The sequence below is a fragment of the Tetranychus urticae genome, chromosome 2 (genome assembly GCF_039701765.1).
Source record: "Tetranychus urticae isolate SD_2017Ah chromosome 2, NJAU_TeUrti_SD_1.0, whole genome shotgun sequence".
NCBI classification, from domain to species: Eukaryota; Metazoa; Arthropoda; class Arachnida; order Trombidiformes; family Tetranychidae; genus Tetranychus; species Tetranychus urticae.
The window spans coordinates 23,066,038-23,344,369 of record NC_142959.1 but is presented as its reverse complement, the minus strand read 5'-3'; the positions used below and the strand labels follow the sequence as shown (position 1 = coordinate 23,344,369).

General features: G+C 32.1%; 39 protein-coding genes and 20 long non-coding RNA genes across 88 annotated transcripts in view; 32 read left to right on the top strand and 27 right to left on the bottom strand.

Annotated features, from left to right (window-relative positions):
* LOC107367433 (uncharacterized) overlaps window positions 1-301 on the bottom strand; it is a 2,049-nt gene extending 1,748 nt beyond the window's left edge. Inside the window, exon 1 of the long non-coding RNA XR_001569890.3 lies at window positions 117-301. This is a non-coding gene — a long non-coding RNA (uncharacterized LOC107367433). The remainder of the gene's footprint in view (window positions 1-116) is intronic.
* Window positions 302-923: 622 nt separating this feature from the next.
* On the top strand, window positions 924-6,139 carry LOC107367604 (uncharacterized). 5 transcript variants are annotated; one of them, XR_001569937.3, is made up of 10 exons: window positions 924-1,124; window positions 1,236-1,360; window positions 1,471-1,538; window positions 1,767-1,976; window positions 2,192-2,343; window positions 2,644-3,045; window positions 3,466-3,863; window positions 4,660-4,912; window positions 5,011-5,258; window positions 5,347-6,139. It is a non-coding gene; the product is annotated as an uncharacterized LOC107367604 (long non-coding RNA). The 5 variants fall into 5 exon arrangements; XR_016198356.1 differs by lacking the exon at window positions 3,466-3,863 and having other exon boundaries at window positions 964-1,124; XR_016198358.1 differs by lacking the exons at window positions 2,192-2,343; window positions 2,644-3,045; window positions 3,466-3,863; ... (1 more) ...; window positions 5,011-5,258; window positions 5,347-6,139 and having other exon boundaries at window positions 964-1,124; window positions 1,474-1,538; window positions 1,767-1,908.
* A 737-nt stretch (window positions 6,140-6,876) lies between these two features.
* On the bottom strand, window positions 6,877-7,513 carry LOC149094159 (uncharacterized). Its single transcript, XR_016198363.1, has 2 exons — window positions 7,354-7,513; window positions 6,877-7,236 (listed from the first exon to the last, which is right to left on the bottom strand). It is a non-coding gene; the product is annotated as an uncharacterized LOC149094159 (long non-coding RNA).
* A 2,065-nt stretch (window positions 7,514-9,578) lies between these two features.
* Window positions 9,579-15,940, bottom strand: LOC107367566 (H6 family homeobox). Of its 2 annotated transcripts, none has more exons than XM_015935279.3 (3): window positions 15,751-15,940; window positions 13,355-15,683; window positions 9,579-11,959 (listed from the first exon to the last, which is right to left on the bottom strand). In XM_015935279.3, exons 2-3 carry the CDS (start codon window positions 14,349-14,351, stop codon window positions 10,443-10,445), a joined length of 2,514 nt encoding a protein of 837 aa, XP_015790765.2. In that variant the 5' UTR covers window positions 14,352-15,683; window positions 15,751-15,940; the 3' UTR covers window positions 9,579-10,442. The 2 variants fall into 2 exon arrangements, with proteins under 2 accessions (XP_015790765.2, XP_089123157.1); XM_089267031.1 differs by lacking the exon at window positions 15,751-15,940 and having other exon boundaries at window positions 9,579-11,476; window positions 11,672-11,959; window positions 13,355-14,466.
* A 1,764-nt stretch (window positions 15,941-17,704) lies between these two features.
* LOC149094158 (uncharacterized) lies at window positions 17,705-18,982 on the bottom strand. 2 transcript variants are annotated; one of them, XR_016198364.1, is made up of 3 exons: window positions 18,679-18,982; window positions 18,144-18,278; window positions 17,705-18,050 (listed from the first exon to the last, which is right to left on the bottom strand). It is a non-coding gene; the product is annotated as an uncharacterized LOC149094158 (long non-coding RNA). The 2 variants fall into 2 exon arrangements; XR_016198365.1 differs by having other exon boundaries at window positions 18,144-18,339; window positions 18,679-18,975.
* Window positions 18,983-20,618: 1,636 nt separating this feature from the next.
* Window positions 20,619-24,197, bottom strand: LOC107367595 (uncharacterized). Of its 3 annotated transcripts, none has more exons than XR_003083268.2 (4): window positions 22,759-24,197; window positions 22,113-22,687; window positions 21,328-21,803; window positions 20,619-21,176 (listed from the first exon to the last, which is right to left on the bottom strand). It is a non-coding gene; the product is annotated as an uncharacterized LOC107367595 (long non-coding RNA). The 3 variants fall into 3 exon arrangements; XR_016198361.1 differs by having other exon boundaries at window positions 22,765-24,156; XR_016198360.1 differs by lacking the exon at window positions 20,619-21,176 and having other exon boundaries at window positions 21,212-21,803.
* Window positions 24,198-24,774: 577 nt separating this feature from the next.
* On the bottom strand, window positions 24,775-27,125 carry LOC107367429 (uncharacterized). Its single transcript, XR_016198362.1, has 4 exons — window positions 26,884-27,125; window positions 26,234-26,826; window positions 25,747-25,831; window positions 24,775-25,680 (listed from the first exon to the last, which is right to left on the bottom strand). It is a non-coding gene; the product is annotated as an uncharacterized LOC107367429 (long non-coding RNA).
* A 92-nt stretch (window positions 27,126-27,217) lies between these two features.
* On the top strand, window positions 27,218-31,412 carry LOC149094157 (uncharacterized). Of its 4 annotated transcripts, none has more exons than XM_089267032.1 (4): window positions 27,218-27,651; window positions 28,406-28,821; window positions 28,908-29,134; window positions 29,266-31,412. In XM_089267032.1, exon 4 carries the CDS (start codon window positions 30,662-30,664, stop codon window positions 31,304-31,306), a length of 645 nt encoding a protein of 214 aa, XP_089123158.1. In that variant the 5' UTR covers window positions 27,218-27,651; window positions 28,406-28,821; window positions 28,908-29,134; window positions 29,266-30,661; the 3' UTR covers window positions 31,307-31,412. The 4 variants fall into 4 exon arrangements, with proteins under 4 accessions (XP_089123158.1, XP_089123159.1, XP_089123160.1 ...); XM_089267033.1 differs by having other exon boundaries at window positions 28,295-28,821; XM_089267034.1 differs by having other exon boundaries at window positions 28,026-28,821.
* A 6,819-nt stretch (window positions 31,413-38,231) lies between these two features.
* On the top strand, window positions 38,232-39,741 carry LOC107367552 (mortality factor 4-like protein 1). Of its 2 annotated transcripts, XM_015935262.3 has the most exons (4): window positions 38,232-38,902; window positions 39,047-39,160; window positions 39,232-39,316; window positions 39,381-39,741. In XM_015935262.3, the coding sequence occupies exons 1-4, from the start codon at window positions 38,374-38,376 to the stop codon at window positions 39,463-39,465; spliced, it is 813 nt and encodes a 270-aa protein (XP_015790748.2). In that variant the 5' UTR covers window positions 38,232-38,373; the 3' UTR covers window positions 39,466-39,741. The 2 variants fall into 2 exon arrangements, with proteins under 2 accessions (XP_015790748.2, XP_015790747.2); XM_015935261.2 differs by having other exon boundaries at window positions 38,232-39,160.
* Window positions 39,738-42,742, bottom strand: LOC107367551 (uncharacterized). Its single transcript, XM_015935260.3, has 2 exons — window positions 41,587-42,742; window positions 39,738-41,517 (listed from the first exon to the last, which is right to left on the bottom strand). The coding sequence occupies exons 1-2, from the start codon at window positions 42,333-42,335 to the stop codon at window positions 40,815-40,817; spliced, it is 1,452 nt and encodes a 483-aa protein (XP_015790746.2). The 5' UTR covers window positions 42,336-42,742; the 3' UTR covers window positions 39,738-40,814.
* Window positions 42,743-42,827: 85 nt separating this feature from the next.
* Window positions 42,828-45,826, top strand: Gga (ADP-ribosylation factor-binding protein Gga). The gene is made up of 6 exons (XM_015935259.3): window positions 42,828-42,980; window positions 43,176-43,261; window positions 43,386-43,645; window positions 43,711-43,869; window positions 43,942-45,312; window positions 45,403-45,826. Exons 2-6 carry the CDS (start codon window positions 43,219-43,221, stop codon window positions 45,595-45,597), a joined length of 2,028 nt encoding a protein of 675 aa, XP_015790745.2. The 5' UTR covers window positions 42,828-42,980; window positions 43,176-43,218; the 3' UTR covers window positions 45,598-45,826.
* A 650-nt stretch (window positions 45,827-46,476) lies between these two features.
* Window positions 46,477-49,488, top strand: LOC107367513 (translocation protein SEC62). Its single transcript, XM_015935217.3, has 6 exons — window positions 46,477-46,616; window positions 46,870-46,993; window positions 47,060-47,239; window positions 47,312-47,622; window positions 47,843-48,023; window positions 48,107-49,488. The coding sequence occupies exons 1-6, from the start codon at window positions 46,581-46,583 to the stop codon at window positions 48,601-48,603; spliced, it is 1,329 nt and encodes a 442-aa protein (XP_015790703.2). The 5' UTR covers window positions 46,477-46,580; the 3' UTR covers window positions 48,604-49,488.
* A 1-nt stretch (window position 49,489) lies between these two features.
* Window positions 49,490-51,503, bottom strand: LOC107367516 (uncharacterized). 4 transcript variants are annotated; one of them, XM_089268007.1, is made up of 4 exons: window positions 51,355-51,503; window positions 50,052-50,182; window positions 49,842-50,010; window positions 49,490-49,768 (listed from the first exon to the last, which is right to left on the bottom strand). In XM_089268007.1, exons 1-4 carry the CDS (start codon window positions 51,365-51,367, stop codon window positions 49,671-49,673), a joined length of 411 nt encoding a protein of 136 aa, XP_089124133.1. In that variant the 5' UTR covers window positions 51,368-51,503; the 3' UTR covers window positions 49,490-49,670. The 4 variants fall into 4 exon arrangements, with proteins under 4 accessions (XP_089124133.1, XP_089124134.1, XP_015790706.1 ...); XM_089268008.1 differs by having other exon boundaries at window positions 49,842-49,998; window positions 51,355-51,484; XM_015935220.3 differs by lacking the exon at window positions 51,355-51,503 and adding an exon at window positions 50,249-50,402.
* On the bottom strand, window positions 51,460-53,513 carry LOC149094156 (uncharacterized). The gene is made up of 2 exons (XM_089268009.1): window positions 53,064-53,513; window positions 51,460-52,492 (listed from the first exon to the last, which is right to left on the bottom strand). The coding sequence occupies exons 1-2, from the start codon at window positions 53,200-53,202 to the stop codon at window positions 52,419-52,421; spliced, it is 213 nt and encodes a 70-aa protein (XP_089124135.1). The 5' UTR covers window positions 53,203-53,513; the 3' UTR covers window positions 51,460-52,418.
* Window positions 52,863-54,775, top strand: LOC107367517 (uncharacterized). The gene is made up of 3 exons (XR_001569905.3): window positions 52,863-53,017; window positions 53,082-53,194; window positions 53,272-54,775. It is a non-coding gene; the product is annotated as an uncharacterized LOC107367517 (long non-coding RNA).
* Window positions 54,776-54,832: 57 nt separating this feature from the next.
* Window positions 54,833-55,708, bottom strand: LOC107367515 (COMM domain-containing protein 8). Its single transcript, XM_015935219.3, has 3 exons — window positions 55,661-55,708; window positions 55,403-55,567; window positions 54,833-55,348 (listed from the first exon to the last, which is right to left on the bottom strand). The coding sequence occupies exons 1-3, from the start codon at window positions 55,691-55,693 to the stop codon at window positions 54,980-54,982; spliced, it is 567 nt and encodes a 188-aa protein (XP_015790705.2). The 5' UTR covers window positions 55,694-55,708; the 3' UTR covers window positions 54,833-54,979.
* Window positions 55,709-55,730: 22 nt separating this feature from the next.
* Window positions 55,731-57,226, top strand: LOC107367514 (protein O-mannose kinase-like). Its single transcript, XM_015935218.3, has one exon. It carries the CDS (start codon window positions 55,976-55,978, stop codon window positions 56,996-56,998), a length of 1,023 nt encoding a protein of 340 aa, XP_015790704.2. The 5' UTR covers window positions 55,731-55,975; the 3' UTR covers window positions 56,999-57,226.
* A 410-nt stretch (window positions 57,227-57,636) lies between these two features.
* LOC107367530 (uncharacterized) lies at window positions 57,637-59,374 on the bottom strand. 2 transcript variants are annotated; one of them, XM_015935235.3, is made up of 4 exons: window positions 59,303-59,374; window positions 59,103-59,172; window positions 58,384-58,704; window positions 57,637-58,031 (listed from the first exon to the last, which is right to left on the bottom strand). In XM_015935235.3, the coding sequence occupies exons 2-4, from the start codon at window positions 59,161-59,163 to the stop codon at window positions 57,832-57,834; spliced, it is 582 nt and encodes a 193-aa protein (XP_015790721.2). In that variant the 5' UTR covers window positions 59,164-59,172; window positions 59,303-59,374; the 3' UTR covers window positions 57,637-57,831. The 2 variants fall into 2 exon arrangements, with proteins under 2 accessions (XP_015790721.2, XP_015790722.2); XM_015935236.3 differs by lacking the exon at window positions 59,303-59,374 and having other exon boundaries at window positions 59,103-59,238.
* LOC149094155 (uncharacterized) lies at window positions 59,150-62,127 on the top strand. Its single transcript, XR_016198355.1, has 3 exons — window positions 59,150-59,285; window positions 59,354-59,484; window positions 60,500-62,127. It is a non-coding gene; the product is annotated as an uncharacterized LOC149094155 (long non-coding RNA).
* Window positions 62,128-62,162: 35 nt separating this feature from the next.
* On the top strand, window positions 62,163-65,005 carry LOC107367528 (uncharacterized). The gene is made up of 4 exons (XM_015935233.3): window positions 62,163-62,906; window positions 63,107-63,227; window positions 63,653-64,115; window positions 64,203-65,005. The coding sequence occupies exons 1-4, from the start codon at window positions 62,542-62,544 to the stop codon at window positions 64,451-64,453; spliced, it is 1,200 nt and encodes a 399-aa protein (XP_015790719.2). The 5' UTR covers window positions 62,163-62,541; the 3' UTR covers window positions 64,454-65,005.
* On the bottom strand, window positions 64,973-66,563 carry LOC107367529 (uncharacterized). The gene is made up of 3 exons (XM_015935234.3): window positions 66,345-66,563; window positions 66,225-66,256; window positions 64,973-66,137 (listed from the first exon to the last, which is right to left on the bottom strand). The coding sequence occupies exons 1-3, from the start codon at window positions 66,451-66,453 to the stop codon at window positions 65,160-65,162; spliced, it is 1,119 nt and encodes a 372-aa protein (XP_015790720.2). The 5' UTR covers window positions 66,454-66,563; the 3' UTR covers window positions 64,973-65,159.
* A 264-nt stretch (window positions 66,564-66,827) lies between these two features.
* Window positions 66,828-70,489, top strand: LOC107367570 (solute carrier family 52, riboflavin transporter, member 3-A). Its single transcript, XM_015935286.3, has 4 exons — window positions 66,828-67,660; window positions 67,837-68,216; window positions 68,491-68,764; window positions 69,087-70,489. Exons 2-4 carry the CDS (start codon window positions 67,995-67,997, stop codon window positions 69,863-69,865), a joined length of 1,275 nt encoding a protein of 424 aa, XP_015790772.2. The 5' UTR covers window positions 66,828-67,660; window positions 67,837-67,994; the 3' UTR covers window positions 69,866-70,489.
* A 3,341-nt stretch (window positions 70,490-73,830) lies between these two features.
* Window positions 73,831-76,450, top strand: LOC107367569 (solute carrier family 52, riboflavin transporter, member 3-A). The gene is made up of 3 exons (XM_015935285.3): window positions 73,831-74,313; window positions 74,586-74,859; window positions 75,594-76,450. The coding sequence occupies exons 1-3, from the start codon at window positions 74,077-74,079 to the stop codon at window positions 76,379-76,381; spliced, it is 1,299 nt and encodes a 432-aa protein (XP_015790771.2). The 5' UTR covers window positions 73,831-74,076; the 3' UTR covers window positions 76,382-76,450.
* A 5,521-nt stretch (window positions 76,451-81,971) lies between these two features.
* LOC107367612 (uncharacterized) lies at window positions 81,972-85,669 on the bottom strand. Its single transcript, XR_001569945.3, has 4 exons — window positions 84,931-85,669; window positions 83,643-84,140; window positions 83,154-83,537; window positions 81,972-82,466 (listed from the first exon to the last, which is right to left on the bottom strand). It is a non-coding gene; the product is annotated as an uncharacterized LOC107367612 (long non-coding RNA).
* Window positions 85,670-94,782: 9,113 nt separating this feature from the next.
* LOC107367441 (uncharacterized) lies at window positions 94,783-95,660 on the bottom strand. The gene is made up of 4 exons (XM_015935138.3): window positions 95,549-95,660; window positions 95,333-95,471; window positions 95,077-95,268; window positions 94,783-94,982 (listed from the first exon to the last, which is right to left on the bottom strand). The coding sequence occupies exons 1-4, from the start codon at window positions 95,613-95,615 to the stop codon at window positions 94,889-94,891; spliced, it is 492 nt and encodes a 163-aa protein (XP_015790624.2). The 5' UTR covers window positions 95,616-95,660; the 3' UTR covers window positions 94,783-94,888.
* A 972-nt stretch (window positions 95,661-96,632) lies between these two features.
* LOC107367432 (uncharacterized) lies at window positions 96,633-97,494 on the bottom strand. Its single transcript, XM_015935133.3, has 4 exons — window positions 97,378-97,494; window positions 97,184-97,313; window positions 96,915-97,106; window positions 96,633-96,835 (listed from the first exon to the last, which is right to left on the bottom strand). The coding sequence occupies exons 1-4, from the start codon at window positions 97,445-97,447 to the stop codon at window positions 96,742-96,744; spliced, it is 486 nt and encodes a 161-aa protein (XP_015790619.2). The 5' UTR covers window positions 97,448-97,494; the 3' UTR covers window positions 96,633-96,741.
* Window positions 97,495-98,500: 1,006 nt separating this feature from the next.
* On the top strand, window positions 98,501-99,377 carry LOC107367437 (uncharacterized). The gene is made up of 4 exons (XM_015935135.3): window positions 98,501-98,621; window positions 98,693-98,822; window positions 98,900-99,091; window positions 99,190-99,377. Exons 1-4 carry the CDS (start codon window positions 98,552-98,554, stop codon window positions 99,281-99,283), a joined length of 486 nt encoding a protein of 161 aa, XP_015790621.1. The 5' UTR covers window positions 98,501-98,551; the 3' UTR covers window positions 99,284-99,377.
* Window positions 99,378-100,228: 851 nt separating this feature from the next.
* Window positions 100,229-101,201, top strand: LOC149094154 (uncharacterized). The gene is made up of 2 exons (XM_089267030.1): window positions 100,229-100,916; window positions 101,001-101,201. Exons 1-2 carry the CDS (start codon window positions 100,606-100,608, stop codon window positions 101,107-101,109), a joined length of 420 nt encoding a protein of 139 aa, XP_089123156.1. The 5' UTR covers window positions 100,229-100,605; the 3' UTR covers window positions 101,110-101,201.
* A 734-nt stretch (window positions 101,202-101,935) lies between these two features.
* LOC112539441 (uncharacterized) lies at window positions 101,936-103,304 on the bottom strand. The gene is made up of 4 exons (XM_025161973.2): window positions 102,865-103,304; window positions 102,659-102,788; window positions 102,405-102,596; window positions 101,936-102,312 (listed from the first exon to the last, which is right to left on the bottom strand). Exons 1-4 carry the CDS (start codon window positions 102,929-102,931, stop codon window positions 102,156-102,158), a joined length of 546 nt encoding a protein of 181 aa, XP_025017741.1. The 5' UTR covers window positions 102,932-103,304; the 3' UTR covers window positions 101,936-102,155.
* Window positions 103,305-103,878: 574 nt separating this feature from the next.
* LOC149094153 (uncharacterized) lies at window positions 103,879-104,473 on the top strand. Its single transcript, XR_016198311.1, has 3 exons — window positions 103,879-104,004; window positions 104,083-104,274; window positions 104,358-104,473. It is a non-coding gene; the product is annotated as an uncharacterized LOC149094153 (long non-coding RNA).
* A 2,498-nt stretch (window positions 104,474-106,971) lies between these two features.
* Window positions 106,972-107,955, top strand: LOC112539438 (uncharacterized). The gene is made up of 4 exons (XM_025161957.2): window positions 106,972-107,105; window positions 107,169-107,298; window positions 107,359-107,550; window positions 107,649-107,955. The coding sequence occupies exons 1-4, from the start codon at window positions 107,036-107,038 to the stop codon at window positions 107,797-107,799; spliced, it is 543 nt and encodes a 180-aa protein (XP_025017725.2). The 5' UTR covers window positions 106,972-107,035; the 3' UTR covers window positions 107,800-107,955.
* Window positions 107,956-110,153: 2,198 nt separating this feature from the next.
* LOC149094152 (uncharacterized) lies at window positions 110,154-111,020 on the top strand. The gene is made up of 4 exons (XM_089267029.1): window positions 110,154-110,315; window positions 110,381-110,510; window positions 110,574-110,765; window positions 110,857-111,020. Exons 1-4 carry the CDS (start codon window positions 110,246-110,248, stop codon window positions 110,948-110,950), a joined length of 486 nt encoding a protein of 161 aa, XP_089123155.1. The 5' UTR covers window positions 110,154-110,245; the 3' UTR covers window positions 110,951-111,020.
* Window positions 111,021-119,868: 8,848 nt separating this feature from the next.
* On the top strand, window positions 119,869-120,735 carry LOC107367447 (uncharacterized). The gene is made up of 4 exons (XM_015935142.3): window positions 119,869-120,030; window positions 120,096-120,225; window positions 120,289-120,480; window positions 120,572-120,735. The coding sequence occupies exons 1-4, from the start codon at window positions 119,961-119,963 to the stop codon at window positions 120,663-120,665; spliced, it is 486 nt and encodes a 161-aa protein (XP_015790628.1). The 5' UTR covers window positions 119,869-119,960; the 3' UTR covers window positions 120,666-120,735.
* A 256-nt stretch (window positions 120,736-120,991) lies between these two features.
* On the bottom strand, window positions 120,992-139,427 carry LOC107367533 (agrin). 2 transcript variants are annotated; one of them, XM_015935243.3, is made up of 8 exons: window positions 139,124-139,427; window positions 135,934-135,975; window positions 134,422-134,637; window positions 127,927-128,217; window positions 126,358-126,747; window positions 124,921-125,448; window positions 122,051-122,260; window positions 120,992-121,825 (listed from the first exon to the last, which is right to left on the bottom strand). In XM_015935243.3, the coding sequence occupies exons 1-8, from the start codon at window positions 139,425-139,427 to the stop codon at window positions 121,170-121,172; spliced, it is 2,637 nt and encodes an 878-aa protein (XP_015790729.2). In that variant the 3' UTR covers window positions 120,992-121,169. The 2 variants fall into 2 exon arrangements, with proteins under 2 accessions (XP_015790729.2, XP_015790730.2); XM_015935244.3 differs by lacking the exon at window positions 127,927-128,217.
* On the top strand, window positions 123,616-124,526 carry LOC107367534 (uncharacterized). Its single transcript, XM_015935246.3, has 4 exons — window positions 123,616-123,721; window positions 123,786-123,915; window positions 123,978-124,169; window positions 124,353-124,526. Exons 1-4 carry the CDS (start codon window positions 123,652-123,654, stop codon window positions 124,444-124,446), a joined length of 486 nt encoding a protein of 161 aa, XP_015790732.2. The 5' UTR covers window positions 123,616-123,651; the 3' UTR covers window positions 124,447-124,526.
* On the top strand, window positions 127,038-128,884 carry LOC107367537 (uncharacterized). Its single transcript, XR_001569918.3, has 2 exons — window positions 127,038-127,295; window positions 127,571-128,884. It is a non-coding gene; the product is annotated as an uncharacterized LOC107367537 (long non-coding RNA).
* Window positions 136,228-138,499, bottom strand: LOC149094151 (uncharacterized). The gene is made up of 2 exons (XR_016198354.1): window positions 138,070-138,499; window positions 136,228-137,762 (listed from the first exon to the last, which is right to left on the bottom strand). It is a non-coding gene; the product is annotated as an uncharacterized LOC149094151 (long non-coding RNA).
* On the top strand, window positions 139,424-142,636 carry LOC107367536 (uncharacterized). Of its 2 annotated transcripts, none has more exons than XR_001569917.3 (3): window positions 139,424-139,564; window positions 140,160-140,704; window positions 141,014-142,636. It is a non-coding gene; the product is annotated as an uncharacterized LOC107367536 (long non-coding RNA). The 2 variants fall into 2 exon arrangements; XR_001569916.3 differs by having other exon boundaries at window positions 140,160-140,852.
* Window positions 142,637-146,156: 3,520 nt separating this feature from the next.
* On the top strand, window positions 146,157-154,398 carry LOC107367507 (uncharacterized). Of its 2 annotated transcripts, XM_089267027.1 has the most exons (7): window positions 146,157-146,859; window positions 147,035-147,599; window positions 147,785-147,860; window positions 148,066-148,152; window positions 148,217-148,262; window positions 152,026-152,106; window positions 152,174-154,398. In XM_089267027.1, exons 4-7 carry the CDS (start codon window positions 148,120-148,122, stop codon window positions 153,739-153,741), a joined length of 1,728 nt encoding a protein of 575 aa, XP_089123153.1. In that variant the 5' UTR covers window positions 146,157-146,859; window positions 147,035-147,599; window positions 147,785-147,860; window positions 148,066-148,119; the 3' UTR covers window positions 153,742-154,398. The 2 variants fall into 2 exon arrangements, with proteins under 2 accessions (XP_089123153.1, XP_015790695.2); XM_015935209.3 differs by having other exon boundaries at window positions 146,158-146,859; window positions 147,035-147,860.
* Window positions 154,399-155,025: 627 nt separating this feature from the next.
* LOC149094150 (uncharacterized) lies at window positions 155,026-155,720 on the top strand. Its single transcript, XM_089267028.1, has one exon. It carries the CDS (start codon window positions 155,026-155,028, stop codon window positions 155,485-155,487), a length of 462 nt encoding a protein of 153 aa, XP_089123154.1. The 3' UTR covers window positions 155,488-155,720.
* On the bottom strand, window positions 155,566-157,252 carry pelo (pelota mRNA surveillance and ribosome rescue factor). Its single transcript, XM_015935210.3, has 4 exons — window positions 157,114-157,252; window positions 156,475-157,034; window positions 155,947-156,408; window positions 155,566-155,882 (listed from the first exon to the last, which is right to left on the bottom strand). The coding sequence occupies exons 1-4, from the start codon at window positions 157,152-157,154 to the stop codon at window positions 155,734-155,736; spliced, it is 1,212 nt and encodes a 403-aa protein (XP_015790696.1). The 5' UTR covers window positions 157,155-157,252; the 3' UTR covers window positions 155,566-155,733.
* A 544-nt stretch (window positions 157,253-157,796) lies between these two features.
* LOC107367558 (glutathione S-transferase kappa 1) lies at window positions 157,797-158,858 on the top strand. The gene is made up of 2 exons (XM_015935271.3): window positions 157,797-158,151; window positions 158,285-158,858. The coding sequence occupies exons 1-2, from the start codon at window positions 157,915-157,917 to the stop codon at window positions 158,735-158,737; spliced, it is 690 nt and encodes a 229-aa protein (XP_015790757.1). The 5' UTR covers window positions 157,797-157,914; the 3' UTR covers window positions 158,738-158,858.
* On the top strand, window positions 158,737-160,985 carry LOC107367556 (uncharacterized). Of its 3 annotated transcripts, none has more exons than XM_025161971.2 (5): window positions 158,737-158,859; window positions 159,091-159,528; window positions 159,595-160,091; window positions 160,152-160,335; window positions 160,410-160,985. In XM_025161971.2, the coding sequence occupies exons 2-5, from the start codon at window positions 159,105-159,107 to the stop codon at window positions 160,736-160,738; spliced, it is 1,434 nt and encodes a 477-aa protein (XP_025017739.1). In that variant the 5' UTR covers window positions 158,737-158,859; window positions 159,091-159,104; the 3' UTR covers window positions 160,739-160,985. The 3 variants fall into 3 exon arrangements, with proteins under 3 accessions (XP_025017739.1, XP_015790753.1, XP_015790752.1); XM_015935267.3 differs by having other exon boundaries at window positions 158,772-158,981; XM_015935266.3 differs by having other exon boundaries at window positions 158,787-158,925.
* A 108-nt stretch (window positions 160,986-161,093) lies between these two features.
* On the top strand, window positions 161,094-163,073 carry YL-1 (Vacuolar protein sorting-associated protein YL-1). The gene is made up of 2 exons (XM_015935270.3): window positions 161,094-161,374; window positions 161,571-163,073. Exons 1-2 carry the CDS (start codon window positions 161,261-161,263, stop codon window positions 162,411-162,413), a joined length of 957 nt encoding a protein of 318 aa, XP_015790756.1. The 5' UTR covers window positions 161,094-161,260; the 3' UTR covers window positions 162,414-163,073.
* Window positions 163,074-169,481: 6,408 nt separating this feature from the next.
* LOC107367580 (solute carrier family 35 member G1) lies at window positions 169,482-173,017 on the bottom strand. 2 transcript variants are annotated; one of them, XM_015935311.3, is made up of 3 exons: window positions 172,893-173,017; window positions 172,589-172,827; window positions 169,482-170,931 (listed from the first exon to the last, which is right to left on the bottom strand). In XM_015935311.3, exons 2-3 carry the CDS (start codon window positions 172,780-172,782, stop codon window positions 169,998-170,000), a joined length of 1,128 nt encoding a protein of 375 aa, XP_015790797.1. In that variant the 5' UTR covers window positions 172,783-172,827; window positions 172,893-173,017; the 3' UTR covers window positions 169,482-169,997. The 2 variants fall into 2 exon arrangements, with proteins under 2 accessions (XP_015790797.1, XP_015790796.1); XM_015935310.2 differs by lacking the exon at window positions 172,893-173,017 and having other exon boundaries at window positions 172,589-172,857.
* LOC107367581 (uncharacterized) lies at window positions 172,901-174,463 on the top strand. Its single transcript, XR_016198352.1, has 3 exons — window positions 172,901-173,273; window positions 173,334-173,388; window positions 174,171-174,463. It is a non-coding gene; the product is annotated as an uncharacterized LOC107367581 (long non-coding RNA).
* Window positions 174,464-175,573: 1,110 nt separating this feature from the next.
* Window positions 175,574-178,739, bottom strand: LOC107367542 (cysteine sulfinic acid decarboxylase). The gene is made up of 6 exons (XM_015935251.3): window positions 178,139-178,739; window positions 177,382-177,475; window positions 177,225-177,315; window positions 176,986-177,098; window positions 176,802-176,917; window positions 175,574-176,721 (listed from the first exon to the last, which is right to left on the bottom strand). The coding sequence occupies exons 1-6, from the start codon at window positions 178,409-178,411 to the stop codon at window positions 175,798-175,800; spliced, it is 1,611 nt and encodes a 536-aa protein (XP_015790737.1). The 5' UTR covers window positions 178,412-178,739; the 3' UTR covers window positions 175,574-175,797.
* Window positions 178,740-180,469: 1,730 nt separating this feature from the next.
* Window positions 180,470-181,793, top strand: LOC107367543 (uncharacterized). The gene is made up of 3 exons (XM_015935252.3): window positions 180,470-180,714; window positions 180,888-181,125; window positions 181,397-181,793. Exons 1-3 carry the CDS (start codon window positions 180,601-180,603, stop codon window positions 181,576-181,578), a joined length of 534 nt encoding a protein of 177 aa, XP_015790738.2. The 5' UTR covers window positions 180,470-180,600; the 3' UTR covers window positions 181,579-181,793.
* Window positions 181,794-183,944: 2,151 nt separating this feature from the next.
* Window positions 183,945-185,272, bottom strand: LOC112539439 (uncharacterized). Its single transcript, XR_003083276.2, has 3 exons — window positions 185,017-185,272; window positions 184,669-184,936; window positions 183,945-184,474 (listed from the first exon to the last, which is right to left on the bottom strand). It is a non-coding gene; the product is annotated as an uncharacterized LOC112539439 (long non-coding RNA).
* Window positions 185,273-185,660: 388 nt separating this feature from the next.
* Window positions 185,661-209,291, top strand: LOC107367477 (uncharacterized). The gene has a single exon (XM_015935178.3). It carries the CDS (start codon window positions 185,777-185,779, stop codon window positions 209,048-209,050), a length of 23,274 nt encoding a protein of 7,757 aa, XP_015790664.2. The 5' UTR covers window positions 185,661-185,776; the 3' UTR covers window positions 209,051-209,291.
* A 1,124-nt stretch (window positions 209,292-210,415) lies between these two features.
* LOC149094149 (uncharacterized) lies at window positions 210,416-211,503 on the bottom strand. Its single transcript, XR_016198351.1, has 3 exons — window positions 211,363-211,503; window positions 210,791-211,121; window positions 210,416-210,696 (listed from the first exon to the last, which is right to left on the bottom strand). It is a non-coding gene; the product is annotated as an uncharacterized LOC149094149 (long non-coding RNA).
* LOC107367478 (uncharacterized) lies at window positions 211,368-219,968 on the top strand. The gene is made up of 4 exons (XM_015935179.3): window positions 211,368-211,498; window positions 211,691-211,939; window positions 218,829-218,960; window positions 219,051-219,968. Exons 1-4 carry the CDS (start codon window positions 211,403-211,405, stop codon window positions 219,369-219,371), a joined length of 798 nt encoding a protein of 265 aa, XP_015790665.1. The 5' UTR covers window positions 211,368-211,402; the 3' UTR covers window positions 219,372-219,968.
* Window positions 215,234-218,457, bottom strand: LOC107367479 (uncharacterized). Its single transcript, XR_003083294.2, has 4 exons — window positions 218,164-218,457; window positions 217,019-218,092; window positions 216,214-216,397; window positions 215,234-216,129 (listed from the first exon to the last, which is right to left on the bottom strand). It is a non-coding gene; the product is annotated as an uncharacterized LOC107367479 (long non-coding RNA).
* Window positions 219,969-221,559: 1,591 nt separating the features above from the next.
* On the top strand, window positions 221,560-225,128 carry LOC149094148 (uncharacterized). The gene has a single exon (XM_089267026.1). The coding sequence runs from the start codon at window positions 222,937-222,939 to the stop codon at window positions 224,596-224,598; it is 1,662 nt and encodes a 553-aa protein (XP_089123152.1). The 5' UTR covers window positions 221,560-222,936; the 3' UTR covers window positions 224,599-225,128.
* Window positions 225,129-225,176: 48 nt separating this feature from the next.
* On the bottom strand, window positions 225,177-226,755 carry Mat1 (CDK-activating kinase assembly factor). The gene is made up of 2 exons (XM_015935263.3): window positions 226,290-226,755; window positions 225,177-226,194 (listed from the first exon to the last, which is right to left on the bottom strand). The coding sequence occupies exons 1-2, from the start codon at window positions 226,657-226,659 to the stop codon at window positions 225,581-225,583; spliced, it is 984 nt and encodes a 327-aa protein (XP_015790749.1). The 5' UTR covers window positions 226,660-226,755; the 3' UTR covers window positions 225,177-225,580.
* Window positions 226,756-227,218: 463 nt separating this feature from the next.
* Window positions 227,219-255,797, bottom strand: LOC107367538 (glutamate-gated chloride channel). Of its 2 annotated transcripts, XM_015935247.3 has the most exons (7): window positions 254,976-255,797; window positions 238,442-238,554; window positions 237,421-237,488; window positions 235,178-235,484; window positions 231,555-231,689; window positions 228,656-229,122; window positions 227,219-227,844 (listed from the first exon to the last, which is right to left on the bottom strand). In XM_015935247.3, the coding sequence occupies exons 1-7, from the start codon at window positions 255,056-255,058 to the stop codon at window positions 227,617-227,619; spliced, it is 1,401 nt and encodes a 466-aa protein (XP_015790733.2). In that variant the 5' UTR covers window positions 255,059-255,797; the 3' UTR covers window positions 227,219-227,616. The 2 variants fall into 2 exon arrangements, with proteins under 2 accessions (XP_015790733.2, XP_025017703.2); XM_025161935.2 differs by lacking the exons at window positions 237,421-237,488; window positions 254,976-255,797 and having other exon boundaries at window positions 238,442-238,638.
* On the bottom strand, window positions 233,642-235,032 carry LOC149094147 (uncharacterized). The gene is made up of 2 exons (XR_016199074.1): window positions 234,897-235,032; window positions 233,642-233,871 (listed from the first exon to the last, which is right to left on the bottom strand). It is a non-coding gene; the product is annotated as an uncharacterized LOC149094147 (long non-coding RNA).
* Window positions 239,852-242,818, top strand: LOC107367539 (uncharacterized). The gene is made up of 3 exons (XR_003083269.2): window positions 239,852-240,312; window positions 240,380-241,473; window positions 241,773-242,818. It is a non-coding gene; the product is annotated as an uncharacterized LOC107367539 (long non-coding RNA).
* A 14,010-nt stretch (window positions 255,798-269,807) lies between the features above and the next one.
* On the top strand, window positions 269,808-276,257 carry LOC107367602 (uncharacterized). Of its 7 annotated transcripts, none has more exons than XR_016198272.1 (5): window positions 269,808-271,171; window positions 271,237-271,381; window positions 271,623-271,872; window positions 272,396-274,713; window positions 275,581-276,257. It is a non-coding gene; the product is annotated as an uncharacterized LOC107367602 (long non-coding RNA). The 7 variants fall into 7 exon arrangements; XR_016198271.1 differs by having other exon boundaries at window positions 272,396-274,901; XR_016198269.1 differs by having other exon boundaries at window positions 272,396-274,938.
* Window positions 276,258-278,332: the final 2,075 nt, after the last annotated feature.

Below are 278,332 nucleotides of genomic sequence, written 5' to 3'. Positions count from 1 at the left end.
GCAGAAAAGGAAGGTTAAATTATATCAAATTATTATTATTATTTCATCAATTGGATTGGTCACTAATCATAATTTTCATCACATTCATTGAAACAGTTTGTAACAAATCGACTTACGATAAAACACCTATGGTAAGAATTGACTTCAAATGGTTCTGACGAATACAAGTTTTAAATGATTTTGAAGGGAATCACTTGATAGTTAAAGATGACACTGGTGATGATGATGATTGATCAACAATTTGACAAAGTTAACAGCTCTTGACTAGATTTACTAATCATTTAATAGACAAGTTAATCTGTCTTATACATGAAGATGTTAAACACAATCATTCCTTAACAGCTGATGATTGTGCTGCCCACAGATTGATTTGCGCTCGCAATTTGAAATAGATTTTAATTTCACAATTGAATCACTGACTTTTTTTAACTATTTTTATCTAAATCTCATAATTTTGTTTTATTAACCGTTGACTGTTGACCTGGAATTCAAGTTTTAACCCTGAATATTATGCCGTTTATTCATAATCCGCTGTTATCATTACATTCAATTAATATTCAATAGAAATATCAAATCCTAAAATATTCAACACGTGGTATTAATCATTTGAATTGTTGAGCTGATTTAATGATCATCTCGTGCTCTGGCTTAAGAGATTCACATCATACATGGTGAATTTAGTGGTGACCAGATTAAGCTTAGCCCAACTAGTGTATTATAATACATGTATAAATATAATGTAATGCGTTGGTTATGAAAGCAATTGATAATCAAAGCTTGATTATTCCCTGATTTATTCAAAACATGAATAAAATTGACCAGAAAATGAAAAAATGAATGTAATCTGTAATTTTAACACCAATGAAAAGCGTCGATAGGAGCGCAAGTAATCAGCTGTTATTAGCTTTTTCATGTTTCTTGTTATGGAAAGGCTTTACTGTTAGCAAGCAAACAATAATTTAAATGATTATATATGTTAATTTTTGTGCAATTAATTAATCTAATTTACGTAGTAAAATGTAAAATTTGTCCTTAATTAACTGTGATTCTCTGCTGTATTGTTTTTACTCTGTTAACATTGGAATATTCATTGCAACTCAACTTTTCAATGCTTCTTCACCAAGGTTAAGACTAAACATTTCTAATCAACAAGATAATTGACTAATTATTTCAAGTGTTAACTATTTCAATAAGATTTTGTATTTATCCTCTCTTTTCTCCTCTTTTCATCATAGGTAATCTTGTGACTCTATTAAGATGTGATGATAATAATGATAGAGATCAAAGAGATGGAAGAAGATTAACCAAGCAGAAAATTGATTCAATAGGAACTCATAGAAATCATCATCAAACTCACCCAGTAAGTTGTTGCCTTTTCCTACTTCATCTTTTCATCTTTTTCATCCTATTTTACCCTGCTTTGATTCATCTCATACTTTTTTTATATTTATTTATCTATCTATCTTCTAGAAGCTCTGGCCATATAAATATATCAAGAATTTCAAGTGATAAGCACCACATCAATGGATTGAAGGAAAGTAAGGAGACAAGTGAATTTTCTGTCAACTTATCTTGCTTGTTTATCTATCTATTCATCCATAGATGATGAAAGGGAAAACCAGGACAAAAAACTGAATAGGGATGCAAAAAGTTTGCGAAAGATGTTTCAATCAAATCTTTTTCCTCTTCATCATCCATGATTTTTGGTAGATCTGCGTATAATTTGATAAATAAATTAAACAGTTGCTTCTCCTTTCTCTCCACAGATTTACAAGGGAAAGTCAACCAACAAAAAGGTTATCATGGTCATGTTTTTACCTGTAAACATTGAACTGGCTAGTTTGATTCCATGTTAACCAATCATTTAATCAAATTGACATCAACTAAGCATCAAGTCCAACTCCAGTGAAACAAGAGTCAAGCCAGATGTAATGTTAAATTCAAAGTCAATTCACTTAACTTCTCATCGTAACCAGGTAAACTTGGACATTTAATGGTTCAATCGAGATGATGATGATACCTTATGGAATAAATTTGCATGTTTATTGTATTGTTATATTTTATTATATTACAATTACTTTAAATTGATCCATAATTATCATCCATTTCACCAACAATAAGTCAACATATTTTACAAATAGTTTTCAGTCATTTGCCAAACTATCAACTAATAGTTACCTTTTTTGAACAGCTTTTTATTTCATCTTTTAAAATGATTAAAAGACGATGATGATGATGATTATGATGATAGGAAGAGTCATTAAACGAGGAGGAAAAGCTGATGAAAGTGAATAGCAATAATAATAAAAATTGAAGATAAAGAAATAAATAATATAAACTAAGGTAAGCTTAATCATTTCTCCTCTTGTTGATAAGTGAATTGAAAGTTAATTTTTCTGGTTACGCCTCCAATGATTCTGTTGTGAATGGGTTGAAACGATGAACAAGAGCCAGTTGTTAATCGATGAAAGATACAATTTATGAATGAAAATTATGGTTCCAATTTTTTCTTGCTCTCTCCTTTTCTCACTCCTTCCCTATTTATGGATCATTGAGATTGATGAATAGTTTGGACCAACCTCACCATCAGTACAATCTTGCTCGAGTATTAACTTTTTACCTTTACTTTTCATATCTTTCCAGCCTCCATAACTATCATGTTTAGCCCATCATCATCAAAATCACCATCATCATTATTACTATCATCATCATTGGAAGGAGAAAGAGAGAGATAAATTGACACACCCAAGCGTTTGTGATCTCAACCTAACCTAACAAACACTCACCGTTATCATAATCAACCGGTCGGAAACCATTTACCTACAACTGCTCTTCAAATAAGGTGGAAACATTTGTCTTCAATTATTAAATGTATAATGGTACAGCAATTTGGATCCATCTTTAACCGTTATAAGGAAAGGATAAAGTTGATGAAAAGTTGATGATGATGATGAAAAGATTAAACAAAAAAGGAGAAGATGAAATGATAGGAAAAATGTGTCCTCAATAACAATGATTGGTTCAAATTTGCAATGTTTTATAAAAGTAAGTATCGTTCAATTTGATGGTCTTGTAGAGTGGCTTGCTTATATAAGTGATAAACTTTATCAACTGAATCATGATGATAATGATGTTCGACAGAGGATGATCATGAAATGTATTATAAAGCAAAGTGACAACAGAAGGGAAGCAAAAGTAATAAGACAATAAAACTATATTAAAAGGAGTAGATTTGAAGTGCAAAAGTGAGTTACAAAAAGATTAGATATTTGACTGACAAACACTAACCACTTTCTAGCTTCTTGCATTAACCTTAAATTTAACCTTATAATGAAGCATACAATGCTCATTTTATGCCTAACCAATTTTCATCTTCTCTCATCATCATCATCATCCTTATAACCATTTTCATCATCATCTTCATTATTATCAATATCTTACTTGTCTTTCTTTTTCCTCTCTTAGGATCTCTTTCTCGCTTGATCAAGTCTAATCCATGAAAACAACCCTTGGGACAATGTATGTTGTTAAAATTGGAGCAAGAGGAAGATGCACTTGTCAATAGGTCTAAAAGTAAAAGTGATGAGGACTAAACCAGGAGAGAGGGAGGAAGAAAAGACAATGAAAACAAATATGAAGATGATGATGATGATGAAAATGATGGTTATGTTATCCGCTTAAAAAGCAGTAACAAACACGTTTGTAACAACGACTTGAACAGCTTCAACGACAACACAAAATGTCATCTCAAGTTTGTCTCCAAAAGGCAGTGGAAACCGATGAAAATGGATCAATGAAATGAACGCCAGGAGAAACCAGAAGAGCAAAGATTGAAACTATAATCTTGAAAAATGAGTTTCCAAGTATTTTTGACAACTCATCTTGCTCTATTTACATTGCTATTATGATGATGATGATGATTATTATCATTATTATATCACTAAATGCATAGGAAGAAGATCAAAGTAAACCTTAAAGTAATTCAAGGGAAATGAGAAAGAGAGAGTGAAAGAAAATTACAAATTTTTATTTTCATATTATATCATCATTATAATCATCATCATCATCATCCTCATCACCAACAGTAACAACAACAACGAATCATCAACTCAAGGGATTTAAATTTTTCACTTCTATTTCATCGTATTCTTTAAATTCAAATTAGCAAACTGTCAGACTAACTTTATTAAGAGAAAGGTTGAAAGTGAAGAGGAAAAAGCTAAATCTTTTGATAAAAATTTCATCTTTTTTCCTCATCTACTTTCAATGGCTTAATGATAATAATAACATTTACTATTTAGCATTATTGTCATATAGACATTTTGTTTTGTTTATCAATAATTTTGTCACATTTATCTAATTTTGTTAATACCTCTATTAATTTACTCAGCCTTCAGTGAACAGTTGATTGTGTTGACAGTTTTCTGTCAACCAACGATAATATTCATTGAGATTTTCATTGCATTAGCTTTTTGTTTTTTCCAACTTTGTTTTGTGGTTGCCAGTCATTTTATGCTAGTGACTTACAATGTGACTCTTTGCACATAACAATTTGTTAACTATAATTACCTTCGTTGATTTGTTGTTGTTTACACATTGTCATCATTATTAACAGTAGACAGAATAAACTGATGTAATTTTGTTTCTCTTTTTGCGCAGATTTACCTTTCAACTAGATGATGTGAAAAAGGCAATTCAACCATCAAAATGGACTCTCGAAGAAAGGCTGTAAAAGGAGGAGGAGGAGGATGAAGATGATAGTGATGATGAGGATGAGGAAAGTGAAGAGGTAAACCAACAACAACAACAAAGGAACCAAAGTTAAGCCAGTTAATGTTTTGCTTCAACATAAGGAAGATTCATTCATCCGATAAAAAAGTCTTTACATTGTACCATCAAATGATCATTGAGAGTAAGAAACCTTCCAGGCGCAAAAACGACTCCAGAAAACTCATATTTCAAGTTAATTCTTATTACATCTCTTCATCTTCTTTTCTTCCTCCAATCTAGCAATATAAAGTCATCACTTCTATCATCACCATCTTTACCATCTTCATCATTCATTTCATTTTCACCACTCAATTAATGCACTTTCATAATCGATAAATATAATGCCACCATTCAAATGTCGAGCTAGCCGTTTAGCTTTAACCTGAAAATCAATGTAAAATCGGGTCAAAGAAAAGTGAACCAATTAGAAAGAATTGCTATCAATGATTAATGAAAAATTCAAGAAAAAAAAAGATCAGATAAATCAGGTAATTTAATTTTAATACATCAATAATGGTTAACAGTAATTTGTTGATTTAATCAATTTTCCAACTTTTGTCGTCTCTTTTATTTTAGCTTTAAAATGGTTTCAATTTTAAAGCCTTTTTGGAGCTGCAAAAGGTTGACCCATTCATTTTGGATTCTGATTGGAAGGAAATTATAACATCTATATAAACCATGTTCAATACAAGTTATCCTGTTAGGTGGTGTTTATTGATTCACATTGATTCGTTGTTGATTAAAGTTCATGTCCAAAGAAAATGGAGATTAATGATGAGATATTCGTTTGACAACATTATCGACTTACCTTTACAATGGCAAACAATATGTAACAGAATAGTCAAGAGAGATTGAAAACAACACTTTTATATGGGTTGTTTCTGTATCGTTTTTCACACTGTCAACTTTATTTTTACCTTCAACCATTTCTCTCATCCTCTTCATCTTCCCATCCCCATCATCATCATCTGATATTTTGTTATTCTCTCTCTCTCTCCCTGAGCCACAAGAAACAACCAAATGTTAGCATAAAGCATCACATCTTTAAAAGTGCAACACAACAACAAGATGAAAGGAACATTTATAAAAATAAATAACAAGATGATCATCAACATCAATAATAATAACAGTTACAACATCTAACATGAACACAACAACAACCTTAGTATCAATCCAGGTAAAAGATAAGACTATTACCTGATTTACTTGTCTATTTAATTTATATTAACAGACCAGCACTTGATTTATATTTATTTATCAACTTTTAACAACAATAACGTCTAATGATTGTACTTTTATTTACTTTCATGATACCCATTACAGGTTATCCAAAAGTATACACAAAATATAATAGAAACTATAACTTTAATCTTTTTTCTGGTAAAATTCAATGTTCATTATCATTATTATTATTATTGTCATTACATTAACCATCATTATGATGATCATTTATATTACTGTTAGACGTTGAAGTAGCTTTAGTGAATAAAACAAAAATTGAATCTTGACAGTCAAACTAATATTGTTAACATAATTGTTTTATATGGTTTAACAGAGTTACAATCTATTAAATTGTCAAGCACAAAAAACTGGGTTTACATTTTTTCATGTTTTTTTACTGTTCAACAATAGCAAACCCAAAGCCATTAAACTCTTGCCTATTACAATGCTAATGTTATTATTTAATACACATCAACTTATGTATTAATCACATCAAATAAATCTCAATGGATTATCATAAAAATTGAGAATAATGGTCCTAATCATAATAATAATCATTATACATAAGCAAACATGATCGATCATTATTTAGCTCCATTAATTACTATTACCAACACATCTTAAACATGATAATCTCAACATGTTATCATTTATAATTTAGTCTTGCAAAGTTAAATATAATAACAAAAGTTAATTAATCAATCAATTAAATAAACGGAGTAGACTAACAGGTAAAAGGTAAAATAAACTTTATACAATTCTTACCTCTAATACATATGTATTAATGAGATGAATTAATCTCAAATAATCTTTATAATGAATAATTAAAGTTAATGTGAGTAAAAGACGAAACCTTTTTTTCCGCTTACAAAACGTATAAACAAGTTTTAAATAACAATATTATTGCATTGTATTTAATCAATGTTAACATTTAATATGAAGCAAATAATTAATTAACTTAACAGCTAAACAGTTTTAATCAATTCTCACTCCTCTTCTCAATTGGTTTATCTATCATTATTATTATCATTATTATAATTTCATCTTCTAACTTTAGCGATATATTTTTAGTGAAGCAAGAAAAAAGCTTCACCATGTAATAGATTCACACACAGAACAAGCTCCACCTTGAAAGGAATCCCACCTTCCTATGGAAACGCCTTGCCTGATGAAGAGGATGATAATGGTGGTGGTGATGATGATGATGATGAAGTGAGACCTTAGCATTATTAAGAAATACTAAGACTAGAGAAGAGATTTGATAAAAACAGTGATGATGGCGATGACAAAAAAAGAGATTGAACTTTACTCGGTTGATTGCATAAAACTGTTCTCAGTAATTGGTTGAAGAAACAAAATTACCTTTTCTTGATGAGAATCATGTTTACTCTGATGGAATCCAAATATAGCCATTTCTAATAGAGTGTTGAACAAAAGAAAATCAATGATGAATCAAATTAATGATCAAAACTATCAACATTAAAGTGTAAAATCAACAAAAAAAGCAAACCTTCAAATTATCCATTAAAACAACGCCATTAGCGGATTTTATAGCAATAAGATGGCGCCAAAGATAAAAATATCGTATTTATTTAAATGTTAATAATTTGATATCTAAATATTGTTCAAATGTTAGTCAACTGTAAATAATAAGATGCAATTTCACAAAACATTTACCAAATAATATGATAACAGTTACTGGTTTGAAGCCATTGAAATGGTATTCATCAATAATACAAAAAATAACCTAAAATAAGCCACAAAACAACATGCAAGCCTAATCAATGATCAAAAACAATAACAAACAATCAATAACATTTTACTTCAACTAAATTTAAACTGTTATTAACTCTAAATCTGTATTTTCAATGGTCAATAAACATACATTTTGGTTACTGAAACAGCTCAACTCTTTGGGCTTCAAAGCAACAAAAACATTGAAGCAAAAAACGACTAAATTAACGTTTAATAGTTGATTACAGTTAACAGTGATAGACATCATTAACTAGTCTAATGAATATTAATTCATTAATCATTTCCTTTTATCCGTTCCTTTTTTTTGTTTCATTGTAAGCTGATTAAAGTGAAAGTGAATGAAAAAGGTTGACAACAAAACTCCCAGTTATGATTAAACTGCTGCCAAACTGTGTAATTGTATTTTTGCCTGCAAGCTTTTTTCAACAGTTTCATCATAAAGTTGTCATCAAGCTACTAAATTAACCAATTAACTTACATTATTTTACCTCTAATTGAGTTTAAATGACAAAAAAATGAAATGGTTAAAAATAGGTTAGCATTTAAAGCCATTCACTTTGCCCTAAGATATTCAAAGACACACTTTTAACCCAATTTTAATTGTCATCAATTATCATCTAATATTAATTTAATATTCACAAAGATACACAAATAATAAATCAATTTCGAGACAAAACTACATTCATTTGACTTTCAACGTTTCTAATGATTTAGATCAAGCCAACAATCAATAAAAGCCCTTCAAAGAGAAATTTTTGTCTAACCTTAAATTTGTCAAAACAATTCTCGGTCATTTTTACTCGGACTTTACCACTAAACTGCCTTGAAGATTATCTGTTGAGTAAAGCTTATTCAGCTGAAAATTCATGTTCATATTTTGTTCTTGTCGGTACATCACATGAAATTCAGAACTAGACTTTGAGTGTTTTACAAAAATGTTTAAATTAAGAGCTAATCCAAGTCTTACAAGTGAAAAGTAAACAGAAAAATATGTTTAGATTTAAGCAAATCTTTTATAAACCAATTTATATTGGAATTGGTTTGTTTGATTTGTTGTGATAAAGTGAATAGGAAACCTTTACCTTTTCTCAGGTAATAAGGAACCAAGAGATTGGTGAACTGACAGTGAACCTCTTTTGAACATCAAGTCAACCTTTGATTGTTGTCAAAAAATCACTTAAATAACTACTTTCTATTGTTAACCATAATTAACTAGAGATTAAGATTAAACAAATTTAAGGACACTTAAAATGGTCACTTAAAAGTGGATTACCTGAAAGAAGCTTTTCAAACATCTAATAATCCTACAAACAGTTAATAATCAATGATAATTGGTCACTTAAATATGCTTAATTGTTCAACTCAAAGTTGCTAATTATTGTTAATCTTTGCCTTGCTGATGGAAGACGAAACAAACTCAATTATGAAAAGTGTTTACAATTTGTTTCATCTTTTCATTTATTCACATTTCCATCTTCATCTTTGTCATCTTTATAATCACTATCATCACTTATCATCATCATAATCTTCATTGTGATCAATGTTAACAACGAAAAGATTATCATTAATAAATTAAAGTTGCTCAGTAAATTGAGTACAAAAGTGCAAGCTTAAGCTTAAAATTTTTGCTAATTTCAACAGCGAAACCCATTGTTACTCATTTAACCATTTACATTATTACAATCATAATGTAATAATACATCTATTATCATCGTATTTGAATCAAATTAAATATTAATATGTTAATAAATAACCTGGGAATCGAGTAATAATCAGGTGAAATAGACTAACTGATGAAGAGATTACTTTGTATTGGAAATAACATCAACGCATCATTTTGATCAATATTTTATTTTTTGGCTTATTTTGCTTTTTTTCTGGTCATATTTTGTACAATTTTCATTTTTTATTAATTGTTTCCAAGTTAATTTATAATAATTATTAACCAGTTTAATTGGTTGGTTTTGGCAGATGATTATCATCAAATGGTACAATAGTAATAGTAATAATGAAAAAAATGAAACATCAACAGTCAATTGAATTTGGATTAGATTTAGTTTGGGTTTTGGTTTGGCTTTTAGGTACAAGTTAATTAGTGGTGATTTGGGTAATTTGCTGCTATTTCTGGGTTTCAGACTTAATTGGATCAGGATTGGAAGATTAAAAACAATATTATCTCAACATCGGTTTTAAACATGTTTTTGCATGATTGCTTACAGATTATCCTAGCATTGTTAATTGGCACTTGAAAATGCTGTCTTTTTGCTTGTGTGTGTTGACGGGTTTGGTTGTTGAGATGATGGTTAAAAGATGTTGATTGTTGAGAGGAATGGAATCTTTAATTAATGTTAGATGATTAATGATAATGATGTTGGAGAGAAAAATTGAAATCTCAAAAAAAAGCATGAAAACATTTTCTTCGCTGGCTAAAAGAGATTGTGTTAAAATCGATGAAACGATTTATGTTAGTTTCATGTGTAATTAAATATCAATATATATTTATATCATGTTCAGTATTTATAAAGTTCATTTTGAATATCCATTATCACATCTGAGTTCGATGATGGAAATACTGTGTTTACAGAAGAGTAAAGATGAATGTTGGAATTGGTTGTTGTACTTTTCGATGAAATGTTTTTTTTATGAAATGTTAAAACAGATTAAACAAATTAAACAAACTAATTTTCATTAACTACTCATACCAAGCTAGGTAATGTTGCTGGTCGAAGGCTTGATGTAACTGAAACTATTGATCCTGTGCTTCCACCAGATGAACTAGTACCTATGTTTGAGTTGTTGCCGTTTCCACTGTTGGTTCCGAGGCCATTATTGCCACTGTTATTGCCATTACCAGCGCCATTACTTACACTGCTGATATTGCTGTTGACAGACGATGAGGTAGAGGAAGAAATGAATGCAGCCGCAGCGGCTGCTGCTGCCACTGAATTACTTGCATGATGATTCAAGCCAGAAGCCGAGTGGTAATAGTACGTTGAGAGAGCGGCCTGAAGGGATGCAGCTGCAGCAGCTGATGAATCACCGGAATGTCCATTGGTTATGGTAAGAGTTCCGGGGGAAGTTGGAACAGTGCAAAGACCTGCAGTGGCACCGGGTGGAGGTGGGTGTGGAGGGGGACCTGAAGAGCCCAGAGAACTTTCGACTGAAGGAACATGAGGATGGTGAAGGTGGTTGGTGGTTGGAGGACCTGGATGATAAAGGATTGGAACTGCTCTGATTCTTTGAGCTGCAGCTTGAGCCATGCTGTGAGCTTCTAGTTCAGCGGCAACTTGACGCTTCCATTTGTTGCGACGATTTTGAAACCAAATTTTAACCTGAGTCTCGGTGAGGTGAAGAGATGCCGCTAAACCGGCTCGCTCGGAACTGGACAAGTAACGTTTAATATCAAAGGTTGACTCCAGTTGGAAAACTTGACTTCGAGTGAAAACTGTTCGAGTCTTTTTCTTGCGTCTATTGGGTCCACTGTTGATACCTTGACCTGAACCTGATCCATCATCTTTACCCTTATCAAAGCTTGTGTGTCCTGCAATATCCGATTCACAATCGGAATCAGATGAAACACCTTCTTCCATGTCAATTTCAACTGGAGTGTCTGGATGGTGAACCATTTTACCTGATCGTGATTCAGGTGAACAAGTCCGCGAATCAGGAGATCCATGGTTGTGATATAAATCTACAGATTTGGTAAGTCCAGCTACGGGGGAAGAGGGTTCTGATTTAGGGCCATCAATGTCCATCATCATTGAGTGGCGATGATGGTGATGATGAAGATTGTGAGAGTGTAAAAGGTGAGAAGCCGAGACATCATTTCCATTATGAAGAGTTAAGGATAAATGGTGAGGATGATGGTGAAGATGAGAGTTGTTAGGTAAAGTGTTAATTGTCATGGTATTGGAGTGATTATTACCATTGCTGTTGCTAACTGATATTGATGAGACTCTATTTGAAAGGCTTGATTGATGAGGTTCTGATTTGTGTTGATTTTGTTGCTGGGATGTCGGTATCATGCTGGGTGATGTTGGTGATGCAGATGAGGCTGCAGCCGCCGCAGCAAATGATGTAGCCCAAGGATACCAAGGAGTCGTCTTTCGAGGTGAATTGCTTAACATGGCTGCAGCAGTGGTCATAACCTGGGTTAGAACAGTTGATCCTGATTTATTCAAAGTGAATAAACTTGGAGACAGAGTGAATTGATCTGGTGAAACAAAAAGATAAACAAAACTGATTGATTGAAATGACAATGTTTGAAATTAAATTTGTTTCATAGCTAATTAGTCAATTGCATCATTTGAGCAAGTTATAATGTTGATGACATTTAGATAATTAAAATTTATAATTAAAGCAAATTGTTAAAACCTTAAAAGGTTCAATTTTAAAATGAAATTAATGTTCAAATGTTGAGTTTGAATGAAACAATGAACCTTAAAGACCATTTTAATTTCATGGTAACATTTTAATGAATGACAATTACTATTTATCTTAATTAATATATTTAATATGATTAAACATTGAAATTAAGTATCAATGAAGGTACAATAAACTAATTGTGGAAAACAAAGGAATGAAATTAAATTGATTCAACCATAATTTAACCAGTTAATTGGTACAATATTTATGCAAAACAATTAGCTAATAATAATGGTAATTCAAGTCTCAAAATAATTAAATTGTTTTCCTTGGGTTGAAAACAAATAAGTAAAGCTTGAAAATTAACTGATTACACTAAATTAATGTAAACCATGCAATAATCAGTCTTTTTTTTCAATGAAATTGCCGTAGCATATTAATTGAATCATTAACAGAGTGACACAAAAAAGTCAATTAAGTCTGTGAAAGTAAATCAAATCAAAAGTGATTATCATTAAAATTAACGTAAATATTAATAGTGAAATAAGATTAGAGGGAAAAAATTACCAAATAAAGTAACGTTGAATTGAATCTTAAATTAATGAACATCCTAAATGGTTAATAATTAATGAGTGATTGATCCTCTTATGATAGAAGATGTTTAATTAAAAGTGGATTTCAGATTAAAGCTATAATGTTAAATTGTTGAGCAGCAAAATAAGCATCAACAATCAACATCATTGTTATTCAAGTATAATTGGACAATCTATAGCTTTTGATTGTTGTATCAACGTAATAATTAATGTTGTATTAGGACTTAATCTGGTCACAATTGATTCCATTGTAACCGATTAAACTTTATACTGACGAACTGGTTAATTAGGACTGGACAGATGAAAGGTTAGAGCTTATTATAATATCCAATTGATTATCACAATTTATTAATGAATGTTTAACTAACAAGTTGTAAGTAGTCCTCATGTAAGTTAATAAATATTGAATATTTAATACCCTTGGGTAGTTGGGTTAAACTGAATTATTCAATAGATGAGGTTCACCTACAACATGTTTATCAATGTCAACTTGATTATGGTCAATTTGGATCAATTGTCAAGCAACTAATAACTTGATCAAAGCACACTTGTTATGCTATTACTGAATATTATTAGATTACAGGATGAACCTGAAAAAATAAGGAAAGGGAAACATTGAAAGGAAAAGTTTCAAGTTATTAAAGTCTTACTGGATTGATAGGATCTTGGATGATTTGAAATTGAATTTGAATCATTTCCATTTGTCATTGTAGGATGGGGATGATAAAGATGAGGATGGTGGGGATGGTGAGGATGAACACCATGAAGTCTCAACATTGAATCACTAAAAGCATCGGTAATGTAATGATGGTAAAAATTGGAAGCCATTAAATTATCATTATCATAGTGGTTACTAGATTTGTCAAAATCTTTATCAGGACAACCTTTCAAGGAACCATCAAATCTCAATGGGTTGATTGTTGGTCCATTGGTTGATGAGGATGTTATTGTTGTTGTTGTTGCTGATGATGCTGTTGTTGTTGATGAGGATGAAGAGGAAGATGATGATGATGATAGAGGTGGAGGTGTTGTTGATGTTGATCGATTGTTACCATGATTTGAATGATTTAACCCTGTGATCAAAGTTGTTGACAATTTATTTCCAAACGAAATTGGACTAAGATTACCTTTCATTTTACCATTTCTCGTAAACTCATCAATAATCATATCTTTATTAGCATTGGAGCCAATATGGTTGGTATTGTTTCCTATGGTTGACGGTGTTATCATTGTTATCCTTGACAGTGAAGAGGAAGGTGAAGATGACGAGGAGGAAGATGATGATAGGGACGATGAAGGTGGAGAAGTGGGTATTATTGTTACAGGAATGGATGGTGATGAGTTTGATTTGTTGGATTGAGTTGTTGTCGGTGTAACAATGATTGATGTTGAACCTTTACCATAGCTTCGGACACAATCTGAGGTTGTTGTTGGTGGTGTTGAAGATGATTTAGAGAGTAGACGACTTATGCTAAATGATAATCGAGACGATTTACTATTAATAGAAGTACTGTTAACATTATTACCACCGTTTGATGAAATGTTAATTGTATTGGTGGTGGTTGAACCAGTATTTAATTCACTTTGAGCAATTAAAGAAGGGCTACTTCCATTGGAACACAAACCTTCTTCAGGTCGATCCTCCATGGTAACCAAGGGTTAAGGGAAAAGCAAACGTGTAAACAAACAATTTAGGAGGCAAACCAGAAAATTGTGGCGCTCATTACAAATTAACAAAATGACACTTGAATAATGTGATTAATTGAAAGGTGGACAATAATTTAATCATTTTAATTCATTCTATTTAATATTAAACAGTTAGTAAGAAATACAAAGTGTCGGTTGAAAAAGCAAATGATACTTGTAACGAGTTGCTGTTCAATTGGAGTTGAGTTTAAGTAAACTGGTTGTCATTTGTTCATCATATGGATATTGGGTTCAACTTGACAAAATTAAGTGTACAACCTTTGTCTGTTTGTTTGTTTATTGAGATGATTAGGAGAGAGAGAGATGAAGATAAGGATGACGGTGAAAGATGCTGAATTAACCAGCATTCACTCTATTTCATTGGTTCATCACTTCATCATCATATCTCCGCCCAGGATGATTTTCATCCGACATCATCCTTTTCAAGAGAGGAACCTCCTATTTCTATAGGAAAACACAGTTTCTCTTTCATTCTGTTTCTGTTTCTTTCTCTTCTTTCTTCTTCTTGTCATCTTTTTACCTTTCACTTTTCTGTCTCCTTCTCTGTCTCTTCTTACCTTTCAATTCCTCCAAGACATTATCATCATGATGAATGTAATAAATAGTTTTACCTAATATTACCTTATTCATCAATAGAAACATTTTACTTTCTTTGCTTTCGGTTGTCTCCCTCTTTTTACTTTCACCATCATCTTGTTACCATTATGTATTATGACTATTATTATTATTTACTTTGTTAATTGGCTGGAACGAATAGGAATTCATAAATTGAGTTGAAATTATTTACCATTCAATTGGTCAAATAACGAGTTAACAGAGTCACAGTAGTAAAAAGCTTATCATAAGCTTTCACCTGATTAACCTATTGAAGACAATAACGGTGAAGATGATGATCAACATAATGGCGAAAAAAGAAGATGAGAATTACGTTAATAATGATGATGATTAATCTTGAGACTAATAAACTCTTAAGTATCGGTATAAAAGTGCATTACACATTTAATGCACAAGAGTTATCGCTCATTAATTATTCATTCATGTTGGGGGCATACAGCAACTGTCCAGAGTTCAAACCAAATCCTGAATTTATCCCAGAAAAACGGTCACTTCTCAAGTCCACTTTATCCTGGTCAATAGAGTAGCATAAATGTATGTAAAATTGGTTGGGAAATGTCGATAGACGCTTTGATTTGACTATCAAATAACAGTGGAAATAAATTTGATACATTTATAAGTCATCAAAATATGGCTCCAAATCAAAACCAAATAAATCTAAAGGATAGCAAAAAGAGATGTATTGTTAAACCACAAAATTAAAAGCATCCGTAATCACAATTACCGAAAATTGAACCATTTAAACATAATGGGTTTGCTGTTTTGATGAGTAGGTAGAGAAACCAAATTCAATAATTGGATTGTCCTGTATAAATAACATATTAAATTATTGTTGATTATCCATTAACCACGACAAGAACAAGGACAGGAAAATCTAAAAAATCAGTAAACATGGTAAAATAAGTTTTAAATACATCAATATTAATCAATTCAATTAAGTAACATTAAACAATGAATTGCAAAAAGATAACCAAAAGACAAAGTAACCAGACCAAAGAGTAAAGAAGAAGAGACTGCGATTGATGATATCCAGATTTGTTGCTGGATAATTGCACAAGTGGTGCTAGTAGTAAGAGACTTTCTTTTTCTCTTTGTAATTTTCAATAATTATCAATTTTGTTTAACTGATTAAATTTGTTAATTTTGATTAAAAAGAGAGAGAAAAGAAAGGATCTCTGACTACTAGCACCACTTGTGCAATTATCCAGCAACAAATCTGGATATCATCAATCGCAGTCTCTTCTTCTTTACTCTTTGAACCAGACTGTCTGGTCCAGACAACCAAAATGAACCAATGAGGGAGTTGATAAGTTAACAAATCATTTTAAACCGGGCAAATTGAAAATGGATTAACCTTTAAAAAGATGATCTTTATAATCATTTATTATTATTAAATATAATTTATAAATCATGTAACAAAACCATAATAATAAACAATAATGATTATGATAATAAGCATCATTAAACCAAAAGATTTTCATACAACAGACAAACAAAAGGTAATATCATTTTTACATTGACAAACAAAAAATGTACCTAAAAAAGTCTAACATTTTAACCAGAATAACCAATTTATCAACATTTCCCTCAAGTCCATTTCATCTTTATCCTCATCCCTTGATGATATTTAATATGAATAAAGTTAAAGGAGCATTGAAAATGATAAAAAAAATGTTATACATTATATACAATGAAAAAAATGATGATAATAAAGATGAAAGATTATTAATTTGAAATGATCATAAAAGCTGGAAAGATTATTATTGTGAGTCACTATTCCTTGCAAATAAAACATTTGATAATTGTGATGGAGATCATCAAATTGATTATAATAATGATGATTAAATCATTAACATCAACATCCACTTAACTTGAACATTATTCATTATTCAAGAGCTACTTTTATGCCGGCAATACAATTTATCCAATCAATCCTTGTTTGCCTCAGTTTTAACATCAATTAATCTTTCACTAATTATTGAATTACATCTTTTGAATAACAATTAAATCAATTAGTTGACACTTTAAATTGTGAATAAAGATGAATTTCAAGGGAAAAGCTCATCAAGGCAAAAAAACCAAAAATGGGTTTCAATCAAGTTTCACGTAAAGGTTTTGTTTTGTGTTTAAATCAAATACTGTTTTAATGGTGAGCGCAATTGAAATTGGTTAAGTAATGGTGAACCTTTACCAAGTAATTTGATAAATGCTTTACTAATCAAAATAATGTTAACCGGAAAAATATTATTTCCCGTTAATAGTGATCAAAGATGAAAAGCTAAATCAAATAAAGTAAAATTGGTTCAACCATAAAAATGAGACTTTCTTTTCAACATTTTTTTCCTTTTCATTCATTGAACTATTGGTGATGAAGATGAAAATGATGATGGAAATGTTGATGAATGCGATGATAAATATGATGAAAATAATGTTGAGATTAGTTGAAATGATTCCTTTGCTTTCCAATTTACTCTGTTGATAAAGTCCATTAGCTTTAATACATTTTTTATACCTTTTCAAATTCATGTCTGATTGTCTGTTAATAGCAATGTTAAACAAGCAATTTTACACAAATTGTTGTTGTATCCAGCTGAGTTTATTGATCAAGGATCAAATTTATTTGATTAGATTTGTTAAACCATCAATGATACAAATCATAAGTAAACACATAACAATGCAAAAAAAGGAAAAACCTTTTTTGCTGTAAAATAAACTCCAAACATATTGATCCGTTTATGCTTTACATTATTTTACATTTGCAAATTTTTGTATTTTTTCAATCATTTCTCTGATTGTTAATAAGGTTATTGTTGATTTAATATTAATATCACATAATATAATAACAATATATTAACGTCTATTAAAGTCTATTTTTTACTTAATGTAAATCTACTTTGTATATATTCACTAAAGTCTGTAACTCAATAGACGTTTCATAGTCACTGGATGTTCATTGATTGTGGTAATGAGTATTTTACTGAAGCAAGATTGCTGGCAATCAAAGGAGCCAATTAAAATGTTGATCTGTTAATTGAAAAAAGTGAAAAAAACGGTTTTAATAAGTTAATAATGATAAAAGCTAAACATTGAAAGGAGGAAAAGGATGAAAATTTTTACCTTTGAGAGTTACTGTTTATTTGGTTTGTGGATGTTTCAATTGATGTTTAAGTTTAGTCAAGCTTGATGAATGTTTTTTTGTGGTTCCTTTTTATTTTCACTGATTATCACTGCTTTCCTGATTCGGATGTTGCACTGGTTTGTTTGTTTGTTATTATCGTTTGATATGATTTAATGAAAAGAAATGTAAATTTATCTTAAATCAAGTAAAACACAAACACAAGCGCACACAAATGTATACACACACATACATAAGCATGATTCACATGAAAATCAAAAGTGTATTAGTATCTCAATAATAGTACTTTTTTTGTTCAATTTAAAGTAAATTCAAACACTTTGCTTCCAACAAGTAAACTTGAAATTTACTGTTGAAATAATTTATAAAAATACATAAATATAATAATTTACCTTTGGATGAACATGAATAATATCGATTTAACGTTCATGTATTTTAGAGAAAAGGTAAAGTAAAATAGAGAAAATTTCTTCCTTTCTCTCTATTATAATGGTAATAATACATGCATATACATACCCAAATAGGTAGATATTTATAATACATTCACTGTTTGAAGGGTTTCACATTATGTTTAGCTTTCAATACAATTTACTCCAAGTTGCTTTACTTATTAACATTATATCAGTCAGCGTGTTTGTTTTGTCTTCATTGGCACAATTGTTGTTATTATTGTTACACGAGTTAACCAGCGAGTGTAGCAGGTTAAAGGACAATTATAATTTACCGCTAAAAGGTTACAGGGAAAGAATGGAGATTACAACGATTGAATGATTTAAATCAAAATCATGATCATAATACTTTTGTCTTTTGTTTACAAATAAATTAACGATACATCGTTTTAAAATCAATACATTGAAATCAGTATCGGATCTCAGTCATTGGATCTATCAATATTGACCTTTCTGATGTTTATTTTTTCACTTTGATTTTGTTGATTTGATTACTTTATTTTGTTTGTTTTTTAATAACTTTTAGTGACTGTGATGCTGTGACTTTTTGTATATTATCGTATAAGTGTGTCCCAATTTGTATTACCTGGGAATCAATTAGCTAATTAGCATTGTGCTCTTATTTAATCCTCAATTACAACAATTTCAGAATACATATTATATTTGATATTAACCTGTTTCTTTCCTTTTTTCTTCTTTATTTTGTTTTTCTCCATGATGATTATGATTATGACGAATGTTGCTTGTTGCTTGGGAGTTCAGATAACATCATTATCATTCAATAATGTATCTTGTTTTATTCAAATGGTTTCTACTTGGTTTGGTTTGTTTCGATAAAAACAAAATCATTAGTTAGACATTAAGTTTCATATTTCATCGTACATTCATTTATTATTTCTTTCATGTTAAACTGCTTAGTTAATCTAGTAAATTGTTGTTTACCCAAACTTAGATTTTCCCAAAATAATGACAAAATACAGTTAAAAATATAGCTTAATTATATTTTTGTACTTTGCTTTATTAACATACACAACCGTTAGTTGTTTGGTTTAGATGATTTTCCCTTTATTTTTGCTGTGAATAATATTTTTGTAAAAATCCCAGAAACAGGATGAAATGGAGTTAATAATGATTAGTTAAACGTTTGCTTCTCAAATTAAGTGGTGGTCAATTGTTTGCTCTAATTATGTTCATTGACATATTTAAAGAGAGAGATAATTTTGTTAACAATTTTAAGTTGTTTGTAAGCTTTTAACTGCTGCTAACAATGATTTAACTTAACAGGTAAATAATAAATTGATGTCATTCTCGTTATTTATCATTGTTGACCCAAAGGGGAATGTAAACCCTTCAACTCTATCTATCTCAATCCAATTAATATTTTGAGGTTAGGATTAACCTACTATAAGTATAAAAGGATTAGATTTCCTTAATCACTCTTTTAAAAATGACTTTTCCAGTCTTCCATGAAAAAGAGGACCAAAATAAAGGAAGATAACAAAAGCTTGAGAAGAAACAAAAATAAATTATCTTCTCAATAAGCATTTTTACCTGACAAAACCTTCAATTTTTGTCAACTCAATTGTTGTTCTTGTTAAAGATGATGTTTGTGTTTAACCATCAACTGGATAAAGATAAAGTATTTAATCCTTTTCTGTTACAATCTTTGCTTTTGTTCCTTGTAAATACTCTGAAAAATTGTCCCTGAAAATGTTATTTCTATTCTTATTGTTTTGATTAAAAGCATTTCATCTAGCTTCCCAAGTTCATTGATTTCAGTAAATTTCAAGCATAATTGATTCAACTCAATATTAATTGTGAAACACTTTGTCTATTTGGCAACAAACTTAAAGCTGTACAAGTGTAAATCAAAGGTAAAGAAAGGTAATCCATCTTAATTGATTATCATCAATAGAAATTATTGTTGGAGTTGTGTTTGGAGTCTAAACTAAAACAATCAACCTTCAAGATTTAAAATGATAAATAAATGAGGATCAAGCACAATGATTTAAGATAATGTCATTAGATACAACAATAAATAAGGATGAACATCAACAGTGAATATAATAATAGACAGATGGGAAGAGGAAGAGAGAGAGAGATGAACAGATTTGGATGAATTGACTTTTTTGTGTGTTGATGTTGTTTGATGATGGACACTCAATTTCATCAGGGGAATCTGAATTAGCAAAAATGTTAAGTAGTAAATGGTTTTGATAATTGGTAAACGATGCTGATCCTGATCATCATCAGAAAAAGGAGGGGAAATTTCGATTGATATCTTGATGTTGAATAGTTTAACAATAATAAAAGTAGGAGGAGGTGGTGGAGGAGGATGATGAAGGTAAAGAGTAAAAGTGGAAAAAGAGAAAGAGAAGAAAGAGAAGAAAGATTAGTGAAATATGACAGTCCCTTTTAGCAAGATCCTTTGGGGATGAGACTAGGATCTAGGATTAATTGTTGCTATTGAATGTCGAGGTGACATCTCAGCCTCATTTCTCTATCTCATCATCTTTGATCCTCTCCGATAATTCCAATCTTTATATTCATATTCACAAGAGACAACTGAAGAGAAAGAGAAAGTTTTAGAAAAGGTCACAAAAAAGGTTTTCAATGGGTTTATAAAGTCTAAATATTGATGGTTAATAATAGAGTGACACAATAAATAGTCTTCCATTTTTAATAATCAAGACGCTTGATTTGACTATCATGTTACCATCATCTTCCCTCGTCCTTTTAATCATCATTTTCTTTTCCCTGATCATTTTTCTTTCCTTCTCTGATATTCTTTGATCCTCGCTTTACATTATTGATTTTCGTCGAGACATCTTTTTCATTTCCTACTTCATGGATGAACTTTTTTGTGACTGAATCAGCTGATGGGCGCGATAGTTGAGGAATCCTCTGAAGGCCACTCTTTCCTGCTTCGTCAGGTTTTTATGCCTAAGTTTATCAGCATCAACAGAGCTCCTCTTGAGATGATTTAATCCTCTTCAAGTTGATTTAAAAATGATGCTCGAATGGGTATTCAACCATACCCATTACCAATATGCACATAAACCAAGTTGGATTCAAGTTATACACAAAAGAGCGTCAACTAGCCAAAAGCGATATCATTTACTCTCTTGACAACTGATTTGAGAGTCAAGAGCAATAATAACTGGGGTGGGCAAAAACAACACAAGAGGGTGGCTAAAAAGAAAGGAAAGAAAGAAAGAAATGTTTATGTTAGTCTATTTTGTTAGCTATTGTTGTTTGAAAAAAAAGATGTAATGCATTCAAATCGTAAATTCAAATGAAACTTTGAGACAATTTTAGATGTTGAAGTTGATGGTGAACAAGACATGAAAATCAAACTTGAATAGTCACTCTTTGTTGTGTCTATTTAAAAAAAAGTCAATTACTTGATACATATGCTCATGTTTTAGTTTTATTGTCATCAACTTATCATGTTATTTTATCAGTAAATATTTCGCTATCAGAATAATCAACTTTACTTACCAATTAACTTAACATTTGAATCTATCAAATTGTTGCTGTTGATCTTTCAATGGATCTTTGGCTTTTTTATCCTCCCTTTTTTAGGCATCCACAGAATAAGATTGATTCCATCATCTTGATTATTGTGATTATGAATAAGGAAAAATATCGATCTGTTTATATCTGGTGTAACAAAATTAATCCCAACAATCGTCAAAATGAGTTCAGATGGTTGCGTAAATTTGAGACAAATTGAGAAGATAAAAATCAAAATATGAAGAGTGGAAAAGTTTTTTTATGTTATTAATAGTTGCAACATTAATACAATAATAACAAATGAATGAGCTTATGGTTTAAGCCTTTAAAAGGGTTATTGAAGTTGATGAGGAGGGAAAAAAATGGTTAATCGGACTTAGCTGAATTTATAAAAGTAAAGATAAATCAGTAGAGTTTTTCCACATATCATATCCGTAAATGAAATATTCAGTGATTATTCAACTTTAATCAGCTAAATTAAGCACCGATAAATCTCCTGATAATTGACGACAGTTGAGAAACAGTATTATATTTAAACAATTTATAATTCATGGTAACTGCTAAAAGAGAAACAAAAAAGATATCAATAAATGATCAAATAGAAGTGGAAATTGTGAAAACAAAATTTTACCTTTACCTTTACCATCAAGAACAATATTTGGCTGAAAATTCCAATAACTGTTCAAATGCCTGATAAGTGTATAAAAATTGGTTGAAAATATAAAATTTAATAAACAGCTAAACGATGGAATAAAAAATTTCACACAAATCACATCTTTTATACTGAAAGATAGGTTTTGGTAAAAAGTCAAGACACACAAGTGGCTTTAATAATTGCCACTTAACACATAAAGGACCAGTTGATTTAACATAGTTTAAAGGTGACAAAATGACTGATTAGCAAATCAGAATGAATTAAAAACCCATAACAATCAAATTAAATGTGATGGATGGTTGTCATTTTAATGGATGGTGCAACATGCAGCTTGTCTTTGACCGCCAGTTAATAGCTGCATACGCTCATCAGATGGCATAACTAATGGAAAGCGCTTTTTTTGAATCAAATTAATTTAATCGTAATTTTGGATTTTTTGTTTATCAATTTGTAACTGACAAAGTCAATAACTATCATCACTTTACACATCTGAAACAAATTAATAATAGACACTGTTCATAATTGAATAAGAGACAATTTTAATTTCATTTTATAGAGCATAATGGCTGTAAACTAATTTTACTGTTGTCTAATGATGGGAATGATATAAATCTATTGGTTAATAAAAACAAATAAGGTTAACAAGTTGATTATCAATAGGGATGTAAAGTTGAGATAAATAGTAGAGAGAAAAGGATAAAAGTAAAGTGTATAAAAAGTAAAATAAAATGATGTTGTAAGGTAAGTTGTAAGAGGAATGAAGATGAATAACAAAGATAGGTAACTGGTTATAGAGTAGAATGGATGGAGATAAGAGATGATGGTCGATATTTTGATGTGAAGATTCATTGTCATTGTATGTCATTTAATGTAACATGTTTGCGGATTGATGAACATTGCATTACATCAACATCAACAAGCAACAAAAAACAACAACATTAAATGGAAACCCAATTGGATTACATTTCCTACTTTCACTATCATCTTTTACCTAACAAGTAAGTACAATTTAAGTGAAAGAAAAATGAGTTTGCCAAGTGAGTTGAGTGTAACTTTTTTCCCTCTTAATACAACAAAGATAAAGACGAAGACGACGATGATGATGATGATGACAAATATGAAGATAGTAGATACACTTTACTATATTTCACTCACATGAAATAACATAAAAAAACATCATTTTAAACTCCCACAGACTTTTATCACAATCTAAATGTTTTACTCTTTGACACTTATATGCCTAGTAAGTAATGGTTTACAAGAGGGTTATGTAAATGGTGATGATACCGATGATTATGGCATGTTGGTTGATCAGTGATCATTGAATAAAAAGCTTGAAGATAAAAGTTGAACTATTTAATCTTAATCAACTGAATCCAAGTAAAAGTGTAATTAATTACAGCTGTTGAAGTGAAAAGGGCGATGTTAGACTTTCATTGTTGCCAAGAGATTGTAACTCGCGGGCAAAATAAACTGTCCAATCTTATCAATGTTAACATTTGAACCTTTTTTTTGCTAGTCTCTTTGACAAGTTAAAAAATAAAGAGTATTAAAAGTAAATACTGGACATTTTGTGAAAACCTTAGGAGGAGGTAAAGGTCATCATAATCTAACATGTTAGCTTGTTCATATGTACATCAATTTTAGCCTTTCATCACCTCAATTTGACCTACACGAGTCCATCAATTACAGTTGAATGCTCTCTTCACTTATCCATAACAAAATAATCTTTATACCTATTTACCTCATCCTAATATGCATGTAAACAACAACTCTATCAATAATAGTAATCATAATAATATTGTTAAATATGGTTTATGTTTATTATTCAAGTGTCCACCTCAAGAAATAGACTAAAGTCTATTATCTTCTAACAAGCCAATTGACCAAAAGCTTCAACTGCATTTACAGAAGTCTCTCTCTTTATTTTGGTACAGCAGCAAATAAAAAATTGAAAGATTCACATATTATAATGTATATTAGATATTGCTATTATTATGCTTAATATGTATATGTTTTTATTGTTGATAAAAGGTATGTTATTTTAAGTCTTTATTGTTCAAGTGTGTTAACTTGACCAGTCAAAGAAGTCACAACACTAAGATTCGATGACCATTACCATGACCATTCAACTAACAAAATATACATGATGTTTAAGCTTGAAAGGACACTTTTGCTTGTCATGTTTTTGGTCTTCTACAAAAAAAATATATCAACAAAAGTGAGTTTCACTTTTACATTTACTTTTCATCTTTCGACAACAACATTGATATTTAAGCTGTGATTATTTGAATATGTATTATGTAGTTGAAGTAAGTTGAGTAACCCTGGAGTGAAGTTTCTTATTATATCTTCATTATTGGTGAGATAAAAGGAGGATTGAAGGAGGGTAAATGGGTGGTAATGGGAGGTTATGGAAAAGCTAAGAATGATGAGTATTAAAATGATTATGATTATATTATTACCATAATAACAGGAATAATCAAAAAAATATCTGCAAGGAATCAAAATTTACAAGACTAAAAAATTTGTCCTCTATTGTAAACATATTGACTTGTGGCTATTTAAACATTTCGCGTTTTCAATGTTAATCTAGACTGACCAAGTCACTCGAGTTGACCTCATGTTGATATTATTATGATTATTACTATTATCAAGATTGTTATTGTAATCATAACCATTCACATAAACATTGCGTTATTAGTGGAAAAAGCCATTATTGTAATCATTGATGACGATTATGGTGATTATTGCTGTTTTTTATGTCCATTATTTTCAATCTAGTTTCATCCATTTGTTTATCAATAATGGTTAATAAAACAAAATCTCAGAGTCCGTAAGTCCAAAATGTTTCATTGAGAATGGAAAGGTCACTTTAGGGTCACTTTGGGATTGATTCTAATAAAAAAAAGAGAAAAAGATGAGAACAAATTGAAATATATTATGAAAATTTTGGTGACTTACTTGGTGTGATTCAGTCTGAAATCATGAACATTAACCATTTCCATCTGTTTGCTCTTTTACATCCATGTTTGAATATTTTGCGAACCTTTGAATAAGAGGAAAAATCAACAAAATAAAAAAAAACAAAAATAAGTAAAATATTTGGGCTTTTTTGATGTAAAAATGTATAAAGCTTAATATTGAGTGTAAAAATGTTTTACAGAAATAGATATGAATGATAAGATGAGAAACATGAAAATAGTGAAAGCAAGTAAATTTTCATGTTTTTCAAGTAAAACCCATTCATTTTAGATTCAACTTTACTTTTTATTTGTATCAGTTAAATTTACACCATTTTTAGGCTTTTTTCAACTCAATTCACTTTTTAGCTCTACATTTCTGGTTGAAAAACAGGAAGAAAAATGGTCTCATCTTCACATATCTTTCAGAGGCCGAGCAAAAGAAAAGAGATAAATAATAATCATCATAATAATACATTCTTACCTACTTGTTATATTAACAGGAAGAATGATTGGCAAATGTAGAGTAGGAACACAAAGACAGGCTTGATGACGGTGAAACCACATTAGATGGTGAAATCTCAGGGTTTATTTACTTTAACAGGTTGTGGCTTTAGATTGTTGACAATTCAATTGCTGCTTCTACTACTTCTGTTAACATCTATTGAAATCATAACGGAAGTTATTGCATATTGTTCGTGTTTGTGTTGATAGTGGGTTGAAGAGTTTGTCAAACATCGTATGTTGAATTGACTTGAAAATTTTTTTATAAAAGGAGTCGCGAATCCATTACCAGGTATTGAATTGGTATATGCAGCAAATATGGCGATAATTATGACGATCCAGGAAAAGATTAACACGTGTCCACTTTGAAAATCACTGTTAATTATTAATGATCAAGATTATTAACAATTGAAATCATTGTCAACTCTCTCTCTCTGTTTTAAGGGTGCATGTAAAGATGTTAAAGATGAGATTAGGCGAGATTCATCGGGCTTTTTTGACGCATTAAAAGAACCATTAACTTGACTAATCCATTTGATAATATTATTTCTCTGGAGACACTTTGATTCAAATGATGCTAAAGATAAAAGAAAAATTGACCATCATTGTATTATTATTATTATTATCTTCTTACCTTTCAGCTTTTATATTCAAGTCCAAATATTCCAGATTATTCCCAATGCACTTTTTACAATTACTTATAGCAAACTCTTCGATGACCATCTTCGGTAGTTACCTTTGATAGGTCACAATAGCTAACTAAAAGGCAATTTAACTGTGGATTAATCAGGTTCAATTTTACCAATTAATTTAACTCAAACAAAACTACGTTAAATAAACAATCCTAATTACGTTTTTACATTTTTAATCGAGCCAGAAGAGACTGACATCTTTTGCTTTGTATCAATTAGACTTATTTTATGGATTGATATGGATCTGAGTCTCAATATCTGATATCAATTAAACGCTCAATGATTAATCGAAATGTATTTTCATTATTTTTATTTGTTTTCCTCGTCACATTAACCCTTTTCATTTTGTTATTCAATTTAATCTTCCATAATCTCGATCATCTTCAACACCGTCATCTGGTTAACTCCTCTGCTATTTGAATTAAAGTTGAATCCAATCAAATTTACCTTTATAGCGCCTGTCATCTCTATTATTTAACCTCTTTTAGTAACAAAGTTATATACTTCTGTGAAAGTGAACCACTTCATGATTATAAGTCAAGCTATAGGTAACATCATCATCATCATCTTTAACATCTTCCACTTGTCAAACTCAACTTTGGAAATTATAAATCACGACGATTTCATAGATTCATCCTTCACTACTGTGTTATTCTCGGTATGCATAACTTGAGACTCTCGATAAAAAATTCTGGTAACAACTAAAGATGGTAAACACATTTTAATTTTCAATTTATTTATTCTCTGTTTACTCTCGCCATTTTCCTCTCTCTTTACTATTTAAGTTTTTTTCCTGAGAATTCAATGCAAAATGTTGAAAGAAATTCATGAAAATTACTTTATTTCAATGGATTCGATACAAAAAGATAACCATGTTACACCTTTTTTTTAACGCAAAAAAGTCATAATATTCAAGGCATTCTCTTGAGATTAAAAAAGAGGAAAGTAAATATTTTTTATCATATTTTTTACAGGTTATTATTTTTGAACGAAAGTTATTATGTTAATAATCACAAAGTTCAAATATAATACTGATAGAAAAAGTGATTATTTTTTGAAAACAATTATTTTACCTTTCTGATAGCTTCACATTATTTTGAGTGAAATTGAACTCAAATGTACTCTATTTTCAAGTTAATCGTCTATACAGCACACAAAGTCGGTGTATCAAATTATGTGTAAAAATTGTGGTTAAACTGAAAGGATTTTAACAAGGGCCTGGACGAAAGACGCGAGCCAATATAATAGCGAAATTCATAGTTGCAATGTTTGTAATCCAATTGAATCTACTCCGATCCATTTAATCTGTTTAAAGTGTTTGTAACAAAGAGATTTAATTTGCTTAAATTAAAGATAGCTTGGAGGAGTTTCGCTCAAATGGCTTTTGCTATTTTGACTTTCGCCGTCCTGTTCACTAAAAAGCCAAAATTAACCAAAAAGAGTGAAATTTTCCTTTCGATTTAGAGACTTAAAGACTTTGTGGGTTTGTAGGACATAAAGACCGAGTCCATTAATGCTATGTGAGGATTTCCGCGATTTCCAGTTTTCCAGAAAATCGAGTCTGAAGTGAAACTTGGATCGCCTTTTATTCAATTATGGAAGCAGATTTTTTCATGGAACTCGTTCTACTGATGTAACTTTCGATGAACAACCAAAAAATCCATTTTTCGGGAAATAAAATTTTCTCTTGCTGTACAAGAGGTCACTTCGATTCATCAAAAGTTATCTCAATTCTGTCAGCCTCAATATTTCGAGGATGGCAGAACCTACAATCATCATTCTTTGCCTGATCATTAGATTTTGTTATGGGTTGAAATATGACTGAATATCAACTAAAATCAGAGCTAACTCATTTGATAATGAACTTCCTTCAAACAAAGGTTTGTGTTTGAGTGACCTTTACCTTTATAAATCAAGTATCAAATCTGAAAACATAACTAATGCAATGCTATAACTTTTTTTGTAGGATCTCGAATCTTTGTGAGGAAAACTTTACACAGCCTGAAAGCCATGATTGAACTACATGCCACTGGATTTTGAGCCAAGGAAACTAAATCAAATTGATTTAATAAACAAATTGTATTCTGTTATAAACTGATTTGTAAATTCAAATTTAGATTTATATAGACATTGCTGTTTGCTGAGTAAAATTTAATCCATAATAATTCCTGAATGAATGTGAATACTGAAAAGGTAAGACAGAAATTTCTCCAATCAAATCCTTTTGTTACCTAAAAAAGTCATTCTAATTCAGTCATCCTCATCCCTTTCATCACTGGTAAAACAAACCCTAACTTGACTTTGTTTTTATCCTTTTTTACTAGTTCTTACTTAATCATCATCATCATCTTAACTTGGTTTTCATCATTCAATTTATAAGAGGATTACCCGACATCCAATTACAGAGGCAAATGAAAATGCAAAACAGTGCTTACTTTTTTCATCTTTATCATCATCTTCGTCTTACATTTTATTTCTCATTTCATTATCTTGTTGATCTGATGGAAAGGAACGGAAAGGAAGACAAATACGGCTGGAGAAAAAGAAAAGTAAAGATCAAAAGAGTTGAAGATAAATGCAATTCTCTAGATATTTTATTCACTGATTCAGATTGGATAACTTAAAATCTAATTTAGTTAGACAATTTTTGTTCAACTTGTTCAGTTTATCTTTTGGTTTGCATTTTATTTTCAATTCTCATGAAAGTGCAACTTCAAACTTTCTTCTAATTCGTTTAAAAGTCTTCAACCCAGGAACCAGAAAATGAATCAACCTGACTGAGAGTCAACACAATTACCCAAAGCTGTTAAACATAGTTGGCTAAAATTTGAAGATCAGAAAAGACTTTTTAATTGGCTTGATTAAAAACAACAATTAGTGCAAATTGGTTGAATCCTGGAACCAGAATGTCCAACTGTATACCCAGATTTAGCTTCAGTTTCTGGTAATTTGATTGTCGTATCACTTAGATTGAAACCATTTTTGGTTTTTTGGTAAAAAATTTCTGATCAAATGAGACAATCATGTTTGAATCGTCGAATTACTTGATCTTTTTTTATTGTTCATCTTTATTTCATCAGTGAATGCAATTGAGCTTTAAATAAATTGTTGGTATAAGAAATATAACCTCTTCTTTGCCAGGTTAACATCAATGAAAAGATTTAATCTTTTTTTCAATTTTTTGATTTGAAAACAACATAGTTAGACTAACCGAATATTTGATTTACTCTGTCTTGTCTTTTTCCAAAATAACAAACAGTTTTTTTTCAAATTTTTTGCAATAATAGAGATCAAATTGCAGCTTCTCATGAATATGATGAAAATTCAATCAAATTTCACTTGATCGTATTTCAATTCTTGCTTTTCTTAGACTCCAGTACAAAGCAATGGCAAGAAAGAAATATTATTTATTAAATTGACTTTTTCACTTCATTTAGCTTAAATATCATTAAAGAGATACGATTTAAATGCCGTTCAATTTTCAATTGTATCAATGAGTTTCTAGTAACACCGAAATTACAAGTAATCTAATCCGCCTTTCAGCGAAATTTGTAGCTCAATATAAACAATATAATAACACAAAGAAGTCAATCTCAAACTCAATCTTACAATTGAAAGCCATAAGCGCTTTAAAATTTTAAGAAGCTAAAGTGGTTGACTATAAAAGACATAAGAAACGAATTGAGTTTTGTCATTTCTAGTTTCACTACCGACATCAACATGATTATTTACAATGATGTTTTACTCAGTGTTGCCAGAGCTTCAGCTCCGGAGTTCATCAGTTTAGTAACACCGACTTTTAACGCTCTGGTTGTTCCTTCAGTCACTTTTATCATCTCTATTATTGGAAGTTTAATTACACTGCAATCTGGAGCGAAAGACATGGCCTTTCAGTACAATCGATTCATCAACGGGTCTGGTTACAATTCAAGTGTTTACAATCTCTCCCGTTTCAAAGTAATGGATTTAATTTTTGACGAGTTTGGTCTGAATCGTGCAAATTGTAATGAAGAGTTTGCTTGTGAAATTGGGCGAATTACAGGTGAAAATGCTCCTTTGATTAAATTCCTGGCTTCCAAAGTTTGGAGTAATTCAACCCAATTGGATAGTAATTCATTCTTGGATAGAAGCGAAAAGGTTTTTATTCGCAGTTTGTTGCATCCTCGCGAATGTGCGAAAGTAGACTACAATTGTGGATTGTTGAAAGAAATGGAAAAGGCAATCAACAGAGTTAAATTTCAAATGTTGACTACAACAACAACAACCACAACAACACCGGCTCCAATCCAGCCTAGGTCCAGATTCGGCTTCAATTTAGATTTGCAAAATTGGTTGGAAATATTAAACCAAATCATTGAAAAATGATTTTCGACTGTAAACGTTGCCTAAATATGTATTATACTAACACTTTGTATATGAATAACTATTAAGACTTAAATTTTCAATAAATTTTTGGGATTATCGAATCTTAACAATATTTGCTTTTATTGAATGAAAGTTATTCACCATTGAGTTTTGTCATTTCTAGTTTCACTACCGACATCAACATGTTTATCTACAATAATGTTTTACTCACAATTTAGGAAGAAAATGAAATAAAGTTTAAATTGTCAATTCTATTAAAATTTATTGAATTTTTTTCCAATGATATTTGATTACATGTTGTAATTTGTTGACAATGAATCAAAGTTAAACAATGGTGAATGTATTAATAGCAAAGTGAAAACGAGATAACTCAATAAGAGAAGAAAAAAGAACCAATTTTCGTGAAATTTTCCATAATTGTCCATGTAAATCAAACCATTAATCAATTAACCTTTTCGTTCCTTAGAGTTACCAGGTTTTTTGCCTCCAGATGATGATGAAGACGACGATTTGGATGCTTCTGATCCACCATTTTCTGGTTTGGTTTCGTTACCACTTTTGGTGCTGTTGGTATCATTGTTGCTACTGGTTGTACCCATTTCTTTGGATGATTTGTCGCTCTTCTTATCCTCCTCAGATGATGAATTTGAGTCACTTTCCTTTTCGGTTTCAGCACTGGTTGTGTTTTTGACTGCTGAAGCTTCTCGAGCTAAAACAATAACCATGAAAGTGACCAAAACAAATATCAAAGTGGCTCGTTGATGTTTCACTAAACCCATGTTTATAAATTCAGCAATACTAATGTTAAAGGTGAAACAAATATCAAAACACAGATGAAAACGTTTGATTTGACAGGAAAGTGGACACAGTTTGAAACACTTGCACTTGTTTTTCCCTTATTTTTAATTTTTCAACCTGTGAATCCATCTTTTATATACCGAGTCTATGGCTATACAAAAACCCGAGCAATCTGAACAAACAAGGAAAAAAGATTTATTTTTTATAAAACCATTTGCAACAATAATTGTCTCTTCAATTTTTGTTGACTGATTCCATTTTATTCACATATTTATCTCGCAAGTTTAATTACAATCACCCAAAGCTCTTTCAATGTACCTGTGAACAAAATTTATTTTTATCTTTACTCAACATTGACACTGAATCTATTCATGTACATCTACTTTGTTGTTATCCATCATTGTTATTATTTAATCTTCAACAATAGAGATGGCCTTTCTCTTTCATAAACATGTGTACTAAATTGTTTGTTTAGAGTAAATTTTAACACAAAGTTTTCCGTTTTAAATCAACTCAAAGCTTTGAAGGTCAGCTTCACCACATAATCAATAGCTGGTTGGAGTTATGGCATACTTTATTCACATCAGAATAGATTCATTTAGCAAAATTAAGTTGATAACTTAAAGTTTAAGACTTGCACTATTCCAAAAAACAATCAATTTATGTCAACTCTTAATATTAGTATTTTTATTCATGCAGTGGCGTTACCTACTTTCACTAAACTGTCATTAGAATCTTTACCGGTAAATTTGAAAAACGAAATTTAGTGACAAATGGGCAAAAACGTGTTAAAATGAATTTCCTTCCATTTTAGATTCTGTTAGTTTGTAGGGAAATGAAAATTGAATCCATTTATAAGATTTAAAAGTTCTTCTGATCTACAGTTTTCGAAGAAATCGAGGTCAAAGTTGAAATTTCGATCGACTTTTGTTCAGCTATTGAATCAGATTTTTAGATGAAACTCATAAAACTGATGCATCTTTTGATGATCAACCAGGAAATGTACTTATACTGAGAAATTGGACGTTTCTTTTTCTGTAAAACAGATTAGTTCGATTTTTATCTAAACCGACCGCATTCTATGGCCGTAAGAATCAAAGAGCTGAAACTTATTATTTGTCCATAAAAATTGTTATTTCACATCATGGATCAAATATGCAATTTATAAACATTTCTCTCGATCTTGGCCATTAAAATCATTTCAATACATATCTTGGTAAATAAACCACTTTTCTGGTTTGACTTTAGTTTCTTTGGGTTGTTCAATTGAAACAAATGGGTAAAACGGATAAGAATGAATTTCACGCAAATTTTGAATCAGTTGGTTTGTAGAAATATGCATACTGAGTTTATTGGTGCTAGTAAATAATTCATCCGATAGATAGATTCAGAGGAAATCGAGGTTGAAGTTGAAACTTCGGTCGCCTTTTGTTCAACAATGGAAGCAGATTTTTTCACGAAACTTACCTTACTGATGTATCTTTTGACGAAGAACTAGAAAATAATCTAATTCAGAGAAATAATAATTGTTGATTCTGTAAAACAGTTAAGTTCGATTTTTATGCAAACCGACCGCATTCCATGAGAGTATGAGTTAGCGAGCTGAAACTTTCGCTTCGTGCATAAAAACTGTACGTACAACCCATGCATTGACTACTTTTTTCAATTTATGAGCAGTTCTCTTGATTTTGGTCATTGGACTTAAAACTTTGAAGCTAAATATTTCGAGAATGGCCTCATCTACAGTCTCCATTCTTTCGCTAAAATAGTTCTCCAATAATAAATAATTCAATGCAATTCAATAACTTTCAATAAGCCCATTTGGGTAACGATATTTAAGTTATAAATGTACAAGAAACAACTTATTCAACAAACAAAAGTCATATTAATGCATATCTTGGTAAATAAACCAATTTTCTGGTTAAACTTGCAAATGAAAAACAAAAAGAATCGCCAAAGGTTCGAAAATTTGGGTTATAAGTTGAGACTTAGTAGGTTTTGTAGGGAATTAAAAGCTGAATCCATTAATGCTACTAAATAGTTCATTTTCTAGAAAATCGAGGTCGAATTTGAAACTTCGATCGCCTTTTTTCCAGCTATGGAAGCAGATTTTTTCACTAAACTTATTTTACCAATGTTTCTGTTCATGTCCAACAAGAAAATGGTCTTATTCAGAGGAATAAAATTTTCTGTCTCTGTAAAACTGACAAAGTTCGATTTTCAGTTGAATGTACCGATCTATGTGACCGGCAAAGTTAGCGAGCTGAAACTTATGCTTCGTCCATAAAAATTGTTTGTGCAACACATGCTTTGATTACTTTCTTCAATTTAGTAACAGTTCTCGTGATATCGGCCATTGGACTTAAAACTTTGAGCCTCAATATTTCGAGAATGGCATCATCTACAATCATCATTATTTCATTGATTTAATTCTCCACTAATTATTAATTCAATTCAATTCAATATCTTTCAATTAGTGCATTTGGCTTATGATTTTTATGTTTTGAATGGCCGAGCAACAACTTATTCAACATGCAAAACTCATCTAAACCCATAACTTGGTAAATAAACCAATTTATGGTACAGCCAAATGCTCGAACATTTGATCTAAGAGTTGAGACTCAATGGGGTTGTGAGGGCATAAAAACTGAGTCCATTGGTGCTATTTAATAATTCATACGTTGTACAGTCTTCGAGAAAATCGAACTCAAAGTTGAAACTTCGATCGCCATTTGTTCAGCTATGAAAGAAAATTTTTTCTCTAAACTTACACCACTGATGTATCTTCCAATGATAAACCAGAAAATGGTCAAATTTTGATAAATAAAATTTCTTTGTTTCTGTAAAACAGTTAAGTTCGCTTTTTATTTAAACCGATCACATGCCATGAGTGTAGGAGTTAGCGAGCTGAAACTTGTGCTTCGTCCATAAAAATTGTTTATACACCACATGCATTGACTACTTTCTTCAATTTATCAAGAATTCTCTTGATTTTGGTCATTGGACTTAAAACTTTGAAGCTAATTATTTCGAGAATGGAATCATCTACGTTCATTATTCTTTCACTAATTTGCTCCGCCACTAATAAATGATTCAATGCAATTCAATAACTTTCAATAAGCGCATTTGGATCATGATATTTGGGCTGTAAATGTGCAAGAAACAACTTATTCAACAAACAAAAGTCATATTAATGCATATCTTGGTAAATAAACCAATTTTCTGGTTAAACTTGCAAATGGAATGCAAAAATTACTGCTAAAGACGCGAACATTTGAGCATAAAGTTGAGACTTGGTACATTTGTAGAGACATGAAATCTGAGTCTATTGGTGCTAATCAATGATTCATCAGATCGACGGTTTTCGAGGAAATTGAGGTCAAAGTTGAAGCTTCGATCGCCTTTTTTCGAGCTATGGAAGCATATTTTTTCACTAAACTTATTTTACTAATGTTCTTTTTGATGATAAACCAGAAAATGGTCATATTTTGGAAGATAACATTTTCGTTTTCTGTAAAACAGATCAAGTTCGATTTTTATTAAAACCGGCCTCATTCCATGAGTGTAAGAGTTAGCGGGCTGAAACTTGTGCTTCGTCCATAAAAATTGTTTGTAAACATTCATGGCTGAGCAGATTTTTCTATTCCTCAACAGTTCTCAAAATTTTGGCCTTTGAACGGAAATATTCGAGCCTCGATATTTCGTGTATGGCATAATCTACAGACATCATTTTTCAACCAAATATTAGTTTGCAAAATGGACTATAACATGATACCTGTAAAAGTCTTAACTAATCCATTTTATAATGAATATCCTTCTAACAAAGATTTGTGTTTGAATAACTGTTCAACATCATAAATCAACTGGCAACATAAGAAATCCAATGCTATAACTTTTTTTATAGAATCTTGAATGATTCAACTTTTCAATATATTTTCGCCCATAAGTAAATCTAATGTTTGGCCAAGAATGATGATTTTATATGAAACAATCCGCAAAATATCGAGGCTCAAAGTTTTCAGTTTAAAGGCCAAAATCAAGATAATCGTTGATAAATTGAATAAAGTATTTAATTCAAGATGTTTGCCAACAAATTTTATATAAAAATTATAAGTTTCAGCTCACTTAATCTTACGGTTACAGTAAGCGATTGGTTCGACTGCAAATTGAACTTTATCTATTATACCGAAACAGAGAATGTTATTTCTCGAAATAAGACCATTTTCTGATCGTTCATCAAAGTTAATACACTTAAAATGAGTTTCATTAAGAAATCTGCTTCCATAATTGCACAGAAGGTGATCGAAGTTCCAAATTTGACCTCAATTTTCTAAAAAACTGTCCATCGGATGAATTATTTTATAGCACCAATAGACTCCGTTTTTAAATCCCTACAAACGCACCAAGTTTCAACTCTTAGCTCAAATCTTCGAGTCTTTTGCAGCATTCTTTGTATCACATTTGTAGTTTTAACCAGAAAAGTGGTTTATTTACCAAGATATGCATTAAAATGATTTTACTTTGATGAATAAGTTGTTTCTCGTAGATTTACAACCCAAATATCATAACCCGAATGTCCTGATGCAAATTTAATGAAATGCATTTAATTATTAATTATCGGAGAATTAAATTGGTGAAAGAATGGTGACTGTAGGTTCCACCATACTCGAAATATCGTGGCTTTAAGTTCTAACAATAATGGCCAAGATCGAGAGAAATGTTTAAAAATTGTAAAAAATATTTAATCCATGATGTGAACTAACAATTTTTATGGACAAATAATAAGTTTCAGCTCTTTGATTCTTACGGCCATAGAATGCGGTCGGTTTAGATAAAAATCGAACTAATCTGTTTTACAGAAAAAGAAACGTCCAATTTCTCAAGATAAGTACATTTCCTGGTTGATCATCAAAAGATGCATCAGTTTTATGAGTTTCATGTAAAAATCTGATTCAATAGCTGAACAAAAGCCGATCGAAATTTCAACTTTGACCTCGATTTCTTCGAAAACTGTAGATCAGAAGAACTTTTAAATCTTATAAATGGATTCAATTTTCATTTCCCTACAAACTAACAGAATCTAAAATGGAAGGAAATTCATTTTAACCCGTTTTTGCCCATTTTTCTTGTAGTTTTGTGTTAATTTGTGCATAAATGTGATCATTGTGTTATTTGTGCCTTTTTAGTAACAAACCATCTATTTCAGAGTTATTCAAGTTTTCTGTTTTTATGTGATGAATTTATGTTCAATTTTATTTCATGCATTGACTAATTTCCAAGATATGCAAAATTTTAAACCAAAAAAGGATGAAATTAAACAGGGCAGAACTTTAATGATAAAACCTCCTCAATCGCTGCATTGGGAAACATTACATCGGTTTACCTTCTATGGACTCTGGCCTCACCATACAATCCATACTATTAATACATCATGTATGCAATCAAAAAACCAATAATCTATTTCGATTCAGTCACTCTGAGCATTTTCACACTTGTTCCTAACGTGTGAGTATAATATAATCAATCGATTGAAGACTATAATGATTGTTTTGTTAATACAAGTTATCATAATTAATTGTTAAATTTTCACTATTTTAGTGCTTCTCTATGTAAAGGTCACAGTTTTCGGTCAGAAACTTTTACAATCGGAATTAAACATATGGTTGGAGCTACTTTCGATTTTGACCATGACAGAAGTGTATGGAAGTATTACGGAGAAAACTCAAATATCTCTGTAAAAGATGCTTGTTGCTGAATGTCCAGCAACTATTCATGACTTTTAATCAGTCTAAACAGCTTACATTTGAATTTGGGTCTAAAGTTAAACCAGTTTTTCAGGTTCAGGGTTAGCCAGGAGGACTATTGTAATCTATTGACAGGAGTTTTCGATTAATATTGTAAATAAAGATTCAGTTCAACGAATATACATATATTTAGCATCGTTTGTAATCCATTTAATGATTTATTTGACTAATTTAAGCAATAATTGATAGATTATGATTAAAGAAACAACAAAAAACATAAAATCTAACAATATGTTTCACACCCGATAAGAGAAGGCGCCACTAGTCTGTCTGTCAAGTTTGAAAATAAGAGATTCTTTCTTTGTTATTTTCTACTGTTTTCCTCGGTTATAATTTTAACCTCATTTTTTGTAATGTTTGATCCATTTAGTTAATATAAATAACTACGGTTATCTAATTTAAAAGTTATCAATTTATTTATTCAAAGACTTCTTTTTGGTTATTTATTATCCCTTTTACTGCAAAATGCCTCCTAAAACTCGTTTTCAAGAAGGTGAAAGAATACTATGTTTCCATGGACCTTTGTTGTATGAAGCAAAATGCCTTAAGGTTGCTCCAGCTAAATCTGGTGTTTTCAAATATTTCGTCCACTATCAAGGTTGGAATAAAAGCTGGGACGAATGGGTACCCGAGAGTCGTGTTTTAAAGTACAATGAAACCAATGTTGCGAAACAAAAGGAGCTCCAAGAAAGTTATAAATACGTGTACCCTGCATCTAATGCTGCCAAGACCAAGAGTAAGAGTAAAGGTAAGAAAGGATTGCAAGAACCATCTCAAAACAACCCGACTGACAAAGGAACTAAGCAAAAATTAGTTGCCGAGGTTAAGGAGACTACTAAAGAGGGTAGCAAAAATAAACGTCCCAAAGTTGAAGCTCATGTTGAAGGTGAAGACTGTTATGCTAATAAATTGGAGATACGGATTAAAATGCCTGACGAGTTGAAGCCATTACTCATGGACGATTGGGATTTAATCACAAGACAGAAAAAACTATGTAAGCTTCCTGCTAATGTTTCTGTTAACCAGATTTTGGACCATTACATTGGTTTGAAAAAAAACAACAAGTTAACAGTGGCAAAGGAAAATGCTCTCATCGAAGTTACTAATGGATTCAAGGAATATTTCAATGTTATGTTAGGCAGTCAGCTATTGTACAAATTTGAAAGACCTCAATATCAACAATTTCTTCATGAAAATCCTGGAAAAGAGTTATCATCCCATTATGGATTTATTCATTTATTGCGATTATTTGGTAAGAATCTTGAACATTTTGCTTTTTAAATGATAAAATTTTCTAATCCATTCTATTTATCTCCAATTTAGCTCGACTCGGAGGCATATTAATTTATACATCTTTAGATGAAAAAGAAATGCAGCTTTTATTATCACATATTCATGATTTCTTGAAGTAAGTTTTCATATTAAATACATGTTGCTGATAACTAACAATAATTGTTGATCTTTTTACACAGATTTATGGCTAAAAGTACCGGTTATTATAGCTCTGCTGACTATGATTTTGCACCACCAGAATACCACAAAAAAGCTGTACAATGAGACAAATCGTTATCCAATCTAATTATCAACTCACTCGACCAGCCACCATTAAGATCTTTCTAAATTAGCATTGAAATGATCCATCGATAAATAATTTATTAACGCCATCAAAGTTAGAATCTGTATATAATATGTTTTATAATTATTATGACTTACTATCTTTTGTTGATACTCCATCTAACACTAACCATTTATACTAGTCATTATTCATCTTTCCAAACTTGTTTACGAATGAATGGTGAATAACTTTCATTCAATAAAAGCAAATATTGTTAATATCTGATAATCCCAAAAATTTATTGAAAATTTAAGTGTTAATTGTTTGGTTATTCATATACAAAGGAACTAAACAAAAATTAGTTGCCGAGGTTAAGGAGACTACTAAAGAGGCTAGCAAAAATAAACGTCCCAAAGTTGAAGCTCATGCTGAAGGTGAAGACTGTTATGCTCTATGGAAATACGGATTAAAATGGAGCATTATTTTTCGATGATTTCATTCAATATTTCCAAGTAATTTTTCAGATCGAAACTCAATCCGAATCTTGACCTGGGCTGGACTGGAGCTGGTGTTGTTGTGGTTGTTATTGCCGAAAGCATTTGATCCCTCATTCTTGTTACAGTTTTGTTCATTTCTTGTAAGATTCCACAATTGTAATTTGTCTTCGTACATTCTTGAGGCTGCAATAAACTGTGGATGAAAACCTTTTCGCGTCTGGTCAAGAATTGATTCTTGTCCAATTGGGTTGAATTACTCCAAACTTTGGAAGCCAGGAATTTAATCAAAGGAGCATTTTCACCTGTAATTCGCCCAATTTCACAAGCAAACTCTTCATCACAATTTGAACGATTCAGACCAAACTCATCAAAAATCAAATCCAATATTTTAAAACGGGAGAGATTGTGAACACTTGAATTGTAACCAGATCCATTGATGAACCGATTGTACTGTAAGGCCATGTCTTTCGCTCCAGATTGCAGTGTAATTAAACTTCCAATAATCGAGATGATAAAAGTGACTGAAGGAACAACCAGAGCGTTGAAAGTCGGTGTTACTAAACTGATGAACTCCGGAGCTGAAGCTCTGGCAACACTGAATAAAACATTATTGTAAATAGACATGTTTATGTCGGTAGTGAAACTAGAAATGACAAAACTCAATTCGTTTCTTATGTCTTTTATGATCAATCAGTTAAGCTTCTTAAAATTTTAAAGCGCTTATGGCTTTCAGTTTCAGATTAATTTTGAATTTGGCCTTCTTACTTCTGCGTGTTATTATTTTGTCGGTTGGTAAGATAAAAATTCATTGGAAATTTTTGTCTTTATTTATTCATTTTTCATTCAAGTTTGTATCATGAATTTTTAGGCAACTTTTTATATTTGATTCGCTTATGATCTCCCTTATTTTGCGTCTTATTTTTCATCTTTGCTGCAATATTTTTTCCCGAGATGCGAAAAATGCAAAAGACTGTATAAACAAAATATACAAAAAATGTTGACGCAAACATCGATCCAATAGGACTTCGAACATCGAAATAACCAAGTGGAGGTGTAACTACCAAACTCAAAGCACCCAAAATTATTTTATGCCTAACACATGCAAATTTGGCAGTATCATTGGCTTGAAGTTTATATATTCTGATGGTTTTGTCTGACTGTTTCATATGGTATCTGATGAATTGTCGTTGACTCTTGGTTATCTTGATACACACCTGGTTACACTTGTACCAACGAACCCTGCCTTTTTCTTTGGGATCAGTGGCATTGATCATTGGACATTGCATTTCAATGTTATACCCTTCAGGTTCCTCGATATAACTGGCAATATTGAGAGCATTTGGATCAATTTCGAATTTTTTGCTTTTTTTAACCTTAAAGTTTACTGAAAAATTTTTAGACAAATCAATTGGTTTCACGTCAATAGGCAATGAACACAATTCAGGCACACAAATTGATTCATTTAAACAAGTCGGCCTGTTCGAATAGTAAACTTCATCCCGCAAAATCTCACATGAATGAAATGATGTAAAATAACGTTTTTCCAATGTGTTTGTCCTAGAATAAACAGAGAAACAATTTTCCATGAAAAGAAGACGTATCTTGGAATGGAGACAATTCACTTACCCAAAATGCTCTGTTCTTATAACGAAATATCCTTGAACACAAGAATTTCTTTCTACCAGAATTCCTGTCTTGTCGATTGGATCTTTAAGACTAAAACAAGGAGTGCAATCCTGCTCTAAAGATGGCACATAAAATTGGGTTGATTCAACACCTTCATGGCGTTTAATATGGAGAGAGCGATTTTGCTTCGCTTTGAAATGATTCAAAAAATTGGGTGGCATGAGATTCTTATTAGATGTAGGGATTAGGGTTAAATTTTCGGGACACCCAGTGTCTGGTCCAATAAGTTCACCATCAACAAAAATTTCCACTTGAACGTGTTTGTCATATTTCTTACTGAACAAACCGTCCTTTGGTTTACAACTGTAAATACCAACAGCGTCTGGACCGAAACGATACATTTGTAACTCATTACACGATCCTGTAGCATAGATTGTCTTATTGGTTTTCGTTAAATCGATTTTTTTACGTATTTTAACTTTTTTATCTTTGCTTTCAACTTGAAAGAGCGGCCTGAAAAACCATTCAAAATGCTTCTTTAAACTTATCTTGAATTCATCTTTTGTTTGATTTGTAATTAAACAAGAAATAGATGAATTATCACCATATGTAATCATTTTTACAGCCATTAACTTTTTCGGATCATAGTGTCTGAATGTAAACATAGAGTCAATAAAAATATCCGTAGTACATCTTTGACCAAGATTGCTGTGGATGAAAATAAATGAAAATAATATCAAACCAATCATTGTCTAAATAGGAATCTATTTAAACTCGGCATTTCATTTTATGAAGGATTTATTTGATGATTTATCTGTTGAGTTAACCACAAGAGATTAATCAGTAAGGCTCTGAGGTTTATAAAGGGGCAGTGGATGGTCAAAATGACCCAAAAGATCACAATAACACAGTGTTTCAAGTTAATAGATATTTTTGATCGCCAGAAAATATTTTCTTATTCTTATTCTTATCCCGAGTCAGTTGGGTAATAAATTTTTCAATTCCTGGTTTCTTTACTTGTCGCCGTTTTGAGAGATTGTGCTGATAACTGAGTAATTAGTGAATTGAAATGTTGATTTTATTGTTTTATTGTACACATTGATCAACTCGTTGATTTAATTCAATAAAATTTTAGATTTGATTAACAATTTACCTGGACTTACTTTGCAGTGCCATCTGTGAAAATCTTCAAGATTTGAAAGAATCGATTGCTATAACAACTGACTTGTCATAATAAACACTATTTCCTAAACAAAAGTGTTTTTTATTACTTGATTATTTAGACTCTAATCATATTGCTCATTGATGTTTTATTTAAATTGTAAAGTTATGATACTGTGTTACTCTTGATATAATTTACTAACTCTATTGGACAGAAATAACATGGATATCAGGTAATGTAAAATTTTCTTTCAATTTTCCATTAACCTTTTCACGATGACAATCAAGTCATGTTTCATTGTTTTTATTAATAAGAGCTATCAATGATAGATTCATTTTACACTTAACAACTAATACATTCTGTTTTTCTCTATGTGTATGTTTCCTAATCATACTGTGCAATTTTAATATAAATGCGGTGTGCTCAGAAAGGCAATTTTTGCTTGGTAATCATTCAAAACCTTGATAACCATGAGTTCCTTGGTGGATCAAAAAAACCTAGATCTCTGTTTAGGTAAGTTTATACATTTCTAGAAATATCTATTGGAAAATTATACGATTTTGCATTTATTTTGGAGCATCTTTAGTGTTCTGCTCTATGAATCTATTTTAAAATCTGATTTTTCTTGACTTTGCAGCTCAAGCAGCTAACCCTCTTGATGAAGAGGTAAACGAGGAAGTGATCAGTCAATTAGTGCATTTGATGAAAGATGATAAAGAGAAAATCGGAGTTGTTTTGAGATTCTTTGGACACAAAGTTCAATCTCCTCAGGAACTCGAGGCGATGAAAGCTTTGAATGTCCTACAAAGCTTGGTGAAACGATCTGATAAAAAGTTCATTGAAGAAGTTGGAAAATTTCGATTCCTCAATGAAATGATAAAAGTCATCTCTCCTAAAGTTCGGTATCTTTTCTATGTTAATAGAATTTCTTTTTCTAATTTGATATTTTCTTTCCGAAACAGTATCTTGCTCAACGATCCCCTGAACGAGTCAAAAGAAAAATCATTGAATTACTTTATCTTTGGAGTATAGAGCACAAACATGAACCCAAAATATTCGAGGCATATCAAATGTTAAAGAGACAAGGAATAATTACTTCAGATCCTAGCCATCTATTACCTGTAAGTTTTCTATTCCATCAATATGATAAAATGTTGACTAAAATTTTTAATTAATGACTTATTTTCACACAGAATACGAGACCGAGTCCTCCGCCTCCTCCAAGACCTAAGGATGAAATTTGGGACAATGCAGAAAATGCGATCATGCTAAAACGATTGATACAAAGTGGTCAACCAGAAGATCGAGTAGCAGCTAACAAGCTGATAAAAATGTTGGCACAACAGGCAGATAAAAAAACTGTAATTAAAGCCAAATGTCAAGCAGAATTGGAATTAGCTCGCAACAATGCTCGACTGTTTGCCGAAGTTTTGGCTAATTTAACTTCATCTAATCGCGAAAATTTCACAGAAAAAGATCTTCTCGATGAGCTTTATGATAGTTGCAAAAAATTGCGTCCCAAGTTATTTAAATTGGCAGGTGAAATGCCTGAATCTGAGCCCCTTTTTGAGGAAACTCTCAAAGTGAACGACGAGTTAACTAAAGTGATCAATGAATATGATGCTGCAATGCAATTAGTGCCTCAATCAAATGGGAATAACAATCCAATCGATTCGCAAATGAACAACTCTTGTAATCTTCTTTTGGAGACTTCATCAACTAGTGCTAACTTATTGGATATAAGTACACCAACGCATGAAACTGCATCCTCTTTTATTATGAATGGTGATGCATCCATAATGGTTCCTGATTCAACAGATATCTCTTTTTCTGGTGATGACAGTCTACTTAGAGACCATGAAACTGGCAAGGATAATCTCGAAAATTCCATTTCTGCACCTGCACCAGTTGCCACAAACAGTCAAAATATTTCCGAATTGTTCGAGATGTTTCCAAAAAATGAAACACGAGGTGTTGTAGATGCACATGTAAATTATCTGAAAGATATATTGGTTCCGTGTATGCCAAAACCACCCAATACACCTATTTCTTCTTTAATATCTTCGTCTTCTGCATCGATTTCGAATAATGAAGCCAATAAATCGCCTAAAAGATCATCATCATGTCTTGATGAATTGGAAAATCTTATGAGATTGACTTTAAATGCTGGCCCTAAACAAGATCCCTCCAGTGATTCAAACATTCCACTTAATACTTTGCGACAAATGGTAAATCCTTCAATTCCTAGCAAACAAAATATTCCTTCCGAGCCATTAAGTGAGCTGGTTGAACTGAATTCTGATAACTCAGAGAACCTACTATCTTCATCTTCATCTGTATCTGATGTTTCCCCTCAATCAATTGCTGATATTTTTATCCCATTGGAGTCAGTTGAACCTGATAATAGGCCACCTATCGTGCTAGTCAATGAAAATGAAATCAAGTCAATCTTAAACTTTGGTGCTAATCAACCTCGTTATGATGTTTCTGTTGCTGTTCTAACTACGACTAATCTTTCTAAGAAAAGCATTTGCAAGATATTTTTCAATATTACTAGTTCTAAGGTAAGCAAGTTGATTATTTGATCAAATGTTCAACATTGTTTTCATACAATTTAAATTAACATTTTTTTATTTGTTTTGATCCTTATCTAGGGGATACGATTCAAGTATCAAGCACCTTCAGCAACTGTTTTATCACCTTCAAATCCCTTTTTACCTCCACCAGCAATCACCCAAGTCATTATTTTTGCTAAAACATCGCCAGATAGATTGGAAAAGTGTTATTTCCGTCTTGAATATTCCATCGGAACTGAAAATTTTGTCAAAACAGGAGAAGTTAATATCTGAGGATTTGGATTATAGCGATCTTAATTTAATCACTGTTTATCACTGATTCATCAACTTTTAATTATCAGTGATAATTCAAGTCAATGGCATGCCCTCAACTCAAATTTGCTTTTATTTTTACCTAATCGATTCAAATTTTTATTCAAAAGTAAGCTACATGGTATCGTGTTGTTTAGTTATTGGCTTTTATTGTAATTTAATTTTTATTAAACAAATAATTTTAACTTCACCGAGTAATCTAAAGTCAATTTAAATAATGCTAATTTAAATCTTATAGACCAAAAACTGACAACTCAGCAAGAATTTCAGATGAAATCTAATGGAAATTTTCTCAGCTTTTCAGATAATGAACTAACCATTACGAAAACTTTTGACCTCAATCTGTGAAGATATTGAATTTGAATGGGTGTTTCTTATGAGATATTCCAAGATCAAATAAACAAAAAATATTGGAATAATGAGTTCTAATGTCTTGATGAATAGAATCATAGATGGTTGTCGGAGTTCCACCTTGATTATCCTTAGAGAGAGCTTAATCGGATCTCTCAGGTTAACAATAAATAGACCTTAAAATTTGTTTTGTTTCTTTTATTTGCACTCTTTAGGTTTCAATCTTTGTTGAGGACTGATCTTCCTATTGAATTCAGGTTATCCTTTGGTTATACCAAGACCCAATTATATATTAAAGAACAAAAGAGTAACAATTCATAAAAAGAAAGATTGAGCCAATTTGAAACGATTTGTAACAAAAATTAGACTTTTTTTCAAAAAAATTATTTTTATTTTTAGTTCTTCAAATAGCAGCTTGGTGGCACTCTCATGACAGTATGATAATGTCAGTATCTGAACAAACACGTACAGACTCAGTTACTTATAAAATTTTTGTTGTCATTTCGGATGATGATGTAAATGAATCGTTTCTTTTTTATAAATTGTTTTACAAATTGTGTTTTAATTTCAATATCTTATTTTGTTGATTAATAATGGCTGAAAGACGGAGCCGTAGAAAAAGGAGAGAAGTAAGTTGATAAATTAATAGACTTTCATCTTTGTTGTCTCCTGTTTTGGTCAGTGTTGAAAAAAGCAAACAAATGTTTAATTTCAATTACATGAAACAAAATAACCAATATGTTTCGGTGACGTGTTGGCTTTCAATGGATGCAATTTGTTTGGTTTAATTTCTTGATTGTTCAAGTTTTGTGATTTTATTTTTTGTTGGACTATGTTTATAATGTGTTTGCTAATATTTCAACATTTGTGTTATTCTTTTAGGCTGATGAAGCTGTTGAAGATGATATTTCTCAAAAACGTGAATTAGAGATTGCCAAGTATTTAAGAAGTAAAGTACCAACTAAAAAGACCACCCTTTTGGGCCATAAGGTGGATTATTTCATTGGTGAGTCAACTTGTACTTTGAATTTGTACAAAAATATACTAACTCAAATTTTATATTACCTTTTAGCTTCCAAAGCGATCGATTGTCTTCTAGACTCAAAGTGGGCAACAAATGAAAAAGGAGAAGAACCTTTGTTTACCACTAGAGAATCTGTTGTAGAATACATGCAAAGAATGCTTGTCCATCAATATTTCCACAGAGCACAGCCAATACCTGTTCGTAAGAAAGATACAAAGCGAACTGAAGGTACTTTGAAACATATTTTTCTCATATGTATGGAATTTTATTGTAACTATTTTTTATTGAATTTTTTCATAGATCCAACCGAGAGTTCAGCTGCCGAAGATACTCGCGATAAAAAGAAGGACAGAGTGAAAAAGGATAAAAAGGATAAAGCAGATAAAGAAACAGAGAAGGAAAAGAATAAATCGAGGGAAAGTAGCAAAGAAGAAAAAGTTGAAAAAGACGACAAGAAGGATACTGAAAAGGACAACAAAGACAAGAAAGATGAGAAGGAACCTAAAGAAAATAAAGTGAAAAAAGAAGGAAAGGATGGCGAGCGAAAAAAAGAAAAACCGAGATTTAAACTTGATATGCATTTAGAACAAGTTTTTGTTGATGGAAATAATGTGAGTACTAGATTATCTTACATCTTGTTAGTGATTTATTGGATTTCTTGCTGCACTTTGAGCTTTTTCTTGTTAAATATTGTGAAATATTTCGTAACCATGCTATGTTTAATTTAATGATTTCCATCAACGGAAACATTTAATACATATTTGCAGCGACTTTTTTGTGTTATAATGTGTTATTTATCGTAAATTTTTCTGTTTTTCAATCATTAAATAGCCATATGTTTGGATTTATGAGCCAACTCCCGTTCAGTCATGGGTTATTGGAATACTAGTTTTGATAGCAGCTACCGCTATATGTTTGTTCCCATTGTGGCCTAGGTATCTTCGTAATTTTGTGTATTACTTAAGTATAGCTGGCGCAGGATTTTTGCTTTTCGTCTTCTCACTTGTGATACGTAAGTTTAACTTTATTAAGTAAAATATTTCGTTCTGTCATTTTTCATTTTCTAATTGTCTCTTTTCTGTCAATTTACTGCAGTCCGATTCGTTATTTTTGTTATAATCTGGTTATTAACCTTCGGAAAACATAATTTCTGGATCCTCCCGAATCTCACGGAAGATGTTGGTGTCTTAGAATCTTTTTGGCCATTATATCAATATGAATACAAAGGAGGTAAAAAGAACGAAAAAGATGATGATTCTAAAGAGGAGGATGGAGGTGATAAAAAGGATAAGAAGAAGCAGAAGAAACAAAAGAGTGAAGATGAACAGAGTGATGAAGGTCAAAAAGTTAAAGAAGAAAAAAACGGAAGTAATCAAACTGATGATGATGACGAGGAAACAGAAGAAGTGGAAGAAGAAGAAGAGCAAAGTGAGAAAGGAACTGAAGAAGAAGACGGTGACAACAAAAGTGGTGAAAATGCTCCATTACTGGAGGATGAAGATGCATCGTCTAACCCAATAAAATCAAACAATGGAGACGCCGACAATGGCTTTGAAATACTTGACGTTCAAGAATCAAGTGAAACTTCTTGATAATCTTAGCCCAAGTTTGTTTCATCCGTAGTGATAAAAACTGTTGATTTTGATGAATAATTTTCAGGGTATCATCCTTACATTATTTTCACAGTCAACAGTTAGACAACATTTTTGTAATAAAAAATTGACATTTGATAATGACAATAAGCTTGATTTTTTTGAAGTCGTAATGAAAGATTTATAAATCCAGTAAAGCAGATGAAAGGTTGAAATCTCATAAAATTATTATTTTAGATCCGTCACAAAAAGACAAATTTAACTAATCGCTCAAGCATCAAATTAAATAACCTGAAAAAAAAGATGCTTATACTCAAAAGAAAGAAATAAAGAAATGGATTTAATGCTCCAATTTAAAGTCCACTCAAAGTCCATTCAAGCAACATCCATCTTTAGTCAACTCTTGGTCACATTTTCACCCATAAAAATTGCTTCGTCAATCATCTACATGTAAACATTTAACACCAAATCGATTCCAATCAACTTCAATCAAACTCCATTATTTCTTAAAACATTTGCGTTCCTTCAGTTCAATGATCATCCAGTCTGTTAATACAAACTTTCACCCCAATTTTTGTTGTTGAAATCAAAACCATTTATTGTAATGAAACTAATGTGTAAAGATTTGCGTAAAAACAGAAGAGAAAAGTCCTGTTAATAATTATGATAACGACAACATATTGATAATGATATTTAATGATAATTGTTGAATGGATGATTACTTCTTGGTGTTGACTCCAACTTGAATCATATAACTCAATTTGATACTTTTTTTGTTTTGTTCTGCTTTTCCCTTACCTTCCACAATCATTATAATGGATGTGATGATGAACAAAAATGATTGTTAAAAGAACACACACAAAAAATGAAATTATTTTTACGGAACTTTAAATTGTTTCGAATCATTTAATTTTAGTTTTAATCATAAACTAACTCTCATTACCCAAAATCAAATCATTGACGTATAATTTTCAGCTTCCAACTCGGTATCAAGTCTGCGACCATAATTAGTTATGTATATTGTTGAATGGTAATTGTTATTGTCATTGGCAGCAAGAAGCCAAACATCAATTAATTGAGTTTAAACCATCATTCCGGTGATTCCTGGCATAAGCTCGAAGTACTTTCTTCAAATTTTTTATCACAACACTTGTATATTCAGGTTCTGTTGTTTAAATAGTAAAAATAAGACAATTACGTGACAAGTTGTTCATTAAAATCAACCAAATTGAGCTCACCTTCTTTATCATCTTGAAGCTCTTTGAACATACTTTCGTCTTCGTCTTTGAACTGGTTATCTGGATTGTTAAGGTTCATTTCTTGGTCATCTTTAATCAAACCATCACTTCCTATGGTTGCTTCAGATTGACCATAAATGGCTTGAAGTATTGAAGCCTGAAAATCAATCTTAAATTCAACTAAAGCTTATCCAAAATTTTCATATTTACCTTCGAGAGTGGCTCCGATCGTCGACCCATTCGAGGGATAGATTTAGATGTTTTGGTGAAAAATTGTCCATTGATTAATGGTATGGAAATAACAATTACAAGTAAGAAAGAGAGTAAAAAACACGAATTACCTGTAAATTGAAAAAAATCAACTGATTATATAAAGACTGAAACATTGACTTGTTACACAGGTTTACCTTTCCTACACAATGTCATTGTTAAACTTTACGCTTTGTGTTTTGTTCAGGATTCAATAGACTCAAAGCTCAGGATAAAGGCACAAAAATTAATTACTTCATCAACCTATTTGATATCAATCATAGTTTTGTGAAAAACTTGATTTGATTCCAATTAATTTGATTACACTTTCTAATGATTCACTTTTGTTCCTGGTTCAATGTTCATGCGTTTTTTGGGCTTTTTTAGGTTTTACCAATTGAATTAATTACGTATTCAAGTGACTTGATGAGAAGACATTTAAATCAAAGGATTGATCTTTGAAGGGAATAAAATCAATAATATTAATGGCGAATGAAATGTCTAATCGTTAGATAATCAGTTCATTAAAATGGTTAACATCAGTCATTAAGGCTTACACAAAATTTGTTTTATGTTTGGACAGAAGTGAAAGACTTAAATGTGACTCTCGTAAGGGATTTGTCTTTATAATTGTTTCCAATTAACATGTAATGATCCGAACAAATTAAGAGTCTCATATTTTGCTAACAAATAACAATTAATCATCAACAGATAGTCCATGATCTCGAATAACTAATTAGATAACCTCAAATATCTAACTGTGGTTCAAGCCATGTGTTACTTGTTGCATGCTAATTGTAAAATGGAAACAAAATGAAAGCTAACAATTAAAGAGTGTAAATATTGTTCTTTGGCCTTTAATTGTTCACCTTATCATAAAGCAATTTAAATGCAATTTAATTAGACGAGACTCTGAACACATAACAGCTAAATCTATGAAACTTACCTCTTAACTGAAATTTTGTTTCTATCATTTGTTTAGGCAATTACAGGCTATTGATCAATTGATTAGCCTGATCTAAAATCATCTTAACTACGATATTGACCAATTTCATGTTAAGATCAGGTCAAGGGTATATTAAAATATATCTGGACGAAGCTATCAAAGTTAGCTAAATTGTGATAAACATAATTCGGAAATACTAATAACCAATGATAATACCAAAGTTGAAAATTTTACTGACTTGCTAACATATGCTTTTAATGATCAGGATTTAATGATACATAAAAAGGTAATCACATCTGATTAGACGTTGATACTTACCAGTTAATTTCATAATTATTATGTCCTGGATGGACTTCAATATGAGTTGTGTGAGTTGATTATTTTTGGAGATTTGTTTCAATTTGGTAAAGAAATCAATGGGAATTTGGTTGAATTGGTTGTCGTTTAATTGTTATAATATAAATACAATAATGACGATAAATATTGAACAGTTGAGGTGGTTTGTGACACAAATTAACAATATATCAATAATCACAATGAGTTTACTTGAATATAGTGGTTAAAATTTGAATAAGATTTCGTTACAACAATCAAAATAATACTATAATTTGTTTCAATAATAATACTTGTTTCTTAAAAATGATGAAGATTTAATGTTTGTAAAGTGATCTATTAGTAGCTGACAAATTGTGTTTATATAAGCTAACTTATTCCGATTGGAAATGTAAGCTCACATTTGACTGTTTCATTGGAAGGTTAAAATTAAGAAAGAATCCATTGTAAGATAATTTTCACTCCCAACGTTATTCCAATCATTGTTATCATCATTGACATTTTCTCCTTCTTTTCTTCTTGTCTAGAAGCTTGTTTTCATCTTCACTTGATTCAGTTTCATTATGATTATACGGGTTCATAAGGGTTGATATAAGTAGCTTTTGGGTTGTTACCAGAAAAGTCAGGAAAAAAAACAAAGTTGAATTTATAAGAGGCTTTTAACTCGGTTCCAACATTTTACGCGATCTTTTGTATTTCAACGAAGCTGATTTAATCCTTTCGAAGATTAATTTCAAATGAAAAGTTAAAGTTGAAAAGTTATTGTCAACGATTAATTGTGATGATAGCATCAACCTTTTTGTTAACCAATTAACAAATAAGTCTACGGTGATCTGGAGTAGGATAATACGCATTGCAGGGTTTAATGGAAAGGTTAAGTCTTCAATAATCATTCATCCAAAATGCTCATTTTACGAGTAAATTAAAAGATAATCTTTTACTGAAATCCAGGCTAGATCAGTAATCGATTCTTTTCATGGTATAAGATAGAGATAATAAGGTTACCATAAATTAATTTAACTTATCGAAATATGAATTCTTTAAACTGATTAATATGAGCGATCCTCCAGAGCTGAGCATATTTTGGTAAAGGCTTGACACATCGAGACTGCATCCAAATAACCTGTTAATTGAGAAAATAAAGAAAACAAAATGTTAAAATACAAATTAATCGTCGAGAGACTTGATTAATTGACTATTTAGCAAGTATGCTTTTTTACCCGCAGATTCATGTCAAATTGAATTGATGGCTGACGGACTACAAATGGGTCCAGTAACCTTTTCAGATTTTTTACTTGAAGGATAGCAAATTAATTTATGAAATAAGGGATGTCTATTGTAACAATTTAGGGTAGAAAGGGAAAAATTTTGAACTTGGTTAGTCTTATAGAGAGAATCAGCAGTTTAGACAATTTGAACCTATTACTAACTCTATGTAAGCAAGCAGTACGTATGTATTACCATCTATCTTCATGCAAGGGAACAAATCTATACAAGTAATCAACAGGCAGAAGGGCAACAAATTGTTACTTTTTGTTACGTGTGATTGTAAATTGTGATCTTTATAGTTAAGATATATATTGTGGACTAATTAATCTTGTGATTTTGATGGGCACAGATTGTAACAGTTGAATTATAAAGCTAATGGGTAAGTTAGATAACAAGTTATTCCAAGTTTTTTTATCAACACTCACCTTTCTCCATCATTGAAGAACGTTTACCAAATATGCTTCCATTAAGCGGTGGTTTCCTGCCGTAACATGGTTTGACTATGGTTGACAAGGCTATTAATGTCACCATGAAGTAGATTAAGAACATTTCTCTGGTAAGCATTTTGATAATTTTAATAGTCGACTGATTTTTACCAAAAATTTAACTGATATTTTCCTCTTTTGCTTCTAGTTGCAATATTTTCGGATGACCACGGAGATTGTTTGGTGTTCACAGTGATTTGTTGAACTCGTTGTTAAATTTATCGCAACTTCGATTGTTGGGTGATGGTGATCAATTTATCAACAGTTATCTTCAACTTTATGCAAAAAAACAAACAAAATAATGAATGGTTTAGCGTATTGATGGCGTTTTTATCTCAACGATATATTTTGCAAATCAAACTGGACTTGGTGGACACTTGATTACAAATTCATACTGAATAAAAGCCAAGCCAATTAATAGCCTTTTATATCTTGATCATGCCTCCCACAGATAATACCTAGGAGGATAAATTAAAGAAAAAAGACAGAGGAAAAAGGGAGTCAGAGATTCAAGATGAAAAAAGAGGAGGATGGTGATGAGATGAGGTATCAAGATGAAGCTGATAATAAGCATCATTTTTATAGAGGATGATCATTTCTGGAGTTAATTTTTATTAACAAGAAATTCTATCCTCGACGGTATTTCCTTACTGATTAATTTTAACCAATAAAACCAAGATAACCGCAAATTTGGCTATCCAGGCAATGTAACAACCAAAGTTAAGATGAATGGACGATGATCACAAATGAAGAACAATAGGAGAAAGACAATAATTGATTTATTTTACATTATGTTGATTAAGTTGGGAAGGATACCGAGGTTATGGCTACTTATTTGATTAGTCTACACCATTTTGAAAAAAACATGCATTGCTTTAGTCTCAGTGTCAATCTTTTCATCAAATATATCTTCAACATAATTGTTTTGGGCTTCTCATCCTTGATCAGCTATTTGGATTCCATCTTGATTTAATCAACAATATATCAACTCAATTAATAACTCTTTCCATGGATCAGCTCATATTCATTTATCTGCCTTTTTCATGTCATTCTGCAACCTTTAAATCAACTATCGAGGACAACCGAATAGGGATTTGCTATGGTCAAGTTTGTTCAATAAGAGTTACTATGGAGGCTATGATGGCGATGAGATGCATCACGTAGCAAAGGATACTTTGATATTTTACAAAATTTTACTCAATGTTCTCGACCTGTCTTTTTTCATCATTCATTTACGTTATTTTTTCAAAGCTAGCGGTGATCGACCTTTGATTATATTCACATTGTGGAGTTGCCGAGGAATCTCACGTTTTCATTTCTTTCTTCTCATTCGGTTCTCCTTGGTATTTAATTGCTTGACCAATTCACAAATTAATTCATTGATCTAATCATTGTGATGTCACATTTCAATGTTAAACTTTAAAGATTGTCTTTTCCTTGCCAACTTCATTTTATTCGCATTCAAAGATAATGATGATAAAGTTCGGACAACACATTCACTTTTCTTTACTGACTGATTAACATTCAGACTGTTTCAAATAACGCTTTTGTACATTACTGGATTTAGTAATTGCTTGTGCAATAGAAAAGATTTGATAAAATCTAATGAATCATTTCAAGGTTGAATAAAACATCCACCAAGCTTATTTAAAGTTCATTTTCCATTTTAATACTCCATTGGTAGTAAACGTAGCAAATTTCAAAATCAGTTCAGTTAGATTATATTTTTAATAAATTAACGGTGATTCAATATCAAGAAGGCTATTGAGAAGATAATCACCAATAACATGTTTTAGTAGATATAAAAATTGAATTTCTAAGTAATAATGGAGGAGTTTTTGTTTTGATCGTATCCTTTAATGGTCTAATTTATCCATAAGGCCCTCTAGCTTTTCAATCAATTGTCTTATCTCAGATTTGTCCATTTCTATCGATGATATTTCTTCTTGGTCAGAAAGTGAGTCAAAACCTTTGGAAACCGATTTGACAAGTGAAAGGTCTAAGTTGATCAAAGATTCATTGATCTCAGAGAGTAAATTAGATGCAAGAACCATTTTAACCTGCCAATCAAAATCTTTCATCACTGTTAATGGTGAGGGTAATGATATTATAGATGAGGGCGATGAAATTATCTTATCAATAAGACCAGTTTTGATTTCTGCTCTCCTCATCTCAATTGCTTCGTGTATTGACTTTTTTACCTCCTCCGGTAGATCACCTGTAAACTGTAAAAATATATGTTAAAATTGATATCTACATGTCTGAATGGAAATACTTACTTTGAATGTTTGGCCATGTTTGAAGTCAACACTGTGAACAATCAACTGGCTAATGGTTGACACAAAGGAATTGAATTTTTCTACATCAGGCCAGTGATCTGGAACATATAACTCTTCGGTTGGACCATCTCTACCACAATGTTGATCGATAAGCTCATGGACAACCTATGTTAATCATTTATAATGAGCAAGTATGAAGAATATTTATTCTTTCAAAATGTCAAATAATATTTTATACACAAAATTAACAAACCTTACCTTTGAGATTATCTCAATCGATGGAGATCTCATATTCTTACTTTGGCAATCAGATGGTAAGAAATCAGATGTTTATGCTGTAAACAAAAGCCTAGAGAAGGCAAATCATTCGGTTGAGTTTTAACAAGTGTTTGTTTTTTTTCGTCTACGCACAATCAGATCCACCTATCACGGTACCAAAACGGTGATTAACTAAAACACCACAGGTAACATTATCACAGTGATTTGTATTCAACTAAACGAAGGATTAATATGGAAGGATCCAAACATTCATTTGCAGATCTATGAAGATGACAACCAGAAAAGAGGCAACCTATGTTTACCAAAGGAGCTGTTATGATATGGTATCTGTTGATTTCACTTGGTTCTCTATTTTTAATTAACCAGTGGCTACCGATTATTAGCGATAAAGATGGTTTCTCAAGTGGCTCTAGAAAAACAGCTGAAAACCAGGCAGACAGTGAGTCCAAGTTAACCTGTGATGATCTAGACGAAATAACTAAAATTGCTGTTATTGGTGAAGGAGCTGTGAAAGTAGTGTGGCTTGCTAAATGGAAACATCAATTAATTGCGCTGTCAGAATTGAAGGACACTAATTATCAAGATGATTTTAACCACAATCGAGCCATGCTTATAAAGCTAGCTGACTCTAACAAGGTTGTCAAGCTACTTGGAGCTTGCAATGATACATTTATTATTACTCAATTTCATCCTCTTGGCAATCCGTTAAACCTTCCTTTTTGGACTCAGTTTTGGCCTAACAAAATTCTCAATGGTACTCTAGATTGTCTCAAGTTGTGCCTTCATTACGTTGATTTGGTCAATTTTTTTCACACACATCCTTCTGGTCCATTGGTAATGTGTGACTCGAACAGCTTAGAAAAATTACTTTCACAATTTCTACTTTCTCTGGATGATGTAAAGACAGATACAGAACCAACCTATCCATTGACCAGTGGGTTAAGGCTTGTTGCCAATGATCTTGATGCTTTACCATCAGCTAAGAGCAGCGGAATCAAATGTGGGCCCAGGCAGATTTTTGGCACCTTTGCTGCTCCTGAACAACATTGGCCGTATCAGGATAGACCATTCAATGATAGTCAGATGTCAGTATATAATGAAAAGATCGATATTTGGAAAATTCCGGACGTTTGTGCTTGGTTCCTCAAATTCTCGTCAGATTCTGAGTTTTTGCTTGCTCGACTAAAGCCTGTCCACATTCAATGTAAGCAAATGGATCCTTCTTTGAGGCCAACTGCTGCGAAAGTTCATCAGTCATATATGGAATTATATTCCGAACTGTTGGTGGAAATGGAATCCAACTATGCAAGAAAATGATCTCAAGTCTATTTTCATCAGATTTCTTCTCTGTTAAATGTGTACCTTAAGTGCTGATTACTATTTTAAATTTCAATTACCATGTAAACAAGAGCTGCTATTTTTCTGTTAACTCAATCTGAATCTGAAATTTTACTGTAAATACTTTTTGTTTTGTATGTTTATCATTTTTCATACCATTATTTTTTTAATTATCAACATTCATTTAATAAACTTTATTGAGGTTGAGACGATCATGGTTGTGAATGTAATTTCATTGCACAATTCAACGGAAAGTAATTACGATAATTTTACAGCCATTAATTCAATTATTATATTTCATCAATAGATGCCGAGTGTAACTGAAGCACAACTGAAGTAGTATTAAAATAGTAAAACTGTCCTAATTACTCTGATTAATTGAGTACTATTGTGAATGGACTATCTGAATTGATTTGTGATTTGTCATGATATCGACTGTTGGAGTAAAACTATGGCTGATGGATTGAAAAGTTCAAGCAACTTCATCTGTCACTTTAATTGAGAAAATCTTTGGTAATTTTATCATTCAAGGTTGATCCAAATTCATTGATGAATTTCAGAGCTGAGATTGAGCTTCTCGGAATAAAAAATGACAAGGAAAGTAACAAGCAATTTGATTAAAAGTAAAAGGAATTTAATAATACAATTTATTTGGTTTATTACAATCAAAAAGGTTCAAGGTAAACAAATTTACTTTGAAAGTGTTAATTTACAAAGAATTGATAAAACTAGCTATCTTTTACTCAAGCCTATTAACATACACATTTAAAAACAATCAAATTAGTTGATAGACAGTAAAATTGGACGCATATTTAAAGTCGAAGTAATATTAAAGACACAATCAAACTGACGATGCTGATGAAGCTGGGTATCAAGCTTGATGATCCATTGCACTCAGGGCCAGTACAGAAACAGATTTTTTGAGTGGTTCCATGGCCAGGAGCGTTGAAACAACCTGGAGTTCCGAGGAATCCACAGCTTCGAACAACTCGTTCCTCTGGCTCCTTGTTACCTGGAAATAGTTAAGATTACAAAGGTAATTCATTAATGTGTGTCAGAGCGAAGAGATATTTTCAAGCATTCAATTACAAAGCGATATTTATCAATTATTGGAATGACTCGTTTATTGAGTCGCTAATTCTCACTGATTTTGAGCTAGTAATAATGGAATATGCAAGGTTAATTGACCAATTAAGGTGTCGTTCGTATAATCATTATACTAGAACTTGACTAACTTTGTACTCAATGAATTGATCTAAATTGAAACATAGTAACAATTTTATGATTTGTCATCTCTAATAACTGTTAACAAGGTTTGATGAGAATAGATTCAGGCTAAATAATAATCGGTTGATTTTACTTACCATCGATATCATAGTCGAGAGTGAAGACAGTTTTATAGCAACCAGTGTATCGAATTGATTTATTTAATGGATGATCTGAATGGTCAGCTCGCCATTGATCACAGCTTTTGACGAATTTTTTTGGATTAGTGATACATTCTTGACCAGCAGCACCCATTCGACGGATCTCTTGCTCAGTTAATCCTTCTTTTGAGATTGAATTACAAATTGAACAGGATACAGGTTGAGTATCGATAACATTTTTACCAGCGTCCGACATCACTGACATGTAATTGTTTTCTTTTTTGGCAGTAATTCGGTCATTGGGTTGAGCTAAAATGGCTGCAATGGAAAGATTAATTAGAATTAATATTTTCCATACTTAATCCATATTTTAGGGAAATTAAAGAAAATGAACTAAATTCAACAAAATTCAAAAAAAGCTGTTCATTTGGTTAAGAAAGAGACCAACAGATGAAAGATACTGATTGTAAACAGAAGACATTTGATTGAAAATACTCTGATTCACAATCACAAGATAACTTTCCCTCTCTTTTTTTGTAGCTCACTTCATATGTGTTCATAGTGAGCTTTGTTTTTATCCTATCCAAAGGAAACGTGTTTAATTAACTTTGACTATTCTTCTGGTGTTAATTATAACAATTGATTATAATGTGTATTTAAATTTAACCTAATCAGGTTAAGAGTGAAATAATAAAAGTAAAGGTTTTCAAACTTACCAGCAGTTATGGAGCAAATGACTAGTGTTGTGAAAATGGCTGATTGACTGATGGTGGTCATATTGGCAATCTTCAAGGAAAAGTAACAGTAAAGGTGGTAATTATTGAATACTGGATCAGTTGTTGTTTTATGCTGATTCTTGTTGAGACATTAATGAGACAACTGAATTCAGTCTTATCTAGGTAAGAAAATATCTTACTTTTATTGGTGTTTTTATACTGATGAATGTTTTTCAACTCTTTTTTTTCAGGAGAAAGCTAAGAAGAAGTAGGATTATCAATGGAAGATTTGGCGTTGGCAATGGTAAATGGACTTTTGGATGGCTTTTATTTGGTCTTTTCAGTAACCGTGAGTGTCCTCTTCTTGCTGAGAGTCAATCAGGTGAAAAGCAGCGATGAAAGATGAAAAAAAGAGTAGAACGATGATTGATGGTTGTGTTGACAGAGTGAGAGGATGAGGGAGAAGATAGAAAGTTATTTAGCAATGGAATAGATAATTTACTAGCTAATTATTTACTATTAGGTGAAATTAAAATGTAACTGAATTGTCTAGAAACCTTGGTTAACTTAATTGTGAATGAATCGGCAGGTTTGGTTGATGAAACCTAAATATGGTTGATGGGAGGAGAGTTAATTGCATCATGATAAGGTCTTATCATCTTTCACCATGGTGAATGAGAAAAAGAAAGAATCAACTTGGATGCAACAGAGAAGACAATCTAACCTGAAAAGAAAGATGCTGATGAAGATGCTGAAATTGTGGACTTGGAATCTTCTCGAGAATTACAAATTGTCGCCGGAAACGAGATGATATTGATCAAGTGGTGTTATTTGTAATGTCGAGTGGATATTGAGTCGAAAAATTTTTCAGCAATTAGAGATAATTGTTTGTCGGTGTTGAGGTTGATTTAATTGCCTGCCCAATCGCATGTGTAGGACGATTTCCTCTTCTTTATTCATTTTCTTTTCTTTTTTCTTCCATCTTCTTCCGTAAAACAAACTCACAATTGAATCTGCTGAGTCTGGGCATCGAAGAAAAAAAGATCAAGAATAATCAACTGTTCGCTCAATCCAATTGAATAGAATCAAATTTCTGAAAGCGAAATATCATTTACACATTTACTTTACATTAAAGTAATTGTGATCTTCCTAATCGCTCATTTACAGACCCATTGAAACATCAAGTAGGCGATTCACATTCATTTTCCCACCTCATTTAAGTAATAATTGTTTTCATCATAAATTCAGTTCAGAAAGAAAGTCAAACTTAAAGATTGAAACTGAGGATTGTTAAGGCCGTCAAAGGCTCCATTGATCCATTATAAATCAAGAATCACGTCTTTTTTTCATTTAAATCACATTCTCATGTAATTTATTCTTTCTCTTAATCATTCTAGGGAATAATAACGATTTGCTTTGACGAGGAAATTCAATGATCATCTCTGGAAATTGTTTGGAGTCCATTTCATCATCTGATTGCGTTTTCAGTCACATTACACGTTTATCTCGTTTCCAATGCTAAATGACCATTCATTCATACCCGAATCAAACTCTCTGGCAATTTACTTGGTTTGGATTAACAAGATATTGAGTTGACTTTGATAATTTACAAAGTGGATCCATCTTCGATATAAGTTATTGACTTTATCAATGTTTTTCAACACCAGTCGTTCATCTTTGGATAGTTTGACCTTATTCAATATCATTTAGATCTTCATGAACTGTAATTCAAAAATATCATCAACCTCAATGACTTACATTAACACTCTCGTGGAGACATGGACTACATATCAATATCATCTTTCTCATTCATCAATTTTCTACTACATCCACTATTTCCTGTCATTATCATCTAGAAGATAGTATTATTGAGATCTTGAGATCGTTCATTCATTTCTTTTTTTAAGAGAAAACTCAACCTTAATCTATTAACACTTATCTGGCAATATCTTATTCACCATCTACGCAGTGTGTATTTATGTTTAGCATTGTGAAATGAGAAGACGGAATGAGTGCCCCTCTTCATCTTCATAGTTTCTTCTCAATGAAATTGACTCTCTTTGCCACTCAATCTTTTTGGAGTATGGAAATTTCGCAACTTAACATCACCATTGCTGTTCAGTGATTTGTCTATTAAGCTTTTCCATTCTAAATTGCATCGACAATATTTGCTCAATGAGAAGACAAAGGTGATCGGTTAATGCTGAATAACAGGAAATTGTCCCTTCAATCAAAATGATGATCATCCCTACCATCGTCATCATTTGATTGTATCTAACGATCAACATTGGCTATCAATAACGACAAGCACACGAAATGAGAAACGGAAATAAATGATATAATGTTAAGGTGTATTGTACAAGTTGATTGTTTTGTTGGCGACAATGGATCAATATTATTAATGGATTTTGTCTAGTGGTTTGATGCCACTAAATTAGTATTATTCATTAATATCTAGATGATCTTACCTTCTTAAATGTTATAAACATGATAAGTAATCTTGTTTAACAAACTGTTTCAAAGAAGAAGAGTCAATGAAGATCAATTCACCTTTAAAGAACGGAAATACTCAAGTGTTACCCGACCGTAATTTTCAAAGATTAAAACTAATGTTACTTCAAGACACTTTTCTATCACATGAACAAAAAAATTTCATTCATTGTCACATCACTCCAACTTTAATGGTCAATGAATTGCTGATGAAACATGAAAATTTCATAATTCCAAACTAAATAGTCTGAAAGTTGTTAATTTATTTGATTAAATTTTATTCAAGATCTTCAGATTACTTTGAAAGATGAGGTTGGTTGATTTTGATACAACATGCAATTGTGTACATCTGTATCAAAACTGATTCTTGTTACAATGATTCCTTTAATTATTCATTAAATATTCAAGTAAATAGATACAAATCAAGAAAAGATTATCATCAAGAGTGAATTAAATTAATTTAAATTTAGATTGCACAATTTATAACAATTTATAAAAATACGAAATTGAATAAACCGCTTTTTTTGGTAGCTCACTGGTTGAGTCAGCTGATTTTTTTGCTCGTTGAATATACACAACAAACAAGATGAAAGAATTTTACCTTTGATTAACTGTTTTTTTTTGTATTTTTCGACACTTTCTCTCAATGATGGTTATCTAGATTTTATAATTACTCCTAGACTATTCATTTTTTAATAGTTTAATCAAACAATCAACTTCTACTATTGTAAACTGAACCATCAATTTGTGGCCTTACCACATCAACAAAACCATATCTCAACTTTTATCACCTATGTTACCTTTACAATCTACATTTAGTTTAATTTATTTGTTTACTTTTGTTCTAATTTTCTTTGTTAGTTTGTATAAACCTTTAAATAATTTATGAATATTTTTATAAACTTCTAAGTTCTAAATTTTAATAAGTGATACCATTATCTACTTAACCATGAGCTTTACTGTTGAAGTGAACGACAGTGAATCCACTAATACTAGTTATCCAAGCAAAACTCAACTGGATGATGCTGATTTCGATGAATTCGATGATTTTCAAGAGGCATCTCCTTTGATTAATGGTGAGACTATCAACATATCTAATAGTCAGCCATTTCCAGTTGATCCAGATAAAACTGATAGCCTAAAAAGTCCGACGTCCTTTTCTAAACCTGTAGACTCTACCCAAAATTTAACGACAAGCTTACCTAGCTTGGATATGATTATTAATCAATCTTTCATCAAGGCTTTTAACGATGAAAATGATAAAGCCAATGAAAGCATTACATCTGATCTTTTCAACGATAAAACATCTCAAAGGTTTGTTATTGTTTCCTTGTTTTATTAACTATCAAACATTCATGTATCTAGTAACAGTAGGTACAGTGAAGTTTGAATCTTTTTGCTTTATTTATGGATTATCGTAAATCATGGAAAAGCTTACAACCACTGTAATTTCCTCTCAAAAGCAATATAATCCATTTAATATATTAATTTGTTTACTTTTTTTCTTTTGATAGCTATAAAATATGGGAAAAATTAACAAATTTGGAAGAATCAACGTCATTTCGCTTAAATTGGGAATCTTCTCATACATTCCAAGTCTTTCTTAGATCTCTTAAAATTGACAACAAAAATATTGTAAGTTATTGTCATAATGATAATTTAATGTTCTAGTTCAATTCAAATCATGAAGTTGATGATGGAGTCAGTTGAAGTGAAAAAAATAGAGTGACCTTGTTTCACCAATTTTTCACTGCTTCAAAAAATCAACCTTCTAAGCTTATGTAGCAATTTTCTTTTACTTTTCAACCCAACCATTAAGAAAAGCACAACTATGAAGATTTTATCTGTTCCACCATTTTACCGTTAGTCAGTTTGGCTGTAGTATAGTATAATTAACTTTTTTACGCCAATTTACGTCAACTTGCCACGATTTCCTCATTTGCAAAAGTTTACTTCTTGCTGACAACTCATTATACATAAAATTATTTGAAGGGATTGACTCATTTTATGTGAAATATCCTAAATTTTAATTGATTTTTTTCTTGTGTTTTCTTTTCTAGATTGATAACTTTTTTGTCAATACATCTGAATCAAGTTCAGAGCCAGAAGAACTCACCATGAGTAAAGTAACATTGGCTGATTCCCAACCTGAGGTGGTCAATACTGTTGAAAATCAAAACTCGTCTCAAATTTCATCGTCATCGCCATCTTCATCGCCGCCGATTACATCAACAACATCGTGCACAATCTCATTGAATTGTGAGCCGCCATCCTTAGTTGAATCAACCAAACTCCCACAAGTGTCACAAAAAGCACAACAAACCTTGAGTGAATCAAACCAAAATCAAAATTCAAGTGCCTCATCAGTACCTAAAGTAAATTTTGATTTGAATACAAGTGGATTAGCTAATCCGTCGGAAGAAATCAATCCTTCTAACAATCTATTGGATGTTACATTTTTCTTAAACAATCCTAACTTTATGCAACCTTGCTCAAGCCCTAAAGCAACTGTTAAAGCCAATGGTAAAACGACTATTTTCCATTTATTCCGAATTTAATTTAAAATATTTGCTCTTTTAACTTATTTTGTCGCTTTTTATTTCGAAACAGAATCTGAATCAGCAACATCACTACAAAACAACGAACTATCAGCCAAGCCTCTTTCCATCATATCGTCGACATCAACTGATCCCTTCCACAATTTGATCTCTCACATGCAAGATGCATCTTCTATGCGATCCACAACCAAATCATCAATTACACCATCTGAAACTAATAAGATTTTCGAAGAATTACCTTTGCTATCTTTCATGCGGACAAAACTTATGATGTTTCCTTTGAGAGATTCAATCAAAGACTGATCATCCAAGAGCATCTATCCAATCAAAAATGACATTGGTATGAATTCAACTAATGATATTTGAGACTGTTTCGAATGTACCTTTCTTCTAATATTACATTTTTCACGCTCAAAAGTTGACCTTTTACATTGTTCAATTTGTTACAATTTTATCACCTTTTCATCGTTACTAGAGCCATCAGAAAGATACATTATTTATAATTAGCTTGTAACTCACCTTGAAATTGATTAATGACAATCAAATACTAAATTTTCACAAAAGTGAAATATCTCTCATTTTGTTGATTGTAACCTTGTAAAAATGTTTATAAATTATTTTACAGTAGCATATGTTTAAATATTACGACAAAATTACTCGTTGAGATTTGATGACAATCAATTTCTAATGCACTTTGGATAAAAATTACCAAAAATGTTAAAAATGATCCGAACCATATCACAGATCAATTTAAATTGTTTAATCTCTACTTATAAATCAGCAATGATTTAATCAAGTCCAGTATTGAAAAATAAAACAATCTTTTCAGTATTGAAAGAAAGATCTGTTGAAAAATTGATGTTTCATATTTATTCAAAAATATCGTCGCATTTTATAATTTTATGAATTGGTTAAGAAATTTTAAGAAAGTAAGTATAAAAAATACTGAACACTCAATGCACAATTAAGTTTAGAATAAATTCGTCTTAATTATATATTTTTATGTATTTCAGTCATCTTCTAAATCATCGGCATCGTCTCCGCTTTCACTAAAAGCACATTCATCGTCCGTTTGATCTTCACAGCCGGAAATATTCATATGAGTATAACGATCGACCAAGGAATGATGGGAACAAGATGAAGAAAAGGAAGAATCAGATGTTTGATAGGCACCTGAAGGACCCGCGGAAGTGGAAGCACCAGCATTTACACCAGAAGGGCCAGCTTCATTCCAATCATCTTGAGTAATACCTGAAGGATCATCAACTGGATAATAGTAACCTCCATACAGTAAGGGTGTAGGAATACGTTGGAGGTTGTTATTGTTTGGATCAGAATCTTCATCAAAATCGTCATCATCATCAAGATCCATTGGTGGGGCACACACTTTTTTCTTCGGCCGTTTTCCTTCTTCTTCATCTTCAAAAGATGACGGAACAAGACCACTCGTGCTTGCTCCGTAATTCACTATACTTGTACATGGTATGTACCCTGAACTTGGGCCAGCTACTGGTTCTGGTTCTGGATCACTGCGACCACTTCCACTCTGTCTAGTCACATTGCTACCGTGCCCACTATCGCCAGCGCTGCTACTAGCACCACCAGCACTACCACTAGCACTACCACCAGCAGTACCACTTGCACTGGCACCAGCATTGCCACCATCTCCACCATTACCGTTGCTGTGGCTTCCATTACCTACTCCACTACCATTGCCATAATTGTAGTGATGGCCATTACCATGACCGGCTCCACTACCATTGCCACAACCATTGCCACTACCATAATCATGTTCATCCATGGCGACTTCATCATCATCATCATCGTCAATATCGTCATCACTATCGTCATCACTATCGTCTTCATCATTTGAAAGCTTAATAATAATTCTGCATGAATCTGCTTCTGGTGAATTTGGAGCTGCATGAACTACATCTTCGTCCATCTCTATTGGTACAGCGTTTTCTCTTTCGGCTTCCATCCTTCGCTGATTTTGAAAGTATCCAATAACAAAGAAATTTAGGAGACCAAAGTCAAAACAATAGATTCATTTGATCCAAACAACAATATTTACCTGATTTATACACGTAAGGCACGGTTCGTTATCTAATCCAATTGATTGGTAACAGATAAAGATGTAAAATGGTTAAGATTAATAGATTATATGAGGTTATTGTTTACTACAATTGCTTACCGTCGGGCTGAACCCCTTCATTACCACCTTCTCGTGTCCAAGTGACACGACGTTTAGTTATTCCTGATTTTCGGCTTATATACTGACCTTTGCCTGGAAAAAATGACATAATTAATATGTCAAGAGTAAAAAATATGTTATAAAGTAAAGGAAACCAAGAAAAATGAGTACAAATCAATGGGTAATTTAAAGCAACAACAAAGTCTAGTCAAAGTTAAAATGTCATTTGAGGTAATATGTGAAGAAATTTTTTGTTTGAGATTTAAAAAAAATTGATCCAAGTTTTTAAATCTTACTATCAGGAATTGACCAATTGACAAGCTCACAATTGTTAATGAATCCAACCTACTTTTAAATCAAATTGCTCAGATATTTTACTTTGGATTTCTTGACTAAATTTGAATTTCGCTCAAAATTTCTTGATTCTTAATTCTTTTGATCCGTTTGATTATAACGTGCCAATAATAATTCATGTCCAAAGAAAGTCTTTATTCGGCTTGTGTTGAAACAAATAACCGGGTAGATTATAATTTTACCCATTAATCCCGTATTAAAGAGTAATTTAATCTAATTCGTTGAGTATTATATCCATTGAAAATGCAATTAGTAATATTCCAGGTTGAAATGCCTAGAAGCTGGGAAAATTAAGCATTTATGAGCAATTAAAGACAAAACTACATTTATATATTGCCATTAAATTATAAACAATGTACAATGTAATAATTCCTGATGGTTAGTTAATATTTTTAAATGAAATGACTTGAGCATATAAAATTATTTCAACAGTAATCATTCAATAAAAACAATATGGCTCGATTAAAGTGCAAAGAATATTGGTTTTATTCTTTTATTATACAAGAATAATTGTTTTTTCAATAAGTATAACAAAAAGCACATCATGGTCATAATTAAATGAATTATCCATTAGCAAAATGAAATTACCGCCCAAAGTCAACCTTATAGCATATCGCAAAGGTCATGAGCAAAGAACATATGTTTTGTAAATAAAAATCATGGGAATGATTAACTTTCCATCATCTCAAAATAATGTTTGTAAATTGTTTAATTACTGTTGCTGATAATGATGATTGATAATTGATTGTCTAGATAATTGTTGATTATAAAGGAAAATGATTTGAGTTGAATCTTCTCCATTGTTTCTCATGCTTGTTATACGTTTAATGTTGTAAAATTTCCATTATGTTATTATTACATTGTGCTACTAACTCTTGCTTTACAGAACTTCATCATTGCATTTTTACCAGAAAAACCGGTAATCAATTCTTTAATTTATACGTTTATACAGTTTCTTAAAGGTAAGAGGGTCTTAACAATCGTCACTAGTCTGGTTTAAATGTGTCATCTCGCATGTAGCTATTCAAATAAATAGTTGACAAGCTTGATTAACAATGTCGCCTCTTTAACTCTTCTCACAGATACATTATTTGATATTTTTAATCCTCATTCTACTCTTTCATTTGTTCCCTTGCAGTAATTTGGAGATAATTGGATTTTATCAGCTATATTTATTTCATCATCCATCACCATCATTGTTATTTTCATCCATAACAACTTATTGGTAACCTTATCAAACTGGATACATTAAATTCTATCGATTCAACACAATCTAATTGTCAACTAGGAAGTATCATGTCTAGAACATATTTCCGTGAGCGACGATTAATTGTTGATTTGTTTGTAATCGCTTTGGGAATCAGTTGCTGGGTCTCAATAAATGGGCTATGGATGCAAACACCAATTTTAACGACTCAGTTACCAGAAAAATGGAGCCTTGCTTCTTATATTGTGATCATCACACAAATGGCAAACATTGGACCAATTGCCTTTGGATTATTTCGCAAAAAGCTGAAGGTAAGGAAAATTTGCCATCTAAATGACTTCCTATTGATATTGAATCGACTTATTGAACAAATTAATTTACAATCAACTTGAGAGTTGTTAATTTGATGCTACTTGTTTTCAATTGTCTTTATGTTGAGTGTTTTTTCATCACTCCAATATTTATGACTATCTTTATTTGTACACTGTACTTGAAATGTTCACAAGGTTTCATTATCAAAAAGTCTTTAGATTTAATCTACTTGATGATTTTGATGAAGATATTCTCAATTTTCTTTTACTCTAGTCATATGAAGGAATTGTGATCCACCTGACTCTAGCCATTGGAGTCTTTTCCTCAATATTATTAGCTAAATTTTGGAAGACCACTGTGGTAATCGGGGCAAAGGAACACAGCCTTCCTTTTCTAGTTTTAACTGGATTCTTGGCTCTAGTCGATTGTACCTCATCAGTTCTTTATTTACCCTACATGGCTAATTTCAAATCCAAATATTTGATGTCATTTTTTGTTGGCGAAGGCTTGAGTGGTTTAATTCCGAGCATTGTCTCTCTTTTCCAAGGTAAATTTAATGATCAATAACCTAAAATTTCATGATTTAGTCTTGTCGGAATATCAGTAGTTGATATCGATAGTTGTCTGTTCAAATCATCGCTAATAGCTGTAAAATATAATTCATTTTTTGACATTTCCTCCGCTATCCTTGTAATATATTTTACAGATAAATGATTTGCAAAGACATTTCAAACATTACTAATTACTTATCAAGTGCAATCTGATGGTAAATTAGCTAGACAATATGACATTTACTATGCAAACTATAATTTATGTCAAAATTAATTTACAGGATTGTTAACTTTTTTACTTTCTCTTTTCTTGCTCAGGGGTCGGTGGTAATCCAACATGTGAAACAACAATCATAAATGGAACTATTCATCAACATGCAGTTTATCCTGAACCTAAATTTTCTGTGACAATATTCTGTGTCTTCTTAACGATAATAATGATTTTCAGTTGGGTTTCATTCACTATACTCAACTCATCATTCTGTCATTCCGAGTTATCTCGTGAAAAACCAATGAATAAAGAGGGAGATGACAATGAATTGCCAATCATGGGGACAAGGGAAGCATTTAAATTAACCAGAAACAGGATCCGTTACTTACTTTTCCTTCAAGCATTGATTAGTGCTTTAACCAATGGTGTCCTTCCATCACTTCAAAGCTATTCATGTGCTCCATACGGTACCTTAGCTTATAACCTGGCCGTTAAACTTGCTGGATTAGCAAATCCAATCTGTGCTTTTTTAGCCTTCTTCTGGAAATCAAAGATTAACTTAAAGATGATAACTTTATTAACCTGTTTGGGACTTTGTTTCTCTTCATACACAGCTGTTACCGCGGTTTTAAGTCCATCTCCACCTTTAGTTTCTTCTCCTTTCGGGTCTCTCCTATTAATAATCTCGTGGATCGCATTGACGGGAACCTTTTCATATACTAAGTCATGTATTGCTTCAGTATTTCGTGATTTCTCCAAGCGAGGACAGTTGGCCCTTTTTTGGGTTGGTGTTTTCACTCAAGCTGGATCAGCTATTGGCGCTATACTTACTTTTACTTTACTTAACTATACCCATATCTTCAAATCTTATAATCCTTGTTCATAAGAGACCTTGCAGCCCAAATGGATGATTATTCATCAGCTTGACCATTAATACGGGCAATTTTAATACAAAAGCGACCAATTTTATCAATTAGATCTCATAATACTAGTGAGTTTGGTCCACAAAAGCATGAGAAGTAAAAAGTCATCTCAAAACATTACCATCTTTATTATTTGAAAAAATTCAACCCATCAACGAAACGATTATGGACCTTCATGAGCCATTTTCTGAATAACGTCGCTTTAATTGATAATTTAAATATATTGTCTCTGTCAATCATTTGGTTATACAATCAAAATGCCATTGAATATTGTGTGTGCAAGTCATACTGAAAATTAGTTGTGATTGTCTGGTTAAAGGAATACAATTTTTACCTTTTAAAGTTGTTAGCGTGTATTAAAACTGATAGTTAACTGTTTTTCCAAGAAGATAATTGATATTCATTGTGCATCGACTTGAATAAACTTTCATCGAGCTCATCAATTATTGAAATAGGTGCAATATTTTACTTAACTTTTATATTACAGTTATAACTAATTACATGAATTGTTACTCTTTAAGTGTAAAATAATAAAAACAAGAACAGTTTGTCGTTATTAATAAACTATATTAATAATTTAAGTTAAATTGAAAGCGGTTTCTGTACCTTTTTATAACTTCTGTCAAACCTCCAATATCTTTACAATTATTGTATTATTATCTCAAAAAAGCAGAGACACTGTCTTATACAGAGGAGTTGCTTTCCGACTCGCAGGAACGGATAAAGCAACAAGGAAGACATTCTAGCTTCCCATGTTAAGGCATCGCCGCCTTTTTCAAAAAGGTGTACAGTGATCCCTCTCAAAAAGCGAGCCTCTCAAAGGAGCCACGTTACCAGGGAACAGTCTATACATACGGTCGAAAAATAATTTAATTTAACCCAAAAAGATCACAAATCAAGCATTAAAACAAACATAACGAGGGAAGTACCCGAGTAAAATTTAATATTTTATCAAAAACCAATTAGGTTTTATGAGTGTTTAATTGTCTCGAAATCTTTCGGGTAGCAAATTAAAGATCAACGAGAAGAACGGAATCAACATTCAATTTTTACATGTAAAGTATGGCAAAGAGCAGACATAACAAAACGAGTGAAACAAAAAGGCTCATCAAACTGGGTTCATATTGCTTTCACATTGATCTATGCATAGCGATGGACAGTAAATGGCGCTTTTCGAAGCTTCTGTCAATTAGCTACTAAAAAGACGACGAAGTAATATATTGTTTGTTAGTAAGATAGTTATTAGTTAATAGTTAGTTTCTGCTGTTTAATTGGGCAATTATTATAATACAATCGATTATACTATACGAGTATACCCAATTAAAACCATAATTGAAGTCCTCGCAAATTTTTTTCAATTTAAAAACTAAATTAAACTAAATGGTGCATTTCGTTACCAGGGATCCATGGCTCTGTGAAATTTTGAGCGTGTGTCATTATCGGAGGTTTGACAGTATTGTCGCATTGACTATCTTATCGAGACTTGATCATTGTTATACAAGCGAATGCATTGAGTTTGACGGCTCTATCAATTTTTTTTGCGCATCTAATTCCCATCGATGTGATAAGATTACAATTAGGCATTACACCTAATCCTCTATCACATCAATGGAAATTAGATGCGCAAAAAAAAATTAAAAGAGCCGTCAAACTCAATGGATTCGCTTGTATTTCCATAGATTGGAGTTCATTTGTTCAAAGTCCTCAACTGAATAAATAGCGGACAGATAATTTAACCCATTAATTTACCAAACAAATACCAATTGAAAACAGATTGTCAAAGCAAATTAACCAGGTAAACCTTACGATAGATTAAACCAAAAAACCAGACATTCCAATGGTTAGGAGTGATCGATCAAGACTAGCCAACAATTTACCATCAACTGCCGTCTTTACCAAGGTTGATCGATTAAAAGGTTATAACCACTAATATCATTTAAATAAGCTTCAAAGAATAAATCCTGTAACACTGAGGTCACAAATAATCATACCCTCATAATAAGCATCTTTATTTCAAAAATAACTACATAGTATTCCCATATACCATAACATGTTGAATTTTCAGAAAAATTAAACCATTATCTTACGGGATACAAGAAAAAACTCAGAAAAGAAAATACAGCTCGTACTGACCTTTGCCTGGAAAAAATGACATGATTGTTATGTCAAGAGTAAAATATGCTATAAAGTAAAGGAAATTAAGGATACTTTACTTTGGATTTACACAAATTGAAACTTTAAGGGTCAATGAAATAATTGTGTTAATTCAGGCTGATTTGTCACTCAGAATTCCGAGCAATTAACAAAAGAATGAAAAATAATCTCAAAAAATTCAATGCTAGCTATTTTGAAAGCCTCATGGCTAATCTCAAATTTAAAACGAACGAGGCGGATTAGAAAGGATTATCTTACATACGAAAGAGCCTCTGATCCCTGGCTATCAATAGAGACCAACTTTGAAAATATTGATCAATTATTAATTAAATAAACAAAGAATGAACAATTTGTAACATAATTTTTAACCACAGGTTAAATTTGAATTTCGGTCAAAATTTTTTGATTCTTGTTTACTTTGATCTGTTTGGCTATAACGTGCCAATAATAAATTATGTTTAAAGAAAGTCTTTGTACGACTTGTGTTTAAACAATTAACTGGGTAGATTATAATCTTGCCTGTTAGTCCCGTATTAAAGAGTAATAATTTAATCCAATGCTTTAAGTTTTATATCCATTGAAAATGCAATTAATATTCCGAGTTGAAATGCCTGGAAGCTGAGAAAATCAAGAAAGACAAAACAACAGTTTTATAAATAAAAAAATCATGAGAAATGCAATAATTTCAAATGGTATCTTCGTTATTAATTTCTGATGGTTAATATTTTTAATGGAATGACTTCAACTTATAAAATTATTTCAACAGTAATCATTCAATAAAAACAATATAGCTTGATTAAAAGCGTTTTAAATACTCTCTTTAACGATATATTAATTGTGTTTTTCAATTGTTTATTCCTATTGAAATAGTGGGGTCGTCAGAATGACTTTCATCGTTATATTCACTATGTGAATGTATTGACTTTGGACTTCGGGAATTTCAATGTTTTAAGAGATGGAATCAAGTTACAGCAATCAATTAGATCTCAAAGAGACGAAGCTGACAATATATAAATCACTGTTGAAAATCATGTGGTTGATGAGTAACTGATGCCCAAGTTGGAGTCGAAGAATGAAAAAATGGAAAAATTAAAGGTTAAACGAGATTAATGGCAAATATGCCGTTAAGACTAAATCTGCTGTGGTGAGTGGGGTCTGATTACAATCGTATATCGGGCGTTTTTTCATTTTGCGCACTCATGCAGGCATAATGTTAGTCACATGCACATAACTCTTATCATTGGAAAGATAAATGAATTTTGATAAATGCGATTGATTAACGGAATGGTATGGAATCACTCATATCCTTTAGCCAATAAGAGTTATAAACATTCGACTAACGTTATCGGGTCGGAAAAATTTTCGATCTCAGAAAGGGACCTTGAATAACCTTGAGCGTTTGGACTTATAGTTGTTCAATCTGAATAAGCTCATGGTTCACAAAAGCACAACATGATCATAATTCAATGAATCCTTCATTAGCAAAATGAAATTATCGCCCAAAGTCAACCTTATAGCAAAGGTCATTAGCAAAGAACATGTTTTGTAAATGAAAATCAAGGAAATGATTGACTTTCAATCATTTCGAAATAATGTTTGTAAATTATTTAATTACTTTCGCTGATTATGCTGATTGATAATCGATTGTCTAGATAATTGTTGATTATAAAGGAAAATGATTTGCGTTGAATCTTCTCCATTGTTTCTTACGCTTGTTATACGTTTAATGTTGTAAAATTGTTGGTATTACATAACATATTATATAAGGTAAACAAGTAAAGATTATGTTTCGAATTGCTCATCAATTTCCTGTGATTCGAGATGCACTCTAAACGAATCATTCTCTACTTGTTTACCTTATACATGCATTGTTAATACATTGTGCTACTAACTCTTGCTTTACAGAACTTCACCATTTCATTTTTACCAGAAAAACCGGTAATCAATTCTTTAATTTATACGTTTTTTACAGTATCTTAAAGGCAAGAGGGTCTTAACAATCTTCACTAGGCTGGTTAAAATGTGTCATCTAGGGAGTTTCATGTCATATTTCCGTGAGCGACGATTAATTGTTGATTTGCTTGTAATCGCTTTGGGAATCAGTTGCTGGGTCTCAATAAATGGGCTATGGACGCAAACACCAATTTTAACGACTCAGTTACCAGAAAAATGGAGCCTTGCTTCTTATATTGTGATCATCATACAAATGGCAAACATTGGACCAATTGCCTTTGGATTATTTCGCAAAAAGCTGAAGGTAAGGAAAATTCGCAATCTAAATGACTTCCGATTGATATTGAATCGACTTATTGAACAAATTAATTTATAATCAACTTGAGTTGTTAATTTGATGCTACTTGTTTTCAATTGTCTTTATGTTGAGTGTTTTTTCATCACTCCAATATTTATGACTATCTTTATTTGTACACTGTACTTGAAATGTTCACAAGGTTTCATTATCAAAAAGTCTTTAGATTTAATCTACTTGATGATTTTGATGAAGATATTCTCAATTTTCTTTTACTCTAGTCATATGAAGGAATTGTGATCCACCTGACTCTAGCCATTGGAGTCTTTTCCTCAATATTATTAGCTAAATTTTGGAAGACCACTGTGGTAATCGGGGCAAAGGAACACAGCCTTCCTTTTCTAGTTTTAACTGGATTCTTGGCTCTAGTCGATTGTACCTCATCAGTTCTTTATTTACCCTACATGGCTAATTTCAAATCCAAATATTTGATGTCATTTTTTGTTGGCGAAAGCTTGAGTGGTTTAATTCCTAGCATTGTCGCTCTTTTCCAAGGTAAATTTGGAGATCAATAACTTAAAAGTTCATGCATGATTTATTTTTGATTTAGACATTTCAAACATATTGATATTGTAATAATTAGAGCGATCCATTGATGGTTACCCTAGCATAGTTAACTTAAGACGGACAAAAACACTTCTTAGTTACTCTCCTGGTCGTGTTTGATCAGGGGAAAAGGTTTAGATAATTTCCAATTAGTTTTTATTAAGTTGTGCGCAAAACAAAAATTTTTGACAGAGAAATCTTTTGAGTACAGAATTGAAAATTTTTACAGATTTTTCGACTTTACGCGAGAAATAAAGACTTTTGACTATATATCCATAATCCAGCTGACTTATGCATCTAATCTGAAGTCCAAATGCAGCTAAGTCTTATTTCAAGTCCAAAATTCCGAAAAATCTGCAAAAATTGTGATTTCTGAGCTCAAAAAATTTCTTCGTCAAAAATTTTTGTTTTTGCGCACAACTTAATCAAAACTAATCAGAAATCGTCCAAACATTATTCCCTAATCAAACACGACCTGGAGAGTATCTTAAAAGTGTTTTTATACATCTCAAGTTACGTTAACTATGCTAGGGTAACCATCAACCTCTAATACTAATTGCTTATCAAGTGTAATCTGATGGTAAATTAGCTAGACAATATGATATTTGCTATGCAAACTATAATTTATGTCAAAATCAACTCACAGGATTGTTAACTTTTTTACTTTCTCTTTTCTTACTCAGGGGTCGGTGGTCATCCAACATGTGAAACAACAATCATAAACGGAACTATTCACCGCCATGCAGTTTACCCTGAACCTAAATTTTCTGTGGCAATATTCTGTGTCTTCTTAACGGTAATAATGATTTTCAGTTGGGTTTCATTCACTATACTCAACTCATCATTCTGTCATTCCGAGTTATCTCATGAAAAACCAATGAATAAAGAAGATGATGACGATGAATCGCCAATCATGACAACTGAAACATTTGAACTAAGCAGAAACAGGATCCGTTACTTACTTTTCCTCCAAGCATTGATTAGTGCTTTAACCAATGGTGTCCTTCCATCACTTCAAAGCTATTCATGTGCTCCATACGGTACCTTAGCTTATAGCCTGGCCGTTAAAATTTCTGGATTAGCAAGTCCAATCTGTGCTTTTTTAGCCTTCTTCTGGAAATCAAAGATTAACTTAAAGATGTTAACTTTATTAACCTTTTTGGGACTTGGTTTCTCTATATACACAGCTGTTACCGCAGTTTTAAGTCCATCTCCACCTTTAGTTTCTTCTCCTTTCGGGTCTCTCCTATTAATAATCTCGTGGACCGCATTGAAGGGATCCTTTACATACACTAAGTCATGTATTGCTTCAGTATTTCGTGATTTCTCCAAGCGAGGACAGTTGGCCCTTTTTTGGGTTGGTGTTTTCACTCAAACTGGATCAGCTATTGGCGCTATACTTACTTTTACTTTACTTAACTATACCCATATCTTCAAATCTTATAATCCTTGTTCACGAGAGCCCTTGTAGCCCAAATCGATGATTATTCATCAGGTTGAAGGGTATTTGTACCCTTTAAAAATGTTCGTTAAATTGTTTTAACCTACTTCATTCCATTTATTCCATTATTACTTTTAATACAATCTTTTATTATAAAGGGTGTAACGCGTAAAAAGTGATTATTTTAGTTTGATAAGAATGACAATGATAGGAATGTTGCCGGAAAGAGAAGGAGACACAAACTGGACATTCTTATCAGTGTCTTCTTCATCTTAATTCTTATCAAATTAGTGATGTGCTAATATATCGAAACAACCGATATATATCGATATTTTTTCACAAGAAAATATCAATATGAGTTACGATATGGTATCGATATAAAAACATTGAAAAAATGGTTAAAGTTGCACCTTTGGACATTAATGCGTCCAATTTTTTCATGAACAATCTTTCTCGTCTTGAAAATATTTGTGTTTTACAGCTAGAAATGTTGAATTGATAATTGAATTAAGGCTAAGAACATGTGACTTTGCAACTCTGCGTGACAAAAACATTTCAGCAAATCAAATGAGTCAAATTTAAATGTAAAAAAGTTTTTTTGATATTTTTTGATATATCGATATTAAAGCCCTCAATATCAAAAATATCGATATATAAAAAATACTCATATCGAACATCACTATATCAAATTAAAATAATCTTTACTTTTTACGCGTCACACCCTTTACTATATTCTTTTAATACAGCCATGGACATTAAGTTACTTTTTCAAAAAAGATACGCATACAGTTGATATCTAATCAATTTAGACTTTTAAAGCATTTTTGATTAGATAATCAGCTATATGCGTATCTTTTTTGAAAGTGTGCGAAACTCAATGTCTGTGGCTGTATATTAGGCGTCTTAGCCTTCCACACATTAACCACAATGGTCAACCATACAGGGTGGGGAGAAAGTTTCTAGGCATTTAAGCTCCACCTTCTAAAATATTTTAATCCATTATTGTTACGTCACTGCCTAGAAACTTTCTCCCCACCCTGTAAACCTGAGTCACTGGTAATGGTTCAGCTGCCTTTAAAAATAATTACACTTGTATTAATACTTTGTTTAACTCTTGGTTAAAACCGAAACACTTAATTTTTACTAACTGTAAAATCTTTTCTTAAAGTCATATGATTAACCTTTGATTAAGGTTTCTTTATTCAGACTTAATTCTGTTATTCTCAAATTAATCTGTTATCTTTTCAATAAAGTTGCTTCTTATAGCAGGTTCTACTTCTCATAATTCGTGTTAACTATCTCTAAATTTAACTTCAATAAAGTTAAATTTATGTTAACGCTCGATGTTAATCTCTCAATTGTGCTGAATCTAAACACGATTCTAGTCTTCGCAAGTCTTATGAATCCACTAATTCTTTGTCTAAAGTCTAGTATTGTGCATATATACGTAGAGATTATAAGTGTTTAATGAGACTAATTGTCCAACCCGTAATCCTTGAAACGAACTAAATACTTGTAGTGAAAGCAAGTGGTGCAGTCTTCTTTAAGATTCCTAAGCATCTACAAAATTTTACCTTGCAAGCTTGACCATTAATACGGACAGAAAAGCAATTTTGTTTAGAGGTTATTTCTGGTTAAAGACATATTTTGGCCTTTTAAAGTTGTCAGCGTAAATTAAAAGTGATAGTAACTGTATGTCCAAAAACAGTTTATCGTTATTGATAAACTAATTTAAGTTAAATTAAAAGAGGTTTCCGTTTTTATGTCTACAAGTCGAACCTAGATCATGACTGATCGTAATTTTTTCACTGAATACGGGACTGGCTTTTTTTCACCGTATTGTCCAATGCGGCAAAAACGATAGAGAAGTGGTTGATGAAGTTATGGATGTGTTGGAAAAAAGTCAATCCATATTTAAAGACTCAAATTCTCACAATTTGTTAATGAAAAACCAGCTTCAATGAGAAAAACTTAAAAATGCAATAAAATCTGGTTATACAGCTGAACAAAATGAAATCTTTTTGTACAGTTAAAGTAACATATCTTTAGGTACTTATTTCAGTTTTTGTCGAGAAATAGTTGATTGTAGGGAAATAAATGGCTTCAATTTGCACCCAATGTTTTAGATTTGGTTACTTAGATTGGTCACTTTAAGATCTGATGAAACTTTGTTTAAAGATTTGGTGTAAATTTGCAAACCATTTAATGATGGATCATCTTTGGCTATTTTCTTTATTTCGAGTGACTGTTTTTTTTGTATGATTAAAGTTGATTCCGAAGAGTGTGAGTGTTCACCACTGGTTGAAAATATATTGTTGTCTAATTTACCACGAACTTTACAGCTCTTATCTTCACAAACCCAATATGAGACATCATTATAAGTTGACTTTTTTCGATATAAATAATTATTTTTCACACTTAAAGGATGGCCTTTATTAGACTCAATGAAAGAGAAGTCCATATTTGGAAGCACTATTTGTAAATGAAATTGGTTTGCTCTTATTTTACCAAATTTAAACTGATTAGGGTTGTCTTATTTAAGCCTATTATATTTGGCCGTTTTGAATTTGGCCATTTTGAATTTGGCTATTTTGAATTTGGCTATTTTGACCCTTTGGCTATTTTGCATTTGGCTGTTTTGGTTTGGCTATTTTGAGTGCCGCCCATCAATCGTTGGTTTTCGAAATTTTTCAATTCTAGCAAAACTGGGCGATTTGAGAAATTTTTGGTCAATTTTGGCAATTTTCGAGCTTATTACATTCAAAATAAACTTTTTTTGCAAGTGTTTTGTGAGACAGTGTTCCTGAGTTTCTATTGCTATCAATATATGCATCAGAAAATAATTACAATAATACTTTGGACAAAAATACTGTTTTTAACAAAATGGTAACTCATTACATTTCATGCATGATTTTCAAAACCTGCAACAACTAACTTCTAGCCGATTTTTTTATTGATGATCTTTCTGGAAAATTATTTTTGTAGGTGTTACGTATAGATCAACTCCCAATGTTAGCTTGCTCATAAAAAAATCATATTATATTCAATTGTTCGGGAGATACAGAGATTCATCTGGAATAATCAATATTAAAAAGTCTTCGTATAATAAAAGTGCTAAAATTGGGTCCATGAATATTTTGGGTTTTTTAGCACCATATTTCATGAGATTGCACCTAAGGCTATCATCATGATCAAAATTGAGGAGTTACCAGTGGTTTTCAGATCACTTTTATCCATTTGAAATGGAGTGTTTAATAAATCAGTGAATTTTTTCGGATTTATTTTTGATTATTGATTAATTTGAAAAGCTTAACATTAGCACAATTTTCTGAAATTGGCCAGAGTTTACCTAAGAGAAATTGCGGATCGAGTTAATATGTTTCCATGATTCAGAATACATGGTAACTAGTCTAGGTCAAAACATTATGAAAACCCCTAATAGATTGTATATACAGGGCATTTCAGCTAATTTTACCGTTTTAAATTGGCTATATCTCTGCTCCTGAGTGAACTTGAGGTGTGATATTTTGTTTATGGAAATTTGGGCGATACTCAATTGTCATATTTCAAGGTCAAGGTGATTCAAGGTCATTGCGTTATTTGACCTCTGACTGATATTTGGAGGTCATTTTCTGAGAGCGCGAGAATTTTTATATTGTTTGATGCTTGCTATGAGTTGGTATCTCGCACCGTTGGAAAGATAAATGCATTTTTCTCAAAAACAATTGATCAACACATCAATGCCTAAACACTCATATCGTTTGACCAGAATAAGTTATGAACATGTCACTAGCATCAAACAATATAAAAATTCTCGCGCTCTCAGAAAATGACCTGCAAATATCAGTCAGAGGTCAAATAACGCAATGACCTTGAATCACCTTGACCTTGAAATATGACAATTGAGTATCGCCTAAATTTCCATAAACAAAATATCACACCTCAAGTTCACTCAGGAGCAAAGATATAACCAATTTACAACGGTAAAATTAGCTGAAATGCCCTGTAGATATATAGATGTATAGATTGTTGCATCGACTATCTTATTGAGACTTGATCATTGTTATATTTCCATAAATTTGAGTTCATTTGTTCAAAGTCCTCAACTGAATAAATAGCGGACAGATAATTTAACCCATTAATTTACCAAACAAATACCAATTGAAAACAGATTGTCAAAGCAAATTAACCAGGTAAACCTTACGATAGATTAAACCCAAAAACCAGACATTCCAATGGTTAGGAGTGATCGATCAAGACTAGCCAACAATTTACTATCAACTGCCGTCTTTACCAAGGTTTATCGATTAAAAGGTTATAACCACTAATATCATTTAAATAAGCTTCAAAGAATAAATCCTGTAACACTGAGGTCACAAATAATCATATCATCATTATAGCCATAAGGTTATATTACCAACTCCAATACTAATAGATATTTTTATCTCTTATGTTGATAGATATTTATCATAATATTCATAATAATCAGAAAGGAAAACATTAGAGCATCTTTATTGGCAAAAATAACTACATATAATAGCCATATACTAATGATAAACAAGCAATATTTGTAGTTATAAACATAAATGATATTGAACCACTTAAAGTAAGCATTTTCAGAGTTTCAATCAAATACCAGTATACACAGTACATGAACATCAATCACCAAAATACAACTCTAGCAATGAAATTAAAATTGATTTAAGGCTTTTTCATAACACAAATAAATCTAAAAACTGAAGCTAATTTCAAGGCAAAAATAATTTAATCACCAGAATCTACATTGAGATGCTCTTGGAATCAGCATTTGGTCAAATAACTTCACTTTTGCTTATTAGTCTCATACAAGTTTCATTATCAATATTGAAATGGGTGATTTACTAACCTAATAACCAGTAAAAATGAGTCTTTACCTTGATCTAATAATGTTGAAAAGTGCAGAAGCTCGGGGAAAGGACGAACCATTTGGTGCAAGAAAAGCTGGGCTTACTGGGTTAACCTTAATTAACCTGAAACTAGTTTTGACTGTGAATTTGTTTTGCCTGTTATTTCATGATATCTGATATTGAATGTCCAATGGAAATATTGGGAACTAGGACAGGAAAGAGAAAGAGTAAAAGGTAATAACATTGATGATAAAATGTGTTAATAAGGTGAACAGCAAAATGGTGTCAACTAATAATGAACCATTGCAATTGTTATCAAATTGTGCCAAACATCCAACCATTGAATGTAAAAATATTACGGATTGAATAGTCACAGTTTTACTAACGAGTTTTACCAATTGAAAAAGGTAACACATTTGGCTTTTGATATTATTGAAACGATCGATAAAAGCTAATACAAAGTTGTTATTATCATTGTCAATGAGGTTTAGTGTGTTATATTTTTACTTTGCATTTCTTGTCTTCGGGCATTCAGTTGGTACATTAATTTATTCACAGTTTCTTAAGCTCTCTATCTGAATGTCAGACTTGATCATCCATAGCTTCAAGGTAATCAAAGTAAATAAACTCATCATCATTGCCATCATTATCATCATCAATATAATCATCATTATAATGGGAAAGACAAGGGAGTGAACAGAAAGAAATGGCAATAAAAAAGGTTCACAAACATATGGCAATACCAATGGAGTGAAGATGATAATTTTATTAAACAATAGACTCTATTTAATGTACATGAATTTATCACCTTATTGTATGATTGGACAATCTTCTGGTTATTTAACCAGTTTTTTCATTATTATGTACAAAATTTCCGGTTCTCATGTTTAGTTGTTGGCTTTGCTTTTCCTGGTCAATTTATCGTTGTTGGCCAATCTGGTTCACTTTCCTGGTAAACACATTTAGGTCTTCTTTTTCAGTTATCCGGTAAACATGATTGTTGATGCTTCTTATTTACAATATAAATTACAATTAACTATTATTTACAAATTTGGGTTAATTTTTGGTCATTTGTGCTTTTAATTTTAAGATTTGTTAAAAAAATTAAACTGAAAGGTTGATCCATTTTGATCCAATTGAATGGTTTAACCGTTAACATGAAGCTTGCCAACAATATCAAATATCCTTTGGTAAAATTAGACCATTTGATCTTTACTTTAATATTACATCTAAATATTGTGTATAAATGGAAAGGTAAGGAAATAAATTACATGTTAATATTGATTGTTTGCATTTGTGTTATTATCAAAGGTCAAAGAGTTGAAATAAAGTTTCAATTTCATTGTTAAACTGAGTAGGAAACAAAAGACGAGAATACGGTTAAATAAGGTTTAGTCTTTCAGGAATTGAGAATGGTTTAGCTTTATCCTTTCCATCCTCATTTATCATTCATTTTACATGGAAAAGGTTCTTAACTTAAGCTGGTTTGACCATTGAAATTACATCTGGTCTCATTGAATAGCAAACTTGCAAGTTCTGTTCATTATCACCTAAATTTTCATCCTAAATGTAAACTTCGCTCGACTCAATTATAAAGTGCAATTTCATTTCAATCTAATGTTTGAAACTGAATTAGCGTTATCACTGTTTAATCAGATCTTAGTTTAGTCTACGATTAACAGAGCATTAATAACAGGGATGCGAAATGAATGGTGAAAAAAACGAGCAAAGGTTGAATGAAGATTAAGTAGATACAATTTGATTAATTCAATCTCTTTTGCCTTCACTTTTTAATATTAACCTCCACATTGAATGAAGGTTTGCAATTTTTGTTGCTTTTTTTCGACTTTACTTTTTTCTATCCAAACGTTGAGCTATTATAATATGATAAATAAAATACGTAAAGTGCTAATTACCTTAATTTCCGTTTGGCTTAACATAATCATTAAGTTAATCAAAGTTATCGTCACAATTAGGCTTGTTTAGAAGTTGAAAGACACAAACAAATTTCCAATGTTACACTGTTTTTGTTCATTTTAGGTTTTGCTTTTGGACCAAAATCCATGATGGATTGTATTGAAAACATGATTAAAACGTGATTGAATTATGTGGTTAATGGTGAAGTTAAATGATCCAGATTGTTGAATTGGAAGAAGAGAGTAAAAAGGTTGAAATTGAATTGAAAATACAAATCAAACCTTCTTTTGGGTAAACCATTTCTGGTTATTTAAAGATGTATTATGTCTTTATGCTGGTTTTGGGTTTAAATTAATGGTAGTTAGATGATGGTCTCTGTTTCCCTGAAGATGGAAGACAAGTAAAATGGTTCAAAATGAATCTTGTTTTCCTTTTACAGCTTAAGTTTAATTTAAATGTTGATTTAGATTGTTTTTGAAATTGTTTACCTTTTCTGGTTGGTAGCACTTGCAAGTGTTGATTGGTATTAACTGTTTTCAGCTATCATTACATGTCGGCCCATCTGATGAGCTAATTATAAAGGATGGATTTGGACGAAGTGGACGATTAAAGCTACGGACAACAGCAATATAAATGATTCGTGTAAAAAGTAGTACAACACAGATCAACATAGTTGCATAAACCGATACCAAAAGGGTTGTCGCAAAGCTAGTCTCAGAGTATAAATCATCGTAAAGGGTTTCACTTGATTCAAGGGTTGAATTATCCTCAATGGATGTCGTCATTGAGCTTAATCACTTTATTCAAATTGTTGTAATTAACCATATCACAATGGTAAAACCAATAAACATGATCACCATTCACAAACAGTCAGTTAACCCAAACCAGAAAATGGGTAAAAATGCAATCCAAATGGTAAGGTTTAAATAATCCTTGGAAAAGTCAGACAACTGGGTTTCCATGAAACATTTTCATTCCTGATGCATCTGATGAACAAGATTAAATAAAGAAACATTGAAATTAACAAATTAATCCAACAATATAATCTAATATTAACGCATCTTGAATAGTTAATAACATTTGGTTGTTCAATTTGCAAGGTAAAAAAAAGGTTAATTATTTACGGCAGAAGTGCAGGTTAAGAGTAAATTTGATTTATCTTGATTCGTAAGGTTGAATAATTTACTGGTCAAATGGTAGAAACTAGTGTTTGCTTGTAATTAAATTATTCAATTGAATAATTGTCAATGAGTTTCAATGATTAAAATGACTTTTCCTGAAAATGGGTTAACTTGGGTAACCTGCAAGTTGATGGATCAACCCAATTGTAAAAGTAGAAACATTTGGCAAAATGTATTCACAATTTGTTTGCCTTTAACTTCAATTTATGAAAAGGTTCAACTTTAATTGTCATTTAAATGATAGAAATGTTCAACTAATCGATATCTTTTTACATTAAATAAATCTAAATCATTTTCACTCTAATGAATGGTTTGTCATTGCTATAAATATCGATATTGAAGCAAATGAAAATGGGTTGACATCAATTGAAGAAGAAAATTGATTGTTAAATTGATTGTTGTAAATTACAATGGAGTCACTTATTTATCTAGATAATTGTAAATCAATGGATTGAAAAATGTATGAGTTGTTGGGTTCAAATTTCTCATTTATTATCATGAATAAAAGACATGAACCAAAGCCAAGCCAAGTATTTATTGGGTTAATAAAGCACATTTTTTGGGTAATGAAGAGCAAAAAATTTACAAAAATTACCTGATTTTGCTTCATCAAACTTTATTCGGTTCATGGGATTGTCAGCGGATTGTCAGATTGTTGAACGTTTTGGTCAAATATATTGATTAGTTTGACTGGAAACACAAAAGTTGTTGACAAAAATGTTGATTGAACATGGAGACTGAAGGAAAATCCAAATTAAATCAAGAGTGAAACAAGATGAAGCAAATGCTGATGATTATGGTGACAACAAGACATTTAAATTGGATAAATCCTGCAACAATTTACACTGATTTTTCAGACTAATCCAACACAAAACAATGTTTGGTTCACTTTGGTTAAATGTTAACCAGAAATAATCCTTTCGATTTGATTTTCACTTTGAAAATGCAACAATTTATCATGTTTGTAATGCAATAACCAGAAGGAAAAATGAAAAGCAGAAACCAAATGAAATGAAAATTTGAATACAAAAATGATAAGAAAATGAAAAATGAAATAAACAGTTAATTAATCACAATTTTGTTTCAATTGAAACCAAAGAAACAAAAGTAGTGAAGGAAAAAGGCAAAAGCAAAGAAAGGTTCACTTTCACGTGGTAACCATTAATAACAATGTAAAGGTGTATAATATATATAAATATGTTTGACTTGGTATGTTGTTGGAGTGAACAAGATGATTGTTTATAACAGGCAAGAAAGAAGACAAAAATGTAAAGATGAGAAAAGAAGAAGAAGAAGAAGACGACAGGATAAAATGATGATGATGAGGATAAAGTGAGGAATGAGAGACGAGATGAGAAAGTAAAGAGAGAGTGTTGCTATTATTGACTTACCAATGATTTAACTGGGATTTTGCGCTCACCTTTACCTTATAAACTCTGTATGATATTTTCCCTTCTTTCCTCTTCTTTTCCCAATACACAGACTCTCATGAGGGATGCACTGGCATGGTTACGTTTAACGTTACAACTAACCTTCATCATCATCATCTTTTCCATCTTCCTCGTCATCTTCACAATTTCATCTCTTTTCTATTAGCTTTTCATTTATTTCTCTTCTTCTCGTTGCCTTTCAATTTTTCGTTTCACTCATCACTTTTGTTTTTTCCTGCTTTTCGCCATCTTCTCCTTCCTTCTTGGTTCATCATGTAACGCTGGAATCCTGATGTCTCTTTATGCGTGTCTTAACCTTTCCTTACTCAATTGGGTACAATCCTGGTTACTTTGTCTCTCCTTCCCTGGGAATCTTTAATTCACTTTTTACCTTTCATCTCTTTACCATTCTCATCTTGCCATACATCTTCATCTTCCTCTCTTCATCTCTTCATCAGTCTGAACTTTCTCTCTCTCTCATGAACCAATGTCTATGAAATAAAAAGACAGTGAAAAATCACTAAAATGGTAAATGCACTGGGAATGAAATAAGAAGAAAGTAAACTCAATTTTTCTGGTGAAAGTTGATCTTATTCCTTGAAAAGTTCAACTCTTGATTACTTTAGCTATTATTGTCTGCTTCACCAAATTAACAAGTTTAAAAATTGTCACTTCCAACTGATTATATTTATTTTGATGTTAAACATTTCAATGCACAGCAAGCAGCCTTATATCAACATTTGCTGTAAATTTCACGATCATTTTCAACCTAAACATTATAATAATGATGATGATTAAAATGATAATGAACTGAATTTGAGTCTGTAAAAGTAATTTGATTAGATTTAAAATAGATATCAACTTTTGACATTTACTCCTAATTCACTCGTAATCACGAAGTCAACTAAATTGTGATTAACTTGATATTTACTCTTTAATCTAGACTCTTTTTTTGTTGTTGTCAACTTTTACTCCAACCATTAACAATTACAATTGAACGACTAACAACATTGTTTAAATTACTTTTTTATACTCTAGTTGACTTATTAAAAACAAGTAATGAAAAAGCAAAGCAAAAATTGAAACTAAATTGGAACCAAAAAACATGAACTTTCATTTAGACAATGTTATCATCACAATAATACTTGTTATTTTCAACAAAAATATTATTGTTCTTTATATTAACTAGAGTCTTCTGTGATCATGACTGATCACAAATTTCATTCATTCCAAAAAATTCAATCCACATTAAAAGAAATTCTAATTCTTAATGAACAAAACCAGAATAAGAAATCCAAAAGTTGAAATCTTTAGCTTTTGTCACTTTGATAATATTCATTTGGAAGGATAAAAGCCTTTCTCTAAGTAAATGTAAAAAATTTTCAATCGAGGTGAGAGTCGAAACTTTTCAGGAGCACAAAACTGATTTCATATTTCGAGTCAAAAATTTCTTTGACGAAATAGAGGGCAAAGTTTAAGCTTTGGTCCTTTTTTGTTTAATCGAAGCGCCAAACTCTTTACTCGAGAGACAATTACACATATATTGATACTTCTAATCCAACGATAAAGATCAACTTGAAAACCCCAAAAGTTTTTCTCACAATGCTACAGAATACGGATTCTGCCGTTTTCCCGTCGTCCTGTTTTTGTGTCTGTCCGTGAATTTATCATTAATTTGAATTCTGATTCCGCTCGCACTATTTTCAGAAGTGTGGTTCGATTATGGCTTTCATTTTGTGTAAAAATTTTCGTTGGAATCTTTTTCGTTTAGTCACAATTCTTAGATGAAAATTTAATGTTTTGACTTTTATTGTATATAGATCATATTCATCATTATTATCAACAGGTTATCAAACAGATTACGTTTCTTTTGTTGCAAGATTGTTTTCCATTTGCAATTTGAGTTCACATTTCATCATGATTTGAGAATTGAATTCATGGAAACTGATAACAGCAATGGCAATCCAATACTCAAGCAGAGTTTTATTCAAGTCATTTGTGAATGTTCATGTAAGTATAAATAATAAGGTAAACCTGAAGGAAGAAAAAAAACCAGGGAATGAGAAATGAGAAATAGAATAATAAAAAAGGGAAAAAACTGGGAGTGAAGAAGAAAATTGTAACTTGAATTTATATAATATTTTTATATATATTTATATAACTGTAACTGACTTAAGATGGTGAAGAAAATATCATTTTGAAGAAAAAGAAGGAAAAATTTTTGCTGAAAAATTTGCAGGCAAATTGGAAGGAAAGAGAATTCTAGGTAGATACTGGGAAGGAACAGGGAAGGAACAAGAAAAGGAAGGATTGAAAAGCATATTTTCTTTTCTCCTTTTATCAGGAATCAGCAGAAAAAAATGAACAATAAGTTTCAAGTCTTTGCTTGTTGATGGTTAAAAGTATTATAACCAAGTAATCTGTAAAAGGCAATGTGCACTTGAAAATGTTGAGCAAATAGTAATAATCATTGTATTATTGAAAGTTTTGTTTCTTTCCTTTGTATTTGTATTGTGTTTTTGTGTTGCTTTTTGTAGTTTCATTTGTTAGACAAAAGTAAGCACAAGAGTAAGCAAATTAGTTTGCAGTTGCGAACAAGATTCACATTTGCCTTTTCCTTGGTGACGTTTGAATACCATGAAACTCAATTAAACCATGGTTATTGGGTTAATAATTGCTCACGAGTGCAACATTTCTGCTGATAAACAATTACATTGAAAGATCTCTGGATGCTGAGCTTGGCTGAGCTTTGAAAAGGTTGGTGAAACATTTCAAGTGTTAACCATTTGAGGTAATTTGAATTGCATCTCAATCATTTTCAATCCTTTTATTGCTGCTCTACATTTTTCAATCTTTCCAAGGAAGGGAATTTCACAGAATTTTTTAAGTTGAAATTCTGAATTGAAATGAGGTTAATTTTGAAGGAAAATCATTTAATCAAATGGGAATCATTCTTGTGCCTTTGACCATCAAAGTGTTTTGATCGTTTACTTGACTGGATTGAATAGCATTCTGTGAATCAATTTATTGAACTCAGTTTTTGACATTTTTCTTGAAACACTCGAATGTCTGGAGAAATCAATTTTCGCCGGTAAACTGTGCAACTTGGAAAAGTCAAAATTCGTTTTCATCTTGAAATTGTGTGTGATTTATATTCAAGTTTCAAGCTTGTCTGAGAAGGTAAAAGAAACTGACAAAATTTATAAAAGCTGACAAGGAAGGAAATTCTGGCAAGTTTCAACTCAAGAATCGATTTGAGATTAAGAGTAACATATAATGCAAGGTGACAAGTTACTTTGTAAAAATGGATGAAAAGAGGAGCAAAAAATTAAACCATTAGAAAGGATTACGGAGTAAAATTGAGAATTGATTGGTGTTGACTTTGATGGCAATTAATTGGGTTGCAAGAGGAAAACTAATTTATTATCATTGTAAAGAGGATTTTGAACGGAGCCATGAAACGGTGAAAAGCACTCAAATAATCAGTTAACTTAATCAAGTGAAAAAATGGTGGATTAAAAAGTCCCAACAGATTCCTTGGATTGAACACGATATAAGCTGGTCTCGACTGAGTTAACCTTTTTATGTTTTGAAAATTGCTCAGACAGCATTTATATCATTATTATTTATAATTGAGTTTGATAATTTATCAAGTTACTCTTAATTGTTGAACAAAAAGTGATTAAAATAATTGCATTTCTTTTCTTTGGACAAACCTCTCAGATCTATTTAAGTCTCAGCTCTTGGGTTCATTATTGAACCCAAACCAGTGATTAAACTTTATTAGACACAATTAACAGGATTCGTTGGCAACCAGCTTCAATTGTTCCAGATGGACATGAAATGGTCCAGAATCATGGTATTAACAATCAAGGTAAACAGCTTTTCTCCTGGTAACTTCATTTAAACATTAACCCATTGATAGAGCAAAGGCCAATTCTGGTTAAACAAAGACACAAGTAATTTCCATCGGGAAAATGTTTTCTCTTGTATATTTAACTGCGACAATTTGGTTGGATCAAGGTGATACAATTGAAAAATGAACTGATAATTAAAGAGGACAACCATTGAACCAGGATTACTGTAATGGCCAAGTTACCATGTTAATGGTTTAAATAAGGAAAAGGCTATAAAGATTGATCAGTTTATTTGTTAATGCATTATCTTTCTGGTAATATTTACTTTGATGTCATCTTCTACCATCAACTGGGAGCCAAAAATGATCTCAAACCCGCAAAGGTTTCAAATTGAATACAGAAACGTAAACATGATAATCATTAATGATTATCTATTGATGTACTCCATTTAATATCCTGGTTCTGAGTAAATAGAGACAATTTTCAGTCAACAGGTTAACAATTTTTTCCTTTTCAATATTTCAATATAAAGATGAACCTTCATTAATTTTCCTCTTCAAGTTATAATTAAATTTATACAAGACTTAATTTAGTTAGCATGATAACTTAAAATGATGTTACATTGTTGGCTTGCTGTGAACCAGGCATTAACTGAGGGTAAATGGGTTCAATTGAATGATAATAATCTAATCTGGTTTGGGTTCAGGAAGCTGTTTATGTTTAGATTCGGTGATTAGGAATGAATAGTTTGCTGGTTTTATAACAATTAATTAAAGACAATTTATTTGAAGGTGAAAACAAGTTTGAGATTCAACGATAAATCAGGAAAGGTTGGCCATGTAACTGTCAAGTTGAATACAATCTTGATCATTTTGTTATAAAAACACAGCATTTTGTATTGCACTAAAAATTGGGTTTACTTTTTTTTGTCTGCCATTAGATTGTCTTCAAGTTTTAAGTGCTTTCAAATGTTTCGTCTAATTTCAACTTGAAAACTGTTTAAATTGATCACTCGATACTTGGCAACAATCAGGATAATTGGTTGATCAACTTGAATCATAAATATCAATTTGATAACATCCAAAAGTAGACACAAAACTGGAGCAATATTTATTTATTAAAGGTAAACAAAAGGCAAACAACTAAGAAAATTTTCCTCCAACCTTTCAATTTATTTCCTGGTTTTTCTGGCTTCCAAATCAATTTTATCAACAAATTTTCCTTTTCCTTTCCAACATCAAATGCTGAACAAATTGCTGATGGTTGATGGAAGATGTAATAAATTTGTTGAAATGAAAACAAAAGACCAGATTTTTAGGTGAAAACAATATTCTGGTAAACGATATTTTGAGACAATTTTTATTTCTTCATTTTATATTTTTATCTTATAATCCCAGTTTTGGGCTCATTTTTTCACCCATTTTTGCCTTTTCTTCAATCCTGACATTCATTTATTTCACTTACCAGATGAAACAACAACAACAAAAACAATAGCCTTTCAATGAGGACATAAAGAAGAGATAAAAGCAAAAGGCAATATCGAGTTTGAACAAAGTACTAAAGAAGGCAAACAACAGCTATAACCAAGCAACAGCTCAACATCAAAATTGGTTAAAACCTTCAACTGAAATCCTAAGGTAAGGTTGCAATTTAAGCTGATTATTGGTAAATTGTTGGTTTGAACTTTGCAAAAAATTGACTTTTCTTCCAAATAACAATAAAAACTTTTGACATTAATATGCAATCCATGAAAAAAGGGTTCCACTTGCAATACAAAAAAAACCAAAGCTGTTGTCGAGTCAACCAGAGTGAGTTACTCTCATTGACTTGAATGTGTGTTTCTGGTTTTTATTTTGCTGCTACCTTCCCAACGGGTTAGTTAAATGGCAAGAATGATAATGTTATAAATCCTAGACAGAAGCAAAAGCTTTTCAAGTGTCAACGTTGTAATGGCTTTTCAATTGTTTATCATATCCACTGAAAAAAGGAAAATTGAAAGAGTTTCCAAATTTTCCAAAACTGTCAATATTACATTGTCATGTCAGTTTGATAATGTTAACTGTTACTGACGTATTTCAGTCCATTTTCATCAAAATGATTGCCTAGTTTGATTGAATAATAATACATTGAGAGCTTGAAAAAAGGGCGAAAAATGACAGTCAAGATGATGTCCATGTTCATTGTTTATCAAATCACCTGTCAATAATGGACTAATTTTACCTCATTTTTACCTCGTTTACCTTTTTTGCCTTTTTTTCATACAAAATTTAGTTTCTAATGTTGTTATTAATAATGCATTTTATATATTTTATCCGACAATATTAACAATTCATGGGAAAACATTTATTATTATTATGCTCGACATGGAACTGAATCTTTTATTTGGTAGTTCATTGAAAGACTGATTATCAATTTATTGATCGGTTGAAATTGAAATTCTTGACTAGTTGGACCCAAACATTTCAAAATTTTCATCTTGAAATTGGTTGAAAGAGGTTGGCAAAGGGTTTGGTTGAAGAAACCAGATTTTGTGGATAAAATGTTTTGAGGTTTTGCTTTTTTAAAATATTCATACAAATATCTTGTATTTTGTTATTGTTTCATGAAGCTTTATCTTTTGATTGGTTCTGGGAATTGTGATTTATTCTGGTTCTTCAATTATTTTCAAGGTGCATCAATATTTCAATCATGGAAAAAAGGTTAAACAGAAAAAGATGAAAATAATGATTACATTGATAATCAATAATAATTGTAATTGTTTCCTTCAATATTTTGCCATTATTTCCAATCATTTATGTTTTGCTCATTCTATTACATCTAAACTGTTATTCATTTAGCATCCAATTGTTCAGTTTTGGCTCTTTTATTCACTCGCTTTTTACATCATCATCATCATCATCATCATCATCATCTTAATGATTAACGTCAGTATAATCAACAAGAAAAAGGAAAAGCAATAACAAATGATTTTCACAAAAGAAAAGTACATTTCTTTTTGGTTCGACAAAACATTTAGGCAAAGGTCACTAAGTTTGCTGGCTTTTTTTTCAGTGTAAAATTCATGGTTGGTAAACTTTTGAGGATCAATTTTAAGGCAAGATTCATGAGAGTCAAAGAGAAACTGGAGAAGCAGAAGAATGAAAATGATGGAAACAAGCAATGAAAACTGGGAGTGAAAGTGAATGTTCAAGTCAACCCTTGAACCAACAAAATGTACAACATTCTTCTTCTTCTTCTTCTGTGTATGAAAACTAAAAATAAACATGAACAAATAATCTTCTAATGCTTTCGATAATCATCAAGAGTTTATTGTTTATTTTGCAATATTCATTCATTCACCCTGTTCTCTTGGTTGTGGTTCAAGTAGATAATTATCATGCAATTGAATGCAAGTGCACACTGGATTCAACCATCAACCTTAAATTAGCATCTTCAATGTTGAATACAAATTTCTAACCAAATTATCATTTAACCATTTTTTTACCTCCCAGTAGTGTTGAAGTGTACTTGAAAAATATCATTAATCTGAAGCATTTAGGCATTTGAGCATATTGTTAGTGTAACAGTTGAACCGAAACAATCACAAGTTAATCATGAATGTTGTCGGTCAGCAATACTATCGGGATTCCAGTTGCAAGTTCAACTTTTTTCAAGGTAACCAAAGATGATTGAATGGATTTGAAAAGGAAAGGACAAAAAGTAAAAGTGAAAAGTAAAATGATAGTAAATATTGTCAAAATGTCCAAATTTGAAACTTTGTGGTTCACTGAAACTCAAGGGACTGTTGGGTCAAGTTTCCTGTTCACAGGGAATCCAGTTTACAAATTTTCTCGCTGATAATAGAGATGGTGGTGGTGATGTTGATGATAGCCATCATCATCATCATTATCTTTATTACCTTTTTTCAGCATAAATTGCCACAGGATTGACATGAGGTAAGCTGAAACTTGTTCACTTACGCTCCATTTAACGTCCCAGTTTGCACCTGATAATGATGTCTTCAAGACAGGTAATGATGACAATTTGATTCAATGTCGGGGAAAAAAGAGAAATGACTTTGCGTCAACAACAGACAACAAAAGATGACAAATTAATTTAGACACTGATTTAATTGTCAACTATCTGTTGATCAACTTAATCATGCATTTTGAGCAAAACAAAATAAAAACTTGGAGTCAAAATGATTTTTTTTGATCGTTCGAATGGTCGTTTTTACAACTTCATAATCGATAGATTCACTTATTTCAAGACAGTTTTCAATTAATGTAAATGATTTTAATGTTGAACATTTCATGCTGATTAAGCGATAACTTTGTGTCTCTTAATTTGATCCTATTTAGTTGATTATTTTGCTTCCTTTAGTAGCGAAAAGGTTTGTTACCTGAGTTGATTGGACAATGTTAATGATCATTAGATTAGCAAATTAATGCAAAACGTTGTTCATGAGCTGCTCATGAGCTGCTGTTTACTGTATTTCTGTTTGCTAAGATTTTCTTGTCTTCATTTATTACTTTTGTACATTCAACGGACGATTATTATAATCGATAACTTTTACTCTTTTCTTCATCTCATCTAATAGATGAACACAGTTTTACCAATCTCATTATTCCTCAGGGTATCATGAAAACAAATCTGGTTCAGTTTGTGCCATGAAATTTTGTTGCAAAGAGCAATTACTATTTCTTTGTATCTTTTCAATGGAATCATTCCAGCTGATTGTTACACCTGTTTAGGTTCATATCTAGAGATTTACTTCAAGTTTGACCTTTAAACTGGAGCATGCACAGCAATTTCATCCATTAATTCAGCCCTGACTCATTTAATGAGATGAATATGAACAGAAATGAATTCTTCGAATCTAGACTCAAACTGTCATCATTATGACATTTTTTCATTTTTTCATTATTCATTTTCTAAAATACTCTAAAAGCCAAATGAATGACAAGAACACGAAACTGAAACAAATGAATAATGACCGACCAAGAAAAATGCCAATGTACAAGAGAGTTTGAGACCAAACATGTTTTGATTGTACTTAAGCATCATTCCAATACATCATTTATATAGATTGAGCTTAGGATTCGAACAAGAGCCAACCGATTCTGAATCAATTGCTAGTCAAATATCAATGATAATTTCAATAATCGACAAATTATTCGGTTAATTTTGCAAAATGTAAATTTATTTGAAATTTATTTAATAAACGCTTAAAAAATTATTACAAAGTTAGTTGCGTTCAAGTTTCATAACTTTTATTTAGCTTTCTTTAAAAGCATGAATTGAAAGTAGCTCCATCCGCATGTTTGATTCCGATCGGAATAGTAGTTGGACAAAACTTGCGACTTTCAGATGAAGCAAGACTGTAAAACGAAAAAGATCATAAAATTATGTTAATAGGACAAATAATTAAAACAAAATGAAGGGAATAGTCTTCAATCGATTGATGGTACTTACTGTGTGTAGGGATTGAGTGTTGCAGTGCTTAGAGTAACTGAATCGAAGTATATTTTTGGCTTGTTGATTGCGTAGTAGGGATTGTATGGCGAGGCCAGAGTCCATCGAAGGTAAACCGAAGTAATGTTTTGCAATGGAGCGATTGAGGAAATTGTTGCAGTATAAATTTTTTCCCTTTTGATCTTAATATCACTGCAAGAAGAATGATACAAAATTTGTTACCAATCGATATTAATAAAAAATGAAATAAACTTACTTTGGAGTCAATACAAACTCTTGTGCTGTATTTTTCTTGCTGTTGTCACTGTTAGGACTCGTGATTGAAAGCTTTAGTTTACCGTCATGGCTATCGAACTTTTTAGATGACGTTCTAACAGTCACTCCATAGTTGTACACTGAAAAATACAAACAAAAATTGTTATTATTATCAATAATTCGGTGCATTGAGAAAACAATGAGACTTGGACCTTACCTTGAGCAGTTACAGTGATGATACAAATGTTAACTAAAACAAAAGCAAACAATATTTTTGAATTCATGTTTGTTGGTTTATTGTCGATGATGATGCTTCAGCTAGATTCAAAGTAATACAATGTGTTATGATCAAGATGAATCGCTTTAAATAGTGGCAACTAATCACTAATCCAAGTGGTTCTCCTCCTTACAAGAGGCATCACGTGTTGCACTAACTTAATTTTGCGTTCATTGAGTGTCACTGAAGATATTATTTTTCAATTGCAGAAAGTTGTTGTGCCAGTGATATTAAGCCTGGTAAGTTTGCCGATTCGTACTTAAAGTAAAGCCTAACAAAAGGTTGTAATGCCATCTTTCGAGATTTAAGATAATGCCTGCTTCTACGATTATGTTAACTCGTGATTTGTCAAAATAGCAAAAGACAAAAAAGTAAATCGGCTTTTAAAATTAACATTAATCTATTGAAAAGTTTAGTAAGAAAATCGGTTTAAATCAAGTGGCAAGTTAGCTTGCGGCGGTTATTTCGCTAGTAAAGCATTTAATCGAAATCTTTTTAATCGCTTTAAATCTCTCTGACTTGAGCAAAAGGGACCTGGAAGCGGCATCTAATGATGAATATGATAACTTCAAAGGATAAGGAATATTGTTCATCTGATATATGAAGATGACGATACTTTTGTGCTCCTAACTCTTTCCAGGTAACAATCGAAGGAGTGAGTTTTTCGAAACTGTGGATCCCTCGGAATTCCAGGTTGTTTCAATATCCCTGGTCTTGGAACTACTCAAAAAATTTGTTTCTGTATTGGCCTAGAGTGCAATGGATCAAGCTTGATTATGTCATTACGCGATTTTTGGTTGAAAATACCAAGCATTCACAATGAAAGATCAGTTTTATACAAAGAAAAGACTTCTCATCGAGGTGTGAATTTTTGAGTTTCATTTCTTTTGACAATGAAGAGATAGTTTTACACAAAAGGAAAACCCGCCTAAAAATGAAGAGACCAAAGTTAATTTTCAATAACTAATTCTTGCAAACTTCGAGTATTACTCCGATTTTACTGTTTATAAACTTATTTGATTGCTTTTTAATGTTTTGTTGAATTTATTTAATTAAAAACTTGTAAAGAGAGAGAGAAAGAGAGTTTACAGTGATATTCGAGTTTCTTCGTGAAACTTTCATATTAACTGTGCTCAAATACAAGAATTGAAAGTAGCTCCATCCGCATGTTTAATTCCGATCGGAATCTTTTCTGGACAAAATTTGCGACTTTGAGATGAAGCAACACTGAAAGAGCAAAACATTGTACAATTAATTAACAGAACAATCATAACAGTCTTCAGCCAATTGATTGAATAATACTCACTGTGTGTAAGGATTGACGATTGAAGTGGTAAGGGTAACTGAATCGAAATAGATTTTTGGCTTTTTGATTGCATAATAGGGATTGTATGGTGAGGCCAGAGTCCATCGAAGGTAAACCGATGTAATGTTGTTCAATGGAGCAAAAGATGCTATTGCTGCAGTATAAGTTCTGTCCTTTTTGATCTTAACATCTCTGTAAAAGAAACGATACAAAATTCATTTAATTTTTGTTTCAATCATGTGATATGAAATTAAACTTTTGTAACTTACGTTGGGGTCAAAACAAAGTCTTCTTGTGAAGTCTTTTTGGAATCGTAACTCATGACGGAAAGCTTGAGTTTACCTTCATGGCTATCGAATTTTTTATCGGCCGTTTTAACAGTCACTTCATAGCTGAACACTGAAAGCACAAACACAATTTTCAATTAATTAATTCTGTAGAATCAGTAAACAATTATAATTACCTTGAGCAGCATCAATGACAACATATAAGTTGACAGCTAAAACAAAAGCTAAAAATATTTTTGAATTCATGTTGAGTCGATGATTTATTAATGATGGTGATGTTTCAGCTAACTTCAGAGCAATGAATAAAATATGATCGAAATGAATTACTTTAAATAATGGCAAACTATCAATAATCTAACTGATTTTCTTCTTTCCAAGAACAATCATGGGCTAACTTGATTTGCGTTTCAGATTGTAATTGATGATATTGTTCAGTTGAAAAAGGTTGTACTAGCGATAAGTTTTGATCGTATCTTCAATGTTATTGTTTTACAGCTTGAATGTATTGATCAATGATCTTGATTTTTTATTGCTATTCATATCTTGTTGTTTGATCTGGGTTTCATCAATTTCAAAGGGTAATGTTCATGGAGGGTTTAAGACTCTGTGTTTACTCAAGAAGACGGTCAATGCCATTTACTGAGTGTTTTTATTTTGTCCGTCTGTTCGGGTTCATAACTCGAGAACCACTTATGCTAAGGAAAAATGGACAATGGTTCTTTTTCCCTTGAGGTAGCCCATGCACTTTGTTTCAATGTCATTCGTTTATTTGAAAAAATGTGTATTTGGCCAACAATTAATCTCAGAAACGAGCTAAGCAATGATTTTCGCTAGATTGCATTGAACTTCTTAGATTGAAAACGCACAAGCCTTTGCTTAAAAGAGATTTTTAGAAACCAAATTGAACTTTATGTTTGATAGTTTCTAGAAAAGAAATTTTCCAGAAAAATAACCACATGAAAAATGATTTCAACCCAAAAGTTTCAAGATAAATTGTAATAAATTAATCAAAATAATTATCGAATTTAGTCGGAAAACAATGAAATTAAGATAAGTTTATACAAAATAAAGCTAACTTTTATCAAATTGTTTTGTTATTAGTTATCGATTAGATCGATGAGATAGTTGTATCAATTGTTTTCAATAATATCGTAATAAATAATCATTGCAAAACAAATTGTAACACATGATTACTAGGAATTTTGTGAAGGAGAATCTCTCAGATTATTGATAATTTGCCACTATTTAAAGTTAATGTAATTTAATGTATTTCATTTCAATCATTATTAATTGTGCTAATTTGAAGTTTAAGCAACATTGAAAGTCAAAAAAACAATAAATTGATTCAAAATGAATTCAAAGATCTTTTTTGCTTTTTTTTTAGCTGTTTACATCTGTATCATCACTGTAAATGCTCAAGGTAAGGGCCGAGTCGCATTGTTTTCTCAGTCCACAGAATTAATTGCTCACAAATTGTGTTCGTGTTTTTAGTTTACAGCTATGGAGTGTCTGTTAAAACGGCCGATAAAGAATTCGGTAGCCAAAAAGGTAAAATCAAGCTTGCAATCATGAGTACAAATACCGTAAAAACTACACAAGAAGACTTTGTATTGACTCCAAAGTAAGTTGATTTTATTTCATATATTTATTAATAATTACATATTCATTGTTGACATATTTTGTTAATTTTTCTTGCAGTGATATTAAGATCAAAAAGGACAGAACTTATACTGCAACAGTTTCATCAATCGCTCCATTAAACAACATCACATCGGTTTACCTTCGATGGACTCTGGCCTCACCATACAATCCATACTACGCAATCAAAAAGCCAACAATCTACTTTGATTCAGTTACCCTTAGCACTTCAATCGTTAATCCTTACACACAGTGAGTATCATCTCTTTTATTGATTGAAGACTATTGTGATTGCTTCGTTAATGCAAGTTGTTAATCGTAATTAATTGTACAATTTTTTGCTCTTCTAGTCTTGCTGTTTCTCAAAGTTGCAAGTTTTGTCCAGCAACTACACCAATCGGAATTAAACATGCGGATGGAGCTACTTTCAATTCATGTATCTGAATCTGTATCTATAAAAGTTATGGACCATAAACTCAACTAATTTTGTAATATTTTTTCATGTTTTATAAATAAAAATAAAATAAATTTTAAAATTGTTTTTATGTTAATGTTAAATCTCATACAGCCTTTGTAAGGTTTCACCATAGGTACACCATTGATAAACTTATAGCTGGTGCAACAACTTTGTTCAACTGAACATAATCAGGAAGAACGCTTTTCCCAATGATATGGATTAAATGTCATTATTTTAGGTCCAATGTGAGGAAACTGGAGAGGAACCAACAAGTTCAGATAATATTAGCTCTGATAACAATGAATCTCCCAAGAATCATAAGACAAAGTCAGAGTATCTAACTCGACCTCATCGCCATAGCCATCAAAATGTACACAAAGATTTCAAATCTAGAGATTCAGATTCTGTTGAACAGCATTTATAATCAATTGCATCCAGAGATTAAAGAAATCCCTGTCAAAGGTTGAAATGTAATTTCGAAGGAGTTTGTGAATTCAATACTAGAGGTCGCCCCTACTGTGAATACAAATTCAATTGTTCAACAAAAATAAGACTAGAGATGGCAGGATCGGCGATTTACAAGCTCGATCTTCGAATCGAAAAAAATTAAAAGATCGAGCCCAAGATCGACCAAAATGAAAAGATCGACTCGAAGGTCGATCCAAGATCGATCTTTCAATGTTTTGATTTTCCGTACAACTGCTGACTGAAATGATTGAGTGAAAAACAAAATCATGAAAAATCTAGCAATTTTTGGGTTATTTTACGTAATTTTTAGGCTGGTCGATCTTTCTCGAGTACTCGATCTTTTCCTGTCATCCCTAAATAAGACAGATTAAAGGAAACTGAAACGGTTTGCGTTCCAGATGCACGTTATTATGAAAATTTATGTTCCCTGAAAGAAGAATCATTTCGTTAGGTCCGTTTTAATAGTTTTGTTGGAAAATCGTATTCCCTGGGAGTTATTCATCGAATCCCTTAAGACCCCATGCGACCTAACTTTTCAAATAGAGCTTTGCATGACGATTCTATGATGCTAGGCACATTGCTTCAAACCTCTGATTCTGTTTAGATATTATATATTGTTTATAATTATTAGACTCAGACTCATTAGTATATTGTTTAGCGCCATAAAAAGCAATATGGAACAACATTATTCTAGAACATAGAACATTATTCACGCAGACTCAGTAATCGTTCCTAATTAATATAAGCGATACTTTTACAATATCAAGAACACAACTTCAAAAGCAGCGCTTGCATCAACGTCACAAATAATAAAAATAATAATAGTAATAATAACTGCAAAATGGACTCTGAAGGTCATGCCATTGGCAGCGATACACTCCAACAAAAGTTGCTGGAACCAAAGTTAGAGGGTCATCCTGATCACTCACCTCTACAGCAACATAACCAACTCGATCAGTCTCCCCCTATTCAGCCTTCGCCATACCAGCCTCAACCTTATCTTCCTCCTACCCATCGACCTCCACCCCAACCGCCCACACAAACCCAGCTTCCACCAGACCATACTTCGCAAGCCCATCCTCAGCAGATCTACAGGCCGAGAAGAAGAAGAAGAAGAAGAAGAGGACAAGCATGGCAACGGACAAACAATAAGTAAGCTTTTTATTTAATTCCCATTAAATGTTCTAATGATCGCAATGATCTAATTTGTATTCGTTTTTCTTTTGTATCTTTCAGTATGAACATTACCAATAATATCTACATCTTGGATGGTCGGTCTCCAGTGGCTATGGACATAATAAATAGGTGCCTTCAAGGACATTCCCGCTGGAACCGACCATATTAAAATTTTAAAAAAATGATAAATAAAATAATTAAATATAAGTGATGATTATGATGATATAAAAGAAAAGCATTAAAAAATTATGTAGTTACAGTAAGTAACAGTAAGTCCAGTTATTTCTCTTTAGCCTTTCTACCCTTTTCCCTTCAGTGGTAGTCATTAGAGTGGACTTAAAACTGCAAAATTTGATTTTTTCCTCCTGTAGTTCACATAGATGTTAGCACTCCAAAAAACAAAAACCTCGGGAAATTACTGTATATTATTTTTAAAAACGTATGCATTGAAAAGTGTATAGCAAATCTGCAACCAGCATGGAAAATTTTCGACCTCTCATGATGGAAAGCTTTTAAAGCCAAATATCACAAAATGACACAAGTTATATCTATAGTTATTACATAGTTACAATATTTATCTCGGTCTTTATATCAGCTTCTGCAATTTTCACTCTTTTTGGCTATTTTTCAAATATGATTGACCAAATTATTCAGAATGTTTGATTACGTTGTTTCAACATTTACTGGCTTGGACGGCATCTTTATTGAGTTTAAAAATATACTTTTAAATCCATATTTCAATCTGTTAACCCTGTTTGCTGATTTTCCAGAATCAAAACTTCACTATATAATTCAGCATGCTATCCATGTGCATATCCATGTAATCAACATGGAAATTGAGTAATCGGCTGAATTTGCGGTCTCTTTCAACATGATGGGTTAGTCGAGACAAACATTTTGAAATCCTGAATAACTTGTAAGAGCAATAAATTATTTTGTGATCCTAAGCGAACCCGATATTCAGCATTCGAAAGGGTGAATAAATCTGACGAGTTAGTTTATTTATTTAATTGTTATTAAAGTTGATTTAATTCAGTAATTATTTGAAACACGGTCTTTTCCTTGCAATCTAAGTAATCAAATAAGAATTGGTTCGCTAATTATGAAAATTTCATAGTGCTCAAAATACAAGACATGAAAAGTACCTCTATTAGCATGTTGCGTGCAAAGGGAATAGATGCTAGACGAAACTTGCGACTTTGAGATACAAGACATTTAGCAATCAGCATCTATTCGAGAGACGTTTGGGGTTCTATAATAATAGATCCAATCCGTTTCGATATGCCCAAATTTGAAATTAGCTTCATCCTCATTTGTAATTCCGATTGGAAAAGTTTCTGGATAAAAAATGTGAATTTCACATGGAGAAAAACTGTAGGAGCAAAAAACCAGACAATTGAGATTAACAACTGACATTTAAAACTATGTTATTAGTCTTCAATCAAACGATTAGATGATACACACCTTGGGAGTGGCAAAAGCGTAAACATCTTTAGCTTAACCGGATTGACATAGATTGTTGGTTTTTTGGTCGCATAGGCGGTATTGTTTGGTGTGGCCAGAGTCCATCGAAGGTAAACTGATGTAATGTGGTCTAATGGAGCAATCGATGAAATTTTTGCAGTATAAGTACTGTCTCTTTTTAATTCAACATCACTGCAGGAAAAATCATACAAAGTTTAATATTAAATACTAAATATTAATTCAAATAAACTTACTTTGGAGTCAATAAGTAGTCTTCTCGTGTAATTTTATTGGTGTCATTACTCATAACTGAAAGCTTGAGTTTACCTTCATGGCTATCAAACTCTCTATAAGCCGTGCTAACAGCCACTTTATAGCTGTACACTAAAGAACACGAACACAATTTTCGATTAATCAATTAATTCTATGGAATCAGAAAACAATGAGACGTTAACATTACCTTGAGCAGTTGTAATGGTACAGATGTTAACAGCTAAAATAAAAGCAAAAATGATCTTTGAATTCATGTTGAGTCGAGTTATTGTTTTGTTGACTTACAATTTTGATCCAACTAATTCAAATGCAATACAATTAATATTGATCGGAATGAAATATTAATACTTTAAATAGTGGGAAATTATCAACAATCTAAGAGACTCTCCTCTACAAAATTCCGAGTAATCATGTGTTACGATTCTGGGTACAAGAATGATTTAAGATGATAGTATTATTGTATAATCGAAAACAATTTATAAAACCATATATTTGCTTATGATTCCAAACAAGTAGACAGCACAAGAACGCTATGTAAAAGACCGTCCTCTATAAATATGATCGAAAATCGATAATTGGTTTTTATTCCATTTACAGAGCGTTTTTCGTTTGTCTGCTTATTTGGCTTCATAGAACTGTTTATATATGGTTATATCAACTGTTTTAAATTATACAATATTATCATCATCATAAACAATTCTTGGAACCCGAACCGTAACATATGATTAATCGGAATTTTGTGGAAAGGAATCTCGTATATTATTGATAACTTGTCGCTATTTAAAGTACTGTTCTCGATCATTATTATTATATTTGTATTACTTTGATGTTGAAACAGCATTAAAAATCAACAAAACACTAAATCGAGTCAAAATGAATTCAAAGATCTTGTTTGCTTTTGTTTTAACTGTTAACATTTGCATCATCACTGCAACTACTCAGGGTAAAGTTGTTGTCCAAGTCTTATTGTTTTCTGTGTCCAAAGAGAGAATTGATTAATCACAAATTGTATTATTGTTTTTAGTCTACACCTATGGAATGTTTGTTAGAACTGCAGATAAAGAATTCGATAGCCAAAACGGTAAACTCAAGCTCTCAGTCATTAGTACTGACAATCTATTTCCTTACCGTGAACCGTATACCAGCAAAATTACACAAGAAGATTTTGTATTGATCAAAGTAAGTTTAAATGGATTAATATCGTTACGATTCGTTGACGCATTCTGCATAATTTTTCTTTCAGTGATGTTGAAGGTAAACTCAAGCTTGCAATCATGAGTACTAATACCAAAAAAACTACACAAGAAGACTTAGTATTGACTCCAAAGTAAGTTAATTTTATTTCATATATTTACATATTTATTGTTGACATATTTTGTTGACATATACATAATTTTTCTTGCAGTGATATCAAGATCAAAAAGGACAAAACTTATGCTACAACAATTTCATCGATTGCTCCATTAGACAACATTACATCGGTTTATCTTCGATAGACTCTGGCCTCACAAGACAATCCAGTCTATTCAATCGAAAAACCAACAATCTACTTCGATTCAATCATTCTAAGCATGTTCACGCTTAGGTCCTACCCAGAGTGAGTATCATCTATCAATTTATTTCGGGCTAACCTAAATTGTTTTGTTGTCAATCATGATTAATGTTTTTTCGCTCTTTCAGGCTTTTTCCATGTGTAAGTTACGATTTTCGGCCAGAAACAAATCCGATCGAAATTAAACATGCGGATGGAACTACATTCAATTTTTACAATCGCAGAGTGCAATGGAAATATTACGGAGAAAACTCAAATATCTCTGTATTAGATGCTGAATGTCATTAGACATTTGTTACGAACCCGATATTCAGCATTCGAAAGAGTGAATCAATCTGACGAGTTGGTTTATTTATTTAATTGTAATTAAAGTTTATTTAATTCAGTAATTGTTTGGAACACGGTCTTTTCCTTGCAATCGCAGTAATCGAGTAAGAATTGGTTAGCTAATTATGAAAATTTCATAGTATTGCTCGAAATACAAGACATGAAAAGTATCTCCATATCTAGCATGTTAAGTGCAAAGGGAATAGTTGCTAGACAAAACTTGCGACTTTGAGATACAAGACATTTAGGAATCAGCATCTATTTGAGAAATACTTGGGGTACTATAATAATAGGTTCAATCCGTTTTGATATGCCAAAATTTGAAATTACCTCCATCATCATTTGTAATCCCGATTGCGATAATTTCTAAATAAAACTGTGAATTTTACACAAAGAAAAACTGCAAGAGCGAAAAAATTAGACAGTTAAGATCAAAAAATGACATTCAAAACTATCTTATCAGTCTTATATCAAAGGATTAGATGAGACTCACCCTGGGAGTGGCAAAAGCGTGAACTTATTTAGCTGGCTGAATTAAAATAGATTGTTGGTTTTTTGATTCCAATTTTGTTCAAACTGACCCAAATGTTTATACCCAATTGTTATGACCCAACAATTTATAGTGATCAAAATGGCATTTTAATACTTCAAATGTTGGCAAATTATCAATAATCTAAGAGATTCCCGTCTACGAAATTCGGCAGCTTTCTGGATTCTTTGCTTGAAGAATTTAGCAGCTCGCTCTTCAGTCTTTTTCCGCGCCTTCTGGAGATAAGCTTCGTAAGCCAAGCAGACAGTTCCTTTTAGTTCAGCTTCCAAACGCTGCTTTTGAAGTTAGAGTTTTCTTTCTTCTCTTCATTTCTCATTCTTGGGTTTATTAGGTTTAGTTGGACCACCAGATGGAGCTGAAGGACCAGTGCGAGTTTCAACAGCTTGTACTTCAGGAGTTACCAAAGGACGGAGGAAGCTGGGTCAATCAACTGGTTTGGGAGGGTTTTGTTCTGCCAAAGGACGATAAGGCTGGAAGGGTCGGCTGATAGATGGACCAAGAGGACGGCTGGACGAAGAAGAAGGGCAAGAATTGGAATCCAAGGGTTGAAAAGTACCACCAGGGGCGTATATTATTTTAAATCCCCACCAAAGACCACCAAAGGTTTACTAATAGGTCCAGCAGGTGTTGGTGCAGATGCTAGACCCTAGGTATTGCTACCAAACCAGTGTCCGGGCGAGCTAAACGGAGAATCGATGGATTCGGGATCGTAATCCGACACGAGAGAGAGAAAATCCACTAAAACAATAGACAGAAAAAAGAGCAAGAGATTAGTTCTGGAAGAACAAGAAAAACAATCCTGTCAACTGCGCCGAATGTGACAGTTCACAACTGCTAACAGCCAAAAAAGGAAGAGTTAACTGACTTTTCTATGGACATCAACCAAAAGTGAAAAGTTAGAGAGAAAGGGATGGATCTTACTATTCTAAAACCTATCGGTTTAAAGTGAAAAGAGGAGAGAGGGCAGCACTAGAGAGTGAAGAAGCAAGAAGTTGAAAGTTGAAGTCAAACTTCATTGATAATTTTAAAGAAAAGCTCTGAGTATATATGTTTCCCATGGGACATAGGGATTTCAGTAAAAAATGGTTCAAATTTAACCTTTCGTTGTAATTTAAAAAACTCTGAGGCATGTTCACAAAATTGAGTGTGACAAAAGACCCAATGAAACTAAGACGTTTACTCAATCAGCATGACAATGTGACAATTTGAGAGGGTTCACTGTAGTTTTAAGGATAAATAAACTCCTTTAAAAACTTTTTTATCTTTAAAATCTCATGAAGCACTGAAACACCATATTTATACAAAGCTTTCTAAGGACATTTTGATGATCATTGTCATCTTTCATTATGTCTATTTATGAACAGAAACATAACTTCATTGAATTATTTGAACGAAACGATAAAGGTAGCTATGAATGCTTTATTAGGCATTTAATTAGACAATATCTTTTATATTTTGCTTCAATTCAATGTTTAATGTGAAAGATGAAAGATGAAAGATTAGTAAGAATTCAATGCAATGCATAATGTTACGGTTAAAGCCAAACAATAGTATGAATAGATCAATGAAGAGAAACATTTAAAAATTTTCCTTCCAAGAACCATCGATTCTGTGATAATTACTCATATTGTTAGAAGAATGTTTATGCAATTATTATACAGAAAGTTTTTATGTTGTCTCCTTATTTGGGTTCATAACTCAATATATGGTTATATTAATTGTTTCCAATTGTATAATATCAGCATCATAAATAATTCTTGGAAGACGAATTGTAACACATGATTACGCGGAACTTTGTTGAGGATAGCTTCTTAGATTTTTGATAATTTGCCACTATTTGCAGTATTTATTTCGATCATTTTTATTATAATTGTACTACTATTGAGTGGAAGCAACATTGAAAAGCAACTAACAATTAATCGACTCAGCATGAATTCAAAAATCTTGTTTGCTTTTGTTTTAGCTGTTAACATCTGTATCATCACTGCAACTGCTAAAGGTAAGGACCGAGTCTCGTTGCTCTCTGGGTCTACCGAATTAATTGCAAATTTTTTCTGAATAGTGTACACCTATGGAGTGATTGTTAGAACGGCTAATAAAGACTTCGAAAGTCATGAAGGTAAACTCAAGCTGTCAGTTATAAGTAACAACACCAACAAAATTACACAAGAAGACTTTGAATTGACTCCAAAGTAAGTTCATTTTATTGCATATTTTGATTAATTGCTAACTTTGCTTGAATTTCGCTGTAGTGATGTTGAAATCATGCAAGCCAATAAATATGCTACAACAATTTCATCGTTTGCGCCACCAGATAAAATTACATCGGTCTACCTTCGATGGACTCTGTCCCAACCATACAATCCATACAATGCCATTGAAAAACCAACAGTCTATTTCAAATCAGTCAATCTAAACGTTTTTGAATTTAGACAAGATCCACAGTGAGTATCATGCAACCAATTAATTAAAGACTAATACAACTATTTTGTAAATACGAGCCGTCAATCATAATTAATTGTTTCATTCACCGATCTTTCAGGTGGTCTCCATGTACAAGTTACAAGTTTTATCCAGAAACTATTCCAATTGGAATTAAACATGCTGATGGAGCTATCTTCAACTATTACGATGAAGAAACGACATTCAAGTTTTACAAACAAAACGTTTCTGTGTTGGATGCGGAATGCTAAGTGTCTTGCATCTTAAAATCATCTTAGAGACACAGTATCCAGCATCTTTCCCAATTGCAATTGCATACAGATGGAGCTAATTAAGATTCTTGTATTTGAAAAAAGATACATGCATGAGGATTTTATAAACTGAAATATGTTCGCAATACTTACAATTGTGTGCCCGGGTTACTATTATGACCAGGAAAGAGCCTAAATTTAGCCAACTTACACAATCAAGAGCTTGATAACGTTTTGGCACTGATTTAGCTCAAATTTTACCAATTTTTTATTGAATTTTTACCAATAATTTATTAGATTTAAACTTGAAAAAAAGGTTATGGGATTCGAACACAAACGCTCCGAAGCATCAGACCATCACTTTAACCACTAAGCTAAGCTTTCTTATGTTGAAAAATCAATTTAAAGTAAATGCCAATAAAAAAATGGTCATTTAGCTAAAATTTTGTCAAGAAAATTTACCAAGAATTTTGGTGAACTAACAGCTAGATTCGAGTGAGAAATCAGCGCAACAAGAAATGAACGAGAGTTTGAAAAAAAATTAGCTATTCTCCCGCTCATTACCAAGTTTTTGGTAATATTCAGTTAAAAGAGTAACCCGGGTGATCAGATAAATTCATCAAGTAAAATAGTACAAAATTTAATTATTCAAATAAATATTGATATTGATTTCATTTATTCATTCGTCCAGCGATCTTTCTTGACCTCACATCCATATCATCGAGACAAACATTTTTTAAAATGAAAATTGAAGCAACAAAAACAACACAGAAAATTTTTAAAACAATGAACCGACTAAAGATGAATTCAAAAATGTTATTTGCTTTAGCTGTTTTAGCCTTCAATACCTGTTTCACCACTGCAACTACTTAAGCTAAAGTTACGGTCCAAGTTTCATTGAGGTAAAAGAGCTAATCGATAAATTGAAAATTTTGTTCGTGTTTTTTAGTGTTCACCTATGGAGTGGTCGTTAGAACGGATAATAAATTCGAAAGTCATTTGTTGAAAAGTTATAAACTCTTTGATTGCAGTTTGTTTTGGGTTCTGTATCAGTTCTTTTCAAAGATCAACCCTTTTTTCGTTGGTTTCATTATCGTCTGACCGTCATTTTCTTTTTTTTATCAATAGGTTCCCATGATTTTTGGCAAAATAAGTATGAAAAGACTGTATTATTGAATAAACCTTACATATTTTTTGGCTTTTTGATTGCATGATTGGGATTGTATGGTGAAGTCAGAGTTTATCGAAGGTAAGCCGATGTAACAGTCACTTCATGTTTGAACACTGAAAGCACAAACACAATGTTTAGTTCATTAATTCTGTAGAATCAGTAAATCAATCCATCGAAGGTAAACATATGTAATGTTGTACAATGCAGCGATTTAGGAAAATATCGCAGCATAAGTTTTATTTCTTTCTGAGCTTATTTAAACATGACGACAAGCCAAATTATACGAAGTTTGTTAGCAATTCATTAAGATATGAAATTAAATAAAATTATTACCTTAGAGTAAATTCAAAGTCTTCTGTTGTAATTTTATTGGTTCTATCGCTCATAACTGGATGCTTGAGCTCACCTTCATGACTTTCGAAGTCTTTATCAGCCGTTTTAATACTCCCTCGATAATTCAACAATGTTTTACAATTTCGTGGCCAAAAGCGCAACCATTAACAGTAAATGATTGAGAAACTTTACGCCAGGCAAAAAATGCTTATTAGCGCACTTTTAGCTGATCAATAGTCAAAAAGTGTTGATGGTGAAAGTAAAAATTGTAATATGTACAAAATGTGGTGAAAATGACATCTTACAGAGTTTTAATTATTTCCAATCATTTTTTCAGGTCCGAAAACCTTTCTAAATGTAATAAAAATAGAGTAAAAAATTTCGAAAACTTGCATGCTTTCGTAAAAATTGGTCTTTCGACTTCAATTAACTCGTGATCCGAAAGTTCCGAAACAGGAGACGTTAACCCTATGCATAATTTTTTCTGCTCTATCGAATGTCTATGGTCTCGAACCGAAATTATTGAGACACCTGAGACGTATCCCTCGTTAGAAATGAACAGACATTTCCGAGAAAATAAACATAGATGATGCGTACCTAAAAGTTTAGAGATAAATTGTACTAAAATAATCACAATCATATAGTAAATTTATTCATTCATTATGTGAAATATAAGTAAATTTTAATCAACTGGTTAGATATTAGTTATCGATAAAATGAATGTAGATGGTTTTATCAAATATTTTCAATCATACAATAACAATATCATCATAAATAATCATTACAACACAATGGACAACACAAAATTACTAGGAATTCTGCGGTGTAAAATCAGTGTAAATGATAATTTAGCACTATTTAAAGCATTTCATTTTGATCATTTTGTATTACTTCAAAGTTAAAGTGTCATTTAGAATCAACAAAAAAATAAATCGACTCAACATGAATGCAAAGATCTTGTTTGCTTTTGTTTTAGCTGTTAACATTTGTATCATCACTGCAACTGCTCAAGGTATTTATGATTATTTTCTGATTCTACCGAATTAATTCATTAAAAAATTGTGTTTGTGCTTTCAGTGTACAGCTATTCAGTGTCTGTTAAAACGGCCGATAAAGAATTCAGCAGTCATGATGGTAAAATCAAAATTTCAGTTCTCAGCTCTGATAGCGTAAAGACTTCACAAGAAGACTTCGTATTGACTCCAAAGTAAGTTCATTTTATTTCATATCTTAATGCTTTGCTAACAAACTTGAAATCATTTTCCTTCAGTGATATTGAAATCAAAAAAGACGAAACTTATAACTATGCAATACCACTGATTGCTCCATTGGAAAACATTACATCGGTTTACCTTCGATGGACTCTGGCCTCACCATACAATCCCTACTATGCAATCAAAAAGCCAAAAATATATTTCGACTCAGTTACTCTTGTCTCTACATACATTGTACCTTTCATACAGTGAGTATCATCTATTCAATTGATTGAAGACTATTATTGTTTTGTTTATGCAAGTTGCTAATCATAATTAATTGTTCAATTGCTCTTACAGTCAGATTGGATCGAAAAATCGCAAGTTTTGTCCGGAAACTATTCCGATCGGTATCGAACATGCGGATGGAGCTACTTTCAATCCTTGTACTTGAAGCAAGCTATGAAAGTTTTAAAAAGAAGATTCAAATATCTATGATTAAATAAATTATAAAAGCAAAATAATTCTCTATTTTATTATTGTGATAAATATTCACTCGCTAGTTCAATTCTTTATGAGAGTAAATATAAGTCAGATTTTACCAATGGTTACGACTTTTGCTTTGACACGATGAACTCGGTGCAGATAGTTATATCCGTATAGATAGTATTTAAATGGTTTGCAAGTATTTTTATTCCTTGAATTTGAAAATAGCGTGAAAAAACTTTAATAATGGAATTATAATAGCTAGAAAGGGAAGTGCGATCATTTTCGATTTTTTTCGAGTTTATATTGTAGAGGACGAAAAATAATTAGACATGTAATTTGCTTTTTGCCGGTGCGCGGTTATTGGTATTTAGGCTCTTTTAATTAAAGATATGAATGAATTCCAGTCACTGAGAAGCAAGTAAAACAGTGAAAAGCAGAAAAATGAAAATCTTATTATTAATTGTCTGATTGTCTGAGCGAAGCGAAGACATATGAGGTGAAAATGAGAATTTTTGTTCGACGATAACTCAAAAATAAAAATCACGATTTTGACGAAATCTTCAGAATAGCTTGCTATAAGGATCGAAATTTACTGTATAGTTTTTGGGTGAAGATTGGCCCAGTCCCAAAATTTGGGGGTACTTTCTATCAATAGAGGGCGCCAAAACAATTGTCACTTTATGCATGAATTGACACAATTGGGCAAAAATTAATTTCTTTCAAATTTAGACTGTTAATTTGTAGGGACATAAAACCTGAGTCCATTTGTGCGATTCAAAAATTTCTCTGATCCGCAGTTTTTGAGAAAATCGAGTTTAAAGTTGAAAATTCGATCGCCTTTGTTCAATTATAAAAGTTATGTAAAAGTGAATGGTGTAACTTTTGATGGTCAACCAGAAAATACACTTATTTTGAGTGCTACTACTTCCATAATTGAACAAAGGCGATCGAAGTTTCAACTTTGGCCTCGATTCTATCAATCGGAGAATTTATTTAATAACTCTAATGTACTAAATTTTATTTCTCTACAAACCTACCAAGACTCAAAACTTAAATCGGATGCTCGACTTTTTGCCTGCACTCTTTTTAAATAAGAACGTCTTTCGATAAAATCAACACATCAAATTAAAAATATTTGAAATTGCATATCAAAAGCTCAGGCTACACTGTTTGCAGTAAATCTAGTAATTATAATCTTATTATTATTAATAAAAATTGTGAATCACTTTTCAGTGACTTCAATAGATTTGTTGATTGGTGAAGTCTAAACTGTAAATATTCAATTTTTCACTGTGATTGATAAATTGCATTGATCATTATCTACAGATTTAATCTCAATCAATGAGGATAAGGATTTAAAAAGCTTTCTGACTTTGTCTGATGATTCTTGTGAGATTCGTTGATATCAGAGTTATTATCATCTGAGCTTGTTGGTTCATCTTCAGTTTCCGCGCATTGACCATAAAATAATGAACTCAAATCCATGTCATTGAGACAAGCGTTCTTCCTCATTTCACATTCACCAATCATTCACCGATCAATCACCAACTAACTCATTCAAATAAACGTTATGCTAATAATACAGTAAGATCCCAGATAATGAGAGTAATGTGGAATAGCTTATTTTTACTACCATCGGGCAGCTTATTTCATGATTTTCAATCTCCCTTAATAGATCGAATTTTATCGTAAATCTTAGTTGAAAACATTTCGTGAGTTTTAATTAGATTAATACTTTACGAAAGAAATTCGTATCATATCAATTGAAAATAAATAAATCAAAATGAAATTTGATGAAATCCAAATTGAATTACATCCTCAATTAAGGATCGTTGATAAATTTATCTCATTATGTGAGACTCATTATCTGGGATCTTACTGTAATAGAAATTCATTTATTCGCTTTTCTCCTCCTCCTACACCTCCACAAGTAACTCAATATCTCAAAGCTACAGAAGCTCAATGCAAATGATAAGTTAGCGACAATTGTAACTGTTTGAAACTTTATGAGTCCTCAGCTCATCGTTATCAATGGACTTCTTATGAAGTGATAGAATTGTTGCGGGGATATCTCGAAAGAGAAGCACTGAATTTCTATCTCGATTGTCGAATAGAACCAGACTTGACAACTCTTAAAATAAATTGATCATTCGTTTTGAGGTTAAAGAGTTCATCCTATCGTTGACCCTGATCAACTCAAATACAATCAAACTTCAGGTATTGAAGATTATTTTTAAACTAAAAGAAGATTAGCTCGTCTATCTTTCAGGCAGTAGCATTGATGATCCAACATATTAGTGATGAATTAAAAAGATGTGCAATCGAACATCATCAAAAGCTTATTGCGAATTTCATGCGGTTGCTAAAACTGCTGAAAAATAATTGCCAAGCAATATAAAAATTATTCCCGAGTTAATTTCAGGTTATTTTTCAAAAATGAATAAAAGAAAAACTCTAACCCAATCACCGTAAATCAAACCAAGAAATCACCAAAAGGAGCTTGTTACAGGTGTGATAACCAGGGCAAGCCAAACCAGTTGCATTGAGTCAATGATTATCTACTAAAGAAGGATAAGCAGAAGCTTCTTCATAACTATTATTTTTTCTCAATATTTAGTAATGCAACAAATAAGATGAAACATATTTTAGTACTCAGCACGGAAACGGAAATGACCCCAAAAACGCCACCCCTATCATGCATGATTAATTTCAAGTTAAACTGAATTCACGGCCCATTGTGTTTAAAACGGCTTTTCTCACTTGAATTGCCCGCTTATGCAGGTCAACTCGCGGCCATTTCACTAAACGACTGCTTTAACTTTGTGTTGATTCAATAATTTAAATACCGTCTTTTGTGCATCAAAGCCAACAAATAGAGTTAATAATGTTTCAATTGCTCAAGTTAAACGCTATTTTAATGGTTTCAGGTAAATTTCACCCATTTTGTCCCCTACCCAAACTAATAAATGTTTCCTTCTACATAGTCAACAACCACACAGAACCACCAATAACATCAAGGACCAGGGCTCAGTCTAGATCACCGAGGTTAACCATCGAAGAGACACCACATATTGATGTTATCAATGCAAGTAATGAAAACAATCAAGAGACAGATGGTGATAATGGTGAATTAATGGAAATATTCAAAGTAATGGAACCAACCAAGAGAGAAATGCTGAAAATGGTGATTCCAATGGAAACAATGTTGATATTGAAGGTGATGATAGTGATGGAGATAGTAGTTCAAGTGAAGTTGATGATACTCGCATGAGTAAGTAATCTTTTTTTCACCATTATAATAGTTATTATAACCATCCATACCTAATTAATTTTGTTTTTTATTCTTATAGCTAGATCCAGATCTGCCCACACTCCGATATTAACAAATATTCTACCCGTTTGCTCAGCATGGGAAGTTGAAAAAATAGAAGGATACCATGTGGACAAAAAGGGTAACACTCTGGTACGATTTAGATAACCTGCATACTGGGCACCTCTAGCAACCTTCACAATCAATGTCATTCAAGTTCACTCCATGATTTGCCCTCTATTTTTCCGAGCGTGCAAAATTTTTCAGATCAGCTAGTGTCTGTAAGATGTTCATAACTCATGCTACATTAAGTTAATCTGCATGTGAGAGAGTAATTTTGAAGTTTTGGAGCAAATTTTCTGAGAAATAAGGATTAAATTAACTAAATTGAATGAGAGTAGAGCTTTGGACCCGTGCTAAAATTATAAATATAGATGTTTATAACTAACTAATTAGGAATAAGAAAATGCATATAAGTTCATGAAAATTGTTTTTAGGGCCCTTTTTTCTGTATATCTAGTTTTCATTTTAGTATTAGTCATATTGTGTGAATTATTTGTCTAACTGTTGTAAAAAATCTGCGTTTAATTTTAAAACTAAATCATGCCTCGTGGAACTGAATTAAGGGAATTTGAAAAAGGCCAAATCAATGCTCTACATTCACAAGGTCTATCTCTGAGAAAAATTGCTGCTGAAATTGGTCGAAACGGAGAATTGGAGAAACCTACATTGACTGATGTTCACAGACGAACGGATGGAATTCGTTTTGATTCATATAACATGGACTGATCAGTGGCTAAGTGTTATTTTATCTGATAAAATTACAATCTTGACGGGCCCGATAGATCAAGATGCTATGGGCATAAAATTGATACCCCGGAAAGAGTGTTCTCAAAGCGAAATTTCGGTGGCGGAACTGTGATGGTCTGGGGTGCATTTAGTTTCAATGGTGTTCTACCCATAGTTAGAATTACACCATCAGTGAATTCAAAGGATTATATCGAAGTGATGCAACAAAATTCTTTACCTTATGCCCGAAATAATGCTGGGAGTGAATACATTTTTCAGCAAGATAATGCCCGTATTCATGTTTCTAGGGAATCGAAAGAGCTTTTCACGAGAAATTCAGTGAAATTACCCGTACCTGACTTGCCTGTAGCCCTGTAGCAATAAATGGAAAAAATAAGTGTATCTATAATTATGAGAAGGAGGTTGCTAAAATTCAAAATAGCTTAGTCCTCATGTTTGCTCGCAATTGAATAATGTAACTAACTTGCAAGACATGGAGAAAGCCTGAAAGAAAAATTGAACTGTTGCTAATGATTGAAAACTTGCATCTAAAAATGATCATATTAGTTTAGCAATTAGATATTACTCACTCTGATTAGGGCCTGCGTGGGAAAAAGCGTAGTGACTGGTCTGAAATAGATTGTTGGTTTTTTGATTGCATTGATTGACTCGCTAGTTCAACGTTCAATCCTTGATGAGGGTAAATATAAGTTTGATTTTACCAATTATTAATACTTTTGCTACGATACGATGAACTCGTTCGCAAATATATCCGCGTATTTAAATCATTTGCAAGTATTTTTGTTCCTTGAATTTGCAAATAGCTTTTAGATGAACTTCAAGCGAACAGCGTGAAAGACTTTAAATAATTGATATCACTAAGAATATTTTATAAGAATAGAATAATGAGATTAGGGTTGAAAAATTAAAATCTGACTTCACCTTTTATTAATACATTTCATTTCAATTACAGTGCTCTAAGTTTTGGTCTTTTTGACACTAGAGTTGCTCGGTTACGGTTTCAATACCGATTATCATCGATAATTTCTATTGAATAGATTATCGATAAATTGCTCACGGTTTCGGTATCTCAATCTTAATGGATACTTGGAGAAGATACTTGCTACTCTTTCAGACGACTCACATAAGATATTGTTTAAAGTAAAATGGTTTTTGACTGTTGAATGTTTCTTCGTATTTCTACTTTTTTTACTTGTATTTCCAATTCTTTCACTTGTATTTCAAATATGTCGAGGAAAAATAGCCCAGTATGGCAACACTTCAATTGTGAAGGAGAAATAAAAAGGTGTTAACAAAAGGTGTTAACAAAAGTGTTATTGCCGACAAAAATACATCAAATTTGATCGCCCATTTGCGAGTGAACCACAAGAATGAGTACTCTGAACTCTTTTCTCACCATGAGTCTTCTGATCAACCCAAGATTGATGAGACTATTTCGGACATTGCAAATTTTGAAAGTAAGTAGTTTTGGTATTATTTTTGATGTACAATAATTGTATACTATTAACAAATATGTTTTTTTTCTTGCAGGCAATGGAGATAGGATCGATAATACATTACTTTGGTTGATTGTCAAAAGAAATTTACCCTTTAATTTCGTGCAAAGTAATGAATTTATACGACTTTGTCAAGCTTTAAATAGAAGATATAAACCACCTAAAAGGACCAGATTGATGAATATGCTTCAGACTTTGTATCAATCAAAATTGGATCAAGCGAAGTCGTTTTTTGAAATGATTAAATGGTTTTGTATTACAACAGACTCCTGGAAAGATACAAAAAACCAGTGCTCATATATTGCCATCATAGTACATTTTATTGATAATTATAAACCAGGATGTATTTGTTTAAAAGCCAATCCACTGAACAGTGTTTCAATGACATCCGATGTTATAAAAAATATAATCAATGAAACTTTAACTGAATTTAATTTGGATTCTTCGAAATTAGTAGCTATTGTGACTGATGGTGGAAGTAATTTTGTATCTGCTGCTAATGGACTTTTTAAACATATTCATTGCTGTGCTCATCTTTTGAATCTAGTTATTGTCGACTTACTCAAAGAATCGAAAGAAGCATGTTAGCTTATTTCCAAAGTCAGGAATATTGTTACAGTTTTCAAAAAAAGTTCAACTTTAATGAAAGAATTATTTAATGAACAGAAAAGAGAAAATGGTGATGAATTCATTGAAACTTAAACAAGATATTGAGACACGTTGGAATTCTGAGTTCTTGATGATAAAAAGATATCTTAAGCTCAATTTGGAAATCTCATCAGTTTTAAGGAAAAACAATATGCGGAGAGATGATCTCACTGACGATGAATTAATTTTCTTGGAAGATTTATCTAAAGTATTAGAGCCAATATTTGAAATGACTGAAGATATATCTGGTTCAAATTACATAACTATTTCACGGATTATTCCATTGTTGTCTTTAGTGAAAACGAAAGTAACTAGAACAAGAGTAGTTCATCAATTGGCCAAAAAGTTCCAACAAAGCTTGCTTAATTGTTTGAACCGTCGTTTCGAAGACTTTGAGGATAACGATTTTTTTGCTTATGCAACCTTACTGGATCCACGATTTAAAAAATTAGTTTTCGAATCTACTTCAGCTTGTAGTCGAAAAGTTACTGACCTATCGTTATCTTTAGGTGATCAGCGTCAGTCTAAGTCAGCGTCCAGTTATGCAAACTTGTGAACAGGGTTTATGGGCAGTTCATGATAGTCGTGTCAATAGACTTTCTAAACCTTTGTCTGGTGCAAGTCATGGGTTAAAACATTTTCTCGAATCAGATGTTGTGCCCCGTGAATCTGATCCACTGGAATTTTGGAAAAATACTAAGAATAACTGGCCTCAATTACACAATTTATTTCTTAAACATAGTGTTGTTCAATCAACTTCAGGGCCATCTGAACGTGTTTTTTCAAAGACAGGGCTAATTATCACAGAATTGAGAAGCCAGATCAAACCTAAACATGTTGATATGTTATGTTTCTTGAGCTCATTGCCTGATTTCTTTCGTTAAATTTTAATAAATTTTCGGTTTCGGTTTCGATAATCTAAATAATCGGTAATTTTTTTGGATATCGATATTTTTTTACGGTTTCGGTATTATTCGGTTGATAATTTTTCTCAATACCGAACAACTCTATTTGACACAATTCAACTCAACATTGTAATCCAAAAAAACAACTTTGATACATAAATTAAATGAAAATTGATGAACAAATTTTGTTGATTGGTGAAGTCTAAATTGTAAATATTCAATTGTTCACTGTGATTGATAAATTGCATTGATCACTATCTACAGATTTAATCTCAATCTGTCGTCGACATGATTCTTCTTACAGGGAACATTAATACATTTCATTTCAATTACATAGCTCTAAGTTTTGGTCTTTTTGACACAATTTAACTCAACATTGTACACTAGTAGTTAGGGTTAAGTTATGAAAATTTTATTGAAAATTTCACGTAGTTACAGGAATAGGGATACCGATCTCCCAAACGGTTACACTCGGTAAGAAGAGAGTAACCCGCGTATGTACTCAAGTTGCATCGCTAGATGGTATGGACAACCATCAAAAAGAGGGAAATACAAGAGTTACAATGTTTAGGACAGTTACATATGAGTATGGTGTTTACAATAAGTGTTTTGTATCAAGGTGTATTACAACAAAAGGCAAAATCAAAAAAAAAATTACAATGAATGAATTCAATTCAATTCCCCCCTTTCCAAAAAAAATTGTTGAAACGTATGGGACAAAACGAAAGGATTAAAGTGTTATTATGAAGTACCGGTTTAAGACAGAATAATCATATTATCATAGATGTATCTTGTTTGCAAATATATAGATATCGTGAGTCCTGAAGTAAAGCGTAAAGTGAGTTGATGTTGCCTGGTGAAAAGAAGTAGAAGAGTAATTGTTGTCAATTGAATTCAATTCAGAATTTAGTTTTCGTATAGTTTATATATTTCAGTTTAATTATGAGAGATTAAAATAATCTCATATTTGAATTTTGAGGGAGCATTAAGCTCTCATATTTTAATTTTATTTTTGGTCAAAAAGGAATTTCAAGAAATTCTCTTTTAAAAACGTGATGGGATAGGTGGGAGACTTACCATGATTTAATTGTTTAAATGAACAGCTAATTCAACTCAATTTAATTTCCTTGGGTCACCAGGGTTTTCGCACAAATGAATTTCAAAAAACAAACAGACTTTTACAATTATAATCACAATTAATCTAATTCAAAAATTGGAGATTTTTTTCATAGTCGCCATCTAACAAGAAATAAAAGTACCTTTAAGATCGAACTTAATTTTTTAGATTTTTTATTGTTTAGTGTCTCTTAAAACGGTAAATGCTCGAGATGGCGACACTTAAAAATTAAATTAAGTCTGACCCTTTTTTGTTAACTTAACCCTGACTACTAGTGTAATGGAGTTTGATTATACTTAGAAATGAACAGACATTTCCGAGAAATAAACATAGATGATGCGTACCTAAAAGTTTAGAGATAAATTGTACTAAAATAATCACAATCATATATCAAATTTATTCATTCATTATGTGAAATATAAGTAAATTTTAATCAACTGGTTAGATATTAGTTATCGATAAAATGAATGTAGATGGTTTTATCAAATATTTTCAATCATACAATAACAATATCATCATAAATAATCATTACAACACAATGGACAACACAAAATTACTAGGAATTCTGCGGTGTAAAATCAGTGTAAATGATAATTTAGCACTATTTAAAGCATTTCATTTTGATCATTTTGTATTACTTCAAAGTTAAAGTGTCATTTAGAATCAACAAAAAAATAAATCGACTCAACATGAATGCAAAGATCTTGTTTGCTTTTGTTTTAGCTGTTAACATTTGTATCATCACTGCAACTGCTCAAGGTATTTATGATTATTTTCTGATTCTACCGAATTAATTCATTAAAAAATTGTGTTTGTGCTTTCAGTGTACAGCTATTCAGTGTCTGTTAAAACGGCCGATAAAGAATTCAGCAGTCATGATGGTAAAATCAAAATTTCAGTTCTCAGCTCTGATAGCGTAAAGACTTCACAAGAAGACTTCGTATTGACTCCAAAGTAAGTTCATTTTATTTCATATCTTAATGCTTTGCTAACAAACTTGAAATCATTTTCCTTCAGTGATATTGAAATCAAAAAAGACGAAACTTATAACTATGCAATACCACTGATTGCTCCATTGGAAAACATTACATCGGTTTACCTTCGATGGACTCTGGCCTCACCATACAATCCCTACTATGCAATCAAAAAGCCAAAAATATATTTCGACTCAGTTACTCTTGTCTCTACATACATTGTACCTTTCATACAGTGAGTATCATCTATTCAATTGATTGAAGACTATTATTGTTTTGTTTATGCAAGTTGCTAATCATAATTAATTGTTCAATTGCTCTTACAGTCAGATTGGATCGAAAAATCGCAAGTTTTGTCCGGAAACTATTCCGATCGGTATCGAACATGCGGATGGAGCTACTTTCAATCCTTGTACTTGAAGCAAGCTATGAAAGTTTTAAAAAGAAGATTCAAATATCTATGATTAAATAAATTATAAAAGCAAAATAATTCTCTATTTTATTATTGTGATAGATATTCACTCGCTAGTTCAATTCTTGATGAGAGTAAATATTAGTCAGATTTTACCAATTATTACGACTTTTGCTTCGACATGATGAACTCGGTTGCAGATAGTTATATCCGCGTATTTAAATAGTTTGCAAGTATTTTTATTCCTTGAATTTGAAAATAGCGTGAAAAAATTTTAAATCATGGTTATCACTAAGAATAGTTTATAAGAATAGAATGATGAGATTAGGGTTGAAAAAATTAAAATCTGACTTTACTTTTTACATTTCATTTCAATTACAGTGCTATAAGTTTTGGTCTTTTTGACACAATTCAACTCAACATTGTAATGCAAAAAAACAACTTTGATACATAAATTCAATGAAAATTGATGAACAAATTTTGTTGATTGGTGAAGTCTAAATAGTAAATATTCAATTGTTCACTGTGATTGATAAATTGCATTGATCACTATCTACAGATTTAATCTCAATCTGTCGTCGACATGATTCTTCTTTCAGGGAACATAAATTTTCATAATAACGTCCATCCGAACCACAAACTGTTTCAGTTTTCCCTTTACTTTGTCTTATCATGGTTGAACAATTGAATTTGCATTCACAGTAAGGGCGACCTCTGTTATTGAATTCACAGACTCCTCCGAAATTACATTTCAACCTTTGACAGGGATTTTTTGAATCTCTGGATGCCACTGATGATGAGTGGTGTTCAACAGCATCTGAATCTCTAGATTTGAAATCTTTGTGTTCATTTTGATGGCGATGATGATGAGGTTGAGTTAGATGCTCTGACTTTGTCTGATGATTCTTGTGAGATTCATTGTTATCAGAGCTATTATCATCTGAGCTTGTTGGTTCATCTTCAGTTTCCTCGCACTGGCCATAAAATAATGACCTTAAATCCATGTCATTGAGACAAGCATTTTTCCTCATTTCACATTCATTCGGATAAGTGTTTCCATCGTTAGCACAAATTGGTTCATAAACTGGATCAGAACATGAAGTGGGACAAACGCATCGTCCATTTTCACATTGAGCACCATTTTTACAGACAATCTTTTGGCATGAATCTGTTACAGAAAACATTGAAATCAATAAGATTAAATCGTTTGGATTATTGCAGAGTTACAGATTGACGACATTTCCATGTAAAATTTCCCTTCCAACCTTCATTTGAGATTATTGGAAATGATATTTACTCAAGTAGATTAATGGTAGTATTAACTAACAAGTAATGTAAGTCGATTAAAATTATGGAAATGTCTTCAATCTAAACTTGAACCAATTAAATATACCGCAAGGTCCTAAATGAGCGATTGTAATATCAGTTTGGGCCAAACAAGATCGAACTCGTAATTCACATTCATTATCGTAAGTAACGCCATTTGAACCACAAATTGGAGCATCGAGTCGTAAGCAAACTTGTGGACAAACGCATTCGTAAATACCATAAATATTAGCTTCACAAATAGCATAATATTTGCATTTTAATTTATCGCAGCTTCCTGAAAATAAAATGAAAAAAATTGCAATTAAAATCAGACCATCATCAATTAAAAGTCAATATTGAATTCGCATGCCAGTTACCATTACATTAAAATAATTCAAAAGGTAAGAAAATTTTATTCTGGTTTCTTCAAAGGCGAAAAGCTGGTAATGCCTTTGTTGTAATGAGCAATTGCTCTTTATTGTTTATTATTCTGGGATCCTTAGCCTTACGGCCAGGTAATGCCTTTTAGTCAATTTTACCAGTTTATAAAGTCAGATCATAGCCCAACTCTAATCTGATCAGAAAATCGTCAAATAAAACTAAAGGGCGATCAATAAAAATGGCACCAAATGAAACTGTGGTATCTATGTGATCATTTGGTTTATTTTAACTCTAACTAACCATTATTTTGGTTTGGTTAGTTTTGATTAAACTATCAATGATAGCTTAAGGTTTAAATAAAGCTGAATTACAAAATTTAATCTCAGTCCCATTCAGTGAACGCTCGAAGTAAGGCGCATCAAAATTTACCAGTTGTCAATTTTTGCCAGTTTATAAGTTCAGGTCGTAGTTCGACTTTAATCTGGTCAGAAAATTGTCGGATTAAACTATTTCATTTTCCATTAAAAATCTAAAAGTCAGATCGACTAAACTAAATACTGTAAGTTATCAATACTTGGTAAATTTTGTCACGATTGTCAAAGATGATTGATGACGGTTTTCTTCGACAATTAATCTCGGAAATTAACATAATCATTGACAAGTATTTTCCCTTAAAATTATTCCCCAATTACGAGCAAGTTTTTCCCCTTCTTGATTGTAAAGGTTATTTCCAAAACAAAATTGAACTTTGTCATTATCGTTTGATTATTTGTAAAAATAAATGATTCTGAGAAAAATGAACAATCATCAAATGGCTCATGTTTGGAAATTAAAAGATAAATTGTAATGAAACAATTGAAATCATTTACCAGACTTCACACATTCATCTGCTAAACAATGGCATTGAGAGCAAGAACCACAAACTGTGGAAGTACAAAGAAACATTTAATCAAAAAAATCAAATAAATGGATCGTTTCTAATAAAATATAAGCTCTAAATTATAACTTATAAGTGAAAATATATTTGACTTCGATTAAGGGATTTTAATTCTCTGATTAATTTCCAAGAAAAAAATTCAGTTTCAAAAAAGGTTGAAATGGATGATCTCAAATTTATGTGACTTCATAACACAATGATATAATAATCAGTGATAACCATGAAATGTAAACACAACGAATGGTTAATCTCATGAGGAGGAGAGTCTAGATGATTATTGATAAAACGTGATTATTTAAATGAGAGACAAATCATTAATTGTATTGCTTTGGAATTAGTTGAAGCATCAGTAAAAACATCGACTCAACATGAATTCAAAAATCCTGTTAGCTTTTGTTTTGGCTGTCAACATTTGCGTCATCATTGATGCTGCTCAAGGTATTTATGATTATTTTCTGGTTCTACAGAATCAATTAATTGAAACTTGTGTTTGTGCTTTCAGTGTACAGCTATGAAGTGATTGTCAAAACGGCTGATAAAAAATTCAGCAGTCATGATGGTAAAATCAAAATTTCAGTTCTCAGCTCTGATAGCGTAAAGACTTCACAAGAAGCGTTTGTATTGACTCCAACGTAAGTTCATTTCATTTAATATCTTGACGCATTGTTAATAATTTTGATGATTTTTCCTGCAGTGATGTTAAAATTAAACAGGACAAGACTTATACTGCGACAATTTCATCGGTTGCTCCATTAAACAACATTACATGTGTTTACCTTCGATGGAGTCTGGCCTCACCATACAATCCAGTCTACGCAGTTAAGAAACCAGTTATCTACTTTGATCCCATTATTGTTAGCAACTCTGTTGTTGATCCGGATACACAGTGAGTATCAACATATCAATTGATTGAAGATTATTTATCTGATTGGATTTTGATTGTTCAAGAAATTACCATTTGTGTTACACGTTGTAAAAGGCTGAATTTCAGTTGGAATATTCTTGTACATTGTTTTGTTATCGCAAATTGTATATCATAATTAATTGTTAATTTTTTCCTCTTTTTAAGGATTTCTGTATCTGCTAGTCGTAAGTTTTGTCCAGCAACTATTCCAATTGCAATCAAACATGCGGATGGAGCTTCTTTCGATGCTTGTACCTGAACAAGGCCATGAAAGTTTGAAACGAAATCTCAGATAGCTTTGTAACTATTTTCTAGCAATAAAATTGTATTGGCCTAAAATGTAAAGTTGTTTCCAAATTATTGACTATTGAATAATTATTGATTTCTAGTTTTCAGAATATTCAACCAGACAAGTTTTCTGGTTCAACCTTCTGATAATAGACTGATTATCTCGCTGCTTAGCTCACGTTTTAACCGATAATGATAAGTGTTAATGATCAGAAAAATCATGTGAAATGTTCGATAAAAGATGGCGTAACCAAGTTCACCAAAGGTTGTTTCAAATAAAGTTTCAGTTTGACAGAATCTGTTGAACATTGCTTGTTGAATCACTAGATGGTAAACACAAGAGTTACAAGAAACAAAGGTAAACTCATTCAGGCTTGGATTTCATTAAATGAAGACAGCGATGACGATTTCATTATATTTTCAAAATATCGCTGAATTTACTTACTACAAGGTCCTTTATGTGAAATGTAAATTGCTTTTTGATCTTGACATGACGCTTTATGAAGTTCACATTCATTTGCATAACTGACTCCATTGGATCCACAAACGGGTTCATTTTCATCTGGACATTGGCGGCATTGACAAACACTTTTCAACTGATTGTCAAACTCTTTTGTTTGAACACAAACTCCACCAAAATGACAATTGTCTGGTGAACATGAGACAAAAGCATTTGATGTTGATCGATTAGATTGAAGTCCACTGATTGATAAACCATTGGTCAAACCGTTGATAACTGGTGAAACTTGTTGATAATTTTCACATGGACCAGAATATGAAACTGTCAGGTTAACCTTTTTAAGGCAAGAATCTCTTAATAAGTGACAAACAGAGTCGTATGTAATCCGATTTGATCCACAAATTGGCTTATAAATTGATTCACATTGTAAACAGGTACATTTAGCAGAACCAAATTTATCCACAATGCATTTACCATGAAAGTGACATTTTAATTTATGGCATGGATGATGACCTGTTAAAGTATTGGAAGAAAAAGGTTAATCAATCAAGTTGAAATAAACGAAATAATCAGAAAATATATCAAATCAACAAATTCAATTCGGAAAGAATCAATATTCTGAAATGAGAAAAAAGTGGAAAATCAATATCAAAGTGAAAAACTAAAGCTGAACTGGTAATGAACCTTTAGTTAATTTAATTAGATAATCAAAAAATAACAATATTTTCCCTACAATTTGCGAGTAAAAATGTTCTTCATGCAGTTGATCGTAAATACTGATCTTTTGGATCAATAGACTAGACTAAGAGGTTAGATATTAGTGAAAAGGTAATGAATTAAGTCAACAAAATTGAAATAAAAATGATAACTCAAAGTCAATTATACTGATTATTTGGCGCAGTTGAAAGTTTTTGTAGGTTAAATAAAGTTAGGTAAACGCCTCTAGATAAAGTTTAATATTTAGAAAGTGGAAACATGATATTATCAAGCTAATTTAGATTGTTAACATTCTTTAACCTATTAATATTATCATCATGCACATCATCATTAAGATTCTCATATTTTATTCTCTCCGCCCGACAGAATCAGTTTTATCTACAAGAATGGTGAAGAATCAACAGACATCATGTGAAGAAAAGACAAGATGAAACAAATCAGTTGCTATCAACAATGAAATAATGTCAAAATTGAAGTGGACATGATGATAAAGAGCAAGATGATAGAAGCAATGGATTGGAATGAAATATAAGCATAAAGAGTCATCATCATCATCTTTTCCTGCATCAAATTGTGTAAACAACATGGAATAATCTGAGGGAAGGAGAAGAAAAAATGATGATGAGAAAGAAGGAGAAAGATGAATAGACTTGAAGACAAGAGAAGTTATCCAATGAACCGTGTGATGATTGAGATGATCTTTACCTTGAATACAATTTGATGAGGGCGAAGGTTTTATATCAATCTTTTTTACACATGATTCTCTGAAAAGTGAACATTCACTTTTGTATAAATTACCATCTGATCCACAGATAAGAGTTTCATTGATCAAAGGATAGGTTGAGAGGGTCATGGTTGCAACAGTGGTAGTGCTGGTGGTGGTGGTGGTGATTGAAGAGGGCTCCTCTTGATTATGATAAAGGTGGTTATTATTTGGACCATTATTATCCTTTTCCCCAGTAAGACCATCATTATTATGGTGATCAGCTAAATCCATGGTTGAACAGGTTGAATAGTTGCATGTACAAAACGGTTTCCTTTCAATATCCAATTGACAAATTTCATCTGATGGGCACATCATGGTTGAACAGGGATCTATCCAAAGAAAATAAATAAACATGGTTAGATACAGTAAATAAATAAATGTCCATTGTAAAGGAGGCAAAGAAAGATGAAGGGTGAAAAAAATAAGGTTAAAAAGGAACACCAAAATGACCAAAAGCAAATAATAACAAATTGAAAAAAGATGTAATAGAGTTAAAAGTGTATGAAATAGAAGCCTAAACGGCTGATTGACTAGCTGTTAGCCGGTTCTTATTACGTCTTATGCTTTTCATGCTGTCCCAACCCATTTATGCTTTTTCTGCTCTTTTGTTGCCAAATCAATTTATCTATTTATCTATTTATTTATTATAATAACTGTGATATGTTAAATTGTTGTATATTTATTCGACCATTGTGTTTGGTTTTCACAAAAGACTCTTGTAAAGTTCAGTTATTTCACTCTTTTTAATCTGGTTCAAGAAAAATGTTGAAATTCATTGTGTAAGCCTTTTTTTTACATTGCCATTTGCCTATCAACGGAAAGCATATTCATTTGACCATCTGATTATAACCTTTTCATTATTATTATCATTCCAACGGTAATAAGATTGTTACTTCTGACTAATCTTTTGAAAATGTTCATTTTAACCTTCATGGTGATTATCAAGCCAAGTGGAAAAATGATAATCCAGAATGTATCTCATATTATCCAACCGTAATTCATTGGATTTCATCATCGAGAGAATGATGATGATTCTTTTCTATCACTAATTTCTCTCTTTTTCCCATTTCTTTTCATGACCTTTTTTCTTTCCCTCTCTTCTCTCTACATGTTTTTTCGACTTTTTTACCTGATATTGACGATTATCTTCAGTCCTGTTGATGAGTAAATCTCAGTAGTTTCATCGTTTTACCCTAAACTTGAAGCTATTTCCTATCCTGGTCAATAATAATCACCAATTGGATCATCTGAATGTGTATACAAATCTAACATGAAAACAATTCCATGATATCTTTTCCCTTTATCTTGTTAACATGGTAAAAATGGATCAACATGGTGATGCTACAATTGAAGGATTATCCTTTTAGGATGTAAGAAAAAGGCTAAAGATGTAGCCAACAGAAACAGGCTGAGGACAAGAAAAGCAAGATAAAAGGCGACAAAATTGATAAAATATAATGGTTTTATAATGGCAACTACCAGCAACCGGGAACCTCAATAATACTTACCACATAAGCCAAAATATTTGACAGAAATGAGCTTTTTTTGAAGGCAAGAAATCTTTTTGAGCTGACAAAGATTCTCATAATCTCTGCCATCAATTCCGCAAACAGGCTCATTGGTTAGAGCAAGAGATTCACTTTGTGAATGAGGATATTTTTCATGCAACCATGTAACTACATCAGGATAATCAAGACATTTTTCTGGACATCGGCACTCACTTCCAAGTCCACCTTTCAATTGTATACAATGGGCACCAAATTTACAATCAGATTCAACGCATTTACTATGAATTTCATCTACAACAAGAAAGAAAGTAAAGATTAACCAAGTGAAATATCAATAATCAAATTAAGCAAATTCAACAGCCACATCGCTGGTTGAAATATATACACAATTTGGCTCAACACAATCAACCCCATTAATTCAAGAGGAAACGTCAAAATTTGCTTTACAATACAAAGATGATCATAACTTGATTACTATTGAACTTTCAACTCCTTGGTTTCGTTTTTATCTAAATTAATCTTATGATTGATGATTACCTTTACAACGATTTACTTTCACCATAATCATCATCATCATCATCATACCCATTCTTGAATGTTTGATAATGTTTAACACAACCAAATGAATGGTAAAAACCAGTTATTCAGACAAGAATAGACAAAAAAAATGTTCATCCCTCTCTGATAAAAATTTATCCTAATAACAATAGGAATGAACAAAAAAAACTAATAGTGATATCATTAAAAAAAACAGGAGAAAATGTTATTCTCCTAATATTAATAACAATGATAGTAATAAAATAGAGAATGTGTTCAAACATGAAATTCAATGAAACCAGGGAAGGAAAAAAATTGGAAATGGAATAAGATGATAAAATGCTGAAACATTATCATCAAATTGTGACTGAAAAATGTACAATTTTCATCAATAATATTCAATATTTTTGTGCCATTTCCATTGGAATTGTCAAGTTTATTTTCTAACTTTGATTAACTTTGAGCAATCAACAATTAGCCTAGTTATTGAGCAAAAAGTTCACCACAAAAATCAAAGTTTGTCTCATTTTACTTCTAATCGAGATGATCAATCATCTTGAACTATTATCGATTTGATTGTAGGCCATTTCGAAGTTCATTTCACGTTCCTAAAATCCCTTTAATCAGATAGAATGTGAATTTTGTTGAAAATATTAGTTGCAATGAATATTGATGTTTAATGAATAGATTAGCAGCAAAATTAGCTAAAAATATCATGTTTTAAACCCTTTGCTTCTTGTTTAACCCAAAAAATTTGACTTTAAGTTTCAAGTTTTGGTTAAAAATTGTTTCCACCATTATGATGATTATTAATAGGATAAGGTGTTGAAAGGTTTTTTGAAAGATGATGATGATGTTGAGATGAAAGTGGAAAGATAAAACTTAACAAAGCTCAATGGAATCTCATTTTTCATGACATTAATGAGCAGAGAAGAGGTTGACTATCATTCATTAAAATCACTGATTAGCTTAATCGATTTACCACTTTGAAAAATTAATGATGATTAAGTCGGAAGCAAATGGTTTAACAAACCCATAAAACAATTGATTAGATCAAGGATAACAGTAAATTGCCTGCAAAAATCAATGTAAAGTCAGATTGAAACTTAATTATCACATTGAACACAAAATATTATTTAATATTTAGAAAAATATTTTAACATTTTGATAAATTGCAATTTAAAATGGACCAAAATCGATGAATTAGAAGTTGAAATGAAGCCATTTTTTGCCTTGAAATTTGAATATAAATACAATTTGACTTGAAATTTTTGCTCATCCAAGGAGATGGCAATTCATCTGGATGATTCTTGAACATTTGACTGATTCTTACGGAATAAGAAATGTAATGAAAAGCAAACAAATTGAAATTGTTTAACATCAACAAAAAGGTAAATGTAAACATCCGAGAAAATGATTGATCAATGATAAATTGAAATGGAAAAAATGATTTCTTGGATTTACATGATTTTCAAAAGCAATTCATCGCAATCGTAATAGCAATGATATTGAAACAATGAAAGAGACGAGAATTCAATTTAAAAAGAATCTCGATTTTTATGATTAAACTTGAAATGAAATTGTTGAGGATAACCAGAAAATCAAAGCTAATCATTGATTGAAAGTCAATTTACCAGTAAATTGTGTTCAATTTGCGAGTTTAAAAAAGCCTTTAAGGTAAGATAAACATGAGAATGACAAAGTTGAATTGAAACAACAATCAAATGATAATAAGATGATTTACAGTTTGTTTAGTAGATGAACAATAGTTGAGTCAATTTAATCATCAATTCAATTATTTAATGTAACCATTTGATGGAAATGTTAAATATGTGAAAATGGAAGGCAATTGAAGTATAAAAAGAAGCGTAAAATTAAAGCTAAATCAATGAACCAGAAATGATTGTAAGGGATGAACAGAAATTTAGCTTTTCTCCTGACAAACATTCCCTGAATTTACCTGTAAACAAAAGCTTATTTTGTTTAAAGATGTAACTAAGAGATGAAGTTGATGAATAAATTGATTGCTTGGACAGATTGAATAAGATTGACAGGTGATTTAGATTGATTCAGATGTTCCTTTTTTTACGCTCTTGTCTTTCATCTCATTTATACCAACAAAAATAACAATAAAACTATTGACACAATGAAAATATTATCATGAAAGTGATAGAATTGGCGGAGAGAAGAAAACAGAACTGAAAATATCATCTCAACTCAATGAATACTTAACATGCTCATCTTGAGGTTCATCTTTTTTTCCCTGACTTTACCCAAATCCTTTATCTTATCCCAAAGTAAACTCAATTCAGTTTTCCCTCAAAATTTGATAAACAATTGAAAAATGTTATTCTCAATGTTTATCATTATTTGACAGTTTCAATAGTTTGTGAATATTAAACAGAAACTTGGATTGAAATCATTTCAAATGATTACTTTTTTTCCAATTCAAGTTTACCTTTTCAATTTTTTCTGTCAATCATTTGAATAAAATTTAATTGTCAAGTTAATTTGAGATTAAACCAAACTGAATCTTTTAATTTTCACCTGAAATGTCAAGTTTTCATGATGAAATTAATTCCAATTTAGTCTAAACATTTGTTGTTAAATTCAATGTTGGAAACAAGTGAAGCTAAAGTAAAGCTTGAAATTAATATTTTTGTACTTTTAATTGCATGATTAATTGACAGTGCAATATGTAACTCAATTAATGTGACAATTGGAGCACAATTAAAGTGATTAACTCGGCAACTTTGAATCCTATTAAAGGTAAAAATTGATTGTAAAAAATGAGCAAAGAATCTGACTGTGGATTCAATTACAATCAACTGTAATCAATCAACTCGTCACAATTAAGATGTAAAACAGAAACGGAAAGTAAATTGAACAAAAAGCATTATTACTGGAAATGTTACACCAATCACAATCAACATGAAATGTAATTTAATTATAGCCACACTTGTAATCATTATTACGATTTACACTTCATTTCTCATTAAGGTTGAAAATTAGATTAAAATCGGGAAGATGATTTATACATAATCATATGATAATCAAATGTTGCAAAAAGTGTTTTAACCAGAAAAATAAGTGTAACTCATTTAATGATAACTTTTGTTACGCTTTTGGAGGTTGAGAAAAATGTAAAGGTAAATTAGCATAATAATTCATTTGATTAACCCAACCTGGAAATTCATTGTTATTCAGTTGAGAATCAATTAACAAGTCTTATCTCTTGAAAACATGATTCTACAGTTTTTGAGAGTCTAATCAATGAACATTTTAACCTGAAACTCAATTGTTTCATCGAACGTTATTTTGCCTGAAAATTTCATAATTAATTTCAATGCGAGTACAATGATATCAATGGATAACAAGAATTGAAATTTTAACCATTTTCTTGATTTGCATTTTTATTGAAACTCAATTTCAAATGTATATCTTTACTGAATAGTTAAATATTAATACTGTTTTGGTAGGGAAATGTGATCAGAGCGAGTTTACAATTTAAATTGTTTGCCTTTGAATTACAATTTTGCAAATTGAAATGATCAGTTTACTAGACAATTTAAATGTTGATCTCGAGTTAAACATTCAATTTCAATTCAAGTACAAAATATCTTTTCAAGTTTTTATTAAATATTATAATTGCCTGTGAAATAAGCTAATTAGTTTTCAAGACACTAAATGATATAAGATTTAATTATAAATGAAATTAACTTTTCTTTTTGTCTTTAATGAAATTATTTCAATTAAAGAGTTAACTTTGGCAATTACAATAACTTAACTGATTGGTGAACTAATATTTGACTAGTTTTGGAATGAATTGTTTAAGCATTTCAATTGAAGAAGATTGTGAATGAATTTTGAATTCCGGTCATTCCGATTTCCAATTGATTTGTATTTTGAAACTGAATTATCATGATTACGTGAAGAAATAAAAAGATAAATAAGGTTGAATAACTTTGATTGAATTGATTTCAATTTCAGAAGTTGTTCTTGTTCTTGGAAAACAAAGTTTTTTTTCTTATTTGATAACATTTGCTTTGCTTCTTCTTTTTCTTTCAGGGTTATTATTCATTCTCAATTTTGGCTTAAGAGGTTAACTCTGTCCATGAATTGGAGAAGAATCTCTGGTCATGATAAATTGAAAAATATATGAATATAATATTCAAACTTTTATCTTGTTCTTTTCACACTTCAACTTGGAAACATTTTTTTCCTCTTTCTCTCTCCTTTACAATCATTATCATGATTATCAAAGTGAACTTTCAGTGATGCCTCATCTAAATTCAGATTCATCTTGTATATTGAAATGGAAAGGGAAAATGCATTTCAATATTTTTGTACGTTTCAAATGGTAAAATGAAAAATGAATAAGCAAAAGTTGTAAATGAATAAAGGTAAAGGTTAATGGAAAGGTACAAATTTGGACGCAATTTGCACGACTTTCAATTTCAATCAAGTAAATTGTTCTAAAATTGATGTAAAAATTACTGAGAAACAGTTTATTAGTTGAATCTCATGAAACATTCAAGAAAGACACAGAAATTGGCTTTTCTGTTGAATAGTTAATGATATGTTTTGCTATAAAAGGTTAAGATTCAACTTGATTGTTAAAGCCTTTAATTGAATCGACTCTTCAATCAATAATATTGTTTCATTTCTGGTTAAACTTTGCTCAAAACTCGATGAAATAAATTATTAACTCAACTTGAAATGATTTTAATTGGTTCCATGTTAAGAAATTGTAAATCAATTTTACCTTGAATTCAAATCGTGAAAAATTGCTGGAAAAATCTAGTTTTTGGAACTTGAGAAAAGAGAAACTTTTCATGGTTATTATTCATGGTGTAAGTTTCAGGATCAATGACGATGATGCGGGATCATTTCATCCATTAAATAATGAAAATGATGAGCAACCCTGATTCAGGAAATGATGAAAAAAGTGTTTCAATTTTTCGATTCTCATGAGATTGAAAGCATTTTTCATCATTTCCAGGTTATCGGTATAACTTGAGGGTGGATGGAGTTGCACAAAATAGCTAATGATTAAGTTGATCAATCGGTTGTGTTTTGTTTCATTTTGTGATTTGATATAACATTGAATCAAAGGAATGACTGGGAATCATTTTGGTTCATCTTGACTTGTGCGGCTATTGCATGGGATTGCTTTTCAAGATGGACAAGTTTATTGAATGGTTAAACATGAAACATCTTAATGGCAATAATATGATTATTGTTGATTTGAAATCAACTCTTGTTGAAAGTTGATTGTCTTTATATGTACATTATTATGTATTTTGTTTGCGTAACTTGGAAAAATAAGTTTTCTGTTTTTTATCATTTTCATTCACTTTATCATCTTGAGATTCTTAGGCAAATCATGTTATCCTTTGGTATACATGCATATAAGTCTTTGTTAACTAAGTAAACAATCAGCTAATTAAGGATTTGGCCTTTGCTTTTTAACCTTTAGTTTCATCCTTAATACAACATTTTGCTTGAAAAAACATCTTTGTTATACTTTGAGTTAAACAATAATGATAATCATAAGATGATCAAGATGAAGGTAAACTTTAACTCCCTGTCATTGACTTGTACAGGGAGTAAACATCGCTTCCATGATAAATATACAACTTGTATTTATGTACAATCAAGGGTTATTAAAAGTATAAACGAAAAAGTAAACTTGTTTAAACCCTTTTTCATTACAATTTAGTTTATCTCTCTTTAAGAATCAACCTAATCAAGTAAATTGTTGTTCAGATAAACACATGTTGAGAGTAAACTTGAAATGTGAACAATGTTTAAAAACACACTTCTTTAGGTTTGTTGTGTATTGGATTTTATGCATTGTTAGCTTCACTGATTTTGTCTGTAGTTTGGGTTTGATTGTTTCTTCTCTATTAGGTGTCAATTATTAGTTTATGTATAAAATGTGTTAATTGTACTTACGACAGTTTCCTTCGTGTTTAACGTAAATAGTTTGCTGTAATTTGCATGAGCTTAATTGAAGGTGACATGAACTGGGATAAGTAACATTGTCATTGCCACAAACATAATGATGGACGTTGGGATTACATTGGTGAGTACAACGACAATATGGCTCTAATCCGTCTTCATCAAGGACACAATCAGCACCAAATGAGCAACCAATGGTAAGACAATTATCTAGTCAAAGTAAATTAATTAAAAATAATTAATAACAAATTGAGGTTTAAACAGCAGATTACATCTAAAGTCATCAGCGCCACCTTAACAAATTAAACGGGACTGAAAACGGGATTGAAATGCTTTTTAACTATCCTAGATGGCAGTGATGTTAAGAAGCTTGTTTTGTTTTAATTTCAAGTGCTTTTTTAATTAATTGTAATCAACTAATTTCTCCTTAACTTATGGCCCAACAACATTTAAATCAAATTTGTTTCTTCAAATGGTTGTATATTTTATCTTGTGCTTAACCGATAAAAGTTCTCATCTGGATCTCAAATATAACGGTTGTTACTGACTCTATTAATTGATCAAGATACTCAAGCAACTCTTGTTTACGCTGCTTATGATCGACTTTGTAATTTTGCTTAATTTATTGATATTATTGTTTAGTTCCAGTTCATTTTATTTCTTCGAGTGTTAGACTGTCGATCTCATGTGTTATTATATCTCAGACGCTATTCATATCTTTGGGTGAAATTCATATTAGACTGAAAGCCATTGTGTTTAATGCAGCTTTACCTATCAAACCTTTAACCTTACTTGCTATAAGGTTTTAATAATTCCATTTTTAGAGCAATTAATCACGTAAAATGAAAGATCAGTTAACAGTTCTTGGAGGTTGAGTATAATTTCCAATGTGAGAGTTAAAAATTTTGATTGATTGTGTTGATAGTGTTTCATTTTTTGACTAAAATTGGAAACCTCAAAGACAGCTTAACAGTGTTATGGTCAGTTGTAAAGTGAAAGTTGTTGCTATTTTCAGTGAAGTCAGCTGAAATCATATTAGATAACAATTAATCATCCAAATAAATAAAATTGAATTTCACACTTAAAGTTGAATATAAATGAAAACGAGAAAATTGTTTGTTAAAATGTTTCAACACCATTCGTGAAGCCATTTTTTCATTACAATCAAAAAACAAAGGCAACAAAACTAGGAAACTTGAACTGAACTGAACTCTACTTGCAACTGAAATGAGGCGAGAAAATCTGTAAAATCTTGTTGAAAAAATGTTCAGCTTTTCCTTTTTGGCCTTTTATTCATTTTTGACATGAGAAGATGAAAAATAGTGGTTTGCATGATGAAACATCATCAGAATGAATCAGTTCAGGTTCAGGTTGAGTTAATTTAATATCGTAACAAAAAAGCCCAAGACTTGAAAAGGATCAAAACTACATTGTTAACATTTTGTTAATTGTTGCTGATCAACAAACAAATGATCAAATGTTTCGCTTTACCCAAACCATGTTTACCTTTTTTTTCAATTGTAATCCGAGTTTTGGCTCGTTGAGAATCTGTAATGAAAATAAGAATCCAATTAATTTAATTTTGCCGATTGAATAGTAATTATGATTTAAACACAAACAATCAGAATGCATTTGAATGGAAACAAAACTAAAATCAAATCTTTGAACGGCAAAAATTGTCTCCAATAGCTATTGATTAGCTTTCAATCGTGATCTTTTCTCGGTTTTCCTCTTCTCTCAATTTTAGATTAATTAATTGATTATTAATAGCTCATTATTGATTGCTCTTAAATTACAAATGTATTGATTGATTTTGTATTTATTGAATAGCAACAAATAAAAGTATCATTTCCCTTGTGATAAACCTTTCCTTCAATTGTTATTATCTCAGCTGAACTGAGCATCTCACTGAATCATTCATTCCAACCTCTTTTTGATTATAGGGTATTCTTATAGGATATTCAGTCATGATACAGATTATCCTGTCAAACATGGAATCATCCAAAATCATTTGATAAAATATACAAATAATCTTTAGTTATTAAAATAAAGGCTGGTTAAAGGTGAGATCCAAAAAACGAAGTGAATATACTGTTATAGTCAACTTGAACAGTATTGAGGTCCTTCCATGTAAATTGTTTCAATATCTTGAATATTTGATTGTTGATTTGCTAATCAATTTGGGTCAATGTTGGCTAGTCTCTGACTTGGTCTTGTTCAACTTGATTTTGACTAATTGATGTAATTGTTAAAGTGTGAATGTCATTGAGATTTATGTTGTTGAATCTTTTATGCTACAATCAAGAGGTTTATGGTGATTCCCATTGAGATTAAGGTTTGAATTGATGAGATGTCACAGTAAAACAAATGAAAAGGAAGGAAATAATCAAATGAAGATGAATTTGACACTTGGATTGAACCTGGAGTTAATCAAAGGTTAATAACAATCAGGGCAGGTAAATGTAAACAGTTAGGTAAGAGCCTTTTTTTTATAATTGTTGGTCTAAAATGGTTATTAAACTACTTAATGCTTATTACTCGAGATATTTCTATTAATAAATTGTAACATATCAACCAAAAAAAGGAAGCAACTGCAAGTAAATACAACAAGGTTTACAAAATAAACGAGACAGTAAATAAAATGTATTACGAAAATTGAATAATAATAGTTGAAGTTTGTACTTCTTGCTTGCTTGCCTTTTTTCAGAGATATAATGATAATAATAGGAATAACATTCAGTTGATGATGAAGATGATAATGTATAACAAGATGATAGCAGAAAAAAGCAAAGAGAAGAAATATGATGATAAAAGTTGGAAAATATTTGGAAATGAAGAAGAAGAAGAAGAAGTAAAAAATGTATTTAAGTTAAGGGTGATTAACATTATATCTATTACAATTTTGTAGCCATATATCTATGTATTTATATGGCAGCGGTTCACATTAGCATTATCTTAAATCTTGAACATTTAGGGTGAAACAAACGAAGAAATAAAATCTGAAAATTTACATTTCAGTTCATTTTACCCAAAATATTTGTATATTTAGGTACGTCTATTTATATATTAAGATAGTTTCAAGAATCTCTCAGCATGATAATAACTAAATGTTTTAAGTATTATCAACAGTTAAGACTCTAGTATTTTCCTCTTCTTCTTCTCCATCCAAATAAAATTGAATAAACCAGATACATTGAGGAGTCAATGAAACATGGAGTTGAACAACTGGGAAGCTCAAATGGTTTAGCTTTAGCTTGTTGTACGTGTTGGAAAGATATGCAGGAATGGTTTTCTTCCTTCTCTTCAAATTATTCCTCATCCTCTTCATCTTTTGCCTTTAAAAATGAAATGATGGAAGAAAAAAATTAATAAAAAAAGTTTTCATCAAGAATTGAAAATTGGCTCTTCAGAGTTATTTTAACCTATTAGAAAATGTTAGTGCCTTAAAATAGCTTATTTTCACTATTTATCGGGCAGTTTCATCTGACGATTTTCAATATTGTTCAATATAAAGAAACCAATTTCATGAAGAGTCTTACATTTGAAATAATTTAATAAAATTAAAAATAGTAATTCAACAAGACTATGTCAAGAACTGAGGATAAATCTAACATTTTCTAATAGGTTAGCATATTTTTTTACCTCACAATGTATTTCCTTTGCTTTCAAGGAGTCTTTACATGATTGAAGTGTGTTTTTGATGATGATGATGATAAAATGACGAGTATGAAGAGATGGAGGAAGGAAGAGATGTAAACTCATCTTAACCTTTACCTCAACTTGTTAGAATCACTTTTGAAGCAAGCAAAATGTTGTCAATTTGTCCTTTTTTTGTCTTACATTCACTTTACATTGACATTTTTCAAGTTGAATATTTCGAACCACAAGGATAGTAACGCTAACATAATAAAATATTAATCACTGATAAATTGTACAAAATTTAACACTTGACTTTCCAAAACAATTTACACTAATTTGTTAAAAAATGTCTAATTTTAATCACAGATTGAAAAAGCTAAACATAGCTCCATGTGAAGGCAATTTTAAGCGCCATTCAAAGAGAATTGTTTTTGGTAAAGCCTATTTGCACAAGAAAAGTATCTAGTCTTTAGAATCTGGGTAAAGAGTAGGATCAGCAAGGAGTCGAGCGCGCTTTTTATTTTACAACTTTACACATGAAATTTTAAATTTTACATTCACAATTGTGTGTTGGTTAAAGGCAGAATTAAAATAAGATTAAATCTGATTCACTGTCAATTAATAATCAACAAAATTTTACTAAAAAAATTCTGATTCTAAACTAATCTACAAAATAAAGCACCGGGGTTTGAACCTAAAATCTCCTCTACTTTAACCCAACCTTTTACCCACTAGGCTAAGCCTGAATTCATAATTTGACGATTAAAAATAATGTAATAACCAAAACATTCCGCAACATTAGTTCCCTTATGAGATGGCGTTGGAGGTGCACTTTGTGTAATTAGTCTGGGTGCTTATTTACACACGAATCGTGTGTAAATAGGCTCTACCATTGTTTTTCCCTTTTGTTACTAATTATTAATATTTATTTTTTGCGTAAGATGGCGACTTGAAAAAATAGCAAAAAGTTGTTGCAAAAAAATAAACAACACGATGAAAGCATTTATGAATAAATTATCACCAATTAAGACTCTTATTTAAACGTTTATCTACTTACATGAAATGTATACAATTATGGATCCAACGGCAATTAAAATTAGAAGTACTATTCCAAGGATCAAGAGTGATAATAAAATGTAAAAGGAACCTTTTCGCCGATATAATAAAGTTGGAGATAGATGCTGTTGTATTGTAGCTGTTGAACTGTGCTCAACATATGGATTATAACGTAAACAGTTACCATTTGTTGGCGGATTTTCCAACAATTTAGGCTCAATTGTATCCTTACGTGATTTAACTATTGACCTAGGATGACCATTGGAATCACTGGTAACAATGGATTGCATTGATTTGATGACCATCTTGCATTTATACACATAAAGCTTTGCTAGCTTTAGCTACTTTTTATTAATCGCTGGTAAAGACGTTTCTGGTCAAACTACCGTAACTCCAATAACTCAATAATCACTTTTGGGTAAAACCGTCACCAATTAATCAGGTAAGTTAAAAAGTTTTAATCCATTTCAAGTAAAGTTGTTTAGTTTTCACTTTGTACCTTGTTCAAGTTTAAAGATGAAACTGTATTCATCTATTCACTTCATTAGTCTTTTGAGTTTTTGCAAACATTCTTTTTCTTCTGTTGATTTGAATCCAAATTTGGGTAAAAATTACACAGTAATTATTTTCGATAATGGATGTTACATTAAATCAAATTGTACAATTGATTATGGATATTACCATTATTTTTTAAACAAGTTGTAAAGTGAAGTTTATTGCCTATGAAAAAAAGAGGCAAAGAAAAAAGTTTGCAAAACAAAAATTAGATGATGAGGAAGAAGAAGAAATAAGTTGAGTGATGATAATGATGATGATGTTACTTTTGAAGAGCGTAAAATAAGTAAAAATGAAACAAGAATCACTTCAGTTCATTGCTGGGAGTTCAGAAACGAGATAAAAGACTTTACATTATCATGCGTATAAATGTCTTATCATCTTCCATCTTCCATCTTCCCTCATCTCGCTTACTCCATTCATATAATATAATATAATAAATATAAATTTTCTCACTCCAAGTTTAATTTTTCACTCCCCAGGATGATCAATTTCGTTGAAGACCCATTCCATCACCCTTTGGCATCATCATAATAATCATCCTCATCAAGTGCTTTACTGTGTTTACCTGCTCAATGCTTTTCCAAAGTAATCGCGTGTCAATCCCTTGAGGCCTTTTTAAACAATTTGTCTTACTTTTTTTTGGTTGATCATCACTCTTTTCAAGCCAAAGGACAAAAGACAGCACACAATGGTCAACCAGTTTCACCAACCTTTCACTTTTTGATCAACCCTTGAAGTTTAAAATTCAGAGCTGCTTCATGAATTACCAAAGCTTTAACCGAGATTTAATTATCCCTGAAAGTTGGTCTTGTTTTTTGGGGTGATAATCAGGTTGGAAGGATCAATTGAAGAGTCAAAGAGGATCAAATGGTTAGGGTTGACCAAAGGACTAAATTGATGATTTTACAGTAAAGAAAAGCGAAACTCTTGGATCTATTGAATTAAGATCGTTTGGAGAGCGACAAGATAAAGAAAAAGATTTCCTGAAAAACCATTATTAATGCTAATGAGGTTGATTGAATAAGTAAGCGATGAAACTGATGATGATACTGGAAAATAATAATAATATAAATTGAAATGGTCATTAATTTGACATTAATGTCTGTGAGCTTTTATTTATTTGAATTGCTCATTGTAAGTGATTACAAGTAATAATATGATATAAAAAAAAGGTGAACCTCTCTTTACACTCATTTCAATCCCAAAAGATGAGATTGGTACAGATCACAGTCTCATACCTTTACGGATTTATGTCATTATCATGTGGTTAACTTGAGATTTCAAATGTTATATCTTTATACTTATATGCCTTTTTATTTTTATCATCTTACAGGGACTGAAACTTGAAGCTGATACAAAAGCATGAAGGAAAGTGGCACCGAAAGTGGCTTTAATTTGTTATGATGGCCAAAATGGGGATTCCCTTTAATAGACATTTGTTGGAATATTTCACTTTTTATCTTCCTCTTCATCCTCATGCTCTTCCTTTTTCCTCTCCATCTTACATGGATTATTGTAAGATTACTTGTAAGATTTATTCCCAGAAGATGTGCTTTTACTTTTTGTTTCATCTTGCCATCATCATCAACAATACAAGGAGAGGAAAGGGTTTCAGCCATTAAAAAAGAGCAAGAAAAAGCCAACCATGGATGGAACCGATTGACGATCTAGAAAATGATTTGTGACCAATTCAACTCTAATCATATCATCATTAAGTCAATGTTAATTGTCTTAAGGTTAGACAATTGTTGAACCTTACATTCGGCAATGATTGTAAATCATTTTTGATTTTATAATTTGGTGTAATTTTCAAAAGGTTCATAACATTAGCTTCATTTGTTAGGTAATTTTTCAGCCTTTTCAGAGTTCCTTTTGATTTAAGGTTTTCTTTCAGCCTCATTTTTGGCTTCCCTGGTATTGTTCAAACCTTTAATTGTATTGTACACAAACACACACAATGTTGCCTTCCTTCAAATTAAACAAATCCGCTTGAAAAGCAAGCTTTAATCAAGATGAATTTCATGATGTTGATGATGGTGGAGAAAAAACTAGAAACTGAAGACAAAGAAAAGTAACTTTTTTTGAATTGAAGGAGGTAAACATTGTGTTCAAAGATGCCTTAGTTAAGATGATGGTTTTTTACTGTTGAATTTTCTTGCTCATAACACTAACGACAATCAAGTCATTTATTTCATCTCAAGAGGACTAAATGAAAAATAATTTGACAATAATTTGATAATAAATATGTTTCCTTCAAACATTACCTTCAAATCATATCGAGTGAAATGGTGATATTTAAACACTGATTAGTTTTTCCAAAGAACGCTGTTCACTTTTTTCCTATTCAATTTCAATTTGGATTCCGATTGAATTTGTATTGTAAATATCAATATGATTTACTTTTACCATTCATCTTGTCAAGTTACCATTCAAACATTGAACCTTTCCATTCATTGATTATTCAACTGATTTGTTATAAATATGTAAAACAAGACACAATTTTGTATTTATTATCATTGTTTTTTCTTACTTCAACATTTATCATCTTGTCATATCAAGATAAACTGTTTTTTATCATTTATTCACACATGAATCTGAATGAAAAATAGCCTGGAAAAGGTGAAAACAAAGTCAAACTGGAAAAATGTGAATCAACATTGGAAAAAGAGAGAACACGATTTACATGAAAAATTGGTTGACAATTGAGTGTAACTTTATTAATTTACATGTGAATGGAACATCAAATTTTAATGAATCAAGTCAATTGTAACTGTTGTTGACTTGCTTTGGTCAAATTGCAATTTGATTGACATTTTCAATTGTTTCAACATTTCGTCTCCTTTTACCTTCCAACTCAACTTTTACTCCTAATTGTATTTAAATTAATCAGCCAAATTAAATTGTAAAAAGCATCTTAAACTATCCAAAGTAAATTGAATTTAAATCCCAAACTCAAGCTTTTGTTGTCCAACTCCAACCTACAAAATGACATCTTTTCATCTTCCATCTTCTTGCAGTTCAATATCCAAGTTTAACCAAATGAAAAGCCAAATGAGGCTGATGGTGATGATAATGACGATAATTCACATGAAATGAATCCCTTTGGTTTCAAATTGCTGAACAGCAGCAATAATGGTTCAACCAATTTTCAAAGTCAAAACAATCATTTAAATCCATCGTTTTTGTCTTCTTATTTCATCCTTTTCTTCATCATCCATCAACCATTTTCAGACCAAAGTAGAAGCAACAATATCCAAGAAAAGACCCCAAAACAGGGTTAAAATGTAAGCAAAAAATACCTTTTTTAAGGTTGAAATTTTCTTCTTCAAATCTTAAAACAAAAAGTCTTGTTTCGTCTCCATAGACCTATTTATTTATTATTATTGAACTGTCTTTATCATCCTTCTCCTCTCTCTCTATTTGTCTTCATCATCATCATCTCCGAGTCTTTGTTTTCATCAAAAAATGTAACATGAAAAAACTGAAGCAATTGAACTTGAAAAAAACAAGCTCAAGCCTGGCTGAACAGCGATTACCGTCAATGCATTTCATCCTTCTTGATCTTCATTTGTATCATTCTTATCCTCATCATCCTCATCATCTTTTACTCCTACTTTGTCTTCAAATTTTCAGATAAAAAACAATCTTTTATGTAAAAAAATCGTTCCCTGTCATTTGTTGTCTTTTTTTGGGCAAGATTGAAGCATGACTTGATGGGAAAGGTTTAAAAGTGGATTTAACCCTTTCTTTTGTACCTTGATTGTCACAGTGATTGGTAACTTGAAGTATAATTAAATAGTTTAATCATAGTCAACATTTCAAGGAATCTTTTAGGGTTCATCTGATTGTTTGAAATGTTACTTGTTTATCAATATTCAAGTTGCTCGTTTTGTTGTTCAATTGATTAACTCAGAAACCCAATGATGATAACGATGATGGTGATAAAAATGAGCATAAATCAGCCTTTAGGCTTTGGGTTGTTTTAATCTTGTAAAAGTCAAGTTTGGGTTGATAAATGTTTACCTAAAATTAGCCTGGTGCTAATTAGATTTGATTGACAATTAGCTGTTATAGAGACAGCTGTTTGATTGACTGCCAGTGTTAATTGATGAAATTATGTTGATGAGGTTGCTGAGTGAAAGATAAACCAGTTCACAATTTGATACCTTTCATCATTACTTTTATTATTATCATAAAGCTTTTTATCACAATTTAAAATAAAACCCTTTTTTTCTTTGAAATTTTCATTGCTTACAGAATGGATAAGCTTTGAATTATGATATGGAGGCAAAACTGGTTATCGGGTTGACCAAGTTGAAGTCTATTTTTCGGTTACAAATTTTTCAATATCATCTCGTAATTGTGTGATTGATTGGATTGCCTTCTCGTCAAAGGAATGACTTTTTTTGTCAACTGCACAAACGGTTCCTTGGATTGTACCATCAGGACCATGGAGAGGAACACCAATGTAGGAAATTAGGCCAAACTTTTGTGCATCAACGTTATCCTTCCATTCCTCTGATTGGGTTGAATCATTAACAACTAAGAGACCATTTGTTTCAATCACTTTTTCACAGTACAATTTTTTATCCGGTTTACGAAGTTCTTCCATTCCAAGAGGAAATTTATCAGCTTCAGGTCCACCAGAGAGGTCAACTTTAACTGATAAGTCATCTGATTTCATGACCAACACATTGGATACATTTAAATCAATGGCAAGCTGATTAAGTCGAGCTTGAAAATCTTCAATTTTAGCATCAACAGCCATGATTGATTATTGATTATTAAACCATATACGACACAGAGAGACACACACACAAAGCACAGGACACAAAAGAGAGTCAAAAATTAATCGTAAAGGAAGGCAATCAATTAATGCTCACCACTAATCACAGATCCGAAATCAATAAACAGATGATTTAACAAAAACGCAAAGACTCTGTTTCACTGGAAAAATTACGATAAACAAAAAGGCCTGATGATTGATATTGATTACAATTGATGGATATTGAATTGATCTTAATAAACCCAAAGAGAGCACAATTTGCCAGAAAAAAAGTGAATTCAATTTGAATTATAACCTGAATCTGAACCAGAAGACTATCACAACTGTAAATGAGTTTGTAGCGAGTCAATGGAAAACTCAATGTTTAAAATGATGTTAGGTGGTGATGATGAGAATCACTAATTTTACGGTTCTTGATGTTGATGAAAAGGAGGAGATTGTAGTTGAAAAAGTTTAAAGGTTGAATGATCTGATTTAACATGAAAAAAATGGTGAACAAAAAAACGTCGAATTGAAATTTTGGGTAAAATAACTTTCGGTCAAAATGCGTTAAAATAACTATAAGGTTAACAATGCCTATTAACAGAGCTAAAGCCCGAAAAATAACCTGTTTTTAGTGAAACAAAAATTTTCAGGTAAAAATTGTAATCTCAATTATTTACCCTTTCCCACCATTATTATAAATTATTATTTAGTCTGGTTATTTCTTGTCTACTGATAATGATGAATACAATTGATTGACGGCTACATCTTTTTACTTTTGTGTTCTGCAACCTCATTCTCGTTCTTATTTTTGTGAATCTTTTTCTTTCTTTTTCCCTTCTCTCTCTCTCCTTTCATCGTTCATCATCATTATCAATTTCAATCCCGGAAATATTATCTTCGTGATCATCTTTTCACCTTCACGCAACCTTAACATTGACCTGAGCAAAGGTGTTTCTTAATTTAAACACGAAAAAAATGATTGTCTATGTTTAACTCAATTCAACTCAATTGTTTTGTATGCTTTTGTTACTTCTCTACTTGTGCATTCACTTTACAGGTTAATTTTGACTAAATTGTGATTCTTAACCTTCACCATCTACATGGTGATTGACAGTAACAATTTGATATAATCTTGACTCAATCCATAAGATAATTTTTCAATCCACATTCAATAATGCATTAAAGTTGATAAACCTTTTTTCACTCAAGGTTTTAAGGTAACATTTACCTTATGTTTAATGATGGCCTTTTTTTACCTTTTTTCCCTCTCAATTCTGCTACTCAATTGGGAAGTAGAAAGATTATCTCATCTTATATTTAATAGTTTGAATCAAAGTCTGCCTTATTTATCAACCAAAAGGTGTAATTTAAAGTGAGATCCCAATGAATTTGTTGATAAATTATTCCCAGCCAAACCCATTTAATCTCAACCTTTGGCAACTCTTTTAGCCATGAAAATGAATATAATGAATTGAAAAAAAGTTCCAATTTGGTTGAGCTTTTTTTCTGCTTTTGATGCTTTTTGATTAAAGATTGAAGTGTATTAGGACAAATAAATAAACGTTGATTGAAACTGTGAGTCAAGCAAAAATTGTTAAAAAAACAAGCAAATGAAAGGTTTATGATGATGTAAGGTTCACTTGGATTATACATTGGTTAAGATTATTCAATACAAAGTTGGCGGTTAAAAATTGAAAAGTCGGGGGAGAGACAAAAATGGTTGCCATCAATTAAACTGCATTTTAAGCTTCTTTTCTTGAAGTTAATTTTATATTTTCAGTTTGTTTTTTTTATTTATTTAATCTTGTGATGTTACAATATCAACAATTAATTGACAATTCAATGTCATTGGTTAATTGTGAGACTATTTTTGTATACTTTTCCATTTCTAGTGTTACTTGTTGATTTAATGGAGTTCAAGTGTAAAAAAAGCTAAAACCAAGTCTATGGATGTCTGAATAGACAAAAAAGCTAACTTCTGTGTCGACTTGTTTTTCTCACTGTAGACATTAAATGTGCTTTTGTTGATTTTTCTGGTTCTCATCATGGGTTGAATCATTCTGGATGAGGGGCTAATTTAACCATACAATGGTTACCATCTTTGACAATTACAATTACCTTTTGAAATAACCTTCAATTCACCTGTCTTTGTTCTCATTCTATTCTCAACGTCTTCACCTTCACCATCATCATAATGCAAAGCTATTCCTGGTGTTCACTATGACTTGTTTGACTTGAGACAGCATGATTTTACCCTTCTCTTTCAACATCAAGAATGAATTGATTCACTCATCTTCTGGAATTTATGGTTATCTGATTCAACAGAGTGTTGAAATCAACACTTTTTTCTTTAGATGCACCAAACCAAGACCTCTTCGCCTGTAAACAAGTAGTTTCAATCCTTTAAGGTGCGTAAAGATTAAATTAGCTATCTTTGATTTATCGTGGATTTCTTGGCTATCTTGAAATTCGATTAATCAAGTGTAAGGTGAAATTAAACTAATTACTTTCTATGTAATTTTTAAAATTTAATCGTTGACTTATTAATTTACATTTCTTGTTTTTTTTGTTTCAACTTCCCAGGCTGTTCACATGATGATTCCTAGGCAATGGAAAGTGTTTATTAAACTGGATACAAAACAAAAGGCAGAGCGTCATTAAAAAATGGTTAACTCAGAATGGACTTGAACACAGGGAAACAAGCCAAAGCAGGAACAATCAGAAATGCAAACTTTAAGGATATACAAAGTTATTTGTTGATTACAGTTAAATAACACAATACAGTTATATTTAACTGTTTGATTTGAAGTTGATGATGATCATTACTATTATGATTATGTTTATGGAAAGCAAAATAGTGTAATTGAACTTGAGGGCAATTTGAAAGAATCAAGTTCACCGATCTTTTTTTTCTTCTTGTTGTTTCCTTCCTCATTTGAAAACCAATATTACATTTTCTTAAAGTAACTTGAACAATTAGCCTTAAGGGTTTCCAAGCCATTGGATTCTGGTTTCCGGTCCTCATGATAACAAACATCAACATCAGTCAAAAAGTTCTGTTATCTTTGGCACGTTGGAATAGACGAAAGAGAAAGAAAGAGAAAAGTTCATTATAATCATCATTATGAATATTTGCATCTTCCTAATGGCAAGTCAATCAATTCTTGGAAATCCATCAACTCTCACTCTTGAACGACTCTCTTTCAACTTTCCCTTTAAAAGATACTTTCTCTCTCTCTCTCTTCTTTATCATCATCATCAACATCATCATATGCATGAATGCTCAACCTTTTTTACTTGTTTTATCTCAACATCATCCATGTATATATACAGATACAGATGTACCTTTGCCATATTAGTTGTGTTCATACCTATCTGAGGGAAAAAAGTTTTTTTAAGGTGTTAACCTGTAAGTTAAATACTCAGGCTTACAAAGTGTTCCTCTCCGGTGGGAAACCTGATATCCTTCAACCGGTTGGCCAGCCTAAGTAACAAACCCACCAAGAGGAAAAGCCTTTTCAGTTTATTTCAAACAAATAATAGTGACTTTTTTGTTACACTCTTCCCAATATCGCCAGTCAATTTATTCATTCACTTTTATTCATTATATTCAGACAGGACAAAAACAGATTCACTTTGTTCAACAACTGGTGTCCCAATAACTCATCATGTTCCTTTACCATTCAATACTATTTGCTTCGGTATGTTTCAATAATTTTAAATGCTAATCACTTCTTAATTAATGTTAATTTTACTTTTGTCCAGATTTTCATAACAACTATCCAATCTCATGGATCTTATCATTCAAGGGGTAAGTTTAACCATTTTTTTCCCAATACTTGTTGGTCATTTGGCTAGAAGTTTCAAGCTTATTAGATTTTTTGCAGAAAATTTTCCGAGGAAAATTATTGTCGCAATTAACTAAATAGGCAAATAATTTTGATTGATTGGACAATTTTCTCGTTGGTCAGTGTTTATTTCAAGGATTTTAACTTGAAATGTTGAATTTTGTTCGAGTTTTGTTCCTGATTGAGTGAAATTTTCATGTCCAACCCTTTTTACTTTGATTGTCATCAAGTTGTAACAACAATTTAATGTTTAAAGTTGATGGTTAAATCAAGTGTTTATTGTGATTATCCAAGCGCAATCATCACTTGGTCAAATGTGTGTATTAAGTGATTGTGATTGAATTGATTAAAGGTTCAAGACTTTGTTTTGAAGGACACTAATTAACAATTACTGTCCACTGAGACAAGTCTTAATCAAAGGTTATCCATTTCCATTAACTTTAATCAAATAGATTTGTTAATTAGATAGTTTTCTCAATCAATTGAAACAATAGGGAGACAAAAGTTATAAGCAATTGAAAAAAGTCCAAGCCATGATTAACAATTAAGTTAAAGATGTTGATAAGCAAAATTGAGCTTCGCATTTCACCAAACGCCATGAATAATTGAATCTAAACTAAACTGTCAGACTCATCTATTGATTGCAATTAAACAAAGCCAACAAAGACTGTTAAGGTTATACTCTAATGATAATAGCTTAATATAATAATAACAAAATAAAAGATGAAAGTAAAATATGCTCAAGGTGATAACAATTGACAGGGAAATTTGAATGGAAGGGAAAAAGTGTGAACAACTTGAAATAACCTTAGGGCAGCAAATAGCGTCCTTTACCCTCCTCATCCCTTTGGTTTGAGTTACAATCATAATGGCCATAATTTATTGATGAATCTAAGTGATTGTCAAATTAAAGGCAATTGTTTTCCAGTGCCATTATTTGTTTGGTAAAATTTTGGTGATAATCTGATTAACTGTTGACGAGTCTTTAGTTCTTGTTGTTGTTGTTTTGTGTTCAATCAAATTTGGACTTGGCCAAGGAACCACTTGAAAGTTCCCTTTGCTGTGGTCAGCTTTACTCAACCCAAACTTGCCTACGGCTTTGTAAACCATTGTGAATACTGATATTTATATTCAGTGTAAGGTCAGGTTTGTAATGTAAATTGTTTCGGCAAATATAATGATTAAATGATCAAATGGCCGAAATGTTTAATGTTAATAACATTAACAATATTAATAAAATGAAAAAGCCAAACAATTGCAATCAATAACAATACAAATTGAATAGTAAAGACAATATGAGATTTGAGTAGAGAATTGGTTTTTCTTGTTAAAGTTAAATTACTAAACCTTCAAAACCATTTGCCTAGCAATGAATTGAATTTTTGTTGATTCAATCCATATGAACAGATAAAGGAGAGAGAGAGAGAGTATGATTAGGGATGAGGATGAAGAGGAGGAAGGAGATGATGCAGGTAGATCAGGGTCTCATTCAAATTCAGATCTTCCTTTGCTTCTTTTGCTTGTCAATTTTATTAGGAAAAATAGTCTCTTGAGTATTTTTCAGGGAAAACCTTTTCTTTTTTTTCTCTTCTTTTACTGAAAAAAAGTCTTTTTTTCTGGTGAAGAGGAGAAGCTCCTTGAGGCTTCTTCACACATCATTTTGAGATGATGATTGTGATGATGATGATGCAAAAGATGCAAAAAGACAAACCATTTTGTTTGAGTTGTCTACAAAAGTCCCATTGAAAAGGAATGAAAAAAATTCTTTGACTTACTTTTTTTCCATGAAATTTTCTTTCCAATTATCATCTGACTACATGAATCTCTTCAACTTGTCTTCTTCCTCCTCATCAATTGATGAAGGTAAATATGGGAAACTAACATTCAGCAAAATTCATTTAACCTTGTAACTATTTTTCAATGATTGCTAGGATTTAGACAATATTTTGATAACCTCAGTCAATTGCATTTCAACATTGTTTACCAACTTTCAATTTATATTATTAGCAATTAAACAAGAATTAAATTGTCAATTTATGTTGATTGACTGCTGATTTAAGCTGAAACATCTCGGGATAACTCACGAGCTAAATTTAATCAACATTTAATTGAATAATTTTGAGCTACTGAATGGCTTGTTTTAATAGTCAATAGTTGATCATTTCAATGAAGATGCAAATTTAAATAACAGTTTCGCTTTAGATTTTGATTATTTCTCGTTTAATTCAGTTATTTCAATTACTTTAACCTGATGTAAAATTTGAAAAAACCTTGCAAGACTTTACCTGATACTTTTATCTTTCTGAATATTGAATAGGATGAAACTGAATCAAAAGAATGGGTTAAAAGAAGAGAAAATAATATTAACATAATCTTCGTTTTTTCCTCGTTTTTTCTTCTTCATTTTGCCATTCAATTGATTCAGCAAATAAATGTTGATCATGATTTATTTGATTAGCAATTTTGTGCAAAAATTTACATAAATACCAATAACAGTGAATCTAATATATCGTGAGTTTTCAAATTTTTTGGACAAAATCAAATTTGAATATAAATTCTCTGAAATTAAGCTGTTAATCTCAGTCATTTTGTGATTTGATTTACAAAAAACGGATAAATTGATGATTAAAAATTATGTTGAATTTTGAGAAATGAATTTAACCATGTAAAGGGTTATCAATTAATGAATGCATCTTTTGATCAACGGTTTATCAAACCATGAAATTGTGTTCATAGTTTCACTTGAATCTATTCGTTGTTGAAAAGGTTAAAAAGCTTATTGTTAATCTTGTTACTAAATACATTACAATCTATTAATCATCGTTATTAATAATCAGAATTTTGTTCATCATTATTATCAGTTTCACAGAGAATTGGATGTAATTTATGAAAAAAAAGATTGGGAGTTTTTTGTTCTCATTACAATTATAAAGGTAATAATGATAATTACTTAAGTCATAATGTTACTGGTGAACAAAAATAATACCATAATTTTCGTGATGACAGTCTATTAATTTGAACAATTAACATTCTTATTCATTAAGTTTAAAAGCTGCTCTTAATCAATGTTTAAGGTTAACAATGTTTGAATTTAACCAGATCCTTAAGTGTATAACCATCGGTTGAAATAATTTAACCCAATATTTCACTCTAAAGTTGAAAGCTTCATTCCTTTGAATCAGATCATTGTATGGGATAATTGTTATTCCGGTTAATAAACTATTAAATAATGGAAATCAGTACCTTGAGCTATTTTTCATTTGTTTAATAGTATCTAACAATGAACGGTTGAAAAGTATTCCGATAATTTATTGAAGCCTCCTGTTTGATTTTTCATCGTTTACACCTAGATGTTGTTGTCTGAACTTGATCGATATATTTTGAATGATTTATTAATGGGAACAATGATTGTCAATCTGATTATTTATGATGCCAATAGTGTTTCTATGAATTTAATATCATTAGTAGATCCAGAGTTGAGGCAATCTTACCACGATCTGGTTTAATGATTCAATTATCGATATAATTACCAAAGAATAATAAATGATTCATTTATAAACAATTTAAGACTTTAATGGTTCAATGATCAACAAGTAATTTATTTTTAAACAAATGTCTCTCTTTTGTTACATTTTTAATATTGATGAAATAATGTTGTCGTTTTGATGAACGACTTTATGTTTATTTGATTAATTATTGTTTATGTTTTTATCTTGATAATAATAGATCGACAAGGACATGAGAGAACTTGGTTTCAAATGTCAATTCCTTATCTGGATACAACAATTCAATTTCAACCTCCAGCAGGTAAGTGAATCGATTTTGATTTCATTAATGAAAGTAAAAATTTGACAAATCTTTTTAAATATTTTAGGTCTTGAACCAGACAGGTTATTTGATTTTATGACACCTTTACAAAATTGGAATCCTCTGGAGCCACCACCATTCATGAGACCATTTTTTGATCGCCCGAACCAATTCAGACCAATGATACCACCTCCACCTCCACCCATACCACCTTTCTCCCAAGACACACCTTCTACTTCATCAAATCCCAATTCAATCCCTGAACCTGAACCAGAATCGGGATTCTCGGTATCTTCATCTGCATTTAACCCATCTAGACGAAGATGGAAGCCTCGGTGGCATCCTCATAACCGTGCCGGTGGACATTCTGGTAAAAGACCCAATGCTTTAAGACCATCAAATGGGAATGGAAATGGATGTCGGTATGTTCCTGGAACTAAAGGAGGACGAAAATGCCGTCCAGGCCAGCGTTTCTGGGAAAAATCCAAGCCTAGTGAACCTCAACCCAGTTGGCCATTCTTTGTGTTCCCACCACCACGGCCTTCAATATCAGATGATAAACCAGAAGTTCCTAATACTTTCACTGAAGTAACAAAAAAAGACGACCCTGCTTGTGGTAATCGACATCTTCCAAGACCAACTAAACCATCAGAACTGAATCCACCATCAACAACAACGATGGTGACAACGTCAACAGCAGTCACACCATTGGAAAAAAACGAAACTACAAATGAACCAGTTGCTAACAAAACAGAAACTCCATTAACATCTACAACAACGACTACAACTGAATTACCAATAACACCAGATTCATCAGATTCATCTGATGTTGCACCTAATACTAATGAAAAACAGCCTTCATCAAATGACTCGTCACAATCTTTACCATCTGACTCAAAAAGTTCAGATGCTAAACCGGAAAAGGACGGAAATTTCTCGGAATTTGAATCGAAAAATGAGCCAAATACAAATGAAAAGGAACCAGGTGAAGAAATTGAAAAGAAAAAAGAAACCGAAGAAAAGACTGAACTATCAGTGTCATCTAAACCAAAAGATTCTGATGATGGGGTTAGAGTAAGGACAAATATAAATAATGGTGAGGATATTTCCCCATCCGGTATGGTGACAACAATGGGACCTTTAGAGGAATCAGATGGAAAAGAAAATGGAAATAAGAAAATGGAAGAAACAAAAGATGATGATAAAAAGATTGAATCTAAAGAAAATGAAAATGTTGATGGAGAAGATAACAAGAAAAAAGAAGCTGACGAAACTGTTGATTTGAAATATTCCCCATTCACATCAAATCCAACTGAATCATCTTCACCAAAATCTTCATCTTCATATTCATCACCAGAAAGTGAAGTTACAACCATATCAAATGATAATGTCAACAATGAGGTTGTTTCAACAACGAGTTCAACTGATTTAGGTAACATTGACTTACTCAATGAAGCTGATACCCTTCCAGATGAAATTGATAAAGGTAACAATAATAAGAAATCTGCATTACCGGATGCTGAAGCTAAACGGAAAAGGGAAGCAGAAAAGGAACAATTTATCAAACAAATTGAATCAATGTCCATTGAAGAGTTTAGAAAACTTGCATCTAAGATTGCATCTTTATCAAGTTAAATGATGAAAACAAAATTTTGGTCAACTTTTTTATCCATCTGTCAAAAATAGTGAAACTCAGTTTATCTTGACTCGGAAGTAAACTCAGGATGAATACATTATTACACGAAAATAATTATAATAATGATACAGAATGATTATGGTGGTGATGGCTATGATAATGCTAAATCAAAAAAGGCAATATGATGATAAATCAGAAGAAGAGAACAAATCTTGCTTCGAAATTATCATAAAAAAGTAAACAAAAAAGTCAATGTTTTTTTATTCAACTTATCATTTATCTTTCAATGTTTTCCTCATTGCTTTTATCAAAAACTATCACAATAACCTTTGATGGTAATACTTCTCACCATATCTTTCAATTTCATCTGCAGCAATAATGACTGTTATTCATTGTAACTTCAGTGCCAACACCATCTTTGTAATTTTTTTAAAAAATCCTTCTTCGACTTTTCCGTCAAAATTTGCTTTCCGTCTCAAATGATTTAATTAATCTACTTAATCATAACATTGGTGCAAAGATTCAAGGAGAAACAATTGTGATTGTATTGGGATGGACGAATTTCCGAATCAAATGATTGTCATAATGTGAACAATTTATGAACCAATAAATTGATTATTGTATTAATGACAATAAATGTATTATTAAAACTGTAATCATCTATTTGATTAACTTATCAAACAAAAAAAGGAAGCTCTCTAAAGAGTCGGAAATTCTTTATCACATTTTATGTTTATGACTTGGGTTTAATGATCAAATAGAAGCCTAATTATGAATTTTCAAAGCTACTCGATCAGCTGATTAGGCAGGAAAGATAAACAGAAAAAATGGCCAATGACTTGACCACTTTGATGCAATTAGATTTCGCTTTTTCAGTCCGAAGAGAGTATAAACAGTCCGCTGACATATTCCTTGAAGAGCCAGAAATGGCAATTAAAAATTTACAGCGACGCAACTACCAGAATCTGGTAAATAAGACTGTTTTGAAATAGAAGTTTAAATTAAATCAAAATGATTCTCTGTTGGTGAATTGATTACAGTGATAACATTGTTGATTGATGACTAGGGGCGTAACTATGGATTAACTGTTAAGTGAATGTTTCTCTATTGTAACCAACTTAAAACAGTTTCTTGTTTTAAATGGTTATTGTTTAGTTGAAGACAATTTTCTTTACACCATTCTTTCATTGTCATTACATCACCTACACATCCTTCAACATCATCATCACCATCATCGTTAAACTCATCAACAAAACAATCATTAATAAGTGTTCATTATCATAATGGGATGTTGCTTTTGTAAACAAATAATTGATGAAAGATCAGCAGCAGCCAAAGATCCAACCAGTGGTCTAGGAATAATTGACCATGAGGAAACATCGACAACATTGGAGGGCGATGATGATCGACGTCGCCAGTCTAAATCATGGAATCGCAGTCTTCATCGGATGGCTTTAAGTGTCATTGATATATCTTCATTTGAGACGACCAACTATGATGCCAAGGAATATGATGAACGAACCAAATTGTATGCCTCTCGTTTAGACGAAGTCAAGCCAATTAGTAATAGCAATAAATTGAAGAACAAGAAAAGTTGGGATCCGAAAACAATTGTATCCAAAGGTAAAATATCCAGTGAAGATATGAATCTTATTGAAGAGGTAGCAGAAAAATCTTTACATGCAGTTAACAATTTCACTGTTCACAGTGATCAATCAGTCGTACAACCTTTTCAACCATTTTGAATTTGAGCTTATAGTTAAAGCATTTTCAAGTTGTTACAACTTATAAATAATGTGAAATTATTATTATCCTCTCATGAGTCAATTTTGGGTACGATTATGTATCATAATAAATATCGTCCGTTTAAGTAAATAATTTTTTGTTCAACAATATACATGGGTAAATATACCAGTTTTGATTGAATCACATATTTTTGTTGCGAGAAAAAACAATAAATCACAACATTGAAATTATAGATACTGGAATAATCATGATTTATCATTTGAATTTTCTTTTAAATTCTTACTACAATTAGCTTCATTACTCTTCGATTCATCCTCGCCAGAATCATCATCATCTTCCATATCGGGAATGGGAAATCGTAATATTGCAGCGATACCCGTTAGTTGTTCTAGTTCTATAAAAAGAAAAAGATTTCAGACATTAGACAGTTTCAAATCGAGTTAAAATATTCTACTCACGTTCACCAGAAATATGAAGACTTGAGAATATCCTAACTTCACCTCCATTTTCTTTGACACTGTCTACTAAAGCAACGTAACGTTTTCTTTCTAAAGGATCGTTACAGCGGAAGAGATGATCTGATATTAATAAAGTTTCTATTGCTTGGAACTGATTCGCTTTTTCCACATGTTTGTATCCATAGAATGCCCGATCAGATTCCGATGACAACATTTGGTAGAAAGAGTCTAATGCTTTAACTTCAGCGGCTGCTTTAGTATCAGCAAGCCGATTTTGTATCAGAGGATCTACAAGAATTTCTTTCAAACTATGTTTGAAACCTGAAGATGAGTGGACTAAAACAAACTTATTTTTGTTCTCTATAATTAACTTGTTGTCTTGTTTGACGGCTTCTTGCACCATGAATTCATAGAACTGATCCTTCACAAATCCTGGACTTGCTAAAAGCACACATTTGACCACTGAAAAATAAAAATTTTAAAGTTAGTAATGCAGATTAACATTGATTTGAACATTAAATAATTTACCATCGAAGTTTATGTGTCGTATTATAGCTTGCATTACACTCTCGAAAAATCGATTCATCCCTTTTTCATGTTGAGAACATAAACCCTTCCTTTTTCTCGGTATATTACATTCGACCTTTGCTCTTGTAATGGTCATGGAAGAAGTAATAAAGCAAACATTTGCTAAGCCTTGCTGCATTACAACAGCAGCCAAATCTGCACGCTGAGTAGGATCACAAGCCATTTCCAGTCTATCTAATGCAATGGAATCCCAGTGTTCTTTAGTTAAAGTAAATTTTCTGTTCAGCTCTAAATCAAGTGTATGATACTGGTTCATCTTTACAAACTGATTCTCTACAATGTTTCGTCCTTTGACACGAACCAGACAAGCCTGAGTATCATATTCGGTTGATTCAACTTTGAGTGTTAACGTAGTCCGAACACGACTACTACCAGTACTTCCAGTGGCTGATTCAAGCGTAACTTTACGAAATGTAGAAGCTTTAACAGCGTCATTTGCTTCAATGAGATTATAAGCATGCCACATATCCTCATCTTCTTCAGGGATCAAGACAACAGATCTAGAATAGATACAATATAATGTTTTTACACATGGACATTCTCAAAAAGCTAGAAGACTATCTGATAGACAAAACTTACCCGTGATTATCTTTGTCAATGTATTTCCCAACCAATTTCATTTTGGAAGTAAATTCTTGAAAATTACGCACTAAATTAAATTATGCGATACAAAAATAAATAAAATATTTTCATAATAAACATCAGAAGTTTAATTCTAACTTCAACTTAACAGGTTAATAAACAATCATTTCTGTTCACGAGGTAAACACTTCACTTCTTCCATCTGTGGAGAAATCATTGAACAATTTTTTTCGCCGAAAAATGAAAAGTCGATTATTTGTCCAATTAGTTAAATAGGTTTACAATTAAAAGTTTTTAATTCTAGATTTTACTAAATCGAAATAATAGCAAAAAATTCGGCAAAATTTCCATAATAAATTAGCGCAATTCATTATGCATTAATTAATTTCGATTTAGCCCTTTAATGCAGCTTTTATCGAATCCTAGCTAGAAACCGTAATATTAGACTTTCGAGCGAGTTTTTTTTATAACGATCTATGTTTAATTAATCGATTGTCTTAGGTTTAAGATTTTACGATTGGATTTACAGTTAAAAAAGTTAAACTTTATTTGGATTTGAACAATTAAATAGATGCAATTCCGAGTAGTATTGATAAGAAAATCCATGGTGATCCGATCTCTTATCGATATTTACAAGTACATGTATGTTTAGGTGCAAAGCTCTTATTTTATCAAAGTGTAATCGAATTAATGAGAAGGTTTATGAATTTGATACTGATTTGTTATAATTCTCAATTTAATTCATCAGTTTATTGTGGTTGATCAACTTGTTTAATAAATAATTACTCAATTTCTAAGATGGCCTTAGCAAAATTTCCTGTTACTTTTTTCTTCGATGTACTCTCACCTTATTCTTACATAGGTTTTGAGATTTTGACAAGGTACAATAAAGTTTGGACGAAAATGGACTTAAAATTGAAACCTTGTTCTATCTTCCATGTTTTCAAGGAATCTGGTAACAAAGCTCCAATGACCATTCCAGCTAAAGGGGCTCACTTGACACACGATCTTAACAGAGTTTCAAAAATGGCTGAGGTATGAATTTAAATGTTTGTGCAATCCAAATGTAAAATTTATAAAGCCATTTATTATTAGTAATGTACCTGAATTATTGTACATTACCAATGTTATTATCGTACTCTAGCTTTTCTGTTATTTTTACCTCTAGATTCCATTTGGTGTTCCTAGTAATTTCTTGTCGCTAGCTTTTGAACAAGGTTCATCCAAGACACTCAAATTTATAGCCGCTGGAGACTTTGTCACCCAATCTAAAGCTACTGAAAATTTAACGAGACAAATATTCAAGCGTGTGTTTGCTAACAATCCAGGACTTGAGATTTCATCTCCACAAGCTTGGCTTGAAGCAGGAAATGCTGCAGGCATTGATGATTCAACCTTGAGTGAAATCATCATTCAAGCCGAAAAACCACAGTTTAAAGCAAAGGTGGTTGAAAACACTAAAGAAGCAGTTGGTTTTGGTGCATTCGGTCTTCCAATAACTGTTATCCACGCCCCAGAAGGTCCAATCATGCTATTTGGCTCTGATAGAATTGAACTTCTCGCTCATCTTATTGGTGAAACTTATCTTGGACCAAATCCAATAAAAAAGTCAAATCTATAATTTTATTACATGTGTAAAAACGTTATATTGGTTATTGTTATTTGTAATTCGGATTGATATTTGTATACATTTTTAAAAGTGCTTTACATCAAAATTAAAATTTTATTAGACCTTACCAAAAGGTATCTTCAAAGTTTCTACACGAATAAATTCCAAGTTTACTTAAACAACTGACAATAGAAATATTGGTCAGTATAAAGCGTTCCTTTGAGTGAAATAGAAAAGAAAACAAAGCTATATTAAAGTGAGGTCCCGCCTTCGGTATTTTCACCTGTGACAGTTTCATGTTTGTTTACTCTTTTTCTTCTCCTTCATCTTTTCATTATTGTTTCATTGTATATTTTTTTGTCTAGTTATTTCGTTAATAATGGACGGTCTGAAAAAGCCCCTTCCTGACGAGCTTGTAATCAAAATACTTTTTCATTGTGATGGACAGACATTTATGAGATGTGCCAGAGCTTGTAAACGATTCCACAGAATTGCTGCTGGTATGGGAGCCGATAAATCTAAATATTGGTATCATGCAGTTAAGAGAGATATTGAACCATCGCTAATTTCCCAATTGCTGCTCAATCATCCTGTTGAGTTAGGTGACAAAATTCATAATCTCTATCAAGTACTTTACTCGGAGGCATCAGCTGATGATGCGATCTATTGGCCAGCGCGTTATGACCCTTGGTATCAACTCTATACAAAATGGTTTTCAGGATCACAGCTGAAAAACAAAAGCTTTACACGTTACAATGTCGATGGATTACACAATAATCATGTAGCTATTATAAAACAATCAGGTCCGTCTATTTTGAATATTCTTTAGCTTACTCTCAACTAATTAAATCATCTATTTCAATCCATAGGTGATCTCGTAATAACAGGACATTATAATGGAGCCGTCGCTGTTCATAACTGTACTTCTGATACTATGACATATATTACCGTTCATCTACGTGAGATAACAGGAATTGCTCTGGTCAATTTAACTTTGCATCAATCTTTTAAATATCTTGAAAATGCTAAGTGCAATCATCATCATATTATATCAATTGCTAGAGGGGGTCATCTACGTTGTTATCCGATATTTCCAACGGAAGAAACCGATGGATCGTCAACATTGAGCACGAGACTAGCAGAAAAAGATCTTAATGATGTGCGTGTGTTTGGAAACCAGTGTGTCGTTCAAACAAAAGATGCATTTTTTGTTCTCAAAATAACACTGCCTAAAAGTGCCAACCGAGATTTTCGTTCTGCTGATTCTCTTATTACTCCGCTGGAAATTAGCAAGATGCATACAATTTCCATCAATACAAATATATGCTTTAAAGCAACTAGTTGGATGAATTTCTGGAGAAATAAGGTAATGAAACATCTCAATAAATGTTCTTGGAAATTCTACTTAAAATATATTTGTTTGTAGATTACACATGTTGATGGTTTAACTTTCCGAATCGATATCCATGACTCTGCCTGTAAAGATTGGATTTGGGACTACACGCCAGAGTTTTCATCAACTCTTTCATTAACAGGGTCGCAAAACAAAAACCGCGCTGTGATTTCCCGTGCTTTCCTCTTTAGAGATAAAATCGCCCTTTTCGTCTCAAGTAAGTAGAATAATTTTACGTTCCTTTTTATTCCAATCTAACTTTAATGTACTTAATGTAAATCCGACTTATAGGTACAGGAGGTGTATATGTTACTCTGGATTTGGATACAATTCAAGAAATACCAACATTGGAGCATTTTGATGCTGGTGTATCAGTCATTTCATATTGGGGGAGTTTAATTGCTTTCGGACTAACAAATGGCAAAATATACGGCTATAGCGTCTTGGAATCTTCCAAATTGTTAAGTTTGGATCTTTCTGACCCAATATTTGTTAGACACATCGATCCAGATAGAGGAAGTGAAGCAATAGTTTCATTGGATGTTTACAATTCAGGATCGGGTTATTCTATTGCAGCTTCTACTTTATACAGCTTGACTGTCTTTAAAAGTGTCGGTTGATGGCTCATAACATGTATTCAATATCGGTTAAATCAAAAAGTCTCACGTCTATTTTGTCCAGAATTTGGATGGTAACTTGAGAATCTTAGGATTAATGATGACTCTCAAATTAAAGCGGATGGTTTGTTTAATTTGTTAAAGATCTCCGCTAAATCAATTAATCAAGTTTTGAAAATCGTGTTTAATTTGTTCAATTAATTAAGTTATTTTATTGTTTCTTTTCATAATTAAAGTTAAAAACTGTAAATTAGTTTCAATCATTCGCTTTGGAATTTTGAAGAAATTTTTACCGCTCATTCATTCAAAGTTGATAAAAAGATCAATAGATGTCACTAGTCACAACCAATGGTCTGGTTTGCAAATAAAGCAAACAATAACAACTGTTTTTCATAAAAGCGATATCCTTGTGTTTTTATTAAATTCTTGATCTTGTGTTAACGTTTTCAAAGTTATTAATTCAATAATTATTAGTAATTCATCCATTGTTACAATCGACCATCCATTCACTAGATTAGTTCAATAATGTCACTCGCATCCAATAGATCCCGGCGTGCCAATGCCGGATCCAAAATGAATGAGCTTTTAGGTAAAGAAGATGAAGAGTTTTACCAGCAAGCCTATGGAGGTTTCGTTGATGTAAGTATCCAGCTTTTAAATTTGAGAACTTTTCTCTCAGCTATTCTTTCTTCCATTTTTTTTCATTCTGTTTTTCTTCCTATCTCATTATGTATCTCTCTTTTCCAATTCTGCTTTCTTCACTCCCAAGGACGATAATGACAAGGAGTTTTAACCATTTTCTTCTTTTTTCCTCTAATTGTTTTTTAAAATTCAGGAAGACGGTGAAGTTGACAATGAATATGAACCAGAAGCATCAGATGACGATGTTGTCGATTCTGATTTTGATATTGAAGAAAATGACGAGCTAATCGAGCAAGATGAAGAGGAAGAAAAAACAAAGAAAAAAACCAAAGGTTACAAGGAACCACCAAAAGAAAAGATTGTGAAGAAGAAAACTGTCAAACCCAAGGTAGAGCCAGCAAAAAGTATAGAAATTATTCCAAACAAAAAATCAGTGAGAGATTCAACAAAACTCAAATCTGAGCAAACAGCTTTCAGATTGAAATTAGACCTAGAAGCTAAAAGGAATATTAAAAAAAGGAATTATAAAGATAATTCAAGTTGGCGGAAACTCACACAAGAAGAATTGTTGAAAGAAGCGAAAATAACGGAAAAAATCAATTTGAAAAGTTTAGAAAAATATCGCAAACTAGAATTGGAAAAGGCTCAAAAGAGTAAATTTGTCAAAGAGGTTGCCAAAGGACCAAGGATAATCTTTAAATCTACATCGATGCCATTTTTAGAAGTGGGAGAAAATGGTGAAGTGAAGGAAACTGGCGAAAGGTTTGCCCGAAACTTTATTACCTTCACTGATGAAGAAACTTTTGCTCAATATTGCAATAAAAATACAGAGCCGCAAACTCCCGCTCATAGGCCAATATGTCCGATTTCTGGTTTAAGAGCTCGATATTTTGATCCAGTCACACAGATGCCTTTTTCATCTGCGAATACATTCAAAGCACTCAGGGAAGCTTATTGTCATAAATTGGAAATGTTAGGTGATCCTAAACAGCCCGATGTTGCTAAATGGCTAGAATGGAGAAAGAGGCATGTGTAGATTAATACACTGCAGAGCCCGGTTAAATCAATTTTCTTGATCTCCATTTAGTGACAATATCAACAATATCTTGTCTTGTTTGATGACTTGTATGATGAATGCGTAAAACTGATCTTTCAAAAATCCTGGACTTGCTAAGAGCACACACTTGACTACTGAAAAGAAAAATTTCACAATTAGTAATGCAGACCAACACTGATTAAAATAATTTACCATCAAATTTTATGTGTCGTAATAGCTTACATTACACTTTCAAAATTTTGGTGTATTACATTCAACAATTAGCAATGAAAGAAGTAATAGTGCGAACATTCGCTAAGCCTTGCTGCATGACATCAGCAGCCAAATCTGAATGCTTAAAGCAGTCTGAACGCGACTGATTCAAGAGTAACTTTACGAAGTGTATCAGCTTTAACGGAGCTTCTTCAACAAGCTTTATTGACATTATAAGCATGCCACTCACCCTCATCTTCAGGAATAAAGACAACAGATCTAAAATAGATACAATATAATGTTTTTACAAATGATACCAAAAATTCCACTTGTATCTGATTACTTTTGTCAATCTATTTTCCAACCAATTTCATTGTGATGTGTTGAAAATCACGCACTAAACTAAATCATGATATACAAAAACTAAATAAAATATTTTTACAATAACCATCAAAAGTTTGATTCTAAAGCCAGCTTAAATAACAGCTTAATAAACAATCATTTTTTTAAAATATTAAGCTAAACACGAGTCCATTAAAATAATACGAATCAATCAATACAGATTCTCACATCCCAGCACTGGATTAGTGCATTTTAGATCTTACCCTGCACAGTCTGATCGTCCGATTAAGAACGCTTAAAGTAACAGAAATGCTTTACGTACATTTAATTACTTTTTTATTTGACTGGCAAGAATAAAAGTTATGTGTGATATAATTGAAGGTTAATTTCATTACTAAATGAAACAATGTCAAATATTGCGATTAAAGTATAAAAACACTTTGAGTGTTACCCAAGAATTCGTTCTATTCTTATGTTTCAGTCTAACAATTAAGTCTGGGGAACAAATTAAATTATAGTTCAACAAAGAACAATTATGTTAGCTGATGATAATACTCTGAAATCTTTGTTGGATTAAAAACTCAACTCAAGTGAAACGCAAGCATATTTGTGCTTCATTTACATTTACCCAGAATAACTTGAAACTCATTTTCAATGAATTGAGACAAGAAACAAAAACATGATATAGAAAAGGAAAACATAATGAGTTCAATGTTAAACTATTAATTCAATTTTGACAGAAATAATGAGGCCAAATGCTGAATATGTGAAATTCCTATTATCATTTGGCTATGAGCATGATCAAGTTCAAAGAGGATTAGTTAGATGAGATGAGTAAAATGAAGAATAAAAGTTGAAACCATTTCATTATCATCTTTGTTTCTTACCTACCAAACCATGCTAAGTTTAGCTTGCAAAAAGATTTAAACCAAACCAAATCGGTTCGAAGCATCTAATCATTTCAAATTGTTATGGTAAATTTAAATCGTTGAACTGGTTCATTGGTTAAAGTAATTTTCATTTGCTGAGTCTTACCAATCTTGTTATTTCTTCAGACAATCCTCATCTCAAAGCCATCTAATTATGGATTCAGATGAACAGTCAAACCCAATTGAATCATTGGATCAAAGTGAATTGGATATTGATCAGTTTGTTACCAAATTGTCATCAACAAAGAAAAAAGTGGAATCAATTGCCGAAAAGGTTTCATGGTCATCAGCTGGTGCATTAGTTGATACCGAGAACGCTCACACATTTGCAGCTGAATCTGCTTGTTCATCGTCAAAATGGTTATCATCTCAAAAGATTACCGAAAGATTCAGTGACAATGTGATTTTAACAGATGACGATTCCTTAGTTGTTGTTTGTAATCGTTCAGCTAGACGAATGCAGACTCATTCCGAGTCAATTGTTACCCGAAAAGTACGCTCTCAAATCATTGAAATGGACGATGAAGGTAATGATTGTGAAGAAGGTGATTTTTTTGAGGAAGAACAATTAATTTCAGCTCCAACAAAGTCAAATGAAGATACAACTCTTGACACATCAACAACAAAGGCTAATTTTGAAGCAACAGACTTGGAATCAACTCAACAGGTGAAACAAGCTTCGATTGATGTTTCATCAACAGCTTGGTTAAATGAAACCAAAAAATTGACTTCATCTTGCTGGTCTTCACAGGCCATGGAAAGCTTCGAATCGGTTGAAAGTTGCATCGAGGAGAGCGAAGTGGGACAAGAATTGCAAGATGAAAATCAACAGGTATGGACTAGAATGGAAAGAATTAGAGATAAATATGAATCTGCATCAAGTTCCCAATCCCACCATACTTGGTCATCAATACATTCAGAGAGCATTGAATCTTGTTCCGAGATTTTATCGACATCTATTAGTGAATCTTTTGATGATAAAATGTTTAGCTTTGATGGTAACAGTTGCAACTTTAGTAGAACTAATTCGCATGCAGATAATAATGAAGATGATGATGGATTTGAGCCTGACACCGAAGTAGCAGTTTCAATAAGAAGGCCTTCTCAATCATTGGTATCAGCTGAAGCTTATGTTTTCCGTCAGAGGAAATCTCTTGAGGAACTTGAAACTGAAATTGTTATAAGGAAAAAGCGTAAACCCAAAGTTAAACAAGAAATGGTTGAAACGGCAACAATTTTCCTTTCAAATAGCGATTCAACTGATGAAATGAAAGAAACATTGTCAAGTTTATCATCGTCATCAACAACATCATTACCAAAAGCACCCTCTGTAGTACCAACATCATTACCGTCATTATCATCATTTTCATTGAAATCAATTCCTGACTATCGAAGAGAATCTTTTGTGGAAACACTGAAGAAACATTCATCTCTTGATACTGAAACTGATTCCATGGAAGATGAAGATGATAATGATGAATTTGATGGTCAAAATTGTTTCCCAAAAAGTGATCCAAACTCCTTTGTCAGCACAAATAATAATTCTGATTGGAACAATAACAGGGCAACGTCGACAGTATTTAAGAGTGATCAAGAAATAAACGATCTCTTTTAATCTGGTTAACCCATTCACGAGCTATGTGGACCTGATTCTCTGGTTTCTTTGTCGTCTGCTTGCGCTATGGTTAAGACTTTGGTTAATTGATTATTTTAGCTGTTGGTCAGTCAAAAATGAATGAGTTGCTTGTAAATGTTTCAGGGATTTTTTGGTACACTAAATGGAATCACTTCTGACTTCAATGGCTACATAAACGATGAAAAAAACAATGTCAATATTGTCTGAATCAATTGATATTCAATAAAATTGCCATCAAATTACTCCAAAATTGCATTACTAAATCTCATTTCACTTTATTTGTCGATGGTAAGTAATGATTTGTCTTTATTCAGAATCTATCTGTCGATACATGCATTAAATACACTAACAGTTAATAATATAATTGCAGTTTAGAGCACTTATGACGAAAAAATCTAGCAAATTGTAGTAAGAAAACTAAACAAGAATAAACTTTGTTACTAAAAAGACACAATAAACACAATTGTAGCATTTTTGCACAAACTGACACAAATACTACAAGAAAAATAGGCAAAAACGGGTGGAAATAGACTTCTTTTGATTTTGGGTTGCGTTAGTTTGTAAGGAAATGAAAGCTGAGTCAATTTGTGTGATCTGAAAGTTTCTCTGATCAATAGTTCTCGAGAAAATCGAGTTCAAAATCGAAACTTCGATCGCTTTTTGTACAATAATGAAAGCAACTTTTTTCATGAAAACTCATTTTACTGTTGTAACTTTTGACAAGCAACCAGAATATGTACTTATTTCTAGGAATAAAACTTTATTTTTCTGTAAAACAGATCAAGTTCGATTTATCGTTAAACCGAACTCTTTCTGTCACCGTAATAGTTAGAGAGTCGAAAGTTATTAATGGCCCGTAAAAATTAATGGTACACAGCATGGACCCAATAGTTTTTTCAATTTATCGTTAGTTCTCTTGATTTTGGCCTTTTATCGCAAATCTTTGAACCTCGATATTTCGAGAATGACATCACTTATAGTCGTCATTCTTTGACCAAACATAAGATTGCATTATGGTTATAATATAATATAACTTAATATTGAATAAAATTCAAGCTAGTTCATTTAATAATGAATATCCTTCTAACAGATGAGCTTTGTGTTTGATTAAATATTTATCTTTAAAAATCAAGCTAAAATCTGGTAACACGAAAACACAATGCTATAACTTTATTTGTAGTATCCTGAATAATTTACTATTTCAGTATATTATAGCCCATAATGATATCTAGTGTTTGGCCAAGAATCATGATTGTAGATGATATCGTTCCCGGGATATTGAGGCTCAAAGTTTTCAGGTCAATCGTCAAAATTAAGAAAACTGTTGTTGCATTGAAAAAAATTTTTGGTCATTGATGTGTGTCAGCAATATTTACACATGCAGGATAAGTTTCAGCTCCTTAATAATTACGGCCACAGAAGGCGATCGGTTAAACTAAAAATCGAACTAACATGTTTATCAGAAAAAGAAAAGTTTTATTTCTTAACATATGTACATTTTCTGGTTGTCCAATGAAAATTACATCAGTTAAATGAGTTTCATGAAAAAATTTGCTTCCATATCTGAACAAAAGATGATCGAAGTTTCAAGTTTGACCTCGATTTTCTCGAAATCTGTTCATCGTAGGAATTATTTATTAGCACCAATAGACACGGTTAGAGGTGTCCTTACAAAGCCACCAAGTCTAAACTCTCAATTCAAATGTTCGAGCCTTTGGCAGCACTTTTTGCAAGTTTAACTTACAAATTGATAGTTTAGTTTAGAAAATTGGTTTATTTACCAAGAAATGGGTTTAGATGTGTTTGTTTTGTTAAATAAGTTGTTCCTAGACCATTCTAAACCCAAAAAACATGACCCAAATGCACAAATAGAAATTTATTAAATTGAATTGCATTATTAATTAGTAAAGAATTATATTGGTCAAAGAATGAAGACTGTAGGGGATGCCATTCTCGAGATATCGAGGCTCAAAGATTTGCGATAAAAGGCCAAAATCAAGAGAACTATGAATAAATTGAAAAAACTATTGGGTCCATGCTGTGTATCATTAATTTTTATGGTCCAATAATAACTTTCGGCTCTAACTGTTACGGTCACAGAAGGAATTCGGTTTAACGACAAATCGAACTTGATCTGGTTTACAGAAAAATAAAGTTTTATTCCTAAAACTAAGTTCATTTTCTGGTTGCTTGTTGAAATTTACATCAGTAAAATGAGTTTTCATGAAAAAACATGCTTTCATTATTGTACAAAAAGCGATCGAAGTTTCGATTTTGAACTCGATTTTCTCGAGATCTATTGGTCAGAGAAACTTTTAAATCACACAAATGGACTCAGCTTTCATTTCCCTACAAACTAACAGAACCCAAAATCAAAAGAAGTCTATTTTTACTCGTTTCTGCCCATTTTTCTCGCAGTATTTGTGTCAGTTTGTGTTTATTGTGTAGTTACAACCAAGAAAAGCTTTTGAAAACTTAAAGCTAATATCATAATTTTCAGCTTTCATCGCTTTAAACGACTTAAACTGACATACATATTGATTCCAATGTTACAGATGATTTTAATACACCTATTTAAAGTGGCCTTCAAACTTCAAAATTGTCTTTATTGTGTAAATGCGTTTCTAAAATGGACCACGAACTTGACTTTTGGAAGAGTTTTTGATTCAAATCCAAAAAATCTAAGGTCGACTGCTGGCTGACCTAGTTTGCCATATAATATCTTAGCAAATGCATGAAGTAAATAAGACGAGCTACAGAATAATCAAAATCTATTTAGTCAATTGATTTAAAGAAGATCAATCAGATCAGTTATCTTTTCCATCAAAGAAACGATGAGAAATTTTCTTGTAAACTGAGGCTAACATATTTTTCGATATCTTTATTGGGACTGGATTTAAATGAACTGTTTCCTTTGTTTGCTTTGAAAAAGCAATTAGAAAAGCATTCGCTGATCGAAATTAACTAATTTTAATCCAATGAATAAAAATTCCATCATAGCGATCTCAATCACAACAACTTGGTGCAAGATTGTATCGAGTTACAGTTAGTAAGAAATTATAATAATCTTTCAACAAGTTTGTAAGTTGTTATAAACATATCGAACAATCAATCTCTAGTATCTCTTGAGTAGTGATGAATTTACTTCCAATTCAGTGAATATATCATTTATGGCATTAATTTTATTTCCATTTGTTCAGCATTGAAAAAATTTGCACAAGTGATCTATAATACAAATGTAAAACAAGATCAGATTAGGCGATATTGTAAAACATAAAATCAGTGAGTTGTAAGCTTTTCGGAGGGACTTCTATTTTTATCTCATAAGTGAAGTATATGTGCTCATGAAACATTCTGAATCTTGTAAATCTTGATGCTAAAGACAAAACTGCAAATTAAATCAATTTTATTCAGCTGAAATGGGAAATAATTGTTAAATCGGTGCAAATTTTTGAATTTAATTGATTTTTCTGTGCCTTGGAGGGGAAATTGATCTTTCTTCTTTTCCTAGAAATGTCTTCGGCCATTTCAATTCGTTCCCAATCATGAATAAAGCCTTCTTTTTCATGAGTATAAGCATTGATCCTTTTCCTTTCTAATGAAAATTTTCGTAATTCCAGCGCTATAACACTTGAAAAGAACAATAAAACATTGATAATGGCTTTTCTGTTGTTTATAAGCATCAATAGGTTAAGTTATTTTTCATTGACAATTTCACGATACATTGATCTAATGATTGATTCCAATTATTATAAAAATCGTCACTTATCTTGGTAATTTTGGGCCTCTAAAGGTGTTGACTTGAACAAATCGAATGGCTTTAAGATCGGATCAAAGTGATTTGAAAAACAATAATATTGATGCTGTGTACCCTTTATTTACACATGTACTTATACCTCAACATATTTGATAAAGATGTGATACAATTGTATCGAAAAAATGGGAAACTTGTTTTGCATTGATTGATCGATTAGATGATCGTTTCGATGCTCATCAAAGAGCATAGTCTAGAATTTATTTAAAATAATAAAAATCATAATAAAAACAATGATTAACAGTAAATCAAATTCAATTATTTGTGTTTTCTCGTGATTCCTATTGCCTATTTTTTTAAAAAAAGGTAAATTTATTTTACTAATAATAATGATGGGCTCACTGAATCGAGCCAATTTTTTCAATTAGCGTGCAGCTATTGTCATTAAAATTGGTTAATTATCAATACGGACGCTAATACTAAGTAGTAGTCTTCACTTAAGTGTCAGACTAGTTAATTAAAATGTATTTATATTTTCTTTAAATATGTCAATAGGAATAATAAATAGACAACAAGCTTAGGGAAACAATTAAAAAATGGATGATGTTACGATGAATAAAATAGGATGATTGCTACTCTATCTTGAGTTCCAGAAATAGGAACTTGGTTCCTTATTGATGTAATAAACATTGTATAAATAAAATTGACATTCATTTTTTGATTCCAATTGTAAATGTTGGTCCTTGGTTAGTTGCTAAATAACTGATTCGTTTGTCCTCTGGAGGTACAATTGATGTTGTATGGTTAGGAGTTGTTGTATTGATTGATGATATTTTAGCAGTCAATCTAGCAGGAATTATTGATTTGAACACTTCAGGGCTTTTGGTGTACCATTTATGTAATCCAACTAATATCACTGAACAACAAACAATAGCAGCTCCACTGAGGTCAGTCCATTCTACTGATTCATTCAATAGCGTCACTTGGTAAACAAACGACATTACAATATCAAGAGTTCTAGTCATTGAAACAGGACCTGCTTCTTCAATTTTAAGAGCAACGGTTTGGAAAAATTGTCCGGCTGCTGTAGTAACACCAACTCCTATCAACATAAGGCTATCCCGAAGATTTCCAGGTACTTTTAAATCACCAATAATCAAGAGAAGGATCAATGATTGTAATATTCCTGATACAGAAAAGTAAAAGATAACCACTGCTGATGGTGTTTGACGCATACGACGAAGGCAAATTACATTAACAGCACGGGTAATAGAACCTGCTAAAGCTGTTCCAACACCAATCCCCCATTTTACATCATAACTTGATTCACCGCCAAATAAAAAGGGCGGCTTACAGATCATAACCACTCCAATAATTGTAAGTCCAGCTGATATCGCCTGAATAAGTCCACAAGATTCACTTAAGCAAATACAGGCAAACAAGGAGACAAAGACCGGCGATGAGAATGAAATTGTTGATTGATCACCCAGAGAAATGAATTGAATAGCATAATAATTACAACAAGCTGTTATGAAACCACAGACACATCGAGCCACTAAAGGCAAACGTTCACCTCTGGTAATACTAAGACGTTCACGATAAGATATAACCACAGTTGTATATATTATAGACTGTACAATTGATCTGTAAAAGAAGAAGAAAGATTTGCAATTAGTAAACAATCAATAATAAACACCAAATATGCAAAAAAATGGCACAAACAAAATTCAAAGGATTAGCATAATCACAAAGCCTTTTCAACTCTTCACTTATGACTTCATCATAAGTTACGATTAGTCATTGGAAGAGAGCCAATTTTAAAAAAATTGAATTTCAATATTTCATTTGAATTATCTTGAATTAACAGCCTTTTCTCGATTTCAAATCAGTGAATTAACAAAATTAAACACAAATTGAATTTTTCAAGAGCTTTTTTCTGAATAATGATTGTAAAAATGACTACAAGATTGAATTTTTATCATGAATGAACTAACAGTAAATGCAAAAATCTTTGGTTTACATGAAAGTTAAATCAATTGCTAGAGTTAATAACAACTCTGTGTTTTTTTGTGCATGAAGACGATGAACTTTTTATGTTTATTGAAATATTGTCACTTATAATTATCAATCTCTATGATTATCCCTGATTTATGCTGTACATTGTAATGTTAATTTTAATAGAGGATCACGGAAAATCCCAGGAATTAAAAGAGTTACTGGGTTGTTGTTTACAATTATTCAATTGTAACAAAAAGATTCATCATATAATGCCTTTTGATAACCCTTATATCATTAAACAATTAGAAATGTTAATTGTTTGCTATCAGCTGGAAAATGTGCAGTAAATATTGATCTATTGCTACTGTTAAAGCAGCTAAAATGTATTACAATTTTGCTAATTATGACTCAGTTAACTCAATCAAACCAATCAATACTTTAACCAATTTCAAGAGTAATCAAACATCAAGTTAATTTGCTGCATTTCAATTAATCATTTATGGACATTGGCTAGTTTGAGACAGTTTAACCCAGTTCAGGCTAAATTTAGAGTAACATATCTTATCATATTCAATCTTATCCATTTGTTATCCGGCAATTTAGATTGATAATCAAAATGCTTGTTCAAGCTTTTCAAGAGTCTTTACTATTTGCTTAGGAAGTGTTGTTTGCTCATCATTCCTATGAAAATAACGTTTTTATTTCAAGATAAATAAACATGAGCCCTCTAGGCAAGACGATTGGATCAGTGAATAACAAAACAATCAAAGGTCTATTATTGTGTACAAAAAACGGATGAAAGTGGTAAAGTAATCGCTCAACAGGTTAAGGAACCAAAAGGAGAGGAAACGTTTCAAGATAATTGAAAGCAACGTCAATGATTAAGATGATTTATCGTTAATTTTGTGATACTGTTTTACACAATTGTTATCAAATTGAATGGAAAAAACAGTGATGAAACATTTTACTGATTGTTAATCAATCCTGAACTAACAAGACTTGAGACTGAAAAAATGTGAACAACAAAAATTATCTGCAAGGTCTAACATAGCATGTGTTGTGATAAACATAAAAAGTCAATGAGATTGATTCGCGCGCACCGGTTTCAACCTTTTTTGGCCTCATTCAGATCACTGTAAGACTCTGAACACTTGTATACTTAAAGTTTAATCTATTCAACGTTAATAAATAGACAGATCAACATTGACTGTCCAGTGGATAGCGACTTGGACTGGGTCGGCTAGGCAGTTAAGGTAAATTTTTGTCAATGTTCATGTTTGATTGAAGGGAAAGATTGACTAACCTGAATAATACGGTTTCAACGGCATCCACTGTTTCAACCAGTTTGGCACACAAGGAACCAGTTGCAAATAAAACGGCCGCAATGGCAGCAAATATAATTCCCATGGCTGGAATTTTGGATAATCGCTCGAGAAAACCTGGTTTAAGTTCATCTTGGGTTGGTGGCTGGTAAAAGTCAGTCTCTAACATAGACATGGTTAGGGATGTGTATGGGTATAGATGATGTTGCTTAGTTGATGTCTAGTGTTGTTGAAACAAAAATTGTTAACAATTAACTACTAATTAACTTGTCAATTCATCTTTACCTTTATGCTTTCCTCGGCTTTAAACCATTATCAGCCGAGATTAACTCAACATCTCCACCCCCTATTATTCTCACTTGCTTTTTGATGTTTTTTTTCTTTTCTTTATTTGTTTTGTTTATCTCATGAATCTATTTCTCTCTCTCTCTCACTCTTTCTCGTTCTCCCTCTTCTCATCTTTAAACATTTGTGCTTCAATATTTTCCATCACTGGTTCATACTGTCGATGTATTCACCGAAATCTGCTGATCAATTGGGTGTTTAGATGTCCAAAATTGACCCACAATTTGTCCACCTGTTACACATGTCAACTTGGACCGTATTTTTTGCCATATACCATTCATTATAGATACTTGTGGAGCTTACTGTTTCATAGATCACTTGGTAATTAAATAAAGATTAGGTAATTTCGAGTGTCATATTAATTGCTGAATTATACTTCAGGCAATGGCAATAAACAACATGCGTAATATTGAATAACCTGGGATATCAGTTGAAAGTAAGTATGAGACCTTAAACCCTTCAAAATTAGTCACCCTATTACCTTTTTTATTTTTGTTTTATTGCTGGTGATATTGTCTCATTAGATGATTTATTTTGCGTACAACTTAATCATTTCAATCTTCATTACATTATAATCTATTCATTGTTAATTGTTCTTTTCATCTTTATTGGTGTTTTTGTTATTTCTTTTCTGTGTCTTTTAAATATCCTGCAATCTTACATCATTTGTTAACTTGGCTACTTTATATTGTCAGCCTCTGTGTTCATTTATTCTGCCCTTACAAATCTAGATTAAAAATCGCATTTGACTTGTTACTTTTTACTTTTTTATTATACCATTGACGTTAGCAACATTTAATTTACATGGAAAAACAATTTACCTCATGCGAATGATCACGACCTGTCACGACGGTTGTTCATGTTAAACCGTTTCCAAGTTTATATGACTCAGCAACACAATCTTGGAAGATTATATTTCAGTGTTGATCTTCTCATAATACTAATCGGTGTTTCTCCGCTTTCGAGTCAGTTTGTTGAGTCGTTGAATTTTTTGTATTGCAAGAAATGGTAAAAACCTTTGAATCAGAGACAGTGTATTATCGAGGCAAAATATTCTGAACTCCTAACAATTTAGCAGATATATGGGTCATGAATCAAATTTTTCGAGCCATCTAACAATTACTTCTGTGCTTTTATCACTTCCTTATTTCAACAGATTTTCATTCAGTTCTTTTTGCTATTTCTAAATAATATCATATTCTTTCTATTATAAAACAGATTGGTCAACTGCTTATGATATACGAGCTTAGGAGGCAAAAGACGATGTATATTTTGGTCGATGATGGATGAATTGAATAACCAACTCTCGATAACTTGAAATTTAGAAGCTCAAAACTGGAAAGTCCAATGGAAAGGGTGAAAAGACAATAGTTAAGCGTAATCAAACGCTTTGGAAAATTTATCAGTGATGAATTTATTATGATGAATTAGGTAATCACATTAGTCTTTGCTCTGTGAATTTGTTTAATATGATTATTTTACAAACTGTGATTAAATATTTTTACGTTCAATTAACCTGGAAAAAGCCAAAGACTTATGTGATTACCTAAGAGATAATTTGATTCATTAATGTATAATGAAACGAAATTAAAAAACCTTACAATTTTTTACTAAACGAATTATCAAAAGAAAAATTAATAGTTGATAGATTAAGACGCATTTGAGGTAAATTAAACAACCTACTTAATCTTGATTCACACTTAATTACCTTAGAATGAAGTTTCCTGGAATTTGTTTACAAATTGTATTCGAATCAAATCAAACTTTTAACCTCGCAATTTAGTGTCAAAAGGCATGCTAAATTCATTTTGATGCTTTATCGTCAATGGTCAAGATTAGTTACTGTTAATAGCTATTTATATTATTAATTAATATATTAATATATTGACTTTCATATTGAAAAATCATTGCATGTATCATGTTATAACTTTCAAAGATTATCGTTTTTTAAATGGTTTATGATAATACGGAAGGATAACATCAATAAAATACATTAATAGCTAATACAAAGAAGGTCAAGGCTTTAAATATCTTAATTAGCAAATGGTTTGGTTTGAGATTGGCTTAGAAATGATTTTGATGGCTCAATTCATGAAATTGAAAACTTAAAAAATGGTCAAGAATCAGGGATGAAAAACTAAATGATTTATTGACACACATTTCTGCGTTTTCAAGAACCAATTGTACAAGTTACAAATTGTTTGCTAAATCACTAGGATACGTCCGGTTTGTATGCGTTAACTATGTGTTGAGTTAAACTATCCAATCTATAGACAACGTATTGACCGTAAGACCTTATCTACAAATAATTCAAAATTAAAACTGAATCTCTGCCCTGAATATCACCAAACTTAATTTTCTAGGTTCTGGTTACTGTTTTTTTCATCCTGTTGTGTTTCTTCCATTTTTAATCTATTCTTACTTTTTACATTCATTACAATCATTCTCGTTTGAATAGAAACAACTTTCATATGAACACAACCAGCATTCAAAAGAGTAAAACTGGCTGACTGTAACATTACAACTTGAAGCCATTGATAGAAAATCTTAGTTTAGACGTTTTTAGGAATTTAAGCATTTAAAATGACTGAATTTAGTGGAAAAGACTGAATGAGGCAAGATTTGTTATATTTGATCAATTTTCAACAGATCACAGTTTATTAGCATGAGAATTTAAGTTAATTTGAATTCATACAGATAGTTTTTACAAAAATCTCAGCATAAAAAATTAATGGAGCCATTAATTTAGAGTTGCAACTATTTAAGTTGGTGATACCTCTTTTCAAACACTTTTCAGTATTGTATAAATATATTTTTTAGCATTTCATTTTGGATATAAAGCCTTTCAAAACTCAAGATCTTTTCCAAGCCTTTCTATCTCGTCAACAATAAAGTCCATATCTTCCATTGTTGCCGGAGGAATGCAAGTTAAAGAAAGGCGGAAAAAATTTGGCAAGTTTTTACAGGTCAAAGGCTGATATCCAATCATAAGAGATCCAGATGACATCATTCGCGATTTAATAGCTGGACAAACTTTATGGAGAGTAGCTGGATCAATGTGAGTTTGGTTTCTCAACTTTTCTGGAATGTACCAAAAAGATACAGTAGATCCTTCAAATTGAGGCAAAACTAACTTAAAATTTGGACGATGGGCTAATTTATCTGTTATGTAACGATTCATTTGGATAATATTGTCAACCAAGTGTTCCCATTCATCTTCACCGCGAGAAGCAAGAGTCAACCAAGCTTTCAGAGAGTCAACTTTACGACCACATTGGATAGATTTGTCTCCCAAATCATAATCAGCATCATAATATTTGTCAGACTGGAAAATATACTCGGCATTAAGACTATTACAGTGTTGGAGAAGCTGACAATGACGAGTTAAGAACAGGGAACACTGAAGTGGTGCTCCAGCTAATTTATGAAGGTTCCATGCAACTGAGTCAGCTAATTCAATTCCATCTAATAGAGTGCGATGTTTCAAAGAAAGTAAGAAAGTTCCGCCAAGAGCAGCATCAACATGTAACCAGATATTATATTTTGCACAGATTGCTGCTACCTCTCGGATTGGATCAAAAGCACCCAAAACAGTAGTTCCAGCAGTAGCGATAACCACGAAGGGCACAGCGCCATCTTTTATAGTATTTTCAATTTCTTTTTCCAATTCTGAAGGAATCATTTTTCCACGATCATCAGTTTTCACCTTAACAACAGAATTAGTTCCATGACCCATCCAAATTGAAGATTTAGACAGTGAATAATGAGACTGTAAAGTGTAGCAAACAAAGAGAGCAATTAACAAATGTTAGAGCATTATTTTAAAATTTTATTTCTCGATAAACTTACGCTGTCTGAGCCAAAAGCAACCAAACGAGGTAAACCACGAACACCATTTTCTTTGGTGTCTGAAAATTTATTGTATCGGGCTAAAATCATTCCATACATATTGGAGATCGAACCGCCTTTAAGAGAAAGGTTGAAAAGAAGTTGATGATTGTGTTTCTATTAAAAATTTTTCTTCGTGTTTTACCTGGTGAGAAGATACCATCGATTTTATCAAGATCCCAACCACATTTGGAGCCACAATATTCGATTATCTTCCTTTCCAAAAGCGTGAAAACTGGCGCGATTTCATATGTTGCTCTATAATATCAAAAAAATACATCAATACTTGACGTAGTAAGATTGTTGTCCTTTTCAATTATTAAGATTAACGTTAAAAGTGTCGTGCCAAGACCCGAATTTCATCCTCAAATTATGTTTACTTACTGGCTTGTATTGAGTGCATCAGTTAACCATGCACCAGCAACACCAAATTGATCGACACCGCCATACAATTGATTATAGAAATGAGGATGAGCTTCGATTAAAAAGAGAAAAGGGTTATTCAATTAAGTGTCAATTAATACATATTGATACAACTTACTTGTTTTAACACTATATTTAATGACTTGACGACAAAAGTCCTCCAATTGTTTTATAGTTAAACCATCCTTGGTTATTTCCAATTTCAGAATTTTCTGTTTAATAATAAAGAACGAGAATTGATCAGATATAATGTTGTTCAAGGTAAATGTTGAAATAATCATAAATAAGAGCAAATGTACATCATAAATGCTGATAACACGTGTGTTTCATCATATATGATAACACAAATGATCGAGCAGAATGGATTGAATCATTGATTATCTTAAGAATTGGTAAAACAATCTACGAAGTAAATAAGGTCTTATTATATCAATAATTAATGATTAATAATAATTTAATAAGAGACAAAAATACATTTTGTTTACTAAAACCAAAATAAATGAGGATAAAACTATTGCTTATCGATGCATTGAGCTCTATTCAATTAGAACAGATAAGTTTCCTGGTTTAAAACACATCTTACAAAGTAAGAAATACTCATCCATGTTTTCAACATTCAATAACATGTTGATTTAAACAGTTAATTATTGTGAAAAATTTAATTTCCAGTTATAACTTATATTCTAAATAATATAAGATAATAAGATGTTAAGATATACAAGAGACTACGTATCTATCAACAGACGAAATGATGATCAGTGAGGTAAACAAGGATTAACAAGGATCGAACCCATAAGAGAAATGAACAAAGTCAACTAACAAACAACTTGTAAGACCTTCATGCAGAAACAGAAGCAATTTGTAATTGTATTTACCTCAAGATCAGCTGGTTGAGTGAAGTTGACCAACTTTGTATTGGTATTTTTAACATTATCCGAATCTCCAATTAAATGAAATTCATCAAGAATCATTTCAGCCACTTTACGAATAAGCGTATCATCAGCAACATTATCCTTTTTGCTCTCAGAAACATTATTTGAGGTTGAAGACGCTTCCGATGAATGATTAAGACCAAACCAATTTTTGTTTGTCCGCTGGTAAAGATCAGCTAACCATGAAATTTTCTCAGTCTCCTGTGTATGGCTCATATTTGTGGGTTGTCGACGGTTTCAGAATCACAGCAATAATAGAGTTGAATTTGATGATTATGTTAAAATGGGTTACAAAGAGGATCAAAAGACAAGCGTGTGAAACAAAAGCAAAACAACGGTTAAGATGATGTGAACAAAGAAGTGACTAACATTAACCGTCTGGGTTAAAATTAAAGGATAGATTTAACAAAATGGAAAAAAGCAAGATAAGAAAACCAAACTCTTAATGGTTTAGGTTTAGGTTTTGTTTTATGTAACTGGTTAAAAACTAGGAGATGTATAAAAACGGTTGCACAAAATTGAATTCAAGTTAGTCGAATGGTAAACATGATTGGTAAATGGTTCCACTTTGGCACATCAATTTATATACTCTTGGTGTAAACACGGGACTACCAGAAAACCAGAGACCGGGAAGTTGTTGAGGGTAACTATCAAATTGAAAATATAATAGTTGTTGTAATCTAAATTGACAATGTAACTCGTGATAAGTTGATTCGAGACTGTTGACTTTGTTACAGTGGGGAAATATTTTTGTTGAGTTGTATGAGAACACAAGAGAGTATCGTTCTTTTATTTACGAACTCCGAAGTCTTTGTTGATGATGAAGATGATATATCTTAATTGTAGTGGAGAAGTTTCCCTTTTTTCTCCGGACTCCGAAGTCCATATTGTGTGTAGTTATCGTTGGGAAAGAAGCAAAATATCAAGAGATTAAGTAAAGACTTATTAAAAGAGGAAATTTTTCCATAATCAGCTGAGAATAGATTTCACAATTGTTAGCTGCAAATCATTAAATTTTACCTCATTTCTTAATAGTTGTTGAAGCCATCAGTATTAAACGTGATTGTGGTTAAATTAAATTGTTTCAATTAATTGATTCGGCCGAGTCTTTGTCAAGTGCAATACATTCAATACATTTGTATCTTTTCAGGGTTTCAATCTGTCTTTTGCTTACATCACAACTCTCATGTCTTACCGTAATACACTGTAAGATAGGTAAATTTTGATCCAACTGCTGACGAGTAAAACAGGTAAGGTAAGTTACTATTGGCACATGAGACTCATGGTAGCATTGGTAATTAAATCAAATGTCTATAATAGTCAATAGTCTATAATTTGCAGTCACTTGAATAGTCTATATCTTTTATCATTGCTATCAACGTTTTTTCCCGGTAACATTCACCGGTAAATTTTTCTTGTCTCTCTTTGATTACTTTATTTAAATAAACAATGAATGGCAACATTCAATAAGCAAAAAACAACAACTCCAATTTGAGCTAGATAAAACATAATTGAATAAAATCAGGTTAATTAATTCAAATCCAGTTTAACTGGTAGACTTTCATGATCGTCACATTTCAGCTTGACAAGTCTTTACTATAGATAGTAAACGTTACATAGGATTAGCTAATCATTAAACTAGGGTAAATTTTGTAACTATTGAATGCTTTTAATATACCGATTAGAAGAGTTAATCTATAATACAATGTCAAGTTGCATGATAGCTATTAAAAATATTTGGTATTAAGCAGCAAAAATCATATCTTACCTTTGTTCAGATTGAGGATTCATGCATGCATTGAATGTCGGTTTAATCCGAAAGTCCTACGTCTCATGGTTGTTTTGCCAGCAGTTTGAATAGTAATCTGGAAATCCTGGTTTCAATAATGTACCAAAAAATGGCTCATCTAATTTGTTAAAGATCGCCATTAAATCAGTTAACCGATAACAAAGTTGACTTTCAAGTAAACTGTTTACGTCTTATGGGTTTATCATTTTGTTCACAAATACATGGATTTCACAAATAAATGGATGTTGATAGGAAGCATTTTTCAATTTTTAAAACTCATATTAATTGTAAAATTAGTTGAAGTTATTTCTTTGATTCTTTTCATAGTTGAAATTAAAAATCTGTAAATATTCTGACTCAATCATTTACTGTTAAATTTGGAGGAAATTTTTACCGCTCATTTAATCAAAGTTGTTACAAGGATCAATAGATGTCACTAGTGTAATAACCGGTTACATGATTTGGTTTGAAAACAAAAAACGGTCTCTTTCAACAGCGATATTTTTGCCTTTGTATTAAATTCTTGATCTTGTGTCAGCTTTTTCCCAAATTATTAATTAGATAATTATTTGTCTCTTGTGTTAATCGTTCATCTATTTATTACATTAGATCAACAATGTCGATTGCTTCTAATAGATCTCGCCGTCCTAATGCTGGATCCAAAATGAATGAGGTTTCAGGTAAAGAAGATGATGAGTTTTACAAGCAAGCCTATGGAGGTTTCGTTGAGGTAAGTGTGCGCCATTTAAATTTGAAAACTTCTTTTTTCCTCCCTTTTTCTTCTCTACCTTTTCTTTCTTTCACCTTTTATTGTTGCTCTCTTTTTTCTTTATCTTTCTATCTTTCTCTTTATCCATCTTTCTTTTACCAATTCTGCTTTCTGCCTTGTTCTTCCTTTCTTAGGATGATAATGATAATGAATTTGAACCAGAATGTTCTGATGATGAAGCTGTTGATAGCATTCGAGAAAATGGAGAATCGGCAGATTTGGATGATAAAGAACATCCACCGGCAAAGCGTTTGAAAACTGAAGCTAAAGCTGGTGAAGACGCTGAAAGCGACGAAGATGCTGAAAGTGTGGAAGATGTTGAAAGCGATGATGATGATGATGATGACGATGATGACGATGATGATGATGAAGGTAAGTTGTTTTTTCCCAATTAAGCGGTTTTCAGTGAAAGCTATGTTTTAAAACTCAGCTTTTTTCATACAATTTGTTGCTATTTTATTGATAGATATTATCATTATTTTTAGTATTTTGTTTCATATTTGCTTAAAATCTTGAAAATTTATCTTTGTTTCAGTAACTTAAATTAACAAAAAAGAAATTGTTTTCTCTTTGTTCTATGTATTTTAAACTTGTTATTTTATGTTTCTTCTATTTTACTTTTTTATTACTTTGGGTCTCATAGAAGATGAAGAAGATGAAGTAGCAGAAGAAGAAAATGGCGATGAAGATGATGACGCTGAGGGCGAAGGAGAAGAGGAAGACGATGAAGATGAGGCCGATGAAGATGATTCAATCGATGCTGGCGCCAAGAAGAGCAAAAAAGCTGAAGCAGAGGCCATTCCAGAAAAATCTAAAGCAGAATGATAATCTCGTGAAGGTTGCTTCCATCGAGCACTTGATACGGGCACAAATGTATTTAATCTATTAACTAGGTACTGAAATCATGTCTTAAAATTCAAACATTTTCTTCCTCGAAACACCAATCAACAAACGCTGTAACAATCAATGTATTTTGTACCAGAATGATATAAAAAGACTTGACAAACTGAGAAAATAAACTTTCTCTTGATTACCAGAAAGCCTGCTGTTATTAATCTGAAACATCAAATGGTTAACAAAACTTACCCAATCGGTTACCAGTAAATTGACAGACAAACGTATCAAATGGCGATAGTTTCATAGCAAATAGTGATTGATTAATGTTATTGATATATTTTCACTGAATATACCATGAAACCTGTTTTCATTCTGATCCTTCACTATCTTAATCCGTAAGCATCAAATAGTTCAAAGTAAACTCAGACAGTAAATGTGAAAATTTTGGTGAAATCAAATTTTCAAATACTCCTTGAATTATCTCAATCCAGTTGATTTGCTGTCTCAAGCAAAGGAACAATAAATGAATCATTAATTAGATTCTCATCAAGCTCGTCTCAATGAAAGTCCAAAAATCCATCATCTGATAAACCTAAACAAGTTATAACAATCAAAGTTGATAAACAAAGCATGATGATAAAATTTAATGATTATCCTTGACACTTTTCACATAATAAACCATCTAATAAATAAGATGTTACAATTGCTTCCTAAATCAGTGAACAATGGGACAAAATATTTTAGATCTGGTGTAAATTGTTCCTCTTGGAAATCACCAACAATCAATTGTCTTAAAGATAGATGTTAGTAAATTGTTAATAAATTACATTTTCTCATGCATTGTTTTTTAGGTGAGAAAACAAACTTTCCTCTAATCATTGGTATCATCTTTACAATCAACATTAGCAGATGAAATGATTTAAATCGTGATCCACGAAAACATTACCAGTGAGTTAACACTGACAATCAACTGGACTGATTCAATCATATTGATAGTAACAATAAAATATAATAATAATGAAATTAGTCAACAGTGAACAGAAAATGTTGTTAACATTATTTTAATATTGATTGTTAACTTGACCTACGGCCTAGATTTGAACACAAAAGGATCCAAATTTTTATGAACTGGTAAACCTTTTTTATCATCAGCTGATCATGATCGGCTTGATGAGAAGATTTTGATTCATGATTAAGACAATTATTAAGTAATGTATTACAATAGATGAGCAAATTACATCTTAACCTGTCTTTATTATTAAGACTATAATACCTTTGATCATGTAATAATTTGATTAGCATTGTTTGTGGCTTCATGATTTACATCAGTATTTTATATCAATTATACTGGCTCAATGGTTAATCAAAAGCTTGATGAAAGGAGAAAGTGAAATTAATAATAAAACGTTGAATAATCAACTTATAAATTGTGAGAAGATTTGATTGCAATAGTTGACAGGTTGATCTTCAATCATCAACTTTGCCAGTAAATCCATCTCAATTTATTTACCTTAAAACATTTACTTTAATAATGATAATCATGCTCATAATCATGATTAAATTTGACCAGGTTTCCATGATTGTACATCAATAATCGGAGTTAATGGGAAACAAAATATACTATTATATGAAAACAATTATTATCATGATAACAATCATTGTTTATTAAGGTATTAAGGTGAATTAGCTAAACAGCAATTGTAAGGTGAAATCATTTTTCCACTGCAATTTATCCTCTTTAAGCCGGCCTTAAGATTCCCATCGGTGCTGGGCAATTTGAGTGACCAGCTTTGAACAATTTCAAGCTCTTACTCAACCTTCCGTCACATTGAACGGTTTGTTGATCATTTGGTTATTAACCAGTAAATTAGCACATCAACTGTCCACAAGTACCAATGTGTGTCTTATGAGGTAATAAAAAAATAGCATTGAGTTTCCTTCCCGAGATGAAATTGAATTTTTTGGGTTTACAATTAACCGGTAAAAGGCTTAATAAATCATTTCCATACAAATGGTGTAAAGGTCAGTTTTAAAGGATTGACTAGTTGTGATTTAGGTGTTTCATTGGAAACCACTTTTTTCCCTTTCCTTTCCTTTCTTTCCGTTTCAGTCAGCTAATTTTAATCGTTCAGCTTAATTGTGATTGACTTGATCTTTTTGCTTGTTTTGTTTGCTCTTGTTCAATTGACATTTTCATGGTCAAAGTATTGCCTGGCTAGTTTGAATTAGAAACCTGAATAAGAAGAAAATTAGATTAAATGGTGAAAATTAAACTTGATTATTAACTCAATAAAGGAAAAATAAATGTCTAAAAAAATAATAACCAATAAACTGGTTGACCAAATTTATCTTATTGTTGTCCATTGTTTTTTTATTCAGTGATCTTGAATCCGATCCTTTTTTACCTCTAAATTGCCTGACCAATTGAAATGATCTTTACAAGTTAAACAGAAAGCTAATTAATAAATCTGATTGACTAATAATTTCAAAGGTAAAATGAAAAAGGATTAGACTTGAAAGGTATTATTGATTAAACTCTTCATGAAAAGTATTTCGTTTTAAAGCTCAATGTGATTCCTTCAACATTGACCCAAACAAAATCAACCTTCAGTTTAATAATTGTCTCTATTGTCCAACAACCAGATGTAAATCTGTCCCATTCAAAAGACATTAGACTGAAAGAGTTAAAAATGGATTCTGAATCTTTAAGCTTTGAATGCCAGACATCGCAATCGTTCCAGATTATTATGAGTTGACTAAACCATAAGCTTTTAAAATGTAAGTTTAACTGTTCACAATTACATCAGTCGAGTTATTCTTGGTAGCTTGAGGTGAGACTAACGGTAAAGAGATGATCAAAATGATGTAAATTGGCCAGACAAACCTGCAAGAATGAGAAAAAAGTGAATTAATGAAGGAAACAAATTACATTTGTGAGGCCAGTTTTTAACGAAAGCTGCCGATTGTATGATTAAAACCATTTTCAATGTAATAAACCAACTTCACACGAAACACACAAAATGTAACATTATTTTATTGCATGTAACACCTTTTCATAACTCATATCATTTAGCTTACCTGGTTATTAGACGATCAGCTTTTCATTTCATTTTGTTTCACCATCCAACTATTGTGACAGATTTGAACATTTTGATGATTTAAAATTGAAAAAGCAATTTTTTGTGATCAGATGAAATTGTGATTTAAACAAATGAGTTGATCATTTATGGATGGTTGGCTGGTAAACATTTGAATCACTTTTTGCCTCTTTGTATTTCAAGGTATTTTGAACAGGGTCAATCTGGTCAGCTATTTTCATGTCCAATTGTTTACCAATCAAGATAACCTTAATCATGGAAAGAGATGAAAAAGAGGTGAAAATGAAAATTATTCATCAATCAGTTACCATTTTTGGTGTTAACTTACCCAAGTTGATTGAGTTGATGTACAATTCAATTATTTTTGTTGTAGCACATTAAAAATGACCCATTGAAGGTTCATTTGTTTTGCCTTGCAATCCTGAACATGATTTATTGATTGAACTGGAAATGAATGGTGAAAGTGAAAAGCCGTTAACTTTTCCATTTTACATGCTTTCATCAAATTCATGTGAAACATTCAAAGATGAATCGACCTTTTGATCCAACCATCGACTAATTGCAAACTAGTAAACATGAACCTTTTATCTATCAGAATCAGTTAACATTCAACTGATTTATTGAGAGTAGCATTGTTTTAAAATCAAGATTTATGGCATTTTAAATAACCGTAGTTAACCAACAAGATATGTTTTAAATGGTTAGAAATGCAGAGTTAAAATAAATCCTTCAGTCTTGTTTCTGTTTGCATTGTAATTGTATTTAATTTAATTCAATCAAAGGTTTTACTGTTGATTAAAAAGGTTGACTCTAAGGTCTGATTAAAGGTTAACTTGGGTTTACAAAATTAACCGGTTGATGAGCATTTTACAGATGAAATTAGTGTTGGTGAAAATCAATGGTTTATTTGAAAAATGTCAGTCACTTTATTGATGAATGGTTCTCTGTGGGTAAAAAGTTGCCTTCATTTAGTTTAATTGATGAAACAAATTGAACCAGTTAATTTACCAAATGAATAGTTAAATAACTGGCCAGTTGTAGTTAAAAGATATCCATGTTAATTCATGTTTGCCTGATTAACAGTCAAAATGAACTACAAAATTGTGATTTTTCCTCTTTTCTTGGTTACTTGTCTTATCAACCAAGCTTCACCAAATTGTCAACAACAACCAAAAGTAAAACATGGACACTCTTCGTCATCAAATGTCTTTTCATTCAATAATTTGTTTAACCAACAGGAAAGCTCAAACAATCAACAGACTTGGAATCAAAATTTATTGTTTAATCCATTTGAGTTAACCTTTAAAGCGCCAGGTCAAACCAGTCAATCTCATTTGGGTGACAATTCAAATGGTTTACTGGTTAATCCAAAGGTTAACAACTTAGCATCTACTTCGGCTTCTAGTTCGTCTTCAGGTGCATCTTCGAGTTCATCAAAAGTAAATGGTGGACAAACTCATGCGACTAATCGACAACTCTTTGCACCTGGTTTGTTTGACTTTTTTCAAGAGCAACCTACGAAAGTCAATGTAAATAGTCATGGTCAGACAGTCAATAAGGGTACATCAGTTGCACCAAAACAGTCCAGTCAAGGGAAACAATTATCAACGCCTTTAGAAACTTTGAAATCTTCATCTGAATCAACATCGTCTTCATCCACTGAATCGACTTCGTTTTCAGAGTTCCCTTTACTTTTTTCTGGATTGGTATCAGCAACTGATGCACAAGATGATGCAGATGATTTGCTTGGGCTGATACAGCAACATCAAAGTCAATGGGGACAAAATTTACCGACACAGCTTACAGGCCCAAAACAAGGCACCAAAGTACCAAAAGTGAATTCAGGGGCATCTTCGTTATCCTCCTCGTCTTCATTTAATTCTGCGTCTTCTTTTCCTGGTTCTTCTCTTTCTTTGGGACACAGTCCGCAACAAAAATTACCTAAAGATGATACGATTAAGGCTCGGCAACAACTACAAAACTCTGGGAAATTTTTACAAGATAGCATTTCTTCATCGGTCGCATCATCGCCTTTTAGCTTCGATCAACTGCTAACTGGTGAAGGTCCAAAAAATGGCCAAGGAGTTGAGAAGGATTCTTTAACTTCCATTTTCTCTGATGATTCTTCTTCCTCTGATTCTGCTTCTGCAACTTCAAATGTTAAGTCAATTAATCAAATAAATCAATTACAATCAACAGCAGATTTGATCAAATCGCTGCAACAAAAACAAAGCCATCAACAGCAAAACATCGAAAAAATCGAATCCCAGTCACCTTATGAACAACTCTTATCATCTTCTGGACTAACACCTCAGTTGTTACAATCACTATCCTCTTCGGTTTCATTGAGTTCATCAAGTTCGTCAAGTGTGCCAAAAGTGAATAATCTTGGACACATAAGTAAATCTCATGAGAAGCACCCTGCAGTTGATTTAAACTCTTTTTTCCAGCAGGAAAGCGACAACCAAAATAGGAATTCGATAGTTGACCGAGGCAACAAAGGTGCGTTGAATATACCAGCACAAGTTGAACAAAAAACCAACGAGCAAACCAAACCTGTGAAATCTTCTGTAACAATACCTTTATTAACATTTCCCTCAACTTCAAAGCATTCTTCAGGTCGACCAGAGCGATCCGGTAGTGCAAGTATTCACAGTCAAAATAGTAAAAGTGGACAAACAGGAACAAGTGCCAGGATTAATAATCATGGATCAGTGACGAAACCTGTAAAAAACACTGAACATGATACTTTATTTTCGTCTTTTTCATCTTCTTTTACTCCGATATTCAATAGTGCTTTTCAAATACAGTCCAATGAACAACAAAATTTAGCCGATTTAGCTACAATTATACAAAGACAACAAAATCAAAAGTTAACTGATCAACAGAAAAGCAACAAAGATCAATCACAAAAATCCTCTCAAACTTCAATTCCATCTTCATCTTCGTCTTCTTCAACAGATTCATCTTCCCTCTCAACTGAACAAATCCAAAAGCTTAACACATTCGACTTACTTAAACTGATACAGCAAGAGAATAATGAAGAGAAAACAAATTCAAATGAAGATTTAGCAACAAAAATTGGACAAAACAGTGACAAGAGTAAGCATCAACCACCAATAAACACCAATAAACCAACTTCATCTTCACCATCCTCTTTATCAGCATCTACTTCAGTTGTTTCAACTTCACCATCAACTTCGAAACTTTCAACATCTCAAACTGTTCTACCTTTATCATCAATAAATGCCAAGCTTCAGTCGGACAGTCTAATAAATTCAGCAGCTTTGTCTTTAGCAGCATTATCATCTTCTAATCTAGGTTCGCCGATCACAACAGCAAATAGTCCTCTAATAAATGGAAAAACTAATGTGCCTTTATCAGCCACAGAATCAGAATCTTCATCTGATTCGTCCTCAACCTCAGGATCATCTTTGATTTCTGCATTGAATAAACTCTCACAAACTCCGATCTTACCTTCATCAAAATCATTGTCTTCGTCTACTTCATCTCAGGATAGCGTGATTTCAAATCAACAAATTATTAATCAAAATTTACCTGTAAAGAACGAAAAGTCGACTGATCATAGGCAAATTCAAACGGATCAAAATAAGCAATACAATAAACAAAAAACACCTTCAATAATTGATTCACAGCCAAGTCTTCAACTTCACTCTAAATCAGACCTCAAGACACCAATACAATCTTTACCAATTGAACAAGTGACCGAAAATATCAAGAATCAGCAAAAATCAAGTAGTACATTACCCACAACAACATCTTCCTTGACTGCTTTAACTGATTTATCATCGCTCTCAACTGATCAAATACAGCAGCTCACTAAAGCTGACTTTATTGGACTTTTACAAAACCAAAATAATAAAGAGAAACCAACTTCACACGAAAGTTTAGTGCCTAATATTAGACAAAACAGTGGCAAGCCAACAGTTAGTTCTGATACAGAATCATCATCAGTTTCATCATCTAATTCAGCTTTCTTAACTTTACCATCAACAACAAAACTTTCAAAACAAATGTCAAGTAGCTCTGCTGAGAGTTCAGGAACACATTTACCTCTATCAGTAACTGCTTCAGAAGCCGCAATAGCAGCTGCATTATCGTCCCTTTCTGATTTAAATGACGACGACGATGACGATGATGATGATGATGATGAAACAGAAGACGAAGAATCAACTGAAGAGTCATCAGAAATAGTTAAGCAATCAGTGAGACCTGTGCAGACTCCGATCCAACCGTCTTCACCAACGGATTTATCTTCCCTTTCCACTGCCCGAATACAAAAAATTAACACAGAAGACTTGCTTAAGTTGACACATCCACAAAATCGTAAAGATAAAACAACCTCAGAAGAAAGTTCAGCACCTATCATTGGACAAAACAGTGACAAGAGTAAGAATAGACCTACAGCAAACACTAAGCCTTCACCCTCATCATCTAGCTCAGCCCATTCAACGTCTCCATCAACTTTGAATTCTGAGTCAAACAATAATAAACACAAATTAAGTGCGGCTCAAATATACTCAGAAGCGGGTTCGATGCTAACAGCCTCATCATCGCTTTCTGATCAACAAATCAAGTCGCTTACTGCATCACCCAGCCCGAAAGCAAAGTCCTCATCCTTAGTTTCATCAGCTAATTTAGATTCTTTGACTACACCACCAAATACTAAACTTTCAAAACAATTGCCAACTGGTACTGATGTGAGTTCAGGAGAAAATTTACCTTTGGTAGCAACTAACGCAGCGATCGGCGCAGGATCTGCAATAGCAACAGCATCCGCACTTTCATCTTCTGATTCAGACTCTTCCTCAGTCTTGCTTCCACTTTTACATTCATCCTCATTAGGTTATCTTAGTTTACAAAATGACAATCAAGATTCAACTGATCTAAAATCTGGAAGTATTGTTACGCCACTCAAAAAACCTACACAGACTTTAATCACACCAGCAGCATTATCTTCTTCATCTCTGTCAACTGATTTGTCTTCATTAACGGCAGAGCAAATCCAACAGCTTACTCCAGAAGATTTGGTTAAACTGTTAAAGCAACCGAATAATCAATTAGACAAAACTTTAAGTGGAGTTATACCACAGAATGCTGATCAAATCAGTGGTAAGGATACGAAACCATTAGCAGTCAGCTCTGGAAGATCATCGTCGTCTCCATCTCACTCGGTTTTACCTGCATCCTCCACATCACCATCTACTCCATCGCTGCATGTCCAACCAGCAGCATCAATACAACCAGAATTAACAGATTCTTTAACGACTTCTGCATTAGCCTCAGCTTCAGTGCTATCTTGGCTCTCTGCTGAACAAATAAACCAGCTTACTGAAGCTGAATTGATGGCGCGTATACAACAACAACAAAATAACCAACGGGCCAATATTTCGCAGAAAAGTAGTTCCTCTAATGGTGAAAAGATCAATGATAAAGGTAAGAATCAAGAAATAAAAAGTATGCAAGCGCAAGCAAATTCTGCTCTTTCAGTTAAACCAACACCAACAACCCAACCAGCATCAGAACACTCAGCTTCATCTCGCGTTTCCACTGGTCAAATACAGCCAACTTCCTCAGTCAACGTGAATAGAGTTTTACAAAATCAAAACAATGGTTTAACTAATCAACAAGCAGCCATCGTTGGATCATTGAGTAAACCCTCACAAACTCCGATTTTGCCTTCATCTTTGTCCAAATCTACTTCATCTCAAGATAGTATAATTTCAAACCAACAAATAATTAATCAAAACTTGAATTTACCTGTAAAGAATAAAGAATCAGTCGAACGAAGGCAACCAAATTCTGAGAAACTTACACAAACTGAACAAAATAAGCAAAGAAATGAACAAAAAACACCTTCGTCAATGGAATCGCACCCAAGTCTACAATCTCACTTTAAAGTATACCTTAAAACACCAATACAATCTCCACCTTCTGCTGCTGAACGAGTCACTGGAAAGAGCAATAATCAGCAAAAATTAAGCACCAGTGCATCACCCACAACACCGTCGTCCTCTTTAACATCATCTACTCCACTTGTTTCAACAGCAATAGAATCTTCATCTGATTCGTCTTCACCTTCAGTGTCATCTTTAATTACTGCAATTCCAATAAGTGACCAAAAAAATAAAGCTCCAACTAATAAACAATCAGGTATTCAACCTACAACTTCATCTTCTAGTCCTTCTACTGCTCCTTCCAAAACTTCACCTTCACCTTCAATTGGCTTTAAATCGATTCCGGAGTCTTCTGCCAATTCGGATGATCATTCACAACATCAAAATAAAGGTCCGCCTAGTCAAATAGCACCCATTAATGGACTATCAGTTAAACCCTTGATCTCTAATCCATCATCAACAACATCTTCCTTGACTTCTTTAACTGATTTATCATCGCTTTCAACTGGTCAAATACAACAGCTTACTAAGGCCGACTTGATTACACTTTTACAAAACCAAAATAATAAAGAGAAACCAACTTCACAAGAAAGTTCAGCACCTATCATTGAACAAAGCAGTGACAGGAGCAAGAATAGACCAACAGCACCCTCATCATCTAGCTCAACCCATTCAACTTCACCCCCAACTTCCAATTCTGAGTCAAACAATAATAAACACAAATCAAGTGCGGCTCAAATCAACTCAGAAGCGGGTTCGATGCTAACAGCCTCATCATGGCTTTCTGATGAACAAATCAAGTCGCTTACTGCATCACCCAGCACGAATGCAAAGTCCTCATCCTTAGCTTCATCAGCTATTTTAGATTCCTTGACTACACAACCAAATACTAAACTTCCAAAACAAACAACAATTAGTTCGGGTGCTAGTTTAGAAGCTGATTTACCTCTATCAGCAACTGCAATAGCAGCCGCTGCAGGAACTGCAATCACAACAGGAACAGCACTAGCATCAGCATCCGCACTCTCATCTTCTGATGCAGACTCTGATTCTTCCTCAGATATTTCTACTCTTTTACAGTCATTCTCATTAGATGGATTAGGTTCACTACTTGACGATGAAGATTCGACTGATCAGAAATCAGATGCCGTTAGATCACCCAAAAAAGTCGTTCAAACTTTAAGCGCATTACCAACTCCAGCTCTTTCTTCCTCTTCGTCTTCTTCAACTGATTCGTCTTCGTCCTCAACTGGACAAACCCTTAGCACAGAATTGCTCAAAGTGATGCAACAACAGAAAAATAAAGAGAAAGGAGCTTCACGAGTGATTATCGCGCCTAAAACTGCGCAAATAAGTAACAATCAACCATCGTTAAGCGTTGGTAGCTCTGTCTCATCAAAATCTAAGCCAGATGATAATAGACAAATGCCGAGTATTATTGATATGAGTCTAGAAACGTATTCACCTCTATCAGCAACCGCAATCGCAGCAGGATTATCATCTACTGATTCAGACTCTTTATCGTTGCTTTCTGGTGCTTCAAAGCATCGAAATAAAGTCACAACTGATGAAAAACTAGGCAATGTTCATCAGCCACCATCAAAGAAACCCTCGCCGACATCCACTGCATCTTCATATTCTCCTTCTCCTTCTACGATCATTTCGTCTTCTACAACTGGTTTACCTTCACTATCGGCTGAACAAGTCCAAAAGCTGCCTTCAGAAGATTTGAATAAACTATTGAAACAACAGAATGATCAATTGGATAAGACTTTAGAAGAAAGTGAATCACAAAATAATGACCTTAGTAGTAAAAATAAGAAACCAACATTTAGCACGCATACAGCACAGACATCTTCAGTTTCACCATCTAATCCAGCTCTGACATCTAAACTTTCAAAGCAAATACCAACTGGTACTGGTGTGAGCTCAGAAGAAGATTTGCCTTTAACAGCAACTGACTTAGCAATCGGCGCAGGAACTGCAATAGCAACAGCATCCGCACTTTCATCTTCTGATTCAGACTCTTCCTCGGTCTTGCTTCCACTTTTACAGTCACCCTCATTAGGTGATCTTAGTTTACAAAATGACAATCAAGATTCAACTGATCTTAAATCTGGAAGTATTGTTAAACCGCTCAACAAACCTACACAGACTTTAATCGTACCTTCAGCATTATCTTCGTCCTCTCTATCAACTGATTTGTCTTCATTAACGGCAGAGCAAATCCAACAGCTTACTCCAGAAGATTTGATCAAACTGTTAAAGAAACCGAATAATCAATTAGACAAAACTCTGAAAGGAATTATAACAGAGAATGCTGATCAAATCAGTGGTAAGAATACGAAACCATTAACAATCGGCTCTGGTACATCACCGTCGTCTTCATCTCACTCAGCTTTACCTTCATCCCCAACATTACCATCAACTCCATCGTTGCATGTCCAACCAGCAGCATCAATACAGTCAGAATTAGCAAATTCTTTATCGACTTCTGCATTAGCTTCAGCTTCAGCGCTATCCTTGCTCTCTACTGAACAAATAAACCAGCTTACTGCCGCTGAATTGATTCAACTAATACAGCAACAAAATAATCAACGAGACGATATTGCGCAGGGAAGTATTAATAATTTCTCTAATGGTGAGAAGATCAATGAGAAAGCTAAGAATCATGGAGCAGAAAGTATTGAAGCGAATTCTGGTCTTTTATTTACATCAACAGCAGCATCAACATTAGAACAATCGGGCCCTTTTTCTGTTACCCCATCTCCAGTATCCACTGGTCAGATACAGCCGACTTCTTCAGTCAACGTAAATAGTGTTTTACAGAATCGAAATAATGGCTTAACCAATCAACAAGCCATTGTTGGATTAACGAATAAACCCTCACAAACTCCGATCTTTCCTTCATCAACATCTTTGTCTTCGTCAGGTATAATTTCAAATCAGAACTTGGGTTTACCAGTTAAGAACGACAAATCGAATCAAAGACAAACTCAAACAGAACAAAATAAGCAAAGCAATAAACAAAAAACACCTTCGCCAATGGGATCGCAATCAGGTCTACAATCTCCACCTTCTGCTACTGAACAAGTCACTGAAAAGAGCAATAATCAGCAAAAATTAAACACTAGTGCATCACCCACAACACCGTCGTCCTCTTTGACATCATCTACTCCACTTGTTTCAACAGCAACTTCGCCTATTCGAATACCCATTAATGGAATATCAGTTAAATCCTCGAATGATGCGATCTCTAGTCCATCATTGACGTCTTCTTTGACTTCTGCAACTGATTTATCATCGCTTTCAACTGAACAAATACAACAGCTTACTAAGGCTGACTTGATTACACTTTTACAAAACCAAAATAATAAAGAGAAACCAACTTCACAAGAAAGTTTAGTACCTAATGTTGGACAAAACAGCGATTCAGCGACTGCAATAGCAACAGCAGCTGCATTAACGCCCCTTTCTGATTCAGATGAGACAGATGACCAAGAATCAACTGAAGAAACATCAGATATTATTAGACAATCGGTGAGACCTGTACAGACTCCAATCACCTCTTCGTCTTCACCAACTGATTCACTTTCTACTGAACAAATCCAAAAGCTAAACACGGCTGACTTGCTTCAACCGATACAGCAACAGAATAGTGAAACGAAAACAACTTCACAAAAAACTTTAGCCCCTATTATTGGACAGAGTAGTGCGAATCAACCAACAGTGAGTCCTAATGTTGAATCACCAACCTCACCCTCAGCCTCATTAGCATCTCCGAATCTTTTAACTCTACCAACAACTTCAGAGAGTTTCACACCTAACATTGAACAAAACAGTGACAAGAGTAAGAATAAGCCAACAGTGAGTTCTGATACAGATTCCTCATCCACATCGTCATCTGATTCAGCTGGATTAACTCTACCTTCCAAACTTTCAAAGCAAATACCAAGTAGTTCAGAAATAGATTTAACTCTACCAGCAACTGACACAGCGATCGCCACAGGAACTGCAATCGCAACAGCACCAGCACTTTCATTTTCTGCTTCATCTTTGCTATCGGCTGCACAGATACAATCGTCTAATTTGCATTCACAGCAACAAAATAATGATTCGACTAAACAAAAAAGCAACCTTTCTGGACCTTTAAATAAGTCCTCTCAGACTTCAATTGCACATCCATCACCTATTTCGCCTTCACCTATTCCATCCCAAGATAGTATGACCTCAAACGCACAAATTATTACTCCTAATTTGAATAAACCCACTTTAAGTGACCAAACATCTTCAACCTCAACACAATCAAACTTACTCTCACAACTTTCTCCATCTCATTCGTTAGGCATCAACAGTGACAAATCGTCCGATCATCAACAAGTTGAAACAAATTCCGAGAAACCAATAGCAAAGCACAATAGTCAAAAAAGTCAACAAAAAATACCTTCCAGAGTAGATACATCTCATTCCAAATCAACCCCTCATTCATTGGTATCGCTGCCATTTTCTTTATCAACAAATTCTGGTCACCTTCATTCATCTAATAGACAACCATCAATCGGATCAACTAGGCTGAAACATCAGCAACATGGAAAAAATCAAAATATTCATCCAACAGAAAGCCAAACGAATAAAGGCGCGACAAATAGACCAACATCAATAATTCAAAGCAGCAAAGTACCAATTGATGCTTCAAAAACATTAGCATCCACATCAACTTCATCCTCGTCTGCATCCGCACCTTCTGAATCAATATCGACGACTTCTTCCTTAGATTCACCTCCAGCCATTCACCAACAGAGTAATCAGCAAACCCAACCTAGTGAAAGTTCAACATCTTTATTGCAGTCTAATCAACCAGAATCACAGATCAACGAGCAAAGGGGAGATGAAACTCTTACAAGAAAATCAACATTAAATGGCGTATCGAATGGATTATTTACAGGACTGGGCTTGAATACAGATTCACTAACTTCTTCTTCGGCATCAAATAGCGCTCTTCAATCACAGTTAGATGTGAATAAACAATTTCAGATTATACAGAATGAACAAAACAATAAATGGACTGCAGATTCACAAGTAAAAACCCCATCAATGGGTCGAACAGATAAAAATTTCAATCTGAATAATCCAATAATTGACGCGGGTTCGTCATCTTTCCCTCCATCTTCTTCTTCATTGCTGTTAGACAAACAAATCGAAGTACCAGAGACAACTGATCTGACCAAGTCTGGACAACAACAAACAACACGATTGAGTGAAAATACAAGTCTTTCGCCTTCTCAAACAGTTGGTAATGAGTTTCAAATGAAATCCAATGAGCAACATGATTTAGACGCTTTAACTGCACTTGCACAAGAACAACGCAACAATGAAAAGTCTACAAATTCAGGACAAACTATGCAATTTACAAATCAAAACTTGACCAAACAAGGTTTAAGTACGCCAAGGATGAACAGTGACTCGCTTTCGTCATCTTCAGCTCCAAAACTGTCATCAGGTAATGCAGCGAAAACTTTATTGTCACCTAATAATGATGAATTGTCGTCAATCATCCATCAAATGGGATCCAACAAAGACTCATCATCAACATCATCTTATGTTTCATCTTTACTTTCTGCTGAACAAATCCAACAACTTACTCCAAATGATCTAATCAAACTGATTCAACAAAAAAATAAAGAAACAACTGACCAAGAAGTGATCAATCGTGAAAAATTTGATAAATCCTTACAAACTTCTGGTCCAAGTTCAGTTTCATCATTGCTTTCTGCTGAACAAATTCAACAGCTCACTCCGGCTGAATTACTACAAATGATCAAACAGAATGACAAGGAGAAAACGAATTCAGCAGAAAATTTCAGCACAAAAGTTGCACAAAGCAGCGACGAAGGTAACAGTAAATCAACTGTAAGCACCGATGCAAGATCCTCGTCCTCAGCACCAACAGTTAATGTCTTAACTTTACCCTCAACTTCAATACATTCGAAGCAGATACCAAGCAGTACTACTGTGAACTCAGAAATTGATTTACCACTAGCAACTGCCACAGCAACCGCAGCAGAAACTGCGTTATTAACAGCATCAGCACTCTCGTCTCTTGATTCAGACTCGTCCTCAGTGAATCTTCCACTTTTAAAGTCATCTTCAAAAGATGATCTACAACTTGAGAATGCAGATTCAACTAAACAATCAAATATTGCTAGACCATCAGCGATCCTTTTGCCAACTTCAATAACATCTTCACCATCTTCGTTTTTATCAACTGATTTATCTTCGAATGAACAAATACAAAAGCTTAACACAGACGAATTGATCAAACTGGTACAAGAACAGACTAATAAAGAAAAAACAAATGAGGGTTTAGCACCTAACGTCGGACAAAACGGCAACAAAAATAAGAATCATCCAACAATAAACACTGCTACTGCAACTCAATCTTCACCTTCTTCTGTATCACCGTCAACTTCGAAACTATTAACAACTCAATCTGTTATACCTTTACCATCGATGAATGAGCAACTCCAGTCTGACAGTCTAATAAGTTCAGCAGCTTTACCTTTAGCATCATTATCATCTTCTAATTTAGGTTCACCGTCTACAACAGCAAATAGTCCCGTAATAAACGGAAAAACTGATGTGCCTTTATCAGCCATAGAATCAGAGTCTTTATCTGATACATCTTCAACCTCAGACTCATCTTCAATTTCTGCATTGAATAAACTCACAAAAACTCCGATCTTGCCTTCATCAACATCATTGTCTTCGTCTACTTCATCTCAGGATAGCATGATGTCAAATCAACAAATCATAAATCAGAACTTGAATTTAACAGTTAAGAACGAGAAATCAAATCAAAGGAAAACTCAAACAGAACAAAATAAGCATAGCAATGAACAAAAAACACCTTCACTAACCGACACACCGATCGAAACAAGTCTTCAGCCTCACTTCACACTCACATCTTCACCAATTGAACAAGTAAACGAAAATATCAAGAATCAGCAAAAATCAAGTAGTGCATTACCCACAACAACTTCTTCCTCAACCTCTTTAATTGATTTATCATCGCTTTCAACTGATCAAATACAAAAGCTTAGTAAAAGTGACTTGATTACACTTTTACAAAACCAAAATAATAAAGAGAAACCAACTTCACAAGAAAGTTTAGTATCTAATATTGAACAAAACAGCAATAAACCAAAATTAAGTTCTGATGCAGAATCCTTATCCTCATCATCAGCTTCGTCATCTAATTTAGCTTTATCACTTTTACCTGCGACTTCAAAACTTTCAAAGCAAATACCAAATAGTTCTGATGTTAGTTCGAAAACAGTTTTACCTCAATCAGCAAAGTCTAATTCAGAGAACGCGCTTAAGCTCACGCAACCACAAAACCATAAGGATGAAACAACTTTAAAAGAAAGTTTAGCACCCATCATTGGACGAAATCATGACAAAAGTCCGAATCAACCAACAGTCAGTCCTAATGTTAAATACCCATCCTCCGCATCAGGGTCATTATCATCATCGAGTCTTTTAACTCTACCATCAACTGAACCTGTTTCGAACTCTAAAACAATTAATGTTAATAAAATACCAAGTAGTGCTCATGTGAGCTCAGGAGTTGATTTGCAATCAGTATCTGAATTAGGATTTACAACCAATACAGCATCAGAATCCTCTTCATTACCTTCCCTATCGGGCAAACAAATCCCAAAGCATTCCACACAAGACCAGAATAAACTTTTGAAGCAACAGAATAATCAATTAGACAAAACTTCAGAAGGAAGAGAAACACAGAATGCTGATCAAATCAATGAAAAAGATACGAAACCACTAGCAATAAGCTCTGGTACATCACCCTCGTCTACATCTCACTCACCTCAATCCTCCTCATCCATACTTCCATCTACTTCATCGTTGTTGGTACAACCTTCAGGATTAACACCATCAGCATCTCCAGATTCTTCTTCTTCTTCATTCGATTCAGCGTCAGCTCTATCTGCTTTATCTTTTCTTTCTGCTGAACAAATCAACCAGCTTACTGAAGCCGAATTGATTCAACTAATACAACAACAAAATAATCAACGAGACAGTAATTCACAGGGAAGTGAATCATCTCTGTCAACTAATTTGTCTTCTCTATCGACAGAGCAAATCCAACAGCTTACTCCAGAAGATTTGATTAAACTATTAAAACAACAAGATAATCAGTCGATTAAAACTTCAGAAGGAAGTGAAACAAATAAAGCTGATCTAATGAATGATAAAGGTACGAAACCAATAGCAATAAGCTCTGATGCATCATCTTTATTCTCATCCCCAACAACATCAACTACTTCAGCTCTCTTGACTTCGCCATCAACATCAAAAATTTCGTCTGATTTGAATTCAGAATCAATCAATAATAAGCAATTACTCAATAGTAATAGTATAAGCTCAAAGACTGGCTCGTTGGCATCAACATCGTCTCATTCTGCAGCATCTGCACTTATGGCTGGACAGATTCCTCAGGCTTCATCAATAAGCTCTGATGCATCACAGATATCCTCAGCTTCTCCATCTAATCCAACTCTACCATTGATTTCAAAGAATCCAAAGCAATTATCAACTGGTACTGGTGCGAGTTCAGAAGAAGATTTACCTTTAACAGCAACTGACTTAGCAATCGGCGCAGGATCTGCAATAGCAACAGCATCAGCACTTTCATCTTCTGATTCAGACTCATCCTCAGCCTTGCTTCCACTTTTACAGTCATCCTCATTAGGTGATCTTAGTTTACAAAATGACAATCAAGATTCGACTGATCTTAAATCTGGAAGTATTGTTACACCACTCAACAAACCTCCACAGACTTTAATCGCACCATCAGCATTATCTTCTTCATCTCTTTCAACTGATTTGTCTTCATTGACGGCAGAGCAAATCCAACAGTTTACTCCAGAAGATTTGGTTAAACTACTAAAGCAACCGAATAATCAATTAGACAAAACTTTAAGTGGAGTTATACCACAGAATGCTGATCAAATCAGTGGTAAGGATACGAAACCATTAACAATAAGCTCTGGTGCATCACCGTCGTCTTCATCTCACTCGGTTTTACCTTCATCCTCAACATTACCATCAACTCCATCGTTGCATGTCCAACCAGCAGCATCAACACAATCAGAATTAGCAGATTCTTTATCAACTTCTGCATTAGCCTCAGCTTCAGCGCTATCTTTGCTTTCTTCTGAACAAATAAACCAGCTTACTGAAGCTGAATTGATTGAGCTCATACAAAAACAACAAAATAACCAACGGGAAAGTAATTCACAGCGAAGTAAATCATCTAATAGTGAAAAAGATACGAATCAAGCATCAGCTCTAATTTCAGCATCATTGAACCCAGCTCTTTTGGTTACACCGACACCTTCTACTGCTTCAATTCCAGTATCCACAAAACAGATACGGCCGTCTTCTTCAGTCAATTTAAATAATGGTTTGGTTAATCAACAAGCAATCGTTGGATCATTGAATACACCCTCATCTTTGTCTTTGTCTACTTCATCTCAGGATAGTATAATTTCAAATCAACAAATTGTTAATCAAAACTTGAATTCACCTGTAAAGAATGAAGAATCAGTCGATCAAACTCAAACAAATCTTGAAAAAATGACACAAACTGAAGAAAATAAGCAAAGCAATGAACAAAAAACACCTTCGCCAATGGGGTCGCAACCGAGTCTCCAATCTCACCCTAAAGTAGACCTTAAAACACCAATAAAATCTCCACCTTCTGCTACTGAACAAGTCACTGAAAAGAGCGATAATCAGCAAAAATTAAGCACCAGTGTATCACCCACAACACCATCGTCCTCTTTAACATCATCTACTCCACTTGTTTCAACAGCAATAAAATCTTCTTCTGATTCATCTTCACCTTCAGTGTCATCTTTAATTACTGCAATTCCAATAAGTGACCAAAAAAATAAAGCTCCAACTAAGCAACAAACAGGTATTGTTCAACCTTCAATTTCAGGCTCATCTTCTAGTCCATCTACTGTTCCTTCCGCGGCTCCGCCTTCCCCTTCACTTTCTTTTAAACCGATTACGAAGTCTTCTGGCAGTTCAGATGATCAACATAAAAATAAAGGTTCGCCTATTCAACCCATTAATGGCATATCAGTTGAATCTTCGAATGATGCGATCTCTAGTCCATCACCGACGTCTTCTTTGACTTCTTTAACTGATTTATCAACTCTTTCAACTGAACAAATACAACAACTTACAAAGGCTGACTTGATTGCACTTTTACAAAACCAAAATAATAAGGAGAAACCAACTTCACAAGAAACTTTAGTACCTAACATTAGACAAAACAGTGATTCAGCAACAATAAATTCTGATGCAGAATCCGCATCCACATCATCAACTTCGTCATCTAATTTAGCTTTATCAAATTTACCTTCGACTTCAAAACTATCGAGCAAAATCCCAATTAATTCTGGTGTGAATTTAGAAAAGGATTTACCTTTATCACCTACTGTGCCAGCGACTGTGAACGCAAAAGCATCATCACACTCATCTGCTGATTCAGATTCAGATGATGAGACAGACGAGGAAGAATCAACTGAAGAGCCATCAGATATTATTAGACAATCGGTGAGACCTGTACAGACTCCAATCACCTCTTCGTCTTCACCAACTGATTTATCTTCCCTTTCTACGCAAACAACCAAAAAGTCTAACACAGACGACTTGCTTAAGCTGACACAATCACAGGATCATAAAGGTAAAACTTCAGAAGAAAGTTCAGCAACTATCATTGGACAAAATAATGACAAGAGTGTGAATCAGCCAACAATAAACACTATTACTCCAACTCCATCTCCACCGCTCTCTTTATCATCAGCAAATCCAGTTCTTTCAACTTCACCATTAACTTCGAAACTATCAACACCTCAATCTGTTCTATCTTTAACGTCAATTAATGACGGGATTAAGTCGGATAGCTCAATAAGTTCAGCAGCTTTTCCTTTAACAACATTCTCATCTTCTAATCAAGGTCCACCGTCCTCAACAGCAGATAATCCTCTGATAAACGGAAAAACTGATGTACCTTTATCAGTCACAGAATCAGAATCTGCATCTGATACTTCTTCAACCTCAGACTCATCTTTAATTTCTGCATTGAATAAACTCTCAAAAACTTCCATCCCGCCTTCATCTTTATCTTCATCTACTTCATCTCAGGATAGTGTGATCAAACAACAGAATAACAAGGAGAAAACGAATTCAGCACAAAATTTCAGCTCAAAAGTTGCACAAAGCAGCGATAAAGGTAACAGTAAATCAACTGTAAGCACCGATGCAAGATCCTCATTCTTAGCACCAACAGTTAATGCAGCTGTCTTAACTTTGCCCTCAACCTCAATACTTTCGAAGCAGATACCAAGTAGTACTACTGTTAGCTCAGAAATTAATTTACCACTAGCAACTGCCACAGCAAATGCAGCAGCAACTGTACTATTATCAGCATCGGCACTCTCATCTCTTGATTCAGACTCATCCTCAGTCGATCTTCCACTTTTAAAGTCATCCGCAAAAGATGATCTACAACAAGATTCAACTAAACAACAACCAGATATTGCTAGGCCATCAACGATACCAGTGCCGACTTCAATAACATTATCACCATTTTCTTCGACGTCCTCTTCGTCTTTATCAACTGATTCATCTTCGAATGAACAAACCCAAAAACTTAACGCGGCTGACCTGCTGAAACTGATACAAAAACAGAATAATAAAGAAAAAACAAATGAAAGTCTAGCACCTAAATTTGGACAAAACAGTAACAAGGATAAGAATCAACAAACTATAAACACTATCACACTAACTTCATCTTCACCATCCACTTTAACAGAATCTACTCCAGTTATTTCAACTTCGCCATCAACTTCATCTCAGAATAGTGTGATTTCTAATCAACAAATTATTAATCAAAATTTGGATTTGAATGTAAAGAACGAAAAATCAGCCGATCAAAGGGAAACTCAAACAAATTCCGAGAAACTAACACAAACTGAACAAAATAAGCAAAGCGAGCGACAAAAAACACTTTCTCTAAGTGACTCGCCATCAAGTCTTCAACCTGACGCTAAAGACCTCAAGACACCAATAAAATCGCCAGCTTCAACTTCTACTGTTGAACAAGACACTGAAAAGAGCAAGAATGAGCAAAAATCAAACACTAGTGCATCGCCTACAAAACCTTCGTCCTCTTTACCAACAACTTCACAACCCATAATAGGATTAGCAAAAAAATTAGATGATACCATCTCCAATCCATCAACAACAAAATCTTCTATGACTTCTTTAACTGATTTATCATCGCTTTCGACTGAACAAATACAACAGCTTACTAAGGCTGACTTGATTGCACTCTTGCAAAACCAAAATAATAAAGAGAAGCCAACTTCACAAGAAACTTTAGTTCCTAACATTAGACAAAACAGTGATTCGCCAACAATAAATTCTGATGCAGAATCATCATCCACATCATCAGCTTCTTCATCTAATTTAGCTTTATCAACTTTAACCTCAAAACCTTCAAAACAAATACCAAATAGTTCTGATGTTAGTTCGTCAACAGTCTCACCTTTATCAGCGAAAGCAACAGCAGTTCCAATACCATCATTATCTTCAGATTCATCTTCCCCTGTTTCATCGATGCTATTGGCTGGACATATACAGTCGTCTTCTTCGACTGACTTGTCTCCACAACAGCCAAATAATGATTTGATACAACAAAAAACGAACCTTCCTCTACCTTTAAATAAGCCCTCTCAGACTTCAATTAACCATTCATCACCCTCTTCGACTTCATCTATTTCATCTCAGGATAGTACAATCTCGAATCCGCAAATTATTACTCCTGATTTGAGTATATCTACCTTAACTAACCAAGGCTCATCATCTAATTTAGCTTTATTGACTTTACCTTCGACTTCAAAACTTACAAAGCAATTACCAAGTAATGATGTTATTTCAAAAACAGATTTATCTTCATCAGTTACTGTGCCAGCGACTGCAATAGCAACAGCAGTATTGTCACCAACATCAGCACTCTCATCTTCTGGTTCAGATTCTGATTCTTCCTCAGTCTCACTTCCAATTTTACAGGCATCTTCATCGGATGAGCTAGGTCCACAAAATGACAATGAAGATTCAACTGATCAACAATCAGATATGGTTAGGCCATCAGAGAAAGCCGCTCAGATTCCAGTCGCACTAATATCTCCATCTCCTTCTTCCTCTTCATCTTCTTCAACTGATTTATCTTCGACTGAAAAAACCCTTAGCACAGAATCGCTCAAAGTGATACAACAGAAAAATAAAGAGAAAGGAGCTTCACAAGAGAGTATCACCCCTAAAATCGCACAAATAAGTAACAAGAATGATAATCAGCCATCAATAAGCGCAAGTGCTTCATTGAAACAACAGAATAATAAATTTGACAAAACTTCAAAAGAAAGTGAAGCAAGTAATGCTGATCAAATCAATGATAAGGATACGAAACCACTAACAATAAGCTCTGGTGAATCAACCTCATCTTCACCTCACTCAGCTCAATCCTCAGTTTTACCATCTACCTTAACTTTACCATTGACTTTACCCTCAGCCTCATTAGCATCTCCATATCTTTTAACTCTACCAACAACTTCAGAAGAAAGTTTCGCACTTAACATTCAACAAAACAGTGACAAGAGTAAGAATAAGCCAACAGTAAGTTCTGATACAGATTCCTCATCCACATCGTCATCTGATTCAGCTGTATTAACTCTACCTTCCAAACTTTCAAAGCAAATACCAAGTAGTTCAGAAATAGATTTACCTCTAACAGCAACTAACGCAGCGATCGCCACAGGAACTGCAATCGCAACAGCACCAGTGCTTTCATCTTCTAATTCAGGCTCTTTCCCAGTCACTCTTCCACTTTCAAAATCAAATGATCTAGGCCTAAAACTTGATGCTTACGATTCGACTGATCAACAGTCAGATATTGTTAGACAATCGAATAAACCTGCTCAGATTACAATCATATCTACTTCAGTTCCATCAACTTTGTCCTCTAGTTCAACTGATCTATCTCCAATCGCGACTGCACAAAACCAAAAACTCACTACAATCGACTTGCTTAAGCAAATACAAAAGCAGAACAATAAAGAGAAAACAACTTCAGAAGAAGGTTTAGCATCTAACATTGGACTAAATGGTGATCAAAGTAAGAAACAGCCAACAATGAGCACTAAAACTTCACTCCCTTCATCAACTGGCAAACCATCCACGTCCATTCCATCCTTCTTAACTTTACCGTCAACCACAAAACTTTCCTCGTCTGAATCTCCTCTAAGGTCTCAATCAAATACTAATAAGCAAATAACAAGTAGTGGTCATGTGAACACAGAAAAAGATTTATCTTTATTAGGAACCACAACGACAATTGATACAGCGTCAGCCTTTTCGTCTTCTAATCCAGACTCTTCGTCTTTGCAGTCATCGGAAAAGATACAGCCGACCTCCTCTGGAAACTTGCATTTGCAGCATCAAAATAAAGGCACAGCTAACCAAAAATCAGGTATTGTTACACCACTAGACAAACTTACACAGACTTCGATCGCACCTTCGTCATTATCTTCTTCATCTCTGTCGACTGATTTGTCTTCATTAACGACAGAGCAAATCCAACAGCTTACTCCACAAGATTTGGTTAAACTGTTGAAGCAACCGAATAATCAATTAGACAAAACTTCAAGTGGAATTATAACACAGAATGCTGATCAAATCAGTGGTAAGGATACGAAACCATTAACAATCAGCTCCGGTGGACCATCATCTTCATCGCACTCATCTCAATTCTCATCCTCCTTCTCTTCCTCACCATCATCTACTTCAACGTTGTTAGTGCAGCCTTCAGGATCAATACCATCAGCATCTCCAGCAGCTTCTTCTTCCGCTTCTGCATTCGATTCAGCGTCAGCTCTATCTGCTTTATCTTTTCTTTCTGCTGAACAAATCAACCAGCTTACTGAAGCCGAATTGATTCAACTAATACAACAACAAAATAATCAACGAGACAGTAATTCACAGGGAAGTGAATCATCTCTGTCAACTAATTTGTCTTCTCTATCGGCAGAGCAAATCCAACAGCTTACTCCAGAAGATTTGGTTAAACTATTAAAACAACAAAAGAATCAGTCGATTAAAACTTCAGAGGGAAGTGAAACCAATAAAGCTGATCAAATCAATGATAAAGGTACGAAACCAATAGCAATAAGCTCTGATGTATCATCTTCATTCTCATCCCCAACAACATCAACTAGTTCAGCTCTGTTGACTTCGCCATCAACATCAAAAATTTCGTCTGATTTGAATGCGCAATCATTCAATAATAAGCAAATGACAAATAGTGATCATATGAGCTCAAAGACTGGTTCGTCTTCATCGGCATCAACATTGTCTTCTTTTACTGCATCTGCACTTTTGGCTGGACAGATTCCTCAGGCTTCTTCAGTGGACTCGCTTAGTGATTTAAAAAAACAGCACGATGGTGTGATAATGCAACAGTCAGGCCCCAGCAGCTTATCAGCACAGCCTTCACAGACCCAAATCGCAGTTCCATCTGCTTCTTTGGATTCTAAATCTCTGTCTAATGAACAAATGCAGCAGCTTTCTCAAGCTGACTTGATTAAACTATTGAAAGAACAGAATAATAAATTTGGCAAAACTTCAAAATTAAGTGAAAAAAATAATGCTGATCAAAGCAAGGACACGAAATCAACAGCAATAAGCACTGATGCATCATCAACTTCCACTCTCTTAGTCTCCCCTTCAGCATCTTCTGATTCTTCTTCTTCTGCAATAGTTGACTTGGGTTCACAACATCAAAATAAAGGTATGAATGACCAACAAAAAAGCATTGTTAGACCAACCTCTGCATCATCTTCACTCTCTGCTCAACAACAAACTACTGCAACTGACCAAGTCAAACAAATTCAGAATAAAAATATCGAGCCAAAGAATCTACAAGCTAGCAATATCGATAAAATGAAAGCATCTTCTCAAGAATCTTCCCCTTCGGTAACTGATTTATCTTCACTAACAACTGAACAAATACGGCAGCTTACTGCAACTGAATTGCTTGAACTACTAAAGCAAAAAAATAATCAATGGACTATTAATGGACAGGGAGGTGAATCGCCTAATAACGAGCAAATTAGTAACACTGGGAATAAACAATCAACATCGACCATGTCTACTCCTTCGGTCAGACCTTCACCCTCGTCATCAGCATCATCAACTTCCTCTTCTTCTTCGACTTCTTCACTTCTTGCTTCTCCTAAACAAAACCAACAGACGAATAAACTCAAACAGCAAAATGTAGGGTTGACTAATCAACAATCGCTAAATCATGTTCTACTTAATAAGCCCTCTCAGGTTCAGATTTCATCTGTATTGCCATCCTCATCATCTGTAGCTCATAAAGATCAGAATGTTGACAATCAAAGTACTAAAGTGTCAATGATAAACACTAATCAATCACCAAAAGATTCATTACTTCCACCTGCATCAGCCATTTCTTCTGGACTTGCTTCTTCCACAACATCCTTTGATGCTGGGCAAATCAATCCATCTAATCAAGCAAGCACGCAAGACTTGAGTCAGAAAAACTCCGCTTCAAGTCATTCGTTTAATCAACAGGGTAAGCAGAGCTCCTTAAGTACCCACACCCGTCCAAATCAAGAGGTAAAACACCCAACTAAACCTGGAGAAACATCGCCTTCACTAACTACAGCATCTTCGTCGTCGTCTTCTTCAACTTCAAATTCAGGATTGACGCCGTCAACATCGTCAGTTAATCCAACGTCTTCTGTTGAAGTGAATGCACAACACAATCAAAAAGATCGAGGCACTTCAGGAAAACAAACAAGTGACTTTGATACTGGCAAACTGGCAGATGTAAGTAGCCTTTCATCTTCATCTGCTTCTCTCACTCCTTTAACGACATTGAATGAAAAAAATTCATCAAATCAAAAGCTGACTCTAGATGACTTGATGAAACTGGTTCAACAGCAACAACAAAATAATCAATGGAACACAAATTCACAAGGAGAAAGAGCATCAATTGGTCAACTATTAAAAGCCATTGGATCAATCAATGAATCTGCACAAAGTTCATCATCATCGTCTATTCCGTTGTTTAGTGTAGATCAAAAACAAATGGAACACAAAAATCAATTTAATCAAAATAAAAAAACTGATTCGCAATTAATGCAAATGAACAAACAGGGCTCAACAAATCCAATAATAAGCGAGGATACTTCTGCATCCACTTCAGCATCATCTAGTTCATCTTCTGAATCTTCCTCTTCCACTGCAAGTGCCGATAAAATTCAACTTTCAAAACAGCAACAATTAGATTTGTTTAAACTGATACAGCAAACCCAATATAGCTCAAAAGAAAGCGCCGCATTAGCAAGTCAATTCGGTATCAATCGAGGTACAACACTTTTGTCACCAATAAGCTCATCTTCATCAACTCAATCAACTGAGTCTGTTCCATCATCCATTTCATTGTCAACCACGAATACTGAACAAGTTTACTTTAGCAAGCAACAGATCGTCGCATATTTGATTGCATTGATTCAAGCCCAGTTGGCAAAAAGTCCACAAGGAGCTTCACCAGTTTCATCTTCGTTTTCTTCAACTTATGATTCTACACAAAATTACCAAACTGATGAGCAACAAATTGTAGTTTTGTTGATTGAAATTTTACAGCAACAGCAACAGAACGATCACCCGACAAGCTCTCTTCTATCATTGCTTTCTAAAAATCTATTCATCATTTCTGAATTACCACCTCAGCTGTTATCTTTAATCACTTCTTTATTCACAACTAGTTTAGCATCAAAAGCCGAACATCTTTCAACAATTAATAATCAAATGAACTCAGCTGATTTGAAAAGATTGTTACAACAAATAAAACAACAAAGTGATGTCGAGAAACAATTGAAAAGTCAAATAGGTTCTCAAGGAGAGCAACAACTCGACAGTTCACAATTAATCTCAGCTTTATCCAGACTTTCATCAATGCCACAGACTAATGCACCTTCCGTTGGAATCAATCCAGCAAATGTCCAGTCCAATAAACAATGGAATTTGAATTCACAGCAACAGGCAGCGATTAAAGCTCTTCAATCAAGTCAACAATATAAGCCTTTAGATGATCCATCAGCAGCAGCAGCAGCAGCTTCATCATCCATGGATTCCCAATTATTTGAATATCCAATATTGATGGATCCAACAAACACCAAAGGTTTGATCCCAACAATGGAAGATATAGCCGAACAAGGTATTTTAACGCTGGAAAATTTCGCAAGTGATTTACTCGGACGTTAATGACTAATTTGATTCAGATGAAATATGAGAAAGGAAATATAGTAGCCGATCCCATGAACTGATTTCTGTAGCTGCATTTCCTCGCATTCCAATGTAAAAACTTTACCAAATAACTATAATCAATAATGAAGCATCTTTAGCTATAATAGGTGATGAAAATGAAAAAAATCATTGAATTAATAGATAACATAACATAATAAAATAATAAATGGCAATAAATGTTCAAAATAATTGTAACAAACAGGTTTTCATTTAATGGCATTCAAAAATTTCTTTTAGAATCTGGTTGAACATTTTAAAATATATAATACTATGAATTGATAATCATGAAATTCATGTGAAGTCGGTGAACGCTTTTTGTTACAATCAAAGGTGTGCTTTAGTAATACAAAACTTACCTTAATGATGCGGTTTGTCATTTGGTGGTTTGGGTTTTGGGAAAACATGCATTTGGTTCTTATGCTATTGTTCATCTTAAATATTTTACTCATCCATTGACATATTTTGTTGTAAAAATCAAAATTGATCCATAAATATTTATTAGTCTCTTTTTTAGATCCACACTTCAGTTTGAGTCCAACCAATTGACGGATTTCAATATAAAAGAACCATTTAACAATTACGTTTTTTATAACCGTTTTTTTTGGTTTTCCGTTTTTTTTATAGCTTTGTTCAACTCGATGAAGTCAGTCCACACGAAACACCACTCAATTTAACCAATTGGTATTTATATTTGAGGTTTACAGTCATTTTTTACCGTTTATTGTCCACCATTATTGCTTTTATTTCCAATCCTTTTTTATTATCAATATGTATACAAATTTGCAAGAAAAGGCTAAAATCGTCTGCCAGGTTAACTTTAAAAGCTTGCTGAGTGGAGTTGCCAGTTGAATTGTATTGCCTTCGTGATCCAGCATTGCGTAAATCAATCACAATATTGTTGTCATTGTTGCAATTTAATTGATAATATTTAGTCAGCATAATGATATAATCACACACTATAATTAGAAAATTGTGATTCCACAGTCAATTGATTGAAATGATGGCTGTAACGAGAAAAGGAGAAAACCAAAAGTAAAACATAGAAAAAAATATCTTTACATATACGAATGTTAAGAATTTAATTTAAAAAATCACTTACTGAAAAACAATTCCCGGATTGAACTAAATTAAGAAATTTAGTGTTAAAACTGAGTAAATGACATAATTTATTCACTATTTAATCGCGAAAATAACAGCTTTTTCACTTAACGTTTTTTTAACTGAAAACCTGTAAATTATGATGACCATTGTACAAAATATTGACAATAGATGCCACTGTTTACAACTCATTTGTTTTGGTAAAAAAAATCAAATGTAATCAAATTATCAAATATCAAAAATATAATTTAATAGATGCCACTCGGTGACTGAATTTCATACAATCGAGTAAAGGAATTAGGTTTTTGTGTTTTGCCTTTGGAAAGCTTGTTGTTATCGTTAATTTGTTAATGTACAATGATCACATTAAACTTTCACACTTCCTAATGGCAAGAAAAACGGTTAATTTTTTCATCATGATAAGCTTATTTTTAATGATTAGTTAGAAGCTTGTTTTATTAGTTGCTTTCAAATTGTTGTATCATTGAACTTGGCCCTGTTTTCAGCTGCAAAAAACATTGAAAATAGAGATTATTGGATTACATCGCAGCATGACGCTGAAGATCAGATTAATCTTGTCTCAAGAAAGGCTATATTTACATAGATCAATGTCGTTTTGTTAAAAATTTGATTCCAAAACTTGTTAACGATACAAAGGACATCGATATCTTTCCATAACAGCTTTTTTCACACCAATATGGCAATGCTAATGAACCAATTTGAACAGCCAAAATTAGGTTGTTTGTTTCTTCTCATATTGCTGGCTTTGATTATACTGATATTGATGATGTTGATGTTGATAGAGAAATGAATAACAGATCAAAACTCCTACAGTCTTGATTGGCACCAAAACCATTATTTAAGTTAATTGGTTGAGTAGGAAGCTTCAAGTTGTAAGCAAGTGATATTGCATGGATTCCTTACTGAAAAACTAGAAGAAACAAAAATATAAATAAACAAAGGCTAATTATAGATCAGATAGTAAATCATTTGAAGTTTGAAAAAAAATTGCTTTACTTTAACACAGATTTGATCAATTTTCCTAATAGAAACTAAATGGTAAAATAAAGGGTAACATAAATGTATCCAGTGCTTATAGTGAATAAAGCCTCGTTTGGTGGGAAAGAAAAAGAGTTTTTTTGGTGTTCAGTTCATGGATTATTGATACTTACTTGATTTTGGTGTTTTTTTGCTCATCTATGTGAAATAAAGATGCCAACACTGTTTAACAAATCAAATTTAACACAATTAAAAGCCAACATTCGATACTTTAAAACAATTCCAGGAATAATAAGATTGATTGAATTGGTAAGTAACCGCTGGAACCCTTTCCATTACGCTTGTATCTCGTTTTTGCTTCAACTCATTCAAATTCTCATGCAAATAGCTTTCATTTTTACAATACAATCAAGTGTAATTAGAAAAATTTGATATTAATCATCTTTTGATCATTTTCACTGTTCAATTTTAATTAGATTTTATTTTATTCTCAATCAACAGGTTTTAGGAATCATTTGTTTTGCCTGTTTAATCGGCGGATCTTCGCAGTATTATAATCCTCATATCGGATCCAATGAATATGGATTTTCTGGTGGATCCATTGAAACAAGCCTTTTATTGAATATTTATGCCTGTCTTTTTGGTACTTTTTTAATTATAATTGCAACTTTAACCTCATCGAGTGTACCTTTATCACCCTGTCAATCATCGGTAACAATTTCATCCACCTCAGCAAACAAATTGAGTTTTGTAAGGATCAAATTGATGATTATTTTGCAAGTTTTACCTTTTTACCTAAAACCATTCCTGTTTCATGTGATTACCCTTGTTACCGGTTAACAATCGTCATTATTAGTACTCTTATTTTGTGTCTATTTGTAAGTGTGTGTGTGATGACATAAACGGAAAGAGCTGTTCAATATTGAATTACCTATCCAACAATTGTTGAAATTATCCTTTAAGTATACAAAATTGTGAACAGATGAAGCACAACAAAAATGCTCTGTCTCACCAAATTTGCTACACTCACAGTGTGTTAAAGGTAAGATTAGTTATTGATCAGGTTACCTTTTAAAGGATAAATTGGTTAATAATAATGAATCTGTAATTTAATTGGAAACATGAAAAGTTGAAGATGGTGAAATTGTATGCTCAATGAAGAGAGAAAGTGAAGATTAACAGGAAGAAATAGTCTTTCCTGGAGTAAAAAGGTAAAAGTAAATTCATTGTTGGAAAAGGTAATCAACTACAATGCAGGTAAAAAGACAACAAGGACGAGAAGAAGATAAGATGAAGGTAAGCAGCCAAGAAGTGATGATGATGGAGGAGGAAGAAAGTAAAGACCAGCAAAAAAAAGTGGAAAAGTGAATGGAGATGAAAATTGTAACTGAAAAGATAATTTAGTTTAAATAAAGTTCTCACTCTATTTGACTTTAGCTTTGATTAAACTAGTTTAAACAATGATTTAGACAATTGTAAGCAAACAATCGAGCAATATTTATTTTACTTTTACCTTTTTTTTCAATGAAAGATTGTTGTTACATACTCGTTTTCATACCTGGACAAAGGCTCAATTATTCAACACGATAATCGTGCTTGATATACCTTTTACTTGAGCCATTTCATGTTGGATAACTTGATAATAACACTAATGATGATTACGATGATGCTGTTGTTGATTATCTTGGTGATATATACATTGTTGTGATTAAATCGCAGCACACATCAAGTGCCTTCAATTGTTCAACCACAAAGTGAACATGAAATATCATTTTTCACTTTCAACTGACTCTCAACTGTTACAGAGGAAACAATCAGTCAAACCTTGTACCAATCAACAGGTTAATTGTAACGAATAACAATTTACAGTTTAATTTAGTTCCATTGCAACTTCAACTTTCCTGGTTCACTTTGATCAATAACTAACTCGATAGAAAGGTATTCCTTTATATTCACCCGATAATTTATTAATTGTTATTAAATCAAATTTCCTTTTCCTTTTTTTTTTGCTAAACATTGATTCAACCAAATCAAAAAGATGTAAAGCTTTCAAATCACAACCGTAACGTTGTAATGATTAATTTTGCATGCAAATTGTTAGTCTGACTAGCTTCATATTTGCCTGGTTAACTCATCTCTAGATTAAACCATTTGATTGGGAAAAACACAAAATTTAATTGTAAAACAAGATTCACTTTCATTTACAATTCATCTCAACGTGAGACTTGAAGATATCATCAAAAATTCAACTCATCTGCTTTGCTTTCAATCAATGAAGACCTTGAATTAACCTTAAAAATATATTTACTTTTGATAATTTGATCAATTTTGTTGATTATTCAATCAGACAATTTAACAATCAATCAAATACAGTGAATAATTGAAATTGAGAGGTTAACTGTTGCTTCAGGTCAACCTAGAGATCTTATGAGACAAGAGTTGCCTTAAAGTTTCCTTTGCTGGTTAACTGGTAAGCTTGAAAAACATGTTTAGCTTTCAATTTCAATTTCAATGTTCCAACCGTTTATCAGACAATTGGATTCATTTTAATTATCATCAAGGTGATCCTGATGTTGGTGATTACATGAAACTATTTTGGTTTATAATGATAATGGTGAGTTGCTGGATAAACCTCTTTATCCCAATTCATTATATCTCAAGATAAACCAAGCCATCATTTGGAACCCAAAAAAGTACCCAAAAAGGACTAAATTGTCAATCTTTATCAACTTAATTTAAGAAGAAAGTTAAATTGTTGAACATTCTTTCTCACAGTTAATTGTTATTATTATCTTATTGTTTTTATTCATTAACAGCAACATTTAATTATTCATCTCAACCTCGACCATCATTTTATGGTTAAATTAACAGTTGTTTTACAAATCAATGAGATTGGGTAAAGTAACAATTTAAATTGCAAATTATACATTCAATGAATTTACTTCAACAATCATTATTAAATGTTATAATCAAAAGTAAAGCCCAACTACTGATCAACATCTAATTAACGAAATTAACCAATCTAATTAAATGAGGAAAGTAATTGCTGAAAGATGTTAAAGCTTCATGTTTCCAAGATTGACAATTGTCTCAAAGTGAATGTAGTTAATTGGGTTCAACTTTCAATTGACTATCTAATGACAATTACAACCAGATTTTTACAGTGAATCAATTTTTAAAGATGAATTAACGTTAATGTAAAAATTTGACATCTGATTGAAATAAATGGTAAAATTGAAGGTAAAATATGAAAGTTGATTGACCCAATTGAATAGATCGTAAACCTTATTATTAACCATTGAGTGTTAATTTAATAATATGTGATGTTGCTTATGAATTATATTCAGTTGATGCTTCACTAATTCAAATTGAATCATTTCTTCTGATCGCCAACAATGAGTTATATTTAAACACGTTTGTCACATATTGATTACAATTGACTTTCATCTCATGGTTAACAAAGTGAATCTAAATGATTTTACTTCAAGTTGATTAACATTGATTTTCATTTCTCTTTTTTCGCAAATTATGATTCCATTCATTAACTGATTAACTTTCAATAATCACAATTGTTGTTGTCCAATTCAAAGGTTTTCATTTTGCCTTTTTGAGGTAAATAAACTTAACCATATTGGAACCCAATTTTATATTTAAAACCCAAACTCCAGACTAAATTATTTTGGAAGCTTTTCCATCTTCAAAATCAATTTGAATGTTATTAAATGGTGAAATTGATTAACACCTTAAATCTATTTAGCAGATTTTACCTCATAATTAAAGTGGAGTTGAGAAGGGAAAAACAATTAATCAGATTGAATCATTATTGTACTGTTGCTGGTTAATTGTGCAAACAAGTTTTTCGATTTACATTTAGATTGTTTTATTTGATTATTTACCAACAGTATGATGAGTAATTTAATTGTGATTCACCTTTAGATTCTTTACATTCTTTAGCTTGAAACCATTAACCAATTGTGTTTACCGCCAACATGATTTGTAAATGTCAATGATATTCAGTCTTCAAGATCATCATTATTTGCCATCTTGACTTTTAATGGTTCATTTTAATTTTGAGTGTAAATTAGTCGATTGTTACAATATCATGATTTGACGGACGCCTTAAATTTTAAACAACTTACTGATTGTGTAAATTGATAAAAGCTAATCAAAAATTTTATTTTGGTGGCTCAACTAAATCAGGTTTATCTGTATTAACGATCATTATTCAAACTGATCTCGAGTTGTATGACCATCCAATTGTGCACAATCTTTACTCATTGGATTGTTCAAGTTAAATCATTAATTTGATCATGTCAAGGTTGAGATTGATTAAGTCACAAATGCATAATCATTTGGATGGTAAATCTTGCAACAATTGGCCTTAAACATTTAGTCTGATGCATAATTGAATAAATTGCTGAGTAAATCAAAAAATTATAATGAAGATGTCCTCAATAGAGAGAGAGAGTAATTATGGCTACTATTGTAATTAAATAATTGCCAATTTATATGCACAATACAAAATTAATAATAACAATGATGGGTTAACATTCACAATAATAATGGTCGTAAATGGCGAAGTGGATACAAGTTGAACAATTAGTTGATCATCAGAACTAATGCAAGAAAAGGAATCAATTAGGTTGAGAAAGACGATGATGATATGTCCAATTGTTAACAATTTAGTTGCGTATTTTGACGATTGAATAGTAGAAATGATTTTTCCTATTGAATCACAGCTTTGGCTTAATGGCAAATCCTCCCAATATGCGTTTACCAAAAGGTAAAATAATCACATTAAAATCCATTCTAATTGGGTCGAAATGGTTTTAATTCCAATCGGTTATTAGTCACTTTAAAGTATAATCCTTTTGCCCTTGATAATCTTTTGAAATATTGAACAATTATTCAATTATCATTTCAATTTGACATGAGTTTGCCTGTAAACAAAAAATAAGAGAAAAGAGAAAATCTTACCAAGTTGTATTACAAATAACAATAGAAACAAGAAAACGATTACTTACCTAATCATAATCAAATTGTAAATTGTAAATTGATCAAATTATGAGAAGGTTTAAATTATAATAACCATAATAGTTATGTTAATCATGAAAATAAAATTGATAAGCAAAAAAAAAAACGTTAACTTTCCTTTTCAAGACGCCATTACTTCAATGTTTACTCATCACGACCGAGGAAATTTCAATGCTGGGAAAAAGAAGAGCCAAATTTGAATTGAAAAAAAAGAGTAAATTAATTTTACTTCAATTATTATATCATGATTACTCTGTGATGGATTAAAATTGTCAGAATTGAAGAAATTATTTTACCGTTTATTTTACCCAAGTTTAGTTAATTGCGAGAACAAATGAAGATTAAATAAGCATTGTTATTAACGTTGTATTTGATGATGTCCTTCAATTGTGATAATTTATTAGCAACAATCAAGGTTATTAATAAGAACCGTAAAGAGCGTAATTCACAATTTGTATTGTATAATAATGAAGCTTTGTTTCATTTTAATTGTAAAACTGTTACTGTGATCAAACAAGAAAATTAATAGGATTGTGACTAGAGAAAAGGCTAAATTGATAATCTATTGATTAGAGACAATACAAGGCTAATTTGAATTGATTGTTTTTTAATTAAATTTGGCTTCTATTAAATTTGTTACATTCAATCACAACTTGTTGAGTTAACCATTCACATAGCTTAAGGGTTAAAATAAATCATTTAAAATCGTTTTCCACAATCAGCTTAATCATTTCTGATACTTTTATACATTTGTTTATTTTACCGTACAATTTAACTTTTGATTGTTGTAATTACCTGTCAATGTTTGGACTCGGCTTCTCATACAAACACGATTATAATGATAAATCTGATTTGATATTTGATTGATGATCGTTAATTACTGGTTGATGATGATAATGAAAACCAATTATCCAAATAATTGTGGTTTTATTTACTCTTTGAGGTTCGAGAATTTGATTTCAAGATTGCAGCATTCAATTGGTAAAATGGACTTTTGATTAACTCGATTTGTTGCCTTTTTTTCATTGTTAATCAGTGTGATTCCATTGTCGATGTTGATGTTTACGGTGATTGTAAAAATTGAATTTGATTCGCCTAATTGACCAAGAATCACTCTTGATTAGGAATGCTCATTGCTTGGTTAACCATGAGCCATTTGGATTACTTATTAACAAGGGATTGGCAGTTGATTTTCTTGTTATTAATAATGATTGATAGGCAGGCATTAAAGGCTGTGAGATAATCTTCTGGTTTTAACCCCAATTTAACCAACAAGGAACCCAAATTAAAATCTAACCCTAACAGACCCTTCCTTTAGCCAATTAACTTGACTAAACACAAACACTAACCAGCAGAATAATCATCCATCAAGACACACACAATCAAAGTGCAGCATTACCTGACCATTACCAGATTGGAATAAGAAACATTTAACAGCGGAAAGATGCAATTATAAAGATTCAAATTCAAATATAATTCAATTTCATGTTTTTGTTTAAGCTGTCCATTAATTTTCAATGAAACCAAGAAATTTAATGGCTAATTTATCTAGTCTTTCTTGATGGCATTGTTTCTGCACTCTAACTGTTTTGCTTTGTTGACAATATCACTTTAATAGACTAAATTGTCCGAATGTTTCAACAGGTAACTCAATTTGATCGAAATAATAGAATCTAAAATCAATTTGAGACGCAATAAAACAGCCTTTCATGGAATCCGATTCCTATCATTATATCCACTTGAGTTGCTTGCAATTGTTGCTCCTGTTGACTGTCAATGGCCCTTCTTCACGGTTAGGCTTGAATAATTAAACATGGAAACATTTAACAAGGTCTTTTTTATATTTATAACAAAGCACACAATATATTTCTGCAAAAAAATATAAATAGATATATAAATAAATCATTTAATAAATAGCTAAAGAAAACAAATTGACTTACTCTGAAAATATCATGATAATGGTAACAATAGCAGCGCAACAAGTATAGAGACAGGATCAGGAAACATTAGATCCTTTAATTTGATTCGAGATGTTGATTATCCTTTTTACATTAATTTTGTCACCAACATTTATCTTTTTGAGTTCAAAAATTTGAAGGTTAAGTCATTGTAAAAATTTAATTGTAAGGTTAATTGTGAGATTTCCTATTGAAGTAACAAAATAAACGACATTGTCATCTGTTAGTATCAATTTCATTAAAAAGTACAGCTACTCGATACCAATAACCGATATCAATCCTTTGACCGTTAATGAATCATTAATGTTAAACTTTTGTTTTTCTTGATCCTAAATCTATATTAATTTTCCTAATTCAGTTTCATTTTTTACTACGATATTACATGTTTACGCTTTATATTTTTGTCAAGTTCAACTGAATATGTTATAATATGATGGGCAACAAACTGTAACTGGTTTGATTGACAAGGTTGTCTTAATGTATGAACAACCTTGCTTTGTTTTTCCTATTTTTTACCTTTCCAACAAATTGTTATTGTTTGTGTCATCAGATAATTTTCAATAGTTTTTTTGACAATATCATTCTTCAACACTTTAATTAACTTCTAACAGTATCATCATTCTCATGTTTTCTTTCCTTTTGTTTAGTGTTTTATTTTTCATTTTTTCGCTTTCATCTGTATTTTGGTGAGCTCTTTGACTTTGCTGATTGAAGTCGCCAATCGTAATCGTCACCAAAGGTTCAAGGAGCCAGGATATGCAACTAAAATTGTTTCTTCGGTTAGTTACTTGATCCAGCCAATTTTGACGCCTATTTTGTAACCTTGCTTACCTCAAACTTTCTTTGTATTTTCTTCTGATTTAATCCAGGTTTTTGGTCTTTTACTTTCGTTTTGTTATCTTCTCAGTTCCATGTTCACATTTCGTACATCACTGCTGTCATCGGAATCAGATTCAGGATCCAATGTCAACTATTTAAAGAGCAAATGTGGCGTTTCCGTTGTGACAAGTGGATTGGGTATCAATACAGATACCAGATTTAGGCCAGCTAATCAATCATTCAGAACATCATCTGCTTTTATTCCTGCCTGGATTGGAAAATATATGGCAACATATGCTAATCAAGAAAACAGGACATCGAACATATATGATGAGATATCAATACCAGTTCCAGAAACTACAAGCGCTTAATCAACTTGAATTTGATTCATTTGCAGACATGTTTCACCATCTAAAAGCTAAGCCATCAAGAGAGAGGAATGTTCATAAGATTACATCTTCCTTTATTCTTTTACATGGAACGAGTTGGGAATGCAAAGAAAAAGAAATTTAGAGATTCGTATATAAATTTCACATGATGCTTATCTGGAGTGAATGAGAAAATAATCAAGGAATCGCCATTCATCAGGACCAGACGTTTAAAAATCTCCTTACACAATCGACTCAAAATCTGACTGAATACTTCTCAAGATATTAATTTCAACGTATAACCGTACAGCCCAAGGATTGACAAGAATTATTTGAGAAAAAAGAAGATGATCGAAACAAGTGATGTAATTAAATAATCTTGAGCTTACCATTAACAAATTGCTGGAGGAGAGTGGTTAAGGAAAATTGAAAGTAAAAGCAACTAAATTTATGTCGGATTATGTTCAATTTGGAGGTGATGATGATCAATTTTCCGGTCGCAGTTAATTTAATCACGTTAAATATACAAATACATTGCAGAATTTTTTTTTCTGGTAAAGTCAAAGAAAAGAATAAACTTCACAAAATTTAATATATTCACCCAAGGTTTTTGTTTTCATAAGGTCAGCTTTGAAAAGTAGGACAATCAGTGTTAAGGTGATTGTTTTTACTGTTGTCCACCAAAAATGCAAATCACCGAGTTGGACATATTAATGAATTTACAAATTTTAATTATAATACTACACTTTAGCCAAAAGTGACTTAGTCTTTACATTCATTACATTACTATAGTTAATTTGATATTTTCCTGTCTAATTATCACGTTTTTACCGTTTCTCTCGGAAATACAGTTAATAACTTGACCACTCTGATAACTATCCATCATTATTATTTGAATTAATTTGTTTCTTTAATCTTCTTGACCTTGTCTTAAATTTCACGTAATCATAATCATAATCACAATAATAAGCATCAACATAGTAAATGAAAGTTATTAACCACCAAAAGACATTTAAAAATGTTGTCCAAAAATTTATTCACAACAACAGTAAACAGTTGGTTTTGTTGTTAATAATTTGAGCAAACAGTGACAAAACAAAACCTAAATCACCGAAATTTGATTATAAACGCAAGTGGAAGGCAAACAATCCTTATAACGCCTTTTGAATCTCACAGTTATCATTAAAATTGAAATACAGTCAACTAATTGCGTGAATCTTTTCGGCTTTATCAATTTCCATAATGTTTCCCTATTGTTACTGTTTCTGGCAAAATAGCCATTTCCGAATCGGGTTATAACCAGGCAAATTAAAAGACCAAAAAATGTATTATATTGTTGCAATTTGATTAATTTTCAATGACATGACTTTAATACTTTGATCCTTGCCATGAAAAAGATTGAAATCAATGACTGAAATTTAAATAACGATGATTTAAGCGATTCTGGTTAACTTGCCTGATGAACGTTTAAAACATTCAATTAGCAAGATAGTGATTGAAGTTGGTGATTTTGTTTAAATTTTAAACTTGGCTTTTGGTTAAAAGTAATGTTAAATGTAATTGCTGGTGGTAATAATGATTGTGATGATGATAATTTAAGAAATAGCCAATTAGTATTGTCAAGATGAACATGAAAAATGCTCTTCTTCTTCCGGGTCTTTTCATCACTATTAGCTGTTGTTAAAAGCATGAGTGAAATGATTATCATAATTATGATGGTTATGAGGATGATACTGATTCAGATCAAGGATGGCCAATTGTTGGAATCACTGTAATTGTCAATTGAACAATTAAAGTGCAAGACCAATGGTCAACCTTTCCATCCTTTTATGCTTACTGTGTGTTTGTGTATTGTTATGATCATCAGTTAATTACTCCTTTTATTTTACTTTACCTGATTTCAGATATGAAATGGTTAATTAAAAACGATTTACCAGTAAATTCGTTGGACAAACCCGTTTAACAGAAACGCCATTCTAACGCTCTAATGAATGGCAAGTTTACTAGTGGCCTTGTCAAGTTAATCAACTGCTTTTTAGATTAACAATGGACAAACAATTAACTCTAATGAAGATAATCAAGTTAATGGGTTAAACAGGGACAAAAAGATCAATCTAAACCTGTTGATAACAATGTGTTACATTGGAAGACGATTAAACTCAAATCTTTATGGTTACAGAAATATAAAACAATTTGATTTCATTTATGTGATTAAAGGTAAAATCAATCTAAATTGATGCTAAATAATTACAATCATAAATAAATTGCGAGAGGTTGAGATGTTGAAGATGAACCATTTTTTGTAAGCAAAGTGTTCAACATGCATTTGAAGATCTCAGTTTAAATCATTTTACTGGTTTCGTCTGATGATTTTATTTGAATTACTCTTTACACTCTTTTTTTGTTCCTGATTGATGGACAACATTAAATCAACAATCTAATGGAAAACTTAAATTGATTGTGAATTTGTTGTTGTCTCAATCTCCATTGAAATAAAAACAAGCAAAATGTGTACATCTATTGTTGTGTTTCCAGTTTTAGGTAATGATGAACACCGGATACTTTCAATAAGACTTTTGGTCAATTTCAATCAATTCTCAGTTTCCTTGATGTTATTTTTTTACCTTTTTCAATAGGTAAAGTTGGGCTTAAATTCAGGGTACAATTAACGCCAATTAGATCTGCTAGAATAAGGTTAGAGAAAAAAAAGTTTCATTGAGCAGATAAAAAAAATCGAGTTATTGTATGAGAAGAGGAAAGAAGCATGAAAATGTTGCTCTTGTGTTGTTCAGTTATTTTATTGTCTTATGACTAAACCTACCTGAGAGCTTACCTTACGAAAGGGAGTCAGAAGATGATGAAAAGCTGAAGGAGAAAGTGAATAACGAAAGGAAAAGGAGACGAAAAGAGAGAAAGAGAAGGAGAGAGAGAGAAAAGTTGAGTGAGCAATATGTTTTGCTTGTTGAACATCATTTTTCATTCAAGCAACTCGAGGTACGAAACTCTTTTTTTTTGTGGTTCCTTCTCTTCAGCGCCAAATATCGCCATTTGTTAGTCAACAGCAGTTCTATCAACAACAACACCTTTCAGGAATACCATCATTCCGTCAGATTGTGGATTCATGTGCGTTTTTTTGCTACTTGGAAGCTTGACAAAATCACTCGTCCATTGTCAGCACATCACAGCTGTAAAAAACTGGGAAAACTCTTACCTCAAAATAATTTTCTAATTTGTTTGTGTTTTTTTTTCTTCTTTCACAAATGTGATTAAATGAAATTTGATGGATTTACTAATTTTTCAATTCATAATCAACAATCTTTGACTTGTCGATTTGTTGATTGGAAATTATTTTTGTGATCCGCTTTTACCTCCAAAGGAAGTGTTTATTATCAGCTGATTTATATCCTATGCAAATTTGTTCATCCAGATGTAAATTTTTGTGAACTGATTTATAAATAATGTGTTGTTGTCTTGTTGTTTAGTTGGTTGTTCAATGGTTTTTGGCTAATTAAACTTCCATTGAGACAATAAGCGACTTGTTTGAGCTTCAAGGTGATCTCGCAGTCTCATGAACATGAGATTGCTCCGGTTGGATTATGTTGCCAGCCGATTGTGCACATTGACGTTGACAGTGTTTCGTTTTAATCAATCATTATTTCTACTTGTTCTACTAATATCTTCCTCCTTGACATCGCCAGTTAAACAACCCTTATCTCCATCATCAGACTCTTTTGCTGATTTAGTTTTCAGCGATTCAAATGATCGCAATACCATTCATAATAACCAACAACCAGGCACCAGTGATCAACAGGTACTTTATATTAACCATGGAAATGGTGCCATAAGTTCAATTCGTAGAAGTTTACGTCAACCAGTGACAAAGTTACCCTTCAAACCACACGTTACTAGTTACCCAAGTTCACCTTTTGATAATAACAATAGTGATGTTAATTTAGAGCCGGTTCCATTGATTGGAAACTATCCAGATTCAGCTGAAGACCCAGTTATTCCTATAAATCCAAGTAGATACGAAGAAGTGGAACCTTCAGTTGATCAACCTCCTTCCTCGCCAATATCCATAGGTTCACCTAATAGACGACCATCCAGACGATCAACACAATCTGATGTCAACACGCCTAGTCGCATCATTTATGATCCCCAACCAAGTCTTTCACAACCACCACCACCACCATCATCAGTCTCATCACAACCTTCACTTCCACCATCATCACCACCTCCATCATTAACAACCTTGAATCCAGTTCCCCCTTCAACTCATCGTCCATCAAGAATCTCTGACCCATTCATACCCTTCAATTTTGACAACATTTTCACTCGTGATCCAACTTTTGACATTGAGCGTAACGTGATTGGAGGTAACCAACGTAATCCACCACCATTACCTCTCCCTCTATCGCCAGCATCTCGACCATCTTCGTCTTTATCAAGTCATCGAAATCATTTCCAAAATGAAAACAATGTTGAAGCTTCTCCTTTACACGGTTCTCAACCTTCAAATTCACCACTCGAAGAGAATGACATAAATCGTCTAAACAAACCTGAATTGGTTAAAATTAATGAGGATGATCCAACCAATGTCGAACCAAGAGTTCGTAAACAAATTACTGGACCTCCTAGTGCATACGGTGGACGATCTGATCCACCAATAACGACACCATCTCCTCCGTTGCTTGGATCGCTCGGCGGTCCAACAGGGTTTGGTCCGACTTTGGGCTCTGTTGATGGTAATGGTTTTATTCCAAGTTATGGACCACCAGGTTTTGGATTACCTGGTGCTCAAGATATATTTCCATTTTTTGAAACACCATTTTTACCTATTAATCCAACATCATCTGCCAATGGTGGTCAACGAACTCCTCATGGATTTCAAAGACGCAGATTAACAAATAATCATAATCATAACAACTTAGGAGCCTATGGCAATCCTAATCATCATACTTCTTCACCCCCTCCACCAGTAAACAATTTAAATGACAATTCGATTGGTAATGGTTATCCTTCTTATAACATTTATAAAGGAGGCGATGATGATGATGCTGGAGTTAAATGGCCCAAGATATTTAAATTTACAGATGGAAGAGTCAATTTAAGTGAATTTGAAAGGAATAAAAAATCTGGTAAAATCAAATTCCTCAACAAAGAAGATGCCCATTTTGCAGATGTAAGAAGAGACTCATTTCTCATCCTACATGGCGGAGCCTACAACTAATTAAAGCGACCAATTAAACAAAAAAGACACCAGACAAAGAGAGAGAAATCTATTCAAAAATTTGTATTTTTCAGCAAGAATTTCTTACAGTACATTTTGGAGACACTTGATTAACATTTGCAACGATGTCGGACACACTGTGACACTTAATGATGTTCAACGATGTTTTGGCCAAGTGTTGTCATAAGGAGATATATTCATCGAGATATTTGAATCTATTATCATGAGATTTGACTAGCAGATGAAACGATTAACGATATTATTTTTTTTGTGAAAAATGGTCATGATAGTTTCCATCATATAACATCATATCATAATTTGTATTGACTGTTCTGACTAAAATGATACTCGATTGAAACTCATGAGCCAAAGTAACGATCGAATATGTTATATTTCTTGAAATTCCATTGTGACAAAAAATTGTAACTGATAAACCGAAAAAAGTCCAATTTCGGAAAAAAAGGAATGAGAATTGCATATTCATCTTTGACGGTCCAAGTGACCAATAAAGCAATATTTATATCAATTGACTTATTTTTAGTTTTTTTAAACAACACATATTTAGTAACTTTAAATAGTTAACCAACATAATTAGCAGTATTTATTAATGAGCACTTGCACACGTCGAAAATTGATTTGGTCAAAAAGTTAACAATAATTTATGCTTGATAATACAAATTGTTCTGTGCGATGTTCACTCTTCAAACAAATTAATTTATTCACCATTGGTTTTGTTTGAATAAAAAAAAGTTCAACGATGAAATGTTGAACGAATAACATGGAAGGATTATTTTTTCTAAAATCATTGATTACTAAGTGTACATAATGTTTTAACAATAAAGTTTTCTTTTTCGTTGCTATCAGTTATTGATTTGTAAGACAAATGGTGAATTCAAAGAAAATCGGTGTTATTTTTGCATTGGAATTTTTCATCATCTTTTAAAACATCTAGTAATCATTCATTTTATACTTACAAAAGGTCTCAAAAAGACATATCTTGTCTTTTATCTTCAACTGGATAGTAGAGTCCACAGAATGCCTCTTGAATAGCCCGATAACATGGGTAAATTCCTATAAATCCTCCAGCTAATTCTGATAGCTCTATTTTTCTAACATGATCCAGGTAACTTGCTTCAAGATCTTCAATTTCTGGTGGTTTAGGACCTTCCATTTCATCAGGGTCCCAAACTTTTTCTTCATATACGAAAGTTTGTTGTTCTTCTATCTTTGGAACGGGTAAGAATAGGTTTGAAGAGCTTTTACCAACTTTAATACCAGTCGAGAAAGTAGCTGGAGGTCGCCTTATTGGAGGTTTCGTTACTTCAGCTGTTATTCGTTGTTCAAGTTGCATTTTCTCATTAGCATGCTTTGCCAAAATTTGGTTAGCCGGTAAATCAGAGTACATAAGGTCGTCAACCAGGTCTTCGGCAGCTTTCTTTTTAGTTTTAGTCAGATCAATTTCATGTTGTCGTATAACTTGCGCTTCTAATTTATCTTCCCTCTCCTCAGCTAACAGCTCTTCCAATTCCTCGTCATTTTCACTGAGTTTTCCACGATTTCGAGCGATGACATCACTGTTTTCTTTTCTATATTGTTCTATAGAGATTTGAAAGGCAAAGAGTTAGAAAAAAGAAAAGCTCATAGTAAGTTAATGATTGAAACAAATGAAGAAATCCAATAGTGATACTTACCAATTTTTCTTTTGGTTGATTCAACATCTATGTTATTTGTTAAATTGTAGATGATATCTTCAACAAACTCTAAATATTCATTGTATTCTGCCAGGCTTGAGAAATCTTTTTCACTTTTATTGAAGTCTTGTAAAACTGACCTTCGAATGTCTACCTCTTTGTCAACCAGAGGATCTTCAAATAATTGTAGTCTAAATTTAGTCTTTCGAAGTGTAATACCACATTTCGGACAAGCCGAACTACCTTTAACAAACAACAATTCAACACAATTATCACATAATGGATGACCACAAACGTTGACCATCAATTTTAAAGACGGATTACGGTATTTACTGGTTTTACACCGAGGACAAGAAATGTCGTCATTCATGATGACAATAACAGAATAACTTAAAATATTTCAATTACTTAAAAGAAAACTAGAAAATAAACATTTTTGTTTACATGAGAAACCGAAATCATGAATTAGAAAACTCCAAAAAATGCTGTTACCAGGAAGAAGCTGCCATCTCACGACAAAAACAAGGACTAAAAACCTTTAAAAAATGCCTCTAAATGAGCGGTTCTTATGACAGCGGTTCCATCTTGTTAAATTACTCTGTTTAAAGTCAAGACAATTAAAAGTAGAAACTTAAAATCCAATCAAATACAATTTAAAACCACAGAAAAACTAAATACTAAACTGCTACAAATTTTACAAATAAAAGATTCCAATTCTATCTCATTTCATATGAAATCAGGAAAAATTAACATTTCATTAATATCTTCGCCAATCGATTCCGAAGACTTGGCTTAATTTCACAGTTTCAAAGATCAGATATTTTTAAAATTTGTATTATTCTTTACATGATAGCAAAGATTAACAATAGACAAACAGATCGATACTTTAATGGCCCCTATCAATTGATATAAAATGAAAACTTGAATTGTTTTTATTTGTCTTTATCCTTTTATTATTACAACAGCAGTTAAGTTTTGTTTAAATAAAACAGGGTACAATGTTGGCAGGTAAGAGGTGGATGAAAAGTTGGAAGAAGAGGAAGGAAGGATGAGAATAGCCGTAAAAGATTGATAATTAGGAACAAGTGAATAAAGTGGTAAAAGTTTTTTTTGTTAGTGTTTAACATAGGTTTTCGCGATTGAAGGAGAGAGATTTTTGATGGTAAGAAATTTTGTTGTCATTAGTATCAATGGCTCTTTGGCTTGGATATTATTTATACATTTATATATGAAGATCGTCCATTAATCTTTCAACCTTTGACTTCAATCATTTGTCTTGCGTTTTTGTGTGCTTCTTTTCAAAAATTTCAATTTCCTTTTCATTTAACTATGATTCTGCTTGATCTTCTGCATTCAAATAACGCGTCCAATATACAAGGTTGAAACAAAGGAAACAAACAGGGAAACAGATTCGGCTAAGTACGTCAATTTGCTTGGAACGGCTTGGAAATCGAGCGAGCCAGCGAGAAATGGGATTCCTATTTGGTGGTCCTGAATGAATCTCACAGACTCGAAGTTTTTCTGCAAGGTTATCAACACCTCGGACCAATGGTTTCTATTGAAGAAAAGCGGAAAAGACAGAAAAATTGGTTAAACTGTTTAAACATTGATTTATATGTAAGTTTAACTTGATGTTGAAAAATGATGAAAGAGGAAAAATTGTTGATGTTTAAGGCATGAAAATGAAAGTGAACATTTAAATAATGTCGTTGAAGTTGAAAAGATTTGGCAAAAAATGATTTATCAATACAACTAACATGCAAGAAGCAAGTTTCAATGTTTATCTTTCAATTGAATTATTTCCTATTTTGTTGCCTCTATTTGGACAAAACTTGTATTGATATTATGAAATACTATATTAAAACAGGTTAAGGTAAATATAGACGAGAAATGTTGAATAAACTTGTCAAAATTTTAAAATAAGTCTGAGTAAAGTGAGAAGAAAAGAAAAAGTAAATTGGGAAGAAACTTGAAAATGAAGATGTTTTCAGAAACTTGCTGGATAAACATCAATTTAACAAAAATGTTGCTACAGATTATGGTTGAAAGGGATGGCAAAATAGTTTCAAATAAACAAATTAAATTTGTCAAAGGTAAATTACAGCTTGAGTTGAATTCAATAACCAACAATTGACATCAATTTGGACATTGAAAAGTATTTTTAAATAATAGGTAAACTCCCAAGCAATGCCAATTGCAGTCAAACATTGAAAATTGAAATGTTTTCAAGTTGACATTTTTTACATTTGATAAATTAAAAAGTAAACATGAATTTGAATTTATCCTGTCCAGCTAAGCTCACAAAACAGTTAAGCTATCATGGTGATGTTGATTATATTGATGGCCTTGTTGGTAAATGTGTTTACCTTTGGAAAGGCCAATGGTTCATTTTCATATGATTCTGGATCAAAAGGTATTTGTTCAATGTCAAGTGATTTACGACGAATCGGAGGTTGACTTGGTGGTGGTGGAGGCGGTGGAGCAGCTGCTCGCCTTTGAGCAGCTCTGTGAGCATCACTTCGAGAAGCATAATTGACCAGGGCAAATTCAAGTAGAGCCCCGAAAACAAAGGTCAAACAAGATTCAGTCCACACATCAATGGCTTTAATATAACTGACTGGTGGAAGAGAGGCATTTATACCAGATATTTGTGTTGCCATGGTTAGTAGAGTGGTTACACCGAGTGAAACTCGGGCTGGAATAGCATTAGGGTCTAACCAGAATGAAACCCATGAGACAATCACAAGCATCACACAGGGAAAATATATTTGAATCAGATAATAACTGAATTCACGTTTAAATGTAAGTCTAACTACGATGCAACTGTATTCACCTGGAAAGAGAGAGAAAGAAAAAAAGAGTTTACAAATTAGTAAATAAATTAAATTAAAAGGCATGATTCATTTAATAATGGAATAAATTAAAACTTGCTTTTAACTCTAGAGATGATTGAATAGGCCTTTTGCTAGATATCAGTTGCTATTCAATCTTTACCATGCAAATAAAGGAAACTCTAATAATGATGATTATTGAATAAAGTACATTTTATATCTTAATATAAAATCATAAATGTGTGGACAAAATGATGTTAATCAACATTAATACATCAAGTTTAGAGTGAAAGGAAAGATGATAAATGGAAATATTTTATGCATTCATTTATGCAGATTCTGGAGACTCGACTACTACTTATATATTAATGATAATCATTATTACTGTTTCCATTATTATTATTATCAAAATTGTTATTATTGTACATTATCTCAACCTTTAAGTGTTAGATATAATAATTATTGTACCATTAACATGAAAAAAAAGAGTAAACCTTAGTTGTTGTTGCTCTTTTCAACATCATCTTATTTATGAAACCAGAAATAACCTTTTCTGCATACATATATGTTTATTAACAGGGAAGGAGTCCAAAGCAATTGGGAATGACATTTATTTTGTATTGATATCATTATTGTTGTATTGTTGATTGGTTGTTCCAATGATCAACGACAAGAGTAATATCTTTGCCATTACTTTGAATATGAAATGTAAAGATTATCATATGTTTTGTTGTTTACATGAAAACAAGATCGGATACAAAGCATTGCCATTTTGCTTGATTAACATGGAGCTTTGTTTTCATGTTTCAATTAGATTTGTGAATTTTAAACTGGAGTTGACTGTTGTTGACACAATTTGATATTTGGGGAAAAACGTTAATCGCAAATGAAAACACTGATAGATTTAGGATGAATTATTAAGAGCAGGAAATTAGAAGTAAATGAGTGGCAGGGAATTAACTTATTATATTATTAATATAATCATAATGTGAGATATAATATGATTTTGGGGAAATGGCAACGATTATGGTTAAGATAAATACGTTCAGTGATTACGAGTAAATGCATCTGGCAATGTTAATAATAAATGGGCAAATAAATTAATAGTTTTAATGTCTAATTGGACAATAATTGATTCAAATGTCTATCTAAATAGAGATCAATGTTTAATTGAGTCTAACCAGTAGTAACCAAAATATTGGGTAAAGATTTGAGTGCGATTTTAAACATTGAAAAGCTAACAATTAGAGAAGGTAAAACTTGGCAACAACTTGATCAACTGATTGGTCTTGAGAATTGAATTTAACCGGAAAAATAGACGAAATAATCAGAGTAACAAACAAATGATCAACTAATCAATATCTCATTGAAAATCTGAGTGCAGTGTTTGTAGGGTTTACTTAATTAATATCATTTACTTCCAGGGAAGGCAAAAAAAAAGAGGAAAAATGTTCAAGATTTTGGTGCAATAAGAATGAGTTTAAGGATGATGAAGAAGATGATGATTAGAAGGAGAATTGCAAGAGTAAAAAAGAAGATTAAAGGATGATGAAGATGAAAGGGAAAGGCAGAAATGAGGACAAAAAAAAGAGGAAAAGGGAAAAAAGATGAAGATGAAAAGGTTTACCTCACAACTGATTAACTATTGGATCAAGCTTTTGACATTGTAAACTCATTAGTATCACGCTCAATGAATAAGACTCTTCAGGCTAACTAATTAAGAAATCTTTGCTATATCTTTATCATCAACATCAAAATCAACATCTTTAAATGTAAAATCTCAACTTAATCCAATGTACAATTAACTGTAAAAGTAGAGTTCAATTTTCAAGTAAAAAGTCTCAATAACATCTGATGATTGATACAAAATAATTATTTCAGGCCTAAACCTAAGTAATTGCATGTTGACTTTTTATATGAACAAAAAACAAGACTCAAATTATCAGATTACCATTTCATTGATTATTTTCAAATCTATTGCTTATTAAATGTGAACCAAAAGAGGATCCAGAGAAACTAATTAAAATAATAAGTAAAATGATGATAATTATTGTGATGGTTTTGGGTTATTTTGGCTTTTCATCATTGCTCATTATTTTTGATATAATAAAACCATCAGAGTTAATATATTGAATATTAGGTTTCAAGGGACTCTCGATGTACAATAATTTAACTATGATAATCAGTATACGATTTACGGTTAATTGTCATAATTGAATGTTTACTTTAAATTGACATTCGAAAGATTGAAATGATTTAAATTGAAATCCAATTGAAGCTGCTTTGAAGATGATACTAATTCATTGCTCGTTGACTGACTTTGAATTTATGCTAAAAATGGCTAATGAGCAATTGAATGGAGATAAAAGCAAGTTTGATGGTTAATAGTGGAAGCAAATTGTCGATTAATTGTTGATTACTTGTTGATAATTACCTGTATTTGTTCGACTTGTACAATATTCTGTTACATAATTACTTAAACCGAATCGAGGAAGATGAAGGTTTTTAACAACTTGAACTGGATCATCACGTTTCCATTGAAAAACAAGATCTTCTGTTGTATAACCATCTAAAAGGGTGAAATGAAGAGTAAAAATGAGCATTAGTTATAGTTACAGGTGAACATGTGATGAAATTAAAGTGTATTAATAATGAAAAATATTATAAAACTGGATATAAATGTAATATAATTGAGTGGGTCTAAGGTAAATGCTCAATGAATCAATGGATGGTTTACGTGAGGCGAAATTTTGATTTGTCAAGAATTACAATCACTTTCAATGTATGAAACAGATTGGGAAATGTGAGTGAATCAAGTTAACCATGATTATCTATAATGATCAAGAGTAGGATGGAAGATGATGAAAGTGAATCAAATACAAGGATAAGATGATTTGACGAAGTAAAGGTTTTTAAGATGTGATATAAACCTTCAACTCAGTTGGGAAAACTTAAGCTTTCAAGAATGAAGTTACAGTTGTCTGGTTAGATATAATACACATAAATATTATATGATATATATTCACATATTTGATCGTTATTTGATCAACAGCAAGATAACAATGAGAATCACACAATTGCATGGAAAAAACCAATTGTACAGTTCATTAAGAGATTTCATGATTTATCGCTTTAACCATATCCAGCCAACAGTTTCTCAGCTAATGTCCAAGGTATAAAAATTAATAGCTTTGGTATCAAGTCACAACTGAAAGCAAAGAGTTTAAAAAATTAGTAAAATTGTATAAAAAATAATATAAATTGTTGACAATCGAGAAAATTTGAATGATAATTAGAAGACAGTTTCTCCATACAATGTAACACATGAAATGTATACACAATTTGTTTGGACTTGTTTATGGTTATGTATTTGTCTTGGGTAATTGCAATTGAGTCAATAAAGATGAAAGGCTGAATTGATTAGCTGTTAGTTGATTAGCCTCATCACAATGATTATCATTACAATGGATAATTTGCTCAATATCAAAGTAATAAAACAATCTACTGGGTAAACATTATCCATTGTGTTACATTGGGTCGATGAGCTTGAATAGAAAATTTCAATATTCCAATTTCCATGAAAATTTTCTAATAATGATAGATGGCACATTGATCAGGATTGGTGATAATCTGGTAAATTGAGCATTTTGTTCAAGTCTTTCATACAAAGAGCTTGAAAAGTGCAAGCTCAGTTAATGGGAAATGCAAAATAAAAATGTTAAATTTATTTTCTGTTTTGCTTGCTTTGCATTAACAAGTACAAAAGTTGCTGCCTTTTCAATTTAGAGTAATTAAAATTCATTGCTCTACTACAAGTTGATTAATAATATGAAAATGAAACTTGGAAATGTGAAAGAAGGCGAAAGAAGAGGGAAAAGTATTTAAGAGCAAATTAAATGATAAAATCATAATTAGCTGAATATTGTGAAATTAAAAACAAATTAGGCAAAGGATTGAGACTGGTGAAGAGTGCATTGGTTGACAAGATTGATACTAATTGTTTCTCAGTTGTAATCAAATTCATTGTTGATTCACAAAGTAGATAATTTAATTCAATCTAATTGTAAATGTAACCCTTTTCATCTGTACCAATGTTGACGGTTGACATGTTAATGATGTTAGAGTGATGTTTTAATATATTTCATCGTGCTTTGAATGTTGATGTTCAACTTTGATCAATTAACCATTAACGTTAGTTCAATTTAGTTGAATGTAGAGCTAAGAAATTATTTTAAAATGAAAGTTAAACCCAAAAAAAAGCTAAACTAAGGTCAAAGAAGGGTCAAAAATGTAACAATAACAAGATTGGACAAGACATTAAAAGATGGTGAGGATGAAGAAGATAGTTAAGGATTGTTTCTTTGAAATAATTTCAGGAGAAACATGAAAAGTAAAGAGATTGAAATGATGATGACAATGTTGCTGCCACTAGTGATACTAATGATGATAGTGGTGGCGATGCTTCAAGAATAGTAAACTTTTGTCTTCAAGTTGACCCTCAAAATATGTTTTTGACCATGATTTACATTAAAAGGAGATTTATTTCTTCTGTTTGACTATTTTCAATTTATCTTCCTTGGTGTTGCTCTTGTTTTTAGCATCATTCTCATCTTGGGATAACCTTTACTTTTCCTCCTTTCCCTTTCCTCTTCATCTTCATCATTGTCTGTATCTTGCCAATCATTTCCGGGTCACAAGCTTCAATGATCCTTTCCTGATACATCCAAATGAAGACAATATATAAATCAAGACTAGATGAGGGAGAGACAAGAAAAAAGAGAGACATTAAATAATGGTAAATACATTGAAGAAGAAATAAAAAGATGATAAAAAAATAGAAGAGAAGATGAGATGAAAGTTAAGCTACCTCAAGAAAATATATATTACGTTGGGAGAATGCACAAAGACTTGAAAGGAGAAAATGAAAACAAGGATAGAAAAAAGAAAGATGAAGAAGAATGGCAAAGAAATGGAAGATTGAAAGATGAGAGAGAAAGGGGTGAGAGTTTGATAAATCCTTTTGAGATTCCTTCCTTAATCTGAAGATCCTTTTCATACCTTTCTTCATCCTATCGTTCTAGGATATCATCATTTGCTTTTCACTCCTTTAAATTATCATCAGGCTCGCCACTTTCTCACCCTGGGCAAGAAATGTTTGCTTCAATTTGTCAACTAACAAATCCAACTTCAACCTTTTATCTAGTTATTACCATAATATATCAAATGACAAACCAAAGCATTATAAACTGTCTCTATGTACATGGGGACAGTGTATATAAATATCTGAAAAATTTGATCATTTAACCAATCATTAAGAATATGAATAGATTAGAAGTATGGAGTTAAGTGTCAGCTTGATGGTAATTTGAAAGAAAATTCAATTGAGTTAATTATGGTAATAATTGTAAGAATGGTAGGAATCCGTTTAGATTTCACAATTAAAATGCAACCGTGCAGGCAAAAGAACAGTCAACCAGATAAATCAATATTCTGGGAAAGGTGAGAAAGATTCAATTGAAAATCAATTGATGATACGGTAATATCATTTGTACTTAACATCTCTAAGGTTATTGTGTTACAGGTTATGTATATGGCAGGGTAAATTTATGCCTTTCAAGCTGCTGGAAACCAGACGAGATGATTGATTCCTTTCCATCAATAAACTAATATGAAAATAAACTCATGCTAAATCAACGATCAACATGACTTGCTTCATGTTTACTTCCTAGGTTTCATTTGATATTGATCACTTTGAGTAAAATCAATTAATTGTCACCTTAATTAAAGTTGAATTTGCGTTGGACACACAAACACACAAACATGAAAACTATTCAAACAATCAGTCTATGGCCACCACACACAATTGTAACTTGACAATCAAGTTATAAGTTGAAGTAATGAAATTGCTTTCCGTTAGATTGAGATTGATTCATTGAGCATTTTTCCAGGTTGATGTTGACTTTATGTTTGTTTTTGGGATTCCTAATTATTTTTAGATCCATTGAGAGGGTAAACCTTTTTTTTGTGATTAATTAATTATTAAGTGTTGACACTTACAACTGGCCATTTTTATTTCACAGTCTTGTTTGTCGAGTGGAAAAAATCTCAAATCCATTGGACAGAAGAGTACAAGTGAGATTCGAATGGAGTAAAGGATTTCACCATTTGGATAAATTCGTAACAAAACATTGGGCATAATAATATTATGAAAATGTCCTGATTTTTCATTTGAGAAAAACAAATCAGGTTTCCAGATCCTGTCAGGATCGGTTAACGTTAAGAATCGGATTTTACCGTCCAGATCATGGTATTGAAGGCGATCATCTTTCCATTGTTCACGAAAAGTAATTTGAAGTGCGTATTCCTAGAAGGGGAGAAGAAAAAATATATTAATCAAGAGTTCAAGTAAATTCATATAATAGTTAAACATTTGAAATTAAAATGGTCAAAAAATGAGACAGAAAATTGAATTTGTGTAAATCAATAAGGATGTGAAACTAGACAGATCAGGAACAGATCATCAGGTTAACTTGAAGATATAAATAATAATAGGAAACATGTTTTTTGTCTGGTTAAATGTGTTGATAAATCAATTGATTGAATTGAATTTAGCGTGAATAACAGATTGACAGACGTTTGACTCACTATTGAATCAATTTGTTGGTTAAATGATTATGATTTGCCGTTTTGATTTGATTCATTTGGGATTGCTGGGGTTAAACAATGAGAATGACATCAAGATGATGATCAAGAATCCTTAAATACTCTTCTAATTGATCAATTTCCTGTAGATGATCATATGATTCCTGTAATCTGGTGTTTTTTTCCTAACCTAATGGATTGGATAAAAACAGAAGCAAACGGAATTGGTTGACAGGCATGTAAAGAAGAAATAAAAAGTAGGACAGAAAAAAAATACAAAAATGATTCACTAATTTACCATTAATATTATCATGATTCTCATGATAACCATTAAATTTATAACTGATATAGCTTGATAAAAATAGCTTTCGAGGCTACTAAATAATGAACAGTTGTACATTTATTGATGATAATAGGAGGCACTTAAGTCCATAAAGGTCAAACTTGGTAATAATCAATGTTTGTCTAATTAGTTTACTAACCAAGATAGCCTTCATTACTTTTACTTTCAATTATAAATTCATCAAAATAATCCATCTAATTTTTACTCCTTTTTTCAGGATTATCTCCTAATTGATTGATGGTGTATCTTCTGAAATTTTGTTGAAAGCAGTAAAATGACAAAAGATGGAAACAATAACAAGATAAAACTGGGTGAAAAAACAAGGAACCCTGAAAAATTTTTCATTCATATTGTATAATTCGTGAGGAATAACTGAATAAAATTGATTGTCAGTCTTCAGTGAAGGAGGAAAATGTGAATAATACTTGTAACAATGTAAGTTGTTAAATAATTAAGAGCTTATTAATAATTTGACAAAATACAACAATAACAGTTGCAGTTACTTAGAAAAGATGATAATAATCATATTCATGGAGAGAACTCGTTAAAGTGTTCATTGTTTTGTCACTGTGGGTGTTTTCAAGCTTCTTATGGGAACAAAAAGGGTTAAGAAAATGAACATCCAAAATAACATCTTAACATTGCAAGAGAGAGCATAATTATGAATAGTGAATCAAATGGGAAAGGCTGATAATAGTAGTAATCTAAATACATATATTATGTTCACAATGAGATATTTCAAGTGTAAATAAATTACTTCAATGGATATGAGCTTTTGCCTCTTTTTTTATCCTGAATACCTGGTAAAGCTACCATGATGGACTGAAAATTTTCAAGTATAATCCAAAATGGTGAGAACAAGAGAATGAAAATATTGACAATATTTTAGTTCATCAGTTTGCCTTTGATTCACTATTTGATTAGTTGGTCCAATAGCACTGAAATGTATTGATCTTTTCCTGGAACCTCTTTTCTGTTTGAGTTATTTTGGTGTTCAAGAGACTTTGATTGTAAGCTTGTTTCCATCTTTCTTCTTCCCTTTGATGTTTCATTTGATTAAAGATTAGGCGATAGGGTTTAATTTTTCTTGACTCAATTATTGAATATTATTGCTGATGTTACTCAATACACATCTATTTTGCTTTCCCCTGATGATCCGATTAATGATTAATTGAGATGATGAACTAGTAAATGGGCAATGATGGATTGTAAATAAACAAAAATAAAGAAGAGAAAATAGTTATGTCAACATCCAAAAAAGAAGAAGAAGAAGAAGAAAGTGAAGGCGACGAAAAAATCAGCGAGATGAGCTTACCATGGCGACATCATCTATTCGTGATATACTTCGAACATATATATTAACTCGAACTATTGCTGGTCCATCTAAGGGAAATATATGTGTGTATGTGTGTAAAAAAAAGGTTAAGGAGAAAAAAGAAGAAAAGAAAAGATTGATTAATGTTGGAAAATAAGTGTTGGAAGAATCAAGAATCACATTCAAGTAAAACCAATAAGGATGAAAGATGTGGATACTGGTGATGTTATTGCTGATGTTGGTGATGGAGAAGACAAGAATAGGGAAGATGTTGATGGTGAGGGAAAAAAAGTCAAGAAAGTAATGTTTGCTGTTAGGCTAATTTGCTTGGAAACAATCAGTAAATTGTAGTCCTTATACAGCTCAATGATTAACAATTTGTAATATTTGTTCAGTCAATTTGCAGAATTTGTTTCATTTATTGTTCGGTGTTACATTGTATACTGAACACAGAACGATATTCATGATAACTTTATCGCTTTAATTTTGTCTCATCTTAGATCCTCATCTCTTTTTCCCCTCTTCCTATCATCATTATTATCCTATCAACTGCTTAACCAGCAAAAATGTTGAAGCAGCTGACGACTCTTGAGATTCATTTTCAGGATTGGAAATGGATCAACTGAACAACATTTGGAAATGCTGACAGATAAAGCTTTAAAAAAAAGACTTCTCTATTCTTTCCACTCCTTTCTTCCTCTCATCTTCTTTTTCATCATCATCATCATCCTTTTCTCCCTTTATTCAGACAAGTTATAAATTGAATAGGCGAGAATATAACTTGTTTTTAGGGTGAAAGAGATTCTCCATTATTGTTATATTCACTTTCAAGTGCATCATTCAAATTGCTAACAGTATCCTTTCAAAGTCTATCTCTTTTTTGCAAACCCAAAAAATTTCAACACTTTGAATTTCGTCGAGCTCAATGCTTATTAAACCCAAATCTGTTAATTATTTTAAAAAATGGGCCTCGAAGAACCAGCTTTTTAAATTGATGAATGTTTAAAAAAAGGTAACTTACCCTTTCCATCAGTTGTATTTACTCCTGAAGGTCTTATACGTCTATCATATCTTCCATCACCAATAATTGAATCTAATATTTCTTTTTCACGAGCACGAAAATTTGCTGTTGATCTGAAAAGTAGATGATAGAAAAAAATAAGTTAACATGATATGAATTGTCTTAAAAAATAACATGACAACAGTTTGCATTTTTCAGATTTCAGTTGAACATCTTCAAGTTTAAAATGTCGTCTGATTTATGAAATGTTAACGGTCGCTCCTCATTGGTTAAAGCAATTTCTGGTAGATTAGGGATTTTGTGTTAATTATGGCTTGTCTTTTTGTTTTTAGGTTAAATTGAGAGATTAGTGATCTTTTTGGATTAAAAGCTTGGCATTTTATTTCCAAGCTTTAAATATACTAATTGATCAATGTTATTGGTTAAATCAGTGAATAATATCGAATAGACAATTTAAATCCTTTGGTCTCTCTTGAGAAGTAAAGAAGGAAAGTAAAGAAAAAGATGAAGAAAGAGTTAGATAATCAACAATCAATCCAACTTCAAGTTAATAGAAGAGACAATCAATCAATAGAGATTTAACAAATTGTTTCTCCTGTCTAACATCAGATCAGAATCAAGTTAATCATGATTATCTTTTGTTGGTTTACACACAGTGATTTAAAGGCTGGACCAATTCAGTTTGCCCGCCTTGAGAGTGAACAATTGAAACATTTTGATTAACCAATGTTACATTGTTTTATTTTGCCAGTAAATCATTTTTTAAATGTTTTAAAAGAAAAATAAAGCAAAAATAAATTGTTACTTTCAATAGAAAGTTTTCAAACATAACTCAGCCTTCAAATAAGCTCATTCAATCGATTAAAACAATTTATTTGCTCAATTAATCGGTTACATCAATTTTCGCGCTAGACCTTTTGCTAAGCGTTTTGCTACGCCATCTTCAGAACAAAAAGTGTGTTCAAGGTTTAAATTTGTAACCGTTAATTGAAAATTAATTTTAATGACATTCTATTTTATTTTGTGTTAACATAATTGTACATTTTGTGAGCCAGATTTAGTCAATATTTAGAAAAAAATTTCATTGAATTGTGTTTCATTACTAAAAGTAGGTAAGAACTGAAAATACAGGTACATTCGATATTCAATGTAAATAATTTTTTTTATTTTTATGTTTTATTTCTAGATTTTTGCGTACACTAAAAGACTGGAATAAGCGGCAAAGCTAGCCAAGTTGATGACCAATTCACTCGGCCATAGTAAAGCTAAACACGCTTTCTGCTTGTCAATAAATGTACGTTTTACCCTTTAAAGTATAGTTCATTATTAATAACCATAGTTGTACTAAATTATTTGTTATATAACCTTTGAACTATCAGTGATTAACCTTGACCTCACACTTGCATCTAGGTTAACCTTACCATTTGAACAAGTCTACCAACCATTAACCATGTTTAAGTGATTCTATGTAGTGAAACTGTGGTTAATCAGCATTCTGGCGATGATGTTAAATAAAATGTGTCTTTTTTTCCTTTGAGAGTCTGGTATTCTAGTTAATTTGGACTGGATTTTAGATTGGGCTAGATTTTGCGATATTGGAGGAAAACTTGCAAAGATCCAGTATGTCAATTGATTGTTCTGGATGAACAAGTGTATATTTAACTTGGTGATCTTGTTTTTGCTCAAAAATGAGGAACAAACTGCTGAAATCCTAGTAATAACATGGTGACCAGACTGTGAACATTGAATCAAATCAATTTATTGGCTTAAAGTTTAATGATAAACTAAAGTTACCATTGGTTACCTTTTTGGACTTTGGGCAAGGTCCAGTGATTTAACTGACCAGAAAAAAAACAACAACATAGCATTGAGTATTGGTCAATGGGTTAACCCTTTTTCATCATTCTCATTTGTTCTTTTTCTTTCTCTCTTTTCCAGGCTTTTTTCCTTTGTGTACAAAAGGAATGATAAATAATTAGCTTTGAATAAATTTAATGGATGACTGATTGTGAACAGGGGAGCAAAGTGAATCTCACCATTGAATCAATGAACACAAAAATCAAGGCAATCCTTTCAAGATAAGCATCGCAAAAATATCCAAGCCAACGATTTTGTTTTACCCAATACAAAAAATCTTCACCTGATCTTGCCTCAACTCCAACAAAGACTCAAATGCTCAAAGTCAGAATTTTTGATTAATTGGTTTAAATGTCAGGCTTTAAATAACATTGAAATAGAAAACCTTTTCTATTAGATAATTAAAAAAAATTTGAATGACAACCTGATTAGGATCCATACAGAGATAAATTTACAGTGAAAGCTTGCTAATAATATGTAATGAAATATTGAAAATGGAAAATATATCTCATTATGTATTATTAGACAATCCTTTTTATTGTTGAGATTTGATTAAACATACAAAACAAGATTTACAATATGGTAAATATGCAAACATGTATATTATTAAATAATAATAGAGCATTGTGATAGATATGGAAAGAAAGAGAAGAAGAAGGATGAAAAAAGGATGAGGAAGAATAAGATGGATGATCAAGTAAAATGTTGAAAGGTATAGAGTAAAGGTAACAAAGGTATTAAACCTTCATCTATTTATAAATATTAATAAATTACATTTACAATGTTTATGAATTTATTAAACAGGTAAATTGTTGATGTGGTTGATTCACCAAATTGTAACCAAATTAATATAATAACCATTAATATCATTATAAGATGTAAATGATTATTGATGAAAGGTTTGGATGAGTGTAAAAAACCCTCAACAAATCTCATTTGAGTTTTACTTTTCTCTCTTGCTGAACTTCACTTCAATTTATCAATCAAATTGAAACATATTTTTTTAATTATGATAGATTCCTGTGAAACTTGCAATTTAATGGAACCCAAGCTTAATGAGTAATTTAACCTGATTAATTAATGTTCATTGTTAATTGAAAATGATCAAATGACACTTAAACTGTTTAACAGTAACAAATGAACCATCTTTTGATAAACTTACAAATAATAGAGAGGTTAGTAAATTGTGATCCCAAATAATGAATGTAAGAGTTTTTATTATTACATGGTAATAACTATAATGAGGCTTCTGATGATTCTGAAATGTGAACAAGAAAAGAAACTCATCAAATTAGATATTAGCCTATAATGAAAAAAACGATGAACATAATCTTTGAAGCAACATTGAAACCACTCTAATATGCCATCAGTTAAATGATTACAACAATTTTAACCAAACCCTTAACTTCCGTTCATGTAGGAATAAATTGTTAACGATTATCATTCTAATTCATTTTTCAATTCTCATTTACAGAAACATATTGAATGGATGAGAAGCCAGGAAAAGATGGACAAAAGGACAAGCATACAAATGGCCGGCGAGACAAAAGGACAAGAATAACCAGGAAAAGATCAATTTGCAATTTGTCAAGACACCCAATCAACCAGGATGATACATGATGAAAAGCTGACCAAAACATAATTCAATGGAATCTCAGCATTTCTTGTATCAACAGTAATGTCAAGTGTTGCACCATTGCAACTACTGAACTTACCTAATGATACAAATGTATATCTGCCTTTGAACCCGTTTCTGTCACTCAAGTTACCCATATTGGTACCTTGAACCGACAACCTTTAAAATCAAATGGAACCGTAATTTGACCATTTCGTCCATTTCACCAATCAATTAGACAATATTATTCTAAATTAATATGATACACTATTAATTATACTCAACTGATTAATGTTGCTTCGTTTCACCCAAACTAAACTGTTAATCTGTTAAGTGTAATGATATCAAGTGATAGTCACGTAAAGTGAATTGTGATTTGGGGGAAAAAAAGGCAAGAAACACAAGAAAAAAAAGCAGCTTGAACAGATAAACTTTGATTCTGATTCATATTCCAACATGGAACTGGTTTTCTTTTTATTTTTCCTGTTTTTTTATTTCTCTCTCATCCCTTTCCTTCCTGATTTTTTTCCCTCCTCTCTTCTTTCTCCATCTCTTTCTCATCACCAACATCTCATCTTTTCAAGATTTTCTTGCTCTAAACAGTTGAGAACAGCAAGAAAGCAAGAAAAAAAATAATGATAAACTATTGAAGCAAATAGTTTCATCGGAAGTGAACATTATCCTATTCAACTATTATTACCATTCACATTCCCTATTATCAATGCTAAATAGTGAAAGTCTTTAGATGTATAAAAAAAGGGCAAGAATAGCTCTTGATTATATTTTATATATTACAATTTCCGGGTCATTTTACATGGTTCAATATCACTTTATCCATTTGATATCCAACACTTGGCCAGAAACACAACAATTTATCAACAGAAACACACAAGTCTCTATCATTATATTATCACAGCCATCATTTGATAAAACAGTAATAATATGATCAAGTTGGAAAAAAAGGCTTCCACAGAAAAGGAGAGAAAAGAAGAGAAAAGGATGAAATATAATCAAAAATTATCATTTCATTCAATTTAAAGTTCATTTTTCTTTCCAATGTTTCTCATTATCATCATTATTACTCAGTTTTACACACAAAACTGAACCTTTTGTAAAGCTAAACAATATTTGTTAAAGTGAAATCACACAATCCAAGAGCAAAAAAGGAGTGAAAAGTTAAAGAAAACCTGGAATCACTATCATCATTGAATGGTCAAACAACGGAAGAGAAACAAGATGAAATATAAAATGAAATAATGATGAAAACTATTCAAGTGGAATTGTTTAGCTTTTCATGGACAAGAAAAAAAGAAGGCGATGAAAATGGCGATTCCAATTCTATTTCTTGGTATTTCTCTTTATCTTACGTTACAATCATCATGACTAGCAGCACCATAATCATCTCAATCATCTTCATTTTTTGTCATTTCTCATTATCACCATCTTCCATCTCATCTTTGCCATACTTGTCCATTGCAATTGCTCTACCAATTGGTCAACGGATTTTCTTATTAAATCTGGTTATCCATTGCTCCTTAGCATTCCCATCATCAGCATCTTCATCATCTTCATGATTCTCTATTATATTTCTTGCTTTCAATTGGCAGTCAAAAAAAAGAGGAAATTCTCAATCAATAACTTTCTCTTTCCCATCATCTAAGCCTGCAAAATCTTACCGATCGTCACAACCGAACCTTTTTTGCTTCTCTCTTTTTCTCATCATTTCTATCATTTTCATCTTCTTGCCATTCTCTAACCATTTTCATCATCATCAACTTCCCTCTTCGTGATGTTCGTAAAAATCTTCGCACTGATCGATATACAAGATAAGATCGATAAGTTGTGAGTCTTTTTATCTACTTTTTCATCATCATCACCATCATCTTTCCTTGTTACTCTTTTACTCTTATCATCTCTCTAACAGAATCTTTTATCATCTTAATCATCATAGCTTACAAGGTAAAAATATCCTTTTATCCAAATTCCTGATTCCCTGTAAACTTTTTCCTCAATCCAACCAATAATTCAATTGGAAAGTTACTTGCAAGCCAAATTGAATTAATTGAATATAATTTTGTTATCCAAAATCATCAAATGTTTCAATATCAATGGTAATGTTGAACCTGATCAATTCAAGTCTATTCACCAAAGAAACCTGGAAAACCTTAACAAGAACAAAACCCTTTTCTCTAATGATAGAGACAGAAAAAAATGTCTTCATTCTAATTTCGATTCTTTTTCATCATTTTTTTGTCACGATTCTGTTTGAAAAAAAACTCTAATCATCAGGAACATCATCATATTTATCATGAAAGCAACATTGCAACTCCAGTTATCAATATCAAAAGCTATTTTTCCATCCATATAATGATATTTACTCCAATTAACCAGAAACTTGTTCTCATCCTCGCTCTTCATCCTCGTCTTCTCCATCTTTAACATCTTAAATAACCTCTCGACCTTATACTTTATTCCTCTTTTTGTCCCTTTTCACTCCCAATCCTTGCTCACAATTTAACTAGTCAATGTGTGTGTGTATATGTGTCTTGTTAGATTATCAAAGTCTCAGTCATCAGAAATATCATTGAGAAGGAAAATCAATTAAGGTTGGCACAGAAGAAGAAGAAGGAAGAAGAAGGAAGAAGATGATGAAAAGATCTGTATATTACATGGTTAAAATAAGTGCTGACTCTCAAGGGTATATTGGTAAAGCCAAATAGGACAAATGATTTAGTCCCTTGTTATTATATATGAATACAATTGTGAGCCTTATTTTTCCTTCATCGATCCAAACAAATAAGAATATAATAGTAATAATAAGGAAGAGAAGAAAAAAAGAAGAAGAAGAAGAAGAAGAAAAGTTCTTAATAATTTGGTTATTCGGAAAATAAAAGAAACTCAAGCTTCTTAAAAGTTATCATTATTATTATTTTCACCATTGTTTGTCGTTTTAATGTAACTTCACTGATCATCATTCAAACTGTTATCCTGAACAAGGAGGAGTGAAAAGCAGAATGAAAAAAAAAGGATAAAAATAGCTCTTATAAAACATCTGATTAAACATAATTGTTTGGATATTGTAAAGTCGAGATACTTCATTGATTAGTTTTCATAGAGAATCTCAATTGATTTAAATTTCAAATTGAACCATTCACAGTTTTTCAATTTAATTTTCCAAGTTAATACATTTGCTCATTTTTCATTTGCAAATTGATCAATAAAAAAGCCTCCAAACTCACTTTAATCATTTCCATTTTTTTCATGACTTTCATGTAAAAGAAAGTGAAAATTTGCTAAAATTTAGTTTCACTTGACTTTGCTCTTCAATGTTTTACCATCTATGATACAAAGATTTTGATAATTTCTTGAAATTGAATCTCATTTTGGTTTATTTTTTGGTATCTTTTTGGAAATGATTTTTGATATAATTTTTGATGGACAACATTGTTATCTAATTTTAAGGTGAAGGTTGAAGAGGTTAGATGTTGACATGAGTTGAAATGTTATGAGAAATTGAGTGATTTACTTGATTCTCTTGAGTCTCGATTTTGTTTCACATCTCATTTATTGATCAATGTTTTCCTATCAATCTTGATTACATTGAAATTGATTGAAAAATCTGTTTACATTCAAGTTTCAACTGTTGAAATGGTTAACCATTTCATAAAATGTAAAGTTGTTGCTTTCATTTTGTAACATTTACAAAGTGAATCAACAACACAACAACAACAGCAAACATGAAACACTGTAAAACTGGTTAACAATCAATGGAAGCAAAAGCTCTGACAGTGTGTTGATTGATTACTCAAAGATGCTAGTTGTTATTAAAAGGCCACAAAACAAAAGGGTAACATTATCATTTATCAAGCAAAAAGCAGCATCAATTGGATCAAATTGAATACTACAAAAGTGCTTAATAACTCAACCTGACTCAACCTAGTCCGACTTGAACCCAAATTATCGTTATTTAACCATCTAACATCTAAACTAATCAAACATCCAATGCCATGATTTATGATCCTTGCCATCTTTAATTATAAAGTGAAGAGACTTGCTGGGCAACAATTGATCATTTTAAATCAACATTAGTAAAAATTGATGAAGCAAAATCAGCAATCAGTTTACTATTAGATTCTCGCAATTTGATTGATTCAACATTTTATTTTTTTTCCTCTCGTTTCGATTCGTTTTTTGCCTTTCAACTCATTTATATTATCGATTGGCTTCAATTGCTTTACATAGAAGTAGAAAGCTTTATTGTTATAATAATAATGCAATAACATGGAGTAACTCAACATTATAATAACTATTATGGTAATGATAATGAATAACTCTGTCCTTTTCCTTATACAATTGCAAAGTAAATTGTTTTACTGAATATTGATGAATATTATTGTTGATTTATTCTCAACTTTCAACTCTTTTTTTTGTTATCACCCAAAATTGTTGCCAGTAAACTGAATGAGTGCAAAGTGATTTGAAGAAGGAAAATGATTTTCATTGAAATGGGCTGCGCTTGTGTTTTCTCATTGAAAATGACATTTTTTTCTTGCTTCAATATAATGATAAATATGGTTAAGAAAAGGTTGAGGGAAGAAGAGGAAAAAAGCTTGGAATGACAATCAAATTGGAAATAGAGGTAAAGGTAAACTGTTATCGTTCCCTTTTCATCATCATTCTGTGTAAGAATGGTTTATTTAGGCTGATAATTTGAAATTGTGTCTGAATGTGAGTGATAACAATATATGGAGGAAAAAGGATGAAAGATTCAAATGCACTTTTGTAAAGGGAAGAGTAAAGTAAGAAGTAAAAATGTTTTTGATTGCCTGAAGCCTTTTCATGTAAACTGTATATAAAGACGGTGATGAAGGGTAAGAAAAGGTTTTTGTTGTTATTGAATAAGAGCCACTGGGAATGATGAGCAAGGGAGTGCAATGATGATAAAGATAAAGATGATGAAAAAGAAGAAGAAGAAAGAAGGAAAAAGGAGAAATAAGTTGCATTATAATAATGATGATAAGAAATATAAAAAAAGTGGTAAAGATGCCATTATAATACAGAGAGTGTTTGGTGGATCCATTGAGTAAACATTTTATCTGATGGGATGATTGGTGGTGAAAGATGAGTAACAAGAGATGGAAAGGGAATGACACTTGGTGGGAATGTTGATAAGCATGTGATTTGCAAAGGGAAAGCAAAGGGAAAACAAAAAGAGAAAAGATTGGAAAAATATTTTCGACTAAAAAGGCTGAAGGTAATGGTTAACTCGATGCTAGAGGAGTGATCGTCTTGGGTTGTCTTTTGTAAGCAAGGTTGCCTTTCCTCTCAACCACATAATAGTCTTGAAATGTGACGAGTTCAACGATTGGAAAAGTATCCATTAAAGATGAATGGAAAACTCAACTTTCTTTTTTAATAAGAATAGATGATGTTGATGAGGGTGAAGAGGATTTTGGGTGACAAAATTGAAGCCAGCTTTATGCATTTGATAACAGCTGATGTGATAAACTTGATTTAATGTGAACCCATTTTTTTCTCCTGATTTTGTCTTTTCTTCCCTTCCTCATACTTGAACTTTACTGTTAATGTTTTACTTTTATTGTCACTCATGTTCATCCTCATCTTTTCCTATCAAACCTCTTTTTTCCCCAATAACTCATCTTTAAGGGTTTGAAACTTTTTTCACAAACACATTTCAATGGGTTAAAGTGGCCCTTCTTGAAGTGAACCAAAAAATGATTTTGTTTTCATTTAAATACATTGCTATATCAACTGTAATATTCATTATCATTTGTCATTTTCAATGATTCTTCATCTTCTTTCCTCTTTTTTTCAGGTCAACTCTTCAACTTTTATTGGTTGATCAACAATTTCAATATATTGGATGGAAGAAGAAAAAACAATAGAAAAAAGGTTAAATTAGATTTCGATTAACCACTTTTGCAGCTGTGAATGAAATGTTTACAGTTAAATGAACTGTTGAACATGATGATGGTGATGCTGTTGGAAAGATTGTACAAGAAGATAACAAAATATCTTATTATTATCAACTCATTGAATAATAAGATGATGAGTAGTTGAGCATGATGAACGTGAGTTACACTGAATATGCAATAAAATGAAAATCACCACAAAAATTTGGGCCGCTCGTTGAACCATCTTGATTGAACCATTTGATAGCAATGATTATAATTAATGATTCCAATGATATTACAGGGAAAAGAAGGGCAAAATAATAATGCAATCAGTGTATGTTAATTACAACAATTAACTTCAATCAAGAAGCAACAAGGCGTAAAGATGATAACAACAAAAGTCAGTGACAATGTTAATGGTTTCAACTTTAATTATTATTTAGATTTGACATTTACCTCAATCATCTCATCTTGTCAATCATTTTTGTTTCTTGTCCTCAACTTCACTCATTCCTAATCAATTCAATAATGTCAAGTTTTGATATTTTTGCGCTTGTTGTGGCTTTTAAATATTTCATTGACAAACTAAACATTGAATATAAAGTGAAAATGAATGTAAAATGAATTTAAACTTCACTTTTATTCAACCAACTTCAAGTATCGAGATTGATTGACTCAAATTTGACGCCAGTTGAAATATTAAAAGTGAAAGTTGAAGGAATAATAATGAACCAAATTCCCAAATTGAATAAATGTAAATGAATTTCGTGTTTTCACCTTAAATAGATTTAACCATTTCAATTTAATCAAGCGAAACAAAATGATCCAATTTTACCGGTTTGTTGCCAGTTGTCAAGGGTCAACCCAAGGCAAAGTCAACCTAAATCAGTCAATCTTCTTGGGTTGAGGCTGAGACTTGTGGTTGCCTCAAGCTTTTCAAGATCAACTCAAAGTCGATTGTTACCCAAAAACCAAAAAAAAATATCTGGTCAAGGTTTTCATTCTTGTAAACGATTAAGTTGAAGATCTTTTCAATTACGAATTTAGAATCAAATTTCAATCGTTTTTGTTTCGGTTTAATGTTCATCTGGTTTCCTGATGAATGGCGAAAAATGAAACTAAAATTTTACTTTTTTTCTTGTTCAACTTGTTCCATGTTTTGTTTTCCTTGTAACATCAAAATTTGGTTTCACAAGAAAACAAAATATAAACTAACAAAGTGAATTGTCCAATCTTGGACTTACCTCAAAATCTTGTGGGATTACCCAGGAAATCCTTTACTTCATCTTCATCATCTTCTTTTCTTCTTTTCTGTTCTCTTTCTCTTTTTTCTCTCTTATTATTTTTTCCCCATGCAAAATGCTGAGTTATTGAGTTTCCTATTCTTTTTTTCTTCCTCTCCTCTTGTCCTCATCATTATCATGCTCATTCCTTGACCTTATGGTTTCTTTCATTCAATGAAATTCATAGGTACATTCAACCTTACAACAGCAATCTGCTTGGAATGAAAAAAAAGAGATAAATCTGAACAAATAATAGATTCCATGTGAAACCGACTAAAACACTGAATAGTCAGAAAAAAAAGAAGGGAACAAAAATGATATTCAATTTAAATGGCAACAAAAGACGCTAATAAAAGAGAAAAGCAACTTTTTCTTCTCTCAAGAAAAAAGTTATCTCGACATTGCAAGAAATCACTCCCAGTGACCAGCGACTGATAATCAAATGATAACACGGATTGATGCGCAAATTGGTAAACATGAGTTGAACATGAATCAAAATTTGATTGGAAAAACAGAAAATCGATTAAAAAACATGGAAAAGGAGAAGAAGAAAAAAAAACAAGTTAAATCGCAATGTTGAACAAAACATTATTTCCTCAGTTCACATGATAACATTCACTATTATTTGAAAATAAAAAGTTGAATTTTATATTATCATTATTATTAGCATTATTGTTATTGTACATTCACAGATAGCAAACAAAAAATGTTACAGAATGTTATTATCATCATTATCATTGTTATCATCAGTACCTTCAACTGTTGAGACAGCATGTTGACATTGAGCTTATCCAGGAAAGAGAGAAGACAAAATGTCATTAACATTTATCTTGATCCAGAACAAAATAATAGAAAGAAAAATAATGAAAAATGGAAAATTAATATCAAATTGGCGAAACAGGAATCGAAAGGAATACCCAAAACATGGAAAGAGACAGCATTTAATGAGAAGAGAAAAGTTATCAAAAATTCGTTTCATTTCATTCCCAGTGAAATCCCAATTATTAATACAATTTATTATCATTATTATCATGATAATCAGTTTACATTTCATCATGTTGAAGGATGATAAGGATAATGAGTAAAGAATGAAACAGATTTCATGTTGTTTAAGCGGATCAATTGATTAACCATTCAATGATTGGTAACTAAAGAAACTTTGAATCAACTTTTCAATTGGATATGTGATAAGTGTGAGGAATCGATAAAGGAAATTATTTTCATTTTCATTTTCTCCAACCATTAAAGCTTTACCATTTCAAAATAATGATCAACTCAGGTTGAAACACACCCAATGAATTATTACAGTTGTTCAATTAACTTCATTTTTTGTACCTTACTGACTTCAAAGTAAACCCAATAAATTGATTTTGACACTTGAAACTAGTCTTTGTTATTCTCACTCCCAGTCATGATAAATTTCCAGTTTTATTCCTCAACTGTTGAGTGTCAATTGTTTAACAAGTTTATAAAAAGCAAGAATCTTTATTCATATTTTTATTCCAAGTTTCATCGAAAGTCCATTTGATTGTTTCCATTTCTGAAAAAATGGACTTTTTCCATTCAATGTTTGATTGTTGTTTTCAAAGTGAAATGTTGACATGTAATTCATTTTATCATCTGCAATCTTGAATCATGTTTCATTGATCAGCCGATTGTTCAGATTGATCAATTGATTTTACTCAGTTTGATTTAATAGTTTTTGTTCATGAAAAATGATGAACAGAAAGAAAAGTTGAAGAAAATCAGAAAATCTTTTTTTCGTTCTTTTTGCCTTTTCATCGGGAAAAGGTTCCATTCGTGAGTTGCCAATTTTGGCAAACTTGATTGATTGTCTATGAATCAATTTTAACAAGTTATTTATACTCGGCTTTGTTTTGAAATTAGTTTTCAACTAAAGCTTGATTAGTGTTCAAATTAAGGAATTCAACTTTTCCGCCAACCTTTTTTGGCTTTTCATTGAATCCCTTTTCACTGAGTCAATGTTAAACAAACCATGATGTTGCTATTTGAACCATTTAAACTTATTAGCTACATCATTTTTCACAGCATTGTTTACAATTCAAGAGTTGAAGACTTAACTAACCAAAACCAAATCTGAGAAGCATCCAAGATCGAGAAAATCGCAAATGAGTCGATCATTATCGATCAGAATGCAAAGCGCTCTCGACTAAAAATAGCAACGATTAAAGGTAAGAAAGTGATTACGCTTTAATCCATTGACCAAAATGATCAATAAAAGAGTGTTAAAGAGTATTAAACTGTACATTTCACATTGAATGTCGGCTTAAGATGATTGAATTTGATCATTTGGATTGCAAGATTGATCTAAAAATAACAATTACGGTTCATTCAATTGGCAAGTAATGGACAGCAAAAACGAATCAACATTGTCAATGGAAGGAGAGAGAAAAAAATTGCAACCAAATTGTCAAAAGTCAATCATTAAATGGGTTAACATTGAAAGGCAACATTTAGGTAACTGCTTTCAGGTTTACAGTAAAATATGTAACTCGATGGATAATTTAATTAATGGCAAATGGCAATTTTGAAGGGAATATTAAATTGACTAGAAATCAATTTGATGATAATGGGAACAATAATGACTTGTTGAGAGAGCGATTTGTTTTCTTGTTGTTGATCTACTGTTTGCAAATGAAGTCGACTAACAATAAAATTGATTGATGAGCAAATGGAGTTTTAAAATGCAATTTTAGCTAATTGCTTTTCTGGCAAATGTTTCACTTGAAAAGTAAAATTGTAAATTAAAACAGTTATTCAATTAGAAGGAAAGTGAACGGTAAAAGCAAAGTTGAATTCAATTAACTCTTGATTGGGAGAAACAATTGAAGGTAAATATGATTGCGTTCAAGTTTGGTTAACAAAATGTTTAAACATTTAACTCGCTTCTCAATCAATGGACCTGCAAATGGCCAAATTCAAAGTTGATTAAATATGAATAGAACGAGTTGTTTACAACAATTTTAATCATCTTGCCATTCATCGAGTGTTTACTTTTACAGGAAAATGACACAACACACAGAAATATCGAGTCACTTGATTTTGTTTTTTCCTCCTTTTCTTTCAATACTTTTTTTCCAACTATTTTTTTCTTCTTCTTCTTCATGATGAAGATGGAAAAATAAAAGGCAAAGAAAGGGATTTTCAGCTGAATCGGATAAGTCAACAAGAATCTTATACAATTGATTGGCTGCCCAAGTGAGTTTACTGTTCAGGGAAATGCAAAAGCAAAAACGAAATGGAAAGGCAAAATAAGTACAATAAATAAACAAAAAAGAGATGATGAGGAGAAGGAGGAAGACAGGGAAGAGGAAAGAGTAGAAACAAATAGATGATCAAGAGGGAGGAAGGGAAGGAGGAGGATGAGGTGTTGTAAATGTAGATGAAGACTAGATGAAGAGAAATGAAGAAAAGGCAGTGACCTTTTTTAGAGCTTAACAGTTTTTCTCATGTACATTCGAGTATAGAGTGTACTTTTTTTCATCTTCATCTTCATCATCTTCATCATCTTTGTATTCGCAGGGAAAAACTTTTAATAGTCTCAAGAAATTGTCTTGTTTCTTTCAATCTCCTTTTCGTCTTCTTCTTGTGTCTGTCTGTTTCTCTTCTTATGACCAATCAATGGTTTCACTTAACACTTTTCATGGGAAAAAGTGAACAACTTAATATGAACAAATGTGAATGATTAAACATGCTGAGACAATCGCTCCTTTGGGTCTCATCTTTAATCTTTAATCATGCTTAATCGCTAACAAGTTTACCGCAACGATTTATTGAAATGATGAAACAAAATTGTCGACAGTTAACCTCAGCTTTAGTTGAACACACTTCATCATCATATAATCTCTTTGCTTGTTAATTGTACATCAAAATTTCGTTTTATTGACAGTTCAATGTTGTATTTATATCATTACTTTTCGATATGTTTCCAGTTTTTCTGCAAGGCCAAAATTTATAGCAGAAAATTGCTCGATATGACGATTCTCGTTACCTTTTGAAACCTTTATAAAAATGAATTGCTATGAAATGCATACCAAAACGGTAACTTGGACTTTCAGTGCTGTTTGCTTTGTTTTGCCCTTGCCAATTTTGTACACTAAATCGATGATTTACTCTCTTTGACGATAGAACAAGGCTTGATCTTGATTGCATCTTGAAAATCTATCTACCTCTAAATGTTTCGTACATTCTCATAGCATAAGGTAAAACTCAAGTTTTAACGTTTATTTCTAATTATTTTGCATTATTTGAAGGCACATGGACGATTTGTATGCATTTCAAATTGTTGTCCACCTATTTATATGGTTGTAAATACTGGAAATTACAAACTAATGAGGCAACTTAATGATTGAATTAATGTCAACCTTAAATTGCGATCAAATGAACATAAAGGTTGCCTTAAATTATAACAAAATGTAGCTATTTCTATGGGTTACAATGTTTATACAACGATTTGATTGCAAGCCAAAACTGATTAATCATAATTAGAATCATAGTTAACAACGAAAACTTCATCTACAATAATATTCAAATTTACAAGATCATTTTAGTACCAACTAATTAGCTTTGACTCGATTTGAAAGATTTCAACTTACTTTAGCCAACAATTAATCATTATTGTGCTTTTAAAGAAGCTCTGAAGAAGATCGTTTGATTCTTTAACGATTGCCGTTACCTTCAAAACGATTTGGTGTCCAATCCAAGAAGTAATATTGCTTTACGCAATTGTCTTGCGATTTAAAGTGAATTTTGTATTCTAACTTGGTATTTTGATCGAACTGACTATCGATTAGCAGATTAGTCTTGACTCAATATTAAAAAACGTACAAACTATTCTAATTGTCTGTCCATTCGCATATCTGAAAGGTAAAACTTGTGTTAAAAGCTGATTACCTGGTTATTTTGCATTATTACTGGGCAAGAAAATTGCAATTGAAGAAGTTTTACCTTCTTTCGTTACCTTTTAAAACAATAACCCAAACAAATTGCTATGCAGTTTAATGTAAGACGGAAAATGACTGCATGCTGCTAAATTTGCCATTCAGCGATAAATTTTCTATACTTGCTCACTAAAAAACTGTGCATACTATTCTTAATTGTTGTTTCTAATTTTCATTGCTATTAACCAAAGCCAACCCTTTGATTTAGATCTTTAACAAACAATTTTCAAATTAGAAATAAACTAGACTCTTTGTTAAAAAAGGTTTAATCAATTTTGATCCCTTGAAAATCAAACAGATCTTCAAAATTGCTTTGTCCATTTGCAGAGGCTGGGAGTTAAAACTCCAAATAAACTCCAATCATTAATTTTTTAAGTTGAAATATTGTACAAGAAAAGGTTAAGATGCACAAAATTTTATGCATTTTCAGCAGAAGACTATTTTGATAATTATTTAGAATTAGTTAGTTCACAATTAGTTAGAATCCAGTAGAAGATTCTCATAGATATTACTTTAAAGCAAAAGCACAGTTCAAGAATAGTTGAAAAGGTAACTTTATAAAGCAAATTTCCAAACAATCGAAGCTATCCTTACGAGAAGTAATTCAACGATTGAATTCACAGTTCGAGATCACTTCCATAATCACAGTTGATTTGTAAACGTTAAACATCCAAACATCATTGTGAATGTTGGCTCAAACCTTTCACACAATTAACTTCACCTAATTAGATTGCTTTTAAAATTTTGATCAAAAACAGTTTCATCTCTAATAAGCATTCCATCAACATGCCAATCATTACACCACTCACAGTTGTAAGGTTAAATCGACGGCAAAAGGCCAAAAGATGTTTATATAAATATCTGAACAAACTGGTTGAATAGAAGAAAAATGATTAATCTTACCTGACTAATGTAATTAATGATAAAAGTAGAAAAAATGTTGACATGATCCATTGAGAATCAATGATATCACTTAACTTGACCATTTTATTATAATAATATTACTTGTTACAGGTAGGATGCTGGTTGATTGACTGTGACTTTTGAAGTTAAAAACAAAATGATAAACAATAGACAATTGTTGCAATTAGGTCGTAAATCAATGGAATCAATTTAATCAAATGATGAATAAATATAGCTTTGTTTTATCTATTAAATATCTTATATAAATAACACTTTCAATATAATATAATACATTTCGCTGACTGTACAGTATATCAACGAGTTTCCCTTGAAATTAGTTTTTAAATCCGTTTTAACCACTAAAGTTGATTGCAAATCACTTTGAACAATTATCACTTATAAAGAGCACAAAGCACATTAAATTAGTTATAGTCAATAGTCGATCCAAGGTTGGACAATTTAAAAACACTGTTAACACTCCATCATCTTTGGTTCAAAGACAATCACTGATCATCAATGGCAATCAATCCGTCAACATTGGAAAACAATTAAAGCTGAATAAGGTTACAATTGCGAGTAAAAAGGTTGTCTAAATGTCGTTTCATTATAAAGTAAAAACGCGTTCAACTTTAAATGATTATTGTGCAAAAATTGGTGGAAAAAAAGTTGAATTTTTAAAGGGAATTACATTGATCAGAATTAATGAGAATCAACATTTTGATATAACAATAATACAAGTATAAAGAGAGCAACTGAATTGGATTGAATCATGATATATTGGAAAGTAACTCTCAATTGGATTTTTTGTGTTCAACTCAAAAAAGTTACTCACAGGATGATGATGATCAGGAATGGATGATAAAAGTTAATAGGAAATGAGTTTGCGTCACAATGAAAGGAAACAAATGGATGAGAGTGATGATGATGAAGATGATGATGAGAGAAAGTATAAAATGATCTTTCTTTTGCGTTCCTTTTAATGAGTCAAATTGAATGTGCACACAAATCAAAGGGATTGTTGTAGTCAAATAATAATCATAATAATAATTTAGTTAGTCTCTGGTTGTCATAACTTATTGTAGAATCTGGATTTTTTTGCTTCTCTTCAAAATTGCTCCAATCATTATGGTGATGAAGTATGGTGAAAGATGGTGAAAGATGAAGATGAGGCAAAACTGTGAATCAATTAAACTGTGAATATTATCGATTTGTCTTAATTTCATACTTTTATCTTCTTGTTTCGCCTGCTTCTTGGAGTCCTTTTGTTTTCACTTTTCAATTGAGTTTTGGGTTTGTTGTTTGATTAAGCTTTGTAAAAGGTATAAACTTTCAGTTATTGATTCATTCCCTGGCTATGTATTTATGTATTAAAAATGCTCTTCACCAAATAAATTATTATAATTTAATAATGTGCTTCAACCATTTCTACCTTTTGTCTGCTTGTTTAAGTGAATGTCTGTTTATAAGTGTATTGCTCTAACCATTTAATCATAATAATAATTTATCAATCTCATCTTGCACTCCATTCAATGTCCGCAAGCTATTTTTACGTTAACCAAATTCAATGTAATAATATTTATCTCTTTATTTTTGTTCACCTGGGCTTGGTTACAGTTTACTTTGACCTTTTTTGGAGTAAAATTGATTAAATTGTGTCTCTTTTTGTCTTCCTTTGATTGCCATCAAGAGACTAGGACTTGATGGGATTAGGTTCATGGCTGAGGATTAGTCTTGCCGGTTAACTGATCAATGGGTCGAGTTACAGGTTCGATTTGTCCAATTTTCGCAATCAAATCAACTTTAAACATTGTACAAGTCATCAGTTGGAAATAAATACAATTTTGTTAGACATTTTCTTGTTCTGCATTTCATTTTGTTTACAGTTTCTTTTGTGTGTTCTTTTGATTGTTGAAGGATTTTTCAATGTTTTTGGATGTTTACTAGTAGCAAATCAACTTTGATATTGAAAGTGATCATGAGTTTTGAGTTTTGTCGTTACATTTAACCTTCTTCAGGCAAGTACAGTTGTACTTGTAAAGGGAGGTTAGATCTGATTGTTTTAAAATTTGCTGCAGTTCAACTGCTCTCAAGTTTGAATTTGAAACGAAAGCTATTAGAAACGATCTGATTCATTACTAAAGTAGTTTTCAAATGCTTTTTCTCATTTTGATACTTTTGGGTCAGTATCAATTCAAAATAAGCAAACAGGAAAACGTTGAACTAGTTGGTTTTGCGGAAAACTAACAAATAATATAAAGTTGTATTAACTTTTGAAATTGCGTTCTCAAATTGCTTCTGAATGATCATAAAACACCTCAATTAATCGAGTTGTTATACAAATTTCGTTGAAATGTGAATGAAACCGCTCAAAGTTAAGTTCTGTCTCTAGACGAAACTTTACAACAAATCGTTACAAAAACAGGCATCAATTTAAACAACTTGTTAATTTGACTGCTCAGACGAAGTAGCCTTGTGATAGTGCAAAACAACCAGACAATCAACTTGAGGTCGATCAAAATATCGAGTTAGAAGACAAAATGCACTGTAAATTGCAAGACAATTGTTAATTTGCCCATCTCTTACCTAGTTATGTAGCAAATAATCAGAGAATGAGCTTTAAACGCACGCTTTACCTTTCAGCAATGCGAATTTAACAATTAACAATAGTTTGCACAGTTTGTTAGGCAGTTAGTATACAAAATTCATCGCTAAATGGCAAATTCAGCAGTATGCAGTCATTTTCCGTCTTGAATTAAACTGCATAGCAATTTGTTTGGGTAATTGTTTTTGAAGGTAACGAAAAACGACGCAAAACTTCTTCATTTGCAATTTTCTTGCTCAGTAATAATGCAAAATAACCAGGAAATCAGCTTTAAACACAAGTTTTACCCTTCAGATATGCGAATGGACAGACAATTAGAATATTTTGTACGTTTTTAATATTAAATCAAGACTAATCTGCTCATCGATAGTCATGTTGTGTGATTCAATGTTCGCGCTCTGTACTGTTGGATTAGGTAGCAACCGGGTTGCTACTGTTAACTGTTGCTAACTGGAAATACTCGGTATTTCCTTTATTCTCATTTATATCCTTTTCTTTAATTTCCTTTATTTTTGATATAAATAGCCTTAATTTGTAATCTTTATTTAAGTGACCTTTGGATAATTAAACTAGTTAGAGTTAATTCAACGTGTGTCCTTCATTGTCATAGATTCTCGGAATCTATCTGTTCAGTATTCTAGGAATACTCATCTTGCCAACTAGGTTGGTGAAACCTTTGTAATACTCGGTATTACTTGTGCTCTTGTGATCTAATTTGATCCTGTGAATAGTCTTGGACTATTACGATTAGAAGTGACTATTTGTTCAGTTCTTAGTTTCAACCCTGTTGAAATATCGAGATAAATACTCAACCCGGTTGAGCCATACTGCTGATCTAGCTTCTAGGAAGCTCAGAGTGTGTTAGAAGAACTTGGAAACCGATAGTTACACAACATTTGGTGGAGATGCCCTTCGTTTTGTGAGATTCTCGTGGTTAAGCTGTGCTTTGCTGTTTGTGCTTTCGTTTTTTGGGAGTTGTTTTGTCTCTGTGTGGGGGGAATTGGTGTTATTGACATCTAGAATTTGGAATTCTATGTTATTGGAGATAACGCTTATCGAATTTATTGCTATCTTGCTGATATTGGTATCCGAATTCTGTTGTTCTGTATTCAGCTTGTTTTGGTTAGAGTGCGATTTCCAATAGAATTCCCGGAATTCTACAATGTCTGATAAAGAGAAAGATGGTTTTCTCGTCCCGCAACAACAACGACAACAACAATCTAAGACAATTACGCCTGAAACGATTGAAGCCCTGAAACACAATAATAATGTATTTCAGAAGTCTTTGGCTAATATGGAGAAGACCCAGCAGGAAACGCAAAAGACTATGGGAGAAGTCTTGACGACTTTACAAGCTCAAGGTACGAATTTAGAAATTCTCATGAAAGATTTGGCTGATGTCAGGAAGACTCAGAATGATCATGTGAATATGATTCACGCTTTGAGAGTTGCTGAAAAGACGAGAAGTGATAAAGAGAAATTGCTTGAGAGCAATAAGTTGCGTGTTCAGGGAACACCAACATCGTCTAAAGAAACAACAGGTTTAGAGGATTCCCTGAATCCTCCGGGAGAATCTGATTCTCAGTTACCTGGTAACAGGAGAATTCATTCCTTCTTGGATGAATTTTCAGCAAACGAGAATGGTGAAAGGACTAGAGGTGCTTTGATGAAGGCAGTGCCTTTGCCTCAATTTCATGGTGAACATGAGAAAGCTGCTAGTTGGTTGAGGAGATACGAGGAAGTTGCTGCTCTGAATTATTGGAATGAAGCAGAACTGATTCGAGGAGTTGGAGCTTCGATGAAAGATGAAGCATCAACTTGGTATTGGTATATTTATCTACCTAAGACTGCTGGAAAAGGTCAATCGTGGATGCAGTTTAAACAATTGTTTCTAGCTACCTATGTTAAGGACGAGGATAGGCATGCGATATATCAAAAGTTGATGAACCGGGTTCATCTCAAGACTGAGAGATTATCTGCCTATTGGCATTCTGTCTTAGCATTATGTATGGACTTTAATCCAGACATGACGGAGAGTGAAATTATTTAGGAGTACTTTTACATCATCCTTGATTGGTCGTAGAACTTTAGAAGTTCTCGAACATTTGATTTCAGTCAATGACGCTATCATTGAAAAGGGTAAAAAGGTTGACTCAAAGTCAAATGAGTCAAAACCTAGCCAAAAGAGTAAAGATGCTAAAGAAGAAAAGCAGCATGACAAAGGGAACAAAGTGTTCAAAAGAAGAGACCCGACTAACGTTGTATGTTACAACTGTATGAAGTCTGGACACTTTATGAAACATTGTCCTGAGGTATATGATGCTGCGAAGGTGAAAGCTAATTCACAACAATTGAAGAACCAACGAAGTGCTGCAGTTGTGAACTCAGCTAATGTTGGAGATGTTCGAGGAACATCAGATGCTCAGAGAGCGTCAACTTCTAATGTTCAGGGAACATTAGGAAATGCTATGGATGTTCCAGGAACATCAAGTGCTCAGGGAGTACGGAATGAGGATGAATCGTTAAGAAGTTTCAGAGACGATTGGCAGATGATAACCAGTGAGATTGGTATACACTCGTCAGATTTACCCTTAACGTTGGATTCATTTCTCGAAAATGTTTCATTGCCAACATTGCCAATTGAAATAAATGGAATCAGAAGTAGAGCATTAGTGGACACAGGAGCTCGAGTGTCACTAATCAGCGATTCATTTAGGGTTCGATGTGGTTTAGATTTGAAGGCATGGAGTTTTGGTGCTTTGACAATGGCGAACACAAATGTGGATGTTCCTCATGGATGGACTGAATGCAAATTGGTTGCTGATTTCCATGTCATACCAATTCGATTTATTGTGTTGAAAAAGTTAACCCAAGATGTGTTGTTGGGAAGTGACTTTTGCACTCGTCATAACGTTATGATAACGTATGGAAACAAAAGTGTGAGATTGATTAAACCTCATCGAGATGTCGTGAAGACAAGGAGATTAATCAATTCTGTTGTGAGTTCCCGGAACTCAAATGTTGGAAGCAACTCGGTTGTTTCTGCTGCTGTTGTTGATCTTGCTGAATTTGAAGATGTTTTTAGCAGATCGCCTGGAGATGTTGGTTGCATCCCGGATGCAGTTCACTCGATTGATACAGGTAATCATCCGCCGATTTACCAGAAGTATTATCCGATTGCTGTATCAGAAAAGCTAGCTATTGGAAAGCTGTTAAATGATATGCTGAAGGATGGAATAGCGATTCCAAGCGAAAGTTCTTGGGCAAGCCCGATTGTGCTTGTTGGTAAAAAGAATGGTCAAACTCGGTTTTGCGTTGATTATCGCAAACTGAACGCGATTACTGCTTTGGACCCGTATCCTATCCCTAAAGTTGAAGATGCATTGGATGCCTTGGAAGGATGCATTCGATTTTCATCTTTAGATGTTGCTGCGATGTATTGGCATATCCCAATGAAACCTGAAGATCAGTGCAAAACTGCATTTGTGATTCCTCAAGGATTGTATGAATTTACTCGAATGCCTTTTGGATTGAAAAATGCACCTGCGACTGCTGTCCGAACGATGAACCGGGTTCTCGCTGGACTTAACTATATTTCTTGCTATATTTACTTTGATGACATACTGATTTTTGGTAAGTCAGAGGAAGAGCATGATTTAAACTTGAGAAAAGTGTTAGAACGCTTAAGGAAGTTTGATGTAAAGTTGCGAAAGGAGAAATGTTCCTTCAACCGAGAAAGTATTGATTATCTAGGATATCATATTAGTACTGTTGGAATCTCTCCGAGTCAGAGCAATATTGAAACTGTCTTAAGGTTCCCGGAACCTGAAAGTTGCAAAGACATTAGAAAGTTTCTTGGATTGTGTAGTTATTTTAGGAGATTCATTCCTAAATTTAGTGATTTAGCTAGGCCGCTAACAATTATGTTGAAGAAAAATGCTGTTTTCAGTTGGACTGAAAGGGAAAGAAAAGTTTACGAGCAATTGAAAAGAATCATTACAAGTAAACCTGTTCTAGCATGTTTTCAAAATGATGGTAAAGTCGAGATCCATACCGATGCATGCGATTACGGTATTGGAGCTGTCTTGTATCAAAGTCAAAGTGATGGAAATTTGAAACCAGTTTGTTATATTTCTCGAACTTTGAACCCCGCTGAGAAAAATTATGGAGTAACGGAAAAGGAGTGTTTAGCCATAGTTTGGGCTTTACAAAGGTTACGCCATTATTTGTTTGGACGCATATTCACTGTTGTTACAGATCATTGTGGATTGTGTTGGTTTACATCATCTAAGAGACTGACGCCGAGATTGATGCGGTGGGCAATCAAATTGCAAGAGTTTAATTTTGTTGTCAAGTATCGTAGTGGACGATTGCATGGAGATGCTGATTGCGTTTCACGCTATCCACTAAAAGAGTTCAGTAATGATGATGAAGTTGAGATTGATCTTCCGGGAAGATTGAATCAAGAAGAGATTACGATTTGTTATATTGAACCTGTTGCAAAGTTCAAAGAAGTGCAAATCAAGGATACTTATTGCTTGAAAATCAGAGATTTGTTGAATTCAGATGAATTAACAAAACGAGCAAAAGGTAGATTGAAAAAGAAGTTTCTGATTCTGAATCAGACGTTGTTCTTTAAAAGAGGAAAAGAACTTGTTCCAGTTATTCCTAAAGAATTACGAATTCTTGTGATGAGCGAGGCTCATAATGAAGGTCATTTGGGTATGAATAAGTGTTTGGAAAAACTCAAATGTCGAGCTTATTGGCCAGGAATGGCAAAGGATTTGTTCAACTATATTCGTAAATGTGATAAGTGCCAGAAGAGGAAGCCTTATCCTGCAGCTAACCAAGGATTAATGATCCCGATAAGATGCCCGAAAAATGTGTTTTTCGACATAAGTCTGGACATTATGGAGTTACCGCTGTCGAAACTGGGTTTCAAGTACGTTGTGGTAATAAATGATCGACTAACTAAGTTTGCCGTAGCAACTGCTGTGAAATCAACTGAAAGTGAACAAATCATTGAAGTGTTGTTTAATGATTGGATGCTTAGATTTGGAGTTCCCGGAACTCTGATAACTGATAGAGGTACGAACCTTATGTCAGATGAATTTGAAACTTTTCTGAAAAGTTTTGGAATCAGACATTTGCCTACATCAGCTTATCATCCTCAAAGTGATGGACAAACCGAGAGATTTAACTCTTATTTGGGGACAACTTTGTGCATTTACAGTAGGAATAATCCTAATGAATGGGAAAAATTTCTGAGAGAAGTTGTATTTGCTTACAATGTGACGCCTCATCGAGTTACAAAGTATTCACCATTTTACTTAGCTCATGGAGTGGAAGCCAGGCTTCCATGGGAATCCAAAATTGGATTAAAGATCGAGTGGAATCAAATTACCACAAGAGAAGATGCATTGGTCAAAGCTAGAGAATTGGCTCAATCAAATATTTCGAATTCTCAAAGCAAATCAAAGGAGATATACGATCGATCGCATAAGGAGACAGAATTTGATTTACATTCGCTTGTTTTGGTAAAACAACCTTTATTGGTAAAAGGACGAAACAAGAAGTTTATTGATAGGTTCAAGGGACCTTATAAGATAATTAAAAAGATAAATCCAGTTAATTATGAGTTAATTAACCTAAAAGGGCCGGTTAAGAAAGAGATCGTTCATGTCTCTAGACTGAGGCCATACCACAGTGAAACTCGTGAAACTCATTCCGGGAATGAGGAGGAAGAAGATGACGAGCTGTTGGATATGCTTGGATTTAATTAATTATGCTTATTTTGTTTGAATTAATTTATTTTTCATTTGGGTATTTTGTTAAATTAATTTGGTATATTTTGAATTTGGAGGCAACAATTTGGTCATTGCAATGGTTACTCGGTAACCTTGACATTTTGTTTCCCTCGCAACTGTGGAAGTGGAAGTTACTTGTTCCAGGAACAACGTTCTGACTACTTCATCTTTAGTAATTTCATCTTTAGAAGTTTTGTTAATTTTGTTAATTTTGTATTTGCAAATTGTGTTGCATTTGTACAAATTTGGTATTCTTGGAATACTCTTATTGTATTGTTTTCGTGTTCCCGGAACACCGTCAACATCGTTCTGAGATCCCGGATCTCATTGGTTTTAGTTACTGTGTAACTCTTTCGTATTCTTGGAATACATTGTTCTGTGATAAACTGTTTGAGTATATTGGATATACTTCATCTGTATTCTTGGAATACATAATTTTGGGTGTTTTATTAACTTCTGTGAAGTTATTATTTGTGTTGTTGAACCGGGTTCAACCTTTCTCATCAAGTCATGGACATCGAGTGGGAACCTTTAGAGGATGCTGATGGAGATCTGCCAGAAATTATCTTTGAGGCACAAAGATGGGATCCAAATGGTCAGCCTCGTTTGGTAATTGCTGGGGTGGATCGAGCTGCAAATGCCATTGTTGGACCAGATAATCGACCTCCACCGCCAGTACAAGAATGGCAACTCGTAGATGATGAGAACGCGTTGACCCATCGTCAAATGGTAAATCCTGCTGAGTTCGAGGATTACAAATGTATATTTTGTTTAAGTGTAGCAGTCAATCCACTGATTCATGCTACTTCACCGCAACCAGGTTGCCCAACGATCTTATGTTCTAATTGTTTTGAACGCTTCTTGGAAGCTGCAGGGAATCAATCCTGTCCTTACCGATGTGTTAGAGGAGAACTGCTGAGAAATGGAATTGGTCCTTTACCTTTGGAGGGTGGCCGCCGAAATTTGACTATTCTCAACAGTCTACAAGTAAGGTGTAAATATGAAGCCTGTGACATCATTGTCCGATATGGTGATTTAAAGGAACATATTGATAATTGTGAACACAACCCTGAATCGAATGGCCCTTGTGTAAATTGTGGTGTTCCTAAGAGAGGACATAATTGCCGAGATTATGTTAGAAGCCTTGAATCCCGGATTCAAGCATTGAATGGTCGAAATGAAGAGTTGGCGACTCAAGTTATCGATCTTATGATGGAGCGAGATGAAGTTCGTGAAGAACTAGTTCGAGCAAGACAGGACAACAGACCTCGAGGTATGATGAACAACATTCGTTGCCGCAACGAATATCGGGGTGTTGCTCCTCAGGTAATTGTACGTTTTGGTGGTCGTTCGGGAAGATTCAACGATTTGAATCCAGGAATGCGAGCTAGTGATCTTCGATCCCGGATCGAAAGGCATTTCAACACGGAACTGGGTTCCATCATACGAATTGATTACACTGTGTTGGGAACACATCAAACGCTTCGCCAACATCAAGTAGGACATAGACCGACTTTCTGGATTGCTTTGCCACCCGGTGAACGGGTCGTGGATGGCCAGTCTATCGAGGTTACATTAGGAAATAATGGACCGGTGGTCTAGTGTCAGTCGGGGGGAATGTTGTGTGATTCAATGTTCGCGCTCTGTACTGTTGGATTAGGTAGCAACCGGGTTGCTACTGTTAACTGTTGCTAACTGGAAATACTCGGTATTTCCTTTATTCTCATTTATATCCTTTTCTTTAATTTCCTTTATTTTTGATATAAATAGCCTTAATTTGTAATCTTTATTTAAGTGACCTTTGGATAATTAAACTAGTTAGAGTTAATTCAACGTGTGTCCTTCATTGTCATAGATTCTCGGAATCTATCTGTTCAGTATTCTAGGAATACTCATCTTGCCAACTAGGTTGGTGAAACCTTTGTAATACTCGGTATTACTTGTGCTCTTGTGATCTAATTTGATCCTGTGAATAGTCTTGGACTATTACGATTAGAAGTGACTATTTGTTCAGTTCTTAGTTTCAACCCTGTTGAAATATCGAGATAAATACTCAACCCGGTTGAGCCATACTGCTGATCTAGCTTCTAGGAAGCTCAGAGTGTGTTAGAAGAACTTGGAAACCGATAGTTACACAACAGTCAGTTCGATCAAAATACTGAGTTAGAATAAAAAGTTCATTGTGCATTGCATAAGGCAATATTCCTTCTTGGATTTAACTGCTTAGCAAAACGACAATCGTCAACGGATCGAACGATCTTCTTTAGAGCTTCTTTAAAAGCACAATAATGATAAATTGCTGGCTAAAGCAGTTCTTTGCATGTCATTTTGAATATTGAGTCAAAGCTAATTATTAATAGTTGTTACTAAAATGATCTTGTAAATTTGAATAGTATTGTAGATGAAGTTTTCGTTGTTAACTATGATTTTAATTATGATTAATCAGTTTTGGCTTGCAATCAAATCGTTGTATAAACATTGTAACCCATAGAAATAGCTACATTTTGTTATAATTTAAGGCAACCTTTATGATTCATTTGATAGCAATTTAAGGTTGACATTAGTTCAGTCATTAAGTTACCTCATTAGTTTGTAATTTCAAGTATTTTCACCACAAATCATCCTGCAAAACAGTCCAATTTCAACAAGTTGTTAACACCTAAATATGTGACATAATATTATGGGTTCGAACAAACAAAATGCCTCAAGTTCATCAACAACCAAATAAATCAATATGAACCTGAACAGTAATTAGTTTAAAAACATCAATCTTTACTCGAATCGTTGATGATATAACTTGGCATAATAAGCATTTAGGTTACGTTGTGAAGTAAAAAGTGAAAACTTGAGCTTCTAAGTTACAGAATTGAGTGAAACATGGAAACAGGAAAAATGGGTTAACCAGGGTTAAAAGCAAAGTCTTGAATGGTTTGTTTGTGTAAAAATGTACGCTTTATGCCAAAACTGTTTTCATCATTACACTGTTTTATGCACAAACTGGAAACTGTTTGTGATATTTTGAATGCCATTTAGATATTATTAATATATTGAAATTGGCATAGATTTGGGATCGATTGTAACACTTGCCGGTTTCATGGTAATCACTTTACTGAGAAACATTTCACTTTTCCCTCAACATGGATGTAATCATGAAAATCACATGTTGGTTTACATTTTGATTTCAACCCAATTTCGAACTCTTTTCTTTCTTGCTTTCTTCTTCTTCTTCTTCTTGGATGATACTTTCATTTTAAAGCTCTGATTATCATGATCATCATCAACAACAATCAAATGTAAATCTTAATGACAAGTTGGCAAAGTTAACCAAAAATTTATTCCAATCGTTGAGTTTCTTCAAAGCTTTTCTATTTGAGAAATGATTCTTGTTTAAAGACATCAAATGCAATGGTTCAATGTTTCAATCAAAGTTACATTGAAAATGTAAAGTGCAACCTTCAACTGCATAACCACAAATAACTTTAAATTTCATTCAAATTTCAATTCATTTGTCGACAAGTTCCTGAGCAGACATCACTTTGCTTCAACCTGGTGATGTTTTCATCTTTTAAACGAATCAATCTTCGATCAAATTTCTAAGCATCAATGAAGTCAGTTCCATCATCTAACTGAGAAATGGCTTTACTCGAACTTGGTTTAATTGAAATCGAGTCGAAACAAGTTCGCCATTGTTTAAGAACGAATTAATTTTTTTATTCAACTTCACTTCCCTGATCTTCTTAACCCAAATCAAAAGATCAAAAGACATTGAAAACTAAACATTGCTCATTCAATGTACATCAACCGATTATTGGATGTCGAGTATTAGGTTGCTGCATAAAAGTTGACAGATGAAAGAACCATTCAAATGACAATCTCGAGCTCATTAGAAAAGCTTAATTGATCAAATTCACACAATCGATCAATTCAATCCTGAAACATGAACTGCGAAGCTTTTGATTTACAAGTTGGAGTGAAGTTTAACTTTTAATATCTCTAAAAAGATCTTATGTCTTTATGTTTAGGAGTGTATTTTGAGACGAACCTTTGAACAGTTTATTTAAAATCGAATCAAGATGAAACCTCTTGGTTCGACTGTTCGTTGGTACAGGGAATCGATCCAATTCTGCATAAAATCTCATAGATCGAACTGTCTCATTTCATGTTAAAAGGTTAATATAATTTCAATGAAAGTTTACCAGAAAAGACTAAACTAGCGATTTGTTGTTTATAAGGTTCACAAGAAATGACCTGCAATGTATAATTTTCCTTCTCAACTTTGACCATTTTCTGACTCTTGAAACTCTTGAACCTGAACAAATTATTGAATCACTTGAAGTAATCTGATCTCTAAACATATGATTAACCTTTTTTTCCGAGTTTACTCCGGTTCTAGGTCAGATTGTAGTGAAACTAGGAAACCTTCAATCGTCCAAGTTTTGACTAGTGACTGAAACAAACTTTTCCGATCTTCAAATGTATCAATTTACACAATTTTGATCCAGCAACTGTCTACTAACAAGTTGACTTAAATGTTTAAACGACAATTGAATATGCAAAGATAACAATTATTGAATTATTTTGCATAATTTGCACTCATAACTTTCGTAAAGTGACATTTGATTCTAACTGTTGAAACAAATCATAATTGTTGTTGATCACTTGAAACTTGATCAACTTGAAAGACTCAAATTTTACCAGAAAATTGCAACAAACTTCATTTCATTATTTAATTGTCTTTGGATTGATATAAAGGATCAAAAGGATAACAATCGAATTGAAATTGAAATTGAGATTTTATTTTAAAAATTTTGGAAACTTTGGAAACATTGAAACAGCATTTAAGGTTAAGTTGATTCAATTAACAAATACAATGAATCAATGGAAAAGGAAAGTTCCAAGAACTCTGTAATGATTGATTAAATGTTAAGATAAAGATGACATTAAGACAATGATATATACTTTGATTTTTGGGCTGAAAACTGGTTAAAGCGACATTTAATTTAATCTTATTTTCTGTAGCAAAACCAAACTAAGGTCAAACTCCTTATCATCACTCAAACTTAATTAACGTTAACCTCTTCACTTCATCCTTGTAACCTTTATCTTCATCCTGATCATCTTTTACGCCATCTTTTATCCTCATCTTCCTGTGAGAACATGATCTTTTCCTAGTTTTTTTTGCTCAACTCTTCTCGACAATTTGCTTCTGGCATTCAATAATATTCATCCAAATGATAGGTTTCCAGGCTAATCTTTGTCCAATGAGAATTGAAATTGATCTTTCTCTTCATCATCTCTCATCAGGAAATAATATCACCACAGGATCTAAAGGACAATCTTACTGGGAGGTAAAGAGGCAGGATGAAGGTTGAAGGAAGGCAAAGAGATTACAAGTAAAATGGATTCATTGATCTCTGGGAGGAGATTTTTTTTTCTTTCCTTATTTGTATCATCATCATCTCCAGGATCTTTATCTGCTTCATTATCATCATTATCAACATATAAATTGGGATAATTCACTAATAAACAATGAATCGTTCATGGCTTGGTTAATGGATTGATAATGTTTAGACTTTTTTTTCATCGTTTATCTAAACAGTTTTGTTTCCTTTTCAATGACTTATCATTAAAATGATTGAATGGCAACACTTGCAATGGTTGTTGGTCTTACGGTGATGATGATGAGGACTGATTTTGAGGACTTATCAGAATCCAAAGCGATACTAAGTAGACCTGCAAATATCAGATTACCATTGAAGTTGAAAGCTTCAAGAGTTTCATAAAATTCAATGAAGGTTCAATCTTGAATAAACAATTTCCTTTTTATTGAATATCTTACAATTCTGTGTTCAAATTTCCCAAATTTAAAACCAGATTTTAGAGTCAAATTTTGGAAATTTCATTTTTCGTGGTTCCAAAAATTTGCTCTTTTCTGGCTTTCATGATTGAGAAAAGATATATTTTATCAAAGTCCGAAAGCTTTTACATTTCAAGTCAACGTCTCATTTACCAGCTATCAATCTGGTTCAACTTCGGGTTTTTTATTGACTTAACTATTGATTGTTTCAATTGTTATCCAACAAATTGTTTGTTAACCAATCAACTGAGCAATATTTTCAGATAATTTCCATTAAAATAATGATGTGATCTATTAATTGCGTATTAAAGGTTAAGAAAATCTGGTTGCTTGAGAAAAAGTTAAAGGCTGTAAATTGAAGCTGTTTATTATGGAACTTTATTTCTTGTTTTGTGTTTTTTTTAACATGGATAATTTACTGTATTTTAATTAACCTTTTAATGCTCTAATCAACATGTTAACTTGCTTATTATCAATTTATTATGTTGGTTAATTGTTGAGTTGATTTAAAATTAGCGCCAGTAAATGTATAATCATGTGATTTGTTTATCCAAAGTGTAACATGTGTTGTTGGGTTACTGCCAACTGCTCGTTATAATTTAATGTTAGCAAATTATTTTATCAAATTGTGTTTTCCCTTTGCTGCTTTATAAATAACATTATTGTTGATTCAATTTAAAATCATCATCAACATTATTCTTGTTATTATTGTTTTCTATTCTTTTTCTGTTATTCTCTTATTTTTTTCAAATGATCATCTATTGCTGTTTAACCAACGTCAGTTTTTCCTATCAAAAGATATTATAAGTAAACATTGTTAACAATCTTTGATAACAACAATTTGGTCTTATTGTAACCTTTGGGGCATTATCAGGATGACATTGAATCTTACTCAATCATCTGATCACTGTTATTTAATCGAAACGTATTTCTATACTCATACACACACATAATAAACAATTGAAACATTGTGTTGTGTTGCTTTTGTGTTGAATAAATTGAAGAGGAAGAAAAGATATTGGCTTCAAATTGGTGTTTATTTGGCCTTTTTTTATTATCGCTCTTGTTTATTCATTTATTTTTCACACTTTGACCTAACAATTGGGAATTTATAGTTTACAAGTGCAGGTTGAAAGGTTTTCTCATCGCAGGTCAATCAGGGTTTTCATTATTGATTACGAGTTGAGTTTGGTTGAAAGTATTTTCAGTATACTTTTGCTGGAGCTGTTGATAGTTTCATTATGATAATATTGATGATGATTGAAAGTGAACCATCATAAGGATCATCATCTTAAACTAGATCTACCTTCTTAAGTCACTTTACTTCAATTTGATCCTTGATTTATACAGTTTACTGTAAATACTCTAAATAATTCATCTTGAATGTTTCTTTTATTCATGAGGTTTGGGTCAAACATAAGGAATTGGTCAGTCAACAGATGCACTCTTTTGCCTTAAACAGAAGCAATCAACACTTTAGCCGAAAAATAAAAACATTTACCAATAAAACAACAAAAAATGATAATTTTCAACTAAACCCTTGGCAAGTTGATTGATTTACATTGAATAAACGTTGAAATTTAACATTGGCGCTAAAAAAGATAGTGATGTCAGCTATTTTTTTCAACCAATGACTTTGAAATATAAAACCGTTAGATAAGTTTAAGACAATGCTTCTTCAATTTTAAGATTTAAACTTTATTTCTTGTGTTAATTAAAAGTGAAACCTTCAAAAATGATAATTACACCAACAGTTTCAACTCTTCGGGTGAAATTAAAGCCGAAAATGGTGGCAATGATATTGATGGAACATTGGATTCAGGCCAATGGAAAAGAAACACGCCAAACCGTTAAATCTTGAAATATCTTTAACAATAAGAAATTGTAATTCACTGGTCATGGATCGCTTGGTAAGGTTAATTGCTTCAAAGTAGGGATTAATTTTTCTTAATCAAATGCTGGTTATGAGTGAAAGAAAATCTATGTTTAATTTAGTGCCATTCCATGGAGAGCGTTGCTCTATTTTTTCACTGTGTATCTAGCTGGAGCGTGGATTACATGTTTAAATGTTTTGATTTATGGAAGGACCAAAGATTTGTTGACTGACTATATTTTCCATGTGGGTATGGCAAGGAACATGGTTAGTTACATGGTAATTTCAACGATTTACCAGAAAAGAGAAACATTTTTCGTTCATCTTAACGACAACATCTATTGTAAATTTTTTGCTCGACCAGATCTTGCAATCCTAAAGAGGTTCAATCTTTTTTTTAAAAAATAGATAATTTCTATTTCTCTTCTTTTTCATCATCTTTAAACATGATGACAACAAAAGAGAACAAAATTATTCACTCTCCTTTTCTTTCTTTCCTTGTATCTAGAATGCAACAAAAGTTGACAGTCAAAATGGATACAAAATGCTTTGGTCTACTGCCAACATCATATTACATGTGTCTATGATTCATGGAATAATTTATATTTTTTGGAATCTTATTTCTCGATTACCGTAACAATAACTAAATGAACCACTTGATAACTGAATTTCTGGAAGGATTCACAGTTTCAAAATTTTGGATGATAGTTGAAAGAGAAGAGCAAAGTTAGCTCTCTTAGCAAAGTATATTTTATTTGGTAAAATTAATTTGCCTTCAATTTACTTTATCCATCTAATTATAATCATTATTATAATAGTTTTGGTGATTATTACGAGGATGACAAAGGAGATGAAGAAGAGGATAAACTGAATAATTGAAATTGAAGTGCTAAATTATTGAATTGAACGCGTTCTTTGCCACTTTGGATCACTTACCCTTTTTTTGAATCCTCTTTTGTTATCACCATTGTTGAAGCATATTCAAATTAATACTGCCTGTTATTTAGCCTCACTCAAATGGTTAATTCTATCTTCCTCTTCATCTCTTTCTCACCATCCTCATCACCATCTACCTGCCTTTATCTATTATCTTTGTTTACTTTCTTCTACTCCACTTGAATCCTCCAATTGATCCAGATGATTACTATTGCTTGATAGCAAATGAAAAAAAGTTACCCAACCAATTGTAGTCATTAACATCTTAATTTATTCTAATTAATGTACTCTATTCCAATTTCATATTAACCAATAATTACTTCAATTTCCACCTTTTTCTTGCAGTTACCACTTTGCGATTCAAGTAAACAATACGAACAGACGAACAAGACTGGATTGAATTCAATGACAAACGTTCACCAGGCCAATTGATTTTTACCCTTCTTGGATTTCCTTGGCCGCTCTTTTCAAAGTACATTCAACTTTACATGGAAATCCATTGAACTATCTAATATCCTTCGTTTTTTTTCTTCATTTTACTTTGAATTTGTTTCACATTCTCTCATATTCTATTTATTTTGGGTTTATCATCTTCATGAGATGAGGAAACATGAAGGGAAAATAATAAGAGTGTTCAATGTTTCCACAGTTTTTGTTTCACCAAATCAATCCATGGGATTGGAAAAGTAAAGCAACGAGAAAGGAAACAAATCGTAACATTGCAAACAATCAAAAAACTTTATCGTCAAGATTGAAAGATGAAGACGAGTGAGAAAGATGTAAGATGATAAAGTAACCCAAAAATACAGAGGCAAAGAAACAATTGGTCGATACTTTGGTTCCCAATTGGGTCCCCATTTTGTGTTTAAAGATGAAGAGAGGAAAAAAAAGGAAGAAAGATTTAACCCCTTTTCTGTCTGTCTTTTTCTCTCTCCTTTTGTCCCTTCAACTCACACTTTTCAACTCTTTCAGCTTTACTTCATTAACGTTCAGTGTACTTCTGCAAACGATTCAATTCCTTGTCTCTCTGTGTTACCTTATTTATATACTCTTATTTCTTGAATCAAATCTTTTCCTTCTCTTCACTTTTTGTTCTTCTTCTTCATCTTCTCCTAGTTTCATGTTATTCTTTATGATAAGAATTGTCAGTCAACTAACAAACATGGAAAATGCCTTTTTTATTGAACAAAATAAGATATAGTTATTTCGAGTTTTTTCAACCTTTATTATATGAAAGGTGAAAAGAATGAGAATGAAAAAGTGAAAGAGAAAGAAACAGATTGATGAAGACAGAACTGATAGATAGAAAGATAAATATACCTGAAATTGAAGTTAGTCTACAAAATTTTCATCTTTTATTTTCTCTCTTTATCTTTTATCTTTTCCTTTATCATCTTCATCTTGATCATCGTCTTCATCTTCTTCTCTCCTGACAATTCTTCAATTTATTACCAAAATCATTGAAGCAACTCTTAAATTCCTCCAAGCAAAATAATGTTCAGTTATTTTTGTTTCTTCCTCTCCCTTTCTCATCCACTTTATCCTTACCTCTTTATCATCTTTAAATCTTCCCCTTTCATTCACCATCTTCATCAAGACGATGATAATTTTTTCAACCTTCCCATGAAATATCAAAATTATATTATTCCATTTCACCTTATAGTGCATATTTAAATATCAATTGAAGACAATCTGGTTAACTCGACAATCAACCCTGAAATGTTGGAAACAAATGAACCAAAAGTAGCTACATTTAGACAATCAAATAACCATTGTCGTATTGCATTTAAATCAACCAGCTAATTTTGACGTTGAAAACAATTTGAATCAAGTAAATTCATCTAAATTGATCAACCAAAGAGAAACATGTAAAACATTTACAATGGTTAATTGTTTGATTAATTTTGATTCCTTTTTCCTTCTATTATCACCAATTTTCACTTTCCAAATTGATTTAGTCAAAATTTTGATCCATTTTAGGGCAACATTCAAGTTGATTGTAGTTATTCATGATTGATAAGTTAACCAAGTTTGATTGCAGCAAATGTTACAAAAGGTTAATCGTCTATCTAATGGTTAAATGTCAATGGTAAAGGTTAAACATTAGACTTGTAAAGAGAGTGAAACCTCTTTAGGTTGATGGTAAACTTGTGAAAATGTTAACCAAAAAGGTTAAATCATTTCTTCTTTTTTTCAACACATTATCATCATCATCACCATAACCATCAGAATATGATTCAATGTATTAGCTGTGAATCAATTTGAAAATTGTTACTCAAGTGCTTAAAGCAAAACATTTAGAGAAAAACAAAAAAACATTTTTTGATTCACATTTATATTATTATTATCATTTCTTTTCCTCCCGAATCAATGTTGATTCAATGTTTCACCAACTTTTAACTCTTTTTTTCTCTTCTCTTTCTTTCAGATATTTCTTCAGCTAATATCATCATCTCAACTCATTGGAAAAGGCTTGTTGTGAACAAAAAAGATATCAAAGACGTCACAAGGAAACAAAAAAGGAAAGATGGCAAAGAAGAAGAAGAAGAAGAAGATAAATAAGAATGAGAATCGACTGGAAGTAAAATCAAGGGAATGATAAGATACAATCTGTTGTAAAAGTGAAAAAGTAGCTGAGTTCAGTAGATATTTTGACGAACCATGTAAGCAACAAAAAAACGGGTTCAAGTGATTTTTTATTAGCATAATGGGCTTCCCCTTTATATCATCATTTTCCCTTCTTCCATCTTGTTCAAGATGATGATGAGGATGAGGATATTTTTTCCTCTCTTGTCTCTCTGCTGTGTTGATCTCAATTGAATTACCCATTGGAACTGAAAGCATCTAAAGAGTAAGAAAATAGCATCTGAGGAAGAAGATGAGAAAAAGTAAGATGAAGAAAAGCTTATTATCTTAAATCTTTATCCTTATCATGAGAAGTTATTCAGCTTGTGCAGGTAAAGAAAGATGATGATAATGATAAAGATGGAATGAAGTTAAAATGCAAAATAAGATACAATTGTATGTATTTAGTCTATGATTTTTGATGAGAAACAAACAAACTTTGTATATCAATATTTGTATAAATTAATAGCTTGATGTACATTAGAGTTTCATTCGTCCATTAAAATGTTCAATTCTGGAAACTTTGGGATCCAGCATTGGAACAAGGATGATGAGATAAACAAAATTATGTCTTATGGTAATGATGAAATGAACAATATCAATGATCATAATTTTGATTCTCAAAGTGGTAAACTTTGATTTGTAACCCATTTTTGTTGTTGCTGTTGCTTCTACTTTTTACCGTGATTCAATTTAAATTGAATTGTAATTCATTTTGAAAGGGAAAAGTAACAAAATGAATTGAAAGTAAAATTTAATGTTTGAAAGGCAAAGAGATTTAAATTTGATTCAATTGTATATTCTAGATGTAATATCAGAATAAAATTTAGTTTCAAATGAAATCTCTACTTTTTTATTTCTTCCACTGAATCTTGTTTCACTTACATTTTTGCATTCCTTTGCAGCAACCAAGGAAAAAAAAGAACAAGTTCAGCTGAATCAGTAAATTATTCAAACTGGCAAAATAATTAGCATTACATTTGATGTTGCCTCACCAATGGTTCAATCGATCACAAAATTGGATACAAATTAGTCAGTTTGATTGATGAAAACGCTGCAATTGATGAATTTACACTAAACTGTTAAATTGAAATGGAAAGCACAAGAAAGCCAGTTGTCCAGAAAAGGATCAAGACTCAACCAATTTAAACAACTCAATCAGAGATTCCGATTCCCTTCCAAATATCAGCACTTGCAGCTAATTGTGCCATCTTATTGGATCCGATGTGGTCAACAAAAGTCGTCAGAATCGAAATATTCTGAGGAATTATTTTTCTTCTCATGGCAAATGACGACAGAATATATTTTTGATTTTAAAAGCTTTTGTTGTTTCAGTGATAATGATTTCTCGCTTCTATGGAATCTTATTTTTCTTGTGATTTTCTCATTCTCTGGCGAGTTTAGGTATCTCGACCTTTTTGAGCTTCTTTGAGGTCTTTGAAGGGCAACATTTGATGGCACAAAAGTATGATTTTTGATCTGAAAAGCTTTTATTTTTGGAATTTTTTGTCACTTTTGTCAGTCTTTTTGTTCACTTCTAATTGCAAAAGGCATTAAAAGTCGCAAAATTTTTATCTGTTTACATTGACTCAATTGAAACTGTTTGACTATACAATGAACCATTAAGAGCCCATTATAAGTCTTATAAGATTAAACTCTTGATTTTGACCATCATATCATCTGATCATTATTATCATCATTATTTCTAATGGTCACTGTATTTTGAGCATTTCAAGTCATCTTTAGCTGTTTTTCCTTGCGAGTGAAAATGGGAAAACATTTTGCTGCTCATTTCATTTCATGAGGTTAAATTATTGTTAATAGTTAGTTTGACATCATTTGAACTCAAAATGAACAGTAAAAAACAAAATTTCAACTCATCTTCACCATCATCTTGATGATCATCTTCATCTTATTTCTTATTTATCCAGAATAAATCTTGTAAGGCAATTACAGTGGACAATACAAAGGCAAAAAGATGAAATTGATGACATTAACTTGTCATGATATTTAATTTTAATTCACTTTAAAGTATCATCCTTTGGCACCAAATTTCAAACTAGACAGTTCAATTTGTCGCAAGTAATTTAACCCAAGACAAAAAAACAAGTAAAACACAGATGACATTACACCAAATATAAAATGTAACAATCAATTTCTGATTCCTCTTAAAATTGAACTCAACATTGACAACAAAAACAACAAAACAAAAAAGAGAAAAGCAAAGACTTGGAATGAAATTTTCAAAGTTCATATGTTAGATTGTTGTTGTATTAACCTTTTGTATTGAATTTAATTTCATCAAAAGGCTGGTTATTAATAAATCAAATTAAATTTTCAATCAAATGATAAATTGTTTTCCTTTTCTTAGCGTAAAAATAAAGAAACACTAACGCGGTAAAATTTATTTAACTTTTTTTGCTTTTCGCCGATAAGTTTGTCTATCAAGCTTTTCGTTGGTTTTACATACCCAATATTCAAAAATTAAGTGCCTAAAATGAGAAAGAAGAGTTCTGTTCAAATTATTGTCCTCTTCGTCGAGCCTATTTCTCTGTCTTGCGCTGAAATTTTGGCTCCGAACTGGTAACTGGAAAAATGACTGTAACGTGCTTAGTCAATTGGATTTAGTGTTTGGTTAGTTATTACTTGAAGTAAATTTTAGTTAATCCATTGGAAAATTGTGTCAATTCAATCATTGAATGTTGATAATATTACACCTAAAAGACCAAAGGGCAAAAAACAGAGTCCATTTGTGACATTTGTGACAACTGCGTCTTCTTGCAAAACAATTGATTGCATTGAAAAAAGCAACAACATGACTTTTCTTCAGTCATTCTTGTTTCATTCATCAGATAATTTTGGATTAGATATGATAATAGCTTAATTTATAATCTAAAAAGCATCAATAATGCTGATTGGAAATGATTCAATGCAATTTGATTGATGAAAAACAACTAAAAATCGATAGACTATCCACTTTTGCAACTAGACCATTGAAAAATTAGCCTTCAAACATGATTGCAGCTTAAACATATTTCAATGAACTAATAATCGTTAGATATTTTGAGAGCCATTTCCCAGAAATCTATCGCTCAATCTTGCACTTACTAACTTTATTGCTATAAATCAGATATCTTTATGAGAAACTTAATCATGTTTAATTTTGTCATCAAATGATTAATGTTTCCACTTTCAACTCTTTAATTAGAAGAAAAGCAAGATCAATTTTAATATAAAATATCAACAATTTTGCTCAATTTAAACATTATTTACCAAATATATTTGTCAATAAATTAACAAATAGTGCTTTATTGTTATAATTGATTGTTTCATGACTCAAAGTATGCTTTTGCCGACTGTTTTATGTATCTTGGTTGTGCTTGAGTTAACAGCAACAGATACACCACAATGGAGATTGTGTCTCGATGATTCTTGTCCAATAAAACACCTAGACATTCCCTACAAACAAAGTTCTACATGCAGCAAAGGGAAATCAGGTTGTTTTATATCGGCTGATGCGCCTTTTAATGGCAACTCAATCAGTTTTGAGTTGGAAGTTGTTGAAACTGGCCAATATGATAGACTAAACGAGATTTATTGGGGGCAAAACCCTGCAAATGTTTTATTTAATTGTGATCCTGTAGTCACAACAACGGC

Excerpts from the sequence above, each read along its gene's own strand:
- LOC107367566 (XM_015935279.3), bottom strand. The coding sequence starts at position 14,351 with ATGGAGGATCGACCTGAAGAAGGTTTGTGTTCCAATGGAAGTAGCCCT. Across the intron at positions 11,960-13,354 it reads TCCAAGATCCTATCAATCCA|ATCAATTCACTCTGTCTCCA; the intron begins GTAAGACTTTAA and ends TTGTTTCACCAG.
- LOC149094157 (XM_089267032.1), top strand. The coding sequence starts at position 30,662 with ATGATTATTTACAATGATGTTTTACTCAGTGTTGCCAGAGCTTCAGCT.
- LOC107367552 (XM_015935261.2), top strand. The coding sequence starts at position 38,374 with ATGCCTCCTAAAACTCGTTTTCAAGAAGGTGAAAGAATACTATGTTTC. Across the intron at positions 39,161-39,231 it reads TCATTTATTGCGATTATTTG|CTCGACTCGGAGGCATATTA; the intron begins GTAAGAATCTTG and ends TCTCCAATTTAG. Across the intron at positions 39,317-39,380 it reads CATATTCATGATTTCTTGAA|ATTTATGGCTAAAAGTACCG; the intron begins GTAAGTTTTCAT and ends CTTTTTACACAG.
- LOC107367551 (XM_015935260.3), bottom strand. The coding sequence starts at position 42,335 with ATGATTGGTTTGATATTATTTTCATTTATTTTCATCCACAGCAATCTT. Across the intron at positions 41,518-41,586 it reads ATAAGAACAGAGCATTTTGG|GACAAACACATTGGAAAAAC; the intron begins GTAAGTGAATTG and ends TGTTTATTCTAG.
- Gga (XM_015935259.3), top strand. The coding sequence starts at position 43,219 with ATGAGTTCCTTGGTGGATCAAAAAAACCTAGATCTCTGTTTAG. Across the intron at positions 43,646-43,710 it reads TAAAAGTCATCTCTCCTAAA|TATCTTGCTCAACGATCCCC; the intron begins GTTCGGTATCTT and ends TTTCCGAAACAG. Across the intron at positions 43,870-43,941 it reads ATCCTAGCCATCTATTACCT|AATACGAGACCGAGTCCTCC; the intron begins GTAAGTTTTCTA and ends ATTTTCACACAG.
- LOC107367513 (XM_015935217.3), top strand. The coding sequence starts at position 46,581 with ATGGCTGAAAGACGGAGCCGTAGAAAAAGGAGAGAA. Across the intron at positions 47,240-47,311 it reads AGATACAAAGCGAACTGAAG|ATCCAACCGAGAGTTCAGCT; the intron begins GTACTTTGAAAC and ends ATTTTTTCATAG. Across the intron at positions 47,623-47,842 it reads TTTTTGTTGATGGAAATAAT|CCATATGTTTGGATTTATGA; the intron begins GTGAGTACTAGA and ends ATCATTAAATAG.
- LOC107367516 (XM_015935220.3), bottom strand. Across the intron at positions 50,011-50,051 it reads GATCGGAGCCACTCTCGAAG|ATTGATTTTCAGGCTTCAAT; the intron begins GTAAATATGAAA and ends GTTGAATTTAAG. Across the intron at positions 49,769-49,841 it reads GCTTCAAGATGATAAAGAAG|AACCTGAATATACAAGTGTT; the intron begins GTGAGCTCAATT and ends TTTAAACAACAG.
- LOC149094156 (XM_089268009.1), bottom strand. The coding sequence starts at position 53,202 with ATGCTTACCAGAGAAATGTTCTTAATCTACTTCATGGTGACATTAATA. Across the intron at positions 52,493-53,063 it reads TTCTTCAATGATGGAGAAAG|GTTATTTGGATGCAGTCTCG; the intron begins GTGAGTGTTGAT and ends CTCAATTAACAG.
- LOC107367515 (XM_015935219.3), bottom strand. The coding sequence starts at position 55,693 with ATGAGATCTCCATCGATTGAGATAATCTCAAAG. Across the intron at positions 55,568-55,660 it reads CGATTGAGATAATCTCAAAG|GTTGTCCATGAGCTTATCGA; the intron begins GTAAGGTTTGTT and ends TGATTAACATAG. Across the intron at positions 55,349-55,402 it reads AACATGGCCAAACATTCAAA|TTTACAGGTGATCTACCGGA; the intron begins GTAAGTATTTCC and ends ATATTTTTACAG.
- LOC107367514 (XM_015935218.3), top strand. The coding sequence starts at position 55,976 with ATGTTTACCAAAGGAGCTGTTATGATATGGTATCTGTTGATTTCACTT.
- LOC107367530 (XM_015935235.3), bottom strand. The coding sequence starts at position 59,163 with ATGACCACCATCAGTCAATCAGCCATTTTCACAACACTAGTCATTTGC. Across the intron at positions 58,705-59,102 it reads CATTTGCTCCATAACTGCTG|CCATTTTAGCTCAACCCAAT; the intron begins GTAAGTTTGAAA and ends TTTCCATTGCAG. Across the intron at positions 58,032-58,383 it reads TCTCGACTATGATATCGATG|GTAACAAGGAGCCAGAGGAA; the intron begins GTAAGTAAAATC and ends AACTATTTCCAG.
- LOC107367528 (XM_015935233.3), top strand. The coding sequence starts at position 62,542 with ATGAGCTTTACTGTTGAAGTGAACGACAGTGAATCCACTAATACTAGT. Across the intron at positions 62,907-63,106 it reads AACGATAAAACATCTCAAAG|CTATAAAATATGGGAAAAAT; the intron begins GTTTGTTATTGT and ends TTCTTTTGATAG. Across the intron at positions 63,228-63,652 it reads AAATTGACAACAAAAATATT|ATTGATAACTTTTTTGTCAA; the intron begins GTAAGTTATTGT and ends TTTCTTTTCTAG.
- LOC107367529 (XM_015935234.3), bottom strand. The coding sequence starts at position 66,453 with ATGTCATTTTTTCCAGGCAAAGGTCAGTATATAAGCCGAAAATCAGGA. Across the intron at positions 66,257-66,344 it reads TGAAGGGGTTCAGCCCGACG|ATAACGAACCGTGCCTTACG; the intron begins GTAAGCAATTGT and ends CAATTGGATTAG. Across the intron at positions 66,138-66,224 it reads GCCTTACGTGTATAAATCAG|CGAAGGATGGAAGCCGAAAG; the intron begins GTAAATATTGTT and ends TTTCAAAATCAG.
- LOC107367570 (XM_015935286.3), top strand. The coding sequence starts at position 67,995 with ATGTCTAGAACATATTTCCGTGAGCGACGATTAATTGTTGATTTGTTT. Across the intron at positions 68,217-68,490 it reads TATTTCGCAAAAAGCTGAAG|TCATATGAAGGAATTGTGAT; the intron begins GTAAGGAAAATT and ends CTTTTACTCTAG. Across the intron at positions 68,765-69,086 it reads CATTGTCTCTCTTTTCCAAG|GGGTCGGTGGTAATCCAACA; the intron begins GTAAATTTAATG and ends TTTCTTGCTCAG.
- LOC107367569 (XM_015935285.3), top strand. The coding sequence starts at position 74,077 with ATGTGTCATCTAGGGAGTTTCATGTCATATTTCCGTGAGCGACGATTA. Across the intron at positions 74,314-74,585 it reads TATTTCGCAAAAAGCTGAAG|TCATATGAAGGAATTGTGAT; the intron begins GTAAGGAAAATT and ends CTTTTACTCTAG. Across the intron at positions 74,860-75,593 it reads CATTGTCGCTCTTTTCCAAG|GGGTCGGTGGTCATCCAACA; the intron begins GTAAATTTGGAG and ends TTTCTTACTCAG.
- LOC107367441 (XM_015935138.3), bottom strand. The coding sequence starts at position 95,615 with ATGAATTCAAAAATATTGTTTGCTTTTGTTTTAGTTAACATTTGTATC. Across the intron at positions 95,269-95,332 it reads GAGTTTGTATTGACTCCAAA|TGATATTAAGATCAAAAGGG; the intron begins GTAAGTTTATTT and ends TTCTTCTTGCAG. Across the intron at positions 94,983-95,076 it reads ACACTCAATCCCTACACACA|TCTTGCTTCATCTGAAAGTC; the intron begins GTAAGTACCATC and ends TTCGTTTTACAG.
- LOC107367432 (XM_015935133.3), bottom strand. The coding sequence starts at position 97,447 with ATGAATTCAAAAATATTTTTAGCTTTTGTTTTAGCTGTCAACTTATAT. Across the intron at positions 97,314-97,377 it reads TGTCATTGATGCTGCTCAAG|TGTTCAGCTATGAAGTGACT; the intron begins GTAATTATAATT and ends TTGTGCTTTCAG. Across the intron at positions 97,107-97,183 it reads GACTTTGTTTTGACCCCAAC|AGATGTTAAGATCAAAAAGG; the intron begins GTAAGTTACAAA and ends TTTCTTTTACAG.
- LOC107367437 (XM_015935135.3), top strand. The coding sequence starts at position 98,552 with ATGAATTCAAAGATCTTTTTTGCTTTTTTTTTAGCTGTTTACATCTGT. Across the intron at positions 98,823-98,899 it reads GACTTTGTATTGACTCCAAA|TGATATTAAGATCAAAAAGG; the intron begins GTAAGTTGATTT and ends TTTTTCTTGCAG. Across the intron at positions 99,092-99,189 it reads ATCGTTAATCCTTACACACA|TCTTGCTGTTTCTCAAAGTT; the intron begins GTGAGTATCATC and ends TTGCTCTTCTAG.
- LOC149094154 (XM_089267030.1), top strand. The coding sequence starts at position 100,606 with ATGGACTCTGAAGGTCATGCCATTGGCAGCGATACACTCCAACAAAAG. Across the intron at positions 100,917-101,000 it reads TGGCAACGGACAAACAATAA|TATGAACATTACCAATAATA; the intron begins GTAAGCTTTTTA and ends TGTATCTTTCAG.
- LOC112539441 (XM_025161973.2), bottom strand. The coding sequence starts at position 102,931 with ATGAATTCAAAGATCATTTTTGCTTTTATTTTAGCTGTTAACATCTGT. Across the intron at positions 102,789-102,864 it reads TACCATTACAACTGCTCAAG|TGTACAGCTATAAAGTGGCT; the intron begins GTAATGTTAACG and ends CGTGTTCTTTAG. Across the intron at positions 102,313-102,404 it reads ACGCTTTTGCCACTCCCAAG|TTTTTCTCCATGTGAAATTC; the intron begins GTGTGTATCATC and ends TTGCTCCTACAG.
- LOC112539438 (XM_025161957.2), top strand. The coding sequence starts at position 107,036 with ATGAATTCAAAAATCTTGTTTGCTTTTGTTTTAGCTGTTAACATCTGT. Across the intron at positions 107,106-107,168 it reads CATCACTGCAACTGCTAAAG|TGTACACCTATGGAGTGATT; the intron begins GTAAGGACCGAG and ends TTTTCTGAATAG. Across the intron at positions 107,299-107,358 it reads GACTTTGAATTGACTCCAAA|TGATGTTGAAATCATGCAAG; the intron begins GTAAGTTCATTT and ends ATTTCGCTGTAG.
- LOC149094152 (XM_089267029.1), top strand. The coding sequence starts at position 110,246 with ATGAATGCAAAGATCTTGTTTGCTTTTGTTTTAGCTGTTAACATTTGT. Across the intron at positions 110,511-110,573 it reads GACTTCGTATTGACTCCAAA|TGATATTGAAATCAAAAAAG; the intron begins GTAAGTTCATTT and ends ATTTTCCTTCAG. Across the intron at positions 110,766-110,856 it reads TACATTGTACCTTTCATACA|TCAGATTGGATCGAAAAATC; the intron begins GTGAGTATCATC and ends TTGCTCTTACAG.
- LOC107367447 (XM_015935142.3), top strand. The coding sequence starts at position 119,961 with ATGAATGCAAAGATCTTGTTTGCTTTTGTTTTAGCTGTTAACATTTGT. Across the intron at positions 120,031-120,095 it reads CATCACTGCAACTGCTCAAG|TGTACAGCTATTCAGTGTCT; the intron begins GTATTTATGATT and ends TTGTGCTTTCAG. Across the intron at positions 120,226-120,288 it reads GACTTCGTATTGACTCCAAA|TGATATTGAAATCAAAAAAG; the intron begins GTAAGTTCATTT and ends ATTTTCCTTCAG.
- LOC107367534 (XM_015935246.3), top strand. The coding sequence starts at position 123,652 with ATGAATTCAAAAATCCTGTTAGCTTTTGTTTTGGCTGTCAACATTTGC. Across the intron at positions 123,722-123,785 it reads CATCATTGATGCTGCTCAAG|TGTACAGCTATGAAGTGATT; the intron begins GTATTTATGATT and ends TTGTGCTTTCAG. Across the intron at positions 124,170-124,352 it reads GTTGTTGATCCGGATACACA|GATTTCTGTATCTGCTAGTC; the intron begins GTGAGTATCAAC and ends CCTCTTTTTAAG.
- LOC107367533 (XM_015935243.3), bottom strand. The coding sequence starts at position 139,427 with ATGGTCATCAAATCAATGCAATCCATTGTTACCAGTGATTCCAATGGT. Across the intron at positions 134,638-135,933 it reads GATTACAATTGAAAAAAAAG|ATAATTGTCTTACCATTGGT; the intron begins GTAAACATGGTT and ends TACTTTGACTAG. Across the intron at positions 125,449-126,357 it reads CTCATCAAATTGTATTCAAG|GTCATCATCCATGCCATAAA; the intron begins GTAAAGATCATC and ends ATACTTTAACAG.
- LOC107367507 (XM_089267027.1), top strand. The coding sequence starts at position 148,120 with ATGTTCCTTTACCATTCAATACTATTTGCTTCG. Across the intron at positions 148,153-148,216 it reads ATTCAATACTATTTGCTTCG|ATTTTCATAACAACTATCCA; the intron begins GTATGTTTCAAT and ends ACTTTTGTCCAG. Across the intron at positions 152,107-152,173 it reads TCAATTTCAACCTCCAGCAG|GTCTTGAACCAGACAGGTTA; the intron begins GTAAGTGAATCG and ends TAAATATTTTAG.
- LOC149094150 (XM_089267028.1), top strand. The coding sequence starts at position 155,026 with ATGGGATGTTGCTTTTGTAAACAAATAATTGATGAAAGATCAGCAGCA.
- pelo (XM_015935210.3), bottom strand. The coding sequence starts at position 157,154 with ATGAAATTGGTTGGGAAATACATTGACAAAGATAATCACGG. Across the intron at positions 157,035-157,113 it reads ATTGACAAAGATAATCACGG|ATCTGTTGTCTTGATCCCTG; the intron begins GTAAGTTTTGTC and ends TATCTATTCTAG. Across the intron at positions 156,409-156,474 it reads ACGACACATAAACTTCGATG|TGGTCAAATGTGTGCTTTTA; the intron begins GTAAATTATTTA and ends TTTATTTTTCAG.
- LOC107367558 (XM_015935271.3), top strand. The coding sequence starts at position 157,915 with ATGGCCTTAGCAAAATTTCCTGTTACTTTTTTCTTCGATGTACTCTCA. Across the intron at positions 158,152-158,284 it reads GAGTTTCAAAAATGGCTGAG|ATTCCATTTGGTGTTCCTAG; the intron begins GTATGAATTTAA and ends TTTTACCTCTAG.
- LOC107367556 (XM_025161971.2), top strand. The coding sequence starts at position 159,105 with ATGGACGGTCTGAAAAAGCCCCTTCCTGACGAGCTTGTAATCAAAATA. Across the intron at positions 160,092-160,151 it reads TGAATTTCTGGAGAAATAAG|ATTACACATGTTGATGGTTT; the intron begins GTAATGAAACAT and ends ATTTGTTTGTAG. Across the intron at positions 160,336-160,409 it reads AATCGCCCTTTTCGTCTCAA|GTACAGGAGGTGTATATGTT; the intron begins GTAAGTAGAATA and ends TCCGACTTATAG.
- YL-1 (XM_015935270.3), top strand. The coding sequence starts at position 161,261 with ATGTCACTCGCATCCAATAGATCCCGGCGTGCCAATGCCGGATCCAAA. Across the intron at positions 161,375-161,570 it reads CCTATGGAGGTTTCGTTGAT|GAAGACGGTGAAGTTGACAA; the intron begins GTAAGTATCCAG and ends TTTAAAATTCAG.
- LOC107367580 (XM_015935311.3), bottom strand. The coding sequence starts at position 172,782 with ATGTCTATGTTAGAGACTGACTTTTACCAGCCACCAACCCAAGATGAA. Across the intron at positions 170,932-172,588 it reads GTTGAAACCGTATTATTCAG|ATCAATTGTACAGTCTATAA; the intron begins GTTAGTCAATCT and ends CTTCTTTTACAG.
- LOC107367542 (XM_015935251.3), bottom strand. The coding sequence starts at position 178,411 with ATGAGCCATACACAGGAGACTGAGAAAATTTCATGGTTAGCTGATCTT. Across the intron at positions 177,099-177,224 it reads GATGCACTCAATACAAGCCA|AGCAACATATGAAATCGCGC; the intron begins GTAAGTAAACAT and ends TTGATATTATAG. Across the intron at positions 176,918-176,985 it reads CGATGGTATCTTCTCACCAG|GCGGTTCGATCTCCAATATG; the intron begins GTAAAACACGAA and ends TTTCTCTTAAAG.
- LOC107367543 (XM_015935252.3), top strand. The coding sequence starts at position 180,601 with ATGTCGATTGCTTCTAATAGATCTCGCCGTCCTAATGCTGGATCCAAA. Across the intron at positions 180,715-180,887 it reads CCTATGGAGGTTTCGTTGAG|GATGATAATGATAATGAATT; the intron begins GTAAGTGTGCGC and ends TTCCTTTCTTAG. Across the intron at positions 181,126-181,396 it reads TGACGATGATGATGATGAAG|AAGATGAAGAAGATGAAGTA; the intron begins GTAAGTTGTTTT and ends TGGGTCTCATAG.
- LOC107367477 (XM_015935178.3), top strand. The coding sequence starts at position 185,777 with ATGAACTACAAAATTGTGATTTTTCCTCTTTTCTTGGTTACTTGTCTT.
- LOC107367478 (XM_015935179.3), top strand. The coding sequence starts at position 211,403 with ATGCCAACACTGTTTAACAAATCAAATTTAACACAATTAAAAGCCAAC. Across the intron at positions 211,940-218,828 it reads CAGCAAACAAATTGAGTTTT|TGTTTTATTTTTCATTTTTT; the intron begins GTAAGGATCAAA and ends CCTTTTGTTTAG. Across the intron at positions 218,961-219,050 it reads CAACTAAAATTGTTTCTTCG|GTTTTTGGTCTTTTACTTTC; the intron begins GTTAGTTACTTG and ends GATTTAATCCAG.
- LOC149094148 (XM_089267026.1), top strand. The coding sequence starts at position 222,937 with ATGAACATGAGATTGCTCCGGTTGGATTATGTTGCCAGCCGATTGTGC.
- Mat1 (XM_015935263.3), bottom strand. The coding sequence starts at position 226,659 with ATGAATGACGACATTTCTTGTCCTCGGTGTAAAACCAGTAAATACCGT. Across the intron at positions 226,195-226,289 it reads ATCAACCAAAAGAAAAATTG|AACAATATAGAAAAGAAAAC; the intron begins GTAAGTATCACT and ends AAATCTCTATAG.
- LOC107367538 (XM_015935247.3), bottom strand. The coding sequence starts at position 255,058 with ATGGTCAAGTTAAGTGATATCATTGATTCTCAATGGATCATGTCAACA. Across the intron at positions 231,690-235,177 it reads TGAAATAAAAATGGCCAGTT|ATGGTTATACAACAGAAGAT; the intron begins GTAAGTGTCAAC and ends TCACCCTTTTAG. Across the intron at positions 229,123-231,554 it reads TACAAGTCGAACAAATACAG|GTGAATACAGTTGCATCGTA; the intron begins GTAATTATCAAC and ends CTCTCTTTCCAG.